Raw genomic sequence first — 286,189 nt, 5'->3', positions numbered from 1 at the left:
TTCCACTGGATATCATAAGGTGAATGCACCAATTTGTAAGTCGCTCTGGATAAGAGCTTCTGCTAAATGACTTAAATGTAAATGTAAATGTAATGTTCAACCCACATGCGTGATGTGTTGGTGTCACAGTAGGCAGCAGGCTGGAAGCTGATTTAGGGTGGAGCGGTAAGGAGGAGTCAAAAACGATTCAGCTGGGCCAGAACAGTGTGAGTGGGCCAAGGCACGACCCTGGTAACTTACCACAGTAACCATAGCTTCAGCTGTTAAGTTTTTTGGGCTGAGTAACAGTCCCAGTTCCCACGGCGGTCACCTGTCTTGGGGTGATGTAGTAGATTCTTTGCATTCCAGCGACCAAATGATCAGTTACTTATTCATACTGTCAGTGACCAGCATTCACACGGTTACAATGGTTACCTAGCCTTGACCTGTTATGGTCACATAGCGGTTGCTTGTTGCACGGTAATGTAGTGGTCATCTGTTCTTTCATACGTTCATATAGTCGATATTAAAGACTCGTTGTCATTCTTTTTTAAGCTAGCACCCCACCATCACATATACACCACGCCCGTATGGTTATGGAGCAGATAATGGTCACATAGTAGTATAATGAACTGTCATACGGTCATTAGTCAGACAGTACAATTACAGTCACATATGGCTGCCTTAGTCATGGATTCCTAGTGGTCACACAGCGTTCACCTGTTATACAGTCATGTAGTATATCCCCTAACGGCCATCTGTGTTTGTGTCTTGGTCACTGAGTCATGGTCATCTGTCGTAATAGTCACATAACAGCCAACTGAGACACGGTCACCTAGCGGTCAATTGCAATATAGATCTGGTCACATAGCGGTCACCTGTCATACAGTATCACAACATCCACTCATCATACCTTCCTGGTGGTCATGTAGCGTTCACCTGTCACGCGGTCACAGTGCGGTCACCCATGTGTCTGCCCCTCCGTCCCATAGGAGACACTCCAGTCAGGTCTTTGTCTGGGTGATGTTTGAGTGACAGTAAAGAAGAGCTTCCCTATATTTAGATCCTGAAAGCCAATCTCTCCATCTCTCAAAGAGCTTCAAAGAGGGAGAGCCCTTTGTGCACTGTGATGGGGGTCAGGTGGGACCAGGGTGTGTGTGTGTGTGTGTGGGGGGGGGGTGTAAGGGATGAGGACAGCCCTGGGGCAAAGGTAAGTGGAGGTTGAAGGGGATAGAGTTCTCAAATGTGCACCTCTGATGGAGGTTGAAACGTACCCCCCACCATCTCTCTAGCAAACACACACATACACCAGGCAGAGAGTATCAATTGTCTGTATCAATGTCTCACTGTCTGGCTGTCCATGTTTGACTGGTTGTATCTGTCTGTGTCTATGTGTGTGGGTATTAATGTGTAATGTGTCCAACTGTCCAGTTGACTGTCTGTCTCTTGCACTCTGACTGGCTGCCTGCTGATCTCTCTCTATGTCTGTGTAACGGTCTGTCTGTCTCTTCTAGAATAAGATCCTGAACAGGACAGGCTGCTGCCCGGTTTGCACTGAAAGTGAGTAAGTTACTCTCCTCTGCTAGGTCCTCACACACCTTTGTGGGTTGCATTTTCCAGTTTTGTGGCGGTTGTTTCTTTCTTGGTCTTCTCTCAAATAGACATTTAGTCATGTTGTATTAAGCACAGATTTCTCATGCAAAATACAAGAAAACAAGTTGGATCAAATTGATGCCCATAATTAAACACACTCGCCTCTCTCTCTCCCTCCAATCACTTCTTCCAGAGCCAGGCGTGTGCACTGTATTCGGCGACCCCCACTACAACACCTTCGACGGGCGCACATTTAACTTCCAAGGAACCTGCCAGTATGTTCTAACTCGAGACTGTGGTGGCGCCCCCTCTGGCGGGGGTGGAAACAGCGCCGGCTCTGACTCTGGCTTCACGGTTGTGGTGAGGAACGATGCGAGGCGAACCCGCTCCTACTCCTGGACCCAGTCAGTGGAGCTGAGGATAGGAGGGCTGAGTCTCAGCCTGCACCAGCACCTGACGGTGAGGAGGAACGGCACACGCATCGCCCTGCCCTACCATGGCCCTGGGGTCCACATTGACCTGGATGGATACCTGCTCAAACTCACCACCATTGCAGGTTAGACAGGCTTCATGTTAACTTCATTGGAACCTAAAGGACACTGCTAAAGTGCATTTTAGCTCCTTTTTGAAGCATAACTCTCTTGTCTCTTTCTTTCTCCCTCCTTCCCCTCCCTCAGGTCTGGAGATCACGTGGGACGGGGACAGCTTCGTGGAGGTGGTGGCTGCTCCTCACCTGCGCGGTCGTCTCTGCGGCCTCTGTGGGAACTACAATGGACACAAGCGGGATGACACCATGGGCAGGGACGGCCTCTTCAAGTTCGTGGTGGATGAGTTTGCAGAGTCGTGGCGCATGGAGGGGAACGAGGTTTGTGCCCAGCCCGTCAGGAGGCCCACCTCGTACCTCTGTCCCGGCAGTGTAAAGGTCAGGTTCCGCGCTCACAGGGAGTGTCAGAAGCTCAAGTCCTGGGAGTTCCAGAAGTGTCACCGGGTGGTGGACTTTGCCTCCTTCTTTAGGTCAGTGGTTCTTGGAGTGTCTCAGGAATGTTGGGGAGCTTAATTTGTAATGAGATTTGTCCTAGAATCTGCAACATTTCCAATGCTCTTGTGACATTTTGTTCATATAGCAAACGTGATATTTGATTGTCTCCAATGTGCATAAAATGTCCAATGTTGTGTTGAATATGGAACCCTCTTAGTATGGAGATACATTTAATCCAGTTCATTCAATTTATTTCCACATTTATTTGTCTTATCTCTCTCTCTTTCTCCCTCTGTCTCTCAAGGTCCTGTGTAACAGACATGTGTGAGTGTCCGGTGCATAAGAACTGTTACTGTGAGTCCTTCATCGCCTACAGTCGGGCCTGTGAGAGGGAGGGAGCCCCCGTCTACTGGAAGCCAGAGGCTGCCTGCATGGGTGAGTGACAGCACACACAGCCTATCACTAAACGTCATGGAACAGGGGACTCTCCCCCCACATTCAATTTGCTCAACAGAATTGATCGACGTATCTCTGAAATCCATTCATGTTAGGCGATCTGCAGTTATGTCTAACCAACTCCCATCTTCTCAGCGACCCAGTGTAAACACGGAGCGGTGTACGACACCTGTGGCCCGGGCTGCACCAAGACCTGTGACAACTGGAATGAGATCGGGCCCTGCCACAAGCCCTGCGTGGCCGGCTGCCACTGCCCAGCCAACCTGGTGCTGTTCCAGGGCCGCTGCATCAAGCCCATAGCCTGCCCTGGCCGGTGACCCTAGTGCCCCAGGGGAAGGGGGCTGAGAGAGGGCCAAACAACCAACACTGCCTAGCACTCAGGGTTCATACCTGGGGGAGTGGGGGGGACATGGGGGTGAGTGTGGGGTGATTAATGGATTTGCAGACAGGCAACGATGGACTGAAGGGATTCTCAGAAGACAGGTGGGTCAGGTAGAGGCCTCATCCACTCTGAGGGAGATAGATACCGGCCATCACAAACTGGGGTTTGGAACTCCACTGTTGGCTGCTCTTACTCGTCCAGCATTACCTTGTGTTTCCACAGGATGGCGCCCATGTTGTCATTCAAATGGGATAGGAACCTGGAGGGAAACATCACCCTTGTAGTTAAAAGAGGAAGAGAACCTTTGGGAAAGCCTTTGTGGCTACGCTTCTTTAGTTACTGGACACTCAAGGGACATTCATCCAGACTGTCATGGACCTTCAGGAAAAGGGTGGGGCTGGCTCTGTGTTGAGCCAATATGGCCTCAGTGTTTCACTCTGTTGCAGCACACAGACATTCAAAATCAGGAAACCAACCAATGCATCTTGAACAAGCATGTTCACCCTGCCAGCATAAGGGATAAACTCTACGATGAACATATTGAACAACCCCCAGGTCTCACTTGCATAAGATTATTTTATACTGTAAACTAACAAGATTTGTATAAAAAGAGATAGCTTTTTGTATTATTATTATTTGTTTGTTGTTGATATTGTTAATTTATATAGTGATCAATTGATATGTTGTAGCAAGAGCCAGAATCAAACATTTAATTTTGTTATAAATGATTTAAAGGGAAAAAAGCTATTTATGCGTTTGTGTAATTGTGTCTTGTGTGAAGAGAAATGCCCATATGTGACTCGGTTGTTGCACCATCGCAGGGAAGAAACGTACTGTATTTTTAAATGCTCAGTGTACAGGTTGCTGTGTGTTGATTCTCAAACTGAAGGTGTTCCTCAAGACGTACATTTCACTTGACCTTGTAAGTTATTATTTAAGACCAGCAATATATAATTTCCATGAAACTCATCGCTGACTGTTTTCTTTCTTTATTTTGGTTGACTGATAAAAAGTTAATTCCAATTTAAATACATGTGCACACGTTAATAAACCTCAAAGCACATAAAACTAGAGATAGAAGCAAGAAGTCAACCACTTTGATAAATGTGGCAAGAGAGGTTGTACTGGGACAGTATGGGTCAGAAATAACACTGGATGCCAGAGAGACACAAATTGGAAATAGCATTAGCCATTCAAGTTCATGGATCCAAACGGCTGTGAAAACAAAACATTATATTACATTTGTATACCCATCGCAGTATACCCATGTCCCAGACACACAACAGCACCAGTTAAATACCATTTAAGCACCTTATGAACACACATCCCACTGGGCACAAACTGGTTGAATCAACGTTGTTTCAACGTAAATTTGTCAATGTATTGTAACATGGAATCTATGTGGAAAATATATTGGATTTGAAAAAACTATTGTTTTGGGGGTGAAATTTCAACCACAGGATTATGTCATCGTTGTAACCACTTTTGTGTAAAATATGTTGAATTTGTACCTTTGAAACAACGTCAGATCTTCAACGACATATCCACTATCAGAAGAAAAAAACAATAGGCTCAGCAGCACCTTCTGTTGGAGAGTTGATCTATATACAGCTATTCATTTGGTCTCCCATCCAGGGTTTTAACCAAGCCCATTCCTGCTAAGCTTTGATATTTGTCACCAAACATCAACATTTGAAGGAGAGTATCTTCTGATTGGATAGTTTCATCTGTGCCACTGACTTAGTCTGGCTTTAATTCCAGTTTGTCTACAAATGAATAATTGATATGTTGAATTCATGTCTCCATCTCAACCAAAAATCTAAGTTAAAGAATAGGACTAAATCACATCTAACTTTAAATGCACTTAAACGTTGATTTAGTCATATTCTTTCATTTTGATTCTTGGTTGACATAAATTCATGTAGACAAACTGGAATTAAAGCCAGACTAAGTCAGTGGCAAAAATGACACATCTCCTTCAAATGTTGATATTTGGTTGTGTTGACAACCAAACACAATTCAATATCACTTTTGCAATACAGTAAATAGCCTATTAACTTGAGACAAATTATATGTTGGATTCACGTCTCCAACTGAACCAAAAATAAAAGTTAAAGAATAGGATTAAGCCAGTGGCTCAGATGAAACCATCCAAGCATTAGACACATCTCCTTTAAAATGTTGATATTTGGTTATTTTGGAATACAGTAAATAGCATAAAGTTAAGGCTATTTTACAAACTAATGTAAAGGTATTTATTCAACCTTAAAATGAGTAACACACATCCATGGCCAAATTTTGAGGTTAGCCTACAGTAACTATAAATGTCTTCTGTAATAATAGAAAGCGTGCATGTTCCAAAATAGCATGCAAACACTGCAAGTTTGTGGTGATCTTCACAATTGCTATAATAATCTGCGCAGATTCTAGCGCGCTATTGGTCACTGTCACAACAGTTGCTAAATTAAACGATGTGATCCAATGCGACTGCTATCAATCCAAATCTGTTGAATCTATGGAACTAATGAAAAAACAAGTGGTCAATGTATAGCAGCTGTTACATTTTATGAGTAACTCAGTCTCATGAAAATAGACTTATATCTAAGTAAAAATAGATGTTCAGTGTCTGTATTCTAAAAAGTACTTGTTTTGCTTCTTTGGTACTTCTAAAAATGTCTACACTGGTCTGAAACTAGCCCAGTGATATATGGTTGGGAACTTTGGACAGTGATATATGGTTGGGCCAGTAACCAGGTTTCCATCCAACCTTTTTATGCGAGTAAAGTACATGTCGGATTTTTAAAAAAATGCCACGACAGGCTTGATGGAAACAGCACATTTGTCGGTAAACTTTCCAAATGAAATACGCTAGACAAAGTGGGATCTTTTTGTGTCTGTAAAATGAATTATGCGAGAAATCGCGGTGGAAACGCATTTATGTGCAAATATTGATGTAATAACTGTCATATAGAAGTACATTTAGAGTCATGTGATATTGTGTGGTCCTCCCACTACGACTCAGGAAAGCTTGCAGTTTATTAGGCTATATGAAATAAATGATGATAAACTTCACAGGGTGGTGAAAGTGCACGGTGATGAACTTGATGCTCCTTTCCAATAAATATCGAGGGTCTTATTCTGGTGACATGATGATCGATCCTTGGCTGCCGTTTGACAAATACAAATAATCACGCTCTTATCCGTAATAATCTCATCATGTAGACTAGCCTACCTGCAAACTGTTGGCTAGAGCGCACGTGCAAAGACCAGAGATTCGCAATATAACGCAACATTTCTTCTTAAAAAAAACAGCAAATGCGACGGAAACCCATTTAACTTGTATTTAATGGTAATTAAATCGCAAAAGTTGTTTTTACGTGCACCACGTCATTACGCACAGACTGTTATACGCAACAAGTCAATGTGATGGAAACATCTTTGGTGGGAATGTGCACATATTGTTTTAATGCGGATTTTAGAATATTAGCATGAAAATCTGTCACCAATTGGATGGAAACCTAGCTATTGAGTGAGGCAGAATCAGAAAGTCAAATGATTGATGTGGAAATAGTAGAATATTAGCTATAAAGGGTATGGTGAACTCTAAGTACTGGGTGTTAGTTGCATTTAAAGGTTAGGTCAGAAAGGTGCTGTTAAAAGCAATGCAAAATATTTTCGGTGGAAACTGCTGAAAGTGTTGATATTACAATTAAACTAAAGTGCTTTGACATGTAAAGGATTGACCCAGGCTCATTTACATGTTACTGATATTTACCTGTTCACCAGAACAGAAACCGAAACTTTAGAAACTGATTTTACATAAAAAATATGAGTATGTCCTTTTGTATCATCTGTAGCTTAGTTCGATGTGAGCTGTATCCTGGCCTCTTGAAAGACTGATTTTGAAAGTGTCATGATACTGATAAAAACATGGAATGGGTGAAATGCTTTCAGTGCTTTCTTTTGATTTCCAGATAAATAGGGAAGATGGGGGTGATATGGTCCAAATAAGCCCCTCCCCTTGTGATGAAACAAGAAAACAACAAAGACTTGTGATACAAGTTGATACAACTAGGAGCTCTAACTACAGAAAATATGTACATGCATTCTAATATATATTCTTTAGCATGTTTTCATATGTAAAAGGATTTTTTTTAAACAAAACAAAATATACAGCTAATCAAAAATACACTATTAAATCTCCAGGTTGGCCGGCTTCACAGAGACATAAAAAAATACAATAAAACCAGACTTTACAGTTGGGTCGGTTACCACAGCAACGAAACAACGGAACCAGGCAAAGAGAAGAAAGAGGAGAGCAAGATGGTATAATAATGAGAGGTAGAAAGAGAGGGCAGGAGAGAGACTGGGGGCAGTTCAGTCATCATCACTGTCGCTGCCTGACTCGCTCAACTGGAGGTCATTCCCTGTGGACACACCAACACACACATTACTACATTGCAACCACCACCTACAGACTTCTATCAAGAGATAAATGATTAGTAGTAATCTCAACGTAGAGTGCTACACTGGCCCTACCATCCCTGGTACTCACTGAGCGTGTTCATCAGCTGGTTGCTGCCCTGTTGCCTGTCTGCTCCTCCATTGACCATGGGGTTGGGGGAGGGCTGGATGTGGGGGAGAGGGAGTTGGACAGGTTGAGGATGAGGGGCGTCATGCTCCCTATCACTGCTGGAGCTGTCGTCCCCACTACCAGAGCCACTGGCAGAGTCAGATGAGCTGCTGCCGCTACTGCTGCTCATTTGTTCAATAACATCCACCTCCGCTCGCAGCTCTGTGCCAGGCCAGGATGGGGCGACAGAGGCAACAGAGTCAGTACACAGACAAAGTCAATAGAGAAACAAGAATGATCACTTAGTAAAAGTGGTGGCAACACATGAAGAGGCTCACCTCTCTTGATGTCATCTAGCTGGGGCTCAGGGGAGGGGTTGTCCTTGGAAGGGGAGGGGGAGGTCTTGGCCCCTGCACCAGGCTTAGTGGGGGCACGGAACTGTGCTTGAGGCTGGGTGGCAGTGGCACGCACCGACTGTTGCTCAATCCTGGCCTGGATCTTACTGCTGCCCTCCGCTCTGAAAAACAAAGTCAACAGCTGCACATCTACTGTCACAAATGATCTGCAAAACACATTTCTCCTAAAGGTTAATTGTTACTATGCATTTTTGAGACAGTGTTTTGGTTAACCCCTCACCTGGTTTTCTTGACCTGGATACTGCTGCTCAACTTCTCCAGCATGTACTCCCCAGTGTCATGATTGATGATAAGAACACAGTCTTTCTGATATGGCCGCTTATTCCCTTTGAATACTGTCATGGGTGGTGTAGAGCCCTACGAACAACACAATAACAAGTATCATGATCAAGTACACAGTTTGCTTTCATCTTTCTGAAGTGGAGTTATCAGAAATTGTCATTGTACAGCACAGGCAAAAGACCACAGTTGAGTAACAATGACTAAAAAACACCCACTCTTACTGGAATGTGAGGTAATGTGATGGTGACTTCCTCTCCTTTACCGACTTGCAACTCTCCCTCGCAGCTTGTGTCAATTGAAGCTGGTTTGAAATCATCTACAAGTGTGAAAGAGTGAGAAAGGCAATTATGTCAGAAATACTACTTACCTGTCCAAAATTGTAATCAGTAACCTAACTTTTGGATTACGCAAACTCAGTAACGTAATCTGATTACTTTCCCCTTAAGAGGCATTAGAAGAAGTAAAAAATGACCCATCAAACGCATTTGGTGTGTCCCCTGCGGGACGGTTGAGCTAACGTAGGCTAATGTGATTAGCATGAGGTTGTAAGTAACAAAAACATTTTCCAGGACATAGACATATCTGATATTGGCAGAAAGCTAAAATGATTGTTAATCTAACTGCACTGTCCAATTTACAGTAGCCATTACAGTGAAATAATACCATACTATTGTTTGAGAGTGCACAATTTTGAACATGAAAAGTTACTAATAAACAAATTAGGCACATTTGGGCAGTCTTGAACATTTTTGAACAGAAATGCAATGGTTCATTGGATCAGTCTAAAACGTTGCACATACACTGCTGCCATCTCGTGGCCAATATATAAATTGCACCTGGGCTGGAATAATACATTATGGCCTTTCTCTTGCATTTCAAAGATGATGGTACAAAAAACCCAAAAAAAACCTGGGGGGTTTTTCTTTGTATTATCTTTTACCAGATCTAATGTGTTATATTCTCCTACATTCCTTTACATTCACATTTCCACAAACTTCAAAGTGTTTCCTTTCAAATGGTACAAAGAATATGCATATCCTTGCTTCAGGGCCTGAGCTACAGGCAGTTAGATTTGGGTATGTCAAAAGAAAAAGGGCCCATTCCATTAAGAGGTTTTTAATTTGCGCCTTTTTTCAGTACTGAATTGAATATCATTGAGAAAACAGAAAGGTATTCATGTATTTTTTTGCAAACATTCTTTCTGAATTTAAAAGTAATGACCTTGCTAATGTACGCTACCTACGTTTTCAAAAGTATTTGTAATCCGATTACAATATTTTTTCTGGTAATGTACTATCGTACCGGATTAACGTTACCGTTAGTTTTTTGTGCTAGCTAACTAACAATAACTAGCTACATTGTTAGATAACGTTAGCTAGCTGACGAAGATAGTTAGCTAACGTTATCTAACTTACCAACTTGTCAAAAGGAGTGACTAAAGTTGGGTATAGTAAAATAAACGTAACATATTTACACATTTATATTTAATCAATAAAAATAGACTACTAACATCTGATGGTGTGAAATGATGATTTTGGCCTCTTCTCAAAGCTCTCTCCGAGCTTCAAAACATGTTCTTCTTTGTCCAAGAGCGGATTTGTACTCCCATTCATGACTATGCTAGAAGTTTAATATTCACATTTATTTAAATTATGCTGCGTTATAAAATTGAATGATAATAACGTAGTATATAAGATACTTCAGCTAGCTATGCAGCTAGCTAAGCTATTTTGAAAAACAATCCCTACGTCACATGACCACTCCTTTTCCTGTTTGTTCCAGTGCTGAAATGTCACCGATAGGATCTGAGCACCCTAATTGGGTTGACCCCAAAATAAACACCGAAAAATCTGCATATTCAGCACGTTAGAATTAGTAACGATGTATTATTATATATTAGTATAATAATACGATTTTCACTCACACGAATAAGTACAACGTTTTTACTGACTGAGATGAACATGCCGGAATCATCGTAATCAAACACTGTTCCCACACGGACGAAGAAGACTACATGCCACACGCGAAGTCTTAGAACATTTCTGGAACATTTGCGTTCATAAAAAATGTATGTGAAAATATTTCGTGCATTTTCAATAACAGTCTATCTATCACTATAATGTGTTAGTGTCATCCATTAACATTAGCAGGATAATTTCATATGGATTGATGAAATAATAGATTTGAGGATGTCAAGGAAGTTCTGCTATTAGCTACTGCCGTTAATTACAGTAGTGCAAGTTATGGCACTATCAAAGCAAGACGACACAGCCAATGTTGTACTCCCTGGAGAGGAACCCAAAGACGGATTGCGATGTCTTACCCCACCTGTCCAAAGCAAAACATCTACTGGCAGGACTTTGAATGAGAAAGAGATGGAGAAACTGACAGGTGACCAGACTTTGGTGTCTGACTTCAAGCAGATGAAGTTGGAAAAGGAGGCACAGAAAAACTGGGACTTGTTTTACAAAAGGAACACAACAAACTTTTTCAAGGATAGGCATTGGACCACCAGAGAGTTTGAAGAACTGAAAGTGTGCCTTGAGGTAAGAAGATGGCGTAGGAAGTTGTTAGGTTTCCAACTAGGGGTGCATCTCAATACATTTCTCAATACGGTACGTTTCTCTCTCTCTCAGTTTGAAGCCCAGAAGCTGGTCCTGCTTGAAGCTGGCTGTGGGGTTGGGAACTGCATCTTCCCACTACTGGAGGAAGACCTTAACATCTTTGTCTATGCCTGTGACTTCTCACCACGAGCTGTGGAGTTTGTGAAGGTAAGAAGATGTACCACTGATGACCCAGAGCCAGTGGGACTTTTAACAAAACAACCCTGATATCCAGTGTCATTTTCTCTTTGTCCTCAGCAACACTCCCTGTACTGTGCTGAGCGCTGCAGTGCGTTCCAGTGTGACCTGACTAAGGATGACCTGAGGGGAAACATCCCAGTGGGATGTGTGGATGTGGCCACGCTCATATTCGTTCTCTCAGCCATCCACCCAGACAAGATGCAGCAGGCTCTGGACAACATTTACAGGGTGAGACGGGGCTGAGGAAAAGGATGAAACTGCAGTAAACACTTAACACCCTCAAAATAACTTGTGACTTTATTGACATTCTCTGTGTCAGGTTCTGAAGCCAGGGGGCATCATTCTGTTCAGGGACTATGGTCTGTATGACCACGCCATGATGAGGTTTAAGGCCGGAAACAAACTGGGAGAGAACTTCTACGTCAGACAGGATGGTACCAGGTCTTATTTCTTCTCCAAAGGTCAGTCCATTCCTCTTTCCTCTCCAACATTTTCCCTCGTAGTTATTTTAGCTTTTTTGTCTTTCTTTATTGTCTTTTTTTGTCTTTTCGAATTACCCACAAGCAGTAAGCAGTTGGTCTGGTCTCTTCTGTGGGACTCTTTCTCTGTTTATACATTTTGAATCATGATTATTGTCTAATCTTGATTATGGTCCAGTAGTGTGGTCAAGTGCTGCTAAGAAAGACCTAGTTAAGCTGCAGCTGGTCCAGAACAGAGCGGCACGTCTTGCTCTTAATTGTAATCAGAGGGATGATATAAATACTATGCATGCCAGTCTCTCTTGGCTAAGAGTTGAGGAGAGACTGACTGCATTACTTCTTCTTTTTATAAGAAATATTAATGTGTTGAAAATTCCAAATTGTTTGCATAGTCAACTTACACACAGCTCTCACACACACACTTATCCCACCAGATATGCCACCAGGGATCTTTTCACAGTCCTCAAAACCAGAACAAATTCAAGAAAGCGTACAGTATTATATAGAGCCATTATTGCATGGAACTCTGTTTCATCTCATATTGCTCAAATAAACAGCAAACCTGGTTTCAAAAAACAGATGAAGCAACACCTCACGGCACAACGCCTCTCCCCTATTTGACGTAGTTTGTGTGTATGCATCAATAATAAGGCTACGTGTGCCTTTTTTTAATGTAGTTCTGTCCTTGAGCTGTTCTTGACTATTAATGTTCTGTATGATGTCATGTTTTGTGTGGACCCCAGGAAGAGTAGCTGCTGCTTTTGCAACAGCTAATGGGGAGCCTAATAAAATACCAAATCTGAACGTCTGTGTTTCAGAGCTCCTAGCAGACCTGTTCAGAGGGGCGGGGTTCGAGAGTGTAACCAATGAGTACGTGCTACGAGAAACGGTCAATAAGAAGGAGGGGCTTTGTGTGCCCAGGGTGTTCCTTCAAAGCAAGTTCCGAAGGCCAGACCAATTACAGGGCTCCTGAAGTCCCTTTCCTCAACAAATGTTTGAATCCTTCAAAGGCACAAATGGACTGAAACCTTCATATATAAATGGATATCATTGGACAAAAGCCTACACTGCCGTATTGCTGATTTAAGTGCCATTTGTTTGATTATGCTTTTTTATTATTATAACTCAGTGGTGGAAAAAGTACCCAATTGTCATACATGAGTAAAAGTAAAGATACCTTAATAGAAAATTACTCAAGTAAAAGCCACCCACTTAAATACTAGAGTAAAAGTTTAAAAAAAAAATGTTTTTAAATAGAATAATCAAAAGTAAATGTAATTGCTAAAATATACTTAAGTATCAAAAGTAAAAGTAAATGCTATACATAATTTTACATTTCTTATATTAAGCAAACCAGAAAGCACAATTTGTTTTATTTACTGATAGTCAGGGGCACACTCCAACACAGACATAATTTACAAACAAAGCATTTGTGTTTAGTGAAGTCTGCCAGATCAGAGGCAGTAGTGATAACTGCGCGTTTTCTTGATAAGTACGTAAATGTGACAATTTTCCTATCATGCTAAGCATTCGAAATGTAACGAGTGCTTTTGGTTGTCAGGGAAAATAGGAGTAAGAAGTACATATTTTCTTTAGGAATGTAGTGAAGTAAAAGTTGTAAAAAATATAAATGGTAAAGTACAAATACCCCAAAAAACTACTTAAGTAGTACTTCAATGTATTTTTACTTAATTACTTTACACCAATGATAAAACTGTATATGATGGATCATTTCTTAGAGAGAATGGTTTGTTGTATAGTTTCAGAGTTGTTAAAGTTCCAATACTATTTTTTGCTGCCAACTTTTCTAATCAAGTAATACATTTTCTTTACCACAAGGGGGCAACAAAACCTGTAAAAAAAGATGTAACATCAAGTGCTCCTTGGTTAGTCGAAATAAATATTCATATTTTTTATCCTGCTCAATTTGTTTTATGTTTCCAGTTGATCATGTTTACCTAGCATTCATACACAATGTGCATAGTTGGCAAACCCATGTTGACTTGTAAAAGTGATTTAATGTAGATGTCATGCACTTAATAATCTCTCGTGGACAGTGGGCAGGATTTGCATGTAACATATCTGACACAATTGTGCAAGATTTTAGTTCTTGGTGTCTGAGATTATTCACCTTAATGATTTTGAGTGGGCAGGATTTGTTTTAGTGCAACAGTAATAGATCCTGATATTTTTAAGTTGCCACTACATATGAGAATACCTCTGCTTTTATGTCTTTAGGCACTGAACAAAAAGCATCTGGATTCGTTTTTGAGACCACCTCTTTTTTTTCTGCCCCCAAATCCACCCATCTGTGACACCACAAAGTGACCCCTGACCCTGTAGTAGGATGAGTCAACAGCAAGAAGCTGAAATTGTTAATCACATGTAACCTTTTCAAAGACCTTACAGATGTGTGTGTAGGTTTTTTGTGTGTATTTTTTAATGTGGAACTGACCCCACCACGCATTTGCCCTTTCCAGCAGTGGACTGGGTCAGTGTGGGTTTGTGCCATGTCACCTTTGGGAGATGAGACAAGGGAACACGTGTCACTCCTCTCACATCATCAGGAACGTGAGGGCAGCTGTATCCACAGTACACGAGGAGTCTGACATTCAGTGAAATGCCACAACCCCACCAGACACCTGGGGCTCAAAGGCCAGCTCCCTTCTGGCTTTTTATAGCCTATTCTGGGTTTACTGATACAGCAAAGCACTTCCGTTTAAAATGTTTATTTATATCACCAGGTAGGTTCACATGGGTCTGAGCATCATTTCAACATCCTAGAACCAAAGTCTTGCATCGACTTTGTTTATTTAACCAGGCAACTCAGTTAAGAACAAATTCTTATTTACAATGACGGCCTACCCCGGCCAAACCCAGACGACACTGGGCCATTTGTGCGCCGCCCTATGGGACTCTCAATCACAGCCGGATGTGATTCAGCTTGGATTCAAACCAGGGACTGTAGTGACACCTTTTACACTGAGATGCAGTGCCTTAGACCGCTGCGCCACTCGGGAGCCCATGTTAACATCTGTCCACAAGAGATTAGTCTGAGAAAGGCTTTGCACAGTTTCACTGACATTCATCTCTGACAGAGATCTATCATTTGTTTAGAAATGGGGTTGATTTATAGATCAGATAATCAGTGCAGCTCCCAGAACTCAATTCAACGTCTATTCCACCTTGGTTCCACGTCATTTCATTGAAACAACGTGGAAATAACATTTATTCGACCAGTGTGTGCCCAGTGCATAGTGAATATGCACAGTACCCGCCATGTCCATATCCTGTCAATAGGAAGTCTATAGCAGCACAATGAATCGTAGAGGGAGTACACAGGGGCTCCCAGTCCTATTCAAGGTCCCCATCATCACTCATCACCTGTCACCATTATAACGTTCGTGACACAGGTACACACCCTGATCCGTCCTGTACACACACATAAACAAGTGGCGCCCGTCTTTCTATCGCGTGACAAGGGGTCTTACTGATGGTCCAGGGGAATCATTATTGTGAGCCTCTACCCCCAACAATGTGCTCTTAATCTAACCTAGTCCACATTCACTCACTGCTATAACACTTGGCACTTTTCCTCTAAACATACACAGCACTGTGATCCTTATCAGCCCTTAGGATCCTTTGTATATGAAGATGCTATAGGCACCTGGAATGTTTTGTGAAGTGGAGCCCCCATGAGTGTGATGATATTGCATAAGAGGAATGTGATAGGAGGGATTGCAGGGTATGATTTCATATTTCTCGCCCCCTCTCTTTTTCACTATCTTATTCAATTGGGCAGAATGTTCAGTGTGTCTCAGAGATAAAATATAGTACATATCTTTATCCTCAATGTTCTGCCCTACTCAACAGGACCATGCCAACATCCGCCTCTCTTATATTGCTGTCTTTTCCTTTATTGAGAGGGCACTTCCTGTAGAAAAGACTCTCGTACAGGCTCAGGCTGAGGTCAGCTCTGCTCCACAAAGTGGAAGAGAGCACTGAAGAGCTCATAGCCTTCTAGTACTCTATATCTGGAGGGGCTTGACATATCCTGTTATTCAGACTAATTCCATTGGGTGGACAGAACATGCTGACTGCTGTAGATGACCTTGTGCTTTTGATAGTAGTTACGTTGATGTAAAGTGGGAAGCTGTACGCTTGTGAGATAAGGCTAGTACACTGTTCCCTGTATAATTACTGTGGAAGGGATCCCTTCCTTAATGATATTGATATTGATTTAAGTAAAAAAATATATATATATGTTCACAGTCCTACATGTGGCATTTTGGGGCTTATGGTTTAAAAAAGTATTGGAGAAACACTGTAGGCTATGCAGTTATGAATGCCTATTGAAATACTAATCCTGATTTCACATTGGTTCTTGATATACTGCATACTCCCACTCCCTGCCTGATCACTGCCATCCTACATAAGTAGGCTGTATACAATATATTTGATTCTCCTAAATGAGGCATGTTATTCTCTGTCGGTGAATGGGTAGCGGATGTATTCCAAGACGGTTTTCCAAACGGGACATGACCCAATCAGATTGGAGCGCTGTGGAAAAAGTCATTGAGCTTTTCCTGACTGGTTGATTTGCTTCCTCCCGTCGTAGTGTATCATTATTAACCCTGTCAGTGAACTGGAGTTCTAACTCTCTAACGCTCTAGCTGGTCTGTCCGATGGCTTTAAGGTGAGCAGCCAGACAGTCTGAGTTACATAACTTTCAAAACAATCACCCTCCTCAATCTGCCCGTCTGCCTGCCAGCCATCCTCTGCTTCTCTCTTTTCCCCTCTGATGGGCATGGGGAATGAAAACAAGGGTGTCTGGATGTGGGTATGACAGAGGGAGAGAAAAAGAGAGAGCGAAAGAAGGAGCAAGTAAGCACCTGTGTTTGTGTTGACTGTTCCTGTGTGAATACAGGTCCAAGAGGTGTGTGTTTGTGTTGACTGTACCTGTGTGAATACAGGTCCAAGAGGTGTGTGTTTGTGTTGACTGTTCCTGTGTGAATACAGGTCCAAGAGGTGTGTGTTTGTGTTGACTGTACCTGTGTGAATACAGGTCCAAGAGGTGTGTGTTTGTGTTGACTGTTCCTGTGTGAATACAGGTCCAAGAGGTGTGTGTTTGTGTTGACTGTTCCTGTGTGAATACAGGTCCAAGAGGTGTGTGTTTGTGTTGACTGTTCCTGTGTGAATACAGGTCCAAGAGGTGTGTGTTTGTGTTGACTGTTCCTGTGTGAATACAGGTCCAAGAGGTGTGTGTTTGTGTTGACTGTTCCTGTGTGAATACAGGTCCAAGAGGTGTGTGTTTGTGTTGACTGTTCCTGTGTGAATACAGGTCCAAGAGGTGTGTGTTTGTGTTGACTGTTCCTGTGTGAATACAGGTCCAAGAGGTGTGTGTTTGTGTTGACTGTTCCTGTGTGAATACAGGTCCAAGAGGTGTGTGTTTGTGTTGACTGTACCTGTGTGAATACAGGTCCAAGAGGTGTGTGTTTGTGTTGACTGTACCTGTGTGAATACAGGTCCAAGAGGTGTGTGTTTGTGTTGACTGTTCCTGTGTGAATACAGGTCCAAGAGGTGTGTGTTTGTGTTGACTGTTCCTGTGTGAATACAGGTCCAAGAGGTGTGTGTTTGTGTTGACTGTTCCTGTGTGAATACAGGTCCAAGAGGTGTGTGTTTATGTTGACTGTTCCTGTGTGAATACAGGTCCAAGAGGTGTGTGTTTGTGTTGACTGTTCCTGTGTGAATACAGGTCCAAGAGGTGTGTGTTTATGTTGACTGTTCCTGTGTGAATACAGGTCCAAGAGGTGTGTGTTTGTGTTGACTGTTCCTGTGTGAATACAGGTCCAAGAGGTGTGTGTTTGTGTTGACTGTACCTGTGTGAACACAGGTCCAAGAGGTGTGTGTTTGTATGTGTGGGAGAAAAAGAGGGTGTAATACCTGGATTTAGTCCCACATTGCAGAGATGCTATCCTCCTGTTCTAGCTATGGGAACAACCCAAAAAGGCAGCGCCTTGTCTGAGTACCCTGTACTTACGTACTGTAGCTCACCTTACTATCCACGGCTGTCTAATCACGCACTGCAGCACCGATAAGGACCTCTTATATTCTGAGGTTAATGAACAAAATGGGCTGTTGAACATAACTGTGTCTGAGGATAAGGGTCCTTCACTGATGATGTGAATGGGTGCTATTTGCCTATCTAATCATATTAAGTATATCTGGTTCACATGGTGTCTGAATCAGGATGGGACAAACACAGATAACAAGACGTGAACCTAATGGAAGATTAGATTATATGGGCTCAATAACATTGATAGGTCTATCCTGTCATCATAGTGCACTGCAGTAAAATAACTGGAAATCAAACATTCTAATGGTAGTTGAATGATAACCAAGCCTTATGTTCTAATGTCAAGCAATTGCACTGATAGGTGTCATTCAAAGCCTCTATCGCTTCACAAACTCTTTATAACATTACCACCTACACATTACATTGACATACTGGGCATTCCATTACCTTAGATTGAGAGAAAGTGAGAATTTAAAAGATTTAGGTCAAAAATGTCCATGAAGAAAGGGGACAGTTCCACTCAGATGTACAAAATCCCAAATGAGTCCTGTCTAACATGATTGGTGAGTGTTTTACACAACAGCATCTCAACCTCCGAAACACAGATCGTATTGCTGGAAATAATGCATTTTAATATGATTTTTTAACATAAATGTGCCTTGTTATGGGTATGATTTCAACTTGAAGGAATTGTTTTAAAAGCTGGAAGCTATAAATCAATATATCATAAGGTTTTGATTATATAGGCCATTCCCCATACTGATATTACTTGGGGTGAGTATTTATCTAATATAGGCATACTGTACACAACTGACATGCATGATACCATATGAATATAATTATATTTCTATGAATGATACATCATCAGATTGTTCTTGAACTCTATTTGAATCCAGACCTAATAGCATGTTTAATCTATAGGACATCCCCCAGTAATGTATTGTATCATGCATTTCTTATGGTGTTAATGCTCAATACTGGCCTACTTATGTTATGAGTACACAGTATATGGTATCTGAGAATTGGAAAAAGTGACTCTAGAATATAGGATGAAGAGAGTATCTGGTATTTTGGAGTTGGCTAATACAAAGAGGGTATCTGGTGGGCATGGCTAACTGGTCTATATGGAATGTAGGGGCAATGAATATCTGAGGGTGTTCATTAAATACCAATTTCATTAATTATTATCTGAAATCTGTAACATTCTATTTTGGGAAGAAATATATATCAAATACATTTATAAAAAGGTATTGAGTTTCCCAAATTGTATATTCAGCTTGTTATAACTGTTTTACCACACAGTAAGTAGTCTCTGATGGTACATACATCTATCTATATGTGCATCCGTTTGGAGAGCAGAAGGGGCGTAACGTTACGCTGTAGATACCCGTACACAAGTCGTTTCATCATCACTTGCTCAGTGGCTTGGTATTGGACGCAGACAGAGCGCTGCTGTGTCAATTGACATACAAGACGATTATCAGTCTTTTGTCTTTCAATTACCTGTATATCGCTTTGATATACATATAAATATTTCAAACATCGTTTTTTATCATTGCTAACGTTGCAGTGTGATTGATCGTGTTCGTGAAACTCCTGTCGCGCGGTTAGAGCGTCTCTTGGAAATTGGCTTTGTTCGCTCCGACAGCACACAGTCCGCTTTATCATCCAGAATGGACCATTTGGAGAAAGAAAATAGGTCTGACGAAGATTCGGAATACGAAGAAGAGGAGGTGGACCCTAGAATTCAGGTACGTTATAATAACAATTGCTCTTTGTTTCAATTGAGACCAACTAATCAATTCATTTAACTGCATTTGATACATCCACTATTCAGTGCACATCTTAAGAGTATGTATTATCCTTGGCAGAAAGTCTATCTGATTTGGGGTCTTTTTTTAAATAGTTTTTCATGTATTGATTTATTAAGAGTGTCTGTCTACCTTGAACAAAAGGTCAGTATTGTACCTGACTTAGTTGCGACGTAGGCCTACTGGTTATGTTTATGATTGTCTATGTTTTAGCCAAACTTGTTTCTGATTTAATGGAATGCATGGGAGTAAAGGCCTGACACTCAAATAGCATGTTCATCTGAGTATACCTTCTGCTGCGTATTAGGCTGTTATGGTTGAAAAATAACATTGTTTAACCTTAAAAGATATGTGCATTTAATATATCCATAAATCAAGATAGTAGCTGATTCTTGTGTTCGTTCAAACCATCACTCTGGCTAACTTCTATTGTCCAGTCTAGTATTTCAGCCTAGTGTAACACCTTCCAGATGTTGCAGACTTCCCAGATACATTCCTTTCTCTTGGCGTTGCTCAATATTCTCCTTTGCTCTCTTTCTTACAGGGAGAACTGGAGAAACTCAACCAGTCTACAGACGACATCAACAGATGTGAGACACAACTGGAGGTAAGACAGTACACACACACACACACACACACACACTTTCAAGTTTAACATACATTTCCCCTCCAAAGTGCACCACATGGCTGACACTGATTTGACAATTACAAGGTGACCCACTATCAAAGAATTCCTTTCAACCATTAGACATTGACCTCTGCATATGAAAGATGATTCGTTCTGGTCATTGAGGTGGTTTATGTTGCAGAATGTTGATCTTTGGATGCTGTTAAATGTCAGTAAAGTAGTAGCACACCTCTGTCAGTCATATACCTTTTTGGAACTGTATTACGGAAAAAGTCTCTTTAGGACTTCCGTTTGGGTCAAAGGAGGCATTCAGTCTATAAAATACCTGTCATTTCTAATGTTTACTGGATCCTCACTGACTTGAGCAGCATAAAGCTTAAAAAACTTGAACTTGTACAATGTTTCCATTGATCTTGAGGTTCAATGAGTGCTTGTCAGAGGGGTATTTACTTGTTTTTTGAGTTCAGATATACCCCCTCTGTGTTGTTGTTGAGTCAGCGGATCATTGTCAAATCTGTTTATTTGTAGACCCAGTTTGATGTGGTCTCAATGCACAGCTGTCTGCTGTTGGAGAAAACGGTGCACCAATCAGTGAAGCGTGTCTATTTGACATGGACTTGAGTCCTTACCAATGGCTAATATCTCCAAATAACAGATAAAGGCCTCTGTGGAAACCCTTTGCAACAGACACACAAAAACACAAACAAAATAATATCCAGTATGTTTTTTTTCTGAGACCAAGGAATGATGTACAACTTTTTTAATGCTTTGACCTCAAAGGGGATAAACAAACAGATGTACTGGTTCACCACTTCTCAAGTTCATACCCGAGGGAAGCAGGGTTGCCGAGGGTGCTGTAGCACCCCCTAAAAAATCACAATAAAATATAAAAGGAAGAAATCTTACCTACTGCTCAGTGCAGATCTGGCAGAGCTTCTGGTGTTGATGGAGTGAGGATAGCCAGCAGCAGAGCCCAGTGGATGTAGGCCTGTCATAATGCCCTGCTAATGGACTATTGGCTGTAGGGTTTGTATTGATAATATCAAGGAGCACGTGTGACTGCTTTTGTGATAAGGCGAACAATGGCTAGAGTTCCATAACATCTGTGAGAATTTTTGTTGAATTCAGAGGCCTTTTATTAATATCAACATCACCATCCAAGTGGAATAAGATGTATCTGGGTAAAGGGTAATACAGTTACACAAATGGATTGGATTGAATTCATATATTTGTAGGTATACGACTGTGTGTTTGAGATGGTGTTCAGTGTATGAGGAGGCTGTGACAGAGGAGATGAAATGTGTCACAAAAGCAACGCTCTGCTCGACCCTGAGGTGAGAGACTGCACTGTACTGTAACCTCTGAGGTGTGAGAGACAGAGAGACTGCACTGTACTGTAACCTCTGAGGTGTGAGAGACAGAGAGACTGCACTGTACTGTAACCTCTGAGATGTGAGAGACAGAGAGACTGCACTGTACTGTAACCTCTGAGGTGTGAGAGACAGAGAGACTGCACTGTACTGTAACCTCTGAGGTGTGAGAGACAGAGAGACTGCACTGTACTGTAACCTCTGAGATCAGAGAGACAGAGAGACTGCACTGTACTGTAACCTCTGAGATGTGAGAGACAGAGAGACTGCACTGTACTGTAACCTCTGAGATGTGAGAGACAGAGAGACTGCACTGTACTGTAACCTCTGAGGTGTGAGAGACAGAGAGACTGCACTGTACTGTAACCTCTGAGATGTGAGAGACATAGAGACTGCACTGTACTGTAACCTCTGAGATCAGAGAGACAGAGAGACTGCACTGTACTGTAACCTCTGAGATCAGAGAGACAGAGAGACTGCACTGTACTGTAACCTCTGAGATCAGAGAGACTGCACTGTACTGTAACCTCTGAGGTGTGAGAGACTGCACTGTACTGTAACCTCTGAGATGAGAGAGACTGCACTGTACTGTAACCTCTGAGATCAGAGAGACTGCACTGTACTGTAACCTCTGAGATGTGAGAGACTGCACTGTACTGTAACCTCTGAGATGAGAGAGACTGCACTGTACTGTAACCTCTGAGATGTGAGAGACAGAGAGACTGCACTGTACTGTAACCTCTGAGATGTGAGAGACAGAGAGACTGCACTGTACTGTAACCTCTGAGATGAGAGAGACTGCACTGTACTGTAACCTCTGAGATGAGAGAGACTGCACTGTACTGTAACCTCTGAGATGTGAGAGACAGAGAGACTGCACTGTACTGTAACCTCTGAGATGTGAGAGACAGAGAGACTGCACTGTACTGTAACCTCTGAGATGTGAGAGACAGAGAGACTGCACTGTACTGTAACCTCTGAGATGTGAGAGACAGAGAGACTGCACTGTACTGTAACCTCTGAGATGTGAGGGACAGAGAGACTGCACTGTACTGTAACCTCTGAGGTGTGAGAGACAGAGAGACTGCACTGTACTGTAACCTCTGAGATGTGAGAGACAGAGAGACTGCACTGTACTGTAACCTCTGAGATGTGAGAGACAGAGAGACTGCACTGTACTGTAACCTCTGAGGTGTGAGAGACAGAGAGACTGCACTGTACTGTAACCTCTGAGATGTGAGGGACAGAGAGACTGCACTGTACTGTAACCTCTGAGGTGTGAGAGACAGAGAGACTGCACTGTACTGTAACCTCTGAGATGTGAGGGACAGAGAGACTGCACTGTACTGTAACCTCTGATATGTGAGGGACAGAGAGACTGCACTGTACTGTAACCTCTGAGATGTGAGGGACAGAGAGACTGCACTGTACTGTAACCTCTGAGGTGTGAGAGACAGAGAGACTGCACTGTACTGTAACCTCTGAGATGTGAGAGACATAGAAACTGCACTGTACTGTAACCTCTGAGGTGTGAGAGACAGAGAGACTGCACTGTACTGTAACCTCTGATATGTGAGGGACAGAGAGACTGCACTGTACTGTAACCTCTGAGATGTGAGGGACAGAGAGACTGCACTGTACTGTAACCTCTGAGGTGTGAGAGACAGAGAGACTGCACTGTACTGTAACCTCTGAGATGTGAGAGACAGAGAGACTGCACTGTACTGTAACCTCTGAGGTGTGAGAGACAGAGAGACTGCACTGTACTGTAACCTCTGAGGTGTGAGAGACAGAGAGACTGCACTGTACTGTAACCTCTGAGATCAGAGAGACAGAGAGACTGCACTGTACTGTAACCTCTGAGGTGTGAGAGACAGAGAGACTGCACTGTACTGTAACCTCTGAGATGTGAGAGACAGAGAGACTGCACTGTACTGTAACCTCTGAGATGTGAGAGACAGAGAGACTGCACTGTACTGTAACCTCTGAGATGTGAGAGACAGAGAGACTGCACTGTACTGTAACCTCTGAGATGTGAGAGACAGAAAGACTGCACTGTACTGTAACCTCTGAGGTGTGAGAGACAGAGAGACTGCACTGTACTGTAACCTCTGAGGTGTGAGAGACAGAGAGACTGCACTGTACTGTAACCTCTGAGATGTGAGAGACAGAAAGACTGCACTGTACTGTAACCTCTGAGGTGTGAGAGACATAGAGACTGCACTGTACTGTAACCTCTGAGATGTGAGAGACATAGAGACTGCACTGTACTGTAACCTCTGAGATGTGAGAGACAGAGAGACTGCACTGTACTGTAACCTCTGAGATGTGAGAGACAGAGAGACTGCACTGTACTGTAACCTCTGAGATGTGAGAGACAGAAAGACTGCACTGTACTGTAACCTCTGAGGTGTGAGAGACAGAGAGACTGCACTGTACTGTAACCTCTGAGGTGTGAGAGACAGAGAGACTGCACTGTACTGTAACCTCTGAGATGTGAGAGACAGAAAGACTGCACTGTACTGTAACCTCTGAGGTGTGAGAGACAGAGAGACTGCACTGTACTGTAACCTCTGAGATGTGAGAGACATAGAGACTGCACTGTACTGTAACCTCTGAGATGTGAGAGACAGAGAGACTGCACTGTACTGTAACCTCTGAGATGTGAGAGACTGCACTGTACTGTAACCTCTGAGATGTGAGGGACAGAGAGACTGCACTGTACTGTAACCTCTGAGGTGTGAGAGACAGAGAGACTGCACTGTACTGTAACCTCTGAGATGTGAGGGACAGAGAGACTGCACTGTACTGTAACCTCTGAGATGTGAGAGACTGCACTGTACTGTAACCTCTGAGATGTGAGGGACAGAGAGACTGCACTGTACTGTAACCTCTGAGGTGTGAGAGACAGAGAGACTGCACTGTACTGTAACCTCTGAGGTGTGAGAGACAGAGAGACTGCACTGTACTGTAACCTCTGAGATGTGAGAGACAGAAAGACTGCACTGTACTGTAACCTCTGAGATCAGAGAGACAGAGAGACTGCACTGTACTGTAACCTCTGAGATGTGAGAGACATAGAGACTGCACTGTACTGTAACCTCTGAGATGTGAGGGACAGAGAGACTGCACTGTACTGTAACCTCTGAGATGTGAGAGACTGCACTGTACTGTAACCTCTGAGATGTGAGGGACAGAGAGACTGCGCTGTACTGTAACCTCTGAGGTGTGAGAGACAGAGAGACTGCACTGTACTGTAACCTCTGAGGTGTGAGAGACAGAGAGACTGTACTGTAACCTCTGAGATGTGAGAGACAGAGAGACTGCACTGTACTGTAACCTCTGAGGTGTGAGAGACAGAGAGACTGCACTGTACTGTAACCTCTGAGATCAGAGAGACAGAGAGACTGCACTGTACTGTAACCTCTGAGATGTGAGAGACAGAGAGACTGCACTGTACTGTAACCTCTGAGATGTGAGAGACAGAGAGACTGCACTGTACTGTAACCTCTGAGATGTGAGAGACAGAAAGACTGCACTGTACTGTAACCTCTGAGGTGTGAGAGACAGAGAGACTGCACTGTACTGTAACCTCTGAGGTGTGAGAGACAGAGAGACTGCACTGTACTGTAACCTCTGAGATGTGAGAGACATAGAGACTGCACTGTACTGTAACCTCTGAGATGTGAGGGACAGAGAGACTGCACTGTACTGTAACCTCTGAGATGTGAGAGACTGCACTGTACTGTAACCTCTGAGATGTGAGAGACAGAGAGACTGCACTGTACTGTAACCTCTGAGATGTGAGGGACAGAGAGACTGCGCTGTACTGTAACCTCTGAGATGTGAGAGACAGAGAGACTGTACTGTAACCTCTGAGGTGTGAGAGACAGAGAGACTGTACTGTAACCTCTGAGATGTGAGAGACAGAGAGACTGCACTGTACTGTAACCTCTGAGGTGTGAGAGACAGAGAGACTGCACTGTACTGTAACCTCTGAGATGTGAGAGAGACAGAGAGACTGCACTGTGCTGTAACCTCTGCTGTATCAGCTAGAGGAGAAAAAGAGGGAGATGGTGGAAATGAGAACAGAAAAAAGGGATGGATTAGAGTGGGGGAGGAAATGCATTACGAGGAGAGATGGAGAAAGGGGGGACCCATCCTCTGAATTGTCTCTATTGGGCAAATGGCAAACAGTGGTGGTGGAGCCATCACTGTATTTGGTTCCTTGATCTTCATACACACTGAATGGGAAGGAGCTAGGGTTCAGAGGCTAGGGTTCAGGAGCTAGGGTTCAGGGGCTAGGGTTCAGGAGCTAGGGTTCAGGGGCTAGGGTTCAGGGGCTAGGTTTCAGGAGCTAGGGTTCAGGAGCTAGGGTTCAGGAGCTAGGGTTCATGGGCTAGGGTTCAGGAGCTAGGGTTCAGGGGCTAGGGTTCAGGAGCTAGGGTTCAGGGGCTAGGGTTCAGGGGCTAGGGTTCAGGAGCTAGGGTTCAGGAGCTAGGGTTCAGGGGCTAGGGTTCAGGAGCTAGGGTTCAGGAGCTAGGGTTCAGGGGCTAGGGTTCAGGGTTCATGGGCTAGGGTTCAAGGGCTAGGGTTCAGGAGCTAGGGTTCAGGGGCTAGGGTTCAAGGGCTAGGGTTCAGGAGCTAGGGTTCAGGGGCTAGGGTTCAGGGTTCAGGGGCTATGGTTCAGGGGCTATGGTTCAAGGGCTAGGGTTCAGGGGCTAGGGTTCAAGGGCTAGGGTTCAGGAGCTAGGGTTCAGGAGCTAGGGTTCAGGGGCTAGGGGTTGCTTTCAGACATGGTGTTTGTCCTCAGATGCCAGCTTGTTGCAGGATGACTGATGATGTCACAGGAAGTGTGTGTCCCTGCCCTGTTCTCACAATTGGACTTCCATCCCTCAGATTTGAAACGGTAACAGGAAGGATATCTTAGTCCAGAACACTGGCTCAGATTTATATATAGTCTCTTTACATAAAATCCCATGGTCAGATTTAACCTTTCAAAGAATTGAAAACAATCCAATAAACTTATTGCATAAGTGCAATATATTTTTTCCACACTGACATCTCCAGGAATCTGTTTTCATGCTTGTTTTTGTTTTATGTCCACCATGATGTCTCCTTCTGGACGTCACACTTGACCCCACTTGCTTGTTCTCAGAAAAATCTCCTCTGCCTTATCTAAAACGGTTTCAAGGCAAATTAATGTCTCGGATTAGATTAGGTTTGATATGATTGAAAGTAGTCCTGTTATTGGCTTTATCAGCATGCTTAGCTGGGGCTTTTACTTCTGACCACTCCAACCGATGCATAAACATTAACAGTAGCTGATGGTGTGTCGCATAAAAGGCTATTTCCTATTATAATTTTCATATGGCCATTTCTTTGTTAATTGCCTGTTTGCTTCTGTCTGAAGGTTACATCGACATAGCTACCCCTGTTAACTTGATCAAAGACTAATGCAATTTTAGGACACTGGCCTTTTCAATTCTTCTAATCGAAGGAGGGAGAGCCCCAACTCGTACGTCAAAATTAATTGAATTACCTTAAGAGTCTGAATGAATACTCTGGTTTCGTGAAATCATGCTGCGTTTAATTTAATATTTGCTGTCAATTGTTAACTCCGGTTGGTTAAACGGTTAAGAACAATGACGTCATAATGTCATTGAGATGACTGGTGAGTCTTCTATGACCTTTGTGAACATTCATAGCAAGCAAAGGGTTGGAGGTTTGCTACAGTCCTAGCTAACCCTTTCTCCCTGTTTTCTCTCCAGGATGCCAGGCAGAAGTTCCGCTCGGTGCTGGTTGAGGCCACGGTGAAGCTGGATGAGCTGGTCAAGAAGATTGGGAAGGCGGTGGAACCCTACTGGGAGGCCCGGAGAGTGGCCAGACAGGTGAGACACCACTGGGTGGACAGGGGGACTACAGGCTGGGGGTCTCTGCTTATATTGACCTTAGAAACAGTCCAAAATCTTTTATTTATCGGAAATGCTTTATTTGCCTAGTTCGCATTCTATTTGCCTAGTTTCTTTGGGATTCATTAAAAACAGCACATACTATTTGATACCAGGTTGACTACACATCATTTCGAAATACTAGGCAAATATCACATTGAACACCAAATGGGCTGGACTATTAAATTAAGTGTTACCTATTTACCTAGCTTGACTTGCTTGGACAAGTGAATGGCCTGCAGGGTTTCGCCCTCATTTGCCTAATTGCCCCTCAATACCCGGTAACAATGAGTGATGGCTCTAACAACAACGACATCACTAAGTGTTAAAGCCCCGGCTGCCTAATGAGGGGGGGGGGGGGGGGTGGCTCTGTGTGAAGCTGTGATCTTGGTTCCCTATTCTGCAAAGCCGTAGTTATTGTTAGAGGGGAGCTGCTGCCACCTGCTCATCTAGATGTGAGCCCTGCAGCTGGAAACAGTCAGAGAGGAATCGCCAGGACCAAACCAGACGTGAAAAGGTTTTTAAAGGCCAATGGTTCCTCACTTCTTCTCTTATTTTGTTCCCTCTGGTTGTTCTTAGCTCTGCTTTGGGCATTGTGTTCCTCTCATTTAAGCAACCTCTATATGTCTTCTTAATGAGAATGCACCTTTGTGTGGTTGTGATTTATGTTAATGCCCCAGACAAAGTAAATGAAGTTTCCTTATGGAAAAGGGAAGTTATTCTAAGTTTGAGGATATTGGATTGTATGAGTTCCTCTGTCTACCTTTTGCACATCTACTCAGGTGCGCAACCCCCCCACATTGAAATATCATTTTTGTCCCCCTGCAGTTTTATCATTGCACTGTGATACAAAAAGCGGCATCAGTGTACTTCAGGACCATGCGGACGCCTAAGAGCAGTCGGGTAGCATGGTGCTGCTGTCTGCAGCTGCTGTCTCTGTGTGTTGCGCTTTTTCTCCAGGTTGTAAAAGCATGCAGATCAGAAACTGGCTACTCTTTATTTGACTGTAGCTGGCAAGTTAACAGCTGTTTGATTTAATACTTTTTTTTAAATTCTCAGTGCTGAGCTAGTAGTGTAACTGACATGTAACGTTAGCTAATGTTTCATCCCCTCTCGTCTGAAGAGAATGAACTAGCTAGCTAGTAGCTACCACAGCCAGTTCAGCTTTAGCCTCTAGCTATCTGTCAGGGAGCAGCATCTAACAGCTTAAGTGTGTATGGAAATGTTTTGTAGCCTTATTGTCCCGTCTCAACAGAAGTCAATTAACTTGGCTAGTTTTCGCCAGTTGATGGACCATTAGAGCTAGCCAAAAGTTGGCTAAGGTTAGCTAGCTACATCACTAACTTTAGCTATTATTTTTGCCTCAATCACACTAGACCTGAATCAATAAAACCAGCGGCCAAACGATTGAACACCGATATTCATCTGAGCAGGATCAGATGGTGACAGGGGTCTCAGCAGGGCCAGTCAAATAGGGAAGACCAGTCTGTGACGGCGCTGAGGTGAACTTTTGCAAAACCAACACTTTATCTCTCTGTGCAGCAAACACTGGACAAGCCAGAAGCTTCAAAGATTTATAACATTTTAAGGCAGTCTGACAACCCTCAAGTTGATTTCCAAACTGTATCGAGGGTTGATAGAGGCCTTTCCTGATGACACAAAACATGTCAAACAAAAATGTGACGAAGACCTGGGAGACACTACTGATGATGGATACCGATATGTTTGAATGCCCAGTCATGTTCATATAATCTCAGACATAAATGACTGCAGTTTAAGACCATCCATAGAACGTTATCTATGCCAGTAAAACTGAATATCATGCACTCAGAAATGTAGTTCCTCTGCTGGGGGTGTAAAACCTGAAAGGGGACATATTTGCATATGTTATGGTCTTGTGGCTGAATTCAGGAAAAGAGTATGTTCTTTTATCTCAGCATGTCTACAGATTCTCCCTTCTCGCTGTTTTTGTTTGCTGTGTAACCTAGCATTTGTAGCGGCTAAGAAATGCATTGCTATTAATTGGAAGGTTGGTTATCCTCCCAGAATGTTACAATGGATGGCAGAAATGTCAAGTTATGCATCACTAGATTTGATTTATTACAAGATTAAGGGTATACTGTGCATCTTTCAGAAGGTCTGGGTGCCTTATATGGAATACTTTATGACAAAAAGGGTCTGTATTGAAAAGACGAGATTTTTTTTAGTCGAGCAGTTATTTTTTTCATTGGCACACTGGTCTGATTTGCACTGGTCTCAGTGGAATAATCCATTGAGGAGGCCACGGGGATGGCACGGTCCAAGAATATGGGGATTGTGGCTCAGATGCACAAGGCACGTCTCTCCAGAATGCGCGCTCTCCCGCCATTTCGTGTGTATTCATTGTTTCACAACTTCATCGTGTGCCTTGTTTGCTGTGTCTATCAATTCCCCATTACATTTATCACCAGTAGTAGCCTACATGTTACCATTAATTCCAATTATTTCTAATCTGAAATGTTTGTTTGGTTACGGTAATTTCTGTTAATGCATTGAATATATTTTAATTGCAGTCATTTATTGTTCTTATTTTCGGAGTAGATATGTGAACTCACAACCTTTGCTACACTTCTGAGAAACAAGTTTTTATTTCATTCCATTTATGAGTTTTGTCAATGTATTAATCGTCTTTTGTTTGAAACGCTCCTGTCAACTAAGGATGCTGATTACACATATAGAAGTAGGACTAATATACCTGGTTACACATATAGAAGTAGGACTAATCTACCTGGCCTGCACACAAATATAGAAGTAGGACTAATCTACCTGGTTACACATATAGAAGTAGGACTAATCTACCTGGCCTGCACATATAGAATTAGGACTAATCTACCTGGTTACACATATAGAAGTAGGACTAATCTACCTGGCCTGCACACAAATATAGAAGTAGGACTAATATACCTGGTTACACATATAGAAGTAGGACTAATCTACCTGGTTACACATATAGAAGTAGGACTAATCTACCTGGTTACACATATAGAAGTAGGACTAATCTACCTGGCCTGCACACAAATATAGAAGTAGGACTAATCTACCTGGTTACACATATAGAAGTAGGCTAATCTACCTGGTTACACATATAGAAGTAGGACTAATCTACCTGGCCTGCACACAAATATAGAAGTAGGACTAATCTACCTGGTTACACATATAGAAGTAGGACTAATCTACCTGGTTACACATATAGAAGTAGGACTAATCTACCTGGTTACACATATAGAAGTAGGACTAATCTACCTGGTTACACATAGAAGTAGGACTAATCTGCCTGGCCTGCACACAAATATAGAAGTAGGACTAATCTACCTGGTTACACATATAGAAGTAGGACTAATCTACCTGGTTACACATATAGAAGTAGGACTAATCTACCTGGTTACACATATAGAAGTAGGACTAATCTACCTGGTTACACATATAGAAGTAGGACTAATCTACCTGGTTACACATAGAAGTAGGACTAATCTGCCTGGCCTGCACACAAATATAGAAGTAGGACTAATCTACCTGGCCTGCACGCAAATATAGGCTCATAAATGTTCCTATAATGACCTGTGGAGCTTCTCCAAGTAATTTTTCTTCACCTCAAACATCAAGTAAACAAAGTCTGTTTTTACAATCAATTGAGAATGACAATAGTTTATCAAAGTATTTGAACGATATTTCCAGCTCTCTCCCTTTCGATAAACATTTGACACGAAAGTGAAAAATGTAAAGCTCTGATCCAGTGGAAACGTCATAAAATACCTGATTACTTCATATCGCTTTCACAAATGCCCAACAGCTGTGTCTGTCCAGAGCTCACTGCTGCGGGAAACTCTGAGGGCCCAGAATATTTCACACAATGTTTCAAGTTTGCTAGCAGAAGTTTCTGGGTGACCCAGTTGATAGTTGATACAATGTTTCAAATTCATTGCAGACAGGCCATGCGTAGCCAATGTGATTCATATGATATTTATTTTTATCAGGATATTTTCTACCTGCAGGCTGCAATGTTTTTATGTGTTGCTTTATGTACTCTATTTTTACATAGTTGGCAATGCAATAAAAGTTACTTTTAGATTTTCATAATTTTCATTTAGATAGAATGTAAATTAACCACAGACAATGATTTTGAGATACAAAGACTTATAAATTAAACTGTACCATGAAAATGTGCATATAAAAATCATAACTAGCATGCAGATTGGTAGAAATGGTAAGATAAATTGGCCCTCCAAATAGAAAAGGTTGCAGAGTGCTGGTGTAGCCTATTGCCGGCAACTTCAGAAGCGTAATTCTGCGAAGCGGGAGCAGCGGGATTTTTTCTTTTTCTGGCTAAGCTATCTTGATCTCTGGCTCTCTCTTGAGTCATTTGTGTGTCTTAGTTATTTAATCAAACAGCCTGCCTAAAGCATCAGACAAGTTCAGTACATATAGTTGATTTTATTAAAACACTTAGGGTGTGTCTATATATAGTAAAATACACGTTTTAAAATTTCGACCAATAAAAGAAAAGACTACTCTTGGTTGTCCAAGATTTTATTTTTGTCGGTGACAGCCCTAGTAGATATGCATAAAATGAGCTTCAGATGCCCAGGTTATGTCCCCCTCATTTCTAAAACCAAAGTTGCACCCCTGTATCTACTGGCCCAGTTATTTCACTGAAAGCAATGGTATGAAGCCATGATGTGTTGTTCAGGGGTTCAATAAGAGTTTGGCACATACTCGAGGGATTGAGACTGAAACTTAAAAAAACAACTCTGTGGCTCTTATTTCCACACTAGGTTGGCAGGTATCTTAATTATGAACAAGTGCAGGACTCGCTTGTGTGTCATACAATGCTGAGCTCTGCAACAAGAAGTCAGTGGGACCTGACTGCATAGGGCGATTCTAGGGCAGGCGGGCGGGCAGGCAGGCCTCATCGATCGATGGTGTGGTTAGGAGCATTACAAAGCGGTTGAGATTGAAATGGATCAAAGGTGCAGTAAATGGCTGCCTCTCTGACATGGTTGAGTTAATCAACCTCACAGTGGTGACTGGAGCAGAGCCCATCCTAACACAGCAGTCCTGAATCAATTATGCAACAAACACTCTTCCTCTCTTTCCCTATCTTCCTATTCCTCTATACTCTATCCTCCTCTGTCTTCCTCCTCTTCTATTGCAATGTATCTCCACCTCCATCTTTCCATTCTCCTTCAGTGGGTGAGCATGTACACAACTTTGAACTTGAATCATTGTTTGCCCAGAGGGGTGGAAATTCTCTATCTCTCTGGTTTGTTGAAGTAGCCTACATGAGCAATACATTATTATTTGCTTTAGAAGGCTAATGATAAGGTACACAGGAAGTGGCAGCGCTGTGGAAAAATGCCCTTGACTTTGGTCTAGATATACACACACACCATAACTCAGGCTTTTGCATAACAAAACAATAGATGGTTACTTACCTTAGATGTTGAGAAGACTTACTAGTATATCCTGAGGTAGTACGTGTCACAAGTTAATGGCTGACTGCCCTTGTAAGTGGATCAGAGACGGCTTGACTCGGCCAGAAAGTTTTTTACTGTATGTTTCCCGGGGGTCACTTGGGCACCCTGCACTTTCTTTGACAGCTCCCATTTTTAAAGTGCTGAATCAGAGTGCCTCAATTGCTGCAGTCACCGGTAGTGTAAAATGATGAAAAGTGTTTTTCTTATACCTCATGAAATATGTTTAGTTTCCTTCTCGTTCACCTCAGGTTTGAAGAGTGTGACTTGACAAAAAGTAGACCAGTCATAATTTGGAATTGGGATTGGAATTTGGTTTACTTTCTGAATTAACTGGAAGTGAAACAGAATTGACCCCATCCCTGGTTAGCATTAAACATTGAAGTCCTATTGCCCTTCCCTCCCAGCTGCCCCATCTTGTCTGGAGAGTAGGTACAGCTAGTGGGGGGAAAGGTGCAACAATAGAGAGGAGGAGAATGGTGATGGTGATGTGTTGTGGCTGGTGCAAGATTTGGGCACAGTCTACCTCCCCCCTCTATCTCGCCCCCTCCCTCTCGCTCTCTCCTGCATGGCCTGTTACCGACAGTGATTACCACATAGCTGAACTGAAGTGCACAGTCGTGATCGTCTCACCCCCTGCCTGCCTCAGTCATCTAACCGCAGTGCGTCTGGAGGTGGGAAGAACGAAGGAGAGACGGAAAATGAGAGAGAGGAGGGGAGATGCCTGAGGTCCAGAACAGAGGAGACAGACTGTGGATATGTCTGTGAGATTAGTTATGAACTGACCTCCATGATGGCCATAGATTGAACAGATGTGGGGCTTAGTGGTTTCTGGCTGGGGGAGGAAAGCAATGAAAATCCTTCAGGCCTGGAGGAGATCATCCAGTAGATTGGTTGGATTTGGTACAGCTGGAATAGATTCAGACTGGGGGAGAGAGCTGTCTCTAGCTGATGTATGGGATTGTTCTCTGGCTCTGAGTCAAGGGCAGATGGATCACAGATAGGAAGGAGACTATAGGTCCCTGCACATCTTTGTCAGAGGCTGGGGGCTCTAATACGTCAACCTGTCACCGTAGTGTCCGGGATAAAGCAAAAGGACTGGGAAAGAGTTTGTAGGAATTTATATGGTCATACTGTAATCATTGCATTTTATTACAATCCCAACATGCATTCTTGCAGTGCAAGAAGAATGTTGTCATGTCTTGCCCTGGAAAGTTACTGGCTGTGGTAGAATAGGGAACCTTGTGCCAGACAGTCTCCTTTACCGCCACAGCAACTCAGTTCCATTTATTACAGAACAGCTAGTATATCCCTGAGGGTATGGAGATTGGGTTAAGACGGTTACTGTCATTTTGTAATCCTGCAAAGTCAAGAGACCATCTGTGACCTGTCTCTTTCTCTCCTGCGGAGAGAGGTTTTGGCATGCTTATAGCACTGAGCGGGTGAGGGTCATGGGGGCTAGGATGGGATGGAGGGAAGGATGGAGAGGGGGAGCAGAGACAAGGTCGTGGCTGCTGGAGCCATGCTCTGGCCTCCTGGGAGGTGGGAGGCCAGCCTGTCCTGTGGTGCATGTTGATGCTGGTCAGCCCTGGTTACATCACTGCTTCAGCAAGCAGGACTGGAGCTGCTTTAATAATGGCAGCTCAGCTTGACAATGACTCAATACAGCTGTGTGTGAGCTGTGCATGTGGCTATTGTTCTGGTTGGCTAACGTTTGTGTGTGTGGGTGTCAACAGGGGCAGACTGGGACCTGAAATTAGCCCTATAATTTCTAACTCGCCGGCCAATTTATTTTCTCGAGGCCCCTACACCAGCCCATTTCTTTCCCCATAGTTAGCCAAATAATTATCATTTTGCTCTAAAATCCCAAGTTAGACAGGCCCTCTGGGCTAAAAATGGACCAGTCCATCTGGCATTTCGTGCAGTCCGCCCCTGGGTGTCAACGCTTGCTGTCCAAGCCTGCAGTCATGGAACATTGTATGAGTGTGCTGAGGAATCCAAGAGGCAGCTGTTCATTACAAGTGGTGCTTCAGCACATTAGACGTGGACTGGAACACTGAAGTTAAGCAATGGTTAGGCAACCACTTGGAACAAGTGGCTTGCATTTCCATGTCCATGCCTGAACAAGGTTGTCCTTCACTTTGCCTCAGAGAACATTCAGACTGGCCTGATCGATGTACAGCTTCTAGGTTGTTATAGCATCAGACCATGAAGCATGATTAAGACGAGCTCTCCCTGAGTCATGTGCGGTCTAACGACTTCTCCAGGATTAACTCTGTGGGTCACTGACATATCTAGGCCAGTCACAATTTGTTTGTGTCTCACAGCAAAATGAACAGTCTCAATCGGGACACAATTAAGGCCAAGGCTAGTGAAGCGTGACTGTAGAGAGGCATGTTTACTATCTGACTGTAAATCATTGACCTCCAATTGAAAAGGCCCTTTTCATCCCATCTCACTCCCTTTTCACCAAGATTAAATCAGTTAATTCTCTTGGAAAATAGCTGTGTGTCTGTGTTCTCTTCTGAAAGCTGATACTATTCCAGTGTTGATAGCCTATGCTGAGGAATGTTTCGCTGAAACGCTCTGGTCTTTGAAGTGTTGGCACGTCTTGTCAAATTTATCCTGTGAAGATTATAGGAACGCTTTATATTTCAAAGCTTCTCTTACATGCGTGCAGCCATGGAGGCAAGTGTGAATATGTAGCAAAGAGATGTTTATCTGAACATGTGCCGGTTCACCAAATGAATACTCTGTTCGGGCTCCGAAGAGCGCAAGCTCTGAATTACTTAAAGGCTGTGTAGAGCGGGATCTGATTCTCTTATGCCCAAAGAGAAAGCGTGGTCTTATTATGAAGTTCTACTTTACTTACACTTGCATGTGCACGCGTTGGTGCTTGTTTGTTTTACAGAGCCCTACTGATTTAAAATATGAGTAGGGCTGTAATTATTTGATCAATTATTTTCCTGTATTTGAGTTACTATAGATATGGGTTGATATGTAATACACATGAGGGGAAAGGAGTTAACCATGAATGTTTAAGTACCATATTTAATGAAGCAGTTTGGCGCCTGTTAATCATTATCTGATGTAACTATGTACTAATGATCTTACCTTTGACCTGTATCAAGTGTCTGCCAAGTGTTGAATGGTGTGTAAAATTTGCCTCCCAACTGGATTCGAGGATACACTGATAGTGTTTCTGTGACACTGTGATTCATCTTTCTAGAGGCCAAATAGAGAGGACAGTCCTTAGAGAGGACAGTGAATAACAACACAATAATTAATTGTAATGTGCTGAATAAATAGACTAATGCCTCCACTTCCATCCATCTCCCCGCCTCTGTAAAAATCCATCTCTCTGTCCCTCTTCCCTCCGGTCGTGAGTTCCTGAGAGGCCCAGCTTTGAAAGGTGGCTGAGAAATTATGCTCAAGTCTTTAAAATAAATGTTTAACACCATCACCGTGCAGCTGAAAATGAAGGGTAAAGATGGGATGAGTAAACTGAAAAGAATAGAATGATGGATCACGGTGGCAGCAGGACTGAAGTGGTGATGGAGGAGAAGAGTAGGCAGAGGAGAGATGGATTAAGGAGAAGGGCTGGGTTGCCAATCATTTATAGTGGAGCAGGTGTACAGCAGTAGGCCTGCTGTGAGAAGTCTCTCTGTTGGAATTCTGTTAATCTGCAGTATACAGTAGGAACAGAACACTACTAAATACTAATAAATGTACTTATATATTTATAAAGTACATTCGGAAAGTATTCAGACCCCTTTTTCCACATTTTGTTACGTTACAGCCTTATTCTAAAATTGATTAAATTGTTTTCTCCCCCTCAATCTACACACAATACCCCATAATGACAAAGCAAAAACAGATGTAATTTTTTGTGTGCAAATGTATAAACAAAAATATATATTACATTTACATAAGTATTCAGACCCTTTACTCAGTTCTTTGTTGAATTACCTTTGACAGTGATTACGCTACAAGCTTGGCACACCTGTATTTGGGGAGTTTTTTCTCTGCAGATCCTCTCAAGCTCTGTCAGGTTGGATGGGGAGCTTCGCTGCACAGCTATTTTCAGGTCTCTCCAGAGATGTTTGATCGGGTTCAAGTCCAGGCTCTGGCTGGGCCTCTCAAGTACATTCAGAGACTTGTCCTGAAGCCAGTCCTGCGTTGTCTTGGCTGTGTGCTTTGGGTCGTTGTCCTGTTGGACGGTGAACCTTCACCCCAGTCTGAGGTTCTGAACGCTCTGGAGCAGGTTTTCATCAAGGAACTCTCTGTACTTTGCTCCATTCATCTTTTCCTCGTTCCTGACTAGTCTCTCAGTCCCTGCCACTGAACTGGTGGCATAATGCTGCCACCACCATGCTTCACCGTAGGGATGGTACCAGGTTTCCTCTATACGTGACGTTTGGCAACCAGTCCAAAGAGTTGGTTTCATCAGACCAGAGAATCTTGTTTCTCATGGTCTGAGAGTCCTTTTTCTTTTTTTGGTGGCTTTTGGCAAACTCCAAGCGGGCTGTCATGTGCCTTTACTGAGGAGTGGCCTCTGTATGGCCACTCTATCATAAAGGCCTAATTGGTGGAGTGCTGCAGAGATGGTTGTCCTTCTGGAAGGTTCTCCAATCTCCACAAAGTAACTCTAGATCTCTATCAGAGTGACCATTGGGTTCTTGGTCACCTCTCTGACCAAGGCCCTTCTCCCCCGATTGCTCATTTTGGCCAGGCAGCCAGCTCTAGGAAGAGTCTTGGTGGTTCCAAATGTCTTCCATTTAAGAATGATGGAGACCACTGTGATCTTGGGGACCTTCAATGCTGCAGAAAGGTTTTGGTACCCGTCCCCAGATCTGTGCCTAGACACAATCCTGTCTCGGCTCTCTACGGACAATTCCTCCGACCTCATGGCTTGGTTTTTGTGTGTGCCTTTCCAAATCATGCCCAATCAATTGAATTTACCACAGGTGGACTCCAATCAAGTTGTAGAAACATCTTAAGGATGATCAATGGAAACAGGATGCACCTGAGGTCAATTTCAAGTCTCATAGCAAAGGGACTGAATACTTATGTAAATAATGTATATAGACACACAGACAGACAGACAAATAAGGTATCTGTTTTTAATTTTTAATACATTTGCAAAAATTTCTAAAAACCTTTTCGCTTTAACATTAAGGGGTATTGTGTGTAGATTGACGAGGAAAAACATGTATTTAATCAATTTTAGAATAAGGCTGTAACGTAACAAAATGTGCAAAAGTGGAAGTCTGAATACTTTCAGAATGAACTGTAAGTGTGCCACTAAGTAGCCTGCTATCTAGGAGTGATTCCTGCTGAAGTAAATTAAAGACATAGATAGATGCACAAAGAACATCGTGCTGTACAGTATTATGCTTCAATGCAGTATTATTTCTATGAACTGAGTCAGCCATTAGACTTTGTCTGGTGAATAGTTCTTTCTCCAGAGATCATTCCTTGTACATTAGACTAAGTGTTCAACACTGGATGCACATAGGGTGTTCCTGGGAGTGGGGCATGTTTTCTCAGCATGTAGTCCGCTTGTTGGGGTTAGTGGGAAAATAATTATGCAGAACGATTTTAAAGTAGATCACTGAATGTGCGTACGGAGCGAGGGAGAAAGACGGAGAGAGTTGTCCAAATGAGAGCGTGTGTATGTTGCAATTCTCATGAACAACATGCCAAACTATTTTGTGAAAGAGGCCCCGGTTGAATTCCTAGGCATTCAAACTCATGACTCATCCATACAGTGAAGTGATAGACACTGGTTAGCATGTGATTGGACCCAACTCTCTATGTGCACGCCAAGCCCATCCATGTCATGAGAAGGTCTGTGAATGGGTTGTGTGATCACCACAAGGCAGAGGTTGTTTAGTTCGTGCTGAGTTGGCATTTGGAAGGCTAATCAAATTACCATAGTAGGGAATGGGATGTTGTCTAAAAAATTGAATATCTTGGCTTGCAGATCCTTGTCTAGTAGAGTCTTGACGTATACCACATACTGCTCCATAGGTCATGATGAGAGCAGGAAATAATGATCACTTCATTTCACTTCATTTCACTTGTTTTCTTTGCGGTGACTCAATGTGTTCCTCTCTTAAATTAGTTCAGCAGAATCTCTAGTCACATGAGATCCTGTTGGAATTTTTCTCTGCTGTGACTTATTCATAAGTTGCTTGCAGCCAAGGAGACATGTCAGTGTAGATCTCCCTTCACTTCCTCCCAAACTAGTCAGACTACTTTAACTGAACAATAGTTCAGTTGGGATTTGGTTTTTGGCAGATCAGAAATGTTTTATCCTCCTTACTGTAAAACGTTGGAATGATATTTAACCTCTACAGGAAATGTACCCATTTCCTGTATCTGCCCACACAGATACAGTAAATCACCTTCCCTAGACACGCTATTGGTGGGTTTGGGGCAAAGTCTTGAGTCAACGCTTTACTAGTACCCACAGAGCAGAGAGGGGCTTAGGGTATTAGCGCTAGCTACAGGGGGTTTCTGTCAGTTGCTATGACTGACAGATTAGAGAGGAAAATTGGATAAATGAGTAAAGGATTAGCTTTGCAGCAATGCAACACACACACAGGAAGTCTAAGTCTAAGCTTTCACTTTGTATTGTACCTTACCGTAACTGAGGCTGGAGGAGGGAACTGTTTTGGAGTTTATCTGTTACTATGTGACTCGGTTGGGCTAAAATAAGGACAGAGAGTAAAGGGGTAATACTTGTATGTTCTCTCTGGCGGCAGTCTACGATGTTTTGGTTGACCTCAGAACAGAACATTCAGAGTGGGTAGGGAGGGATGTTTTAAAACAAAGCTGGATGTTACTGATACCTTCTGATAGAACCAATAGAACCAAAGATACCAATAGGAAAACAAGATGTGGAGCCTTGTTTTACACACACATGCAGACAGACAGACACGCACAGACGCACGCACAGACATCTGTACGCACAGACGCACGCACAAGCGCACAGACGCACGCAACACGCTCACAGACGCGCACACAGCCAGCCCGCACAGACACACAGGTGAAGTGTTTGACAATAACTCTATTAGCTGTGAGGTCTTTGAGCCCTAAATCTCTTCCCCTGCTGTATACAGTAAGTGTCAAATGAGACGATGCAGGTATACTTTGCTTATACAACCATATGTCATGCCGTCATGACCTTTGTGTTTTCTCCTAAATTAGTCCTTTTGATGTTAGGAACATCTTATGTACAAGACAGTTTGGCGTGTTTCCATAGTCAGTCACAAGGACCTTCGGTGGCCTGTTTGTTATTTCGCCTAGTTGCTATTTTCCATGCTGACTCAACAGCTGATTTGGTTTATTCCTGTCAATGTTTGAGCTGAGAGTTTTGTGTGTCTCTTGTTTTTAAAAACAGCATTTTATGAGAAGTGCTTACATTGTAGTTATATAGAGACACTGGATATAGTCATTTCTTGACTGAAGAGCCCATTGTTAATTTTCTGCGAGAGGAAAGAGTTCTCTTGAGGTGTACAGATCAAGGATTTGGCCTAGTATGGGCATTGGCCTGCTGCCAGTAGGGGCAGGGGTTCAACACATATGGCCAGACATGGCCCACGTAATATTTTATGGTGACAGAGAACTTGGCTGGCGACAGAGTGTCATGATCTCTTGCGGTGCCCATCTGGCGGGCTGTCACTCTACCCGTTGCCCAGGCCCAGCTAGAGACCCAGTCATGAAGTATGTCTGGTAGGGTCTCATCCCATCTGTTGTGCAGATGATTCTGCAGGAGACCCAGTGAAGGTCTGGTTCTGTGGCTGATCTCAGTGCATATCTGAAATGTTGTCTCTCTACCCATTGCCCAGGCTCAGCTGGAGGCCCAGAGAGCCACCCAGGACTTCCAGAGGGCCACGGAGGTGCTGCGTGCAGCCAAGGAGACCATCGCCCTGGCAGAGCAGAGGCTCTTGGAGGAGGACACAAGGCAGTTTGACTCAGCCTGGCAGGAGATGCTCAACCACGCCACCCAGAGGGTGAATTCCGTACTGCATGGGGGGGTGGGGGGTGGAATTGGGTGCTGCGAAGGGCATTTGTGCAGCATGACTGTTACTATTCAAAGCTTAAAGGCAAAATGTGGATGGAAATTGATGCTTCACAAGTTAAGAAGTCACATTTTCACATTTCCATGTAGCTGCGAGACTGTGTTCTGATTGGCTGTTTGTACTTATTGGCTCCCGTGTACTTGGCTGTTGCAGGTGATGGAAGCGGAGCATACAAAGACACGGAGTGAGCTGGTGCACAAGGAGACAGCAGCCAAGTACACGGCAGCCATGGGCTGCATGAAACAGCTGGAGAAGAAACTCAAACGCACCATCAACAAGTCCAAGTGAGTCCCATATGACTGCATTGCGACAACAACCCAACTACACTGTAGTTAAGACTGAGAAGTCAAAGTGAATCTGATACAACCACTGCATCAATTACCAAATGGTCTGCGACTCATACATTCACACATCCATGTTTATTTGTCGACAGTGACCTTTTCCAAGACATTGATCTTTCATGATGGAGATTTATCAGTAGCTTGAAAAAGGTCAACTTGAACAAAATAAATGAATATAAATGTGCAAAAGGTAAATGTGCGTGCAACAGTGAAGGCTGCTGAGGGGAGGACGGCTCATAATAATGTCTGGAAAGAAATGAATGGAATGGCGCCAAACACATGAAACCCATGTATGTAATGTATTTGATACCATTCCACTTATTCCGCAAGCCTGTCCTCCCCAATTAAGGTGCCACCAAACTCCTGTGGCGTGCAAGTGTCATTTTTGACCTTTGATGATGAAGTAGTGGCAGTTTTTCCAAGCAGCACAAAGAGAGACAATGTGGTGGTGTTCTGGTTAGTATATGCTGTCACGTTTTTACAAAACTCCATAGACTGGAGGTCTGTGTTGGGGAGGGAGTGTAAAGTAGTTTCCCTGCTGTGACTGAGGCTTTTGCCAATCCATATAGTCTTAAAAAGCTTCCTTGTCTCCTTTCCGTCATGACCACAGATCATGTACTTGATATGTGTAATCAGTATGGTTGAAACCTATTAAGTGTCATGAAGATGAGATGAGAAAAGAGACAGTTTTAGAGTGTTGGGACTGAGCCTGTCTTGTTCTGTGTTGCCTCAGCTCTCTGTCTAATCCTTTCTCCACAGTTAGCTCATCTAATGTGATAACCCTATATCTCACCCTTTTGCCTTGGTGATATGTACACAGGTGTTCTGAGTTGTTGTCATCGCCTCTAATCTTTCTCCTTCCCTCTTTTTTCCCCTCCTCCCTCTATCTTTTTGATTGACATCTCTCCCGCAGACCTTACTTTGAGTTGAAGGCAAAGTACTACCTACAGCTTGAGGTATGTGTACACTACACTGGAATTTGCCTGCCTTTATAGACCTTTTTAAAGTTATTTTAGATTTAAGGAGTCTTACTGTCTTGTTATTGTGGACTCTACTCCATGTATGATCTTTACTGATGTGACCTAGGTCAATATACTTTGACCTTGAACATATTGCCATGTCATCTCAGGTCTAAACCATTTATGGCAATGATGGTTTCTTCTTCTGCCTTTGCGTGTGTGTGTGTGTGTGTGCGTGTGTGTGCGTGTGTGTGTGTGTGTGTGTGTGTGTACTTAACTGTGTATACCAAGCTAATGCTGACAATGACTCCCTTTCTGTCCGTCTGTAGCACCTAAAGCAGAACGTGGATGAGTTGCAGGCCAAGCTGAGCCAGGCCAAAGAAGGGTACAAGACGGCTCTGAGAAACCTGGAGATGATCTCAGACGAGATCCACGAACGCCGACGCAACTCTGCCATGGGCCCCCGGGGGCGGGGCGTGGGCGCCGATGGCGACAGTGTTGCCGTGGATGACATTGCCAGCTTCAAGATGGAGTCGGATGGCATCTCCAGTGAGTACACTTACAATGCATGATGTTCTGGTCATTTCATTTCTGTGCTTGAAAACTGCAGAAACTGTTCTTGTATCAACTGTCCTACATAGTGAGGCTAAACAGCCAGCCTTGCCTACTTTTCACTAGTAGTTGGGTACGGCACATAAACACCCTGTTGACTCTCCTTCTGACTTGTTCTTCAAAACCTTCGTAGGAATTCCTAGAAAACGTCATTATTGACATTGTGCAGGGAGGTCTTTTCTTCGAAAACATCATGATTGTGTCCGGCTCCTGAGAGGGTTGCCTGTTTTCTTGGAATGTTTTCCTAGAATTGGAACATTAAAGGCACACAGAATGTTTGGAGTTGACTTTATTGAAAGTGAAGCACTGCCCTGCGTTGGTGTCTAAATAATATTACAATACATGCTAAATGTGCTCTTTTGAAGTCTGTTAATTCAATTTTCTTTCAAAGGAAATGCCTGTTCAATTTAAAATGCCTGTATTGACTTTGCAGAAGATCCCATGATATGACAACTAGCCTAGAGACAGCGTTACTGTTTAAGCTCCTATGGTTAAGGTTAGGACTTGAGTAATGACAGCTGATCCCGAATCAGTTAAGTGCTGAAGATACACACTGATGAGATTGAGGCTGAACTGTAGTCAGACGAAGACAGTGGATGTTCACAGCAGTGTGTGTCACTCACTGATCCACTTCCTATTGTCCTGCATTATGGGCTGCAGGATGATGTTTCCATGGCAACCTCAGAGCCCTACTGCTGACTGACCCACTTAGCCACCATTGGCTAAGGTTATTGCTGTTGCGCGTTAACCCACATAAACAGTAATATGCTGTGTCTGTTTCAAACTCTCCGATGGCAGTAAACAAAAGAATCAGCGATTGCCCATAGTTCAAAGTCATAAAAACATTCCTTCATTCATACAGTCGCAATCCATGTTGGAATTTGTGACTTTTGACCCCTACATGGGAAATGGATCTCATATTAGTCTTGAAGTGCTGTATGTCTCTACACTCCCTCTTTCAGTGTAAAGTATGTGTCTGCAGTATTCCAAGGAGTCGCTCTCCCCCTTCTACCCACCGTCTGTCTCCCTCTTCTACCCACCGTCTGTCTCCCTCGTCTACCCACCGTCTGTCTCCCTCGTCTACCCACCATCTGTCTCCCTCTTCTACCCACCGTCTGTCTCCCTCGTCTACCCACCGTCTGTCTCCCTCGTCTACCCACCGTCTGTCTCCCTCGTCTACCCACCGTCTGTCTCCCTCGTCTACCCACCGTCTGTCTCCCTCGTCTACCCACCGTCTGTCTCCCTCGTCTACCCACCGTCTGTCTCCCTCTTCTACCCACCGTCTGTCTCCCTCGTCTACCCACCGTCTGTCTCCCTCGTCTACCCACCGCCTGTCTCCCTCTTCTACCCACCGCCTGTCTCCCTCTTCTACCCACCGCCTGTCTCCCTCTTCTACCCACCGCCTGTCTCCCTCGTCTACCCACCGCCTGTCTCCCTCGTCTACCCACCGTCTGTCTCCCTCGTCTACCCACCGTCTGTCTCCCTCTTCTACCCACCGTCTGTCTCCCTCTTCTACCCACCGTCTGTCTCCCTCGTCTACCCACCGTCTGTCTCCCTCGTCTACCCACCGTCTGTCTCCCTCGTCTACCCACCGTCTGTCTCCCTCGTCTACCCACCGTCTGTCTCCCTCTTCTACCCACCGTCTGTCTCCCTCTTCTACCCACCGTCTGTCTCCCTCGTCTACCCACCGTCTGTCTCCCTCGTCTACCCACCGTCTGTCTCCCTCGTCTACCCACCGTCTGTCTCCCTCGTCTACCCACCGTCTGTCTCCCTCGTCTACCCACCGTCTGTCTCCCTCATTTGCTTTTTCTTCCTACTCCCTCTCTCCCCTCCTTACCCTTACCCTCCCTCTCCCTCCCTTTTCACCTAAACCCCTTCACACTCAATCTCCAGCTTCCTGTTTTCTCTTTGGATTTTTGGGATTTTGTGGATGCCACATTGATGCTCTGCATGTACACTCAGTTGTACAGTAAAGGCTTGTTACATCTCAACCATTCTTTCCCTCTGTCTGTCTCTGCAGTGACGTCTGAGTCGTTTGAGGATGAGACCTGCAGCAGCAGTGCCATGTCAGAGGAGGACTCAGAGACCCGCTCCACCTGCAGCCTGGGCTCCTCCTCCCACTCCCCCAACAGCCTCCAGGACCTCCCTTCGCCCTGTCCCTTTGTCAGCTCTTCCTCGCCCTGCCCCTCCTCCTCCTCTTCCCCTGCTCCCTCCTCACGCCCCTGCAGTCTGGACCTTCCCAGCCCAGTCTCGCTGTCTGACTTTGGCCTCATCTCTCCTGTCCTGGGACCACGCAGCGAGTGTAGCGGGGCGTCATCACCGGAGTGTGACCTGGAGAGAGGTGTGTGTGTGCGGCCAAAAAAGTAAAAAAGGAGAGCTGGGTTTAGAGCGTGTGTTTGCATACTGTATGAGGTAGTGTGTAAATATGCAGACAAGTGAAAAAGGAGAGAGATTGATGGTGTGTGTGTTTATTTTCAGTAAGACATATCGTCTTCTGCTTCCTGTCTGACTTGCACCTGAGCCAGAGGAGAGACCTATTAGTCATAGTGACAGCTAGCCTAGTGCTTAGGCCAGAGCAGGTGAAGAGGCACAGGCAAGCAGTACTGCTGGGGGATACATCCTAATCTCCACTGGGTCCCTAAGAGCCTGCAGAAAGTTTTGGACCAGTGAGAAAGGGTAACAGTGGGAACTTTTAGAAAAAGACTTGGGTATGACAGTCTACGGGTGTGTGCAGGGCTTCCTACACACGAAGGATATTCATTACTGTTTACGTGAGTTTTTTGGGGCGGGGCTTCCAATGTACTTTATCTATCTCGATCACCAGGCTCACACAACATACCTCTCTGTGTGTTTCAGGTGACCGAGCAGAGGGAGCGGAAGGTAAGCTGGACAATACTGTAAACAACAACATCACCACCGTCCCAAACACCAACACCAAGAAGACCACGGGCCTGGAGGGCCGCCTCAGCTTCCTGTCTCTTCGACGCTCACGCAACGACAGCACCAAGAACGCCAAGCGCGAACGTCAAAGCCGTTCCCAGACCCCCACCCAAACTGTGGTTCTGATCAACGGGGTGTGATGAGGAAAGCTAATCCACAAGCTAACCCCATCACCGGCTTTGTGTGCCAACATGCTGTATTGCCAGTAACCACACACACATTCCATTCTACCCCGTGAACTAATACTGGCTAAGTAAACAGAAAGTGTCTCAGTATGAGATACTATGAACTAAATGTCAGTGTATATACAGTTCCTATGGATCATGATGATGAAGAGACTTAAGACCCAACCCAGGGTTGGTGATGTCATGAAACCACCACTTCCTATAGAAAGGACCTTTCCCCCTTTGACCTCCCACCCATAGCTTCCTCAGTCAGATTGGCTTCCCATAATTCCCTACTGTACTCCACACACATTAAGGACAGTGCTGGCTAACGTCCTACGGGTGGGGGCCCATGGTATATGAGGGGAAATGGGACAAAGTGTTTTTTTTACTGTGATATTCTCCCTGAGAGGGAGCTGCACTTCCAGACAAGATGTGATTCTGTTGGTAAATGAAAGAATGCACTCCTAGCTTCGACTATTAAAAATGGGGGTTATTTATAAAACTTGATGTCTCAGTGAATGTGCCACCTGTTTTACCAATACAGAAATTAGTAAAATACAAAACATTGATAGCAATATATGTTATGCTTTTGTAAACGAAGAGCACGCATGAGGCCAAGATTTAAAGTCAGGATTACAAGTACATTTTACGGAGTTGAAGTTTTGTGAATAACCCTCATAACTTGTAATATTACTCTGCTATATCCTCTCACAGATACTTGACATGTGAATACTCTCACCATTATGTAATCCTGTGTACGGCATATAGAGCCTATGGCAACTGCTTCATGTTACCATGGAGACCAAACACCCCCTGGCTGGCATCTCTTTGGACAGCCTGTGCATTTGTCCAATAGAGGTCTTCAGAATTGGACTTAAAAGAACTGTATTCTATTGCACAACTAATTTCCCAGTGAGCTAACAATCCATCTCGCCTACAGTACACATAAAGCTGGACTTGGAATCTGATTGAACGAGAGTAGAATAATTGTGTGGGGTGAGGCTACAGTAGATATACCCTCCCCTCTTCGCTTCCTCCTGGTTCCCTCCATCCTGTGGTTCTTCGGTGCCAGGGAAATGGGCCTCCAGACACTGTCACCCCCCCTAGCCCTCCTTCCATCCATCTCCCTGTCATGGCATCCCCAATGGCCCTGTACTGAGGGACAACATCCACCCACAGACGGTAACACTAAGAACTGAGCAATAGCGCAAGGACAGAACTTTTGATAACCATATCTGCCCATGGACACTTTCATATAGAGTTCTCTGTAACGAAATGCAAATGGCCAGCCTGGTAATTCTCAGAACCTGAGGATGGTTTTGTCTTGGACCAATCTTGAGGATAAAGTGAAACTGATGATGGTGAAGAACGATGAGGCCTTTTGTGGAAACTGACAGAATAATTAATAGTGAGTGTTGTGATTTCTGGTGACAGTATCAGCTACTGTAAGTTGTAGATCCATATTGGCTAAAGTGGCACACAGTAGACTGTCAGATGTTTGTGAGGTCTAGTCGTCTGTCTCAAATAGTGTTAAATTGTCTTCCTCTCCTGGTCTCCTTATGCTCCATGGCCACTGAGTTATGAGAAAAGCAAGCTATTGCACAAGCGTATGCAGTCTATTTGTTATTGTGATCGCTACAGTCTATGTATGTACTGTACATGTACAAATGTAATGTGATTTCGATGTTTATCTCTGTCACCCTTCGCTGTGGAATATAAGGATATAACCATGAACAGTCCCTGTCATAGCCGTTTTCTTCCAGTGGGTGTTGTTAGAGTAACTTTCCATTGTGTCTCCACAGTTTATGTGCCTGTTTTCTGAAAATAAACTGATGTTCACTGCAGTAAGCCTTTGTTCATTTCTGAAGTTCTATACAAATGTAGATCAACTAATCTTTTGTCTTTTTTCCTCACTAGCCTGCAATTCTTCGGTCAACCAAACTCAAGGTCTTATTTGGTTAAATGACCCATTGACCCAAATTCCAGGTAGATTTAAAAGTTATTCTATAAAAACATGTCTGTCAGAACCCTATACAGTAAATGACTAGCCTGTAGCCATTCTGACTCCAAATGAGCTATACTGATATTTTCTTGGTCTTGCTGACATTGTCAAAAGAGTTATTGAATCGCTGCAGATAGCCTATTGCAACAACAACAAAAAACTATCAGATCATTGCTTTCTTGCAGGTTGTTTACATCACCCTGGCTCCTCATTGGCAAACCTTAACATGATTAACCACAGTAGAAAAGTACCAGACTCGTGCTGGGATTCCCCATTGGGAAGCCGTGTGCTGCTGACTGTAGGGCTACAGGATTCAGAATGTTAGCAGGTTTGACATTAGCCACGGCTAAGCCAAGTGAAGATCTTTGGTGGCAAGGCAGCACAGAACTAGATTATAGGATCCTGTTCACACTAACAAAAGTTAAACTGGTTTTCAGATTTATCTTCATATTTGCTTTCCTTTTGTTTGTCAGACACTTGACTTAGCAGTATTTGTCAGTTGCCAAATCTGGCTCTGGGGTTAAATTCCTGCCTTTTACCTAAACAATTGTTTTGTTCTCTCCCTCTTTACTGCACTGTCTCTGTTTCTCCTCTACCTCTCCAGATCCCTCAGGTCTGGTAGTTGGTCTCTCTGTCCTGTGATTCTCATTAGAGGTTGTGACCAGCTGCTGCCCACGCAACACACTCTGTTTTCAAATGCTCTCAGACAGGAGAGAGGCCAGATCTTCACCAACACACACAACACATTTTCTGATTTCCTTCAATGCCATGTTTGAATACATCATTCCACATTTAGTGCAAGTTAAGCAAAATCATACAAGACTTTTGCATTTGACATAAGTGGCAACAGCAGCAATAGTTGCCGTTTAACAGTCACTGGAGGGGGAAGAAAACAGAAATGTAATTCTATGTAAAGAAGAATGAAACGACAAAGAGCAGCCATTTTGCTAATGCAAAATAAGTCTACATGGTACAGGTGACTCTTCTAGTAAGTCCATGCTTTCCTTTATAAAAAATAAAGTATGTTTGAGGAGTGGGTCTTGTCCACGAGACTGGATAGCATTGACACTTTACAGTAATTGTCCAGAAAAGGACAAAGCCACTAGCAGTCTTGCCCGTATGACAAAATGTTAACAGAGAAGAAGAAACCGCTGTGAAGTGTTCAAGTCCTTGCTGAAGCGTAAACAAGAGACTGAAGATTGGCAATACGTTTCAAATGTCGTATTCCATGTGAGTACACACACGCAAAATTCCAGGAACTTATAAATTCCTTGGTCTTCCCTAAATCCCAGTTGGAAGATTCAAGGAATCTGGAAAACCAGGGAATGTATTGAAAGTTCCTAGAATTTTGCAACCACACACACGTCCTGCATGCCTGTGTCACGCATCCTTATAGATGCCAGAGATTAGTCCTGTACAACAGAGAAATCCCTGTCGTGGTGCGGTCTCCTGAGAAAAAGACAGTAGCGGTTGCAGTTGAGAACATCACCCTTCGTTCTTGGTAAATACCAGCACTGCCTCTTGAGTAGCTAGACTGGTGGTCAACAAGCGCCAAGTAATTGAACATTGAAAATCAGAAGGGCCATAGTTGTTGTGACATCATTTACTGTATCTGTCATTATGGCAAAGGAGGAAGAAAGCACCTCCAACATTAGCTCTGATAGTTATTACTCAGTCAGTTTACATTTTTTGGTACATGTTCTTGCACACCCCTCAGCACATAGAGGGCTAGGTTCCATACCAAAAACTTGTCCCTTTCCAAATACCCTTGATATTAATAAAATAAATCAGTCTCTTTTGGGTCCTCCTGCAGTCATAACAAGTTCCACCTAGAGTTTAGGGAACAGTGAGTGTCCATGCTGTGTGCAAGTTATTCCTGGTGTCACACCTGAATCCTTCCCCCCCTCTCCTTACTGGAGCTGGGAGACCTTTAGGGACGTGGCACTGCTGAAGTCCAGGAAGAAGGGTCCTTCCTGTTTGGGCAGGAAGGTGGTGGGGATGACGTTGTAGATACCAGCAGGGACATGGTCCGCCTCCATGTAGCAGAAACCACACCTATAGAGAGAGATAGAGCAAGAGAGCGAGCGTCACTATGGCTTTGTCTCAATAGTCTCAAATAGCACCCTTTCTAATCTCCATTCCTTTATAACCTGTTGTTACAATGCAGTCCACCACCATTCCTGGACATTTTCTGTTTCATATTTCATTACCCACAAATAAATACATACAATGTGTTCAAGAGCTGATTATATGAATGATTTATAGAGATGATCTGCTATTGAATACGAATTTAACCTGCTTTAACCTCATCCACAGGATAATATTGCATAATCAACAATCATGGTCTAAATGTGAGGAAAATGTTATGAATATCTTTACTTCCAATTATTTCAAAATAATTTCTGACACACACAGTCTTTGCCAAAAGATCTAACTGTGCAGCGAGACTAATTTCAGTACACTTTCAACCTTTGAACCAGGCTAACTTAATTAGCATAGACATCCCAGACGTCTGTTCCCTCGGTGTTGTGACTGTAGCCACCACATTTAGGCAGCATGTCATCGGCTTTGGAAAATCATGTGTCCCCAATATATGTTCCAACACTGAACTTTAACCTGTGCATAGCATTTTATGATGGATGCATTAAAGCGGTCACCCCGCCTCTGTTTTAGTAAAAAGCTGAGGGATGGGCCTGGAGAAATGTAACCACTTTCAAATTCATAGACGGAAAAGGGATACCTAGTCAGTTGAGCCGCGACTGCAAGGACTGACCATAGATGATATCAAAATGATCGTTTCAACCATGTAGAGGCTATATAGTGTTTGTTTACATTTATGTTTACCAACATTGGAGTTAAACAAGCCCAGAGTTTCACAGTAGGAAAATTACACTCATACCCGGGTTGAAAATGGCCAATTTGGAACACAGTAGCTGTACAGTAACATGCTATACATGAGGTCAGAGGTCAGAGTCTGTATGGGTTTTGACTGAGCCGTCTGGAACTTGAGCACCGTGCGCGACAAGAAGTTGCCCCCATTCGTTCCGCTAATTGGGCAAAATATTTTGTCGTCCGAGTGAGGGAAATGCTGTAAATTAAGAGGACTTGATGTATTTTGAAAGATGAAACGTTGAGGATTATAATAAATACCACTGACGTCATACAAGTGAGCCAAACACGCGTGAGCCCAAATGTGCACTTCACATTACCATATGAAACTCATGTAATATACAGTGTCAACGTTTATGATCACTATGTTTGATGTACAGTTACAAGATGACATGGCGTTATGACCTGGGATGTCCTGAACACAATGAGCCTGTGTTTGTTTTTGGGGCTGCGGACTACACATTTGAATGAACTCTTGACTCCATTCTATGCTCACCAAAATTACCATCTGCTTCTCTGAATTGGCTTGTGAAAGCCTACTGTAAAATCATATTTTTGAATTTAATGACGCCAATCTGACCCAGACTGGGATTTATAATGGAGCGTTTTTGGACAGTATTTATTTTTAGAACAACAGTAATTGTGTGATGGCGGGGATGCAGGGCTGTGTTGCAAACAACAACTACCAGTGCATATGGTCGGCACAGCTAGGAGAGCTCAAAAAGCACCTTGTAGTTGAAGACTCGTATTTTAGTCATAAAAGTGTATTGAAGTTACTTAGGAACTGTGCATACTTAGGAGAGGTGTGTGGCCACTTAAACACCAGCTTGACCTCTCACTCAAACTCTTGTAATTTTTTGGTCTTATGTTGGACCTACCCCAAACCATGAATATTCTTATCATGTTACTGAATGAGTATTTTCAGATTTCGTAAAATGCTGTAAAATACACATCAAATCAACAGCAGAATGTTTGGATTCAGTCGTGTCAGGTGACCTGTTGTATCCTCAACTTTAGTCTAATACATTTACCATAATCTCCAAACTGTTCCCTTTTAATTGCTACCATTGCTATGCATATGCTTTCCATATCTCTTCTTTGATAAATATTTCCATTTAGCCCTATCTATATAGGCCAATTCCCACGAGTGTAAAGGGTTAATATTAGGATTGATACTGAACTCATCTGGAACTCAACACTATGTACTGTCCCTGAACACCTCTATGAGCTGATAGACAAACACACTATCTCCTGTGTATCCTGGGTGAGTACCTGTAGTCTCCACTGTTCTTCTTCGGGTGGCCTGCAGGTCCTGGCTCTACTACAGTGGACACAGTCACCATCTCAAAGCCCACACTGTACTGCCTAGAGGGAGAGACCGAGACATGATAACAACAATAACAACACCACAAGCAACCAGAACCTTCGCTCTACTGCCCGCAGACAGAGTCATCTCCTTTTAATTAGGAGCACCAGATTAACTATTAAAGAAGACCCCCTACAGGATGACGTAAGGGAGTCGAGTAACACTGGAAACTGACTGTTAGTCTGTCTGGTCACATTTACACCTGGCAATCGTATTCTGTGACAGCTCAAATTGTCTGGATGTGTCATGACAAAGTCTCATTGGAGTCAGACTGTCAGACACAATGCAGACCGTGCATATTATTTAGCATTGTAGTCATTTAGATTAGATTCAACTTTGTCATTGAACAAGTACAGTATAACTGTGCAAATAAAAGAGTGCAAAAAATGTACAAGTAAAACAATTAAGTACAATGTATGTTATTAAGTGGGATGTATAAATGTGCAATGAAGGCAAATTGAAAGTGCAAGGAGGCATGCAACTGAAATGCAGGGATAGCAGCAATGAGGTTACCGAGGTAGACATGTACAACTGAATAATGTCCTTAATCAGACTTTGCATAGCAATGTCAGAGTCCAGTAGTACCGTGAAGAGTGCAAAGAGAGTAATGCAACAAGGTCCCTGATAGGCACTACTAAGATGTGGGCGGGTGGATATGGCTGTTACAGAGTTCAGCAGGGTTACAGTAGCTGGAAAGAAAGAAAGAAACTGTTCTTGAGCCTGCTAGTGCAGGAACGTAGAGACCTGTACCACCTGCCTGATGGTAGAAGGGCACACAGTTTGTGGCATGGATGTGCAGGGACCTGATGATGCTGCACGCCCTATGCAGATGCCGCTTGCGCTGGAGGTCTACGATGGCAGGGAGCTGGACACCAGTGATGTGCTGGGCGGTTTTCAAGGAGCATCCGCAAAACCACACTGTGGCGCAGTTAGTCAGAATGCTCTCGACCGTGTGCTCTCAGAATGCTCTCCCCAGCATCTTGGGAGACAGGCGTACCTTCTTCAGCCTCCTCAAATAGTATAGGCACTGCTGCGCCTTTTTGACCAGGGTTGAGGTCTTGAGGGTCCAGTAGAGGTCCTCGAAGATGTAGACATCCAGGAATTTGAAGCTGGGCACACGCTCCACCTCAGTGCCATCAATGAGAACTGGGGCGTGGCTGCAGCTTTTAGACTTCCTGTAATCCACAATGAGCTACTTGGTTTTCTTTGCATTGAGGGCCAGGTTGTTGTCAGCACACCATGCAGACAGGTGCTTGACCTCCTCCCTGTAGGCTGAATCGTCATTTTCACTGATCAGGCCTACCACTGTAGTGTCGTCTGCGAACTTGATGGTGTTGGAACCGTGTACAGGAACACAGGTGAAGAGGGGGCTCAGCACACAGCCCTGTGGCACACCGGTGTTCAGGTTCAGGGTTGAGGAGGTGAAGTTGTCTAACCTGACAGACCGGGGTCCAGTTACAGAGAGAGGGGCTGATCCCTAGGTCATGGAGTTTGGTGACCAGCCTAGAGGGAATTACCGTATTGAATGCTGAGCTAAAGTCTATAAACAGCATTCTCACATAGGTGTTGGTTTTGTCCAGGTGGGTCAGGGCAGAGTGTAAAGCTGTGGAGAGTAGTCCTTCTGCAGTCACCTCGGATTAGAGGAGGTTTGACGGACAGGATGAACACTCGAGTATTAAAAATGCTGTGTTACAAGAGGACATTCATTTTATATCCATCAATTGTGATTGAGCCATAAAGTGTCCCCACTGGGTGTAGTGCCCCCAGTGGTGTGGAGGGCTCCTGCAGGCCGCAGTGAGTCTTACCTGGAGCCTCGTAGCTCTATGAGCATGGGCCCTGGGCGCTCCAGGTTAAACTGGTAGATTGGGTTGTGCTTGTACGAGTCCTTGTAGTTCCCACAGCCCCCCGCACTCGGCCCCTTCCACTGGCCATTGATCTGCACAGGGAGAGAGAGGGGGCTTCAGCAATGTGAGATGGTGATTTTGTTATCATGTCAATAGAGAATGTGAACAACAAAGAGACAAGTGGAAGTAAATATTACCCGTTTGGTATGAGTGAAGGGCGTTGGGATCTTGGAGAAGGAGAACTTGCATCCAGAGTACACCTGTTGGAGGGAAACGTCTATTACTCTGTTGGAACTGAATGAGCAGGGATGTGATCAGCACAACATAGAAACATCATGAAGAAACTCAAGGAAGAATACTGGCCAGCTCTTATACAGATAGAAGAAATCATGTTCGTTCCGTACCTCACGAGAACTCTTCTGACTATGAGACTGAACGTCAATTCACTAATTCTCCAGATTATTTTTAAGGAAGTGAGAGTGCAGGAATTTATTTCACAGCCAGTTTGCTGCTTGTCAGTCAAGGCTAGAGATATTCCTCTGGTGATTGGCTTTTCTCTATCATTCTCAGAAAGACACACATGCAACTACTTTCAGGGTTTCTTCTCTTCTACGGAGGCCAAACATGTTGTTTTTGTGAGACATCAGATAACAGCTCCTCAAAGACTTCAGATCAGTTGGCAGGGGGAGTTTATGAAATATAAATGAGCAAAAAAAGGTTTGGGTCACATACTCACATACTCACACAAAACATAAAACCTTTTACTCATACAAACCAACAGAAAGTCTCTCTCCATCTCTCTGTCACACACAGAAATGCATTGCAGACAAACTCACAAGCTCTCTTTTAACTGATTTCACAGTTCTGCAAGTGGGTTCTGACACAGAACTGTTTCTAATGAAATAATTAGCACACTGTTCATTTAAGACTCAATCTGCATGGATATGAACACACACACTCACAGACTATAGGACAAAGGATACATGTTTCAGAATGTAGAATTATACAACTCAGATCTAGTTTTATATTCCTTGTGTGTACGGTATATGTATGTACACTTGACATTCATTAAGTGAAACAAGACACTTTCCTCTTTTCTCGCTCTTCATCTCATCTTCCCCCACTCCCTCTTCACCCCCACCATCCCACTCTCTTTTCTCACGCTCTATTGTGAGATGCTTGAAGCATGCTATATGCGCACTTCTGCACCGCAGTACAACAGGATCGCAGTGTTTGCCTGCCAGCGACAGATCTGACACTGTGTGTGTGTGTGTCTCACCCTCAAGGTGTAGTTGATGGTGTTCTGCTTCTCGTACTGTGACACCACCAGTGTGAAGGTGTGTGTTCCAGCGCTGGTTAGTCTCATCTTGGTCAGGTAGTGGGGGCTGTTGATCCTGATCCCATCTATGTAGGGGGGAGGGTCCGCTGAGGAGGAACATACGAGACAGTTAGAGGAAAAACACACACACCACACACACACACACACACACACAAAACTCACCAGGGTAGTAAACTTTCTTTCCCTCTGTCTTGTAAACCACCAAGGTGATGAACTCCCTGTTTTGTGCAAAGTCATCCTGAACATCAAAAGGACAAAAACAGAGTGATTATTGTTTCTATGGGAGAAAATGGGACATTGTCTGATACTGTGTGGTGGTGGACAGCCAGACAGACAGTGTGTGCACCTTGTCAGTGATGTGTCTGGTCAGCAGCACCCAGACAGCGGTGCCCCCTGCAGGACAGGTCACCTCCAGCCGGTACTGAGGGTTGTTGGCCAGGCTGTAGGCATCCTTCACCGGGCCCTGCTTCCCATCCCAGGTACTGCAGGGACACACAGAACCAGAAATATACTTCACATATCATACACGTGTATTTTTTATACACATACAGTGCATTCGGAAAGTATTCAGACCGCTTGACTTATTCTAAAATTGATTGATGAGGATTTATTTTTATTCAATCTACACACAATACCCCATACTGACAAAGCGAAAACAGGTTTTTAGAATGTTTTGCAAAAAAACTGAAATACCTTATTTACATAAGTATTTAGAACATTTGCTATGAGACTCGAAATTGAGCTCAGGTGCATCCCGTTTCCATTGATCATCCTTAAGATGTTTTTACAACTTGATTGGAGTCCACCTGTGGTAAATGTAATTGATTGAAAATGAAAAGGCACACACCTGTCTATATAAGGTACAACAGTTGACAGGGCATGTCAGAGCAAAAACCAAGCAATGAGGTCAAAGGAATTGTATGTAGAGCTTTGAGACAGGATTGTGTCGAGGCACAGATCTGGGGAAGTCTACCAAAAAATGTCTGCAGCATTGAAAGTCCCCAAGAACACAGTGGCCTCCATCATTCTTAAAGAGCTGGCCGCCCAGCCAAACTGAGCAATCGGGGGAGAAGGGCCTTGGTTCGGGAGGTGACCAAGAGGCTCCAGAGTTCTTTCTGTGGAAATGGGAGAACCTTCCAGAAGAACAACCATCTCTGCAGCACTCCACCAATCAGGCCTTTATGGTAGAGTGGCCAGACGGAAGCCACTTCTCAGTAAAAAGCCCGCTTGGAGTTTGCCAAAAGGCACCTAAAGGACTCAGACCATGAGAAACAAAAATTATCTGGTCTGATGAAACCAAAATTGAACTATTTGGTCTGAATGCCAAGCTTCAGGCCTAGAGGAAACCTGGCACCATCCTTACGGGGAAGCGTGGTGGCTTCGGGACAAGTCTCTGAATGTCCTTGAGTGGCCCAGCCAGAGCCCAGACTTGAACCTGATCGAACATCTTTGGATAGACCTGAAAATAGCTGTGCAGCAACGCTCCCCATCCAACCTGACAGAGCTTGAGAGGATCTGCAGAGAAGAATGGGAGAAACTCCCCAAATACAGGTGTGCCAAGCTTATAGTGTCATACCCAAGAAGACTCGAGGCTGTAATCGCTGCCAAAGGTGCTTCAACAAAGTACTGAGTAAAGGGTCTGAATGTGATATTTCCGTTTTTTTTATTTGTAAAATTTCTAAACACCTGTTTTTGCTTTGTCATTATGGGGTATCGTGTGTAGATTTATGATAGGAAAAAACTATTTAATCAATTTTAGAATGAGGATGTAACGTAACAATGTGGAAAAAGTCAAGGGGTCTGAATAATTTCCTAATGCACCGTACAGTAGGTATTTATAGGTATAACAGACCCTTGTGGGAGATAGAATAGGGCTGTTGTTGACTGACCTGTGGATACAGGAAGACTCTCTGAACAGGGCGGGGCTCCAGCTCAGGTAGATGACATCATAGTACTGGCACAGGTCCTCAAACGTGATCCAGAACACGCCGTTATCAAACTTCTGTGCGGTCTTGGGGTCAAAGTTGAGGTATTTGAGAAGTTCTGGGGTCCAGTTTTTCTCGTCCCGTTCACTGAAGCGGCCTTTCCACCTCAGGTGGCTCCACGGGTTCTTCAGCTGCAGGAATCGCTTCCCCTGAGAGCCAGATCAAATGGCAAAGAAGCTTAGCATGCAGGCAGAACACTATTAATGATGCGCAAAGTTACAAAGTTCTGCAGGCTCTAGTTTTGTCTTATCTTGATTATTGTCCAGTCGTGTGGTCCAGTGCTGCAAGGAAAGACCTAGTTAAGCTGCAGCTGGTCCAGAACAGAGCGGCACGTTTCGCTCTTCATTGTAATCAGAGGGCTGATATAAATACTATGCATGCCAGTCTCTCTTGGCTAAGAGTTGAACTTACACAGCTCCGACACACACACACTTACCCCATCAGACATGCCACCAGGGGTCTTTTCACAATCCCCAAATCCAGAACAAATTCAAGAAAGCGTACAATATTACATAAAGCGATTATTGCATGGAACTCTGTTCCATCTCATATTGCTCAAATAAACAGCAAACCTGGTTTTAAAAAAACAGATGAAGCAACACCTCACGGCACAACGCCTCTCCCCTATTTGACGTAGATGTGTGTATGCATTGACATGTAGGCTACGTGTGCCTTTTAAAAAATGTTTTATGTAGTTCTGTCCTTGAGCTGTTCTTGTCTATTAATGTTCTGTATGATGTCATGTTTCATGTGGACCCCAGGAAGAATAGCTGCTGCTTTTGCAACAGCTAATGGGGAGCCTAATAAAATACCAAAGACATAAATGAAATTGACCAGATACAAATAAAACAGATCATGCTACATGTATACCATGAGTGGTTATGCTAACAAGCTACTGTAACAACCATGAGTGGTTATGCTAACAAGCTACTGTAACAACCATGAGTGGTTATGCTAACAAGCTACTGTAACAACCATGAGTGGTTATGCTAACAAGCTCCTGTAACAACCATGAGTGGTTATGCTAACCAAGCTACTATAACAACCATGAGTGGTTATGCTAACAAGCTACTGTAACAACCATGAGTGGTTATGCTAACAAGCTACTGTAACAACCATGAGTGGTTATGCTAACAAGCTACTGTAACAACCATGAGTGGTTATGCTAACCAAGTTACTGTAACAACCATGAGTGGTGATGCTAACAAGCTACTGTAACAACCATGAGTGGTTATGCTAACAAGCTACTGTAACATCTGTGAGAGGTTATGCTAACCAAGCTACTGAAACAACCATGAGTGGTTATGCTAACCAAGCTACTGTAACAACTATGAGTGGTTATGCTAACCAAGCTACTGAAACAACCATGAATGGTTATGCTAACCAAGCTACTGTAACAACTATGAGTGGTTATGCTAACCAAGCTACTGAAACAACCATGAATGGTTATGCTAACCAAGCTACTGAAACAACCATGAATGGTTATGCTAACCAAGCTACTGTAACAACCATGAGTGGTTATGCTAACAAGCTACTGTAACATCTGTGCGTGGTTATGCTAACAAGGTACTGTAACATCTATGAGTGGTTATGCTAACAAGCTACTGTAACAACTATGAGTGGTTATGCTAAGTTAACACTAACACTTACTTTGTGCTCCCGGATATCCAGGACAGCGTAGGCATGCGTTGGCACAAGGCCCCACCTCTCGCCCTCCTCCTCTGTCATCACCCCCGTTGCCGTGGTGATTAGGACATCGCCCCGGTGAAACCTGTCATGAGAGGAGAGGGGGATGTGAGAGTAGTAGGTCAGCTATCTTGGCTAGGAGACCAAACTCTGAGGTATTGATAACCATGTCTATTACCATCTGGCAGCAAAGGTAATCATGAAAAATCACTACCTGACTGGAGGATGGATTAGTGGCATTACTCGGTGTGTGTGTGTATCTTTTTACAAATGTAATACGATTTGTGGATTCAAATAAAGTGTTTCAAATGTGTACGAATCTGTGAGTCATATCTCTTGGTGTGTACTGTATGTGTGAATTCTACAGAGCAGATGGACTATGTAGGCCCTTAAGTGTGTGCATGGGTGAATTAATGAGTGTGTGTTTGTGTCTGCGTGTCTCACCTCTGGTAGAGCATGCGGAAGGTGTCGTCCTTGATGAATGACTGATTGTCTGAATGCATGGCGATACGCTCTGGGATCCAGCCAGTGAGTGCGTGCAGATCGATGTTCTACAATACAATAAGACAGAACGAATAGAGATCACACTATAGAGAACATCAATAACAAGAGCCAACTGTCCAATCACGCACAATGGATGAAATGTGGAATTTAGCCCACGCTGTGAATTTGAGGGAACTGTTGTTAGCTCTGAAACATTCTCCAAAGTGAAACATTCGCTTCTCTCATATCAATTCAGTAGGAGACAAGGAGATGTAGCCAAAGCAGATAATTGAGTTGCACGTTTGGCTATTGGACAGAGCCCAGTGCAAAAGGGGTAGTACTTTCACAGGGGGAACTCCCTCACCGAGTTGGAGCCGGGGAAGTCGTAGCCTCCCATCACCTTCATGTAGGCCTTCTCTATGAGGGAGACCCACAGCTCGTTCCTGTTGCTGGAGTAGGAACACAGCAGCTCTCCATTCTGACCACATGGCAGGAAGTCGTCTATAATGACCTGCAGGGAACAGGAGGGGGAACACTTACAACAATACAACCCATTGGTAGACACTGTCAAAGACATGGCAGCTTTACAGTGACAGTCTAGTCATTTAGAGAGTGAGGTTTGCTAGCTTATCTCACAATGACATTGAGCACCAGTGGAACCAAGTCCCAGGTTCTGCAGTGTGTTACCTTTCTGGGCACACCGTTGATGTGAAGCTTCACCATGTACTTCCCACAGGGGTTATACTCTGGCTCCCCGCGCCGGTTCTGGGGGTAGATGATGCTGGTGATGAGCTTCTTGTTGTAGCGTCGCTCATAGGCAGCGCTGATGGCTAACGACGCCACGAACGAGCAGTCAGACACCACCGTCTAACAGGAGAGAGTTGGTGATTAACATTAAGAGTATGAGACTGACATCCGACCACCAGGATGGGAGGTGAATCTGTCAGTTTTATCCGTCACATTGACAGGTATTCAGTATAGAGCAGATTATCTATAAAGTAGGTAGGTTTTATCAGACAAAACATAAGTACAAGTGGCGCCATCTGATGATGAGTCAATTCCAATACAACTCATATAGCTACTGCACTCTTAGTGGTCTACACCTTAAATAATGATGTATTTTACAGGGTTCATTTTGGTCTTGATTATTGATATTGAATATTGGCGGCTGTGTGTGTGGCTGGACCTGTTTGATGCTGAAGCTGGATACAGATAAGATCATGGTGGGGTTATTGCAGATCTCGTCAGGGCGAACCCAGCGGGAGAAGATGGTTCTCTGCTTGGGAGACAGGGCCAGCTTGCCTAGTTTGTCCCTGGGAAACATCCACAGAGAATAAAAAGTCTGACGTTAATCACAAATTAACAGCTGATGCAATCAAGCGGCACTCCATCTAGTATCTGCTTTCAGATGGAAATTGGTTGTCAGTAGAAATGTATCATGTCTGTATTCTACAATCTGTACACCCACTTACTAAGGAGCTTTTTTAACTCGGCCAAGAATATCCTGACTTACGAGAATGGAACAGGAAAGGCAAATCTCTCCTTCAGGTCCACGCTCATGAAGGGGACGAAGGGTATGCTGTTGATCTTGGACGTGCTCCTATTTGGAAAGGAGGAGAGGAGAATCAGGAGAAATGTAACATGTGTACCTTACCCAGCAGGTGAAAATGTAGACGAGAGTCAAACCTGAACCTTCAACCAAACAAAGGTGTGTTACTAGCTAACCTTTAGAAAAACCAGTCACACACTGGCATTATGCTCCGAGGGAAATGGGGATTATTATGGAACCACAGATCATTGCTTCTTGGGTGCCTAAACTCAATGTGTTGACCATGTTCTATGATTCTCCAGAGTCCAGATAGATCCCAGCCTGCTCACCTGAGCACCTCGATCTCTTCTGAGGTGTAGCGCTGACCCTGAGGCTCGCTGGACTGGACCGGCCTGACTGGCTGGGGACGGTTCTGGAGGGAGAAGTCAGGTCCAAGGGGGAAGAACTGTCTGACGGGGCAAGGCCCCCCACTAGGTTTGGCCCCTGAGGGCCCCGGCCTGTCCTGTGGTGACTGGGCTAAGGGACTGGCGGACTGGGACTCCTTCAGCCCCTCCGCCCTGGAGAGAAACAAAGTGGTTGGTTGGTCAGTCGGGTTGGTGTTCCTTGATCATTTACAGCACATTCGGAAAGTATTCAGACCCCTTGACTTTTTCCACATTTTGTTAAGTTACAGCCTTATTCTAAAATGGATTTTTTTAAATACTGTTACGTTCCCCAGTTTCTGTGTTGTGGTTTTGTTTGTATGTTTGTTTTTCATGAAATGGCTTCCCCCAAGCAGCTGATTGGTCGGCCCCATTGCTAATTGGAACTGACCCCACCCTCTCGTCAGAGGATACAGCTGTATCCCATTACAGACTCCTTCTGAAGCTAGAAAAGCCAGTGTTCTCTTGTTAAGAGAGAGCTGATGGTTATGTCCTGTGTTGGTTGTTGCTGAGAGAAAGCTGATGGTTATGTCCTGTGTTGGTTGTTGCTGAGAGAGAGCTGATGGTTATGTCCTGTGTTGGTTGTTGCTGAGAGAGAGCTGATGGTTATGTCCTGTGTTGGTTGTTGCTGAGAGAGAGCTGATGGTTATGTCCTGTGTTGGTTGTTGCTGAGAGAGAGCTGATGGTTATGTCCTGTGTTGGTTGTTGCTGAGAGACAGGTTTGTGTTAAGTTTGGTTTGTGCCGCTGATCTGAGGTATGGGTGTGTCAATAGGACGCAGTGTTTTTGATTCTTGAAATTGTTTACTTACGTTTTTATTCTGTTTAATTTATTCCCAGGGGGGAAGGGGAAGGCACCTAGGGTGTGCTTAAGCAAGAGGCCTGCGGGCATACATAACCCGTAGTATTTACTGTCTATGCACACTAGGTAAGACCTGGGCGGACCACCCCCTGTATTTTGGTTAGCGCACCAGGTGGGGCTAGTTAGGTAAGTAGTGGGTAGGCAGGTAAGGTAGGAGAGGGGGCTCGTTAACTTTTACTTTCTTTGCTTTCGTCCAGCCTCTTTTTCCCAAAATTACCGTGTGACGGAATAAATTCCCTGTAAACGGTAAATTCTCTGCCTTTGTCATCCTTACTCGCACCTACAATCCCATTCATCTTTCACGCCACGGGGAGTTGAGTTGTAGCAGGGTGTTGCGTTCCCTCTTCCTAGAGGCGTACGTAACAAATACGTATCAATCTACTCACAATACCCCATAAAGACAAAGCAAAAACAGGTTTTTAGAAAATGTATTAAAAATAAAAAACGTAAATATCACATTAACATAAGTAATCAGACCCTCTACCGAGTACTTTGTTAAAGCACCTGTGGCAGCAATCACAGCCTTGAGTCTTCTTGGGAACTCTGTCAGTGACCATCGGGTTCTCGGTCACCTCCCTGACCAAGGCCCTTCTCCCCCGATTGCTCAGTTTGTCCAGGCGGCCAGCTCTAGGAAGTCTTGGTGGTTCCAAACTTCTTCCATTTAAGAATGATGGAGGCCACTGTGTTCTTGGGGGCTTTCAATTCTGCAGACATTGAAAGCCTTGACACAATCCTGTCTCGGAGCTCTACGGAAAATTACTTCGACCTTATGGCTTGGTTTTTGCTCTGACATGCACTGTCAACTGTGGGACCTTTATATAGACAGATGTGTGCCTTTCCAAATCATTTCCAATCAATTGAATGTACCACAGGTGGATTCCAAGTTGTAGAAACACCTCAAGGATGATCCATGGCAACAGGATGCACTTGAGCTCAATTTCGAGTCTCAGAGCAAAGGGTAAATAAGTTCAGTTTTTTTTATTTGTAATACATTTGCAAAAATGTCTAAACCTGTTTCGCTTTGTCATTATGGGGTATTGTGTGTAGATTGATGAAAATATGTATGTATTTAATCCATTTAAAAATAAGGCTGTAACTTAACAAAATGTGGGAAAAGTCAAGGGTCTGAATACTTTCCAAATGCACTGTATACAACATTAGAAATGTAGAAATATTACACTATAGAGAGGAGGGGAGAATGACCTTACCTATCGAGGGCCTGACGAGCCAGCTGCTTCAGTTTGCCCTGCAGCCCCTGGTCTGTCGTATCATGAGACTGTGAGAAAGTGGGAGAAAAGGAGTGGGGGGGGGGTTACACTTGACACCTGCCACAAATTATGTACCCTAGAGACTAGATCAAGAGAGATGTCAATACATACAATGAAGGCTAGTGGTGCATCAATCTGTTCATGGCCTAATCCAAATAAACAGTTCTTATACCTGTTCCTGACTACACCTCCATTGGACCTGGTGATGACCCAGGAATTAACATCCTGTATAAATGTTTGATACAGTGGTCTGAATAGCAGAGAGTATAGCTAATTTTGTTGTTTTGCTCAATACAAGAGCATTGGTGGTGAATGTTGCCTCTGTAGTCTCGCAGTGGGCCTAAAAGAAGCCTGGGTCTTTCCTAAGCAGCCCCTACCGTCTGGATGCAGAGTTCCACGGCCTGTGTGTAGAGCTCGATGGCCTCGTCCCCATTGCCCTTCTCATCCTCCTCAAAGGCCTGGGTGACCAGGAAGTGGGCCCGCTCCAGATCCACCTGCTGCTTGCTCTTCAGAGGATCGCTACTTTGAGCTTGAACTGCATGGGGTCAAAGGTAAGTAGGACACAACGGAACATTAAAAATATATATATTTTCACATACACTGGATAGGTGCAGACAAATGTTGTTGTTTTACAGCCATAGTAGTATGGCGCCCCTGGAGCAAATTAGGGTTAAGTGCATTGCTCAAGGGCACCGACCAATTTTTCACCTTGCCAGCTCAGGTATTCAAATCAGCAACCTTTAGGTTACTGGCCCAACGCTACAACCGCTAGGATATCCTCAATGAGAGGCTGACTAAGAAAATAACTGGATGAGGGAAATATAGGTGTTATATATTTGAGGTGATGTGGATATGTTAGGATAGCTACTGCCAACTACAGCATTGAGAAACACTGGAAACAATGAGAGGTTTCCTCTACCCAAATAAGGCTAGTGCCTCATATCAACTTGAATACAGTAACATGTCCCTCATGAGCGACAGAGATATTAAGAGGCTTTTAGGCCCGGGCAACCGTATAGTATGAACCTGAGTCACACCCACTCTCCAACTTAACGGGACATACCCACACACCCTTTGTTGCTTTTATGTATTTTGCTTTTTGTGCTATTGCTCTGTCTGCTATGTGTTGCTTGTCCTATGTTGCTCTGCATGTGCTCACTGCTCATTGTTTGTCTGTATTGTTATTGTAATTGTTTTTAATAGCCTGCACAGGGACTGCGGTTGAAAATTTGCCGGCTGGCTAAAACCGTCGCTTTTACTGAAATGTTGATTAATGTGCACTGTCCCTATAAAAATAAACTCAAACTCAATCTGTGGGCCAGTTTCATAAACACAAGCGAAGGCCCTCACATCTCACACAAACATGCACAAACAAGTGAAGTGAAGTGTAAGCTGTTCGGTAGGTCATGGAAAGAATGACTCAGAAGGAAACTCACTAAGTTTACTGTGATCCAACATTAGATAGGCTAAGGACTAGATACAGTGCATTCGAAAGTATTCAGACCCCTTGACTTTTTCCACCCCTCAATCTACACACAATACTCCATAATGACAAAGCACAAATAGGTTGGCAAATGTATAAAATAAAACTGAAATATGACATTTACATAAGTATTCAGACCCTTTACTCAGTACTTTGTCGAAGCACTTTTGGCAGCAATTACAGCCTCAAGTCTTCTTGGGACACCTGTATTTGGGGAGTTTCTCCCATTCTCTGCAGATCCTCTCAGGCTCTGTCAGGTTGGATGGGGAGCGTCGCTGCACAGCTATTTTCAGGTCTCTCCAGAGATGGCTCTGGCTGGGCCACTCAAGGACATTCATAGACTTGTCCCGAAGCCACTCATGCGTTGTCTTGGCTGTGTGCTTAGAGTCATTGTCCTGTTTGAAGGTGAACCTTCGCCCCAGTCTGAGGTCCTGAGCTCTCTGGAGCAGGTTTTCATCAAGGAGTTATCATCTTTCCCTCAATCCTGATTAGTCTCCCAGTCCCTGCTGCTGAAAAACATCCCCACAGCATGATGCTGCCACCACACTTCACAGTAGGGATGGTATTGGCCAGGTGATGAGTGGTGCCTAGTTTCCTTTCGACGTGACGCTTGGCATTCAGGCCAAAGAGTTCAATCTTGGTTTCATCAGACCAGAGAATCTTGTTTCTCATGGTCTGAGAGTACTTTAGGTGCCTTTTGGCAAACACCAAGCGGGCTGTCATGTGCCTTTTACTGAGAAGTGGCTTCCGTCTGGCCACTCTACCATAAAGGCCTGATTGGTGGAGTGCTGCAGAGATGGTTGTTCTTCTGGAAGGTTCTCCCATCTCCACAGAAAGAACTCTGGAGCTTCTTGGTCACCTCCCTGACCAAGGCCTTTCTCCCCTGATTGCTCAGTTTGGCTGGGCGGCCAGCTCTAGGAAGTCTTGGTGGTTCCAAACTTCTTCCATTTAAGAATGATGGAGGCCACTGTGTTCTTGGGGACCTTCAATGCTGCAGAAATGTGTCCCCAGATCTATGCTTTGACACAATCCTGTCTTAGTTTTTGATCTGACTTGCACTGTCAACTGTGGGACCTTATATAGACAGGTGTGCCTTTCCAAATCATGTCCAATCAATTGAATTTACCACAGGTGGACTCCAATCAAGTTGTAGAAACATCTCAAGGATGATTAAGGGAAACAGGTTGCAATTTTAGCTCAATTTTGAGTCTCATTGCAAAGGGTCTGAATACTTATGTAAATAAGCTATTTCTGGTTTTTTAATACATTTGCAAACATTTCTAAAAACCTGTTTTTGCTTTGTCATTATGGGGTATTGTGTGTAGTTTGATGAGGGAAAAATGTAATTAATTCATTTTAGAATAAGGCTGCACCGTAACAAAATGTGGAAAAAGTCAAGGGGTCTGAATACTTTCCGAATGCACTGTAGGCTACTCACTGCAATGCTTTATGAATACGGGCCCAAACATTCTGGATGGAGTATGAGAGTGAATGAAGTTGGATCAGAAGTGGTTATGGAGGATCACCCGTTTCCCTACGCTGTTGAGTTGGACTCACCAGCATTGTGTAGGGCCTGAACCCGGTCCAGGTACTCATTGACTTTATCCTGGATGCCCTCCAGTTTAGACCCTGCCATGCCGGCGTAGATCAGGGCTTGTGCCGCCTCCTAATATCACATACAACACCAACATTATTGCTCTCAAAATGACAAATTCATTTTCATGTAGCAAAATACAAGTGTCTTAACCATGGGTCAAGTACCACTACGATAGTAAGGTACCCTATATTATTTGAGCTTCTGGATACACCTTAAAGGCTTAATACATACCGTTTGTTACACAGGTGTAAACACTGGGATGCCACTTCTAAAGGCTAAAAGTGCATCAGTGATCAATTAGTCTATTTCACAAGGGTGACCATAAGATGCAGGTGAAAGTAAAAGCCAATGAGTAGTGTGGCAAATTATTACACAACATCCATTTCATTCAGAGTCCTTAACGTTACCTTATAATAGAAGACAGCCTCGTTGTATTTTCCATTCTGGTCGCAGATGACAGCAGTTTTAGCAAATTTAACTCCATCGTGCTCCAGTGCCGTGCAATCCATTTTGTTCTAACGTTTTTTCAAACGCCTTCATACAGCCTGGAAAATATGGCTGTCCCTGTCATTCGGAACTAAAGTTAGCTAACTAACGTTAGCTAGCGGCGTTAGCTAGCAAGACGAACTTGACAGAACGTCAGACAACTAAATCAAAGCAATGAGTTACAGTTCCAAAATATAGATTTTTAAGAGAAGATTATCAAATGAATGGAATACAAACAACCGCCTTGACAATATCATTATGATATACAGCTAGCAAGTAGACGAGCTACTTTCTGCTCGATAACAACAAGTGATTTCCATGATTTAGCTTCCGGGTAGCTTCAGCGATGACGAGAGCTTTTACACTCCAATCCAGTTGGTGGCAGTATTTCGCCATTGATTGATGTAAATCTCCAGTCCACATTGAAGAGTATTCATGATCGAAACACAACACAATACAACTCGACGTGCATCACATGTTCATCGTGAGTTTTACGCACATTGGCGTTGTTAACTAATGTTTTGACTGTGTCCCTTGTGAGATGGCGGTGTGTGGAACTGAAAGATTGCGCTTAATTAAATAGTTTGTCGAAGTTCAATTTCCTCCATGTGTGTGAAACGCATAGACTTGCATTTCCTATTCAATTAAACTGTGTGCGTGCATGCTTACTTTGTTATTCCACCATTCAACACTTTTCTATCTACATGTATTTGTGAAAAGCTGTAGTTTTTTTTGACACATTGACATAACTTAACCTGTTATTTTTCGGTCTGGTGAAAGTCTTTAAGAATGAAACAAGAATATCAGGACCTTTATTCTACAGGAGTGTGGTGCAAAGGCACTGCGTGTTGGTGACAAAATCCAGACGCTGTGGAGCGGCTAAGGCCAGATTGTGAAGTTCCATTTAGATGGCTGTTACCGCCCCTCATTCGTTGTCAAACATGTCATGTTCCCAAAGGAGGCCAGCACCCTGGAGGCTGGAACACAGACCTGTCTCACATGCGCAAGGTGAGGTCCTACCAAGTGGAGACACTGGTACCAGAACTACTCCACCAATGATGGATGTCGAATGCCATCCTCTCTGGCTGCTTGTTCATACGGGGACGAACAGCTGATCGTTCTGGAGGACCTGGATGCGGTGGGCTTCGACCAGAGAAGAACCAGCGTTAGGGATGCAGAGATGAGGGCCTGCATCAGCTGGCTGGCCCACTTCCATGGCCTCTTCCTGGGGGTGGTGCCGGAGGGGCTGTGGCCCGTAGGTACCTATTGGCACCTGGAAACACGCCCTGACGAGCTGGATGCCATGGACGACTCCCAGCTCAAAGCAACTGCCTGGGAGATTGACAGGATCCTCAATGAATGCCGCTTCAAGACCATCGTTCTCGGAGATGCCAAACTAGCCAACTTCTGCTAGTGGGCAGGGTGTGGCAGCAGTGGACTTTCAGTACGTGGATGAAGGATGTTGTCTACCTCCTGGAGGAAATAGAGGAGAAACAGCTTGAAAAGAAGGTTCCCAGCCTGCCGGACTACTACTTCACAGAACTGAGGGCATCAGTAAACAAGCAGGTGGACTTTGCTGCCCTGGAGAAAGAGTGGAGGGAGATGTTTGCCTGGACAGACTTCCATCGCTTTCTCCTGGGATGGATGCCAGGACACCAGAAGATCAACAGATAAAACAAGCTGCTGACTAAAGAGGTTCTGAGGAAAGTGAAACGGTGACTTAAGCCTCTGCCATTTAGGCTCATCAATCACCTGCTTATTGGACTGGGTTGTATTGAGGGATGTAGATCAGAAAAACTGATTTGCTGTGTGTTGTTGGGGGGAGAGCAGAAAATTGCCTAAACTCAGACATTGAGCCCAATGTTTGGTATACAGTCAAACAATGCATATACAGTTTTCCTTACAAGCTAGAATATTTTAAATTACATTTGAATTTACTTTAGCGGTTGGTTCTTCAGCTGCTCGAAATTTGAGACAATATCAACTGGAAAGTTTTGTTTACCCAACTATTTAGAGCACAGGCACTGAAGATGAATGTCTATCACCTGGCACATGCACAAAACCACGTAAACACCCGTTAGTATGCATCGCGTGCATGCACTTAAGTCGGTTTAATAATACTTTCCTGTGGATACGTAAAACAAGATTGACCAGTTGACGGACCAACACCACGGACAATCGACCGAGGTAAAGACAGTTTCAAGTTGGATATTCGACGGATATTCACGCTTTCAAACCTCAATAGCTTTCAAACCACTTGAGCCACAGACTCCAAATAAGTGTCATTATGTTGGAAAAATTGCGCTTTCCAAAGCCAATAAACATGTGGAAATGTGAGCAGCATTTTGTATTCCTAGTTGAATAAGTACAAACTTTTTTTACATTCGAGTTTCAATAGCTCATTGGTCATGTGACCTACATGACTCAAACAAGGTCCAGAATGTCCACTGACTACCCTTCTATATTGCACACCCTTTAGTTTGTCCATTTTCATCTCACAAGATTTTACATGAATTTTTCTAAATTTAGAATTTCAATAACTCCTTGGTCATGTGACCTCGTGACTTCAGACAAGGTTCAGAATGTCCACTGACTATACCTTCATATCGCACACTGATGTTTGTCTACTTTCATATCATGCTATTAGACTTAAATCTGTAAGCTTTGTAGGCCTTCATTTCACATGGGTGTTTCATATGCTCTTTTTAATCACAGTAATAGGCAGGGATTTGTCAGTCAGAGCGAGCTTGATAAAGTGAAAGAATCCTTTTCATAGCATCACTTTCATTTACTGTACATTAAGACAAATCCTTCTATGTTGAGTATTAGAACGCAGTTTACATAACCTGATAATGACTTGATATTTGAGTGCATTCACAACAAGCCACCTGCAGACAACTTACAAAATGCAATTTTCTGATGAAAATAGTTATTAGATGCATGGCCTACTATTTCTAACTGGAAAAGTAAATTCCTACGTCTTTTGTGAGTAAAATCCTTTTTCCAAAGTTGATTTAGGTACATTTTTGTGAAGAGGTATGGGGGGTTGTGATATGGGTCATTTTAATAGTAAAATCATTTAAGGGATCAATTCATTTCTATATTGCTTTTCCAGTATCTGCATGAACCATTAGGCCAAGTGTTTTTGGTTGACCCTGCTGGACAGAAAGAGAAGGAGGAATTGGAACACACTGCATTTAAATTCAGGTCTTAGTTATTCCATTGTACCGGATCTAATACATATTAGCATTTTACCTGCATTCATAAGTGTAATAATTTTTTATGACATACTGTGAAAAACTCTTGGCTGCTGGCTCTGTCACTTTCAGACATGCGCAGAGCAGACTGAAAGGGGAAGGGTAACTCTTGACTTGAACCACAGGGGTTCTCTGTAAAGAGAGTAATTCAAAAGGCACAGACTCACCCATTGACTTTCAATTGGCACCGTTGACCTGTATTCTCTCCTGCTTGGCTCTGTGGTGCACAGTCTGGCAGTCTGACTAAAGTGCCAGAGGTATGAGGAGAGACATCCTCCTTTGTATTTATGGGAACAAATATTTCCTAACACTTTGGATCCTATTCTTGGACAGTTAGAAGACACAATGCATCAATGAAAAAAAAAAAACGAATTACTGTCCATGAGTAACCTCAACCTTGTGGGTCTGTGGGTGTTTTGGGCTAATAAAGTGCCAACTAAATTCTACCTGTGACGAGTCTCTCATGCCCCTATGAACGGGGACACAGGCCAAGAGTTTTTAATCTAAACCAGACCTTTTTTACAGGAGTACACTAACCCCTAATTGGGGCTCTTTTCTTGACACACAGTAGCAGTTTACCAGATAAGAGGTCAAGAAGATCAAAAAGTAGATTGTTATAAGGGTGTATTACGTCCTGTGCTGGCCCCATTGTCATATCCATTCTGGATTCTGAGTGGTAAAATCACAATATGTGTATACATTTTCCCCCAAGACAGAACTGCCAAAGGGGGTGGATTTGCAATCTACTGCAGAGTTCTGTCAAGCTATACAGGTCTGTGCCCAAACAGTTTGAGCTTCTAATTTTAAAAATCCACCTTTCCAGAAATAGGTCTCTCACTGTTGCCACTTGTTACATACCCCCCTCAGCCCCCAGCTGCACCCTGGACACCATATTTGAATTAATTGTCCCCGATTTATCTTCAGAGTTTGTAATGTTAGGTGACCTAAACTTGGATATGCTTAACACCCCGGCCGTCCTACAATCTAAGCTAGATACCCTCAATCTCACCCAAATTATCATGGAACCTACCAGGTACAACCCCAAATCCGTAAACTCAGGCACTTTCATAGATATCATCCTGACCAACTTGCCTTCGAAATACACCTCTGCTGTCTTCAACCAGGATCTCAGCGATCACTGCCTCATTGCCTGCGTCCGTAATGGGTCCGCGGTCAAACGACCACCCCTCATCACAGTCAAACGCTCCCTAAAACACTTCAGCGAGCAGGCCTTTCTAATCGACCTGGCCCGGGTATCCTGGAAAGATATTGACCTCATTCCGTCAGTAGAGGATGCCTGGTTATTCTTTAAAAGTGCTTTCCTCACCATCTTAAATAAGCATGCCCCATTCAAAAAATCTAGAACCGGGAACAGATATAGCCCTTGGTTCACTCCAGACCTGACTGCCCTTGACCAGCACAAAAACATCCTGTGGCGTACTGCATTAGCATCGAATAGCCCCCGCGGTATGCAACTTTTCAGGAAAGTTAGGAACTTATCGGCAGACTCAACAGCCTTGGTTTCTCAAATGACTGCCTCGCCTGGTTCACCAACTACTTCTCAGAGTTCAGTGTGTCAAATCGGAGAGCCTGTTGTCCGGACCTTTGGCAGTCTCTATGGGGGTGTGTTATGGGATTTTTGTGTTTAATGACTAAAATATGTATACATTTGACTTAGATGTTACTGTATGAATGAAACTTATTATAATCATAATGCTGAATGTAATGTGTTCCTTATTAGAAAGAATGGAGTTATCTTCAGACAGGCTGGAATGCTGTGTTCCTTACAGGACATTCTGTCTCTACCCAGGGAGGGGAGAGACCATGGGTTGGTTGCAGATAGTTTAACAGGTGGCAGACAGTAATGAGAACTCTAACTATACTGCCATTGTATTCTAGAGGAGGATGGACATTAAGACTTATGACATCATCTTTATTATATAACCTGATGTAAATTGTACTATGATTCAGTACTCTTGAGAATAAACGCTATTGATTGATTGATTTTAAGACTGGTTTCTGTCCATTTAATGCTGATAATTATCTTACAACTTCGTATTTATGGGCAGAGTGTTTTAATTGAATTGGTTGATAAACAGGAATTAAAATTCCTTTAACAGGGTGCCACAGGGTTCAATTCTCGGGTCGACTCTTTTCTCTGTATATATCAATGATGTCGCTCTTGCGGCTGGTGATTCTCTGATCCACTTCTACGCAGACGACACCATTCTGTATACTTCTGGCCCTTCTTTGGACACTGTGTTAACTAACCATACAACTCTCCTTCCGTGGCCTCCAACTGCTTTTAAATGCTAGTAAAACTAAATGCATGCTCTTCAACCGATCGCTGCCCGCACCAGCCCACCCGCCTATTATCACTACTCTGGACGGTTCTGACTTAGAATATGTGGACAACTACAAATACCTAGGTGTCTGGCTAGACTGTAAACTCTCCTTCCAACTCTACTTCTCTTGACTTCGGCGATGTCATTTACAAAATAGCCTCCAACACTCTACTCAGCAAATTGGATGCAGTCTATCACAGTGCCATTCGTTTCGTCACCAAAGCCCCATATACTACCCACCACTGCGACCTGTATGCTCTCGTTGGCTGGCCTTCGCTTCATATTCGTCGCCAAACCCACTGGCTTCAGGTCATCTATAAGTCCTTGCTAGGTAAAGCCCCGCCTTATCTCAGCTCACTGGTCACCATAGTAGCACCCACCCGTAGCACGCGCTCCATCAGGTATATTTCACTGGTCACCTCCAAAGCCAATTCCTTCTTTGGCCGCCTTTCCTTCCAGTTCTCTGCTGCCAATGACTGGAACGAATTGCAAAAATCACTGAAGCTGGAGACTCATATCTCCCTCACTATCATTAAGCACCAGCTATCAGAGCAGCTTACAGATCATTGCACCAGTACATAACCCATCTGTAAACAGCCCATCCAACTACCTTATCCCCCATATTGTTATTTTTATTTTTTTGCTCCTTTGCACCCCAGTATCTCTACTTGCACATTCATCTTCTGCACATCTATCACTCCAGTGTTTATTTGCGAAATTGTAATTATTTTGCCACTAAGGCCTATTTATTGCCTTACCTCCCTAATCTTACTTAATTTGCACACACTGTAGATAGACTTTTCTATTGTGTTATTGACTGTACATTTGTTTATTCCATGTGTAACTCTGTGTTGTTTGTGTCACACTGCTTTGCTTTATCTTGGCCAGGTCGCAGTTGTAAATGAGAACTTGTTCTCAACTGGCCTACCTGGTTGAATAAAGATGAAATTAAAAATAAAATCAATTTAAAAATTGTGGGAATGTCTCATGTCTGTTCTACATGTAGTGTTGGTACATGGAATATTCCTCAACTGCATATATCATAAATTGCTATTGCAAATAGAAGTATTATGTTCAACAACTGACATTTTCAGATATTATTTTGACGAACACACTTTGGTGCTTACAATTCATTCCCTATTGTCATAGATTTGGTGGGCACTGTCATCTGTGATCTTTGCGATATGACTTTAAGCACGTACTGATGAAACTGTCACTTAATATTTTTTTCTTAAAGTCTACAAACGCTCGACATTTATTCACTCTGTGATTGGGTTGGATCCTATATGCTACTTTTATTATTGTCCTGTAAATGGTTCAGTGCCTATAATTTAGGCTGTGTGTAGAATGGGGCATAAAGGAAATGACCTCTACTAGATTATAGTGATAAAGAAAACAGCATTCAAATTTGGCTTGTGTATTCATTTGCCTATAACTCATAATTCCATTATTTTTACATAAAAAAGAGAATACTTCAAAATGAGAAGATCCTGCCATGGAAAAGACTGGGCAGACAAAGTGTAAAGGAGGGGAAATAACTCACACCATGCAGCAGGACACCTTCAGCTGTGGGGTCTTTGTAATGCAGGTTTGATAGTTATATTTTCAACAATGAATGGTTAGCTGTTGTGACAATTAGGTCAAAAACAATTTTATTTTTTGGTGTAGCTGGTCAAGGAAGTTGCACAGAACTTCCCCAACATCCCAAATTGTTATGGAACCTTCAAAAACACATGGAGCAAAAAGAAATGGCTGAGGATATACTAAAAATGTCTGGTATGCATTTAATTCAAAGTAAATGTAAATTCTTTATTTTTATGTAGTTGTGTTGGACAGCCATATGTTCAATTCATGCCTATGATTTCAGAGTTCAACAAAGCCAACAACTGCTTCATGTGTGCCACTGATAAAGAACCTGGATGTGGCCCAAAGACTGACTGGGTTAGTAACTTTATTTAACATGTTTATAATCTTTTGACAACAGTGACAGCATGCAAGACCAATTTATGATATAACACAATGGATGGCTAATTAGTCATTCGTCATACTGCATTGATATTTGATATTATTTATAACGTGTTACACTTTGTTTTGTTTTAGATTGAATGTTTTGCATGCCAACGGTGGTTCCATGTGCTGTAACTAGGAATGAAGACAAAATTGTTCAACAGAGTAAAGAACACAAACTGGAAGTGCAGTCTTTGTTGTTGAAAATGTATGCTATACCCCATCCACACTGAAGAGGCTCTGAAATGCACATCAACCAGGGATAAAGAGAAAGTTAACTTCAAATAAGTATGAAACATTTCATTGTTACATGTCTGTTGACATGTTGGAAAAGATTAAAGGTCTACAACTTCTGTTTAATTTGTCAATATTACATTTTTATTCATTGATTTACTGGCCACCATTACTGTGGTTACATGTTCAGTATATATGACCAGCAAACCCACTGCAGCCTACCTCACTCTCCATCCCTGCTTTGAACAATTAATAGCATGACTCTCGTACTTTCCCCTTGATGGTTGATATTAACAACGAAAGGAGATATTATCTGTCTCTCTCCTATTGTGTACCACTGTTAAATACTGTGGAAAAATAAAAAACAGGGAAAATAAGTACTTAGAACTACCAATTATTATAACTATTAAAGAAAAGGGTAAACAACACTGGACTGAACCCCCTAATTGTCAATCTAATATTAATGTACAACAATATATTAGAGACATAACTAGAGGATATGCAATATGGGTGTATATCCACTGCACGCTTCTTAGGTGTGTAATTGACATGACCAAGGAGCTATTGAAATTTAAAACTATGAAAAATGTACGTTACACCACAGGATTTTACAGTACACAAACAAGAGTGCAATATAGAAGGGTACATTCTGCACCATGTTTGAAGTCAGAAGGTCACATGACCAAGGAGCTATTGAAAGTTTACATTTAGAAAAATGTATGTAAAAACGTGTGAGATGAAAATGGACAAACTAAAGGGTGTGCAATGTGTAGGCCCCCTGAGTGGACATTCTGAACCTCGTTTGAGTTCAGTAGGTCATATGACCAAGGAGCTATTCAAATTCAAAAATGTAAATAAATAATTTTCAAGTGCGAGATGTAAATCGACAAAAAATAAGTGTGCAATGTGTGTCTATGCCATCGGGTTAGCTAGAATCAGCTTTGAAAGTTTTAGGAGTAATGGTTAAATAGCTATTGAAATTTGATTTGTCACTATGTTACGGTCCCTAACTGCTGTTGGTGGACATAAGACTACAGGCGAATATCCGTCGAATATCCAACCTGAAACTGTCTTTACCTCGGTGGAGAATCGGCAGAGTTCAAATATAATTTTGTTAAACATTTGATACAGAACAAGGGACGTTTTTTTTTTTTTAGATGTGTGTATGGCGTTGCCTACACAATTTAAGGAATTGCCACGTTTCGTGACTAAGCAGCAATTTAATATCTGCAGATAGACTAATAAAGCACTATAATTCACCTTTTGCCCACCTTGCAGTGTTTTGGTTGATGTTCTGCATAGCTTGTAAGATCATTTGAGAACTTAACCATTTTTGCCATTGTATCCATATTCTTTACCACAAAGAATGACACATTCACTGTGCTTTCTCTATGGGGACAAGTTAACGAAAACAGACAACCAAAATTTAGTACCACAGTGCATCAAGCGTGAAGTGGAATTTTCTTCTTTCCTTTACCTGCACAGATTTAAAATAGGTGCTGGATTGTTGAAGGCAACTCCCTGGTAGCGACCCACAATAGTACTTTCAGATATTTGGAGTTATCATATCAGTGCAGAATGCAGATGAGATGAAGGAGTCAGATCCAGGCAAAATAACTGTAGTTAGAGACATAGTAATCAGCTGTTGCACACGAGATTCCCTAAAAACACACCGCTACGACCGAAAGTGACTTTTCGTAGCAGGTTAACCCTTTTCCTAACCTTAACCTACTTCTAACCTAGTAAGTTTAGGCAAACGGTTCGTGAAAATGCTTTCCTAACATGCTACACTTTATTTAACTTTTTTTTTTTACTGAAAAAGTCTATGGTAAACACAGGCTTCGATTTTACACGTTTTATTCTGAGATCATGTTCATCCGCTGATGTCACTTTGTGAACATTGAAGCATTCATAAAAGGTCATGTTAATCGACTATCTCAGAACACAGCGTATAAATTCTCCTTATAATGTGTTAATCTATATTCGAATGACCACTAACAATGAAAATACATGTTCTCAAAGATGGATGGCAGGTGTGGGAGGAGGCGAGATCAGGTGGGACCATTGTAGCCAATGAGAGGGCAGATACGGGTGACAACAGGCCATAGAGACAGAGGACTCATTTTTGTATCTGACAGTACCAAAAGTACCACAGGTTGAGTCATCATACCCATAAACAGGGAAGCAAACTAGTCACCTTTCGGCCCAATTCGCCATTTTGAATCCAAAATAGGTGACATACGTGACTCGTGTAAGCCACTATAGAAAGAGTTGAAAATTACACCACATACTTTCCCTCTTTCTCACTACAGTGGATACAAATGGGTATGCCAGGTGTACTCTCTGTCTGAAAGAGACCCTTTGTTGGCATAATTGATATCATGCTCTGCTGGCACATTGTAGAACAGATGTCTACAGGCAGAAAGTGTATAATGTGCAGTGTAGCCCAAAGATATTGCTTTTGTTGAACTTGACAGTAAAACGTGTGTTTCTGAGTGGGATTTGATTTTTTTTTACTCAGGATATTTTTGCACACATGTAGGCTTGTGTACTTGATCAATGTCTACTATAGTGACCACTATAATAGAGCAAAAATAGAATGGCTGTTTGTTTCGTTCTATTTCTACTTTAAGAAGTTTTTTCCCCAAGAGCAATATTTGTGTGTGTGTGGTCACAAGCGTTCTATTATAAAGGCTGCCATGGCTAACTGCAAAATTTGTGGGTTTTTTTCTTCTCAAGACCTGTGTCATTTGCTGTAAAGTCTAGGCAACAAATAACATTGGATTGCTTTGACATTTTTTAGCTGTGAGTTAGGTTCACATTAACCACTTTTTATTTTACACAGACTGATCATGTAGATCATATTCTTTGTTGTTTAAACCTGCATTTCCCCCTAGCAGGATTTTTTTTGCTTGCTCACTGCAAAGAAAAAAAGGGTCACCTTTTTGGGCCCTCACGAGTTTGCATCCCTGCATAAAACCTAGTGGTCAAACAAGGAAATGGTTCCAATCGCTTTTCCACCATTCATTTTTCTCCATGGGGGTTTTAGAAAATCATAAGGGCCGTGTTTCGTGTCGGCGTACCCTGGCGTGACATTTTGATAACCATGTAAAATCTCTCTAGTCTAGGACAAGGTGGCTTTTATCAATATATTTGCCTGTATTTAACCCCCCCAAAATGAAATGCTAATGTAGCCATCATAAAGAACTACAAATGCCACGATGATCTGAACGAGACTGCCGAATAGAGGCAAAGGTAAGAATCTTTGGATTAACTATCTAATGTTAGCTAAATTTAGTAATGAATAAATGTCTTTAAATTTGACAATTCTGTGAGCTGCCTTGTACAAGTTTTAAATTGACACAATACATGTTAGCAAAGGTGTCAGAGATGACGTGCAGGATCTTGTAGGGATTTGTAGTCTTGCATGGTCTAATTAGCATTTTAGAATCTGAGTGTAAATAGAGCCGAATATATTGATGTCACCTTATTTACCAACATTTACATGGTTATCAAAATGTCCTGCCAAGTTAAGCCTACACGGAACACAGACCTTATTTAAAATGGTGGAAGTCCAATGTCCATGCTAAAACAGGTTATATCCATGATGAGTTCTCTCTGACAACAGGCACAACTTCAAAGTTGCTGAAATGCCATGTGCTTCCACTTATCAGTGCATTCCTAACAACCTAGCCATTATGAAACTTCTACTCGATCAAAATATATTATAGAATTACACTTTACTTTTATGCTCTTTTAGAGTTAAGGCACACGCATACCATTTTTGTAATTTATTTTTTATTTAAACACCACACAAGATTGAAGCTGGAAAAGTGGTCAAGATATGACTAATATACAGTTCTTTCTAGTTCCACTATGGAACCACTCAAAATGAGGTGTCAATAACTGGCGTTGAAAAACCACATTACACAACCAGGCTACAGAAGCTGAAGGATGTTCATCTATTCCTTGCATTTGCACTGTCTGCTACCCCAGTACTGCAGACCCTCTGGGTGAAGATCCCCCTAGGTACAGATCTAGGATAAGCTTCCCCTCCCCCAATCTTTCCTTCATACTGGATGCAGAGACATAAAAATCGTATCCATGAATGAGTTTCTGACTCTAGGGAAGAATACAAAGGGCTTCATTGCCAAAATCCCAAAGTATCCCTTTAACGGGGAAACTGCTAAACTGACCCAAGATCAGCATCTAGGGGCGATTTCACCCTACTCCACTGCAGCCCAACAGATTATGCTTAAACAGAGGATTAATTCCATTCCATTGGTAGGCCGAAAAGTTATTACACTGGTCTTTAAGAGAGTCACATTGATTTACAAATCAGTCATCAAGCGGGGCCCCTTTCAGACTGGACCTCTGACTCTTCTTCTCCTTCTGGCCCATCATACGGTAAAGCTTCTTCTTTGCCTCCTTCTGCCTCTTGAGCTTGTCCTCCTCCGCCTTGTCCCGCTGCCGCAGGAAGCCCTTGTGCTTAGCGTGCTGCGCCGTGTGCGCTTTCTTGCTCTTGTAGTTGTGCACTGTGCTCAGTGCGCTGAGCAGCGCCGCCACCTGGTGGACAAGAGAGGGCACATGCTCAGATTTCAAATGCAGTGTCATTCGTGTGTGGTTGTGTCAGGGGCAGTCATTGAAGCCACAAATGTTCAAGGCTGATTGCGGTACTGCAGGCAGTACTGCAGGTATTGTTGGCAGAAAACAGGACCCCCATTACAGTGACTGAAAAAATGGCAGTCTTCGTGGTCCATCTTACCGTATAAAAAATTATAAGACAATCATGGTACCAATAATTACTTTAATACACCAGTTGTAGGTCCTTGAAACAATTATTTTAAAATCTCACACAGAAGTTATGGATAATCAGTTGAAGGGGCAGCACTGAGCCTGCAACGTCACTTAACCAACTTAATTTGGCTTCAATGTGCTATGGAGTCTTCACATAGGAATGAATGTCATCCCGTGATCAATGGCTTTGTCCATTCATATATACAGTTATTGATGTGCGTGCCCACCATGTATTATGGGGGGGGGGGGGGGGCGACGGTGTAGGTTTTTGTTACAGCCCAGCATTTACACAGATTTAGATAATCAACTTTGTCTTAAATCTAGACCTCCATTTGTTGAATCAAATGTGTTACTGCTGGGCTAGAACAAAAGCCTGTACCTTGGCCAGTCCGATTTCTTATAAAATAAGGTGGTGATTGTTTTTCGCTTTCACAGCATATTAGTACATCAGAGAAAAAGAAAATTAGCAAATCTGACAATCATCACAGAATCCAATGGGATTTTTCATTATTGTTTCCATAAGGAGACCCTTACCTTCCTCTCGTGGGGCTCCCGTATGACAGCGGGCCTCTGGAGGTCCTTGGGCGTCTTGCCCTTGGGCTGGTCCTGTTTGGGCTTGCTCTTGAAGGGCAATGCCTTCTGCAGCTCCCTGGGGATGTGCAGCTTGTTGAAGTGGCGCTGCGCTCGCACCACCGGCTGACAAGGGGGGAGAAAGGGTCAAGGGTTAGGTCAGAGGTTCAGAATCCAACCAGGCCAATAGTCTGGCTTAAGCAGATACCTTTTCATACTACAGATGCTGTGAGACATTGGAGCTGAGGACGGATGTCAAATGGTGCCAGAGAAGATGGAGCGTTAACGTGGTGAAATCAGTTTTAGACAAACTTTACTGTCCACGCAATGTGGAAAGTTGCCTTCAGTTTCACATACGGACAACAGACATTAAATGCGGGGCGCTAGTTAAAGAGATATGTTTATTCTGATGGGCGAGCAAGAAAAACTTGTAATATTGGTCACCATGGATGTCACAGTGACATGATTTGGGAAGCATGACGACAAGCCTGTTGTATCGAGGTGCCTGCCAACCAGAGGTGCTTCCCACTGGGCAGCTGTATCACGGTGTTGCTGGTGTTAGCTAACGTAGCCAAATATTTTGCGCCAAGTTTTTTTATTCCAAGTAGGATAGCAGCCTATATGAGAAATAACTTCTATTGGTAACCACCTGGATGTCACCGCGTGATACAGTCTGATACAGTCACCAGGACAGTGTCCTTCGCCCCCGCCTGCCGAGCACAGCTTTCCCACAAATCCTTTAACCTTACAGCGAGGGAAGTAGTCAGCTAGTTAGCTAGCGTAGCCAATATATCAAGGTGACAGCTAAAGCACAAGCAAAAGTGGTTGCTTAGTTGTAGTGATTTCCCCCCGAAAATATACAAGTAGGATATGTATCCAAAAAGTATTACAAAACTAAATTAATCCTGAACACTTTCCCAACGTCGGCCACTACGATATGTAGTGGCTCAAATGATGTGTGTAGCGCACTAACGCCCTGGACCAGAGCTAATGTGCAGACTTGTATGTGTGCAGTGCACTAACACCCTGGACCAGAGCTAGTGATAGAGTATAGCTCTGGTCCAGGGTGTTAATGCACTGCACACATGCCATCTGAGATGCAAAAACACTGTCTGAGACACACATGCATGACTTTTGAGATTCGCCTTCAGTACGCAGCTGGATGGTTCTCAGATTGTCAGGAAGTAGGAATTGCACTCATAAATGAATCTGTGTGGTGTTATGTTTTGCACCATTTTTATTTACCAAATGCTTGAAGTTAAGTTATTCACCTAAAATGACTAATAAACACACCTCTTTTGTGAACAATAAATAGTTGATACTCTAACTGCCTCCATATTTAATAAATTGAGCTTTATCAAAAGATCAGGTCACACTGTATTTGGATAGTCCCCTATAGATAATCTACAGATGGTCAAACTGTTGATATGCAACTGCTTGCTAGGGTTACGGTTAGGTTTAGCAGCAGAACAGTGAGCGGACATTCCTTACCTTGTACAGCGAGTCTGTGTTCGGCTTGTTGCGGATCCCCAGGTCGTGTTTCAACTGGCCCACCGTCCTCATGCCCGACCAACTGTCCTTCTGGCCCGCTGGCATCAGCAGGGAGGTCACGGGGTTGTAGAGCTGAGGGACTGACACCGGGTACCAGGAGCGCAGGAACACAATGTCTACACACACACACGTAATTAATAACATTTTTCCTGACCCCAATTATTTGACTGGTCGATTGTTTGGCCGACAGGCGGTTGGTCGACAAATATTGTATTCCGTTGGACAGTAGCAAATATATATTTCTCAGTGAACTAATCCATTACGGAGGGCGAGACTAATCATTGTCAGAGTGAACACTGTTTGCAGAGCGCACAACCTATGCTACACTTGTGAGAAACCAGTTGATTTATTTCATTACATTTATGAGTTTTGTCAATTTAGTCACTATTTAGTCTTTTGTTTGGAGCACTCCTGTCAATGTTGAGTAAGGTTTACGCATAGAAATAGGTGTATTGGCTACCTGGCCTGATCGCAAATGTTGACATATAAATGTGCCCATTTCGGGATCTGATAGAATTTCTGATTGGCTTAACGCACCATCACTAATGAGCTATGGAGCTTCTCAAAGTAATGTTTTCTTCACCTCAAACAAAGTCTGTTTTTACATCCATTGAGAATGACAATTCCTGTGCCGAGCTCACTGGCGCAGGAAACTCTGGTTGTGTCTACATTTGACACATAAATCAAATCAAATCCAAATCAAATTTTATTAGTCACATACACATGGTTAGCAGATGTTAATGCGAGTGTAGCGAAATGCTTGTGCTTCTAGTTCCGACAATGCAGTAATAACCAACAGTAATCTAACCTAACAATTCCACACTACTACCTTACACACACACACAAGTGTAAAGGGATAAAGAATATGTACATAAAGATATATGGATGAGTGGTGGTACAGAACGGCATGGCAGATGCAGTAGATGGTATAGAGTACGGTATATACATATGAGATGAGTACTGTAGGGTATGTAAACATAAAGTGGCATAGTTTAAAGTGGCTAGTGGTACATGTATTGCATAAAGATGGCAAGATGCAGTAGATGATATAGAGTACAGTATATATACATATGAGATGGGTAATGTAGGGTATGTAAACATTGTATTAAGTGGCATTGCTTAAAGTGGCTAGTGGTACATTTTTACATAATTTCCATCAATTCCCATTTTTAAAGTGGCTGGAGTTGAGTCAGTATGTTGGCAGCGGCCGCTAAATGTTAGTGGTGGCTGTTTAACAGTCTGATGGCCTTGAGATAGAAGCTGTTTTTCAGTCTCTCGGTCCCTGCTTTGATGCACCTGTACTGACCTCGCCTTCTGGATGATAGCGGGGTGAACAGGCAGTGGCTTGGGTGGTTGTTGTCCTTGATGATCTTTATGGCCTTCCTGTGACATCGGGTGGTGTAGGTGTCCTGGAGGGCAGGTAGTTTGCCCCTGGTGATGCGTTCTGCAGACCTCACTACCCTCTGGAGAGCCTTACGGTTGTGGGCGGAGCAGTTGCCGTACCAGGCGGTGATACAGCCCGACAGGATGCTCTCGATTGTGCATCTGTAGAAGTTTGTGAGTGCTTTTGGTGACAAGCCGAATTTCTTCAGCCTCCTGAGGTTGAAGAGGCGCTGCTGCGCCTTCTTCACAACGCTGTCTGTGTGGGTGGACCAGTTCAGTTTGTCCGTGATGTGTACACCGAGGAACTTAAAACTTTCCACCTTCTCCACTACTGACCCGTCGATGTGGATAGGGGGGTGCTCCCTCTGCTGTTTCCTGAAGTCCACAATCATCTCCTTTGTTTTGTTGACGTTGAGTATGAGGTTATTTTCCTGACACCACACTCCGAGGGCCCTCACCTCCTCCCTGTAGGCCGTCTCGTCGTTGTTGGTGATCAAGCCTACCACTGTAGTGTCATCCGCAAACTTGATGATTGAGTTGGAGGCGTGCATGGCCACGCAGTCGTGGGTGAACAGGGAGTACAGGAGAGGGCTCAGAACGCACCCTTGTGGGGCCCCGGTGTTGAGGATCAGCGGGGTGGAGATGTTGTTACCTACCCTCACCACCTGGGGGCGGCCCGTCAGGAAGTCCAGGACCCAGTTGCACAGGGCGGGGTCGAGACCCAGGGTCTCGAGCTTGATGACGAGTTTGGAGGGTACTATGGTGTTAAATGCTGAGCTGTAATCGATGAACAGCATTCTCACATGGGTATTCCTCTTGTCCAGATGGGTTAGGGCAGTGTGCAGTGTGGTTGCGATTGCGTCGTCTGTGGACCTATTGGGTCGGTAAGCAAATTGGAGTGGGTCTAGGGTGTCCGGTAGGGTGGAGGTGATATGGTCCTTGACTAGTCTCTCAAAGCACTTCATGATGACGGAAGTGAGTGCTACGGGGCGGTAGTCGTTTAGCTCAGTTACCTTAGCTTTCTTGGGAACAGGAACAATGGTGGCCCTCTTGAAGCATGTGGGAACAGCAGACTGGGATAAGGATTGATTGAATATGTCCGTAAACACACCAGCCAGCTGGTCTGCGCATGCTCTGAGGACGCGGCTGGGAATGCCGTCTGGGCCTGCAGCCTTGCGAGGGTTAACACGTTTAAATGTTTTACTCACCTCGGCTGCAGTGAAGGAGAGCCCGCAGGTTTTGGTAGGGGGCCGTGTCAGTGGCACTGTATTGTCCTCAAAGCGGGCAAAAAAGTTGTTTAGCCTGTCTGGGAGCAAGACATCCTGGTCCTCGACGGGGCTGGTTTTCTTTTTGTAATCCGTGATTGACTGTAGACCCTGCCACATACCTCTTGTGTCTGAGCTGTTGAATTTCGACTCGATTTTGTCTCTGTACTGAGACTTGGCCTGTTTGATTGCCTTGCGGAGAGAATAGCTACACTGTTTGTATTCGGTCATGCTTCCGGTCACCTTGCCCTGGTTAAAAGCAGTGGTTCGCGCTTTCAGTTTCACGCGAATGCTGCCGTCAATCCACGGTTTCTGGTTTGGGAATGTTTTTATCGTTGCTGTGGGTACGACATCGTCAATGCACTTCCTAATGAACTCGCTCACCGAATCAGCATATTCGTCAATATTGTTGTTGGACGCGATGCGGAACATATTCCAATCTGCGTGATCGAAGCAGTCTTGAAGCGTGGATTCAGATTGGTCGGACCAGCGTTGAACAGACCTGAGCGCGGGAGCTTGTTGTTTGAGTTTTTGTTTGTAGGCTGGAATCAACAAAATGGAGTCGTGGTCAGCTTTTCCGAAAGGGGGGCGGGGGAGGGCCTTATAAGCGTCGCGGAAATTAGTATAACAATGGTCTAGTGTTTTTCCAGCCCTGGTAGCACAATCGATATGCTGATAGAATTTAGGGAGTTTTGTTTTTAGATTAGCCTTGTTAAAATCCCCAGCTACGATGAATGCAGCCTCAGGGTGTGTGGTTTCCAGTTTACAAAGAGTCAGATAAAGTTCGTTCAGGGCCATCGATGTGTCTGCTTGGGGGGGAATGTATACGGCTGTGATTATGATTACATGTGACTTCTGCTATCAGAATACAAAGACTGCAATGAAAAGACTGGTCTAGGTGTACAAAAGTGTGGTCTGATTGTGTTCAGATCTGGCTGCCCACTTCAGAAGATAGTCAGGCTGCATTGTGTGCAGTAGGCGAAATCTACACTCCTCCCACAAGTCTCAAGAATACTTCTGTTCTGGGACCTTTTTATTATAACGGAGTAAATATGTCCCTAGTGTGTGAGTAACGTGTTTGCTGGCCTCATAAATGCTAGCCAGCTAGCTAATATTTGGAATATACTTTTTTGGGACTAGTGTTACGCTAACCCGTTTGCAATCCCTTTGGCGTTGCTAGTTAGCTGGCTAGTTAGCCACAGAAGTTAGCTGGCTACTTAGCCACAGAAGTTAGCTGGCTACTTAGCCACAGAAGTTAGCTGGCTACTTAGCCACAGAAGTTAGCTGGCTACTTAGCCACAGAAGTTAGCTGGCTACTTAGCCACAGAAGTTAGCTGGCTACTTAGCCACAGAAGTTATCTACTGCCATCAGTTGTTGTGTTATCATATTTTGCCTATTTCACCATTTCTAGAATGCATACTGGCATTTGAATATAGGTGGGAATAGGGAATCCAGACACGGTAGACACGTTTAAATGTAGGCGTAGATGCATGACGCGTACGGAATTCCGTGAACAGAACTCTATGATCAGAATACTGAAGCTGCGTGAACTGTCAAGTCTAGACACGGCCTCTGGGCCCAGAATATTTTATACAATATTGCAAGGCGCTTCAGGCCGGACCTAAGTTAATACAATGTTTCAAGTTCGTTGCAGAAAGGCCACGCGTAGCCAATGTGATTTATAGAATATTTATTTTTATCAGGATATTTTCTACCTGCAGGATGCAAGGTTTTTATGTTGACTTTATAGGCTATTTTTACATAGTTGGCAATGGTAGAAGTTACTTTTTAGGTTAATCGTTTTAATTTGGATAGACATTATTATAAATAAAATGAAACTGTTGCACGAAAATGTACATATGAAAACCATAACTGGCACGTGATCAGTAGAAATGGTAAGATAAATTTGCATTCCACACAACTCCTTGTATAGCCCATTACCGGCAACTACAGATGCGTAACGGCAGAATCTGCAAAAGCCAGTAGGAGCTGGGGGAGGATTTTTTCTGCTGGTTATCTTGATCTCTGGCTCCCTCGAGTCATGCGTCTTATTTAATCAAACAGTGAGCTTGAAGCATCAGACAAGCTCAATGCATATATAGTTGATTTGATTAAAAACACAAAAGGTCTATATATGGAAAAATATACGTTTTCAAAAATGTTGACCAATTGATTGTCCAAAGATCAAGACGCCTTTCGGTCAACCAGTATTTTTTTTAGTAGGGGACAGCCCTAAATAACATATACCAGGAGCACAGGTAACCAATATCTACAAAACACACAATTCAATATCTACACATAAGAGTAATGAACAACATGTAACAGGAGCACAGGGACGCAATATGTAAACACACCCAGAAGTACTAGATAAGAATATAAAGGCAGTATTCCGTCTAAATTACTGTAACGTCCATAGACGCTTACATGAGATGTGCAACCAAAACAGTAGGAGCAACCTGCTGCAGGCAATACATTAATTTGTCAAATTGTATAAATCCTATTACTCCTGGAATTTTCACCATATTACTTTCACCTATCCAAGCCTTCAGATCTCCATAAGCGCATAGAGGGTAGGGTGAGGGGGCTACGGGTTGTTTTTGGGACTATGAAATGCTCTAGACTGCGCCAGTTGCTCACCACTCATCAGCAGCCGGTCTTCGAACGTGGCTCTGTAGGCTCCCGCCGGCGTTGACAGGGCCTTCTTAATTTGACCTCTGACCCCACTGACTGTTCGGATGGAGGCCCCTTCAAATTTCGCCACCTCCAGCACGCTGTTGAACATCCCCTGGGAACAAAACAGAGGTGTAAAGCTCACATTTTTCTGAATTTTTTGGGGTGGACCTGAGTCTCATTCATACTCAGAGTAGTAGGGCTGATATGACTTTATATATTCACACAACTTCTAAGGACATATACATAAGGTTTACATACCAAATTTCACGGTCCCATGTTCATCGGTTCAGTTCTTATCACACCAGGACTATAAGGGCCATCTAGTGGTGTAGCGTGGCCGACTTTGAATGCAGCAACTAATCATTCTCAAATTCATTAGAGGCTAATTCATTGAGTCTATAGATGGGTTAGCTGACAACGTCACGAAAACTATGTGCACAGAAGTGCAGAAGTGAGTTGTGATTCTGGATGCCCAGATAGCTACCAACAATGACAAGAAACTGCCATGTGGGGAATCGTAAGTGACTCGTTTCAGCTAGTTTAATCTTGTTCTTGATACCATGTCTTGTTTTGAGGTGTTTAAACTGATTTAAAGTCAATACTAATATGGCTAAAATTGACTAGCTAGCTAACCAACAACTGTAACAATGTTTTTGAGAGACTAAACATTGGAGAAGAAATATAGGTTTACATGTTGTTGACAATCTAATCCAGCCCAGTCTGTTTTGCCCCATAGCAGCGCATGTGTCGGTTTTGTTGCTAAACAACCAACCCGTCTATATACCAAATCTGGAGTCAAATCTGATTTATTGTTCATAAGAAGATTTGTAAAGGATTTTTATCATTAGCATATGTGCTAATGTGCATCTATTGGTACAGTGCACCCATATGAATACAATAACAAAACAATTCTAACCCATTGAAGACTGATGTAATGAGTCGAAATACAAAATCTGGAGTGAATCTGATGCACGGTTCATGAAGAGAAGATGATTGAGTATTCACGTTACATATTCAAATAATGAGTTAATAGTTTCTTTGTTTTTTGAGAAATCAATACCAAATACAGTGAGTTTCATCTTAGGGAAGTCCATGGTAGCGATTACAAGTTTCAAGTTGATAGGCCACTGTGGAGTGGATTTACAGTGGTTAAAATGGACACGTAAAAATGTTAAGTATTTTTGTTAGCATATTAGTCCCAATATGCATCTACTGGTATAGTGTGGCCATCTTTGAATGCATCAACATTATTTTCTCATTCTTTAGGGACTATTGCGATCGGTCCAAAGACCACATTTGGAGTGAATCTGACTTAATCATAAAAAATCTTAATGGACTATTTGAAGCATAGTTAAAGTGATTTGTTAAATGAGATTTTTTTTTTTTAAGTAAGGAAACTAATTCCAAACTTAACATGGTTCATCATGGTAATGACCCTAAAAAAAATATTTCCTAATTTATCAATAACCCAGCCATTTCTTAACAAATCCCTTAGCTTTTTTTCAAACTAAGTTAAGAGATGTACCATGGGCACACATACATACAGTTGAAGTCGGAAGTTTACATAAACTTTAGGTTGGAGTCATTTAAACTCGTTTTTCAACCACTCCACAAATTTCTTGTTAACAAACTATAGTTTTGGCAAGTACTTTTTCCAACAGTTGTTTAGTCAGATTATTTCACTTATAATTCACTGTATCACAATTCCAGTGGGTCAGAAGTTTACATACACTAAGTTGACTGTGCCTTTAAACAGCTTGGAAAATTCCAGAAAATGTCATGGCTTTAGAAGCTTCTGATAGGCTAATTGCCATCATTTGTGGCAATTGGAGGTGTACCCGTGGATGTATTTCCAGGCCTACCTTCAAACTCGGTGCCTCTTTGCTTGATATCATGGGAAAATCAAAAGAAATCAGCCAAGACCTCAGAAAAAAATTTGTAGACCTCCACAAGTCTGGTTCATCCTTTGGAGCAATTTCCAAAGGCCTGAAGTACCACGTTCATCTGTACAAACAATAGTACGCAAGTATTAACACCATGGGACCACGCAGCCGTCATACCGCTCAGGAAGGAGACACGTTCTGTCTCCTAGAGGTGAACGTACTTTTGTGCAAAAAGTGCAAATCAATCCCAGAACAGCAAAGGACCTTGTGAAGATGCTGGAGGAAACAGGTACAAAAGTATCTATATCCACAGTAAAACGAGTCCTATATCGACATAACCTGAAAGGCCGCTCAGCAAGGAAGAAGCCACTGCTCCAAAACCGCCATAAAAAAAAGCCAGACTACAGTTCTCAACTGCACATGGGGACAAAGATCGTACTTTTTGGAGAAATGTCCTCTGGTCTGATGAAACAAAAATAGAACTGTTTGGCCATAATGACCATCGTTATGTTTGGAGGAAAAAGGGGGATGCTTGCAAGCCGAAGAACACCATCCCAACCGTGAAGAACGGGGGTGGCAGCATCATGATGTGGGGGTGTTTTGTTGCAGGAGGGACTGGTGCACGTCACAAAGTGAATGGCATCATGAGGTGTATGTATGTAAACTTCCGACTTCAACTGTACATACTTTGGTCTTATTTGGATTTATGGTTCATGAGAATACGTTTTTCCAAAATGTCCAAGATGGAGGGAAATCTATCCCAACAGACCTTACGGGTCCTTGAGGCAAATTTGTTCAGCATGAGGAAAGACACCTACATGAGGAAAGACAACAACCGTTTCAAATCTCTAGGTCAAACAGGGTGATGGATATGAGGGTTTAAGTGAGTGATTACAATAGCGCCCCCTGTAGGCCAAATAGTGCCATTATTTTTTGACCAAGTTACTCATGGCCTCTAGTGTGTGCCAAATTAGAAAAAGAAAAAAGAAAAAAAACACCCCAAAAATCTAGTTATTTGAACATGTCAAGAAAAGAAAAAAATGTTTCCCAGCTTTGCTGTGAACCATTAATTTTATATTCATATATTCATAAAGCATTATGTACACAGTTGGTCCATAATTTCCACAAGCATTTCACTACCCTCAAATTAACATCTGCTAACCATGTGTATGTGACAAATAAAATTTGATTTAGTGTTAGATTATTTATCGTATTCTGTTCTACAACAGATTAACAAATGCCTCAAATGTCTACCACAAAAAGTAAATATATTGTAGCTGAACTATGGTATGTCAGTAGTGCTATGAGGTGCATCCTACCTTGATGAATGATGTGTTCTTGTAGATCTTGTATGGGTAGCCAATCAGCTTGAGCTTTTTGACTATGGTCACCGATTTGTCCAGGTCAAGGACGACTCCTGTAGCTGCGATGCGGAAACTGGTCTGCAAGAGAGAGAACGGAAAACTTCAACAAAGATACTACTAGAAGTATCCCATACTGTGTACTGGTGCATGGTATGTTACTCCTGACAAATGAAAATGAGACATCTTCGGTGTAACAGGTGTACGTATTGCGCTAATAATGACAAATTAATACAAATATCCAGTTCACAAATATCCAGTTCACCATTTACCGGGTATTTACATAATATGGTAACATTTTAAAGAGGAGCTGAACTCAAAAAACAACTTCTCTGGTTGAAGATATTGCATCAATTTGAGTCGTAAACAATTGTACTAGTTGCAAAATTTACTAAAAAGCGTAAGTGGTAAAAAGTCAATATCTTCCAAAACTGAGATTTGCGGCTGGCAGCACTCAAGTAATTATTGATTTGGAGCACGGCAACATGCGACCCGATCGTAGCAGCAGAATCAACCTACAGCCCGAGTCAATACTTTGTAGAAGCACCTTTGGCAGCGATTACAGCTGTGAGTCTTTCTGGGTGAATTAATCTCCCAGTGTCTGGTGGAAAACAGACTGAACAAGGTTCTCTTGTAGGATTTTGCCTGTGCTTAGCTCCATTCAGTAATTTATTTTATCCGGAAATACTCCAGTCCTTAACAATGACAGGCATACAACATAGCATGATGCAGCCACTACCATGCTTGCAAATATGATGAGTAGTACTCTGTTGTATTGAATTTAGAACAAAAAGTTAATTGCTTTGCCTTATTTTTTGCAGTATTACGTAATTGCCTAGTTGCAAACAGGATGCATGTTTTGGAATATTTTAAATACTTCCTTTATTTTCACTCTGTCATTTAGGTTAGTAATGTTGAGTAACTACAATGTTGTTGATCGAGCCCCAGTTCTCATATCCCAACCATTAAACTCTGTTTCAAAATCACCATTGGGCTCATGATGAAATGCCTGAGCAGTTTCCTTCCTTTCCTGCAACCGAGTTAGGAAGGACACCTGTATCATTGTAGTGACTGGGTGTATTGATACACCATCCAAATTATAATTAACAACTTCACCATACTTAAAGGGATATTTAGCGTCTGCTTTAAAAAAATTAAAAAAATAATGCATCTACCAATCGCCATCCTTCTTTGCGAGGCATTGAAAAACCTCTGTTCTTTATGGTTCAATTTGTGCTTGAAAATCACTACTTGATTTAGGTACTTTACAGATAATTGTATGTGTAGGGTACAGAGATTGGGTAGTCATTCAAAAATCATGTTAACCATTATTATTGAACACAGAAATGAATCCATGCAATTTATGAGATTTGTTAAGCACATTTTTACTCCTGAACTTATTTAGGCTTGTCATAACAAATGGTTTGAATACTTGACTCAAAATATTTCAGCTACAAAGATTCCACTTTGACATTATGGAGTATTGTGTGTAGATGAATGACAAATCTAAATTTGATAAATTTTAAATTCAGGTTGTAACAACAAAATGTGGAAAAGGTCAAGGGGTGTGAATACTCTGAAGGCACTGTACATGTAAACAGGGCTGAAAAGTGACTGCAAGCAGGAATATATAAATACTTATGGTATTATACTAGTGGCAATATATACATGTAAACAAGAGTAATAGTAACTGGTAGCAGGATAAAATAGATAGATACTAAAGGTAATGGCAATCAATTTAACAGCATTGGGGGGGGGGGGGGGAGTAGTTGTTTAGCCATTTAACAGTCTTATGGCCAAGATATAGAAGCTGTTTAAGTCTGTTGGTCGGAGCCTTGATTCACCGGTACTGTCTGCCGGATGTGAGAACAGTCCATGTTTTGGGTGATTGGAGCCTTTGGCAATTTCAGGCCTTTCTCAGACACTGCCAGGCATGCATGTCCTCCCAGGGATGCGCTGGGCCTTCCGCACCACCCACTGTAGGGCCTTCCGGTCAAGGGCGGTGCAGTTGCCATACCAGACAGTGATACAACCAGTCAGGATGCTCTCCATGGAGCAGCTATAAAAGTTCCTAAGAATCTGAGGGGCCTTGCCAAATCATTTCAGCCTCCTGAGGGAGAGGCGGCACTGCCATGCATTCTCCACGATTGTGCTGGTGTGAGAGGATCAAGTTAAGTCCTCAGTTATGTGGACACCGAGGCACTTGAAGCTCTTGACCCGCTTTACTGCGGCCCGTCGATGTGGATCTGCACCTTCCCCTCTTTCCTGAAGTCCACGATCAGCTCCTTGGTCATGCTGGCGTTAAGGGAGAGGTTCTTGTCCTGGTCCCACACGGACAGGTCTCTGACCACCTCCCTGTAGGCTGTCTCATCACCGTTGGTGATCAGGCCGACCACCATCGTGTCGTCAACAACTTGATGGAGTTGAAGTCGTGCATGGCCACACAGCTGTGGGTGAAAAGTGAGTACAGAAGGGGGCTAAGCACACACCCCTGGGGGCCCCCCCCATGTTGAGGGACAATGTGGCAGAGGTATTGTTGCCTACTCTTACCACCTGGGATGGACCCGTCAAGAAGTCCAACATCAAGTTGCAGAGGGGGGTGTTCAGTTCCAAGGTCCCGAGCTTGGAGGGCACTATGGTGTTGAACGCTGAGCTGTAGTCAATGAACAGCGTCCTCACATGGTATGCATTCCCTTTTTCTAGGTGGGAGAGGGCAAAATGGAGTGCAATTGAGATTGCGTTGTCAGTGGATTTGTTGGGGCATCATGCAAATTCTAATTGGTCCAGGATGTCTGGGATGATTGAGTTAATGTGTGCCATGACCAGCCTTTCAAAGTACTTCATTATTACAGATGTGAGTGCTACAGGGCGGTAGTCATTGTGGCAGGATGCCTTAAGAGTTTTTGGGAACAGGAATGATGGTAGTCAGCTTGAAACATGTGGGGATTACAGACTGGGACAAAGAGGTTGAAAATGTCAGGGAAGACGCCTGCCAGCTGGTCTGCGCATGCCCTGAGGACATGCCCCGGAATAACGTCTGGCCCAGCGTTCTTAAGTGTTGACCCGTTTAAAAACCTTACGTCAGCCTCAGAGAGAGAAATTACCCAGTCCTCTGGATTAGTGTGGGCCCTCATGCAGGGGTCTGTGTTGTTTTTGTTGAAACCTGCATAAAAAGGCATCGAGTTTGTTTTGTAGAGAGGCATCGTTGGGCAGATCACGGCTTCCTTTGTAGTCCGTAATGTACTGTAGCCCTTGTCACATGTATTGGAGCTGGTATAATAGGATTCCACCCTGTTCCCGATATTCTCCTTTTGCCTAGTTGATGGCTCTGCGGAGGTCGTAGCAGGACTTCTTGTACGCGTTTGTGTCTTCAGCCGTAGCCTCGGGGTTGGCTGCTGTGTTGCATCCAAGTCAGGGATGTTAACCCTCTACACTCCAGCCCGTATACGGGTTGTAAAATGTAAGTGCTTAAATTGGAACACAGTGACTGTACAGTAACATGCTATATATGACGTCAGCATTCAGGGTCTCCGCTTTACAGCGCTATATGAGATTCAACTGACAGATGTTCTAAACTTGAACACAACCTGAAACAAGATTCCCCTATCCCTGCAGCTAGCTGGGATACTTATGTTACTGAATGTATCCAGAGTATTTTCAGATTTCATTATCAATAAATGCTGCGAAATGTACAGTATATGTAAAATGCACATAGTATTGATGGGTTCTGACTTCTAAACTTGAAAATATTAAATATCCTTAACCATATCAGAAGGAGAGGGGAATGTAGAACGTTTACATTTTCAGGATATGTTATTGTTAGCCATCAGGGATCCTATGGGAGGAAAAGAGCCAGTCTGGTACAAGTCAACATGACAACCGTGAGTTGGAGAGGAGTGAGGAATTTGGGCAGAGGTCAGGTTAGATGAAGTGAGGAAGACCCTATCACCAATCTTCTGGATAGCAACAGAGGTGTATTGGCTGTTCAGATGTGTAAGGAGGGGCTCAGCATAGGAGTAAGCGTTATATACCAGTGCTTGTGTGAATATGTTATTTGTCTCATGCAGCTGTATGACCCAGTGGGTGAATAAACTTGTTTGAGCTTCACTAAGCATCCGTGAGTTTTTTACTCAGTTTATTTAGAACTTAACAGTATCAACAATATAATATTTGGATTCAGTACTGTGTCAGGTAACAGTTTTATTTTTACTTTTATTTAACTAGGCAAGTCAGGTAAGAACAAATTCTTATTTTCAATGACGGCCTAGGAACAGTGGGTTAACTGCCTTGTTCAGAGGCAGAACGACAGACTTTTACCTTGTCAGCTCGGGGATTCGATCTTGCAACATTTCGGTTACAAGTCCATCACTCTAACCACTAGGCTACCTGCCGCCCCAGTTACGTCCTCACCTTTGGTCTAATAAATTCCAAATAATCTCCAACCTGTTCCCTTTCAATTTCTACCATGGTTATGCATCTTATATTTCTTCTGTAAGAAACATTTCAATATAGCCCTATACATATAGCCCAATTCCCACAAGTGTAAAAACATTACATGTAATTATTTCCTTTGTGGCCTGCCTCTGTGGTACTTACCTTAGTTCCTGCGACTGACTGCACAGCCAGGAAGCCAGTACCCTGAGGTGTGATGGGACCTGGGAACACAGCAGAGAAGGACAGGTTTCACATTTATTCATTATTTTACCTATATACTAACAGGTAAGTTGATTGAGGATCCATGTAATTCTGACCAGGGGGCCATGTCAGTTTACTGAAATAAAGTAATATTTCCGACTTCATAGATATATGTAGTTATATAGGCATAGTATAACCGGATCAACGTCCTCAACATATTTTACAATTTAGCTTCTTAAGGAACCAGATAATCAAGAGCTATATCTGAATGTGCATCAAACTTAGCTGGTTAACGTAGCGATCCTGCTATGTGATACAGCCCTCTGATGAATAGTTGCAATGGAGGAAAAAGGTGCCACCTGAATCAAATAACTAACAAATACTAAAACTACAGCCACATTACTGCTCTCACCCCAGATGGTGGCACCACAGTGCATGTGCTGCGGTGTGTACTTGAGCAGGCGGTGGCGCCCGTTGTGGTCCTCGATGTGGTACAAAGGGATGGTCTGGAAGCGACGCCAGCCCAGGGACAGGATGAGGGGGTCGCGCGTTTTCAGGATCCGGCTGTGCCATCGATGTTTCTTTAACCGCATCTGGGACAAGAGAAAGATCACCTTGAAGCACTTGGAAAAGTTATATAGAAATTACATTTATCATGCCATTTGTTTAGATCTTAATTTATAGGGAAAGATGCAAATAAAACATGAATAATGAATACAATGTTAACATTTAAATAAATCAACACTGGGATGAGTTGAACCATTTGCTTCCTGAAAAAGTATGAACTTAGGGAAGTTCAGTAAGCATGACTAAGCATGGTTCTTGGCCCATTACTTAGCCAGTCTGTTAAGAAGCTTAGCCGAGGGGATTTACATCTACTATTCAACAAACAACACCTTCCATTACATTTAGTGCTCTCAAAAGGACTGCCTCACCCATTGCAGGGTTGGGGTCAATTCTATTCAAATTCAGTAGATTACTTAATTCAAATGAAAGAGTTGGAAAACAAGGGATGTGTCCGAAATGCACCCTATTCTAGGGATGGGCATTTTAAATTATTTCTCGATTCGAATATGATGACATTTCTTCAGATATCCGGATAGTCAAAATATATGTACACTCTTTTTTCAAATAACATTGTTTCAACTTATGAACTGGCTTGCTGCATAACTTAGGTGCCGCTTGCTTGCAGCAGTATGATGGTCAGGGGCCGGTGAGTTTTACATGTTAGGGAGAGAGTAGCTATACAGACTGGCGCTAGTTAGATAAACTTGTAGATTCCATAGGTCATCTATCATCCCATCTGGTAGTGACTGTATGAAATCGATGTAAAGAAGCTAGCTAAGAACACCACATTGGTTTCAGAAAGTATTCTTACACCTTGACTTATCCCACATTTTGTGTTTTAGTATGAATTGAGCTCAGGTGCATCCAAATTCTTTTGATCCTACTTGAGATATCACTACAACTTGGAGTCCACCTGTGGCCAATTCAATGGTTTGGACATGATTTAGAAAGAATCACACCTGTCTATATAAGGTCCCACAGTTGACAGTGTATGTCAGAGCAGAAGCTGTACCATGAAGTCCAGGGAACTATCCGTAGATCTCTGAGATAGAATTGTGATGAGGCATATACAGTGCCTCTGGAAAGTATTCAGACCATTTGACTTTTTCCAAATGTTGTTACGTTACAGCCTTATTGTAAAATTGATTTTTTAAATATATTTTTTTTATATAAATACCCCATAATGACAAAGCGAAAACAGGCTAAGATTTTTTTCTGAATGTATTAAAAATAGAAAACAGATACCTTATTTACATAAGTATTCAGACTGTTTGAGACATCGAAATTGAGCTCAGGTGCATCCTGTTTCTATTGATCATCCTTGAGATGTTTCTTCAACTTGATTCGAGTCCCTGTGGTAAATTCAATTGATTGGACATGGATTTGGAAAGGCACACACCTGTCTAGATAAGGTCCCACAGTTGACAGTGCGTGTCACAGCAAAAACCAAACCATGAGGTCGAAGGAATTGTCTGTAGAGCTCCGAGACAGGATTGTGTCGAGGCACAGATCTGGGGATGGATACCAACACATTTCTGCAGCATTGAAGATCCAAGAACACAGTGCCCTCCATCATTCTTAAACGGAATAAGTTTGGAACCACCAAGACTCGATGGTCACTCTGACAAAGCTGTGACCAGAGTTCCTCTGTGGAGATGGGAGAACCTTCCAGAAGGACAACCGTCTCTGCAGCACTCCACCAATCAGGCCTTTATGGTAGAGTGGCCAGATGGAAGCCACTCCTCAGTAAAAGGCACATGACAGCCTGCTTGGAGTTTGCCAAAAGGCACCTAAAGGAATCTTAGACGATGAGAAACAAGATTCTCTGGTCTGATGAAACCAAGATTGAATTATTTGGCCTGAATGCCAAGCGTCACGTCTGGAGGAACCCTGGCACCATGCCTACGGTGAAGCAAGGTTGTGGCAGCATCATGCTGTGGGGATGTTTTTCAGCGGGAGGGACTGGGAGACTAGTCAGGATCAAGGCAAAGATTAACAGAGAAAAAAGTACAGAGAGATCTTTGATTAAAACCTGCTCCAGAGCACTCAGGACCTCAGACTGAGGCGAAGGTTCACCATCCAACAGGACAATGACACTAAGCATACAGCCAAGACAACACAGGAGTTGCTTCGGGGCAAGTCTCAATGTCCTTGAGTGTGCCAGCCAGAGACTGGACTTGAACCCGATCGAACATCTCTGGAGAGACCTGAAAATAGCTGTACAGCAACGCTCCCCATCCAACCTGACAGAGCTTGAGAGGACCTGCAGAGAAGAATGGGAGAAACTCCCCAAATAAGGTCTACCAAGCTTGTAGTGTCACACCCAAGAAATCTTGAGGCTGTAGTCACTGCCAAAGGTGCTTCAACAAAGTACTGAGTAAAGGGTCTGAATACTTATATAAATGTGATATCAGTTTTTTATTATTATAAATTAGCAACAATTTCTAAAAACCTGTTTTTGCTTAGTCATTATGGGGTATCGTGTGCAAATTGATGAGGAGAAAAAACGATTTAATACATTTTAAAATAAGTCTGTAACGTAACAAAATGTGTAAAAAGTGAAGGGGTCTGAATACTTTCCAAAGGCACTATATCTGGAGAAGGGTATAAAACTGTTACATTTGTTAAAAATGTTTCCAGGAGCCCAGTGATCTCCATCATTTGGAAATTAAAAAGAATATGGAAATATTATGCTTAGAGCTGGCCGTTCGACCAAACTGAGCAACCCGGCAGAAGCACCTTGTCAGGGTGGTGACCAAGAACCTAATATAAAACTATAATTATTATTAATTTTAGTCGACAAAAATGTGACGAGACGAGAATTCCATTTGAGACTAATGGACATGTAATTTGATGTGAAGCTCCTTTTCATATTTTTTGTCCAATCAGAAGGATGCATGCAGAATATTTTATGCAATCTTCTCATTGGCAGAATTTACATCTTTCAGTTGCGCAATCTGACTGAGCTGATCTGTGTGGCTCTCCCACCCCACACAGCTCTTAGGCGGTCTCTTCAGTCACTCATCAATCTTTTGAACTGATACGAAGCCAGGACACTTTACTTGTCACTGACCTCAACTAGAAACAATGATGTTTACGCTCCCTCTTACTTCCATGTAGCTAGCTAGCTTCTTTAGATCGATGTGATGCAGTAGAGGCACTATCAGAAGGGTTGAGAAATTTAGGAGGGGAGATCTAAAGATGCAAAAACGATCAGGGGTTGCTAACGTGACTAGGACAATGCTTTTGGCTGCTAAACAATGAAAGAAAGTTGATTTGAAAACCAATACCACAGGAGAGCGAAGTCTTTGTAAATTAATTACCTCCACGTTTCTATAGTGGGTTTGGGGCCCCCGAGTGACGCAGCGGTCTAAGGCACTGCATCTCAGTGCTAGAGGTGTCCCTACAGACACCCTGGTTCGAATCCAGGCTGTATCACAACCGGCTGTGATTGGTAGTCCCATAGGGCGGCGCATAATTGGCCCAGCTCATTCGGGTTTGGTCGGTGTAGGCTGTCATTGTAGATAAGAATTTGTTCTTAACTGACTTGCCTAGTAAAAAAAAAAAAGTTTTGGCTATAGGCTACTGAAGCAATGTATGAAGTAAAACTTCCAGGTTTCCAACAATTAAGCAACAGGAAAAATGTGCGATGCTAATGATGGGCCTAACCATCTTCTGGTAGATGGAAAGGTTTTCCCAAAAACCTTCAATTAAATGTTAACTAGCTACAAAGTAGCCTACGCTTACCTGGCAGAATGATATCAATCCAGTGGCCATTTGTTTTGCAAACTCCATCTCATGTGCAATACAGAAACACCGCTAACCAAACAGTGCCTGCAGTTGAATTAAAGGGTAACTACACTCAAATTTAAATGTTTCTTAGATTTTTCCCCAGACCTCAAGTGGTCTCCTGATGTGGTTAATCATTGTTGTGGACTTAAAACATTCTATTTAAAAGAAAGTGTGAGCAAAAACATGAACAAAATTTCAGATAAGGCCTATGTGACTCATAATACACTGCTCAAAAAAATAAAGGGAACACTAAAATAACACATCCTAGATCTGAATGAATGAAATATTCTTATTAAATACTTTTTTCTTTACATAGTTGAATGTGCTGACAACAAAATCACACAAAAATTATCAATGGAAATCAAATTTATCAACCCATGGAGGTCTGGATTTGGAGTCACTCAAAATTAAAGTGGAAAACCACACTACAGGCTGATCCAACTTTGATGTAATGTAAAGTCAAAATGAGGCTCAGTGGTGTGTGTGGCCTCCACGTGCCTGTATGACCTCCCTACAACGCCTGGGCATGCTCCTGATGAGGTGGCGGATGGTCTCCTGAGGGATCTCCTCCCAGACCTGGACTAAAGCATCCGCCAACTCCTGGACAGTCTGTGGTGCAACGTGGCGTTGGTGGATGGAGCGAGACATGATGTCCCAGATGTGCTCAATTGGATTCAGGTCTGGGGAACGGGCGGGCCAGTCCATAGCATCAATGCCTTCCTCTTGCAGGAACTGCTGACACACTCCAGCCACATGAGGTCTAGCATTGTCTTGCATTAGGAGGAACCCAGGGCCAACCGCACCAGCATATGGTCTCACAAGGGGTCTGAGGATCTCATCTCGGTACCTAATGGCAGTCAGGCTACCTCTGGCGAGCACATGGAGGGCTGTGCGGCCCCCCAAAGAAATGCCACCCCACACCATGACTGACCCACCGCCAAACCGGTCATGCTGGAGGATGTTGCAGGCAGCAGAACGTTCTCCACGGCGTCTCCAGACTCTGTCACGTGTGCTCAGTGTGAACCTGCTTTCATCTGTGAAGAGCACAGGGCGCCAGTGGCAAATTTGCCTATCTTGGTGTTCTCTGGCAAATGCCAAACGTCCTGCACGGTGTTGGGCTGTAAGCACAACCCCCACCTGTGGACGTCGGGCCCTCATACCACCCTCATGGAGTCTGTTTCTGACCGTTTGAGCAGACACATGCACATTTGTGGCCTGCTGGAGGTCATTTTGCAGGGCTCTGGCAGTGCTCCTCCTTGCACAAAGGCGGAGGTAGCGGTCCTGCTGCTGGGTTGTTGCCCTCCTACGGCCTCCTCCACGTCTCCTGATGTACTGGCCTGTCTCCTGGTAGCGCCTCCATGCTCTTGCCACAGCTCGCATTGATGTGCCATCCTGGATGAGCTGCACTACCTGAGCCACTTGTGTGGGTTGTAGACTCCGTCTCATGCTACCACTAGAGTGAAAGCACCGCCAGCATTCAAAAGTGACCAAAACATCAGCCAGGAAGCATAGGAACTGAGAAGTGGTCTGTGGTCACCACCTGCAGAACCACTCCTTTATTGGGGGTGTCTTGCTAATTGCCTATAATTTCCACCTGTTGTCTATTCCATTTGCACAACAGCATGTGACATTTATTGTCAATCAGTGTTGCTTCCTAAGTGGACAGTTTGATTTCACAGAAGTGTGATTGACTTGGAGTTACATTGTGTTGTTTAAGTGTTCCCTTTATTTTTTTGAGCAGTGTATGTTTAGAAATATTTTTAGCAAACCGTTAGTATACCCACTTCTCCAGGCACCACTACACAACTGATTTACAGCCAATACTATTCGCACTGTAAATAAACAATATTGGTTAGTGAAAAACTGCAAGTGACACTTATGCTGATGACAGTGTGCTTTACTCTGCCTCCTCTTCGAATCAGGCTATAGCTGATCTGCAGACTGCTTAAAAATGTCATACAAAAAGCACATGTTGACCACAAACTGGTACTGAATGCAGATAAAACAAAGTATATTCTGTTCTCTAGAGCTCAGACATATCTGCACACTGAATGGAGCAAGTCCACTCATAAATACCATGGCATTTGGATCGATGACAAGTAGTCAGTTAAAACATGTAGATGCGCTAACGAAGAAACAGAATTAAAATGGACTTCCACAGAAATAGATTGTGCCTTTCGCTTGATAGAATAAATCGTTCAGTTGACTTTCCGTCACTGTGATCTGAATCAGGAAGTGGGCTGGCCATCATTGGCAACGCAGAGAGCATTGCCTTCTGTTCATTTATAAAGCGCTCATGCAGAAACTACCATACTACATCACTCCTGACCTACGGAAGTACAAATACCTTACTCGCTCACAGGAATGGCTAATTCTTGAAATTACTGTTCTCATTACTGATTTAGGTAAAACAGCCTTTAGTTTTACGTGCAACATACATGGTACACATTTCAGAATACCCTACAATTGGACGCACCGTTGCCTTTCAGACATTTCAGGGTATTGGTAAATTACCTTTTTACAGAGGAATGCATGCGTTTTCAAAATGTTATTTTTGTATGTTTCATGCTCCCGCCTTTGATTTTTCTAATTGTCAGTAATTCCTTATTTTGCTGCATTTTTGTGAATCAGGGCTCCCTTGCAAAAGAGACATTGGTCTCAATAGGACGTCCCTGTATTTAATAGGGTGATATTTCAGACACAGCCAAGGAGTTTTCAGTTCTTGAACTGGAAGTCCAATTCACTCTACTTCAATTTAAATGGATCGGAGCCTGACTCGTTAACCCTTGCTTACCTGCAGGTAGCCTACGTTCCCCTCGCTGGCACCTAGAGCCCCGAGGATGATGGGATAGTGGGGGTCAAAGTTGGTGACAAACTCGCAGGGCAGGGAGGGGATCTCCAGACGGACATACATGCCAGGCCGGAAGCCCTCGTACTGGACCCGTGTCTCGTCATCCACGTCCTCAAACTCAGCCCGGTTCAGCTAGGAAGAGAAAGGTTTAGAGATTGTGGTGAATTGAAAGGCTCAGTGGGTTAGAACATGGTGTTGTCAACACCAGGGTTGTTGGTTTGAATCCCAAACGGGCCACATTCTGAATATACTTTGTGTCAGTGCCAAGGTTGACAGTCCTGTAAGTGGATTTAAAATGCATAATTGTGTGTTGCGTTTCTAGACTGATTTTCCCTCATGAACACAACCCAATGTCTGATCGGAATGCCACTGACAACTTTGGTTTCCTTTTGGGCATAATAAGATGTTACCTTGACCCCGTTTTAATAATTTCCAAATGCATCCTTCCTTGTTTCTTAGATGTAAGCACAGATCTGGTGGTTGGCTAGGTGCAAGTAAGTTTACCACCCTATCGCTCACCAATCCAACCAATTCAGATCTGTGTTCACGCGCAGAGCCATGGTTGAGTGGTAACACTCCCGCCATGTCACATATACGTCGCTCCCCACTGCAGACAATACCTTGCAACCAATGTTCCCTCTAAGCTGTGTGAGCACGCAGGTGCGCAGCCGTGCAGAAGAAATATGAGCGAGCGCACAGTAGCCTGAGATTGAACGTCACTCAACTTTCTACAGTTTTCCCCTTTAGTTAACACTATCAACGTTTCACTCTACTGTGGCAATTGTGATCGTATCAACGCAATATTAGCCACTTTCAATGTAATATACCGAAACAAAACAAACTACGCAAGATTTCGTATGCAAAATTAACTGTGCAAGAGATTTTCTTGCAGGCAGAGCGCATTGGAGTAGGATTCTAATGCATTGACAGGCATGTCTCCGCAGTATTCTACACAGAACGGTGCTCCATAACTAATCACAGCTGCAGTAGCCCGATATGCAAATAGCCATTGCCATATGGATATGTGCTATTCACTTTGAACTGGACTGTGTTTACATTATGAGCGTTCGAGTAGATGCGCTTGTTTTGATCAAAGTGAGAGCTGCATGTAGCCATGAGTGCACATTTGTTCCTATTCTTTGATAGTTAGTGAGTTATTAGCCCAGTTATAGCTAATTTCTAGTCAACAATGAGGGAGTGATTGCGTCCAACAAGAGCACAAAATGTGTGTATTTCTAGCCATCTTTGGAAAGCAAGTCAGGTACGGAGCTTTTTTTGTGTCTAAAAGGGGAAGTGAGACGGTCTTGAATAAGTAGCCAATAGGCAGATTGTAGCATCATTTGTCTGATTTTCTGTAATAAGGGTATGGTGTAAAGTGGTTTCTTCTGTCAAACAACATTTTCAGTCACCTCCTTGACTAAACAGGTTATGTCAAGCCCTGCATGTTTATATTTTTTAAAGTCTAATGGAATGTAGGCATTGAACACCACACATTGGCTGCTACTGTAGGCTGAATGATAGCTGTTCTAGTTCCATGTTAATATGTTCTGGGATGTGTTTTTCTTCATTGTTTTTTTATGGTAGGCCAACATTATTATTATTATATTTTTTTATTTTACCCCCTTTTCTCCCCAATTTTCGTGGTATCCAATTGCTAGTAATTACTATCTTGTCTCATCGCTACAACTCCCGTACGGGCTCGGGAGAGACGAAGGTCGAAAGCCATGCGTCCTCCGAAACACAACCCAACCAAGCCGCACTACTTCTTAACACAGCGCGCCTCCAACCCGGAAGCCAGCCGCACCAATGTGTCGGAGGAAACACCGTGCACCCAGCTGCCTTGGTTAGCGCGCACTGCGCCCGGCCTGCCACAGGAGTCGCTGGTGCGCGATGAGACAAGGATATCCCTACCGGCCAAACCCTCCCTAACCCGGACTACGCTAAGCCAATTGTGCGTCGCCCCACGGACCTCCCGGTCGCGGCCGGCTGCGACAGAGCCTGGGCGCGAACCCAGAGTCTCTGGTGGCACAGCTAGCGCTGCGATTGTAGGCCAACATTATGATCAAATAGCCACAGTAGCCTACTTGGCCACTGTTAAAACTAACTTAAAATCAGGTACAGCCTCAGTGTGCACAGTAAACACATGCCGGAAGTTACACAACATTTTTACAAAGTTCAAGTTTGTGCTCAGCAGACCTGAAATTTGCACAGTGACTACATTTTTAGGGAACTTTGCCTGCACCCTCTCTTCCCACTGTTTCTCCCACCTGTCTGTAATCCCCACTCATTTCAGAACTGTCTAAATGAAGTGTCAAAATACCCACACAAAACATATATATCATTTGTAAAACAATCTATGACTACATCAAGAAAGGAAAAAGGAGACATTTCTGAAGTATTCGAACAGGGCCAGAGACTTCTGCTTTCTGTCATATCAAACGTTTACCTATGACCCCATAACCTCTCACCTCTGCCTGTTTTTGCATCTCCTCCTTGAGGTCGTCAAAGTAGGTGGCGTCTCCGTCGTCGTACTCGGTGTCGAAACGCTCCTTCAGCCGCCGTTTCTTCTCCAGGCGCTTGTTCTTCTGGGTCTCGTCGTCCACCTTCATCAGCTTCTCCTCCTCCTCCTCCTCCTCCTCCTCACTTTCTTCCTTGGCTTGGTCCTTCTGCTTGGCAGCTTTCCCCTTGTGCACTTCCCCCGTCTCCAAGTCCTCAAAGTCCCCATACAGCTCCTCTAAAAGAGAAAAGAGCGAGTTAGCAAGGGGGTGATAATGAACAGTGGACTTCTGATATACCGTGCATAGCCCTGTTGGATTGGGGCTACTCTGTTGGGAATATGAGCCCATATCCGGAGCACATGAAAATTATTTAAATTGGGGAAGATGAATTTCAATTGCTCTCTGCTTACTATATTCGATGTGCACACCGGAGTCGACCTTAACAGATTTCATTTAAAATGGGACAGATTGCAGTTATAAAGCACAAGACCAAGAAAGTCATAGTAAAATGTAATACAGTAAATACAGTAAAATTCCGGAGTTCCAAATTAAGCAGCAGCAGCTGAAAAGATGAGCTCCTACAAATATTGAAATTTAAATGTTTTTTTTAGAGTAAAGTACATCGAAAAAAAATCAAAAGAAAACTGCAAACTGAATAGGAGACCAAACAAGCAGCAAACAAAGAAGAAAGGCTTTTGAAAAAGTAACAATTTTTCATAAAATTATACCGTTTTCTTAGCTAGCTAAGTTGTTTACCTGTTGCTAGGCAGTTGCTAGGGACATTCCTGAAAGAAGCTAGCTAGCTAACAAGGAGTGTCTAGTTGGCAGAAGAGAAGAAGGGACAAAGAAGGGACAAAGTGGGACAAAATAAGGACAGAAGAAAAGGGAAAGGGGACATTAAGGTGAAGCAGTCCTCTAAAGACACAAAAGACAATAATACAAGAAACAACACTTCTATTGCCTCTCCCTCTACGATACGCACTTCCGGTTTGGTTTGGAGCGAGTAGTTGCATTCCGCTTTGCTCCACAGGTAGTATTACAGGTAGTATTACATTTCATTTCATTACAGTACAACAGTTTGATTTGTTTGATCTTAGCTGGCTACATAGCCGTCTTTGTATCCAAGATAATTGTGTAGTCTAGAGTAATTGTCGAGGTTACCTAGCCAGTTAGAGGTTACCTAGCCAGCTACACTTTCAAACAAAGTCAACAACGCAGCCACTGCTAGCTAGCCTATTTCACCAGCCAGCAGTACTATATCATTTTAGTCAATAAGATTTTTTGCAACGTAAGCTTAACTTTCTGAACATTCGAGACGTGTAGTCCACTTGTCATTCCAATCTCCTTTGCATTAGCGTAGCCTCTTCTGTAGCCTGTCAACTATGTGTCTGTCTATCCCTGTTCTCTCCTCTCTGCACAGACCATACAAACGCTTCACACCGCGTGGCCGCTGCTACTCTAACCTGGTGGTCCCAGCGCGCACGACCCACGTGGAGTTCCAGGTCTCAGGCAGCCTCTGGAACTGCCGATCTGCGGCCAACAAGGCAGAGTTCATCTCAGCCTATGCTTCCCTCCAGTCCCTCGACTTCTTGGCACTGACGGAAACATGGATTACCACTGATAACACTGCTACTCCTACTGCTCTCTCCTCGTCTGCCCACGTGTTCTCGCACACCCCGAGAGCTTCTGGTCAGCGGGGTGGTGGCACTGGGATCCTCATCTCTCCCAAGTGGACATTCTCTCTTTCTCCCCTGACCCATCTGTCTATCGCCTCCTTTGAATTCCATGCTGTCACAGTTACCAGCCCTTTCAAGCTTAACATCCTTATCATTTATCGCCCTCCAGGTTCCCTTGGAGAGTTCATCAATGAGCTTGACGCCCTGATAAGTTCCTTTCCTGAGGATGGCTCACCTCTCACAGTTCTGGGTGACTTTAACCTCCCCACGTCTACCTTTGACTCATTCCTCTCTGCCTCCTTCTTTCCACTCCTCTCCTCTTTTGACCTCACCCTCTCACCTTCCCCCCCTACTCACAAGGCAGGCAATACGCTTGACCTCATCTTTACTAGATGCTGTTCTTCCACTAATCTCATTGCAACTCCCCTCCAAGTCTCCGACCACTACCTTGTATCCTTTTCCCTCTCGCTCTCATCCAACACTTCCCACACTGCCCCTACTCGGATGGTATCGCGCCGTCCCAACCTTCGCTCTCTCTCCCCCGCTACTCTCTCCTCTTCCATCCTATCATCTCTTCCCTCTGCTCAAACCTTCTCCAACCTATCTCCTGATTCTGCCTCCTCAACCCTCCTCTCCTCCCTTTCTGCATCCTTTGACTCTCTATGTCCCCTATCCTCCAGGCCGGCTCGGTCCTCCCCTCCTGCTCCGTGGCTCGACGACTCATTGCGAGCTCACAGAACAGGGCTCCGGGCAGCCGAGCGGAAATGGAGGAAAACTCGCCTCCCTGCGGACCTGGCATCCTTTCACTCCCTCCTCTCTACATTCTCCTCTTCTGTCTCTGCTGCTAAAGCCAATTTCTACCACTCTAAATTCCAAGCATCTGCCTCTAACCCTAGGAAGCTCTTTGCCACCTTCTCCTCCCTCCTGAATCCTCCCCCCCCTCCTCCCCCCTCCTCCCTCTCTGCTGATGACTTTGTCAACCATTTTGAAAAGAAGGTTGACGACATCCGATCCTCGTTTGCTAAGTCAAACGACACCGCTGGTTCTGCTCACACTGCCCTACCCTGTGCTTTGACCTCTTTCTCCCCTCTCTCTCCAGATGAAATCTCGCGTCTTGTGACGGCCGGCCGCCCAACAACCTGCCCGCTTGACCCTATCCCCTCCTCTCTTCTCCAGACCATTTCCGGAGACCTTCTCCCTTACCTCACCTCGCTCATCAACTCATCCTTGACCGCTGGCTACGTCCCTTCCGTCTTCAAGAGAGCGAGAGTTGCACCCCTTCTGAAAAAACCTACACTCGATCCCTCCGATGTCAACAACTACAGACCAGTATCCCTTCTTTCTTTTCTCTCCAAAACTCTTGAACGTGCCGTCCTTGGCCAGCTCTCCTGCTATCTCTCTCAGAATGACCTTCTTGATCCAAATCAGTCAGGTTTCAAGACTAGTCATTCAACTGAGACTGCTCTTCTCTGTGTCACGGAGGCGCTCCGCACTGCTAAAGCTAACTCTCTCTCCTCTGCTCTCATCCTTCTAGACCTATCGGCTGCCTTTGATACTGTGAACCATCAGATCCTCCTCTCCACCCTCTCCGAGCTGGGCATCTCCGGCGCGGCCCATGCTTGGATTGCGTCCTACCTGACAGGTCGCTCCTACCAGGTGGCGTGGCGAGAATCTGTCTCCGCACCACGTGCTCTCACCACTGGTGTCCCCCAGGGCTCTGTTCTAGGCCCTCTCCTATTCTCGCTATACACCAAGTCACTTGGCTCTGTCATATCCTCACATGGTCTCTCCTATCATTGCTATGCAGACGACACACAATTAATCTTCTCCTTTCCCCCCCTCTGATAACCAGGTGGTGAATCGCATCTCTGCATGTCTGGCAGACATATCAGTGTGGATGACGGATCACCACCTCAAGCTGAACCTCGGCAAGACGGAGCTGCTCTTCCTCCCGGGGAAGGACTGCCCGTTCCATGATCTCGCCATCACGGTTGACAACTCCATTGTGTCCTCCTCCCAGAGTGCTAAGAACCTTGGCGTGATCCTGGACAACACCCTGTCGTTCTCAACTAACATCAAGGCGGTGACCCGTTCCTGTAGGTTCATGCTCTACAACATTCGCAGAGTACGACCCTGCCTCACGCAGGAAGCGGCGCAGGTCCTAATCCAGGCACTTGTCATCTCCCGTCTGGATTACTGCAACTCGCTGTTGGCTGGGCTCCCTGCCTGTGCCATTAAACCCCTACAACTCATCCAGAACGCCGCAGCCCGTCTGGTGTTCAACTTTCCCAAGTTCTCTCACGTCACCCCGCTCCTCCGCTCTCTCCACTGGCTTCCAGTTGAAGCTCGCATCCGCTACAAGACCATGGTGCTTGCCTACGGAGCTGTGAGGGGAACGGCACCCCCGTACCTTCAGGCTCTGATCAGGCCCTACACCCAAACAAGGGCACTGCGTTCATCCACCTCTGGCCTGCTCGCCTCCCTACCTCTGAGGAAGTACAGTTCCCGCTCAGCCCAGTCAAAACTGTTCGCTGCTCTGGCACCCCAATGGTGGAACAAACTCCCTCACGACGCCAGGTCAGCGGAGTCAATCACCACCTTCCGGAGACACCTGAAACCCCACCTCTTTAAGGAATACCTAGGATAGGATAAAGTAATCCTTCTAAACCCCTCCCCCTTAAAAGAGTTAGATGCACTATTGTAAAGTGGTTGTTCCACTGGATATCATAAGGTGAATGCACCAATTTGTAAGTCGCTCTGGATAAGAGCGTCTGCTAAATGACTTAAATGTAAAATGTAAATGTCATGAAAACAATCCCAACAGTATTGAGCAATGAGCAGCAACTCCTTACCATCCTCTTTCAGCAATGTAGCAGCATCTTGATCGTCTTCCCATTTCCCCGTCACAAAACAGTCCCGTATCGAGTCCAGCATCTGAGACACAATATTTATGTCAATTACAAAAAAAAAAAATCTTTTGAATTGATGGAAACTAAATTGTATTGACCCCAACCCAGGTCAGAATATGAATGTATGGATGCCTCCATCCATAGCTCCTAACAGCTTACTTAATGCCTTTCTTCAAACTTTTGGTCTTTCCACACTTTAAATGTCCAGTACCAAATACGGTGTGCTAGTGCTGGGTTAAAACAAAAATGTGCAACCCTTGGGGTCCCAGAAGAAGATAAACCCTGTAGTAAAAGAGATGGGACAAAGGAAAGGGGCGCTACAATATGGTTTTGTAGATTTCTTTTACCTCTTCCAGGTCCCAATTGTGAGCGGCATCGGGGTCAAAACGGGAGCAGTCCACGCCGTCCGCACGATGCTTCTTGCCCTTCTCGGGGCGGCTGACTCGAAACAGCCCTCCCAGCTCCTCCTCATCCTCCTCCCCATCACCATCATCCTCTCCCACTGAAGGAAACAAGCGTAGTCAGTCAGAAATCAAGGCTAGGCACAAACGGAAGCAAATGGGGCGAAATAGTCCAATAAGAAACTGCCATTTTTAATCGCTATAGTGTGCATTAATGAATACACTAGTGCTCAACAAACAAGATCCGCCATGACATTAGGATAAAAGGGGAAACGTCAGTAAAATTCATAGCAAAATGTTTTTATATTGTTACTGAAACCCAGGAGGAGACGTTACCTGTGCCATACACCAGTTTACGCAGGTTGGGGGCGGCGCGCTGTTGCCGTAGAAACGCCTCCGACGCTTTCTGTTGCAGGCCCTCCTTCCACCGCAGTGACCCTGAGAAACATGAGGTGGGTTAGTGTCAAAGGTCAAATTAATTATTGATTCCAACTTCAGTTCTTGTTCCATTTAGCCACTTCCCCTCCCCATCAGTGTTCACAAGGTGAATGCAATATGGCAGACAGAAGAAGCATGCATTCTGAATGCTAAATCGACCCTTAGCTCCTTGGCACTCCTGTAAATGTAATACGATTAGATAGGGATTTAGATTATCCTATCACAAGGCAAGAAACCTATCCAGTCCCATCAGATCTACAGGAGTGCCTAGAGAGTAAGGGCTAGGTTGGTTTTGAATTCAACAGACAACTGTCGGGGTAAGGTGCATCCATCACAATATTTCTTACACCAGTGTGTGCAGGTTTTTGTTCCAGCCCGCCACTAACACACCTGATTCAAGTATTCAACTTGGTACTCAATTCAGAGCAGCATTATTGAACAAAAATCTGTGGACCCTGAAGTGGTAGTAAGACAAGGGGGAGGGGCCACAATGAAACTACACTGAATAGACAGAATATTACCTGCACTTTCATAGCACAGCTCTCCTCCCTCCATCTCCTCATCTTCCTCTTCCATTTTGGAGATGGCATTCGACTTCTTGCTTTCTTTGCCCGAGACATTGGTTTCGCAGTCATCTTCTATTGAATCACTCGCATCCTCCTCCTCCGAGCAATGACCCGAGTCTATCGGTTTGAGATCACCCTTTTCCACTGCACCGTCTTCTTCCCCCTCTGAATCGCTTTCCTCTCCTTCACTCTCCTGCTCTCCCTTCCCCCCTTCCTCCTCCTCACTCATTTCCAGCTCATCCTCACTGTCTGCAAAGGCAGGTACCTCCACCACTGGCTCTTTCTCCACTTTCCTTTCCTCCATCTTCTGTCTCTTCACTGGAGGGATGGTCTTTATTCCTTGCTTCTCTTTTGGTTCAGTTTTGTCCTTTGCCTCGTTCTTCAAAACCGTTTCTTCTTTTTCCCTTTTGTTTCCCCCCTCATCTTCCTCATCCTCTTCTTCAGACTCTCCTTCCTCATCCCCCTCTTCTTCACTGCTACCCTCGCTGTCATCATCGTCATCATCTTCCTCTTCAGTGAAGACAGCCTTCCTCCTCTCTCTCTGTGTCTCAGGGTCCCAGACTCGGCTCTCCTGGGGTCCTGACGTCAGCCTGTAAGACAAGATGGAGACCAACATAAGTCAGAGGCAAATATGTATATCATTTTCTATATGCCTTTATTTAAGGGTCCACTTTTAATTTCATAAAAGAACAAAACGGCAGCCACTTCGTTTGCTATAAAGCTGAGCGATAGGACTGGAGAAATGTAGCGACTCTCAAATTGCAAGGACTGACAGTCCATGAGATTGACATGACGATGAGGTTCTCTTTTAACAATAAGTTTATAAAACAGATTTTAACAATGATTTTTCGGGCTGCAACTCTTGACAATTAGTCTTTAACCAATTTTAACAATGAGTTTAGGGCTGTCTCTCAAATGATTCCATAGTGGCTTTCAAAAGTAGCGCATAATATATGGGATAGGGTGTCATTTGAGATTTCCAAGACGTTGCTGTCTGAGCGTCACTCACCCATTCTCCTCCTCCCCCTCCACTTCCCCGGGGGTCAGGGCAGCCGCCCCTGTGAACAGTGACACTTTGCTGGCGGCCATCTTGGCATCCAGGGTGGTGTGTGTACTGATGAGGGATTGGACCAACTCTGTGGTGGGACGGACCTCCTCCTAGTGGACACGGGACAGAAGTAACTGATTATAGGAACGTATGTACACACACACATACATATTACTGAAATCCTCTGGACATTATCTAGGTTCAGGGGCGAGGGAATTTTCAATGGCCCATGACACTTTCGGTTTAGTACACTCATTACAACAGTCTCAAGCCATTGTATATAACAGTAGTCAATTATATTCACGAGCACTTTCATATCACATCCATCAACTACCTGACTTTGACCAATAAAAATACATCGTTTTAAATTTTTTGTTAAATGTTTCAAAGCATTTTCCTTTTCTGTGTCTTACTGAACATGGGCAAGGGGTTGGAACTGACCTGTTCTTGATTGACGTGGCCGCCGGGCAGGTCAATGTACACTGCGTCCTTATCGTACACGACCCCCCCGACCCCTGCCATGGGAGCGTAGAGCAGCCGCTCCTTCTCGTTCAGAGCCCTCTTCTTCTGCGCTTCAGGCAGAGCGCAGGGGTCTGGCAGGAAGCTGATGTCTGCCACCGCAAAGTCCCCCACACCTGCAGAGGGTGCCATCATGTGTTAAGTTTCAAACCAAATTGCCCAATGTTAAGACAATACAGTTGTCTGCAATGTTTTCAATACCCCAAAACCCCATTCCGTAGGAGTGAAACATTTCCCAAAAACACCATCGCAGTAACCACATGCTATGTTTATTTGCAAAATACATTGGTGAATGTGAATAGTGCATGTCAATATGTACTAGCGTTGAGAGTATTGATGCAGTATTAAATTCATCTCTTCTCCACAAGTCAGTGTTCCTAAAAAGGGCTCAGATTCTTATTTGCTCTTAATCCAATGAGCATACTTACCAGGGATATGGACCTGGCCTTTACTCTTTAAGTATGTCCCCCTCAGGTAGCCATAGAGAGATACAGTACGATCACACTTGGGGTCCACCCTCACCATCTCGGGGTCCGTCAAATCCTCCATGCTGTGTAGATGGTGAATGTGATCGAGGAACAGTGAAGGGGTACAGTTCAACAAGAACATTTGAAAACGGAATGAAAATGGAAGCAGGGTAGTAGGATCCATCGCGCACAGGCACACAAGTGTGCACAACACACACACACACGCACAAACCATAAACATTATTTCTATTAGAAAACAGCTCTGTTACACACAATAACCATATATGGCACCATTCAACAGCATGGATCATGTCACTTTCCCTACTCGGAATCAGTTCTAGCTACTTTCCATTACAAACACATTGCTCTAAAAAAGGTCTGAACACTCACCGGTCGGCCACAACGTAGGGATGAGATTGCTGCCACACCAGCGGGCGGAACTTCATGACGGAGATGAAGCGGCCCAGGTTCTTGACCTCCTGGGTCTGGTACTCTCCGTACACCATACCGGACAGGTAGAAGAGTTTGGCACCCTGTGGGAACAAAGAGGGAACGTGGAACACTGTTCAGGAAAGGGACTTGTGTTGGATTAGGTTCAGAGAAAGACCGCATGCCATATTTATGAGATTGTCAGCCTTCATAACTATAACACATTAACAACATGCAAGCTGACAGTGTACTTTTTAATTTTTTTACATCTTATCAAGACAAACCTAAGAAAATCACAAGTCAACTTGTCACTTCGATAGCACAAGAGAAAAAATATGAGTTGCAGGATGTATGAAAGCGATGTGCAGGGTTGGCACAGACTGGCCAACTGCAAATTTACCTCCAAGGTTTATCTAGCACATAAGAAATATCTCAGCGCTTGCCAAGAAATTAAATATGAAATGTGCTAGCTATAGATTGTATATAGTTAGTTACAGTATGGTGTTCAGTTGTTGTTGCTTTTGATATTATCCATGCTTTGTACTTTTTGAATATATTTGGCACCCCAATGGTGGAACAAACTCCCTCACGACGCCAGGTCAGCGGAGTCAATCACCACCTTCCGGAGACACCTGAAACCCCACCTCTTTAAGGAATACCTAGGATAGGATAAAGTAATCCTTCTAACCCCCCCCCCCTTAAAAGAGTTAGATGCACTATTGTAAAGTGGTTGTTCCACTGGATATCATAAGGTGAATGCACCAATTTGTAAGTCGCTCTGGATAAGAGCGTCTGCTAAATGACTTAAATGTAAATGTAAATATTTGTGAAAACCAATAAAAATACGTCACAAAAAAACCTGTCAAACCAACTCCATCATCAAGTTTGCTGACAACACAACGGGGATAGGGCTGATCACCGACAATGACGAGAAAGCCTACAGAGAGGTGGTTAGAACCCTGGCAGAGTGGTGCCAGGACAATAACCTCTCCATCAACCTCAGCAAAACCAAGTAGGTGATTGTAGACTACAGGACGGCTGAAGAGGTTTGGCTTGGCCCCTCAGGGACCTTTACAGGTGCACCATTGAGAGCATTCTGTCTAGCTGCATCACCGTCTGGTACGGCAACTACCCGGCCTGAACCACAAGGCTCTACAGAGGGTGGTGAAGACTGCACAGTCATGCAGGCAGCAGGACATCTACACCAGGCGGTCTCTGAGGAAGTCCAGAAGATCGCCAAGGATTCCAGCCACGGACTGCTTTCTCCGCTATCTTCCGGCAGGCGGTACCTGAGCATCAGGTCTCGGACGAACAGGTTCCGAGACAGCTTCTACCTCCAGTCGATAAGACTGTTGAGCAGCTAACGAACCCTAAGCTGTCTACCTGCACAGACCCGTCTACCTGTACTCACCCGCATTTTAAGAGACTATTTGCACTGACTCACTCAACCTTACACACACACAATTGCTAATACGATTTATGGTGTGAAGTGTGAAGCCAAAGATAAAAAGCTTCTCATTCTAATTTCGGTGCTGACCTGGTAGACTTCAGTCCAGAAGCGATGCTTGAGCCGCTTCTTGGTCTTGCGAAGGGCCTTGTTGTTGCGGAACGAGTCCAGGTGGGTGAGCACGCCCATGATGCGCGGGAAGCCGTGCACCTGGCAGATGTTGAGGAACTCAAAGGTCTCCATTTCAAAGCCGAAGCTGGCGTCAATGAGCATCAGCACCTGGTGGACCACAGGGATGTCAGTCTTTAGCTCACTGATAGCATCCCGTCAAGTCTATTTTTATTGTTTGGTAGGGAAATCTGGGTTCAATTCAATTGTCACAGACATGTGCATCTCAAATGGCACCCTACTTGCTATATAGTGCACTACTTTTGACCAGAGCCCTATGGGTCCTGGTCAAAAATAGTGCACTACAGGCCCTGGTCAAAAGTAGTGCACTATATAGTGAATAGGATGTCATTTGGGACTCACATAGTGTTTATGACAACACTGCATTTTTGTAGCATGATAAAATATACTAAAATGCCAACAATAAGGCATCAAAACAGACACTGTACGTATTCCAATATCATAAGTACAATTCTACATTGTCATCAATACCTTTAAAATTCAGACATTTTGCCTTTAACCACCATACACAACTTAACTTACCAGGTCAGCAACCTTTGCCAAGTCAATCATTGTATTGATGTCATTGCTACACTCGATGAAGGTAAGACGCCTCTTCTTTCCTGAAAGGAAAATGAAGATGGTGGTGGGGCGGCGTTAGCACACAAGCTAAACACAACAAATGACAGTACCTTGCGTGACCACAGAAAACACATTAAATGACAGCTCTGTGGTCACGCAAGGTTGTATTCACTAGGAACTAAACAGAAGGAAATGTGACAAAACGGGGAGGGATTATCATAACTTTTTCAAGAAGAAGTGCTTGTTTTCATTTTTCGGTTGCAAATTGCTTTGCTATGCACTAATAAATACGACCCAACTGATCACAATACAGTAAGAAACATCCAAGCTCAGCTCACCAGAGACGATAGTCACAGGCCCGCAGATGTCCGCTAGTTTCTGCCGGGTGAAGTTTTTGATCAGGCAGCGGATGAGGGTGCTCTTGCCCACCTTGGGGGGTCCTATCACCACCACCACTATCGGGGGAGGCTCTAAAGGGGTGCGGTCCACCAGGGGTATGTGATGTTTCTTGACCTTTAGGTCCTGGGCTCTAGGAGAGGGGGAAAAAACTGTGTTTATAGTTTCCTACAATGTTGAACTGTGTCTGTCTGCACTTGTTGTGCTGCTGCCTCTACACCGCTTTCTAAATCTCAACGTCTGACCATCTGTCTGAACCACTCAAGATACACGTTAACAGCATTCACTCCTATGGCTATTTCTATGAACTTGTAAAACCACAGATTAGTGTCACAGTAACTTAAAAGACAATAATATACTATGTAAACCTTGTGAAATAAAACAAAATAAATGATAAAAAAGCAAACATGAAAGTTGATGGTGGGCTGATTTTTCGTGTAGTATAGTGGGGCATGTATATACGAATGCTGCTGACCTGTGGAAGGTTTTGGCCATGCGCACTGCTGACTGGACCGCAAACGCTTTGGGGTTCCTCTTGCGCTCGTCATCTCCGGCTGGAGTTCCCAGCTGCTTCCTGCTCTTCTTCCTCTCCGCCTTGGGCCCGCTGTGCTTCTGCTGGTGCCGCTTCTGTTCCTTCTTTGGCTCCTTCCCCTCCATCTTCTCCTATCTGACAATCACACAGGTCAGAAACTGTAGTTGGAGGATCAAATGTAGCTTTGCCTTATGTACATCCCACTTAATTATGTGCTTCTTGTAACAATCATTTAGATAGTTCCAACTACCTCCCTGTATGTGAGTGAATACAGTATGTCAAGAAACTTGCCCATAATGGTTATAGTGCATTTGCTAGTAACAACAGGGTCACTCAACTCATGGAAATCTGAAATAAGTATCAGTAAGAGGTGATGGTTTTGTCTGACAATATAAAAATAACTGCAGCAACTTGGTATACGCTACATAATGTTGCTACACATTGTACAAGCATTTTCCACAGCTCACAACATAGATAGTAGGACCGGGAGGATTTTACATACAGCAAGTTTTTAAAGGACCAAAGAGTTACCAGCTTCGTGTTTTCATTTTTGCCATGAAAATAAGATTGAGATACTGGTATCGTCCCGGCCCAAATAGCTAGTGGGTGTTTTGGGAGCACCACTACCGACAAATCACACCAGACGTAATCATGACACGCAGGTTGAAATATCAAAATAAACTCTGAACCAATTATATGAATTTGGGGACAGGTCAAAAAGCATTAAACATTTACAGCAATTTAGATAGCTAGCTTGCTGTTGCTAGCTAATTTGTCCTGGGATATAAACATTGGGTTGTTACTTTACCTGAAATGCACAAGGTCCTCTACTCCGACAATTAACCCACAGATAAAACCATAAACCGAATTAATTACATCTCTCCTCCTTCCTTCAGGCTTCTTTGGCAGTTGGCAACCAACTTTACAGTGCAATACCACAAAGACGAACTGAGTGTGGACCTCAGTTCATCTTTCAAACACCCACGTGGGTATATGCTCCTAAAACCAATGAGGAGACGGCACGTGGGTATATGCTCCTAAAAACCAATGAGGAGATGGGAGAGGAGGGATTGCAGCGCGTTGAGCATCACAAATAGAGCCAAGTTATATTTTAGCGCCTGGCCACGCAGACGCACGTGTACATTTATTTTGCACCGCTCGCGTCGTCAGGATGTTACAGGTTAGCTCAGACAAACTGTTGCCATAGATTTTTCAACTTAACTGTTCTTGGCGATACTTTTCTCGTCCTGATTCGGTGAAAAGAGTATCTTAGAAATGTCTGTGTCCGGTTACAGGTGGTTCTCTGAAAACCAGAGAATATTCAGAAAGATATTACATCCATGTTTTGTATTGAGTGAGAAATGCCTCTTGCATGTGTGTACATCTTTGTTTTGGTCGCAATGTGTGATGCGCTGCCATCTACTTCTACAAGTGGCCGCGGCGCATAGAAAAGACTAGTTTCTGCAAAGATGTTGGGAAATGCAAGATGTCTGGCAGCTAAAATGGCGAGGGAACACCTCACTCAGTGCAAAACGTGGATTTAATATCTTTCTGAAAAGTCTCTGGTTTTTGGAGAACGACCTGCAACTGGACAAAGAATTAAGATAATTTTTTAGTTCTGGATTCAGGGAAAAAAAGTATCGTCAAGAAAAATGTGACTATGGCAACGTTTTGTTTAAGCTAACCTGTAACGCCCAGTAATGGAAACGTATTATTAAGATATGACATCATCTGGCATACAAATTGTAGCCAATTGTTGCCAAGTACCTCAACTCCTCCACGTAGTTGAGAGCAGACTACAGTTTTTTAAATGAACCCACATGCATCCTCTGTTGTTGCGGGCCTTTGCTGAAACCCACACATTTTAATAAAACCTTAATCAAATACAACCACTGACTGTGAAATACTAAGAAAGGCACACAACAGAGGACAAACATAGGTACACGGGAAGGATTTAATGTACATTTTTTAAGTATTGACGCATAGCAACAAAGGAGTCTGAGGTTCATTTCAAAAACTCTATAGTCTGCTGTCAACTCTAGCCCAACCTGCACTATTGTTCCTTTAACATCGTTTTTTACAACTACATTCAACTGGAATCTATGCAGCTATCCAGCAGATTCCGACTATCACGCTTATTTACACTGAGTTGCACTGGAGTCGGGAACGCCATCATGGTTAGATTTAGACACTGCAGAGCCGGTGAGAGATGGGCTGGAAAACATACCTCAATGCAGGGATGGGATATGCAACTAACCAGGCTTCCATCCAACCTTTTATGCACGTAAAGTACATGTAGGATAAAAAAAGTCACGAAAGGCCTGATGGAAACAAATTTGTTGGTAAACTTTCCAAAGGTCGACAAAACACACACAAGCTAAAAAAGTTTAAGAACCCCTGGTAATGGGTACAGTACTTTGAACATCATAGAGAGTTTATTGTGTGTATTTGTTGAGCAACAGTCATTGGAGTACCATTATTTATCCAATATTCTGACGATGTGAAAAGGGTCATGTTTCAGTTTGATGGTGTAGGGCCTGGAGTTTTTCCTGTTCACATACCTGTCACATGATCAGGAAAATCTCCTGGCCCTAGTTATGAGGTGTTTTAAAGTTAACAGTAACAGTGGTTATGCTTTTCATGGTGTGGAAACTGTAGTTTTACGCTTTTCCCTCAACAGGGGGAGATGTGGCTCTGTCAGGTTAGAGTACCTTACACTGTCAGTAGATCTGTAACATACTGAGAGAACAGACCACCCTAAAGTCTCTCAGCTCCTGAAGTGACAGACAATGACAATTTATAGATCACTGTACTGTATGTTCCATGCAGGAACACATCTGTGGTACAATAACAGCAGCTTATTGTTGTATTAAGTTTGATAGGGAACAACAAAACAACGTCAAAACAGAACCAGAGAAAAATATATATATTTTAACACTAAAATAGGAATAGCAAAGCTTTCATGTCTGCAGCCCAGGAAACGGGTCGACACCCACTGCTGGGCAGAGTGTACCACATCGTAGCACCGAGAGCAACGTCACCAATGAGCACAGCGACTAGGGCTCGCTACTGAGATCCCATGCCTGGGTTCAGAGACATCTTACATCTGCAGCAATTAGAGATTATCCTGCTTTCTGCATATGCTTCTTCTAACGGGCCTACATTTACCCCTGCAAGAATAGAGGGGTGAGTAGAGAAGAGGAAAAGAGAGCAGGATAGAGGGAGTATAAGTAAAGGGAGTAGGGAGGGAGATGTGGGAAGAGAGGAGAAGAGATGAGGATAGAGGGAATAGGTGAATGAAGGAGGGAGGGAGATCTGTGAGAAGAGGAGCTTTTAGGTCATGTTGTAATTATCGTATTATTACACCACAGGAAAAAAATCTAGCAGGAGGCTGTCTGACCAAAAGATCACCGACTAGGAGGTGAATCATCATCTCAAAACCTCATGTCTCGGTCATAAAGGCTTTGGAAGAATGGGAGTTACATTTAGACCTATAGACAGAATAGGACCAGCACACACCTGTTGTTTATTCTGGCGTGGTATGTGTCATACAATATTGGCACATAGCTGAGTAAAAGACTGCCTCCATCGTACAGGATATTGAACTAAGGCTCCATGGAAATTAAATAGACACATCTGTCATTATATCCAGTTGTACTGTATGTCATAAGATATTGGCACATAGATATAGGACAAGACGAATGTCTACCTCTGTATTATAATACACTAAGGATTTTAAGCTGAGGGAGGATCTCCTCCTACAATGTTGGGATGCTTTTCTTCCTTTTAGGCTCAAAAGAAGTGTGCCGTCCTCCCACATGGCATTGTCTACTTTACACTGAGTATACCAAACATTACGAACATTTTCCAAATATTGAGTTGTATTTTCGGGTCCCACTTTAAGCAAAGTACAACTTATAAAGACTTTATATAGCATACAAAAGGCTTCTTAAGCACTATATAAATGCTTCACAAATCATCTATAAGCATGTCATACTCTATAAATGGTGTGTAAAGTGTGAAATAACCATTCCTACTAAAGGGTGAAATGCTAAAAGTAACATAATGCAATATGTTTATACACCATTTATAGAGTATGGCATGCTTATAGATGATTTGTTAAGTATTTATGTAGTGCTTGTGAAGCCTTTATGTATACTGTATATTAAGCCTTTATAAGCTGTACTTTGTTTAATTAAAATAGGACCTTTTGTCTATTTCCGCAGTTGTTGTGTTTGGAATGGCATGGTTACTATTGCATCATGTCAATGCCATTATGACATCATTTCGTTACCAAGGCAAAGCCTATAAAAGCGCAGGTACAGCTCCTAAGTGGGTATAAAAATAATCATGCCCAGGCGTAGACAATCAACTACTCACCCAGTCCGCATGAAGCGTAGAGCCACTCGGACTGTGAGGCGTAGGAAGAGAATTGGCAGGAGGAGACTTTAGGTCCCTTACTAACTAACCATCAAGGAGTTGAGGCAAAGTTGGTGAATAAATTGTGTTTTACTCAGGTAGTTTACCACTGAAAAATCATGGACAACTAGCGTTTCAATCAGTTACGTATACGTCAGTCCCCTCGCCCCGACCCGGGCGTGAACCAGGGACCCTCTGCACACATCAACAACAGTCACCCACGAAGCGTCGTTACCCATCGCTCCACAAAAGCCGCGGCTCTTGCAGAGCAAGGGGCAACACAACTTCTCGGTTTCAGAGCAAGTGACGTAACTGATTGAAACGCTATTAGCGCGTACCCGCTAACAAGCTAGCCATTTCACATCCGTTACACTAACTCCTAACCTTAACCCCTAGCCTAGAAGGTTGTAAGTTTAGCAAATTTGTAAGCTATAATATGAATTGTAATATATCATACGAAATGGACATTCACAAATTAATATATATGAAATGTAACACATCATATGCTGAACAAAACACTGGCCACCACTCTTAAATGTGCAGTTTTGTCATATAACACAATGCCACAGAAGTCTCAAGTTTTAGGGGAGCATGCAATTGGCATGCTGACTGCAGCAAATCAACCAGAGCTGTTGCCAGACAATTTAATGTTAATTTCTCTACCATAAGCTGCCTCCAACGTAGTTTTAGAGAATTTCACAGTATGTTCAAACAGCCTCAGACCAAGCCAGCCCTGGACCTCCACATGCAGCTTCTTCACCTGCGGGATCGTCTGAGACCAGCCACCCAGACGAAACTGAGAAGTATTTCTGTCTGTAATAAGCCTTTGTGTGGGTTAAAACACCTTCTGATTGGCTGGGCATAGCTCCCCAGTGGGTGGGCCTGGCTCCAAAGTGGGTGGGCCTGGCTCCCAAGTGGGTGGGCCTACGCTATCCCAAGCCCCACCAACCATGGCTGCGCCACAGCCCAGTAACGTGAAACCATCATTAGGATCTAATGAAATTATTTCAATTTACTTATTTCCTTACATGAACTGTAACTCAGTAAAATAGTTGCATCAGTTGAGTTTATATTTTTGTTCAGTATACATGGAGTGTGTCGGATTTACATACAGAATAATACGAAATGCTCTGAGACCAGGTCTCTCTGGTTGAGATACAAAGCTAATTGCAACTCTGAAGGCAGGGAGAAATAAAACCACATTAAGTTAGTTACCTGTGAGATATCTAACGTTACTTCCAACGACTTGATTTCCAGTCAGTTAATGTTTACTTCATCTGGATAAAAATAACAGTTGCAAAACAAACGTGTTTCCAACTGTCTCACGTGCGTACTGCAAATCCGGAAGTGATGGGCATCTGTATTTCCAGGCGTCTAGGAAACATCACACCAATTGAAACGTTCCGCCTCCTACAACGTTCCGCCGTTTTTGGTTGTAGTCTAGTCTGCAAAAATATATCTATCAAATCCATCAATGACAAAGGAAGAGTGAGTTAAAAGCTTTCTCCTAAATTAGACTCAAATTACTGCAGTTGGTATGGTTGTCCTATTTCATTGTCAATTATGATATAATAAATTACCAAAACAGCAGTTCACATAAAGTAGGTGTTTATTTGGAATAAATACAATAAATAGTGATAATTATGTAAAATAAATTGTCAATCTATTATTCTACTTAAATTATTCACAATTTATAGCCAGTAAATACGTGGGTCCCAGGGTCCTAATTGACATGCCTGGTTAAATACATATTTTAAAAATAAATAGATTAACCCTATATTATAGTAGTAACGTACCTCCCTACATAACAGCGCAGCAGCAATGTTCATTCATGCAACAGTCCCATTGTACAGTCCTATTGTACATGGCTAATACATTCAGGTCTGCCTATATGTTGCCGAACTCATAAATCCATCGACATAATTAAAATGTTCATTATTTGCTTAATTGAAACAGTCCCGGAATAGAACTACTTCTCACAAGAGCTAGACCTATTCAAACCTGGAGTGTTGGCAACCCTCGTCATTGAAGACTTATGGCAGGGGTGTTTACTGGTCCTTCCACTGAACTCTGCTCCATCTACATCTGCCCAAAGATGTCTTCCACACACTGGGAAGACAGTTCAGGTAGTGGGGCTTCTTGCATAGCATCAAAGAGCCCGGAGGGACTTTGAGTACTCATCTGAGACTTCCTTGTACAGAAAACCCTGGTCTGTGGGATTGGGGTTCTCAACTCCTATGTCCCACCAGGCTGAGTCCAGTGAGGTAGGGCAACTGGAGAACGGGTCGAAGGTTCTGCTGGCACGAACGGACTGGAGTCCACCGTGGGTGTACTGGGGATGAAGAAATCCAGATGGAGGTGAGTAGTGGAAGGCCTGGCCCTCGCCCTGGGAGCAGAACGAGAACTCCTGGGCAACGTTCCACAATCGTGCTTCTGGCAAAGCACCTGGAGAGCTAGTGCCCAGGAGGAGCCTGCCATGTCTCACTCCCACACTGAATGAGTGACTGTTGTATCCGGCATCCCACGGAGAGAGCGGGAAGGGGAGGGGGGGGTAAGATGAGGGACCGTAGAAGCAGTCCTCCTCTCCCTCCTTGTGCATCTGGCTGTGGCTCAGCGGCTGGTAATGAGAGACTTTCTCTATGTCGGACCTGGCGGGTCACATCTTTGATCCCATGGAGGAGCTTGGAGAAAGACTGTGTAGGTAGAAAGGGACTGGGGATAGGGTGAGCTGACTCTGGCTGAGGGGAGAGTCTGTGGTCCCTGTGCTTCAGGGTTCTGGCTCTCCTGTTCTAAAACCACACCTGCAACAGATAGGGAGGGATAGCTAGATGAGAATGTGCTTTTTTTTGCGCACTAGTGACTCCTGTGGTGGGCCGGGTGCAGTGCATGCTGACACGGTTGCAAGGTGCACAGTGTTTCCCCTGACACAGCGGCTGGCTTCTGGGTTAAGTGGGCATTGTGTCAAGAAGCAGTGTGGCTTGGTTGGATTGTGTTTCGGAAGACGCACGGCTCTTGACCTTCGCCTCTCCCGAGTCCGTAAAAAAACGGTGTAAAATGGGGTAAAAATAAACAACATTCGGCTAATGAAATGACAGTATGGGATTATAGAGAGTGAATTAAATCATTTATTCATCATCTTGCTAGGTAGTTATCTAGCTGTGGCCATCTGGCTAGTATAATCAAGGCTTTCTACAAAATAGCAACATTCGCGCAATCTAAACCATAAGCATTGCCAAACAACGCTACTGCCACCTGGTTTGGAGTATGTTAACAAGGTGGCTGACGAATTCAAGGTCTTTGCTGTGTGAACACAGAAGATATTGACTGCTGACACTGTTCAGAGGTGCTAAGTACTGTTGGCAGGCAAACGTTTGACAATCCTACCGGTGTGTCTGAGCTGTAAGTGTCACATTATCACAGAGTCATGTGGACAACTTAGAATGCTTAGAAGATTAGTGCATTTCATTTAAGGGATGATCTATTCAGTGAGGTGAAATGTTTTTAACGTTTCAGGTAGAACAGTAATGGATAGAGCTAACATGATTCCCTATTCTATCTGAAAGATAATCATATCTCTCCACACAATATGTTTGAAACGGAATATTATTTTTTTTATAACTTTGTTCTCTATCTGAAAATTCTGTAACATTGCTCTCTCCTGAACACACCCCTTAGTTCGCAACAATATTCACATGAGCCCAACTCTTCTGCCATCACCAGACATCAGACAAATGTACATGTGTGCGCTTGTGTCTGTGTGTGCATGCATGTCTGTGTATGTTTTTGCATATGTGTAGGCCTACTAGGTCTTAATTAGCCTATATAGGACCACTCTGAAAGGCACTGATACCCACCCTTGACAGTACACTCCCAAGAAGATACACATGGAAATTACTGTAATCTGGCCCTATAACTACAGATATAAGGTCATAGCTGTCTCTTTCTCTCTGTAGGCATCACCTCTCGGGAGGAGTCTGAGTCTGCTGATGAATGCTTCTGAGAGATGCTTCCTGGTTTGAACCAGGGAGCGGATCTGGGGTTACACCATAGAGATAGATAGAAACCTCATCTTTCCATACCTGCTATTTTAGCGTATGCAACAGCATGCATGGGCAGCGCCATTGACACTATCTCAATTTTAAAGTAATCCATTTTCTTCTTATTTTGTGTTTAAATAAAGTGTAAAGCTAATATTGCTGATTTAGTTCTGAAACCAAATCTTGTGTGCCATTCATTTATTGTGGCCACTAGATGGTGGTTATATAGTTTAAAGCCATTTACAAACCATAGCACCCAATTTAAATTGGAAGTCATTGGCTGATTACTCCCAACCAAAAGGAACCCACAGCCAGTTGACTACTTTAAAATGGTGGACGCCCTCAAAGGCAATGTCCATGCTAAAACGAGTTATAAATGAGGGCTCCTGAGTGGCGCAGCAGTCTAAGGCACTCCATCTCAGTGCAAGAGGTGTCCCTGGTTCAAATCCAGGGTGTCTCACATCCGGCTGTGATTTGAAGTTCCATAGAGCAGCACATAATTGGCCCACCAATTTGTTCTTACTCGACTTGCCTGGTTAAATAAAAAAATATCCATGTTGAGTACTCTATGTCTATGGGTTACACCCTGAGCTACCGCTTCACCTGTGGCTTCAAACACTTCATGGTGGACGTCTCTGGAGAAAGCTTCCTGGGCATTGACCAGAACAGGCTTGTCACTCTGGCCAACCTCATTGAATTCCATAAGGTCTTTATTTTTAGTCTGCCTTTCTTTTCTTGTCTGTCTGTCTGAGCTTGATTTAGCTCTCACTTGTCTATGCGAATTTGCTGTGTCTGCACTAAATGAATCTGTGTGAATTGGATTTCTGTCTCAACATCCAATATCTATTCTTCACTACTGTGTTATTTTCCCTAGGGCGATGTCATCACTACATCGGGAGTAGAGCTCCTGCAGGAGTCACGTTGACCAACAAACCTTTCCACTAACTACAGGGGTCTATTTCAGTAATACCCCCTCCACCCCTCCTGACAAACATACCTGTCCTCCATGACACCCGGTGAAAGAAAATTGAAATTCTAGTTCCAAAATGGAAAACTTTCTCATTGAAAAGGAATGACACTATTCATTCTTACATTTCAATTTATCTCCTGATTTGATGGAATTTAAATTTAATTCCAGCCCCTGGAAAGAGAGCACTGTCACACAAAAACAATGGAGTGAACTTACGGTCCTATTCAGTTATTCAGTCAAAACAGTGACAGGGTAAAAAAATTCTGTAAATCACTAACAACATTCCTGTGTGGCCAGACTGTAGAATTCTATAAGATATTCCATTTATAATGAGGATAACAGATTAACAGATAAGTGTAACAACAAAATATAACCAATGTTTATTCTGACTCCATATTATGTTATCAAATGCAAGACTCAGTCAAGCTACTAGGCAGCCATCATACAATTAGATCTCCCCAAATGTAACTTATATTCAGTGCCTTCGGAATGTATTCAGACCCCTTGATTTCTTCCACATTTTGTTATGTTACAGTCTTATTGATTGATTAATTGATTAAATAAAAAAAAATACTCAGCAATCTACACACAATAACCCCTGATGACAAAGCGAAAACAGGTTTTTAGACATTTTTACACATTTATGAAAAATAAAACCAGAAATAGCTTATTTACATAAGTATTCAGACCCTTTGCTATGAGACATTAAATTGAGGTCAGGTGCATCCTGTTTCCAATGATCATCCTTGAGATGTTTCTACAACTTGATTGGAGTCCACCTGTGGTAAATTCAATTGAATGGACATGATTTGGAAAGACACACACCGTCTATAAAAGGTACCACAGTTGACAGTGCATCTCAGAGCAAAAACCAAGCCATGAGGTTGAAGGAATTGTCCGTAGAGCGCTGAGATAGGATTGTGTAGAGTCATAGATCTGGGGAAGGCTACCAAAAAATTTCAGCATCATGCTGTGGGAATGTTTTTCAGTGGCAGGGACTGAGAGACTAGTCAGGATCGAGGCAAAGATGAACAGAGCAAAGTCCCAGACCTGCTGTTTTCAAGTCTCTAGAGACAGCAGGAGCGGTAGAGATACTCTTAATGATCGGCTATGAAAAGCCAACTGACATTTACTCCTGAGGTGCTGACTTGCTGCACCCTCGACAACTACTGTGATTATTATTATTTGACCATGCTGGTCATTTATGAACATTTGAACATCTTGGCCATGTTCTGTTATAGTCTCCACCCGGCACAGCCAGAGGAGGACTGGCCACCCCTCATAGCCTGGTTCCTCTCTAGGTTTCTTCCTGGGTTTTGGCCTTTCTAGGGAGTTTTTCCTAGCCACCGTGCTTCTACACCTGCATTGCTTGCTGTTTGGGGTTTTAGGCTGGGTTTCTGTACAGCACTTTGAGATATCAGCTGATGTAAGAAGGGTTATATAAATACATTTGATTTGATACAGAGGCCTCCTTGATGAAAACCTGCTCCAGAGCGCTCAGGACCTCAGACTGGGGCAAAGGTTTACATTCCAACAGGACAACTACCCTAAAGACAACGCGGGAGTGGCTTTGGGACAAGTCTCTGAATGTCCTTGAGAGTTTCGCAATGTTTGATTGAACTCAATCAAACATCTCTGGAGAGACCTGAAAATAGCTGTGCAGCAACACTCCCCCTCCAACCTGACAGAGCTTGAGAGGATCTGCAGGGAAGAATGTACTGGTGTGCCAAAATTGTAGCGCCATACCCAAGAAGAATCAAGGCTGTAATCACTGGCAAAGGTGCTTCAACAAAGTACCGAGTAAAGGTTCTGAATAATGTAAATGTGATATTTCATAGATTTTTTTGTATTTTTATACATTTGCAAAAATGTAAAAAAAAACGTTTCTGCTTTGCCATTATGGGGTATTGTGTGTAGATTGATGAGGTTGGGGGTGGCACGAGTTAATCAATTTGAGAAGAATTTGTAAGAATTATAATAAAATTCATCACATATTTTTCGTTAGTTGAGAATCTTGCACTATCAAAAAGAACAGCACAAACTTGCAGATAGTGTCCCCTACCAAATCAGAAGATCCACCCAGAACATGTCTCATACACACATTGGGGAAAAAATGCTCAAGTGATTATTTCCCAGACTGTTTCTCATTCTCAATTTCTCATCAACATTTCTAATATACTTACAAATACTTTCGTCGGACGACTAACACATATGAGATAATATAGTGCCCTCTATCTATTTCTATGACTTTCACCCAATAGCTGTCAGTGGATGATTATTACGTAGTTTCCGGTATTACGCCCCGATTCACAAAAAAAAAAAATGTCGAACTGGCAGGGAGCAGTCTAAAGGGGTCGAAAATACTCAAAGAATCTACAGTAAGTTAATGTTGTGTATGAATAAGCCTCCCGTCCCGATACTGTCACGTCGTTCGTATTATCAAGACAAGTAGCAAACAAACATTTCATGATATGCTAACGCAACGTTAGCTTGGCTAATAGGTAGCTAGCTAACGTTAGTTAGCAATACTAATCTCTAGAGCGTTGATAGCACAGCACTCGTGTAAAACGAATGTATATTTGTCAGATATGCTAAAATAGTTAACATCATACAATTACTTTCTACATAGACTAGTTTTGGTGGCTAGTGTAAACAATAAACAAGTAGCTCGCTAACTAGCCTCTGGCTGGATGGCTCGTTTTGACAGCTGTATGACGCAACACGACAGGTGTTCTGAAGACTCGAATGTCTCCCTGAATTGTTGCTAGCTAGGCCAAGGGTGTCAGAGGTCCAGTGTCTGTGTTTATGTTTATCCGTGACTTGTCTGTTGAATATAGTCATGCTGACTAAGCACTTGAGCAACAATATTTTCTTAAACTGGTCATACATAGGATTAAATAGTGATCATCAGGACTGGCTGTGTGTCTCACTCATTAATTACATTATAAAAGTATTAGCTAGCTAGTCAATATCCCTGTTTATTTTTTTAATTATAAATTAACATAAACAATTCCAGAGACTGTCAATCTGTGCATGTCAATACATTTGAGAAGCCTAGCTAGTACCACAAGTAAGGACATTCAAAATGTTCAGATGTTTGAATAGGAAGGTCTTAATCACTTTCTCTCTATTTGACAGAACCCCAAGAAACATAGCTGCTTCACTCTCCACCAGGATTACATCGTGATTGGACACATGACCGTCTCCCTGCCAATGACAGCTCTTTAGAGGGGAAATGTCCATGTCCACCATAGTCATTGGCTGAGCTGGACTTGAGATCACAATGATGAAGATGATCTGAGGGAATCTTCCTCCTCAGGTGTAGGAGGCGGGCCCTTTCCTATTCCCTTGACACACCCATTAATATGAACCATGGACCCAGGAGCAGTTGACAGTCCCGTCACCTTAGTCATCAAGGCCCCCAACCAGAAGTATGACGACCAGACAATAAACTGTTTTCTCAACTGGACGGTGGAGAAACTGAAGAGTCACATCTCGAATGTGTACCCAAGCAAGCCGGTGAGTGGGTACTGCCATTTTTTGGTTTCCTCATCCCCACCATTCCATTAACTAAGGGGAGTGGATAGGGCAAGGGGAACCGTTCGCCTGGAGAGCTGCTGGGTGTGCAGGCTTTTGCTCCAGCTCGGCTGTAGGTCTAAATCTCAAAGGAATAACCACAGTAAAAGTATCTGCAAAGTATACTGAACAAAACTATAAATGCGACATGCAGCAATTTCAACGATTTTACTGAGTTTACAGTTCATATAACCAGTCAATTGAAATGCATTCATTAGGCCCTAATCTATGGCTTTTACATGACTGGGAATACAGATATATTCTGTTTGTCACAGATACAGTTGAAGTCAGAAGTAGAGGTCGACTGATTAATCGGAATGGCCGATTAATTAGGGCCGATTTCAAGTTTTCATAACAATCGGAAATCGGTATTTTTGGACACCGATTTGGCCTATTTATTTATTCGATTTTTTACACCTTTATTTAATCTTTATTTAACTAGGCAAGTCAGTTAAGAAAACATTCTTATTTTCAATGACGGCCTAGGAACGGTGGGTTAACTGCCTCGTTCAGGGGCAGAACGACAGATTTTTACCTTGTCAGCTCGGGGGATTCAATCTTGCAACCTTACAGTTAACTAGTCCAACGCTCTAACCACCTGATTACATTGCACTCCACGAGGAGCCTGCCTGTTACGCGAATGCAGTAGAAGGTAAGTTGCTAGCTAGCATTAAACTTATCTTATAAAAAACAATCAATCAATCATAATCACTAGTTAACTACACATGGTTGATGATATTACTAGTTTATCTAGCGTGTCCTGCGTTGCATATAATCGATGCGGTGCGTATCGTTGCTCCAATGTGTACCTAACCATAAACATCAATGCCTTTCTTAAAATCAATACACAGAAGTATATATTTTTACACCTGCATATTTAGCTAAAAGAAATCCAGGTTAGCAGGCAATATTAACCTGGTGAAATTGTGTCACTTCTCTTGCGTTCATTGCACGCAGAGTCAGTGTATATGCAACAGTTTGGGCCGCCTAATTTGCCACAATTTCACGTAATTATGACATAACATTGAAGGTTGTGCAATGTAACAGGAATATTTAGACTTATGGATGCCACCCATTAGATAAAATACGGAACGGTTCTGTATTTCACTGAAAGAATAAATGTCTTGTTTTCGAGATTATAGGTTCCGGATTCAACCATATTAATGACCTACGGCTCGTATTTCTGTGTGTTATTATGTTATAACTAAGTCTATGATTTGATAGAGCAGTCTGACTGATCGGTGGTAGGCAGCAGCAGGCTCGTAAGCATTCATTCAAACAGCACTTTCCTGCGTTTTGACAGAAGCTCTTCGCTGTGCTTCAAGCCTATCAACTCCCGAGATTAGGCTGGTGTAACCAATGTGAAATGGCTAGCTAGTTAGCGGGGTGTGCGCTAATAGCGTTTCAAACGTCACTCGCTCTGAGACTTGGAGTAGTTATTCCCCTTGCTCTGCATGGGTAACGCTGCTTCGAGGGTGGCTGTTGTCGTTGTGTTCCTGGTTCGAGCCCAGGTAGGAGCGAGGAGAGGGATGGAAGCTATACTGTTACACTGGCAATACTAAAGTGCCTATAAGAACATCCAATAGTCAAAGGTTAATGAAATACAAATGGTATAGAGAGAAATAGTCCTATAATTCCTATAATAACTACAACCTAAAACTTCTTACCTGGGAATATTGAAGACTCATGTTAAAAGGAACCACCAGCTTTCATATGTTCTCATGTTCTGAGCAAGGAACTTAAACGTTAGCTTTCTTACATGGCACATATTGCACTTTTACTTTCTTCTCCAACACTTTGTTTTTGCATTATTTAAACCAAATTGAACATGTTTCATTATTTATTTGAGGCTAAATTGATTTTATTGATGTATTATATTAAGTTAAAGTGTTCATTCAGTATTGTTGTAATTGTCATTATTACAAATAAATTTAAAAAATCGTCCGATTAATCGGTATCGGCTTTTTTTGGTCCTCCAATAATCGGTATCGGCGTTGAAAAATCATAATCGGTCGATCTCTAGTCGGAAGTTTACATACACTTAGGTTGGCGTCATTAAAACTAGTTTTTCAACCACCCTACACATTTCTTGTTAACAAACTATAGATTTGGCAAGTTGGTTAGGGCATCTACTTTGTGCATGACACAAGTCATTTTTCCAACAATTGTTTACAGTCAGATTATTTCACTTATAATTCACTGTATCACAATTCCAGTGGGTCAGAGGGTTTACATACACTAAGTTGACTGTGCCTTTAAACAGCTTGGAGAATTCCAGAAAATTATGTCATGGCTTTAGAAGCTTCTGATAGGCTAATTGACCAAATCTGAGTCAATTGGAGGAGTACCTGTGGATGTATTTCAAGGCCTACCTTCAAACTCAGTACTTCTTTGCTTGACATCATGGGAAAATCAAAAGTAATCAGCCAAGACCTCAGAAAAAAAATTGTGGACCTCCACAAGTCTGGTTCATCCTTGGGATCAATTTCCAAACACCTGAAGGTACCACGTTCATCTGTACAAACAATAGTACGCAAGTATTAACACCATGGGACCACGCAGCCGTCATACCGCTCAGGAAGGAGACCCGTTCTGTCTCCTAGAGATGAGCGTACTTTGGTGCAAAAAGTGCAAATCAATCCCAGAACAACAGCAAAGAACCTTGTGAAGATGCTGGAGGAAACAGGTACAAAAGTATCTATATCCACAGTAAAACGAGTCCTATACCGACATAACCTGAAAGGCCACTCAGCAAGGAAGAGGCCACTGCTCCAAAGCCGCCATAAAAAACTGCACATGGGGACAAAGATCGTACTTTTTGGAGAAATGTCCTCTGGTTGGATGTTTGGCCATAATGACCATCATTATGTTTGGAGGATAAAGGGGGAGGCTTGCAAGCCAAAGAACACCATCCCAACCATGAAGCACGGGGGTGGCAGCATCATGTTTTGGGGGTGCTTTGCTGCAGGAGGGACTGGTGCACTTCACAAAATAGATGGCATCACGAGGAGAAAAATTATGTGGATATATTGAAGCAGCATCTCAAGACATCAGTCAGGAAGTTAAAGCTTGGTCGAAAATGGGTCTTCCAAATGACAATGACCCCAAGCATACTTCCAAAGTTGTGGCAAAATGGCTTAAGGACAACAAGGTCAAGGTATTGGAGTGGCCATCACAAAGCCCTGACCTCAATCTTATAGAAAGTTTGTGGGCAGAACTGAAAAAGCTTGTGCGAACAAGGATGCTTACAAACCTGACTCAGTTACACCAGCTCTGTCAGGAGGAATGGGACAAAATTCACCCAATTTATTGTGGGAAGCTTGTGGATGGTTTGACCCAAGTTAAAAAATTAAGGCAATGCTACCAAATACTAATTGGGTGTGTGTGTAAACTTCTGACCCACTGGGAATGTGATGAAAGAAATAAAAGCTGAAAGAAATCATTCTCTCTACTATTATTCTGACATTTCACATTCTTAAAATAAGGTGGTGATCCTAACTGACCTAAAACAGGGAATTTGTACTAGGATTAAATGTCAAGGAATTGCGAAACTGAGTTTAAATGTATTTGGCTAAGGTGTATGTAAACTTCCAACTTCAACTGTACCTTAAAAAAAAAAGTAGGGGCACGGATCAGAAAACCAGTCCGTATCTGGTGTTACCACCATTTTCCTCATGCAGGGCGATCTCCTTTGCATAGAGTTGATCAGGATATTGATTATGGCCTGTGGAATGTTGTCCAACTTCTCTTCAATGGCTGTGTGAAGTTCCTGGATATTGGTGGGAACTGGAACATGCAATAATACATGTCGATCCAGAGCATCTCAAACATGCTCAATGGGTGACATGTCTGGTGACAATGCAGGCCACGGAAGAACTGGGACATTTCCAGGAATTGTGTACAGATCCTTGCGACATGGGGCTGTGCATTTTGCTGAAACATGAAGTGATGGCGGTGGATGAATGGCACGACAATGGGCCTTAGGATCTTGACACGGTATCTCTGTGCATTCAAATTGCCGTTGATAAAATGCAATTGTGTTCATTGTCCGTAGCTTATGGCTGCCCATACCATAACCCCACCGCCACCATGGGGCACTCTGTTCACAACGTTGACTTCAGCATACCGCTCACCCACATAATGCCATACATGTGGTCTGCGGTTGTGAGGCCGGTTGGACGTACTGACAAATTCTCTGAAACGACGTTGGAGGCAGCTTATGGTAGAGAAGTTCTCTGGCAACAGCTCTGGTGGACATTCCTGCAGTCAGCACGGCATTGTGTTCTGACAAAACTGCACATTTTAGAGTGGCCTTATGAAACATTTCTGCAATCTTTTATTTCAGCTCATGAAACATTGGACCAACACTTTACATGTTGCGTTTTTGTTCAGTATAACATTGAAGTAGACTTACTTCTCCAGAATCTGAGGAAGAAATAAGCCCAGATTTTTCATGTTATACACTTGTGAGTTAATTGCGTTTGGGCTATTCATCTTAGCATTTTCTATAACCAAAGGAGGCTGTAGACAGTGTCATTGTTTCCTAGCTGAGCTCCATAAACTGAAAGTAAATCTCAAAAGGGGACATCCACCTGGGAAAGCACAACAAAATTGTATTTTTATTTTATTTTTTATTTCACCTTTATTTAACCAGGTAGGCTAGTTGAGAACAAGTTCTCATTTGCAACTGCGACCTGGCCAAGATAAAGCATAGCAGTGTGAACAGACAACACAGAGTTACACATGGAGTAAACAATAAACAAGTCAATAACATGGTAGAAAAAAAGAGAATCTATATACAATGTGTGCAAAAGGCATGAGGTAGGCAATAAATCGAATAATTACAATTTAGCAGATTAACACTGGAGTGATAAATCATCAGATGATCATGTGCAAGAAGAGATACTGGTGTGCAAAAGAGCAGAAAAGTAAATAAATAAAAGCAGTATGGGGGGTGAGGTAGGTAAATTGGGTGGGTAGTTTACAGATGGACTATGTACAGCTGCAGCGATCGGTTAGCTGCTCGGATAGCAGATTTTTAAAGTTGTTGAGGGAGATAAGTCTCCAACTTCAGAGATTTTTGCAATTCGTTCCAGTCACAGGCAGCAGAGAACTGGAAGGAAAGGCGTCCAAATGAGGTTTTGGCTTTAGGGATGATCAGTGAGATACACCTATTGGAGCGCGTGCTGCGGGTGGGTGTAGCCATCGTGACCAGTGAACTGAGATAAGGCGGCACTTTACCTAGCATAGCCTTGTAGATGACCTGGAGCCAGTGGGTCTGACGACGAACATGTAGCGAGGGCCAGCCGACTAGGGCATACAGGTCGCAGTGGTGGGTCGTATAAGGTGCTTTAGTAACAAAACGAATGGCACTGTGATAAACTGCATCCAGTTTGCTGAGTAGAGTATTGGAAGCTATTTTGTAGATGACATCGCCGAAGTCGAGGATCGGTAGGATAGTCAGTTTTACTAGGGTAAGTTTGGCGGCGTGAGTGAAGGAGGCTTTGTTGCGGAATAGAAAGCCGATTCTTGATTTGATTTTGGATTGGAGATGTTTGATATGAGTCTGGAAGGAGAGTTTGCAGTCTAGCCAGACACCTAGGTACTTATAGATGTCCACATATTCTAGGTCGGAACCGTCCAGGGTGGTGATGCTAGTCGGGCGTGCGGGTGCAGGCAGCGAACGGTTGAAAAGCATGCATTTGGTTTTACTAGCGTTTAAGAGCAGTTGGAGGCCACGGAAGGAGTGTTGTATGGCATTGAAGCTCGTTTGGAGGTTAGATAGCACAGTGTCCAAGGAAGGGCCGGAAGTATATATAATGGTGTCGTCTGCGTAGAGGTGGATCAGGGAATCGCCCGCAGCAAGAGCAACATCATTGATGTATACAGAGAAAAGAGTCGGCCCGAGAATTGAACCCTGTGGTACCCCCATAGAGACTGCCAGAGGACCGGACAACATGCCCTCCGATTTGACACACTGAACTCTGTCTGCAAAGTAGTTGGTGAACCAGGCAAGGCAGTCATTAGAAAAACCGAGGCTACTGAGTCTGCCGATAAGAATATGGTGATTGACAGAGTCGAAAGCCTTGGCCAGGTCGATGAAGACGGCTGCACAGTAATGTCTTTTATCGATGGCGGTTATGATATCGTTTAGTACCTTGAGCGTGGCTGAGGTGCACCCGTGACCGGCTCGGAAACCGGATTGCACAGCGGAGAAGGTACGGTGGGATTCGAGATGGTCAGTGATCTGTTTGTTGACTTGGCTTTCGAAGACCTTAGATAGGCAGGGCAGGATGGATATAGGTCTGTAACAGTTTGGGTCCAGGGTGTCTCCCCCTTTGAAGAGGGGGATGACCGCGGCAGCTTTCCAATCCTTGGGGATCTCAGATGATACGAAGGAGAGGTTGAACAGGCTGGTAATAGGGGGTGCGACAATGGCGGCGGACAGTTTCAGACAGTTTCAGTTTCAGTATAACTACAGCAACCAACCAAGCATCCTAAATGAAGGGATTAGTCAAGGGAAATTATCTTAATAGTTCATTTGCAAGGGTAAGGTTTTCCAAAATGAATGACACATTGGGTTCTCTGCCACATTGTTTATTTGTGAGCACTATCTTGATGCACCTTGACCACAAAACCGAAACCCAACTATCACTTCTGAGCATAGACTACATTTTTGGGATTTGAAATGCTTGATTTTACCTATGTACATAGGTACATAGGTCCACATTTACGTATAGTACAAGTCAAAAGTTTGGACACCTACTCATTCAAGGGTTTTTCTTTATTTTTACTATTTTCTACATTGTGGAATAATAGTGAAGACATCAAAACTATGCAAAAACACATATGGAATCATGTAGTAACCAAAAAAGTGTTAAACAAATCAAAATATATTTGAGAATCTTCAAATAGCCACCCTTTGCCTTGATGACAGTTTGTACACTCTTTGCATTCTCTCAATCAGCTTCATGAGGTAGTCACCTGGAATATATTTCAATTAACAGAGGTGCCTTGTTAAAAGTGAATTTGTGGAATTTCTTTCCTTAATGCATTTGAGCCAATCAGTTGTGACAAGGTAGGGGTGGTATACCAATGATAGCCCTATTTGGTAATGTATTATGGCAATAACAGCTCAAATAAGCAAAGAGAAATGACATTCCATCATTACTTTAAGACATGAAGGTCAGTCAATACGGGAAATTTAAAGAACTGGAAGTTTCTTCAAGTGCAGTCGCATCATAGCGCTTGACGGTTTCTGAAACTGGCTCTCATGAGGACCGCCACAGGAAAGGGAGACCCAGTTCCCTCTGCTGCAGAGGATACGTTCATTTGAATTAACTGCACCTCAGATTGCAGCCCAATTAAATGCTTCAGAGTTCACGTAACATACACATCTCAACATCAACTCTTCAGCGGAGATTGTGTGAATCAGGCCTTCATGGACGAATTGTTGCGAAGAAAGGACACCAATAAGAAGAGACTTGCTTGGGCCAAGAAACACGAGCAATGGACATTAGACCGGTGGACATCTGTTCTTTGGTCCAAATTTGAGATTTTTGCTTCCAACCACTGTGTCTTTGTGAGACGCAGAGTAGGTGAACGGATGATCTCCGCATGTGTGGTTCCCACCGTGAAGCATGGAGGAGGAGGTGTGTGTGTGCTTTGCTGGTAACACGGTCAGTGATGTATTTAGAATTCAAGGCACACTTAACCATCATGGCTACCACAGCATTCTGCAGCGATACGCCATCCACTCTGGTTTGCGCTTAGTCCCACTATTATTTGTTTTTCAACAGGACAATGACCCAAAACACACCTCCAGGCTGTATAAGGGCTATTTGACCAAGAAGGAGAGTGATGGTGCTGCATCAGATGACCTGGCCTCCACAATCACCCGACCTCAACCCAATTGTGATGGTTTGGGATGAGTTGAACCGCAGAGTGAATGAAAGCAGCCAACAAGTGCTCAGCATATATGGGAAATCCTTCAAGACTGTTTGAAAAGCATTCCTCATTAAGCTGGTTGAGAGAATGCAAAGAGTATGCAAAGCTGTCATCATAGCAAAGGTTGTCTACTTTGAAGAATCTCAAATATAAAATATATTTAGATTTGTTTAACACTTTTTTGGTTACTGCATGATTCCATATGGGTTATTTCATAGTTTTGATGTCTTCACTATTATTCTACAATGTAGAAAATTTTGAAAATATAGAAAAACCCTTGAATGAGTAGGTGTTCTGTACATAATGCAAAAATTCTGTAAAGCACTGTCTTGTGACGCTGCAGGCATGCGTTCAGGTGTGCAATCTACCCCAAACTAATGTAATCTAATCTGAAGATGTTTAGTCTTTTCTGGAACACAAACTGGGTTTCTATCCAAATGCTGCCAGATTTTCATGCAAATATTCTCAAATCTACATAAAAACAATGTGCACATTTTCCAACCAGAGATGTTACGAATGTCATGTACAGTCATTGTATCAGATCAGTGAAACATTTAGGTCAATGGTTGCAATAGTACTTCTGTATTAATAAACATACATGTGTATGTGCAAGAAATATTGCCCTACCAGCTTGTTGATATACTTTCAGCACCATTGTTCTTGCATAATTAAGAGCTAGAGGCACGTGTTACATTTCCAAAATTTTTGCATTTAGGGCTTATCAACCCAAACTATGTGATTTTAAATGCTCTAGTTGTGTATTCTGCAACAGGCTTTCTCAGACTGACAGTTGTGTTGTCTTAGTCATCCAAGGATCAGCGGCTGGTATACTCAGGCCATCTCCTCCAGGACCACCTGCAGCTGAGGGATGTCCTCAGGAAGGTAAAGACCACCCTCGACCTTGTCTCTGTTTTTCTGCTGTGGCATATGGTCGAAGTTTGGAGTATGGTGGACTAACACTGTATCTGAAATGTTAGAATTGGTATGCAATGTCACAGAAACCTCACTCAACATAACAGACAACCGACTGCTGAGCCTTTATTACATAGGGCCCACCCCCTTGTGTTTGTGAGAGAGGGTGAGCGTGAGGCAGAAGAGACTGTGACGGTATAACAATAGCTGATCTAATGTAGTAAGCAACATTGAGGTTGGCTTTGTCCCTGAATTCTAGCCTGTTCCCTGAAATTACCCCTCCTTGCGCTCGCTCGCTCTCTCACTCACACCAATCACCAAAACAGAATCAAATGATTAATTACGCCCCTCTCCTTTTCCCCCCACATCCAACCCTCTATTTCCACCTACAGCAAGAGGGTTATCACATGATGCACCTGGTGTGTGCCTCTCGTACCCCTCCAGCGTCGCCCACGCCTCACTGCTCCGCCCCCAGCTCTTTGATCTCTGAACCCGGCTCCAGCTCTGGGGTACGTCTAATGGTGTGGAGTCATTCTGTGGAGCTCAACAATTTAATCAGATAGAAATTAAATGCCAAGTTCTAAATATGCTTTATTATTAGTGCATGACCCTGGGGTGGAAACTAGAGGTCGACCGATTAATCGGAATGGCCGATTAATTAGGGCCGATTTCAAGTTTTCATAACAATCGGTAGTCGGCATTTTTGGACACCGATCATGGCCGATTACTTTGCACTCCACGAGGAGACTGCGTGGCAGGCTGACTACCTGTTATGCGAGTGCAGCAAGGAGCCACGGTAAGGTGCTAGCTAGCATTAAACTTATCTTATAAAAAACAATCAATCAATCAATCATAATCACTAGTTAACTACACATGGTTGATGATATTACTAGTTTATCTAGCGTGTCCTGCGTTGCATATAATCGATGCGGTGCGTATCGTTGCTCCAATGTGTACCTAACCATAAACATCAATGCCTTTCTTAAAATCAATACACAGAAGTATATATTTTTACACCTGCATATTTAGCTAAAAGAAATCCAGGTTAGCAGGCAATATTAACCTGGTGAAATTGTGTCACTAGTTCACTAGTTAACTACACACCAGTTAACTACACATGTTCACTAGTTAACTACACATGGTTGATGATATTACTAGTTTATCTAGCTTGTCCTGCGTTGCATATAATCGATGCGGTGCCTGTTAATTTATCATTGAATCACAGCCTACTTCGCCAAACGGATGATTTAACAGGTGCATTCGCGAAAAAAGCACCTTCTTTGCACCAATGTCTACCTAACCATAAACATCAACGCCTTTCTTAAAATCAATACACAAGTATATTTTTTTAAACCTGCATATTTAGTTAATATTGCCTGCTAACATGTATTTATTTTAACTAGGGAAATTGTGTCACTTCTCTTGCGTTCTGTGCAACAGAGTCAGGGTATATGCAGCAGTTTGGGCTGCCTGGCTCTTTGCGAACTGTGTGAAGACTATTTATTCCTAACAAAGACAGCCAACTTCGCCAAACTGGGGATGATTTAACAAAAGCGCATTTCCTAACCATAAACATCAATGCCTTTCTTAAAATCAATACACAGACGTATATTTTATTAAACCTGCATATTTAGTTAAAAGAAATCCAGGTTAGCAGGCAATATTAAACTAGGGAAATTGTGTCACTTCTCTTGCGTTCATTGCACGCAGAGTCAGGGTATATGCAACAGTTTGGGCCGCCTGGATTGTTGCGAACTAATTTGCCAGAATTTTATGTAATTATGACATAACATTTAAGGTTGTGCAATGTAACAGGAATATTTAGACTTATGGATGCCACCCGTTAAATAAAATACGGAACGGTTCCGTATTTCACTGAAAGAATAAACGTTTTGTTTTCGAAATGATAGTTTCCGGATTTGACCATAATAATGACCTACGGCTCGTATTTCTGTGTGTTAGTATGTTATAATTAAGTATATGATTTGATATTTGATAGAGCAGTCTGACTGAGCGATGGTAGGCAGCAGCAGGCTCGTAAGCATTCATTCAAACAGCACTTTCGTGTGTTTGCCAGCAGCTCTTCGCTGTTCTTCAAGCATTGAGCTGTTTATGACTTTAAGCCTATCAACTCCCGAGCTTATTAGCTGGGTGCGCGCTAATAGCGTTTCAATCAGTGACGTCACTCGCTCTGAGACCTTTGAAGTAGTTGTTCCACTTGCTCTGCAAGGGCCGCGGCTTTTGTGGAGCGATGGGTAACGATGCTTCGAGGGTAGCTGTTGTCGATGTGTTCCTGGTTCGAGCCCAGGTAGGAGCGAGGAGAGGGACGGAAGCTATACTGTTACACTGGCAATACTAAAGTGCCTATAAGAACATCCAATAGTCAAAGGTATATGAAATACAAATGGTATAGAGAGAAATAGTCCTATAAATTCCTATAATAACTACAACCTAAAACTTCTTACCTGGGAATATTGAAGACTCATGTTAAAAGGAACCACCAGCTTTTAATGTTCTCATGTTCTGAGCAAGGAACTTAAACGTTAGCTTTTTTACATGGCACTTATTGCATTTTTACTTTCTTCTCCAACACTTTGTTTTTGCATTATTTAAACCAAATTGAACATGTTTGATTATTTATTTGAGGCTAAATTGATTTTATTTATGTATTATATTAAGTTAAACTAAATGTGTTCATTCAGTATTGTTGTAATTGTCATTATTACAAATACATAAATACATGTAAAAAAAAATTGTCCGATTAATCGGTATCGGCTTTTTTTGGTCCTCCAATAATTGGTATCGGCGTTGAAAAATCATAATCGGTCGACCTCTAGTGGCAACACATACATTCTAAGTGTTTTTAATAGGGCTTTGGACAAATTTTGGACAAATAGGGCTTTGGACAAATTTCAACCAAAAGTTGGAGTATAGTGGGCACACACACACTGTCTGACACACTGAAAAAGTGAGGGAGAGGTTATTGTGACAGGGTAGGAACCAACTGCCATTACACACGGTGGAGTGGCATAACACATTTAACAAACCAAACATTGAAATACCGTTATACAAGGTAAAGTAAAAACCCAAACTTGTCTGTGCATCAATACCGGTATAGAGTAAAATACACTATACCGCCCAGCCCTACTTTGCAGCTGTCCTTATTCCCAAAGTGGCATTGTTTTTTACCAATATATTAACGCTTTTATTCCTCCTCTTTCCTCTGCTGGTTTATGATTGGTGTATGTCTTGTCACTCAGAGTTCAGACAGTGCTGGCTCCACCTCCCAAGCCACAGCACCAAATCAGGACAGTCAGTCCGCCGCATCCTCAGTAACAGGAAGTTATGATGGGCTAAGGCATCGTGGAGGCTTCCCCCAATTTAACCCTCAAAACCCTTCCTCTACTGGTATAATGCAATGGTAAGCACTGTTCTTGTGTATTGGGATCAATTTTCTAATTGGGATCAATTTTCTAATCTAATTTTCAGTTTCCACCTAGTCAGGAAATGAAGTAAAATTACATTTAAAACTTTCAAAAATGGTGGGGGAAATGCAGAAAATATTGTGTGCGCATAGTTTTTGAATGCACATGTGACTGTTTTTCCTCCACAGGCCAGATGGGACGCAGGTCCCGGTACAGGGGGGTATGGCTGCAGGTGTGCCCCCCCACCCCATGTACATGCCCATGCAGGTCCTCTGGTGGCAGCAGATGTATGCACGCCACTACTACATGCAATAGTAAGTCAGGGTCGTCTGCACTTAGGGCCCAATCTTAACAACCCATAAGGACCACAGACTTCTCTACGTTGGAATGAGTTAAATTCACTAGCTTCTATCCGCTAATACATATTTATGTCTTTCTTTCTCTTCCCCAATCTCTCCCTCTTCCAGTCAAGCAGCAGTTGCGGCCTCACAGCCCCCCTCCACCCCTCCCTACTCCCCCAGTCCCACCCACTCCCCCCAACCCGCACAGCCAAATGAAGCTCCGCCTCCCCTGGGGCCTAACCCCGCCCCTAACCCTATCCAAGAGGACAGGCCGGCCAATCCCAATATCCAGATGAATGCCCAGGGCGGGGCCGTGCTAAATGAGGACGAATTGAACCGTGATTGGCTGGACTGGATGTACACGGTCTCCCGCGCCGCCATCTTGCTCAGCATCGTGTATTTCTACTCCTCCTTTGGCCGCTTCGTCATGGTGATAGGTGCCATGCTGCTCGTCTTTTTGTGAGTTCTCATCTGTACACTATCCGTTTGACATTAGAATGGATACTTTTGAAGGACCCTGTTTACTTTGTATCTGTGTGTGAGATACTCATTTTGTGATTGTGTTTTAACTAGGCACAGGGCTGGTTGGTTTCCTTTTAGGCCAGAGCTGCAGAACCCCGGAGGAGGAGGAGCGGGATTGGCTCATCAGGACGAGGCAGAGAGACACCAGGACATCCAGGAGATGGTGGGTGCTCCTTGTCTAAGATGGATTCCATCTCTGTCTGTGTGGTTATGCTTTTCTGTCTGATCTGTCTCTGTGTCCAAGCTGCTCCTTTCTCTCTGCCACATTCTCTCTCTCCATCTCTGCTTTTCAAACCGATGGTCCTTCTCTTATTCTCTCTTTCTCTTGTTCTGTTTCTCTTCATCTCAGGAGCGGATGATGGATGAAGGGCTGGAGGATGAGGAGGGCGACAGTGGAGAGGAAGGCCCAGAGGACCCGGCAGCTCCCGCTGCTCCCCGCCACCACGGCTTCCTGGCCTCCACCTGGTCCTTCATCAGCACCTTCTTCACCTCCCTCATCCCAGAGGGACCCCCCCACCCTGCCAACTAAACCAGGGAGGGAGACCCTCCCTCCTCCCCAGCTACAACCTCCCATGCTGCCAACTACCAGACTGTAAATAGAGCTGCAGTGTGGGAGAAGTCTTGAATAAATCAATGAACATCGAACAAACTAACATGTTATGCCATGTTAAACAAGCTAACAATGCTTTATATTCCAGAGGTTTTTCTGATTTCATCATACAAATTGGTACACACACACTTTTTTTTCTTTGATCATGTCTGCTCATTCAGATTTTGGTGTCATTGAAAGGCCTCGAAGGGTCGTCCATTTTAAGCAGTGATACAGCCGTTGCATTTATTGTTTTGTTTTTTGAGAATAGATGAAAGGACATACACACCTAAATGTGTATGAATATTTCAATGACTCTAGCACATATGTTTCTCTCTATATATGAGAATTATCTATTTACATATGAGTATCTACATCTTAGTTCCTGACAAAATGCATTTTTGAATAAAAGCCTTGTGGTTTCATGTGTGTGAATTGTCTTCTATGATTGGTTCAATTTGAAGGACAAGTGAGATCTCTATTTGACCTACTGTATTTGGGAGTCACTAAGTGGAAGTTAGTGCTCTTTTTCATCTGGTGCAGTTGACATAGTGGAATTTAATCATCCAGTCAAAGCCCTGTAACCATAGATATCCTATAATGAGTATTCTCTGCGTGAAACAGCTTAGGTAACTCAGGAATTCTACTTCATTCTCCAAGATGGCTGCTTGATGACTTTACTGAAATCAAAATCAATCTAAGTGTATTGGTCGCGTACACAGAATTTCAGATGTTATCGCAGGTGCACAGAAATGCTTGTGTTTCTTGCTCCAACAGTGCAGTATTACCTAGAAGTAAACTTCATACCCAATGGGCACAAGGATGTTAAAGTAGAGGAGCAGCAGCAGGAGGAAAGTGAGAACCTATGGCATGATGGTGGTAACTTCAATCTAGAATCCCTAAACGATTGAGGCCTTTTTGAGACCACCGCCTGGGTCTCTGGAAACTAAAGAAACCTCTAGCCACCTTAACCTATGACACGGGTAGGCAACCATGTTCCTGGAATACTGCAGGATTTTGTTCCAACTAGGCACCACACCTGGCCAACTGAGCTAATTGATCAGTTCAGAGATAATGTGCTGGAATTTTTTTTTGCCCACACTACAGATGGCTATATCGATCTGCTAATACAGGACTAGTAAAGTCCCAGTGCACTACTTTTGTGAATAAAAGTAATTATTATTCAATTCTGCTTTTTCAGGGGTTGCAGCAGCACCCCTACTTCCCGTGGCTTTGCTTGTAACATGTATTCTAAATTCTGAGGGTGATAGTTGATTTTGAGAAATAAATATTCTCATTAAGATGACAAATTATACTGTTTTGGAGTTATTACATTTTGTGACAGGTAGGCTATTTTAAGTTTTGATTGTGTTAAAGCATTTTGCAAGAGAAATTTGTTTCTCAACTCATTTGTGACTGCTACATTTCTATAGGCAATGTTGGTAATCTCTAAATAAAATAATTTATAGGATTGGTTCAAATGAACGACACTTGAGAGAGGTTCTCTAATTGTCCTGCAGGTGGTGCCATTGTAAACAAAATAAAAAATACGCTTGTGATTTTAGAACGGTACTGTTTAGCGGTCTATGGGTGATCAGTGAGCGCTAGGGCTTTGTCGGTGTCCACTGAGCCTGAGTGGTTCTCAGTAGACCTACAGGCTGGATCGGTGATTTTTTTAAAGTTAAACAAGGCACGCATGGCCTGGCAGAATCTTCCTATTTTTCATGCGGTCAATGTCAGGTGCAGGAGAAACGTGACTCGTGGCACACTTCAGTGCTCTTTTTCATCTGGTGCTGGTACAGATGGAGGGGAAAAAATACTTATTGAGACAAACAACGCTATGCATTTTTAGACTACAGTATGCTGTTTTGACTGTGTTGAGACTAGCAGATAGCTCAATATGTGAAGCTAAAAGTCTTATTACTTGGCCTGCAACAGCAGCAAAATATCCATAGAGAGGGTCTTGCTGCTGACCAGGGTATCCTCCAAAGCCAGGGCCACCAGCAGGGGCACCTCCATGCTGCGAGACAGACAGACAATGAGACAGACAGAAAATGAGAGAGAGAGAGACAATGAGAGAGAGAACACCATAAAGAGTGTCAAACTGTACTTTGGCCAGCAACACCAGGACCGTGAGTCCCAGCTATTATGTGAACCTGACCACTCCCAGGGTTGGGTGAAATGAGTCAAAAACAGTACTTCTATCGACCTATATGCTACTGAACCTTTTTATACAAAGTGTTGGCCCTATACTCCATCATAGCATTTGCACTTCATGTAACCTTCTGATCAGCTCAGATTGTTACATTGTAAGAGTGTGTGCCTCTGTTGTATCGAACAAGTGAACAACACTTGTTCGATACAACAGAGGCACACACAGGTATCCCTGGAGCAATAACAGGGAATAACAGGTATCCCTGGAGCAAAGAGGCGCATCAAGCATAAAATATATGCTACGGCTTGCCAATGGTAGCGATTCATTGGCAGGCAGGCCTACAAATTGTATTAGATACAACAAATAGTATACTGTATACGCAAAACACTGTGCAATATACGCATGTTATATTATGCAGGACCGGTTTGCAGTTCTACTTCCGGACAACTAAATGGTCCTGCCCATTTACCTTCATATTTATATAGAAGAAACTTGTCTGTAAGATCTTACCCCTCCTGGGTATCCGCCTGCGGGAGCACCATATCCAGGATAACTAATTTCTATGAAAATAATAACATTGTGATACCAACTGGAAATAAAGTATCCCCTTCCCTGACTTGCCCTTCTTTACATACAAGGGGAGTGTCGGGTGTCTGGATTTACAATAAGCAATGGGAGGGATGAATTTGAGTTTTAGGCTGTTGTCTTTGGAAACCTTTATTTGGAGTAAAATAGTGGATGTAGTTGAACAGAAGTCAAAGTATAAACGTTTACCAGAGTATGTTTTGTTAACATGAAATGAACACTCGAGGAAGTAAATGGTATATTCCAGGCACATTCCAGTGTTTTAAGTTTCATTGAGGCTCATCACCTCAATGCACTATTTCCAGATTGGCCTTGCATTAACATGTGACCAGCTGCCTGCCAATCATGTGACAGTAATACTTGTCAACAAAGATAAATGCAGCGCTGACTGCATTTCTCTAAGTAATAAAGTAATACTATAGATAGTAGTAGTACTTATAGTAATAGATTTGCATATAGTGAATATGATGCCAAATTGTGAGTTGTCTCAATTGTTTCTGTGTCTTACTATTGTGATAAACAACATTATTTTCACCAGGCCAACCATTGCATTGTGTATTGTATTTTGTGTTTATTTTATGTGTGAGTGTGCATGTTCCTAATGCTACTGCACAGCATTAACTGTCCCACAGGCTAATAATGTTGTACTGTATTTGTGTTGTATTTTAATACAGTAAGACCACCAAGAGTCATCATTACATCATTACACAAGATCAGAAACACTCGTCTCAGAACCATTGGGGTGCACTTCCTTTCTGGACAGGAAATACTGAATCGTGCCTCCACTGAAAAGCTGTTCTGCGGCTGACAGGATCAGAGGGCACTGCTGCGGAGCCCATGCACAAATCTGGCTCATCTCTAGCCTATAGACCTGCTATTATCAACTAGGGAATCAAACACGCAAAGTTATTCTTCTTTGCCTTGGTATACAGTAGAAGCCCTGATTGAGATGTACGGACAGAACCCTAACTGGTTGTTGTCGAACGGGGAGCCTCTACGCCACCACAGGCACCTGGGCAGACTTGGCTCAGCAACCCTGAGGCAATGGGAGGATGAGGAAGAAGGAAAAGAGGAAGAACATGCAATTTGGACCAGGGAGCATCCAGCAATCTGTTGCTATGCTACAAGTAAGAGTGAGGTGTATGAGTTAACTGTGAGAGAATATTGCAGGCTCATTGCAAAATAGTTCAGGGGACTTTCATTGCTTGTCTGTTTCAACCATGATTTAGGTTTGTTTTTAAGTGGCATGCCTTGTTGTCTTGGGGTAAACAGGGTTTATGCTGGTTTGTATCAATTAACATGTTTTCCCAATTCTGCTATTCTGACTTTGCTTACCTACCACTGCCTCCGTGCTTGCCAGTGTGGGCAGATGACTTGTGACTAAGAGCCTTGCCCAAACTCGGCAGGCCCATTGGCAGGCCAAAGAGACAGCAGGACCAAACATGTGATACAACGACAGACTGCAACAGAACAGCACCCTACCTTATGTCGTCCCTTCTCACCACACCTTACTATTATCGCTCCTCCATCTCTTCCCTTCCCCTCTCCCAGCCTTCTATCTCCTCTCCTTGCATCTCGTTATCCACGTTTAGTTTTCATCTCCCCTATTCCCATTTCTTTGTATGCTCATTAATGTGCTATCCAACATACAGACATAATGACATTTGCTTGGTTTCTCCATTCACTTGAATACCTTTAGACATCATCAATGGTATGAACAGAAACTTTTTGTCAAATGTTCTTAGGTTCTCTCCTTTGTCCCGTGTCTTCAGATGGCCATGGCCTCACCCAAGAGTGTGTTCAGAACCACTGGGGCTGGGCTTGTACCGAGAGTCCCTTTGGCCCTGTCCACACAGAACTAGTTAGCATCCAAAGCCAGAGTGACACAGGGCTAGATGCCCCTGAAATGTGGATGGATGTCCCCCCACACCAGCCCTCCTTGGCTGGTGCTGATGGAGAAGAATCATCCCAGCATTGTTTAGGCAGTCAATGGAGGAGCCACAGGACAGAGGGCCATGGCTGTGTTTGTGTGCATGGACCAAGTGGACCAGGAAGATGTTGCCACAGTTGGGCTGGTTCCCCTCTCTTCAATTTTGGAAGTAAGTGTATATGTCTGTTTATGTGAAAGAGGGTCATTCTTCTCTATGGTGATCCAGCATGGCTGCTATGTAGTTTTTTTCTCTAATCAAATACTTCTGTTTCCCAGTGAGGAAGACAATAATGGTAGGAGTCGAGGTGGAAATAGTGGAGGAAGTAGCCTATGAGGACACAGAGACACTTGAAGTAATGTAAGTAGTTAAATGATTCAAGGTCATGGTTTATTTACACATTGCTGAAGCACATAAACATAAAGTAGGGCTATGCAGTAGCTAATGTTTGTATGTCTTTCTTTTTAGATCAGAAGGAGTCTATCCAAATTATTTGATGGAAACCATATTGCTGCACGATGACCAGCTTTTCCCCACCTAAACATGCATTCCTTCAAAAGTTGTTTGCAAGGGAACTTTCTGTGTTTTTAAATGTCAGCCTTGTCTTTTGAATGTATTTTACATTTATTTAAATGTAGTTTAAATATTTAAATGTATTTGAATTACCATTTAAAGGCCTTTTTTATGCCAGTGTTATGTGAGGTTCATTAATTATAATTTTTTTACCCAATAAAGTAAGAAAACCTTTGCTTGTTGTCTTGATTTGAACTTCTAATGAAGATATAGTAAATGTAACTTCCAAGACCTTCTGACAGTCTACACTTGCTTTGTCCGTCCAGTGCTCCAGTACTCTGCTCAAGTATGGCAAGTCTCACAGCCCACCAACACAACCAACTTGAGAAAATCCAACGACATGCTACCAAAATCATCATGGGCACAACCTACACCTCTGTATGCAATGACCTGGGCTTGCAGTCCGTGGAGTCCCGCCGCACCCACCAGCAGATCCTTTGTCCAGAAGCTTGCAAAACCCCAGCAACAAATAACGTTAGCTGCCTCAGACGATAGATAGGACACGTCAGTGTCAGATCTACCCATCGAATCCTTCCCCCTATTCGGACTGACACATACTACAACAGCACTATACCTTACTTTGTGAAGCTGCTTAAATGTAATATTTTATACTACATCTCATGTTTTATGTGATTTACTTACTTACGTAGGCCTATGTATGCTGCAATTAAAGTTTTTAATTGTACAAATGTGTACAATTAAAAACTAAACCTTAAATTCATTTTGATTCTTCAATTACCAGAATGCACCTCAGTCAGGCTTACGTCATCTACATGCGCCACACAGCTAACGCTATTAAATGCGGCAGTGGTGCTGAACAACGTTCGAAAATCTGCATACCCAATATAGGTTGGACATTAACTAGTAAAATGTAAGGAAAACCCTTTTAATGTAAACACAATTTAGATTTTACCTGACTACGACATGTGCGATTCACCAGAAAATCAAACGCTCCAGGCTCGTCTGCGAAGTTTGGAAGAGTTGACGGAGTTCACCGAGAACTGCCAGAGACAACTGAATGAGCTGTTCGAGACGCTGGGATGGAGACGGGACCTGGACAACGGCTCAGTTCAGGTAGGTCAGGAAGATAGTTAGCTATATTTATTCAACTGTCAGATACGATGGGTGGTTCTCCTAGCCCTGAAAGCGCGGCGTTCTTTATAGGACTAGTTCACCCCATAATCAATGTTTTCATAACGTTACCTGAGCTAATATCCGAAAATCCACATTTAAAATGTGCACCATCTGTTGTGAATGTGTTGCTAGCTAGATATGAGGCCTACAAATAAATGGGGAAAACCATCGATGATGGGAGATTCATTAAGTCTCTGTATACATGACATGCATGCTACAACAAGCAGAAATGAGATTATAACTTGTAAATGACCTTCCACAGGAGCCGATGGAGGTGTGCCCCTATGACCCGAACCACAGAGTGCCAAGCAGGAGCATGGAGAGACACAAAGCCACCTGCCAACTCAGCCAGATGGGATACTCCCATGAGGAACAGGTTAAAGAGCTATACTGTATCACATATGCACACACATACTCTAATGAAATATCAACTGAGCCATCAACACCTTTTGGTGTTGCTTGTCATTAGGGTAAGGATTTTTCCTGACCATAGGGCCAGACCTAGAAAAACTGGACCCTATAACTAGAGCGGACCAAAGTGGTGAGGTCAAATGATCAGGAAAAACTCTCCACCCTAATTATGCAACAACCTTATCTGTTACTATGTTCTTAAAAGCTTTTATAAAAAGTTAACTCCTTTCCTTTCCCAAGGCTGAGATGTATGACACCTCTCTGTGTTATGAGAATGCCAGCATTACCAGCTTCACAATGGGTGAGTGTCACACTATTCCACTGCAAAGTGAATCTCAACTTAATGTAATAGTCAAAATTCCTTGGACTGACCCTGGGTTGGGGAAGTCCAATGCTTGTCTCATATCTTTCTTTGTGTTCTGCCTCACCTGTAGACAAACACACCCAGCAACAAGTGATTCTACAAGCAAGAGCAAGTGCACCGTCAATTAGGACAGAGGGACTGTACAGCCAAAGTAAGGTCATTACACCCTTACATTAGTGTTAGGTCACTGATAAAAACCCTAGGCTTGTATTTATGGCCATCAGCATTAGTTCGACTCTGTGGTATACATGCCCCACAAAATATTTATGCTTTTATTATTTTATTCTTTAATGGTCATTTCACCAAAGAACAACCAATGTTTATATTATTTTTTTACCAAGCTCGTAGGTCTTCAGTGCCTTGCCCATGTCTAAAAAGGTCTCCATTAACATGCATTAATTCATTATTAACACGGCTGGTGGCTGTTGGTGGCTGTTGTTTTTTATTTTATGATATAGTTTCTTTGAGTTTGTCAACAGTACGTGTTCTGTGTTTTGTTTTCAGTGACAGGGGTGAGTAATTACAGGAGGTTCTTCCCTCGTTCAGGCTTACTGATTCCGTGCAGTATCCTTTAATGCCATATCCTTTCAAACATGCTGCCTCTGTTGGCGGCATTACACACGTACGAACGCACACATTTTCCCTGTACGTGTTGGGGAAAGGCCTTTACTCTTTTTTAACCCTTTAATACTGAAGGTGATCATCTTGATGAGTGATCATCTCAATGTGATTAATGTGTTCTTAAAAGATTTTGAATTAGTGACTTCTCATGACTCTATCTGTACTCTGTTGTAGCATGTGAGTGTATGTAAAGCCCTTTTCATTGTGCTGCAGGTGAATACTCCACAGATCCTTCAGAAGTTCCTCAGAACCACAAGCGAGCTATCTGTGACCTCACTGTGGCAGACCGACTGGCTCTTTTTGATCACGTGACAAGGGAGGCCAGCCAACAGAAGGATCAAGCTGTTGCAACCGACAACGAGGACCTCTATGTTGATTTGGTGGCCAAGCTCAAAAAGGGTAGGCCTATTAAACATTAACTATTGAGACCAGTAGTATGGTTTAAACCAATTTTCCTATGAATTGCTCCTCTAAATTAATTCCAGTGAGTCTGTTGTGTTTGTTTCTGTTCATCAGGTAACGATCAGAACGAGCACAAGTCTCACCTGGAGCTGATGGCTGAGATGAGGGACTACAAGAGACGGCGGCAGTCTTACAGAGCCAAGAACGTCCACAACACAAAGAAGTCCTACACTGAGGTGTGTGGGGGTGTGACTGTTTCAATAGAATGTTAATGGATGTACTTTACTTTGAGGTGTGTGTGTGTGTTATATCTGGCTATGTTTTTCATGAATCCTGCAGGTGATTCGGGAGGTAATTAATGTCCACTCTGTTGAACTGTCCAGTCAGTGGAAAGAGGAGGAGAGGAAGGAAGAGGTTAGAGAGTCCAAACATGCCCCTCATAGGTAATCCAACAATTGTTTTCTTACCTACATGACGGCTCATACAAAATCCAATTAGTACTGTAATACTTATCTGAGGAGCATGTAAAAAATAAAATAAAAACTGACTCCACTGAACCGTTTGTCTCAGGAGAAGGTCTGAGGACAGGCGGTCTGCCTCCACAGAGTCCCGGCAATCTCATGTCAGCTCCAGAGATGGACACGGCTCCCACCACAAATGCCACCGCAGCAAAGATCCCAGCCCAGAGCAGAGCCAGGAGCGCAGCCGAGAGAAGGAGAGCAAGAAGAAGAGAAAGAGGTGAGTCAGAGTAGTGGATTGACTGAATATCATTGTCTCATGCATTCAAATCTGACCGTGTTTAATTGTATGAAGTTACCATCAAGGCTGGTTGCAGGCATTTAGTGGTTGATGAATGCTTTGGCTGTATATATGTTTGGTGAATTGAATGTGTGGACATTCACAGGGATTCCTGTTCGCCGGATGAGAGACCTCATGAACGAAAGAAGAAAAAGAAGAAAAAGAAGAAAAAGGAAGAGAAGTGATTTTCAAGTTTAGTACTTTGGCTTGGAAAGCCAGAGATTAGGTCAAGGAGCCAACCAAAGCTACGTTCCAATGTTCATAATAGCGTACCACTTACCACGCCTTCATACTAAGTGCCCAATTCATGGCTTCATACTAAATGGTATGCATGTGTTGATATTTTAGTTTGACTCACAGACAAATCTTTCTTTGATGTAATCTAATGATGATATTTTAAAGCAACAGTGCAGCTCTAAACATTTGTCTTAAACTGAGAGGTTATTAAATGCCTGTTGTATTAGATTACAGAATGTAAATAAACTGTTAGAACACGATTCTCGGAATTCTGTTGTACATTTACAATTACCCCTGTGTTTGATTCACTTCCAAAAAAAGTTAAATGTTTAAAGTTAAAACTACATTATGTTTGAACTTTGAATAGAGACTAAAAACTTCATATGTGTACTTTAATGATCATGGTCATAATCTATGTGTAAAAGCTTTTGTGTGTATGATGGCCCTTATTTAGAAGTATTCAGAGAACTAGAAAAATGACTTCTGTAAAGTCACAATTACTTGAGAATTCATGGTTTACTTCCTTTTTTTAGCAAGAACTCTGCATAAACAATTGTCAATGTCTTTCCATATTGCGACTAGAAATAGTCAGAAACATCTACACATTTCCATTAGATAAATATATTCATGTACTGGTAGTAATTTAGGTGTAAATGGCCCTTCCCAGGCCAACCCTATTGGTTGAGGCCCCTCAGAGCAGTTTGTGCATTTCTCAGTGTGTACTGTATGGAATGTTGGACAGGAGTGTCATAGCTGGCACACTTTTACCAGCAGGTCAAAAGGACACAGAAGGTCAATCCTGGAGTCAATGTGCATCTGCAGTCTTTTAATGATGGGATAAAAATACTTTTCAATATCGGTCACAACACTATTCAATTGGTACTGAGTTTGATCACCTGTTAAACCGTTACTTTAAATTGGTATTCAATTCATTATCAGAATGTCAATTTATTTTTTTGACTGAATGACTAGAATTGACCTTAACCTTTACTGTACTACTTGAACATAGCTCCAAATGTCAACGTGTGAATGTTTTTAGTCATTGGGGTATTTGCGACCTGCAGAACTGTGTCAGTCTACTAAAATGCTCACAACAAAATGTACCCTGCACTAGTCTCCTCATCTCTATTTTAAACCCTCCCTCTCTCTGTATTTATTATATTCTCCTTACTCTCTCATCCCTCTCTTCTCTCTCTCCTGTCTTGGTCTCTGTCCCTGTGTGTATTTGGGGTTAGGGTTAGACTCAGGTATTTCTCACCCTGTCAAGGAGAAGAGGCTGCCTGAGAACCTTATGGAACCCTGAGAGAGGGAGAGCAAGGGAGAGAGCGAGAGGAAGGGGAACCAGTGCCGTGAGTGGGGAGTGAGAATGCTGTAAAGAGCACAGTTCAGGGAGGAAATAAACTGGGCTTTTCTGTCTTTATTTATTTTTTAACTGGACTATCCAATACGTTGAGTGAGGGTCTGGTCTCAGTGGATTATACAGAACCAAACAGACATAACCAGCACCATGGGAGCCCCCAGGGTGAAGGTAAGCAAGCAGAGCAGGCATCATGGTCTAAGAAGGTTTCTGAGATGTTGCTACGCCAGGTTCTGGATGTGAACGCTGTGTTTGGTCCAATTGTGTAGTGTGGTTCTTGGGCCTAGGTTCTCTGGTCCGCAGGTGGTGTACTTAGTGATGCTGGATTGAGGAACCTAATCTAACTATTGGTTGTGTAATGATACGGTAATGAGGGTTTATTTTTGGTACTGTGTGAGAGTGTATTTGACATGGACTGATTTAGCTGGTGTGTTGTGAGCATAGAGAAACCTAAATATACATAGGCATTTAAATTAAATACTATGTGACCTATTTTCAGGATGATTAGCCTAGTGGGTCACATGCAGCCCCTAACAGTGTTTGTGTTCCCTCTGAATTAAGGGTAGTTAGGAGGTAATTACTTTAGTTTGTACGTTTCTCAGAAATGTGCCGATTTGACTTTATTTACCCTACAGAGCACTCCACTGCACACAACAGCAAGTCAACCGACAAAGCTTAAAACTTTACAACTTTGAGAGGTGATTTTGTTGTTTGACAGTTTGGGTAAATGTATGTTTATTTGTTAACGGTAGATAAATATAAATTAACAATATCAAATTTGCATCATTCAAGAAGTTCAGGATCTCAGTTTACACTCTGGATACAGATGGAAGCAGTTGCTTTTCTTATTTTTTGCAGCAATTCTTTGTGGATAGTGTATTACTATTCAATGAATAGTGATTATATTGGAGAATTAGCCTAAGTAAGGAAGCTTTTTCATGACTACTAACTGTTCAAATGGAAGGATTAAGGTTAGTGGAAGTGAGCAGTCTGTATCCCACACTGCACCTCAGTGTCCCAGGGGACCTGGAGGTCGGTGGTGATCACCGATTTACACCACCAGGCAGACGTATGGCGTCAACTCTACATTGCAAAGCATTCTGGGTACTTGCCCAGGTAATGAATGGAATACTCCAAATCAATTGGTTTATTTCAACAGACTAAATTATCTGTGTTATCATTGAGTACCATTTGTCATGTATACACTGACATGTATTTATTGCTTAGGTGCTCTTATTCATTGTCTTTTAATAATTTATTTGAGTCCATTATAGACTACTGCACAAGTGTTTTATTGATGTCCTCTTTGGAGTTTTGAATAAAAAGATGGAAATGGCATGGATGGAAAGTGGTGGACTCATGGTGGACAGACAGCTGCTTGACATCACAGCAAACAGAGAAAATGCCTTTTACCATCTCAGATGAGTAGGATGAAGAGAGCCTTTAGAGTACAGAGAAAGTGCCCTGGAATGTGAGAAGGGCCTGAGAACTGCTGTGGCTCACCCTGTGGTTTTACCCTAACAAAGAGCTTTTTGAGCCTGTATTTCTCATCTCTATCTTGTTCAAGGCACAGATGAGCTCTTGCCTAAATCTACAGAGCATAATACAAACCTATCACCTGGATGGCTGATCCCTGCAGAATCTCCTCCCACATGTCTCATGTCATGTGACATCCAATAGGCTGCTGTTAATCCAAGGATGTGACTTCAGTTTATTGGCCCATTTTCTCTCTGGAAAATAAAAGAAGCTACTCTATTTTTGGACATGATTTAGCCATATGGCTCAATACCAGAAATGTAGGCTTCGTGACATGTTCCAGTGTGTCTTTTAACAAATATTTACCAAATATTCTGGCCAACTACTGTTGATAAAACGTTTACTGGAGACAGGAGATCAAGTTGAGACATAGGACGAGGTGGATATTTGTATAATAAGGCAGTTTATTCACAGGTAAAAATATCTTAGCAATCGTGCAGCACGGGCCCTTCTGTCTGACTCGTATGGAATCGTCGGAAAAGAGAGCTCTAAACAGTTTGTGCTGGTTATATATGCAACAAGTAAAGTAGGTTGATCTTGTAGTCTGGCCTTCCGATTGGTCGATCTGGGTCGTGGGTAGTCCTGTCCGGGCCTGATGTCGACGTTCCATTGGCTCTTAACACAGTTCTTTGTCTTAGAGCAGGGGTGTCAAACTCATTTCGCATCGTGGGCCACATACGGCCTAGGGAGATGTCAAGTGGGCCGGACCATTAAAATTATACCATACTCTGCTATAAATAACCAAAATATCATGTCTTTCCTTTGTTTTGGTGTAAAGAAGCACAAGAACATTAGGAAAATATTGAAATTTAATGAACTATCCTTTTACAAAACATTTCATGAAACACCTCATATTTCCTTAGACAAATGTGCAATTTACTTTTATCATTCACAAATATGCATTGCAACTGATCCCACTGATTGTACAAAGGCACAAAACTTTAATTGCAAGCCGTCATATTTTTCGCTGTGATGAGTCTCGTAGTGGCGTCGAATATTATATTCCTTCAATACCGAAACTTGTTGCAAACACACCAAGCACGAAGGTTTTCCGTGCATCTCTGTAAATAAATAGGACGTGGTCCATTTTTCTTTGAAAATTCTACACTCCTTATCTACTTTTCTCCGTTTGGATAACGACATTTTGGCTAATGAGGGTGTAGCGGAGAGGTAGAGACCAAGGTATTAACAACGTCGTAACAAGCAGCAGATGGCGCATTGATACCGTCTGCTGTTTTCAGTCTGTCTCAGTGATGCGGCTTGTCTTCTACTCTGATGGAAAGAGTGCGCCCCTTAGCGGATAATCCATGAATTGCAGCGAATTAAAAATATTAATTCCATGTCTTTTATGCATTTTTTCCACTTTCAAATTATCCTGCGGGCCTGATCGAACCTCCTTGGGGGCCGGTTCCGGCCCGCGGGCCGTATGTTTGACACCCCTGTCTTAGAGTCTCATCCTCGAGCAGAATGCATGTGCGTTTGTTTTAACAGGGGCCTATTCATGGGGGAGGGGAGTGTGTGTGGGTCTGTGGTTATTATAAGGGTACAAAGTGTGGGGGTATAGTGGGGGATGGGTGCATGTTGTGTCAAGTATAGCTAGTGTTGAGAAGTTGTTAAAACAAGTTACCAGTATCTAATACAATTTCTTACACTACCCAACCACAGACCATCTTTGGTCATCTCCCCTAATAACATATAGCCTTTTCTAGTGATGGTCTGATAGGCCACCTTGCAGCCCAATTTTTATTTCAACAACCCCACAAATTGTTGCTTTCTGTGAATTCATTTCGAAGTAGGATACACACACTTGCTGCTTGTCATACAGTATATACAGTTTTATGAAAATAAAGTTAGCATTTTTCTTATTTAGCAGATTCATCATAGGCCTAGTAGGTAGGCCTAAATGTAGACTTTTAGCCTACTCCAACTGTAGCCTAGGCTTACTGCAAGCCTATATGATATATGACTATAGACCTATGATCTTACAGATGTCATATTATGATTGATATGAAATCTGATGTTTTTTCAAGAAATTAGTCAAAACGATATATATGTTGAATATTATCCATACATGTTACATAGCCTACAAGTGGGCAATTAATACATGTCTCGAATGCCTAGACAAGAAAACAGGGTCTTTAGTTCAAGAAAACAGGGTCTTTAGTTGAAGGAGTTATGTGCGTAAACAACACCAGAGGAAGATATAGCTGGCATTTTAAAAGGGCTATGATAATTGGGTATAAAACGTTCTTAGTGATCCATTAGACCATTAGCTTAGACGTCTACAGTCACCTAATTTTTCGTCCTCAAAACATGTATTCATTTAAGGAGTTAAAAGTGTAACGAAATAAGAGCGCATGCAGGCTATTAATTTTTAGCTGAGAGGTCTTCCATCTTCCGACAAAGGTAGGTCTTCCAACCATTAGCTTTTGTTTATCTTTATAGCGGCGGCGAAATAGGCTACTGCCTACATGGTCGTTTTAACCTTGCTTTGTTTTTCCCGCCTTTTCTACAGGTGTCCGTTATCTCGCCGCTGCTCATGCTCCTATTGTGCATCCCCCCCTCCCACGCGCAGGACGAGTACTCTGGTTACCACTCAGGTGAGCTGCCTGACGTGCACTGTTAGCACCATTAGCCTTCGCGACAATAGCTACTGCAAATTATCCACATTTCTAGAGGTAAGCAAAAACAGTAGGTTATATCTTGATTTTATTTCAGTTGACCTAGATTGTGGTTAAAATGTATAGACTTATATTCTCATGTCACCACAATGAAACATTTTTGATAATTGTGTACAAACATTACATTGGTTTATCTATCTAATAACAGTCTAATTTGTTTTGTAAACAGACTATCATTTTACTGGGGAGGTTTCAGGCTTGTTCAATTATTGTTTCAGGCTTGTTCAATTATTGTTTTGTTTCATATTAGGTGATGAACACACCTATGAGGGCTCCTTGGTCGACAACTATGAGCATTCAGGATACCCACAACCAGGTAATAACTACAACATAGCAAAGTCCCTTCCCTTAGTCAAAAGCCAGAGTTTGGTCCAAGCCTTCAGAACCCCTTTATGCCTCCTCCAAATGGCTTATATGGATCAACAAACCAAATCATTTTTCATGAATAATGTGAATTGCTGGTGGGAACAAAGTCTGTCCCCACTGCAACACAAAAATACTTAAATACATGTAATTTTGCCCTTGAAACATTTAATTGAAATACTGTAGAATTCCATTAATTCCTATGGAGGACTGCTCCTACTGGGCAGTGCCAATATGGCTGACCTGTGGCTTCAAAGCCTCTCAATGGCCAATACATAGCATCAGCAATCCAGGGTTTGTATACATCATTGGATGGAAATCGACAGAGGTGTGGTCAGATTATAAAGTATTTTAATACCCACCTGGATCCAAAATATACACTGGGTGTACAAAACATTAGGAACACCTTCCTAATATTGAGTGCCCTCAGAACAGCCTCAATTCTTCAGGTCATCGACAAGTGGTCGAAAGCATTCCAGAGGGATGCTGGCCCATGTTGACTCTAATGCTTCCCACAGTTGTGTCAAGTTGGCTGGATGTCCTTTGGATGGTGGACCATTCTTAATACACACGGGAAACTGTGGAGCGTGAAAAACCCAGCAGCGTTGTAGTTCTTGGCACAAACCAGTGCGCCTGGCACCTACTACCATACCCCGTTCAAAGACACAAAAATATTTTGTCTTGCTCATTCACCCTCTGAATGGCACACATACACAATCCATGTCTGAATTGTCTCAAGGCTTAAAAATCCTTCTTTAACCTGTCTCCTCCCCTTTGTCCACACTGATTTAAGTGGATTTAACAAGTGACATCAATAAGGGATCATAGCTTTCACCTGGTCAGTCTGTCATGGAAAGAGCAGGTATTCTTAATGTTTTGTACACTCCGTGTAAGTACACTAGGTGTACAGTCAGACACTAACTACTACTACAGTACAAACTCTATGGTATGATGCTTCCTTTGACATGAACTAACCTGTAGAATGCAAACATTTCCCTCTCACTTGCCTCACTTAAACCCCTCCACCGCCCGACATTCCTCGCTGGCAGAGGAATACCCACCGGAGCACACTCACAGCTATGAGGAGCAGCAACCCTCATCTGGATATGACCCCTATGCACCAGCCCCCACCAGCGTGAGCATGATCACAGAGGACTCCTACCCCTACACCACCACCACACAGGTGAGGCGAAGTCAAGGGGGAAAGTATGTTATGTGTAATGTTTAGTAATGGCATGTCATGTAACATTGTGTTCTGTCATGTAAGTTGATATCATGTTATAACTGCAGGTGCCATACGAGCAGGAGCCCTACGAAGAGTCGCTCCAGGCCCCTGATGGTGGGGAGGCTTCTCTGGGGGAGGAGGGGCCAACAGACTGTAACTGTGAGCCAGGAGAACCAGGGTTCGCTGGGTTTGCAGGGCCCAAGGTAGGACGAAGGCTCTAACCTAACGCTCAACGCCATGCAAATGGAATTTAGAACCTTATAAACAGCAAACATGCATGTACTTTGCTGATTAATACTGATTAAATGGCATTTATATAGCATTCACTGGGTCCATAAGTGATTTGCATTGTGTGGGGGTAGCTCACCCCATCCACCACCATCCTGTGGTATCCTTCTGCTTTCTGGACTAAACAAAATATCAGTCTGTCTGTGTGTCTCTGTCTGTCTGTCTATCTGTCTGTCCAACTAGGGAGCCAGAGGACTGCAAGGTAAAGATGGCTTCCCTGGGGCTCAAGGACGGGAGGTGAGTGTTAATTGCTGTATAATCACTATATCAAATTCATAGTGCATGCCAAATTACACCCTCCATTGTGCTTAATCAATGAATCACTGGTCATATCCCTATTGGAGGAATGCTGTTGATATTGTTCCTGTGTGTTGTGTTCAGGGGTACAAAGGATTCAAAGGAGTTCTAGGAAGAGGAGGAGACACAGGGCCTGAGGTGAGGAAGTCAAAAAAGTGAAATAAAAGACCTCACACAAATACCCAAAGCAGCCTTAGACACTATCCATCTCCCTAAGCGAGGCTTGAACCCAGGTTTCCCAACCCCACGGCAAACACGCTTGCCACAACCTCAAAAGAGAAACAGTATCTCCCTGGGAGGAATGTTTGTAACTACAAAGTCTGGCATCAACATTACACTTGAACTTGACTCAACAGCTATATTGACTTTTGCCATCTCTACAGGGTGAATCCGGGCCTGATGGGGAGGACGGTGCCTCTGGTTTCTCTGGAGCCCAGGTAAGTAAGAGGCCTCTAGAGGATATCACAGATGTAATGTATCTCTCTTTCATTGTTTTGCTCTGATCTGTTTCTATGCTCTGGTCTAAATTCTGCAACATGGCACAAGCAATGTAACTTTTTCTATATTGATTATGGCCAGTAGATGGTGATCTCTTTATTATTCAGAACTGGAGAGTGGCACTGTTGTGTAGTTGAGGTGACTGGCTGAGCTTCAACAACTATGATCACCCTTTCTCATTCTCTCTCTTGGTCTATACTTTATTCCATTCTTTTGCACCTTGTCTCTCATTCTTTCTCTCTCCTACAGGGCTTGCCTGGTCTTCCTGGCGATCCAGGTGAGAATGGGGTGCTAGGACTGAAGGTAAAGACCCTTCCTCAAAACCAGACCGGCATCCTACAAAATATGTATCACATCAAACAAAATCACCCTCTACCTAAAAAGCCATTATAACCCCATATCAAAAACAATGTGGCCCTTCACAAAATCTTATTTGAATGTTCACTAATAACAGCCAAAGCCACCATAATGTTTGACTAAAGTTTAAACCTACAAGAAACAGCATGACATCACATAAAACCCCTGTTATACCCCCGAGAACCAATATGATATCACATGGAACCAGTATGACATCAAGGAATTCCAAAATGACATCACTGACTACCAGTGTGACATTACAGAGAACCAGTATTGCTGGTCAAGACAACTTGGAACTCAGAAACTCTTAAAAACTTGTTGTAGAAAGATGAGGTCTGAGTTTTCCACTTGGAAAATATCAGAATTGACCAACAGGAAGCGCTACGCAAAAAACATAGTTACATTTTAACTCAGAGTTTCTGAGATTCTGAGTTGTCTTGAAAGCATCATAAGACACCACAGATCGCTAGTATGACATAACAGAGAACCACTCTGACACCACACAATTCAGTTTGAATCCTCATAGATGCAGTATTGAGGTCAATCGAACCTGACCAAAACAATGGATTTGCCATGGAAACGAGTGGGAGAAAGGGCCGCGGGGGAAAGATCCTGAAACTTCTCATTGCCCGTAGCAAAAATATCCTACATTTAACCTATTGTTTATATGTGTATTTCACACTATGGTGAGGTAAAAATTGGCGTATAATGGTTTTATGGTTGTCAACCCCAACACATGTTTATGTCAATCAACTGTATTACAGTTAAAAACGACTTTGACTACCACCACCGATTTCAGTATGCTAGCTATGCTAGCCAGCTTATACGAACGGAAGTTAGCATTTAGCAGTCACTTCTAAACCTGAAAAAGGACAACGTGTAAATGTTATACAGAGAAAACAGACAAATATATCGAAATCGCATCTAAGTAACCACATTGACCCTGTTACGAATATCCACTTTGTTGGATCAGAGTTGATGAATGTGTGCCAATATGGTCATTTGGAATGGTTTGCATTTCATTGACTTCTTTACCACATCCATCAGGTAAAACCTGCAAAAAGGTATGACATTATAGACCACCACTGTACCACAGAGATATCACAGAGTACCAGCATGACATCATAGAATACCACTATTCCATCACAAATATCAGCTAATTACACCAAAATAAATCTTCAATGACAATTTGAAACTGTCTCTATGCCTGAGTGTGTTCCTTATCCTCAACAGGGTGACATCGGTATGGAGGGGCCACGCGGCGGAGTCGGGGTAACGGGTGAGACTGTGAGTATTGACACAATGCAGCTGTTATGTTTTGTAGGTACCATATTTGGTTTGATATCAGAGATTTTTTTCAATTCATCTCAAATAAACAAATAAACAATCCATAGGTTATTATTGTGTAATTACCATTGTACCATGGGTTTTCTAAGGAAATCCACTACCTGGTCATTTCTGTAGTGTAAAATAAAGTGCTTCCTCAAATGAGTGTAAGGAAATTTGGTACAAAATCCCCAGCATGTTTCTGTCTGGCCCTACTCATGTGTTTAGTTCTTTGTCTTTTTCTAGGGTCCAGTTGGTGAGGCAGGGCCTGGTGGGCCTGATGGAACTGGAGGTATCAAGGTAAACATGGTGGCCACCACAACTCAACACTATCCAATCACAATTGTTGCCACCACTCAGAGTTGCTACCACAACTCAGCACACACTGTCTTCTCAACATGCTCAAATCAATTCTGCATTCAGCTCCTTACACAGCTCTCATTAGAAGCAATACAAGACCGTATGATGTGAAAGCCTCAAACAGGCTATGTGATGTGATCATTTCCATTTAACATATAAACAACATACAAATTATTGTTATTTGTTCTGGCCATGTTGAGACATTTTTTCCCCCAACCTTTCTTCTCAGGGATCAACTGGAGCAGAAGGGAATCAGGGTCCTGAGGGAACAGAAGGGGAAAAGGTAGTGCCTTTCAACCTCACTTTGTGACCATGGTTAATTAAACCGTGGTTGAATAACAATTTTTTATTTTATTTTTATCTTATGACTTCAACTTCCATTTCCCCTGTCTAAAATGTCTTCCATCTCATCCTTTCTCTTCCACAGGGTCAGATTGGAGCACCTGGATTCTCAGGAGACCATGGGGAGATGGGCTATAATGTAAGATGGATGTCTGTCTATCCGTCACACCATTCATCTCTCTGGAATTGGGTGGCCAGTAATAAACTGGTGCTGAACATCTCTAAAACTAAGAGCATTGTATTTGATACAAATCATTCCTTAAGTGCTAGACCTTAGCTGAATCTGGTAATGAATGGTGTGGCTGTTGAACAAGTTGAGGAGACTAAATTACTTGTCGTTACCTTATATTGTAAACTGTCATGGTCAAAACATATAGATTCAATGGTTGCAAAGATGGGTAGAGGTCTAGCCGGAATAAAGAGATGCTCTGCTTTTTTGACACCACACTCCAGAAAGCAAGTTCTGCAGGCTCTAGTTTTGTCTAATCTTGATTATTGTCCAGTAGTGTAGTCCAGTGCTGCAAGGAAATACCTAGTTAAGCTGCAGCTGGCCCAGAACAGAGCGGCACGTCTTGCTCTTAATTGTAATCAGAGGGATGATATAAATACTATGCATGCCAGTCTCTCTTGGCTAAGAGTTGAGGAGAGACTGACTGCATCGCTTCTTCTTTTTATAAGAAACATTAATGTGTTGAAAATACCAAATTGTTTGCATAGTCAACTTACACACAGCTCTCACACACACACACACACTTATCCCACCAGACATGCCACCAGGTCTTTTCATAATCCCCAAATCCAGAACAAATTCAAGAAAACGTACAGTATTATATAGAGCCCTTATTGCATGGAACTTCCTTCCATCTCATATTGCTCTAATAAACAGCAAACCTGGTTTCAAAAAACAGATAAAGCAACACCTCGTGGCACAATGCCTCTCCACTATTTGACCTAGATAGTTTATGTGTATGCATTGATATGTAGGCTACGTGTGCCTTTTTAAAAATGTATGTAGTTCTGTCCTTGTCTAATGATGTTCTGTATTATGTCATTCTGTATTATGTTTCATGTTTCATGTGGACCCCAGGAAGAGTAGCTGCTGCTTTGCAACAGCTAATGTGGATCCTAATAAAAATACCAAATACAAAAAATACCATTTGGACCTCTTGTTTGTCCTTCTCTACGAAGACTATGCTATTCCCTACATGGAGGGAGACCAATAATTTTACTAACATGCTTTTTCTTTCTGTGTTTTATAGGGGTATCCTGGAGAGCCAGGAGGCAGAGGAGAGACCGGTCACAAGGTATGTTTAGGGGGAGAGGAGTAGTGTTGTTTTCACAGAAAGTACTGTGGTTGCTTTCAAAAGTAATTGGCCCTTACTCTTCACAGAAACTACTCTGGTTCCCCCAAAATGTCTGTGTGTTTATGGGTGTTTTCCCTAAACTGCATACTGTTATTTTCACTGAAGGTTTTGCTATTGTTGATTTCGTGAGTCATGTGGCTGTTAAACACTTTTGGCCATAACTATAGCACGTCCTCTGCGTGGGAGATTAGATTGATACTGTAGTAGCAATGTCTCCCTTGCTCTCTTCTCTTCCAATTTCTGTTTTCTTTATATCTCTTTCATTCCTCTCTCTCAGGGTGACCAAGGCCCAGGGGGCATGCCAGGCAGTGATGGGGAGCCTGGAGAGGATGTGAGTATCAGTATGATAACCACTAAATTAGTAATAAATAGATAAGGAATCTGTTGATGGGATTTCTCCTAACAAACTACATTTACTGTTTATTTTCCAGGGTCCTCTTGGAGTTCCTGGGGTGATCGGCTTTCCTGGAGAGTTTGGACAAAAGGTAAAGTGAAGGAGAATTGCATGCTGGGTATCAGGATGACATCATCACAATGGCTGAGATATATAATCCAAACATGTCTAGTTGACCTGTTCTGCTGTTATGACATGGATGTAATTTGTTATATTGTACAGTACATTTATTCAAATCAAATGTTATTTGGCACATGCGCCGAATACAACAGGTAGACCTTACCGTGAAATGCTTACTTACAAGCCCTTAACGAACAATGCAGTTTTAAGAAAATAAGAGTTAAGTAAATATTTACTAAATAAACTAAAAGTGGACATGTACTTTTAATACTTTTAATATGAATACTTTGTGAATAATGGCCGGTCTTCCCTCTTAGGGTGCGAGAGGGGATCGTGGTGTGAGGGGACCTCTTGGGAGAGTAGGAGCTGGGGTAAGACAGGCTTTATAAACTGGGTGGTTCGAGCTCTGAATGCTGATTGTTTGACAGCCGTGGTATATGAGACCGTATACCATGGGTATGACAAAACATTTATTTTTACTTCTCTAATTACGTTGGAAACAAGTTTATAATAGCAATAAGGCACCTCGGGGTTTGTGGTATATTGCCAATATATCACGGCTAAGGGCTGTGTCCAGGCACTCCGTGTTGCGTTGTGCTTATGAACAGTCCTTGGCGTGGTATATTGGCCATATACCACACCTCCTCGGGCCTTACTATTTAATTATAACCACTACATGAGGTGCTCTAATCTCAATCACATGTGCACAGTAGACTACAGATCACTTCCACATTCCTCAGTAAATTCCCCTCAGTGTTGTTGTTAATTAGATTTAAATTCCATGTTGCTTGAGGGTTTTGTGTGGGTGGACAAATAGCTATGTGATATTGTTGACAGTCAAAACAGGAAGGTAACAGATATGTTAGTAAAGTCCCTGAAAACAGGAGATCTGTTGGTAAAGTCCCTGAAAAGGTTTCAGTGTCAGGTAAAAACACAGATGGTCATTCTGTTTTTAGTTAAAAAACCCAGCTTAACTGTCAGAGATGTTATGACAATAGTACCGTGTATCTTGTTATAAGTTTAGACAATTAAGAATGATCTGTCATTGGAAATTCAACAAAATTCCTATTTTTGAACAAAGGTTCTCATTCTAAAGTGTGTGTGTACAGTATTTGCAGCAGTTTACCTATATATATTTCATATTATAGGGGCCTCAAGGAGAGAGAGGAGATGCAGGAGTTCCAGGGAAACCAGGACCTAAAGGCCTGCAGGCTCAGCCTGTGTGTATATGTCATTACTCAAACATTTTCATTACCACTACAATTATCATCACTTTGATGATTATGTATTTGTTGATTTCATGCTTTGTTTCTAGGGAGCCAAAGGGGAGACAGGTCCTGATGGTGAGAAGGTAACCTTTTATTTACGTTCCCCATCAGACTGCTAAATTACCAGTCTCTCACAGTTTCTCACAGTTAATCAAACACACACACACACACACACACACACACACACACACACACACACACACACACACACACACACACGCACACACACACACACACACCAGTAAGTGAAAGTGGATGTGTATTGGTCATCTACTGTTTATGTTTGGGTCTTTCCTTTGTGACTGATAAGCTGTAATAAGCAGTCCTATCATTGCCATGGCATCTTACTGACTCATCTCATGTGCTGATTGTTCCTTCCTCAGGGTGGGGTTGGAAGAACTGGAGTGAAGGGAGGGAAAGGAGACAAGGTAATCATGTGACAATGCCGAGGCGACGTCACTCATGTGTCTACTTCCTGTTTCCATTGATGTAGTGGGACTGATTTTGATCTTACTAAAAATGTTTCTGTTCCTCTTTCCAAACAGGGAAGTTTTGGAGCACATGGTGACAAAGGACAGGTTTGTATACTTCATTCTGTGAATGTATGAGTTTTTTTCACCCTAACTCATTCTATGTCACATAAAAACCACAATACTGACACAATAGGTTGTTCCTAGATGACAGCAGACACAACAGCACATACTGTACAGTGTTGAGTTCCTGTTACATTATAAAATCCTAGTATAACTGTTTTAATTAGGTAGAAGTATTGAGAAGTAAATTATTTGATTAGGTAGAAGTATTGAGAATTAATTGATTTGATTAGGTAGAAGTATTGAGAATTGAATGATTTAATTAGGTAGAGGTATTGAGAGTTAAATGATTTGATTCGGTAGAAGTATTGAGAATTAAATGATTTTATTAGGTAGAAGTATTGAGATAATTGAGTTTAAATCGTGGCTTTCTGCACTCAGTGACTGAACAGTGTCCCCCCTCTCTCTGTCTCCCTCCTTCCCCTCATCCCTGAATGGCAGCAAGGGGAGAGAGGTACCATCGGCCCTGATGGCATTGTTGGACGAAATGGACCCCCCGGCATCCCAGGCTCCAGAGGAGAGCCAGGTCCAGGCGGTGACCTGGGCGTCAAAGGTGGCTCTGGACCTAAAGGAGTGCCAGGTGCCCCTGTGCGTATCAGGAGCTAACTCCAGTCTGCCTGGAGGAAGGGTCTCCCCCTTATTTTACATTGACCCATATCTAGCAATAACTTTTACTGAATGATTGATTGATCGATTGTTTAGTTGCTTGGTTGATTGATTGCCTGCTTTTTGACCTCAGGGCCCTGGGCTGACAGATGAGCAGGTATTGCAGCTGTGTAAAGGAGTGGTGACAGCCCAGATCTCCCAGTATGCAGCTTCCATCCGGGCCAAGTGTTCCCAAGGCTGCCCCATCAACAACCGCACACTCATTGGGCCGCCCGGAACCAGGGGACCAACTGGAGACTCAGGCAAACCCGTGAGTCACACAGCCCCCAAACCAACCCCTATCTACTAAGGAAAGCCTTTATTCCAAATGATAATAAGTTCTGTTGACCTCTCTCTCTCTCAGGGTAAAGCGGGCAAAGCTGGAGTCAAAGGAGGCAGGGGCATCCAAGGGGACACAGGAGTGGATGGTCAGAAGGGGGCAGAGGGGGAAAGAGGTATGTACTCCAATTGTCTTAGTTCAACCAAACTTGATAACTGGTAAACAAAACTCCTGATCACAAAGGCTCATTTCAAGTGAAAATTAGTGGAGCACATTTGTAGTGTTAGCTTCAGAGTTCACTCACAGGCTCTCTGTTTTACTCCACAGGTACAAAAGGTCTGAAAGGAAAGGGGGGTGAGCCTGGTAAAGGTCTGCCAGGACACGATGGGCATCAAGGCCTCAGAGGTAGGACACTGTTTCCACTGGTGTGAAACTCTCAGGTCTACCTCAAAATTGCTTGTCTTAGAATTGTTGGAAAGTATCTGTAACTCACTTCCAGATTCACTTCAAAAGGGATTGTGTGGTTCTTATTCAACATTTATGTTAGCAGGAAGTCTTCTTTTTCAAGAGAACTGTTAAGACGCGACCTCCAATTGTTTTATTTTTTTCACAGGGCTGCCAGGTCACCCAGCCGAGCCAAAAACCGGTATGGCAGGTCCTAGAGGGCCCCGTGGTTTCACAGGCGCTTTAGGCCAGCCTGGCATGGCGGGAAACGCAGGAGTGCCCGGCTTCTGTGAGGCACGGGACTGCAGCATTCACGCGCCTGTGATGCGCAAGGAGCAGGGCCTAGTGAAGGGACCCCGCGATCTAAGCCCCAAGATCTAACCCCAACAAGGAGCTTCAGGAAGGGGTGAAGGAATGGTCCACGATGAGGGGTCATGTTGGACGGTCGCTCCATGGCAACGTTGGGGTTAATTCCATTCACATCTCAGCCATACCAGGAATTGAAGTTGACATTGAGTTTTGAACTGGGAAATGACCAATGTGTACAGCGTTGATCTTTTTGAATTTCATAGCTAATTCAATTCCTGTAATGACTGGTATTGAAATGGAATTCATCCGAGCATTTTTCAATGAGGCTCACCAGTGTTGAAAGGGTTTGGTGGGACACGCTGGACTCTGCACAGGGAGATGAAGGCTCCCAATGAACTCTAATGTTTAGGCATAATTGATCACTTTTTTTTCTAGGCCAAAACAATCCTTATGAATTTTTTATGCTAAAACTAAAAATTAAATTGTCTTCCTCCAAGCAAACCATAAGTAAAGGGGCTTGAGAAACTGGCTAAAAGAAATTGGCAGAAAATTAAACTTGCAGGTGTCTCTGGCTACCAGTCAGGTTTTGTTTTTGATATGATCAACAATGCTGCGCATACATTGAAAATAAAAAGTTATGTAAATAATTTTGTAAAGTATCGCAAGTACATGTACTGTGTGTTCTGAAATATCACTGTTTTAGATAAATTCTGTCTTACTTTTCTTAAGATGAGTCCTCACTTTTTTTGTCGCCACAGTTTGAGTGTCTTTCTGAGAATGTGGTCTCTTTCAGTCATCTCATGTTATTCGGGTTAATCGAAAGAACTCCGTTTCTTTTACCATTTACAGATGTTCACAGACAAGATAACATTGATCAATATAAAATAAAATAAAAACGTACTATTTGATATTATTTCATATTAAAAATAATACATTGACATTTGTTATACAGTATGTATTGTATCTGGAATTTATAGAGTTAGATAATCTGCCAATGATTTGTAGGACAGCACAAAATGTCTGTCGATTAAATGAATTGGCTATATTCATTGGATGGAGGTTTTGATTTATTAAATAGATTTATGTCATTATTTATTTTGCATGAATAATAACTTTCACATGAACAGGATGTTCAACTCCTATCACCTCTTAACTGATATTTTTGTCATTGTCAATCTTCATTGAGAATCATCCCAACACATTACAAGGCGGAAACATAGCCCTGTAAACTCAACTATATTACACGTGTTCTTAACATTTGTACTTTTGTGTACATATGTTGGAAATCAGAACGCTGATAGAAAAGCGTCACAATGTTTGTAAACATTTTTTTTTTTATGCATCACCACCACATCACAGGACAGATTAGAAAATGAGCAGAACATGAACATGGGTGATAGTCTCATCAAAAGCATGCAAAACATTATGGTGTACAACTATGCTACGAAAGTACACATACATGACATCAACGGACAAGAAAATAAACTATTGAGTCACTTGTTTAACGCTGCTCGTGTTCAAAAGGGCTCCTCTTAATGTGTGTAAAATGATGGTTGTCAGTTAATATAAAAGTAATTGGTTGTATGGACTGGGGGCAGGTAATAAGTATTATTAATACCAAGTGTTAAACACTATTTTACAGTACATCTCTCTGAAATATACCTGGTGAAATCTATCCATTTCATTGAGTCACTTGTCTCTAAGCTTATTGTCTGATCTAGGGGTCAGTAGGTGTAGCTATATTTGTACCAATACAAAATGGTCCAAGGCAAAGTGGATATTATTTTAAAAACGGACACTACTTAAAATATATATTCTTAAAATCTTGCAAAATAAATTCCTTAATTTGATGGGACATAAAAACACATACAATTTGACATTGGTCCCAAGGCATATTGAAGTACTGCCGTTTTGAGCATTTCACAGCTTGTTTTTCTAGCTAATTGTACATTCATACTTTGGTAATTTGTGCTTTTTAGAATTAATAGGTAATAAATAGCGTCATAAATATATGTAATAAATAACACTGTCTACATGGCACAACATGAGGCAGTGGTCAGCAGCAACACATTTCCTGTTTAATTTTGTGTTCAGTCAAAAAACACTGGCTTTCTTTCTTCCTCTCTTAGGTGAAACTACATGATGTTGACTTCACCCATCCTACATGTAAACTTAGTTAGCAGAGTATTGAAACAAAAGGTAAAAAAGTGCATAGAAGACAGCAATGAGACTAAAACATGCAATTAGAGTCTGGAGATTGGTGGCGGAAGCCATATTCTTCCTTCAAAAAGCAATAAAGGTCCTGAGTAGATAGATGTCTATAATATTATTGGCTCAACTTTGATGTTAGTTTGTGTAGTGTGTCCCAAACACTACAAATGCACAACTGTTCTTCATTGGCAGGATAAAGGATGTAATCTGGGTTCTTTGGGGACCAACAATCTAGGACCAACAATGGGAGAAGCCCCTCAGACCACATCTACAGTACAAATTGTATGATCATAGAGACCGAAAGAATCAGGAATGCCCCAAGTACTAAAATATAAACAGAAGAAGACAGTTGTTAAATAATAAGTTATTTTGTGTATTTCAAAATCAAAACTTATTTTGATACGAATAGAGCTCTGATAATATGCAGTTATCTATACTGTAATACGCTACGGATTCTAAACTGCAGGAGGGTCTCCTCCTACAATTGTGTGCCAATTTTCTTCATTTTAAGCTCAAAAGATGTGCGTTGTTGTCCCACATGATATTGTCCACTTTATATTCTGCTGTGTTTTGTATTTTTGTTTATAATCCCGTTTTTTGTGTTTGGAACTACTTGAGTCTGGTCTCGAGGCCAGTTTGCTTCAGCAGTAAAATAATCCTGCAGCAACAGGAAATGTGAATTATTATGTGGATTATAATTAATGTATATTTTTGTAAGGGATGATAAATTCTTCGTTAGGGCAAATCAAGTCTGGAAATTACAACATTTAGAAAACTTTTAAAACCTTGAATACACAAGTTTTCATTTCCTGCTGTGCAGGTGAATTCTCAGCAACAAATGAGTGATCAAATTAAGATCCTACATCTGTATTGAGTGTCTCGGTCTTGACTCGGTGTTAGATACATTTTTCATTGGTCTTGATTCTGTCTACGGACAGTGAGGACTAATCATTTCTTGAATTGCACCAGCGGAGTGAAAAACGTATAATTATCAGCTCCGTTTCGCCAGGCCAAATATCCACACTCATTTCATGACACATTAATATCTTATTGCCTATTGAAACCAGGGCTTCCTACTTTACTCATAACATTACTGTCCTTTACTTTCTCAGAAAATTATCCTCAAATATTTTCGCGCTCGTCAGAATTGATTCGCTGGTGGGGAAGAGTACTATTACTATTACTATTATTAGTAAGGGGAAACTGGGGGAAATTCGTGATAATTTGCAGAGTGGCTCTCTATTTGCCGTCAGCATGATTTTTAAAATTCCTACCATTCTGAATGTCTAAAGAATACATATCTGACATATCAACACAGCAATACTGGACAATTTGAACTCTTATTATGGTGGAGATTTGACACAATTAATTAATGGTCTTGAACTGGTCTCGCGTTTTTCAGGTCTTGACTTGGTTTCGGACCCCTAACCCCCCTCCTGGTCTCGGTCTTGACTTGATCTAGCCCCACCTCTGGTCTTGGTCTTGACTCGGACTCAAGTTGCTCCGGTCTTGGTTTTGAATTGGTCTCGCTTTAGGTGGTATCAAACACAACACTGGTTTCGAATGGCACGGTTACTATTGCATCATGTCGATGCCATTATGACGTCATTTTGCTGCCAAGGCAAAGCCTAGGCCTATACACGCGCGGGTCCAGCTACTCAGTGGGTATAACAATAAGAGGCCACTAAGAGTACGCCCAAGAGAAGATGACAGTGATGAGGAAGTGAGTCATAAGGTGCGTACAGTGCGTCAGGCTGCCACCTCGGCCGTGTCCAAACAGAGTGTCTCACGGCTACGGACTGGACATTCCAAATTTACATGGCAATTATGCGTCACAATATTAATAACTTGTTATGGCTGCAGGGGGCGTATTGAAAAACTGGAAAATATGTGCCCATTTTCAAACGGCCTCTTACTCAATTTTTGCTCGTACAATATGCATATTATTATTACTATTGGATAGAAAACAGTCTCTAGTTTCTAAAACCGTTTGAATTATTTCTCTAAGTGGAACAGAACTCTTTTTACAGCCCATTTCCTATCCGGAAGTGAGATTTCCAAAATCGATGTCTCTCTTCAAGAGCTTGTCTATAAAAGGGCATGTCACTTAGGACTGTAGAAACACGTCATACGCCTTCCCCTGGGTGTCATGCGGAAGTGAGAGCAGAAATGACTTGATTATCTCGTCCTGGGATTGAACACAACCTCTTAGAGTGAGAGTTGCGCACTTTATTTTTTTTTCTGGGCGCGAAGTAGGACCTGGACTCGGCTCCTGGAAAACCCTCGTTAAAGGTGAATATGATCTCCGGCTTCGATTTTATTTGATACATGTCACAATATCATCCTAAAGTATGTTTTTTCAATATAGTTTAATTATATTATTGAAATTTATTCTGGACTTTAGACGTGATGCGACGCAAGAATTTTGTCAAGACGGAGAGGTTAGCACCGCACGGCCAGTGTGCTTGCTAATTCAAGAGGGAAATCGTTCGTTCTGGATCCAAATAAAGACGGTTCTGAACAAAGGACCCCTTGGAGAACATTCTGATGGAAGATCAACAAAGATAAGGACCCAATTTGGGATGCTTTTTCATATATCTGTCGAACTGTGCTATCGCTACCGTTTGACTAGAATCAATGCTGCTGTGTGCTAGCTATTGTAGTAAGCTAATATAACGATATATTGTGTTTTCGCTGTAAAACACTTCAAAAATCGGAAATATTGGCTCTATTCACAAGATCTTTGTCTTTCATTAGCTATCCACCATATATTTTTCTGAAATGTTTTATGATGTGTAATTAGTAGTTGACGTTGGTGTCTGTATTTTCTCTGGCTACTCCCGTGCGATTTCTGACTGTAGCTATGATGGTAGCAGTAATGTAAAACTGATTTATAGCTAAAATATGCACATTTTTTGAACAAAACATAGATTTATTGTGTAACATGTTATAGGACTGTCATCTGAGGTAGTTTTTTCTAGGTTATTTAGGTTGGTTCTAGGTTAGTTAGGTTGGCTTGTGCATGCTACTTGCATCCTACTTGTGCTGTGAAAAATGTCTGTCCTCTTTTTTATTTGGTGGTGAGCTAACATAAATATATGTGGTGTTTTCTCTGTAAAACATTTAAAAAAATCGGACATGTTGGCTGGATTGACAAGATGTTTATCTTTCAAATGCTGTATTGGACTTGTTAATGTGTGAAAGTTAAATATTTAAAAAAAAATAGATTTTGAATTTCGCGCCCTGCACTTGAGCTGGATGTTGTCATAGGTGTACCGGCGTCGGGCTGCAGCCATAACAGGTTTTAACGCAACATGAAGACAGCAATCTGCGGTATCCAAGGTACAGTAAGTATCCTATCAACTGCAAGTGCGCTGCTGCGCTTATAGTCTATGGAAGGCCCGTGCGTAAAATCTTCAACAGCATAGTCTCATGACCAGTTGTCCTGTTTTCCTCAATTCTTAAACCAAGCCTCAAATCCTTTGAAATAATGAGGTCAAACAAAGCAAGGCACAAAATGATGCATCACAAAATTCATTTTCTATTGTAGGCTACTGTTTTAACAGATATGGATAACATGGTTTAGGCCTAACGAAACATGTGCCAGCGACACAAGTAGCCGAGCTGACTTTTGTATCGGTCCAGAGAGCAAGTGCCTACAAAAAAACACAGTAGCCCCCAACAAGTTTTTTAAATGCGCCTGAGTTGATAACCTATACAGTGTGTTCGGAAAATATTCACGCCCCTTGAGTTTTCCATATTTAGTTATGTTACAAGCCTTATTCTAAAATCATTTAAATATATATATATTTTTCAACAATCTTCACACAATACCCCATAATGACAAAGCGAAAACAGTTTTTTTGAAATTTTAGCAAATTTATTACAAATAAAAAACAGAAATACCTTATTTACATAAGTATTCAGACCCTATTCAGACCCTATGAGACTCGAAATTGAGCTCAGGTGCATCCTGTTTCCATTGATCATCCTTAAGATGTTTCTACAACTTGGAGTCCACCTGTAGTAAATTCAATTGATTGGACATGATTTGGAAAGGCACACAGCTGTCTATTTAAGGTCCCACAGTCGACAGTGCATGTCAGAGAAAAAAACAAGCGATGAGGTTGAAGGAATCTTTGAAGGAATTCCGTAGAGCTCTGAGACAGGATTGTGTCAAGGCACAGATCTGAGGAAGGGTACCAAAAAATGTTTGCAGCATTGAAGGTCCCCAAGAACACAGTGGCCTCCATCATTCTTAAACGGAAGACGTTTGGAACCGGCAAGACTCTTCCTAGAGCTGGCTGCCCGGCCAAACTGAGCAATTGAGGGAGAAGGCTCTTGGTCAGGGAGGTGACCAAGAACCCGATGGTCACTCTGACAGAGTTCCTCTGTGGAGATGGGAGAACCTTCCAGAAGGACAACCGTCTCTGTAGCACTCCACCAATAAGATCTTTGTGGTAGTGGCCAGACAGAAGCCACTCCTCAGTAAAAGGCACATGACAGCCTGCTTGGAGTTTGCCAAAAGGCACCTAAAGACTCTCAGACCTTGAGAAACAAGATTCTCTGGTCCGATGAAACCAAGGTTGAACTCTTTGGCCTGAATGCCAAGCATCAAGTCTTGTGGAAACCTGGCACCATCCCTACGGTGAAGCATGGTGGTGGCAGCATCATGCTGTGAGTATGCTTTCAGCACAGGGACTGGGAGTGTCAGGCCCTGATCTGTTTCACCTGTCCTTGTGCTTGTCTCCACCCCTCTCCAGTTGTCGCCCATCTTTCCTATAATCCCCTGAGTCCGCCTGCCGTCCTGTACCTTTGCCTTACCCTGGATTTTCGACCCCTGCCTGCCTTGACCTGTCTTTGCCTGCCCCTGTTGCCACAATAAACATTGTTACTTCGACAGTCTGTATCTGGGTCTTACCTTGATTCCTGATAGGGAGACTAGTCAGGATCAAGGGAAAGATGAACGGAGCAAAGTACTGCGAGATCCTTGATGAAAACCTGCTCCAGAGATCTCAGGACCTCAGACGGGGGCGAAGGTTCACCTTCAAACAGGACAATGACCCAAAGCACACAGCCAAGACAATGCAGGAGTGGCTTCAGGACAAGTCTCTGAATGTCCTTGAGTGGCCCAGCCAGACCACGAACTTGAACCCGATCGAACATCTCTGGAGAGACCTGTAAATAGCTGTGCAGCAAAGCTCCCCATACAACCTGACAGAGCTTGAGCGGATCTGCAGAGAAGAATGGGAGAAACTCCCCAAATACAGGTGTGCCAAGTTTGTAGCGTTATACCCAAAAAGAGTCGATGCTGTAATCGCTGCCAAAGGTGCTTCAACAAAGTACTGAGTAAAGGGTTTGAATACTTATGTAAATGTTATATTTCAATTTTTTATATATATATAAATTAGCAAACATTTCTAACCTGTTTTTGCTTCGTCATTATGGGGTATTTATTGTGTGTAGATTGATGAGGGGGATTTTTTAATTTTTAATTTTAATAAGGCAGTAACGTAACAGAATGTGGAAAAAGTCAAGGGGTCTGAATACTTTCCAAAGGCATTGTACATAGGCTATTTGCTTTGTAGGAGGGGGGGAATTAAATCAAAATATTACTTTGCAATGATTTACCGCTAGTAATGTATATTTTGATAACAGTGCCACTTATTTGTGCAATCAAAATGTAATCCATTATTTTTTTAAACATACTTTACCATAGAATTGCTTGTTTGCAGTGTTAGTGGTTGTCATAGAGACAGTTGGTCTGGTTATCACTAATGGAGCAAAAAGAGCAATATGATGACAACAACGCTTTATATGAATATCAATAGTTTGTTGTGTTATACATCAGGAGCAACCATACCTGAGAAGTGTAGCCTGGTCTCTTCATATACCCCATCCTGTGAAAGAGAAAGAAACAGGTTGACACTTGGCAGGCAGTAACAGAGGAGAGGAAGGTGAATTGTATAAGTTGACCTACTTTGGTGGTGCAACCAGTAGTTAATATGACATCGGAACATTCACGGAGGATGACTTTGCCAGAGAACACGTGCTTGCATGGAAACCTGCATTCACCTTTGCCATTTTTGTAGTAGGCAATGGGCTGCAGTAAGAAAATAATCTTTCACGTCATGTCTCAATTGTTGTTTTTTTGTTGTATTTTAATAGGATCCCCATTAGCTGTTGCAAAAGCAGCAGCTACTCTTCCTGGGGTCCACACAAAACATGAAACATAATACAGAATGACATAATACAGAACATCATTAGAGAAGAACAGCTCAAGGCCAGAACTACATACATTTTTAAAAAGGCACATGTAGCCTACATATCAATACATACACATAAACTATCTAGGTCAATTGACATGGCTCCTAACCCTCTGCATACTGTTGATGATGATACCATCAATGGTTATATGTAAATAATAGTGCTAATAAAAATGTCTGACTTCACAATGTATCTTGTCATGACCACATAGATAATAGATTACCTTTTTGCCAGTGGTCCAGCTCTGATCACAATGGGGATCCATTGCTCCAAATGGTGCTTCAAGTGTGTTTGTACCCTCTTGACATGTGTAGGAAATGTTCTTCTCCACTACAAGGGCTGCGGACAATAAGACTGAAAAAGCGAATAAATAAAAGGATTTGAATGGGATTGGGAATCCACCAGTGGAGGCTGGTGGGAGGAGCTATAGGACAGGCTCATTGGAATGGCTGGAATGGAATTAATGGAACAGAGTCAAACATGTGGTTTCCATGTTTGATACCATTCCATTCCAGCCATTACAATGAGCCTGTCCTCCTATAGCACATCCAACCAGCCTCCACGGGAATCCACCTAGCACTAAGAAAGGATGATGTCGACCTAAATCCACACTGTATTATGCTACATCCTAGGCAGCTGTTTTTGCTCTTAGTATATTTGAGAGATGATTGGTTGGTGGATTAAGCCGACCAAATCAATGCCTATGCGTCTGGAGTTTCTCGAAATCTTTCTGTTTTGGCTAATGAAGGCCAAGTTTGACGCCTTGGTCCACTAGACTATTCGCGCATTTGGGCGGAAGTGTCTGGAAATGAGATTAGATACATCGCCATGCAAACTGCATATCCTAAATTAGGTATGACTAGGCTGCTGTTGATATCCCCATTCAGCATGCGTGAACTATTTTCATGATGCATCTCACATGTGAGATGTAACCTAATCTGTCACAGCCCAATTACCCGAACGACCACACTGTCACACACTAAGAAAATAGGGTTCCTCAAGGGTTTTTTGGATTGGGTGATGTTTGTACCATGTTTTGTGCTGCTGCCATGTTGTGTTGCTACCATGCTGTGTTGTCATGTGTTGCTGCCATGCTGTGTAGTTGTATTAGGTCTCTCTTTATGCAGTGTTGTGGTGTCTCTTGTCATGATGTGAGTTTTGTCCTATCTTTAAAATGTTTAATCCCATCCACCGTCCCCGAAGGAGGCCTTTTGCCTAGAAATAACCTTTTGAAGAACAATACAGCTTTTTTTCTGGTGAGCCATTTTATATTGTTAAATTTCCATAGGTTTTATTGGTGTGTTAATTGGTTTATATCAGGTGTGCTAACTCTGGAATGGCTGTAGGCCGTCATTGTAAATAAGAATTTGTTTTTAACTGACTTGCCTAGTTAAATTAAATTTTAAAATGGTTCTGTCTAGAACCATAATGACTCAAATAACCCTTTGAGCCATTCAGTGGTTCTTTGCAGTTCACAAAAAGTGTTTTTGCTCTTTTAGTGATAACAGAGATCTGTATTTAATGATGAGATGCTCATGTCTTCGCCCTAACAATGGGAGTCGTTCTCCCAAATGAGGGAAAGCAGACGACAAGATTAAATCCAAAATAAAACCATAGAAACACATTGGGCTTATTTTGGACAGATTTTGGCGAGTGAAACCTCTCGCTTCGCCTCTTCCTCTCTGGTCATAATTAAAAAATATAAGAGGCAGCTCAGTCAAATATTTGGGGGTGAAAGTGTCATTCCAGTTAATCTAATCTGTTGTGCTATACTGTTACGTGTTAAATATGCCCAGTGAAGGTGTCTTGTGACAGACTCATGTATGGCCTTGCATCAATTGAGAACTGTGGTCTAAATCAGGGGATTTCAAACCTCTCCTCAGGATCCCCCAGTTGTTCCAGAGTTAGCACCCCTGATATAAACCAATTAACACAACAATAAAACCTATGGAAATTTAACAATTTAAAATGGCTAACCAGAAAAAAACCTGTATTGTTCTTCAGAAGGTTATTTTTAGATTGAGAAAGGTTTTATAAAAAGGTTCACACAGGTTCTATAAAGAACCGTTAATAAATTCTATACAGCACCAAAAAGGGTTGTAGCGATAGTGGAAAACCTTTTGAGGCCATTGTCACAGCTGTGACTTTAAGCATATTTAATATAACAAGTGATTTCATTGGCTAACTGACTAGTCATGTGATTATAGCTTCACGTGTTTAAACCCCACCTATTTTTTGTGTTTCTTGGCAGCTGTCCACAGGAAGTGAATGTTGTCTGGAGGCATGGTGGAGATAAGTGGGCAGAAAGGTTATGGTTTTGTTTGGCTAATGAAGTTTGAGCTTCAACCGAGAACTGGAGAAAATGGACGCCTGCCTCCTGGGCTGCACCCCTCATGAGACCCTTTTGTTTTCTTTGGTTTGTTGGTGTTTCTTCAGATTTTTTTTATAAACTATCCTGGTTTAAAAGTGAAACGTAAGAGGAAACGTTTGGAAACTGAAACTTGATAACTGACAAGTTGAAACCTTTTTTTAATAGTTATTTATAGAACAAGGGCAGCAGGCAACCTAGTGGTTAAGAGCATTGGGACACTAACTGAAAAGGTCACTGGTTTGAATCCCAGAGCAGACTAGGTGAAAAATCTGCTGATGTGCCCTTGAGAAAGGCACTTAACCCCAATTGCTCCCGGGTCAGCGTCAATAATGGCTGATCCCTGGCCGTGACCCCACTCTCTGAGGGTGTCTCAGGGGGAGTTGGGATATGCAAAAAATACATTTCCATTTCACACCTTGCACAGGTTACCCATTTGTACATGAAGTTAAACAGAATGTACAAGAGGATATGTTGGCAGCGGGGCAGTTTTTTAATTGCTCGGGAGGATACTTCTGAAGTAAGGAGTGGGCTGTTCTCTGTGGGGAGCTCAAACTTTATCATAGAGTCCTAACAATACAGAAAATCTAGAGACGGCCTACCTGGGCTAGAACCAGGGACCCTCTGCACACATAGACAAGAGCCACCCTCGAAGCATCGTTACCCATCGCTCCACAAGGGCTCAGAGCGAGTGACGTCACCGATTGAAACGCTATTAGCGCGCACCCCGGTTACATATATAGCACCAAAAAGGATTCCGCTATCATAACAAGCCAAATAATCCTTACTTTGCACTATATATAACCATTTGTTTTTAGTGTGCACTCAACCCCACGTTTCGAAGACTAATGGAATTCACGGGGATTCCTAGCTCATGGTTATGGGATTCCCTAATTTTGCTTTACCAGACATGTGTACGATTGCGCAGCCAGCGTGGTTATTCACAGGCGATGGAAAATGAATGTAAACTTTCAGTAAGCAAAAGGACTATGTATATTTAGGCTTATATATATATATATATTTGTTATTTTCGAATTAAGGCCTTCTCATCTACCGAAATAAATCTAAGTAATGCCAAGCAGACAGACACATCGCATGTGTGAGTGAGCGTAAAATGCATCTGATGCCTAGCCAGAGACGGATGAGAAACGAGACACCCTACTCGCTGTTTTTTCTGGTTCAATTGAAGTCAATTAACTAAGTCGACCAGGCCGAGCTGGTATCGCCTATGGGATAGCCACCCCGTTAAGCAGACAGTAACGGACCTTTAATTTTTCAATTGTAAATGACCTGAATTAATTATCTTAATGTATCCACCATCTTTGGCCCATCTACTAATAAACTGCAAAATAAAGTATTGAGTTAACATTCAGAAATAACATCCAGTGACAACGGTAAATTCCCGTGTGCTTCATTTTAACGATGTGTATGAAAACATATGTATAAAAAAGAGCCTACCGAAACACACCAGGATAATGCCTCGTATCGCCATGATATGCTCAAAAAATACAATTCCTGTGGAATCTCACGCGCACCTGAGACCTCACACCCAGAACCTCACACCCAGAATATGTAATTCAATGAGATCACATTCACACCTCATACAGGACCCTGGCTGTCCCGTCTTAATTTCGTACTGAAGCGGAAGTGCACATCTACACCCACTGTGACGAAACCCTGTACGGGAATCCCCTTAGTTTCACTTCCATTTTAGTTTATTATATAAAATGATTCACTTCTTTTCTGGATCATCATCTTCATTGCTGTAGTTCTACAAATATGTTTTTTCAACTCGTCTGCATTCTAGGTATGTTGTCATTTCTTTTAAACAATGAATTTGATATCAGTCTAACTGGACAGGCTCACCTGAAATGATGATTTACCTTGTGTTTTTCTATAGCTGCCTACTTGCAAGGTGGGCTTACACAGGATAGGCCTACACAAGAGGTGAAGTCAGTTTGTGGAGAGGATTCAATTCTGAAATGTAAAGCAATACGTAAGCCTGGGGTCCAGTACCGGGCAGTGAGGTGGTACAAGGTAAGCTTTCTATTATTATAATAGCACAAACGTTGTGTTTTGAACCATGCAATATATGTAAAAAATATACAGCACTGGTCCTAGACCAGCAACTTGTCTCAGAGCATTTTGTATTATTCTGTACGTAAATCCATGAAACTCCATTTAGTGTGATATGTTACGTTTGTTACAGTTACATAAGACAGATGGTTACTTAAGGCAAAAACTAAAGGAGGAGGATTGGTCGGAGTGGATAGGTGGGCATACGATGCAAATATTTAGCAAATCAAAGGTTGCGAGTTTGAATCTCATCAGGGACAACTTCAGCATTTTAACAACTTTTTAACTACTTAGCATGTTAGCTAACCCTTCCCCTAACCTTAACCATTTTAGCTAACCCTTCACCTAACCTTAATATTTGTAGCTAACCTTTCCCCTAACCCTTTAACCTAACTCCTAAACTTAACCCTAACCTTAACCCCTGAGCCCTAGCCTAGTTAACATTAGCTAGAGTAGCTAGAATTCGTAACATATCATACGTTTTGCAAATTCGTAATATATTATAGGAATTGTAATTTGTAACATATCATACTAAATGGGTGATGGACATCCACAAATTAATACAAACCATACAAAATGTAACATATGATACATGTCATACAGATTTACGTAAAGAATAATATGAAATTCTCTAAGATCAGGTTAAGACCAGCTGTTAGGGGCATAAAGTAACCTCACACCCTCTTCTCCCAGCTGGGTGAGGAGCCCTATAATAAGGAGTCTGGTCTATTGATGAAGAGGCTATCACCTAACAGCACCACCCAATGGTACGTCGGTCTGGAGCGTGAAGTGGAACTTTTGGCTGACGATTCTTTCGATATCTCCCTGCCCAATGTAACGGCTGTTGATAGTGGGAGGTACAAGTGTCTCCTGGCAGCACCTGTAGGAGAGCAGAACCAGGAGGGGCAGGTTCACCTCAGAGTGACAGGTGAGTGTGTTCTACTCTCATTGTGTGCTTGTTTTGGTATGTAAGCAAACTGTATACTGCATGTGAGTGTTTTTAAATTGGAGCCAGAGAGAGTTAATCTTTTAAAACATTTCCAGTGATGCTCAAGGATTTGTGGATACTTGTTTTCCAGGTTGCCTTGAGTCCACATACCAATCAGAAGAAATGGATACCATTCTAGTTCTTTCCATTGTGGGGATTGTTGCGGCATTGCTGATATTCACCATCAGCTATGTGAGTTACTACACTGTCAGCTGTTCCTCTGACTTATTTGTTTTTTTAAACAGATGAAAGAAACTAACATTTTATGGTGATGGTTTCCATGTATTTCATTTTCCTTATTTACTTAATAATGCTAATCTTTACCATAGGTCATCCTAAGGAACATGTTATTGCAAAGGAGTAAGAAGTATCCACAAGAACCACTTCTAGATGCACCCCTTGAGAAGAAAGATTTAATGTTGATCTACACTCTGGGGCCAAACTGGTCGGGACAGGCTTCCATAAAACATGTCTGTGTGTGAGACCCTGTTCAGCTAGTTTAGGCTCATTGTATACTTGAATGTGAAGAGGAAACACAGAGAAAGACTATAGTCCATTTGAAGCTGAGCAAGGAGCCTAAGAGTCATGTCTACTTTCCAGAGAGTTCACCTCTAAAGCAGCGGGAGGCAGACAAACCTCTGGACGAACCTGTAGAACTAAGTTGTGTAGGCATGACTGCAGCATTCAAGAGCCTGTGATGCGCAAGGAGCAGGGCCTGGTGAAGGGACCCCACGATCTAAGCCCCAAGATCAAACCCCAACAAAGAGCTTCAGGAAAGGGAGAATAAATAATTAATAAGGGGTGTGGGGTTCTGAGAATATGAAATATACTTATTCATGTCACTGAGGGAGAGAGGGTAATGTATAACGTTTACATTATATCAGGGATCCTATGGTTATCTGTAGGAGGAAGGTATATAGTGTGTGCAATTAAGCTTGGAATGTGCTGAGTGCAGGGAAGCGATCACATATGGCAGGCATTGATAAGGTGAGAGAGCCATGGATTAGTGATGAAGGGGGTCGAGGTCAGGTCAGGTCACATTAAGGGAGAAAGAAAAGTTTATGGCCATATTACTTAGTTTCCTGCCTAGCAGTAAAGATACAATCAGATGGGTAGGAGGAGACTCAGCCAAAGAGAGAGGGTTAAATATCAGTGCTTGTGTGAAAATCTTTTTGTCTAATGCAGCTGTATTGATCCTCTGGGAAGAATAAACTTGGTAAAGCTTTCATTGTGCCGTTGAGTTTTTACTCTGAAAATTAGAACCTAATAGGGGTCATTCTGCAGGGTCTTTCCATGGCAATGTTGGTGTTAATTCCATTTACATTTCAGTCAACCCAGTCAATTGAAGTTTCAGTAATTGGAAGTTGACATTGATTTTGAACTGGAAAATTATCAATGTGTACTGCATTGAATTTCATGCCTAATTAAAATCCTGTATTGACTGGTATTGAAATGGAATTGATCTGAGCACTGTTCAATGGGGCTCACCCGTGTTGGAAGGATTTGGTGGGACATGCTGGACTCTGCAGAGAGATGAAACCAACCAAGACTGCATTCCATCTGAGCCAAGCAAAGCTCTCAATTAACTCTAATGTTCAGGCATTATCGATAACTTTTAGTTATTTTGTGAGGTCAAAACAGTATATACTTTTTCATCCAAGCAATACGAAAGTAGGCTTTGGTGAATATTGGCAAAAAGTAACTGACAGAAAATAAACTTTGTATAAATCTTTATCCGGTTTTTGAATATGATCAGCAATTCTGTGTATACGTTGAAAATAAAGAAGACATGTAAATAATTGTAATGTACTGTATCTGACGTACATGTGCTATGGTTCTTAGATAAATGTTATTTAACTTTTTCTTAAGACGAGTCTTCACTTTTTTAGTCACCACAGTAGTGATGTTTCTCTTAGAAAAATTGATTGTTACTCAGAATATTTCATGTTATTAAGATAAATGATTTACCCTACCATTTTACAGAGGCTTACAAACTAGATACATAACTATTTCTCTGCATAGTATACTGTTTGAGGTGCTAAATGGCTGGCAACAAATCTCTACCTATTTCACACAACACATTGTTATATTTTATACTAGCTATATACTGAACCTTGACATGAGTCATTTCCATCACCTGTCAATGTTGTAATGTGCACATTTTAAAAGGGATGATCCCAATTATCCTCAAGGGCTGACACAAAGTGTTAGCTGAAATATTATATTTTTGGATAGCTGTTTTAATTGTTAAATCCATAAATACCTCTTCACTAATCTTTTGAGTGACAACAATTCTGTGAAGTCTCTGTCATTGTCATCGACAATCACATTACCCCAAACACATTACAAGGTAACAACATCACACAGCATAAAATGGAAGCTAGGTTACATGTGATCTAAACAACATTGAAAATGAAAATCCTTTACAAACATTAAATTCCATGTAGCTTAAAAAATGTAACACTATAGAATAACTAAATATTTGTTTTTTATTGCATCACCATATCACAGGACAGATTTGATATAAGGAGTGCATGGATTCGGGTCATATACAATAACAGTGACATTTTTTTCATGACAACTGTGTGATCATAGCACTCAACACATTATTGCACAATAATAATAAGCTTAACAGAATTAAAGAGTGCAAATGCAAAGCATCTGACCTAAAAAAACATTTGCTTATTTGCGGCTCATGTAATACTAGTGTGTATCAAATGACGTCTGTCGGTTAATAAAAATAAGAGGAATTAGAAAAACTGATATTTGGTAAGTCTCCATGAAATGTACAAAGTGATATCAACCTATTCAGTTAGTCACGTGTGTCACGTTCCTGACCTGTTTTCCTTTGTTTTGTATTCATTTTAGTTGGTCAGGGCGTGAGTTGGGTGGGTTTGTCTATGTTTGTATTTCTATGTTGGGAGTTTGTGTTCGGCCTGGTATGATTCTCAATCAGAGACAGCTGTCAATCGTTGTCCCTGATTGAGAGTCATACTTAGGCAGCCTGGGTTTCACCTGTGTTTTGTGGGTGTTTGTTTCCTGTGTCAGTGTTTGGACCACACAGGACTGTTTAAGGTTAGTCACGTTTGTTATTTTGTAGGTTTAAGTGTTTTCTTGTTGTTTCATTAAATCATGAACACTTACCTCTCCGCATCTTGGTCTGATCCATGCTCCTCCTCGTCTGAGGAGGAGAACGACATTGACAGCCTTAACAACGTGTCTCTAAGCTTATTGTCTGATAGGGATAAGTGTAGCTTGTAACTTCAAAAAGAAAAGTATTTCCGTACCAATAATAAATTGCAGAAGAGATAGTGGACAGTATAAAAATATGTTAAATGTTTTTTTAATCCTTGCTAATTTTGACACAGGTTAAGTGAGTACCTTCCTTATACCACAACTGCATTAGGATTTCAGACCAGTAACTCCCCAATTGCCAGCTCATTTCATCACTTCCAAGTCCAAGATGAACCGATTAACCTTGAGAGCTTTCTGTTACTGCTCTGCATCTCTAACATCTATAGTGCCTTCTGAAAGTATTCATACCCCTTCATTTATTCAAAAATGTTGTTGTGTTACAGCCTGAATTCAGAATGGATTAAATAAACATTTCTCTCACCCATTTACACACAATACCCCACAATGACAAAATGAAAACATGTTGTTAGTATAAATAGAAAATTATAATACAGAAATCTCTAATTTACATAAGTATTCACACCCCTGAGTCAATAGATGTTAGAATCACGTTTGGCAGCGGTGAGTCTGTCTGGGTAAGTCTCTTAAGAGCTTTGCACACGTGGATTGTACAATATTTGCACATTATTATTTTTTAATTTTTCAAGCTCTGTCAAGTTGGTTGTTGATCATTGCTAGACAGCCATTTTCAAGTCTTGCCATAGATTTTCAAGTCGATTTAAGTCACAACTGTAACTAGGCCACTCAGGAACATTCAATGTCGTCTTGGTAAGCAACTCCAGTGTATATTTGGCCTTGTGTTTTAGGTTATTGTTCTGCTGAAAGGTGAATTTGTCTTCCAGTGTCTGTTGGAAAGCAGACTGAGCCAGGTTTTCCTCTAGGATATTGCCTGTGCTTACCTCTATTCCGTTTCTTTTTATCCTAAAAAACTCCCTAGCCCTTGCTGATGACAAGCATACCCAAAACATGATGCAGCCACCACCATGCTTGAGAATATGAAGAGTGGTAATCAGTGATGTGTTGTGTTGGATTTGCGGCTAACATAATGCTTTGTATTCAGGACATCTAATGCTTTCACATTAGACAATCTGACATTAGACCTATTATGGAACATTGTTGTAGAATTCAGACTGCTGTCTCACAGGCCATATTTAGCCAGCAGCATACCACCCTGCATACCACTGCTGAATTACCTCTGAAGATAAGCAGAGTTGGTCCCTGGATGCTGCTGAACAGGTTTTGGAAGGCCAATGCCCCAGGGCAGTGATTGGGGACATTGCCATGTGTAGGGTGCAGTCTTTGGGATTGTTAAATGGGTGTCCTGACTCTCTGTGGTCACTAAAGATCCCATGGTACTTATCGTGTCCTGGCTAAATTCCCAATCTGCCCCCCCCCCCCCCCCCCCACATGTAAATATTCCCAGGTTGTTACTGTAAATGAGAATGTATTCTCAGTCAATTTACCCCGTAAAAAAAAGAGGGACAAGTGGTTTTCAACCAGGGGACGTAGGACCCCAGGGGAGAGGGACCCAGAGCTTTTAGGAGCCCTTGAAAATATAGGGAGAAAACTAAGAAATAGAAAATTACAAACTAGAGTTTGACACGCATTAAAATATTAAAAACAATGTTCAATTTTATATAGTGAGTGTCAACAATTAATATCAAGCAGACAGTTTACTCTTAAAAATGGTATCTCTAATGTAGATGGACCCCAGATTTGTATTTTTAGTAAGTAAGCCTTGGCCAACTAAGCAGAGCCATAACCCCCATGGGGGACCCCAGATTTTCTTTCTGTTTTAAGGGGCCTCTGAAAATAAAAGATTGAGATGCCCTGGCCCTCAGGGAAAAGATCAGACAATGATTTTACTTATTTATTCAAATACCTGTGCTGTGAGGGAAAACTGACTATACCGAGATAAGATGTAAATGAACATTTTGGTGGACCTTTAAAAGAATACCAGTGACTCGACTCCTGCCAGGGGAAGACCCTGCTAGGGGAATTCTAGATCTTGGTCTAGTGCGTGGAGAGCACAGCCGACCCTGGTCCAGAGCAAGGGGAATTCCTCGGCTGACACCTTTTAAATATGGTTAAGATGTAAATGATTACATTTTCCTATAAACACAGACCTATACGATCTTTTTATATGCAGTCACACATAGACAGCATACCCTCGTCGCCATTGCGCACAGGGCAATATGAGGAGTATCTGATTGGTGCGCGAGACTATAGCAGCCTAGTGGTTTCGATACATTTTTCTTATCAAAATTAGGTCCATGTTAAAGTTATAGTCTTAAATACATTACATATAGACAATAACTATGTCTCCTTTCAATTGCGTTTTACGTTGCCTTTCCTACTTACCAAAAACGTTTAATCAAAGGCAAGAGCTCCATGTTTGATGCTTGATGTGCCACCTGTGAAGTGCACGAGTTAATCATTAAATGCGGGGCGTGGAAATAAGACAGTCAACAGATTTACTGCAGTCAAAGATTATGGATTTTCTGACAAAACACATGTCTCTCCGCTCTAACAATGGTAGTTGGCTCCCGCCTCTCTTTTATTTGGATTGGTGGACACATCTCATTATTGTATCAATATTTTTAAATATTCGATGAGGGTTGGTGACGTCACGGCCTGTATTCAATGGTGAGAGATGCTACGCTACTAGCCTCATATATGAATATGCATATTCACCTCGAGACTCCGATATAAAATATTTTTTCTCAAAGTTGCCGGGATGTCACGTGTCCTACTTATATTAGTACACTCATAACAACCTAACTATTAAGAAAGTATTTATATTCGATCAACTAAACCTTTCGTAGCAAACTAATAAGCCATTTATTTTTTGTTGACCAAATTCTACACCCACTGACCTCCATACCAAAACTCCTTTCTTGTGGGCAAAACAACGAAAGAACGCTAACGTTACCTGTTGGAGGGAGACAGATTTTCCGACGAGTTGGGCCTCTCTTCCTCAACAGAAAGCCCAGTCTGCTTTCACTTTGACGGCTACTTTTACTTTCATATTCTAGTAGGATATACCTATCCCTTGAATTATACAGCGAAATCTAGAAAACGTTTTGGTGCTGAACAAAAAAATGCGTAACGTTACCCTAGTCTTTCTCCATGCCTTTGCACTAGGTAAATTGACACTTCCACTTGCTCTCTAACTGCAGTTACATTGCAAAATTACTGCAGTAAAAAAACGGTGTTATTTTGGACGCAGTATTTGGAGCATACTGCAGTTATACTGCACTCTAACTGCAGTTACATTGCAACATTAATGCAGTAAAAAAAAACGTTTATTTTGGAAGCAGCATACTGCAGTAATACTGCACTCTGACTGCAATCTTTTTCGTAAGGGCTGTCCAACAAGGTTCGTCTTGTCATTTGCCTTCTATTTTTTTCCAGTTTGCGTACACAGCAGGCATATGAAGGATGCTGAAGATACAAGGTCGATATGCGGTGAGGATTCGGTTCTTTACCTGGGGTCAGGCACTGGTCAGTGAGGTGGTACATGGTAAACTACTTTGTGTGGCTTGCTAATGCTGACTAAAGCCCTGGATCAGAGACCTCAGGGCCGGCCGCTCATTAGGCAGGATTAGACGGATTGACGAAGGCAACATTTTCTGAGCTAAACTGACCAAGACGCACCTCCAACAACACATAAAACCTCACATAATTATGAGACACCAAACCATCTTTCACATTTTCAGGCTATCCTAACTTCAGATTTATTTTATCAACTATAATTCATACAATGGTATAAAATAACTCACCAGCAGTAACTCTTGAACCATTCAGCTAGAGACACCAAACCAACTTTCACAGGTTCTGGCTATCCTAACTTCAAATTCTTGGAAACGTTTAATAACTATAACTATATAAATTAGCATAAAATAACTCACCAACAGTAACTCTTGAACTGTTCAAGCTAGAGACACCAAACCAATCAATAATTTTTTACAGTTACCTACTTTTTCAAATATAACCAGTCATTACCATTACTACTGCAGTCAGTACCACTACAATAACTTTTTTCAAAACCATAAATACTTTAAGCAAGTTAGCAAGCACACCACATTTTCTTCAGGAAATGTACTTTTCTAGTATTGTAGACCGCCTTTGTCTAGCCACTTAATCATATCAATCTTCGTCCACTCTTTCCTCCATCTAAAGACAGCAGAACTCAAAACTTTTATGTTCCCAGCCAATTTAACCTCAGGTTTGTCTCCTGCTGTCCTGATTAGCAAAATATGTCCTGAGTTAATTCATTTTAGCAATTGAACCATGGAATCTGATTTGACTACTATTTGACTATCTGCCTTTTACTGTTTTTCTGGAGATCTTTGGCTGCTCACACATACCTAAGTAGCTCATACTAGTGATTTACAATCTGGTATGTCCTCAGTCCTCATTGTAATCTTCATTATTGAAACTACAGCACTGGCCCCAGACCAGCTGTTAGGGGCATAAAGTAACCTCACACCCTCTTCTCCCAGCTGGGTGAGGAGCCCTATAATAAGGAGTCTGGTCTATTGATGAAGAGGCTATCACCTAACAGCACCACCCAATGGTACGTCGGTCTGGAGCGTGAAGTGGAACTTTTGGCTGACGATTCTTTCGATATCTTCCTGCCCAATGTAACGGCTGTTGATAGTGGGAGGTACAAGTGTCTCCTGGCAGCACCTGTAGGAGAGCAGAACCAGGAGGGGCAGGTTCACCTCAGAGTGACAGGTGAGTGTGTTCTACTCTCATTGTGTGCTTGTTTTGGTATGTAAGCAAACTGTATACTGCATGTGAGTGTTTTAAATTGGAACCCCCAGAGAGTTCCTCTGTGCTGATATATACTCTTTTAGAGTTTCCAGTGTATTATTATTTTTTCATTTGCAGGTTGCCTTGACAATAAGTCCACAGACCAATCAGAAGAAAGCAATACCATCCTAGTTCTTTCCATTGTGGGGCTTGTGGCAGCATTGCTCACCATCAGCTATGTGAGTTGTCCACTGTCCTCTCATTTAATGGTAATAGTTTCAATGTATTTCATTTTGCGTTTTTATTTTTTTTAGCAAAAAAATGATTATATTTTTCATAGGTAACCGTTACGAATATGTTACTACAAAGGAGCAAGAAGAATCCACAAGAACAACTTCTAGATGCACCCTTTGAGAAGAAGGATTTAATGTTGATCTACACTCTGGGGCCAAACTGGTCGGGACAGGCTTCCATAAAACATGTCTGTGTGTGAGACCCTGTTCAGCTAGTTTGGGCTCATTGTAAGGCAGAGAAAGGCAGAGAGGCAGAGAAAGACCAGTGAACTTTTGAAGCTGAGCAAGGAGCCTAAGAGTCATGTCTACTTTCCGGAGAGTTTACCTCTAGAGCAGAGGTAGGCAGACAACCCTCTGGCCGGTCCTGTAGAACCAGTATGTGTAGGCTTTTCAAAGAAATTAAACAGAAACAGTAGCCTACACCCTTTCTGATAAATTGAAAGTATCAGGGCCATTATGACAAACTTACACAGAATGAAAGTTAAAGTGAGAGCTTAGTCTGTAAAATAGAAGAGAAACCACGGCTCCCCACCCATTATAGAATCATTAAGTTAGTAAGTGGTGGCTAAAATAAGAGAGGTAAGTATGACAAAAAAATAATAGGTTGTGTTTTATAAGAATGCAGTGATAGCATTCTATTGTAATTAAGGTATAGCCAGGCTGTAACGATGTGCGCTGAGAGTCGGGAAGCAAGTTCAAGTGAGTGTTTTAATAAATAAACGCAACATAATACAAAATAAGAAACACGAACAACGCACAGACAACACAGAAACAGAAACAATGATGCCTGGGGAAGGAACCAAAGGGAGTGACATATATAAGGAAGGTAATCAGGGAAGTGATGGAGTCAGATGACGCGCAGGTGCGTGTAACGATGGTGACAGGTGTGCGCCATAACGAGCAGCCTGGTGACCTAGAGGCCGGAGAGGGAGCACACTGGTGACCTAGAGGCCGGAGAGGGAGCACACGTGACACAGGCAATATATAACATTCTATTGCTGTGGCTGGATCCCTGGGTGTGGACTAAGATTGCAAAAGTAAATACTGAACTTTCTAATACTTTAATTGATTATCCTTTTTGTTGTACTAGCTACATGTTATGTCATTGTATTGTGGTTGTTACATGCTCACAACAGCAGGATTTTGGGGGGGGACTATGTCCACTGTTGAATTTCTCCTCACTGTGCAATATACACGGAACAAAAATATAAACACAACATGCAACAGTTTCAAAGATTTTACTGAGTTACAGTTCATATACGGAAACCAGTCAATTGAGATAAATTCATTAGGCCCTAATCTATGGATTTCACATGACTGGGAATACAGACATGCGTCTGTTGGTCACAGGTACCTTTAAAAAAGGTAGGGGCATGGATCAGAAAACCAGTCAGTGTCTGGTGTGACTACCATTTGCCTCACACAGCGTGACACAGCACCTTTGCATAGAGTTAATCAGGCTGTTGATTGTGGCCTGTGGAATGTTCCACTCCTTTTCAATGGCTGTGTGAAGTTGCTAAATATTGGCGGGAACTGGAACACGCTGTCGTAAACATCGATCCAGAGCATCCCAAACATGCTCAATGGGTGACATGTCTGTGAGTATGCAGGCCATGGAAGAACTGGGACATTTTCAGCTTCCAGGAATTGTGTACAGCTCCTTGAGACATGGGGTTGTGCATTATTATGCTGAAGCATGAGGTGAATGGCTGGAGAATGGGCCTCAGGATCTCGTCACGGTATCTCTGTGCATTGAAATTGCCATCGATAAAATGCAATTGTGTTCTCTGTCCTTAGTTTATGCCGGTCCATACCATAACCCCACCGCCACCATTGGGCACTCTGTTCACAACGTTGACATCAGCAAACCACTTGCCCACACGATGCCATACTGCCCGGATTAATCCGTGAAGAGCACAATTCTCCAGCATGCCAGTGGCCATCGAAGCTGAGCATTTACCCACTAAAGTTGGTTACGACACCGACCCTGGTAAGGACGACAAGCACACAGATGAGTTTCCCTGAGACAGTTTCTGACATTTTGTGCAGAAATTCTTCAGTTGTGCAAACCCACAGTTTCATCAGCTCTCCGGGTGGCTAGTCTCAGACGATCCCGAAGGTGAATAAGCCGGATGTGGAGGTCCTGGGCTGACGTGGTTACACGTGGTCTGCGGTTGTGAGGCCAGTTGGATGTTATACCAAATTCTCTAAAACAATGTTGGAGGTGGCTTATGGTAGAGAAATTAACATGAATTTCTCTGGCAACAACTATGGTGGACATTCCTGCAGTCAGCATGCCAATTGCACGCTCCCTCAAAACTTGAGACATCTGTGGCATTGTGTTGTGTGACAAAACTGCACATTTTAGAGTGGCTTTTTATTGTCCCCCGCACAAGGTGCACCTGTGTAATGATCATGCTATTTAATCAGCTTCTTGATATGCCACACCTGTCAGGCGGATGGATTATTTGGCAAAGGAGAAATGCTCACTAGCAGGGATGTAAACAAATTTGTGCACAACATTTTAGAGAAATACACTTTTTGTGCATATGGAAAATCCCTGGGATATTTTATTTCAGGTCTTGAAATATGGGACCAACACTTTACATGTTGCATTTATATTTTTGTTCACTATAAATAGCTTGACACTAGTGCTTGACTTCGACTAAAATAGATGACAGTACTCATCTTGGGTGCCGGTACTGTTTATATTTAGGTGCAGGAACTGTACAATACCTTTGAGCTAATATTTTATGAGGTGCAGGACCTCATGCAGTAGAAAATCTGAGGTGCCAGCGTTGTGCCGAAAAGCTCCCCTTGCCAGAATTCCCCCCTCCTTCGCGTGAACGCGCACTCACTCAATTCTTCATTGCTTCGACTTGCTTGCTTGTTGAGATTTCTGATCACGTTAGGCAGCGTTTCATAAAAATGTTTATGTCGGTTTGATCGCGGGGGAGGCACTAGTAATGTCTGCAGTTTTCGGTTTGGCTATTTGTTTCAAGTGTATTAGCCCATAAATAAATATATTTGCCTAAACTCGTCATCTCTCCCATGTCGTATTCGACTAGTGGTGTTGTCTAGTAGTAATGTTGATTGCTTGCCTACATTTTACTCCCTCCTCTATGTTTAATATAACACACATACATTAATTATTCATTTCGGTTGCCTATCCAGATGTGAAGTTTATTCTATAGAAAGTATTTGACTGATTTGTGCCACAGAAAGTATTTGACTCGGCACAAAATTAAGGAAATTAGAGGGGGAGGGGGGATTTCGGCAAGGCTATTTTCTTGCCTGACGAAATCCCCCCCTTCTATTTTGGGACTGCAAGGCCTGGCACACTTCATAATCATTTTGGTAGCTTCTGTTGACCAGTAGTGTGTGCCACAGAAAGCTAAATTACAGTATAAAGAAATAACATTTATTTTAGAAACATTTTGTAATGTTTAAGAAAATAAAGATAATACACAAATATTATCACACGATAACACAAAAACATTACAGAAAGTTAAGTTTGTTAGCAACCTTTAAATAGGACATACACATTTAAATATTTGCATAATAAGATATAAAATGACAATAAATCAAATATAAAAAGACAATAAATAACATAAACAAATATTGGAAAGCTGCAACAGCTCGACTGAACATTTATTCCACTTTTTATGGAAAGTTTTCCAGGTTATACCGTCGCCTGGAACTCAAGCCTAACCTAGTCCTGACAGGCAGCGCAGACATAATCCTCCAATGATGGGATGGTTTTCATACAGGACTGGTGGAACCATCGTGGGCAGCGGTCACAACCAATCTGAAATGAATTATGAAAAATTTTAATATATTTAAAACATGAAATACATTTTCTTGAGTTACAATCATTTCATTATCAGACCAATCAGATAATACTACCTCTAGAAACATTACTGCTTATACAAATTCGTACTGGTAAAAATGTGCCTTTAGAAGTGAACAAGCAATTACCCAGTTAGTGTCTTCCTCATTATTGTCCACCTCCCTACAGAAGTGGCACAGTTGGCTCATGTCTTCTAGCAAAACATAATGTCAAGTAGTCTATACATCTTTACATGTATTTTTCTGATCAAACAGGGAACAAGGGAATAGTATAGGTTTCTTGTAACAAAATTATTTAAATACATGTGTTTTAGTGGCCATCAAATCAGAAGTTGAATCAAAGATAACCTTGAAAGATCCATATAAATGTTTTTTATCTACAATTATATTAAATTAGAAATTGAACACACCAGTGTTTTGGAGTGTTAACATACCATGATGTTAACATCTTTGTCCGTATTTGAAAAGACAAACGACTCCTCCTTCAGAATACATTCAGCAAACTGGGGAAAAAATGTGATGGGCATTTCAGTTTTCCCCAACAAAATTATGTTACACTTAAGATTCTAATTCGCAAGTATACAACGACACAGCTATAATATAATTTGACAGTTCTGTTTTGCCTTTTAGTCAGTATACTTCCAGTAGGTTAATTGTACATTACTTATACTCGAATACTTACTGTCAAGGCAAATACCCCACAAGTAACATCTTGTTGGCATGGGTGAGTAAGGGTACATCTGAGAATGGGCAGGCATTCCCTCGGATGAAGAGCATCTCCGTCTTGCTGATTATGTGCTGTCATCCAGGTGGAAATGTCACCTGCATATCTGATGTAGGAAAAATGATAAGAGATAAGTTGAGTGTTGATGAACGAATTTGGTTCCTAAATGTTCGTTAACCAATTTAATTATAACAATGCAAACACTCTGTCCGTTTATAAGAATTTGTAAGATTGTTATTTGCTTAAAATAGACAGAGACCCGTGTCCAAATTAATCAATAGCGTTTATTCTCGAGAGATCTCTCCTCCAAAAACCATGTACATCACATTATATATTACACACAGCGTCATAGAGTCCCTCCCCCTCCGACTAGGACAAAGCTAATTCAAAAGTCCATCCCAACACCCTAACGCACACACATACACACTATATCTGGATTATCTCCTGAATTCTCACCACAGTTTATTACCCCTTAGCTGACAGTTCCAGTCCCCCCCCCCCCCCCCCCCCAGATACGGAAAACCTGGATGGGCTTTTTCTGTCTTCCCTTATCTCCACAGAGTTATAGCTTAGTCGGTTCAAACATAGGTTAATGATCCATTTAGTTTTCTTTAGGTACACACACAGACATTCCGTTCTACCCCCCTACATGCTACCTAACCTCTAATCCTAATGGTTAAGTTTCTGGGTAGAATTATTTAATCATTTATCTTAAACCTTGATAAAATATCCTAACAAGTGTCCTGTGAATATGTTTATGTATATGTACTATACATGTGTGTGTATGTGTATATATATCTTGGTATATATTTTGTTGTATTTTAATTTCTATTATTATTGTCATTATTGTGTTTTGTGGTTGAGAGGTGGGGGGAGGTTGATGGGGATGGTGGAGGTGCTGGGGGTGACCTATTGAGGGCGAAGGGAGCTATTGGGGAGAGGATTCTTCATGGAGGCACATTCAGTCATAGTTTTGTTTATTATACTATTATACATTCTTTCCCTTTTTTTTCTATTATTATAACAGTTTACTGTGATTATGGGAATGCACTCATGTTGACTTATATATTTGAACTTTATTTTTGGCCCAGATTACATATTTTAGATTTATTATTGGTATTATTATTATTACTACTGTACCTACATTCTTAAAAACAAAAAAAATGTGGGAAAAGCCGTAAGAGGGAAAAGAACGATGGGATGGGGGATTCAGGGATGGGTAGAGAACAGTAGAGGCCTCTGAAAATTATTATTGCTGAAATAACCACTTCCTTTTGTGACTAGTCTAATACTTCCTATGGCACACATCAGAGGGCATGATAGGTCACCAAAAATTATTCTGAAGTGTGCCCGCCCTTGCATTCCCAAAATAGAAAGGGGGGGCTTGCCGAAAAAACCCTTGCCGAAATTCCCCCTTCTAATTTCCGAAATCCCCCCCTTCTAATTCCCTTGATTTTGTGGCTCACACTACCGGTCAATAACGTGATCAGAAATCTCAACTAGCAAACAAGTCGCAGCAATGAAGATTTGAGTGCGTGCGCGTTCACGCAAGTCGCAGCAATGAAGAAGGAGGGGGTGCGTGCGCATTCACGCGAAAAGGGGGGGGGGCCTTTTCGGCACAACATTGGTATGAGAATATTGTAGAGTTTGTTCCATTAATTTCAAAGTGTCAATTTGGATTCCGTAACAGATCCCTGGTGGTCTAGTGGTTAGGATTCGGCGCTCTCACCGCCGCGGCCCGGGTTCGATTCCCGGTCAGGGAACATACTGTTTTCCTTTGCTCTGAACAGCTCTTTCGGTTTGCACTAACGTTTTCTTTATAAAGTAAATTTTATATCAGTGTTCTCTTTATAAAGTTAATTTTATATCAGTGTAGGCTGCTGAAGGGAGGACGGCTCATAATCATGGCTGGCATGGAACAAATGGAATGGCATCAAACTATGTGTTTGATGTATTTGATACCAATCCAATGATTCCGCTTCCAGCCGTTACCACGAGCACATCCTCCCAAAATAAAGGTGCCACCAACCTCCTGTTTTTTATATTTAAGCAATAATGCACGAGGTGTGGTATATGGCCAATATACCATGGCTAAGGGCTGTTCTTAATCACGACGCAAAGTGGAGTGCATGGATACAGCCCATAGCCGTGGTATATTGACAATATACCACAAACCCCCAAGGTGCCTTATTGCTATTATTTAACTAGGCAAGTCAGTTAAGAACAAATGTGTATTTACAATGACGGCCTACTGTGAACGCTGCGTGTAACACATCCGGTGTCAGAATAAATAAAAAGCAAGGTCTGCTAACTTACTGCCCTTAGCTTAGGGCAGTAAAAATAAATGTTTGGTCATACGCATGGTACACGTCACGAGTATGTCAGCCAATCAGCATTCAGGGCTCGAACCACCCAGTTTGTAGTGCTTATTTTATCTGTTGAATTCATTTATTCACAAATGTTTGTACTAGGTCATTGATTAAGTAACATTTTTGAGAAGCGTCATTGCCACAGTCAATATGAAGAAACCAATTAATTAACTAACTACCCAACATGATAATAATTGAATCATAGTTACTCGTACAAGTGAAATTAGGGGGTAGTTATCTTGGCCTAGTGGTTAAGGCGACAGACTAGAAATCTTCCCGCGCAGGTCAAAATCCTGTCGACAACGGGTTGTTGTGTGCTGCTGCCTGCTGAATCATAATATCAGTCAAAATGTCAGATATCTCTTTTTATATACAAAAGATGTTGGATATTACCAATATCCGATTTCTGTCGACAGTATTATCAGATGTTGTCGTGGCCGAGTGGTTAAGGCGATGGACTAGAAATCCATTGGGATTTTCCCGCGCAGGTTCGAATCCTGCCGACAACGTTTATTTTTCTCTTGTGATTAACGCATTGCCCAGGCGTTTACATTGTATCACAGATGGCAGGTATCCGTTATTGTATCACTACACATAAATCGCGAGCTACAAAGTATCGTACTTTACCTACATGAACTCCTGTTCATGACAACAACAGTCAAATAAGCAGCAGTGCGTAGTAAAATGAAAATGGTGCGTAGTAAAATGCAAGTGTTAACAGGCTAACTTTAACTAGTACGGTGGAATGGACTAACGTTAGCAAACCAAGTTGTTGACCATGACTGACAGTGGAAGCTTATGCAACGTAACTAACGACAATAGCTATGTAACGTTAGCTAATTAGTTGCAGACGCCAGCCTTCCTAAATTGCAAAAGGGCTGCCCTCTAGGTAGTCTCATATTTGCTTAACTTTACACATTTGCAGACAGGACAGCTTCCTAAAACGACAAAGACGAAGTCATTGCCACAGGCAACAGGCAAGTAAGTTTGCCAATAACTCAACTTTAAAGAACCTCACTTATTCATGCGAGCATAGTTGGTTGGTAGTAGTCGTACATGTAGGCAGTTGTCGTGGCCGAGTGGTTAAGGCGATAGACTAGAAATCTATTGGGATCTTCCCGCGCAGGTTCGAATCCTGCCGACAACGTTTATTTTTCTCCTGTGATTAACGCATTGCCCAGGCGTTTACATTGTATCACAGATGGCAGGTATCCGTTATTGTATCACTACACATAAATCGCGAGCTACAAAGTATCGTACTTTACCTACATGAAATGAGGTTACGCCTGTCAATCAAGCACTCCTGTTCATGACAACAATAAGCAGCAGTACCCTGAAACTATGGCAGACGATTGGGACGAATTACTAGATGAGGTTGAACCAAAGTTCTGTCGCAATGTTTCGTTGACGCCACAACTTCAAGGGAATGTTTAACGCAAACTGGGGAGGGAAAAAAACTGGTGCGTAGTAAAATGCAAGTGTTAACAGGCTAACTTTAACTAGTACGGTGGAATGGACTAACGTTAGCAAACCAAGTTGTTGACTATGACTGACAGTGGAAGCTTATGCAACGTAACTAACGACAATAGCTATTAGTTGCAGACGCCAGCCTTCCTAAATTGCAAAAGGGCTGCCCTCTAGGTAGTATCATATTTGCTTAACTTTACACATTTGCAGACAGGATAGCTTCCTAAAACGACAAAGACGAAGTCATTGCCACAGGCAACAGGCAAGTAAGTTTGCCAATAACTCAACTTTAAAGAACCTCACTTATTCATGCGAGCATAGTTGGTTGGTAGTAGTCGTACATGTAGGCAGTTGTCGTGGCCGAGTGGTTAAGGCGATAGACTAGAAATCTATTGGGATCTTCCCGCGCAGGTTCGAATCCTGCCGACAACGGGTTGTTTTGCAGCCTGTTGAATCATAATATCTCTCTGTATCATTCTGTCAGTGGTATACTGCAAAAAGTCAATGTGTTCATATGACGTTATTATTGAAACTCAGTAAATGTTATCTAAGACATCTGTATATCTCTGTTGCATGCTGTGAATGTCATTGTATGTTTTACAGTTGTCATTATCTTAGGAAGACCAAAATGGTCATTCACGGGAAGCCATAAAGTCTAGTAGTGAGCCTTTGGTAAAGCATGTATTTGATAAAAGCTCTCTTTCAATCCCTATTTGTTCTTATGTGAGCAGGTGCTGCCCAGTTTTCCTTGGTGGTAGCTCCATTGCAAATGGTGTAGGAACAGCCGTTTCACAAAGGTTAAAAGTGCTGTTAAATTGTAGAGCTGGTGTCATCAACTGGATTCAGCCGCGGGCCGATTTTTTTATTTTCTTGAGTGGATGGTCAGGAGGCCGGAACATAATTACGAATAATTTCAAATAACTCCACTGCAAATTGACCGCAAGAAGCCCAAACATATATAATATTTAACTAAAACAGACAAATTTCTAATCTTGCTTACATTTGTGTATGATCACATACTGTATATCTCTATATTATGCGTGGGAATTCTTTGGAACAGATTTCCGTTTTTACAGTCTTATGTCCAACAATAAAATGATAAAATATATTTTATTTATTTTGTTCAGAAAACGTGGGGGGCCAAATAAAATCACTTGCAGGCCACCAGTTGGGGAACCCTGTTGTAATGTTAATTGTGTGTAAGTATGGATCACATTTTAATATGACTCATTGTTTAACCTGTGCTGACAGGTCGTGGGACCAGCTGAAATGTATCTCCTGTGACTTTCGGGTGGCCATGTTTGACGATCATGAATGGGACCCCTCTTGTGATGACCTATTCTTCAGGTGAGCCTCCTCTCATTGGGCCTGATGTATCTTTATGGGTTAACAAACTCTTTGCAGAATTTAAATATTGTTATTATCCTGAAACAAGTTTGAAGTTGTTACAGAAAACCACAAATCCCAAATATCTCAGATTTGAACAGAAGAAGGCAGTGTAAACCTTTTATTTTGGGACTTCGTGAAAATAAACTGGAATAATCTTCATTTGATTCTTAATGTAAAATACCTTTTAAATGGGGATTATGACTTTCACCTTGATTGATATCCACCCTTTCAGAGAAACGGGTAATTTTTTTTCAAAGTGAGTATGAATACACAGTGGTTTAATTTAAAACTTTTTTTAACCATGCTCTGAGATCAGTGCATGGCAGATAGGAATTTCATAGGACAACTGGTACTAGTGGATGGAGACAGACTTTTATAAAGGCAGTCAAACAACACAACAATGCCACCTTGGGTGCCTCTCTGGTTCAATATTGTGTTTCACTGACAGAGAGCTTGCCCATGATGACAAAGACTGACACTTAAGCTTAGTTAATGCAGTGAAGTGGAAGACGTTACAACAGTAACGCTGTAAGTATGCAGGCGTGGGTATTTGGTGCTCTTAACACAAAGACAGGAATTCAATTCTTCTAGGCTACACTAATTTGATACTATTGGTGAGAGTCGACTTGAAATGCAAACTAAGACAATAGACAGAAGGGCTGTGCTCAAATGGGAGAAAAACATTTTAAAATATAAAAACAACAAAGCCTATCGCAATCACAATGTTGGTATTTTGGTGCAGGTAAATTATGGCACTTGGAGCAGCGTATGCTTTGTGAACAGCCTCTTTCTTTCATCTAAAATATACTGTAGCTAGTGCCTTTCATTTTTTGAAAAATGTTTCATAGTGTAGGATTGCAGCAGCACAGCTTTGTTGAATCCAGACTTTTGTGTTGACAAAATGGAGGTAGTAGGCCTAGTGAAAATCCAGTGCAAGAACAGCGAGCAGGGAGTACTCACATGGACCCTACCACGTTGTTTTCCTAGAGAATGCGCAGTGGCTGATGTTCCAAGCTTGTGGGTTTTCCTGTCGGTGTTCTGATCTGTTCTGGTGGACACTTGGTGGTTTCAGGCTTTGTGCTGGAGTATAGAGGTTTTACTAAGTTTCTGAGAGACTAGGGCTCAGGATTCATTTATCATTCAAATGTGCTTGTTAAATGCAACGTAACGTATTGTGCAAATGATGCAGAAATTAAGCTTTAGTATGGACATGCTTACCATCAAACTTCCATGTCCATTGTGTCTTGTCTAATTTGTCTTTCCACTCAAATGTATTCCTTCAGCTGTAAATTGCAGGTTAACTCTGGAATATTTGTGATATTTCCAATCATTCAACAATATTTCAAGGGTTCTTGGAGGCTGGTTTTGTTCCATGCACATGACCAATTTGTGTCAAGTACTTTGTGAATTTAGTACTACTTATCCTATCTATAACTCTATATACCAGTATTATACTGTGAGAGAAATTAATCTATTCATCTAGCTCATTGCTTAGCTAACCAGCCTTGTCTCTTTGTATCTCTGCAGGAGCAACATGCAAGACTGTCAGAAGCTGCGGGCCAAGCTGAGGAGAAGAAAAGGGGCGCAGGCGCACGCCTACCAGTGTAGCTGGCACTCTGCTCGAGACCTCACCGACCTGAGAGAACAGCACCAGCTCAAGTGGGTCTGTGGGAAGCATGACATGTGACAGCCTTCTTTCTATCACACACACACACACCACTTTGCAGTTACTTGAAAACCAATGTCCTCTTGTTATAGACAGCCCAACACATATTTTTCTGCCTTGAGAATGATATAGGTCTTTCTCTGCATTACATTTAGTGTGTTCTGGGTTTAAAGGTAAATGAACAAAGTAGGTCTTCTGCTATCTTTAGAGATGTGATTTTAGCTAGCTCAGTTTTAAGAGCAGGTATATGCCAGACCATATTTGTGTGAAAACGGTACTTATGAAAGATGAGGCTAAATTGAATGAGTCTTATGTATAAAAAATAAAAAATAAAAAAAGTATGTTACATGCTTTTCTGTAGCCTTTCCTTCTCTATCTTAGTTTCTATCTCCCTTGTCCTTTTGTTTATTTCCTCTTCTGTCCCTTTGAGTTTGAGTCAAATGCATTCTCTGTTCAGTGATTTCTGATCTTACCATTCATGTATTGTGTATAATATGAAGGTGAGGTTAGTGTGAAGTTAAATGATGCAAACCTTTCCTGATGCATCTGTGCTAGACATTGAGACATAAAATATTAAACATAAAAGCATTACTTCACTCTGGCAATCTAGTAGTTGATACTTTATAAATGAATCATAATCAAATGAAGTATTCTGTGGATAGTTGATTAAATATGTACTAATTTATTCATCATTAGGGAACCATAAAAAAGCTTAACTTCCAAATCCATTCATGGGATTTGTTGTGATAGCCCAGTCAGAAGTAGGTATTTTGGATGGTAAAAAATGTGCTCATATTATGTACAAAACATCTGCATATGCGTGTATAGACTAGGCTATTCACATTTAGTCATAGTTGAATATATGTTATATGCACTTTTTCTCCTTGATAATATTAACACAATTGAATTTCAAGTTTAAAAAGTTTGATGTGCATTGACTGTGCTTTGTGTGGCTCAGGTCACCGTATTAAATCAATATCAGTGACAGTGCAGTTTGTTGACAATGCTGGTCATTCTGTGCAGTGGAGAAGCGAAGGGGGTTAAGACCTTTGGGCCAGTAACAGAAAGGTCGCTGGTTCGAATGCCCAAGCTAACGAGGTGAAAAAACATCTGTCTACCTTTGAGCAAGGCAATTACACTTAATTGCCCCTGTATGTCTTTCTGGATAATAGCATCTGCTAAAATGTAAATGACTCTGTTTTTATAGTTCTCACTTCACTGCTATGTTTGATGAAATGCTAGTAATTTGTTATGTCATCGTAGTCACTGTCAGAAAGAGACTGGTCCGGGTCTTCTTTCACAGTAGCATCACCAATCCCCTCTTCATCTTGGACTTCTATGTTCTCATAAAGCTCAGAGGAGGATGAGCTGCTTGAATCATCTGTATAAAAGACTTACATTACCATCTACATACATCCACAATAGGCTACATGTTTTCAGCAATTGCATCTACAATGCCTTCAGAAAGTATTTATACCCCATGACTTTTTCCATATTTTGTTGTTACACAGCCTGAATTTAAAATAGATTAAATTGAGATTTTGTGTCACTGGCCTACACACAATACCCCATAATGTCAAAGTGGAATTATGTTTGTAGACATTTTAACAAATTCATAACAATTTAAAAGTGTTATGTTTGGGACAAATCCAACACATCACTAAGTACCCTCTTCATATTTTCAAGTATGGTGGTGGTTGCATCATGTTAAGGGTATGCTTGTCATCAGTGAGGAATAGAGTTATTTTTAGGATAAAAAAAACGGAATGGAGATAAGCACAGGCAAAATACTAGAGGAAACCTGGTTCAGTCCGTTTTTCAATAGACACAGGGAGACAAATTCACCTTTCAGCAGGACAATAAACTAAAACACAAGGCCAAATATACACTGGCCTAGTTACAGTTTTGACTTAAATCGGCTTGAAAATCTATGGACGGACTTGGAAATAGCTGTTTAGCAATGATAAACAACCAACTTGATAGAGCTTGAAGAACTTAAAGAAAGTATAATGTGCAAATATTGTAGAATCCAGGTGTGCAAAGATTTTTGAGATTTACCCAGAAAGATCTGTAATCACTGCCAAAGGTGATTCTAACATGTATTAACACAGGGGTGTGAATACTTATTGAAATTAAAATAGATTTTTAATTTTCAAAAAAATTGCAAACATTTCTGAAAACATGTTTTCACTTTGTCATTATGGGGTATTGTGTGTTTTTATTTATGTCATTCATTTTGAATTCAGGCTGTAACAAAGTGGAATATGTCAAGGGGTATGAATACTTTATGAAGGCAATGTACATTAGACAGTACATGACTCTAGAATCTACTGCACAGTTGTGATCCATGTAGGGGAATACGGGTACCTGGTGCCGCCATTGAACATGACTTAATGTCAAGGACTAAGCTTAATCTTTGTCAAGGGAACCTACCCTTAATGATAATGCATCAATGTTTGAACATTTTAAATCACCCCTTTGTATTAATGGCATAGCCACAGGAAATAGGGGTGCTGAGGGTGATGCAGCACCCCCTAATAATTCGAAATTAAATAATAAATAAACAATTCTAATGAGCAAAAAAGTACAATTAGAGAACTAAGCCTTAATTACTCCTGTATGAGCGGAGAAAAATACTAATCTTCAGTGGCTTGGTAGCCTGTTCTACTCCCTACCAAAAGCCTGTGACTTGTCAATGTGATTTTGTTTCACCTGAATCTCCATCTATATTTGGTTAATTCTCTGGCTGGCCAAATAAGTAGAGGTGGTAACTCATCTATTTGTTTGCTCATCTATCACTGATTAGAAACATTTAGTATGCAATAATGTACCCTAAATCAAGCGTAGGCCTATTGTTATGCTAGGTCGCATATAGGCAACTCCAAAAGCCAGCAGTGGTGAAATATGAACAGGAGACTCATGCTTTTGAAAGTATAGATTGCTATTATTTTCTATGGGTATCATGACGAAGACTCTCAATGTAAGACCCTACGCCTGCTCCCTATCAAAGCGAAGTGAGGATTGTGGATCAAAAAAGCATGGGCTTGCCTTGGACTATGTTTCAAAATCACTTTTTTTTTTATATGACGTTGCCGTGACGCAAGTTGTGTGGGAAAAATATTCTGGATTTTATTCTGTTATATTTCATTATATTCTCAGCCTGCTATAAAATGTGTGTTGACTGTGACCAGTGTAGCCTAAGTGTGTCTTCTCTGTTTAATGAGCAAAATAACTTGGTTTTATATGCATGGCACAGCCATGTAGCCTATAGGCTGCACAGACCAGTAACATAATTAAACTCAAAATATGCCATTATTTTGTATTATTTTGAAAATAAATTGTATTGGTCCTATAATGTTTCTTAGGACCTGCCAAAAAACAAATTAATAATGGATTTCTTTGTGATGGTGTATATTTATTAAAATAACATCCACCCACATCTACTCCCACTCCTAATCATGCCGGCATGTGCACAGTAGATATAAAATACTTATCCCGGCAAGAATGTGTTAAAAATGGGACTGTATGAATTGGGTTCTAAAAAACATTGGCAGATAAAGAAAATTTACAGGCAACATGCTGTAAAGTCTGTCTATAAAGGGTATTAGTGTCTTTAGTTTAATGGCAGATTAGAGTGAAAGTTGGCCAATTTCCTCCATCTGAATGAGGACAGTCTCTCTCTTCTGCTCTCTCTCCCTCCCTCTGTTGGATTCAAGCATGTGCCTGCCAGGAATACTACCCTTTCCATTATTCACTGTGATAGTAAATCTGGCGAAAACTAAAGGAATTAAGTACAATTTAAATCCTCACAGATGTTTATGCCCCATACCCAATGGCCTCATCTGTCAAGCTACCTTAGTTCTTTGAATTTAGTTTTGACACAACTTGAAATCACATTGGCTTATAAACTTAGAGAAACCTTTGAATATGATTTGTTCTTTTTCTTTCAGGGATTACACCGGTGGTCGTCAAATTAATTTGTCAGGTTTTGAAACACAATATGACACCAGCAAGGAGACTGAGAATTAGTCTCTGCAGGGAACATTACATGGTTCAATGGAAATTCTGTCCACCTTTGAAACACACATGCACAGACTCATCAGAAATATCAGGTACCTTGATTTTGATTGCTCAGTAGGTGAAAGCTACTGTTCACAGGCTGTTGCTGATCCTTGTGTGTACTTGTTGATTGCACAGGGGAATGTGTATAGGTGTTTTCTGAGGAGAAAATGAGAAAATGTGCTCCCAGTGAAGTAATTACGAATCTACATATTTTCTCCCAAAAACTTTCAAGACAATACTTTCATGTACTGTTCTGTAGTGCAAAAGGCCTTTGCTGTTGTGTCTACTCCATTCAGTGTTTAGACACAGCCAGATAAATTAGGTGTTGTTGTTCTCGTGATTTTGACTTGAACGGACCTGACTGTAGATGCTGTTCCACTGCCATCCCCACGTTGTAGTAGGATTCCCCTGATGATGTACTACTACTCGATCCCAAGGATGGCTCTCTTCCACAGATCAAGTCTGTGAGGGCAGTTTCTCTCAAATCTGGACCTGGGTGGTTAGCATTCCACACAGTTACTCTGTTAACGTTGATTCATGAGAATGGATTTCATAGATGCACTGACTGACTCCACAAAAGCATTTTTGGACTACAATTATTTTATTTTGTTTATTTTTTGTAGCATTTGTCGTTGAGCATTTTAAACTGACCTGAGTCTAGCAGCTCCTTCTCCTGTGTCTCAATGTTTTCATAGCATTCCCCAGAAGATGTGCTGGATGACACCAGCGAATGCACTGGACATACAAATGGTTGTTAGTGCTAGTATGTTACAATAGGGCTCTTATTCAACTTTTCTGTCACCATGGGAATTTCCAAAAAATTATAACTTTTCTGATTCCTTATTCTGCAAACGGTTATAGTAAAGTCCCAGATTTTAAGAGGACATTATGTCCTTTTAAGACAAAGAAGAAATCTGTCGGACATGGACACAATATGATCATGGTAAAAATCTGGTTCACCCAACCTGACAGTAACTTACGGCTTTGGGTGGCAGTGTTATTTCTCTCAATGCCATTGATTGTCTCAGCAACAATATTATATTTCTCAGGAGCGTCAGAGGTCTCTGCTGTCTGCGTGGTTTCCCATGGCTCTCTGCTTGTGCTTACTCCATTGTCAAGGACCCTGACTAATGAAAACATAAAAGACCATTTGGTTGGCACTGTGAGCAAGTCCTTGGACCACTTTCTCCCTTAATAGCCATGTGTCACTTCCCATATTTTTTCTTTTAGAATTTCACTATTTATCCAAAACTATGAAGATGAACAGACCAAGTGCAGTAGCCATGGCAATAGAGGGTTGGTCATTGAAGTCATAGTTTTCATAGTCAGAGTCACACAAGGCGTCGGTGTCATTCTGAGAGGGTTGTTGGGAAAGGTACTGTGGAGCTGCATGAAAGGCCACAGAGAAAATGTATTCTGACAAATGGGACACTTGAACTAATAAGACATTTCCTAAAATTGCAAGTAACTAATGGGCACAGAGAGGACAAGTGCATCAGTAGGAACTCACTGTAATCAGCTGTGTCCGTGGTGACTGTGAGAAGGTTGACTCTCTCCCCTCGGTCGGTGTGTTGAGACTGGATGGACAGCAGGCGGCCATCTTGTCTTTGGTGAACCAGAAGTGCTAGTAATGAAGGGAAAGTTTTACCTTTGAAACTTCTCTATACCAAAGCTAGGATAATAGGTTTGTTGGTCTTTGTTGTATTTGATGTTGGAAAAGAAAATAAGGACAATACATCTCAAAACCAATTAAATATTTGAATTAGACCACCGTCACATATGGCACATATTCAAACATTATCATCCTTGTGAAATAATAAATGCTGCTTTTTTTAAGTTGGTGTGAAAACAACACTGGTGGTGGGACTCTCTTAATGAGCAATCAACCAACCCAGTGATATGTATACTGTTCCAGTTTGGTGATTTCCTTTGTGTACTGTATTGAATCACATTGCATTGTGTTGTTGTATTATCATAATTGGCAAACCATTGAGAAGAATATGTAATACCCTTCAGACAAAGCAGTTTCTCAGTGTTAATTACTACTCATTGATGATAGCATGTTTGTTGTTGTTGGTGTGAACAAATGGGGAGAGTGGCAGTTGAGTCTGAGGCAATGAAAGAGAAAGAAAAATAGAGAAACACGATGACTCACCAGCTCTTCTCCTGTAAGACAGGAAGAGTGAAGCATTGGAGAGGAGTGTGAGGAGGAGGGCTATAGACAATGCGATGCAGCCCCAGACAGCAGCTGTGGGAGGAGAGGACCAGCTCTCTGCACTGGTGACTAGTAGAACTGAGCCTGCTGGAAACAAGAACAAATCATAGTGCAGAGTACAGACTAGATAACAAATTCTTCTTGACATGTTCATATGAGCAGAGCAGGCACTCTTGGTGTATTATTACACAGATGGAGGGTCATGTGTGTCAGCATCTATTGAAGGCACCTGTGGTTGAAGTCTGGGTGTTCTGTTCTGCTGTCTCGTTGCCTGGTTGAGATGGAATTCCTGTCAGGGAAATGGAAAAGTCCTAGAGGTGTTAGAGAACTAGAATGTATAAGAGATGCATGGCTCACTTCTCCTGAGTGTTCAAGGCACTCTTGTTTGAAAGACGGGGAACATTTTTGCTTAAAAAAAACATTTGCTCAAAAATTGTAAATCCAAGAGGAGTTGTGTTTGTCCATCTGTGTATCTAATGATCTATTGAACCAATATCTGACTCTTATTCAAAAGTTAGACATTTCAGTCAGTCATTTGGCAATTACTGCCAGGAATGTGTGCGTTTTCTCTTTAAAAAATGTACTTGAAATGTGGAGGACTCACATATTGATGGATGTAGCCTTTTGAGTAGGCCTACATAATTAACTATCACTTGAGGTGTTCGAAATGGATGGGAAACATGGTCAACAAGCCATGGCCTTGACAGAACGGGAGTTTCAGACACACTAAAACTCACACTATACATTTAGCAAAAATTGTTCATTTAGATGCAAGATTCAAAACCCATGGAAGTGGCGAACAACTGTTGTCATGTTGAGGTCAAGGCAGTTTGGATGTTTTCTCACCAAGGAACTCTTGAACTTGGCTCCCAGGTTGAACATCTTTCATTGAGGGTCTTCCTCAGACAGAGCTGTTGCGACGTGGTATTGACGTGGTATGTCTACTTTCTGAGTGACATGCATTACTTAGGCCTGTGTGTTTCTTTTTTTTTTCATTAATGAAAATAACAATAATTCATATGCAAAGCAGCTGTCTCTTTTCTGCTTATGACCTCTCTCACATCACCTGATCTCTGCATTACTGTAGGAGGATTTGAAGCTTGTTTGTCAGTGTCAGTGCTGAGTGTGACTGAGACTCAGTGCTATCCATTCAGACACGCTGATAAGGTCACGAGCCAAATCATTCTTGATTCGCAATCATCAGAATCCTGATTGTCGACATTTAGCGTGCTGAAAATCAGCACTATGATAGGGACTTGGTTCGCCACCAAGACACCAGATGTTCAATCATGGTAATGTATTTTACATGTTATTACTGCACTATCCATATTCAGACCAATCTAAAGATAATATAAAAACACTATGACATGATTGTGAATACAGTAACTGACAATGATAATATTATAGCTGCAGGCTTACCTGAACAAACCACTGCAGCGTCCTCTTTGTGTCCACAGTCGTTGACTGTCCCCATGGAGGGACACTCCCATAGGTTCCTCTCGCTCCCTCCACAGTTCACCTCGTCTAAGAGAACCTGGCCAACACCCGCTTCAAAGGACCCGTCCTCCCCACTCACATTTAGGGCAGAGCCACAGCCCAATTGAGCACAGACCACGCCCCCATCTCTCAGGTCCCAACTATCGTCACACACCGTTCCCCATTTTTCCTCTCTCCACAACTCCACCCGTCCCTCACAGTGGTGTGAGCCTCCAGCCAATCGCACGGCCTGGTGCCCTGAGGAATGGACAGATCAACCAATCAGTTCATAGATCATCAGATAACCTCGATAGAAGCTGGGCCTCACTCAGGATCATTAAAAAGCAGCTTGAAAATGGAAGCGTGCTGAAAGGAGGAACTTGTTGCAAAGCGTCCACAAAACACTTGAGACGGCCCATACGATGGCTCTCCATGGCATGCAATTTGCAGGCGTTACTGCAACAACGTGTTTGTGGTTGCTTATCAACAGCGGTAGCTATTACTCTTGCTCAAGATAAATTGTGCCGATCCACTCATAAGCTTTGCAATGAGGGTCTTACCACAGGTTATCTCAGTCAGGTTAGAGCAGTCCGTGTATGAGAGCTCTGTACAGTTCTCCACAAGTAGGTCTCTGTAGACACACTGGCTCAGACACGTTGAGCTGGAATAGTTTAAAGTAGCTGTGCCATTCTGTCGGAGCTCGTACACTGCCCCGCAGCTCAGGTTGGTACATATGTCCTCCACCACTTTGGCCCACTCTGCAGACCCAAGGTCAAAGGTCACCGGCCTCCACAGCCCTTGATGGAGCACCTCGACAACCCCAGAGCAGTGCTGAGATAGCCTGGGGGGGTGAGATATGGCTGGAGGGATGGGGAGATGCAGAATCAATATGAGAGTGAAATACAGATGGCTGTTTATATTTCCCCATGTAGTGTAGCCACATGTACAGTACATGTTATACATGTTATACAGCATAATACACACACATACCCACACACATTGAATGCCCTAACTGTTTGTTGGCCTATCGGTTGCCGTGCTCTGCAGACGTTCAGCAGAGCAGCCACATCCTATGAGTCATGTCCTGTGGAAATGTCACTGGGTGGTGAATTCGGAGGGGGACACTGAAGTCGACCAACCTGATTCTAGAAACACCACGGGACCAAATACTCACAGTGGTTTCAAATCATGTGACACTGGAGCCTTTGGTACTGCATTTCACACTTCAGTCTTCACTTAATTTAGGTTCAACAAATAGAGAATGAAATTGAGGTTAGTGTCGTATGGTTATAACTGAATAACTGATTGATAGCATTTTCCTTCAAAATCTGACTCCACCGGACCATTTGATATCCTCTATGACACAAATGACAATTGACCCATTCTTTTCTTCTTTTTATTTTCTGTTTGTGTGTTAGAGAGAGCATGTTTGTATGGGATGTTCCTCCCACTTTGCACTAACGGAGCCTTACGCATCATCATCATAACCCTCAGAACAATTAAAATATTGTCATACTATGGCTTATTTGATGGTGACCTGTATCATTATAGTAAAACAAATGCCTTTGCCTCATATCATTTCGATCTCAGTATAATGACTTGTGAGCAATCAAGTTCTCTGCAGGATTGTTGCTTGAGGTTGTGTCTCCTCCCTCTAAGAAGCACACAGACACCTTACCCATTCATCCCTCTACTTTAGCACCTAGCAATTTGACTGCATGGGCACGAGGGATTGGAATTTGGGGTTTAGGAAGGAAGGAATGGTGGATGGTATTCAGAGAGTAAGATCGATGTAGATTGCAATGTCCTCCGGAACCAAATGAAGCTTGATTGGAGGCTCGGGTTCTGAGGATCTTTTTAGCATAATTCCAACCATTTAAATAAAACTGGAACTCACTTAGATTGGATGTCTGCTGCTCATCAGTCTCTCTCGACCCAGAGAAGTTCCCCGGAACAGAGTAGGCTTTATTTAGAAAGCCTGAAATGACAAACAACAACAAAGTAAACTAAGATAAATGAAAAATTATTGTAGTTATGCGTATTGTAGTTATGAGAGTATTCATGCAGCTGTCCAATCAGTTATTTCAGCTTACCACGTGTTGTCAATGCTATATGAAGCCCAGGACACGCAGCGGTAAATTACAAACAGGTTATTGAATTTGGCTCTAATCAGAATAATCTTTTCCATTTTGTAAACTGTCTGTTGATGGTATTTCAAGGTGGCTACACAATAGTCCCATTAGAAGGATATAATATGGAGTCTGTAAATCACTATATTTACGTTGGATTTCATAATAGCTATTATTAACTGCCTCAATTGGTTAATTTAGTTGATAGATGGATATGCCATGAATAACATCTGTGGCTCAATGTTGAATTAAAACCAATTTCACACTAGCAATGTTTGAGGAATCAATGCAGATAATGAATCATCTTCGTGAAGCAAAATAGTTTGTTCATGCTTTAACCCATGACACAGCTCTCCTCCTCGGAAAGCAAATCATTTTGAACTATCACTTTGTTTATGTATCACTCTGTGACAAATTAGTGATTCATACAAAAACATGTACGTTTCAGCCAATCCTTGTTTACTATGGTTGGTTGATTTGAATTCCCTGTACTTTTATGTTGCGTCAAGCGGTCTTTGAATTTTAGCTAGCTAGTGTTCGATGAATCGTATTGGCTGTTGCAGTAAACTCCTTGCTTTGGCAAGTAAAGTAATCCTCTGTAAGATTATGCAGCATTTAGCCTACACCTAATTGGCATCACTCCGGTCAGTCCCTTTTTGTAAGAATATGTTATTACTTTCTTGAACACACCAACACATGGCTGTCAAAAAGTAGAGTAAAACGTAACAGACAGAAATTAATTCTAAAATATGGTGATGTTGAAGCATAATAAAAAAGCAAATGTGACTCCACTGCCAACTATTTTGATGTGCATATCTTTAGTATTCATACAAACAATTCTAAAATACATTTGATGCTGTGTTTGATGTACATAGAGTACAACTGTCATACTTTCCTTCAAAAGAGCCAATAAAGATAATATAGTTGAATACAATCAAAGTAGAAATATTAGATTAAACTATGTTACCTTGAGAGAGAACCAGAACTGACAGAAGTATTGCTGTCCTGAACAGTTCCATCTCCCAGAAAACAGTTAGGCCGGGGTCCTTTAAGCATACTCCTCAACCGGAAACAACTTTGTTCTTTTAATATTAATAACAATCAAACGAAAAATAATGCACGTTACTGATCTTATCATGAATAAAGCAGTATATGTCAGAACTTGTGTACTCACTATATTTCTGTTTGCACTGCTGCAACTTGTGGTTTTCCACAAGCATCGTTTCTGACACAAAATCAAAGTTATTTAGATATTAGGCCTACCACGTGTTGTCAATGCTATATGAAGCCCAGGACACGCAGCGGTAAATTACAAACAGGTTATTGAATTTGGCTCTAATCAGAATAATCTTTTCCATTTTGTAAACTGTCTGTTGATGGTATTTCAAGGTGGCTACACAATAGTCCCATTAGAAGGATATAATATGGAGTCTGTAAATCACCATATTTACGTTGGATTTCATAATAGCTATTATCAACTGCCTCAATTGGTTAATTTAGTTGTTAGATGGATATGCCATGAATAACATCTGTGGCTCAATGTTGAATTAAAACCAATTTCACACTAGCAATGTTTGAGGAATCAATGCAGATAATGAATCATCTTCGTGAAGCAAAATAGTTTGTTCATGCTTTAACCCATGACACAGCTCTCCTCCTCGGAAAGCAAATCATTTTGAACTATCACTTTGTTTATGTATCACTCTGTGACAAATTAGTGATTCATACAAAAACATTTACGTTTCAGCCAATCCTTGTTTACTATGGTTGGTTGATTTGAATTCCCTGTACTTTTATGTTGCGTCAAGCGGTCTTTGAATTTTAGCTAGCTAGTGTTCGATGAATCGTATTGGCTGTTGCAGTAAACTCCTTGCTTTGGCAAGTAAAGTAATCCTCTGTAAGATTATGCAGCATTTAGCCTACACCTAATTGGCATCACTCCGGTCAGTCCCTTTTTGTAAGAATATGTTATTACTTTCTTGAACAAACCAACACATGGCTGTCAAAAAGTAGAGTAAAACGTAACAGACAGAAATTAATTCTAAAATATGGTGATGTTGAAGCATAATAAAAAAGCAAATGTGACTCCACTGCCAACTATTTTGATGTGCATATCTTTAGTATTCATACAAACAATTCTAAAATACATTTGATGCTGTGTTTGATGTACATAGAGTACAACTGTCATACTTTCCTTCAAAAGAGCCAATAAAGATAATATAGTTGAATACAATCAAAGTAGAAATATTAGATTAAACTATGTTACCTTGAGAGAGAACCAGAACTGACAGAAGTATTGCTGTCCTGAACAGTTCCATCTCCCAGAAAACAGTTAGGCCGGGGTCCTTTAAGCATACTCCTCAACCGGAAACAACTTTGTTCTTTTAATATTAATAACAATCAAACGAAAAATAATGCACGTTACTGATCTTATCATGAATAAAGCAGTATATGTCAGAACTTGTGTACTCACTATATTTCTGTTTGCACTGCTGCAACTTGTGGTTTTCCACAAGCATCGTTTCTGACACAAAATCAAAGTTATTTAGATATTAGGCCTACCACGTGTTGTCAATGCTATATGAAGCCCAGGACACGCAGCGGTAAATTACAAACAGGTTATTGAATTTGGCTCTAATCAGAATAATCTTTTCCATTTTGTAAACTGTCTGTTGATGGTATTTCAAGGTGGCTACACAATAGTCCCATTAGAAGGATATAATATGGAGTCTGTAAATCACCATATTTACGTTGGATTTCATAATAGCTATTATCAACTGCCTCAATTGGTTAATTTAGTTGTTAGATGGATATGCCATGAATAACATCTGTGGCTCAATGTTGAATTAAAACCAATTTCACACTAGCAATGTTTGAGGAATCAATGCAGATAATGAATCATCTTCGTGAAGCAAAATAGTTTGTTCATGCTTTAACCCATGACACAGCTCTCCTCCTCGGAAAGCAAATCATTTTGAACTATCACTTTGTTTATGTATCACTCTGTGACAAATTAGTGATTCATACAAAAACATTTACGTTTCAGCCAATCCTTGTTTACTATGGTTGGTTGATTTGAATTCCCTGTACTTTTATGTTGCGTCAAGCGGTCTTTGAATTTTAGCTAGCTAGTGTTCGATGAATCGTATTGGCTGTTGCAGTAAACTCCTTGCTTTGGCAAGTAAAGTAATCCTCTGTAAGATTATGCAGCATTTAGCCTACACCTAATTGGCATCACTCCGGTCAGTCCCTTTTTGTAAGAATATGTTATTACTTTCTTGAACAAACCAACACATGGCTGTCAAAAAGTAGAGTAAAACGTAACAGACAGAAATTAATTCTAAAATATGGTGATGTTGAAGCATAATAAAAAAGCAAATGTGACTCCACTGCCAACTATTTTGATGTGCATATCTTTAGTATTCATACAAACAATTCTAAAATACATTTGATGCTGTGTTTGATGTACATAGAGTACAACTGTCATACTTTCCTTCAAAAGAGCCAATAAAGATAATATAGTTGAATACAATCAAAGTAGAAATATTAGATTAAACTATGTTACCTTGAGAGAGAACCAGAACTGACAGAAGTATTGCTGTCCTGAACAGTTCCATCTCCCAGAAAACAGTTAGGCCGGGGTCCTTTAAGCATACTCCTCAACCGGAAACAACTTTGTTCTTTTAATATTAATAACAATCAAACGAAAAATAATGCACGTTACTGATCTTATCATGAATAAAGCAGTATATGTCAGAACTTGTGTACTCACTATATTTCTGTTTGCACTGCTGCAACTTGTGGTTTTCCACAAGCACCGTCTCTGACACAAAATCAAATAGTAGTGTGCTCTACAGACAAAAGCCTTTCTCAGACACAGACTGGCTGTGAGATACACCCACTGCCTTATACACAACTACAAGATGTTTAATTGTTGGCTAACACCCTCGACAACTCATTTTAACCTCCTAACGACACTCAAAAAAGGTTGAATAAACAAACAAACTCAAATTCATATGCAATTTAAGAGGTTTACCCAAATTACTATTATCTCCTTATATTGATAAAGAGGAGCATGTAAAATGAATCAGACCCAAATAACCCTGTTTTAGGATTCAGGCGAACACAACAATACATCTACTTGAAAAGCCTTATATGCCAGAACACTTTTGAGAAAAGCTGTAGCCGCTGGCAATACTAAAACTATATTATTAGTCTAAATTAAACATTGATCGAAGCGAAGAAATTTTCATCAGTGTTTTACATGGGCTAGATAAGAATTTAAGCACTGTTTGTGTGATTGTGAACAAAGACCAACTCCAATACCATTCAGATGGTAAATTATAGGCCCAGAGTAGGGGAAGGCATGGAAGGTCTGCCTGTCTACCTCGACAGTCTGAGCAAATAAAGGAGTTGAGTAGAAGCTGTCCCCATACACAGTAATGGAATCTATTTTAGGCTATCTTATGATAGCACTTCACAAACATCCTGAACTTCAGTACGCAAAGGCCACCATTATGACCAATGAAGACTACCTCAAACAAGTAAACGTTTCCTTTTATGTGAGGCAGCTGATCTTCACTTGACTGGACTAGGCCTTGGCTGTACCATAGCCTTGAATATAATTGAGTACCCATATACCAAAGGTCATCAAGGTCAAGGTCCTGCTTAGCAGGAAATGTAAAACTAGTAGTGTATTTGAGGATTAAAAAGGACACGGAAGTTTGTAATTTCCACTTTGAAATTTGAGACTTGATTTTCCCCTAGGAAAAATGTATCAACCCCTATAAAAAATGTTATTAATTATAATCCACATAATAATTCTCATTTCTTGTTGCTGCAGGATTATTTTCAATGATGACATTAACTTCTGTCATCTTTTTTTCATCTCCTCGCTCACCCCCACATCTCATTCCTTTGTATCTTTTGGGGCAGCTTTTATTTAGCTTAATACATGACTGACAACATCTAAACCGCCGATGGCAAGGTAAATAAAGGATTGTCAGGATGTGACAGATGGATGACTTGCCCAGTTGTTCTGGGGGCGGAGTAGACTTTTTAAGTCATGTCAATCACGTCTCTCCTAAATGACAGCTCTGCAGGCATGCCTGTGACATGATGGGAACATATATAATCAACTGAGTATCCTAATGACTGATACAACCATGTAGCCTTTTTTCAGTTAGCTAAGCTGAGGACAATGAAAATCCTTACTGTTTCATAGCGTTAATTATTACTTGAGTTAAACTTATATCTTCAATTTGTATTACAGTACCTTTTATTGTTATCCCTGCAGAGTATCTCCAAATGATGCCATGAAGGTCAGTTCCCATGACTAAATGTCTCTTCCTTTTTATATGATAATACAATTCCTACCTACCTTTCCAGTCTGGTGACTTTATCGCCTCCCACTGCCCTCAGGGTCTTGCATAAATCAACGCAGACTCCGTCATTAGCATAATGTGGTCACAATCAGACAATGGGCAATGGAGATTACCTGTCACAGAGTGGGGCTTGAGCTGTTCTCATCTTATTAAAATTATCACTGTTCCTCCCAATGAAATTGGTATTATGGTCCCTTGGTCTCCTTCATTACAATTATTATTACTGTTCCTGCCATTCCTATTGATTAATGAAGGAAACAGTGTTTCAGCTTCAGAGTGATCATTTAGACTTGAACTCATATTAATCAAAATTAACAAAACCACAAAACAGGTTGAATATTGCATTCTGCATTCAAAATAGTACAGCATTATGAAATCAAATGTTTTAACAAGTGAATTATTTATGTTCCAATTACAATTACCCTCTTTCACACCCATTTAATCTTACTTTTGGTGTCTCTTTGTAAACTTAGGAACCCTATTCAATCACATATTGTATTAATAAAAAACTCTTGCACTGACAGAATTGTTTTGTTCCCAAAACTAAACAATGTTTTCAAGAAACTCAAATGCATAAAGGTTAGAACTCTTTGGTTGTCTACGCTGTTGTGCTACAGGACAGCCATCTGCTAGGAAGTAAAGGAATCGTGTGTAGCTGTGATGTCTACCTTCTCCCGTTTTTCATGGGAAAACAATTTCTGGGAAATGTATGCTTCACAAGTCCAGTAGCCCAGCAGGCAGATACACATAGATTATATTTATATAAATCATCAACTCTCATCTGACAGAGCCACAATTTTGGACACTGACTGAATACCAAGCATGTTGGTTTGGTAGTGCAGCTAATATGTTGCCAAGGAATACGAGAATGTGAACAAAATAATTATCAACGAGATTCAGCAAAGTTTAATACATGGAATAGAATCAAAAAAGAAATGAAAGGACTTGATTACTCTCCTTTCAGAGAAACTCAGTAACTCTCTTCCATTCATTCATGTTTTGATTTGTTTTGTAAGAATATTTCAAAGAGAACTTGTGATTTTTTTCCAACTTGTCTTTGTCTCAATCTTTATTTTTTAAAGTTTTACATAGATCATGTGCTTTATTTAAATGTCTTTCACAACTCAAACATGAATTGTACAGATATATCTCACTTTTTGAACTAGCCCCAGCATTTGCAGTGGGGCTGTACTTATCAGAAAACAGTAGAGATTGGAGCCAATGTTATGCTTGAATAACCCCAAAACATTTGAAAAATGTCCAAGCTCTGTCTTTGCTCTGAATATGTCTAGATCATTTACCAGTCTTTCAGACTGAGGTCAAAATCTATTTTCAGTTTTATCTTAATTCTTCCCTTTTTCAGACATATGCATAGTCTGTTTTGTGAGGACAGTTTTTTGCAAACTAGAAATCTGGGTTAAAGGATAGGAAGAAAGAGAGCAAAGTAATAAGATGGTCAAGATATTCTGGAGATGGTGTACTGCAGTTTGGAGAGCATCCTAACCATCAACATGACAGTCTGATACAGCAACTTCAATGTGAGTAAAAACAAGCTGGCCACAATTGTCAGCCAGCAAAATCATCGGTCAGCCACAGGAACAGCTGGGCAACCTCTCATAGGGCAACTAAAAGGAAAGCACTGACTGTTGTTAGCGACCCATCCCACCCTCCACACACCCTCAGTTCAAGAGGCTTCCCTCTCACATTCTGATGTTATATTGTGCTATAGAGAGCAGATACAGTTGAAGCTGGAAGTATACATACACTTATGTTGGAGTCATTCAAACTTGTTTTTCAACCACTCCACACATTTCTTGTTAACAAACTATAGTTTTGGCAAGTCGGTTAAGACATCTACTTTGTGCATGACACAAGTAATTTTTCCAACAATTGTTTACAGACAGATTATTTCACTTAAAATTCACTGTATCACAATTCCAGTGGGTCAGAAGTTTACATACACTAAGTTGACTGTGCCTTTAAACAGCTTGGAAAATCCCAGAAAATAATGTCATGGCTTTAGAAGCTTCTGATAGGCTAATTGACAACATTTGAGTCAATTGGAGGTGTAACTGTGGATGTATTTCAAGGCCTACCTTCAAACTCAGTGCCTCTTCTCTTGACATCATGGGAAAATCAAAAGAAATCAGCCAAGACATCAGAAAAATAATTGTAGACCTCCACAAGTCTGGTTCATCTTTGGGAGCAATTTCCAAACGCCTGAAGGTACCAAGTTCATCTGTACAAACAATAGTACGCAAGTATAAACACCATGGGACCACGCAGCCGTCATACCGCTCAGGAAGGAGACGCGTTCTGTCTCCTAGAGATGAACGTACTTTTGTGCGAAAAGTGCAAATCAATCCCAGAACAATAGCAAAGGACCTTGTGAAGATGCTAGAGGAAACAGGTACAAAAGTATCTATACCCACAGTAAAACGAGACCTACATCGACATAAACTGAAAGGCCGCTCAGCAAGGAAGAACTGTAACTTGCATTTATATATTTGTTCAGTATAATTACAGGCTCGTTTAATGACTGGGTCATTCTTCCTGATTTGCAAGGGAGCAGCGCAAGATCTCACTAAATTAAAAGAAAGTTTAGATTTTCTACTGGAAAGAAAAGTTAGGTGAGGTTGTGTAACTACTTTCCTACACTGCCACTGGAAAGGAGAGGGGCTAAATTTGCAGGATAGATGGAGCGAACGACCGGGGGGGGGGGGGGCAATTATATTGACTGACAGCCCACAGAGAAATAAAATGTACTGTAACAGGATGACCTAAGTGAGAATTGGCCTGTCAATACAATGGCCCAAGGCATGTATTACCGCAGAGCAGTCTCAAATGCTGAGTCACAGCTCAGTCCCATTTGGGTTATAGCTCAACACTGGGCCCTGTGTTTGTTCCTGTGTCAGGTCACATTGACTTTGGGTGGCCATGTCACAGTACAAAAGAGTGTGATCCACTACTCCAGAGGAATATTTGATCTCCATTCTCCCATCAAGAAAATATCTCAGACTACCATTGCAACTGCTTCAGTTGAATCTTGCCCCCTGGTGGGCCAGGAAAGGCGAGTGTGTGCTTGATCCATGACACTGGACAAGAGTTATGGGAGTTTAGGTGTAAGAAGGAATCGAGAGCAACCTCTTTGTTTGAAAGACCCGTGGCTTCTTAAATAAGCTACAGTTGCTTCATTCAAAAGCACTGCTTGACTTGGATTGAAATAGGTGCCGGTACTCATTTTGAGTCCGGTACTGATTCCATTTAGGTGCAGGAGCTCCACAGTACATTTGAGCTAATATTCTATAAAAGGAACAGGAGTTTAAGCAGTAGAAAATGTGAGGAGCCGGTACTCAGCTCCGGTGAGCTCCTGCCCAAGTCGAGCACTGTGCAAAACTAACACAAATCAATAGTCAACTGCCATAGAGAGCCGACAGTCAAAAGTTATAGCATCGATGAGACAGAATGTCTCACACTATAAAAATATACGAATCTGCAAGGCTGTCTATGATGATTAGATCCCTTGAGTGTGTGAGTAGGGTGAGTCTGCAAGTGTGTAAGATTGAGAATGTGAGAGTAGAAACATATATAAGACTACCAGTCTGTTTCTGCTTTCAACAATATATCAGTTCTTTGTTGCTCTGCTAAACAAGCAGGACAACAACAAGTTGGCTGATGCAGAAACAGACTGTGTAACCAGACTGGCTTAAGATTTTGTATGACACTAAAACAATATTAAGTGTCACACAGACAACATGTGTTTTCACAGGAAAGGGAAGAGTTGTGTGTTGTCTCACCGGCATGCCGTCAGATTTGCGGGTCCCTGCATAGACAGAGCCACCTTAGCACCCTTTCCCCAGTAATGCCCCCTTTACATACAGCTTTTCCAGCCAGGCTGAAACGAAACAAAGCTGTGAAAATGAATTCCCTCCTGATGGAACCAGAAATTATTTCTGAATCTGTTTGGTGGTCACTTTTACCGGTGGCGTTTAGTGGCTTTAGGGCGGGACGTGGAGGGGCAGTCACCCTTTGCCCCCACCAGGCACAGTGGGCAGGGGCCTTGGTCCAGCCCTGAACCAGACTCATGGCCTACATGCTCCATCCAACCCCCTCTGCCTGGGCCCCAGGCCCTGGAGGTCACAGCGCTGCATCTCTGGCTAACGTTCCCTGGACGCCGCCACAGGACCTTGGGTGCAGGGGGAGCCGGCACAGCAAATAGCTCCTGGAAAGCCTTTGGCTCCTTGGACCCACTACATTCTAAGTTGGGGGAAGCAGTTTTGGCGTTGTGGAACCCAGACCTTTTCCTCTTCCGCCTCCATTCAGACACCAACCCTGGTCAGAGCTGTTGGAGGCTATAGGGAGAACAGAGAGGGGCAATCAGTTAATCATAACCTCCTTTTAAACAGATATTTAAATATTAGGTTCAGTTTTTTGATAATAACAAGGTCAATATAGTTTGATTCTAAAATGTATTCTGTCATTTCCATCCCTTCTCCTTCCATATACCCATTTATAATGTAGCCTAAATGTATTTATCTAGCCTACTTTACAAGACTAGGTAGGCACCTAGGCTACTTTTATTTTTGTTACCTGGAGAGAGAACTTCCTGGGAGCTACGGGTAATCATGGTTGAATTCTATCCTCTTCTATCAGCCATGATTTTAGGTAGGCTGAGACCGATATCAAACCAGATATTTGCGTCTGACAGATTGTCACATGGCCTTAAAAAACACTCTTGCTCTGACGTAATGTACAGTGACAATTATCAGGTGCCATGATGTAAAACAAAGATTTGCCGCCTGCTTTATGAGTTCAATTGTGCCTGTACATGAAACCCAAAAGAGGGCGCTATTAGTTCTTTCAAAATCGCCTTAAATTGTTGCTTTTACCTGAGATTTCTGAGATGACCCAATCCTCCATTTCATGGGTTAGAAATGAAGAGAAAGGTTCAAAGCCAAGATAAAAGCAGCCCTACTTTGCATTTTGTGATGTCATATGCTAACAACAAAATCTTCACACCCCTACAACTGTTTTTGAAATCTTGGTCCATGGAGAGTGGAGACCCACAGAGACTGCAGGCTTTTGTTTGAACCTATACCAACTGATCAAACTATAGCTGATCAACAACAAACCCTTGACTAATTTTATCAGCTACAAAAAGCCTAATATGACCTAACACTATACAGTCAAACTTTTCATCATCACTAGGCCTACTTGATCTCACATTTTGGTAAAAAATATATTTGTCAATTCAGTGTTTTTGAGAAAAATGCCCCTAAGCTCTCCGAATCAACAACAAATAGGTTAGGTATGCATTTTCTGGTCAAGAGCCATACCTTTAAAGCTCTGCATAAACACCCAATGAGAAAACATTTTAGAAAATTGCCCAAATATCAATTTGCGCTTTGTTGGCAACGACCCTCAGATAAGATTGAAAGAAAGCAGTGGAGTGAGATTAATGTCAGCTGTGTGTAATTGTGGACAGAGGCAACTGTGATTTGCTCCCTCCAAACACAGTTCAAACAGTTTTCCACCCTCCAAACGATCTAAATATAAAGTGAAGGAGGTAAAACGGCTATGTTGTTCTTAGTAATAAGTGGTTATCATACACTATATATACAAAAGTATGTGGAAACCCCTTCAAATTAGTAGATTTGGCTATTTCAACCACACCGTTGCTGACAGGTGTATAAAATCGAGCACACGGCCATGCAATCACCATAAACAAACATTGGCAGTAGAATGGCCTTTCTGAAGATCTCAGTTACATTCAACAGATGCCACCTTTCCAACAAGTCAATATATCAAATTTCTGCCCTGCTAGAGCTGCCCCGGTCAACTGTAAGTGCTGTTGTGAAGTGGAAACGTCTAGGAGCAACAACGGTTCAGCCGCGAAGTGGTAGGCCACACAAGCTCACAGAACGGGACCGCCAAGTGCTGAAGTGGGTAAAAATCATCTGTCCTCGATTGTAACACTCACTACCAAGTTACAAACTGCCTCTGGAAGCAACGTCAGCACAAGAGCTGTTCTTTGGGAGCTTCATGAAATGGGTTTCCTTGGCCGAGCAGCCACACCCAATGCATAGTGGAGGAATAATGTCTGGTGCTGTATTTCATGGTTTGGGCTAGGCCTCTTAGTTTCAGTGAAGGGAAATGTTAACGCTACAGCAAACAATGACATTCTACACAATTCTGTGCTTCCAACTTTGTGGCAACAGTTTGGGGAAGGCCCTTTCCTGTTTCAGCATGAAAATGCCCCCGTGCACAAAGCGAGGTCCATACAGCAATGGTTTGGCGAGATCGGTGTGGAAGAACTCCGTATTAATGCCCATGATTGTGTAATGAGATGTTCAACGAGCCATTGTCCACATACTTTTGGTCATGTAGTGTACCTTCACTAGACTGGAAGCAATTTCTCTCTAACTTTGTATTCTCTCTAACACACACACACGTCTGAAAAGTGTGATCGTTTAGCAACTTATAACACCACATAAGGAATGGATGGAAAATTGATTACCACAAAATCTGTAATGCTGCGGGTGAGTACTGTAAAGAGATGCACAATGTCCTACTCCTACACATTAAAACAGTAATTCTCTATTGTACATGACAGATAATGGTGTCTGTTCTGCCCAACAAATGTATATAAATGCTCTTTAACAGGGTTCGTGTTAAACTGTTTTCCTAGTACAATTGTTTTATACATTTTAAGGAGCGTCATGGTGTGTGAGAGTTATTTAAGGCAGGGCTCTCCAACCCTGTTCCTGGAGAGCTACCATCCTGTAGGTTTTCACTCCAACCCTAATCTAGCACACCTGATTCTAATAATTAGCTGGTTGATAAACTAAACCAGGTTAGTTACAACTGGGGTTGGAGCGAAAACCTACAGGAGGGTAGCTCTCCAGGAACATGGTTGGAGAGCCCTGATTTAAGGTACTCTTCAGAGAGGTAGGGTTTCAGATGTTTTCTAAAGATAGGCAGGGACTCCACTGTCCTGACTTTAGGGGGAAGCTGGTTCCACCATTGGGGTGCCAGGACAGAGAAGAGCTGAGCTTTGACTGGGCTGAGTGGGAGCTGGCCTCCCGCAGGGGTGGGAGGGCCAAGAGACCAGAGGTGGCAGAACGGAGTGCTAGGGTTGGGATTTAGGGTTTGAGCATGGCTTGAAGGTAAGGAGGTGCAGTTCCCCTTGCTGCTCCGTAGGCAAGCACCAGGGTCTTGAAGATGATGCAAGCTTCAAATGGAAGCCAGTTGTGTGTTCGGAAGAGCGGGGTGACATGGGAGAACTTAGGACTGTTGAACACCATGCGGGCGTCGACATTCTGGATAAGTTGCAGGGGTTTGATGGCACAAGCGGGGAGCCCAGCCAACAGAGAGTTGCAGTAGTCTAGATGACAAGTGCCTGGATTAGGACCTGCAGCGCTTCCTGTGTGAGGAAAGGTTATAGTCTACAAATGTTGTAGAGCATGAACCTGCAGGAGCGAGTCATTGCTTTGATGTTTGCAGAGAACGACAAGCTGTTGTCCAGTGTCACGCCAAGGTTCTTTGCATTCTTGGAGGGGGACACCGTGGAGGTGTCAACCGTGATGGAGAGGTCTTGTAGCGAGCAGGCCTTTCCCGAGAGGAAGAGCAGCTTCGTTTTGTTGAGGTTGAGCTTGAGGTGGTGGGTGCTCAAACCCTACTCATCTCTGCCAGGCACACAGAGATGAGTGTCGCAAGGATTATAACAGATGAAAGAGAGTCAGCTTTGGCAGAGCGGAGAGCCTTGGTGGCACAGAAGGGAGCAGTCTCAGTTGAGTGAGCCGCCTTGAAGCCTGAGTGGTTATGGTCAAGAAAATCGATCTAACGAGATAGTCAGAGACGGCACGCTCAAGTGTTTTGGAAAGAAAAGAAAGAAGGGATACCAATCTGTCGTTTTTGACGTCAGAGGGTCAATTGTTGGTTGTTGAGAAGCGGAGTGACTCTGGCCATCTTTAAGTCAGAGGGGACGCAGTCAGTGGTCAGGGTTGAGTTGATGAGGGAAGTGAGAAGGTCTCCAGAGATGGTCTGAAGAAAGGAGGAGGGGATGTGGTCAAGTGGGCAGGTCGGGCAGGCTGGGAGGAAAGGGGACAGTGAGAGTCATAGGATGCAGAAAGGGAGGATAATAGGGTCGAAGAGGCAGTCAGGAAACAGGAGGGAGAAGGATTTAGAAGGAAGAAAGGATAGGATAGAAGAGGAGAGAGTAGCGGGAGAGAGAGTGAAGATTGCGGCTGTGCATGACATCTGACCACCAAGGGAAACAAAGTAGTGATAAGAGGCATTGATTGGGGTTTGTAGGCTAACAGCCTCTAGTGAAGATGAGGTCAAGCATATTGCCTGCCTTGTGAGTGGGAGGTGAATGGGAAAGGGTGAAGTCAAGAGGAAAGGAGTGAAAAGAAAGAGGTGGAAAGAAATTAATTGAAGTCAGGCGTGAGGAGGTTAAAGTCACCCAGTACGATGAGTGGTGAGCCAGTGTCGGTATATTAGCTTATCAAGGTGTCAAGCTTATTGAGGAATTCTCCAAGGGCGACTGGTGGGCGATAGATAACAACAATGTTAAGTTGAGTGGACAAGTGACACTGACAGCATGGAATTCAAATAAGGAGATAGACGAGAGAGGGGGAAAAGAGAGTCTCCACTTAGGAGAAATTAGTAGCCCTGTGCCACCACCACAACGACCTGATGCTCTCGGACTATGTGAGAACACAGATGACGAGAGAGCAGCTGAAGTAGCAGTGTTTTCTGGGGAAATCCATGTCTCCGTCAGGGCCAAAAAAAGTGGAGGGACCGCAGATTGGCAGTTCCAAACTTTGCCAGAGACTAGGAATTCAACATGGGTTGTGCACGCAGGTTACACTAAATTAGAAGGATTGCAGCCACGGGGTTGGGAGCATCTGTAAAACCTGTGAACTGGGAAACACAAAGCTACAAAAAAGCCAAAGGAGATGAGAAAATAACTAGGTAAGATACTCAAATGAGAGTGGCAGGAGCCTTCCTCGCTTTCCTTCCTCAAATAACTCTGCAGAACGACTCGGCAAAATGTCTTTGCTTCGGCGACATCTCAGCTTACAGTTGCCGCTGAAGTAGTCCCCTAACACTGTACTGTGACTCACCTCTACCCATAGAGGCAGACCAGTCACTCGCTCTGAATCTCACTTCATCCACAATTGTTCCGAATGGACGTCAAATATCTTCCTTCGTTCAAGTCCACCTCATTCCGTCAACCAAAATAAGGTTTTGATGCTTTTCTCTATTTTTGGATGTAGACTAGTTCTGTCATCCAATTTCATGACACTCAGTCATTTTCAGAAGACCTTTCTAAACCATGCTTTGTCAGTAATTACAGTATGCCATTGAAAATAAACAACAGTATTTGAAAAATGTGTGAACTATGGTGAAGTCATGTCAACATGTGTAGTATGTATATAAGGCAAAAAATACCCCACTTCTAAAGGAAGAATATTGAACAATTCTTTATTTCAACATTCAACAGGGTACTAAATACTGTAATTTGCATCCTCTCATGTTCAATCAAATAAGAAGACTACTTCCGCCCCTCCAACCATCACAGTCAGTCCTATCTGCATGTTTATCACTGGGATGGTTTTTCAGATTGATCCAGACTAGGTGTCTGATTCACTCTCCCACAGAGAAATGACAAATGTAACATGTACTGAAACTACCATAGAATGGTTAATAGCAACACAGCCAGGAAGGTAGGGTGACAAATAGGCTGTGGAGCGGTATTATTGTGTTTCTCATGCTGAGTTATTGGACATAGCTGATGGTCAGTGTGTCATCTCTTCACACCAAAGACTTTCAAACCATGTCGATAGCTATGGGGGTGGTAAGTATGTGTGTACATGATGTACTGCTCATACATTGGCGTTTTCTTGTCGAGTGCAGTGCATCATAAATGTTTCCAGCAACATGGAATGAGTCATGCCCTGGACAAAGATTACTGAAGATGCATGATAAATCAAATATAATTTTTTTGAAACCTTTGTCAAAAACGACCTATTTGCATTTGGTAACTACTGCCAAGTTTGACACTAGAAGAGAAACTAACCAAATAGCTTTCCAAGCCAACCTAGTATTATTTTCACCTGTTTGCTACAGGAACCTTTGCTGTGGTATTGTGTGGCTCTAGTCTTGGACTGCATACCATTCCAAAAACCTTACATCTTTCCTCTGCCCTTGACGACTAAACCTTGCAGAATGGAAAGTACTGGATAGGCGAAAGCAGAAGCTCTACCTTCCAATATGCAAGAGGTTGGTTAAGGCCAGATGGATAAGGTCACAGTTTTTGGAATGGTACTCAGCCCTGGCTTAATATCAGACTCAGGGTTTTCCCCTAACTAAATGTATTTTCTACCGCCACGGGGCTTCTGGTTTGAACAGGAAAGCCACTTGAACCACTCGAGGACTGGGTGGATGTCAACAGACTGATTTGCATGAGGCACAAGGTCTTAATTTGCTATAATTGGAGAAAGTTATAGAAGACGTGCCTATATAATCTAATGAGACATTTCATTAATGAGTCAATTATTGGTTTGAATAGTTTTGCATACTTACACAGATACCCTTTTCAATGGTAACACATTCATATACTACCTACTACATTAACAAGCAATTTACAAAAGCACTTTTACCACAACAAATCATTATCTCCCTCTAAAACAGCTGGACTGCGGACAGGAATGGACAGGACTGCTAAGTCTGGCTGTTTACTTAAATAAAATTATTCCATGACGCATTTCCCACCACAACCAAAACCACTTTGAGACCTCAGGTATAGTGTTCAATATTGCCTCAGACAGAATGCCCAAGGGAGGAGTAGGTGTTTGATTTCGTAACCAACTAATATCCTGTCCTATGGGTGTCATTGAGTACACATGATTAAACCTCCAGTACGCCCACAACTGGGGCATATTCATTACACCAATTCTGTTGCAAAACGTTTCTTAAACGGAATGGAACGGGACCTACCTGGATTTGTCCAATAGAAACTCTTGTTTTCATTGCAAAACAACTGTTTGGACTAATTATTACACCCCTGATGTTCTCCTCCATTGATCATGAATCCTTTGACAATGAGATTGATGTGGTTGTACCATACACAAACCTTCAGTCTGAAGGGCCTGCAGAAGGCCTGGGCCCAGAACTTGGCCCAAACTCATTTGAAATGTTGTAGCAGATCCAGGAAGACAACAATGTATGTGCATTTCTCTTGTGCTTGTGTCAAAAATGTGTCCTTTATACACACTGTACAAGGACAATATACTGTATAGTCATTATACATGAGGCCAAAGCTTTGTTACGTTGGTGGCAGAAGTGGAATTGTGACCATGACATCCATCACTCCTGAAGTCCTATGAAGGACTAGTTAGTGAGTCAGTGTTGACATGCTTTTCAATAGGGGAGAGTTGTGTAACAACTGCAACCCACCACCCAATGGATCCTGTTCCAGAATAGGTTACAAACCCTTTTGAGTCCCTACAGTACTATACTGTAGGTCAGGTCTCCATGATACTGATTGGTGTATCACGAAGCACACACCACTACCTCACCACTACTCTCTATATACCGTTACCCTGTACTACAGACCACATACCTCAGTAAGCACCCACAATGACTCACATGGCACAATAGCTGAGTCAATTCTGCGCAATAGTCAAGACTCTCTCTCTCTCTTTAGTTGTCTTGTTACTGTTGCTCACTGGAGCTAATTGACAAGGACGGGCGAAAGGGTGATTGTTGGTGGTGTGCTTCACACATCTTTGCACTCGTCAACAAGACATCCATTTAATCAAATGTAATCTGTTTGACGGAGACAGAGCAACTCCTTGAAAGAGGAAGTTTAACTTTTTAATTTGATTTACTGTATTTCTATAGAAATTGTGTTACCCCAATTATCTGCAACAGCTTCACTCTTGCTGATCCTGGCGTTATTTGCCAGTCACCTGTCAAGTCAGATCAGTGTGATGGACAGAACACAGGAAATGAAAGCTATGCAAGATGTTTGAGAACAGCAGAGGCATCATTTAAAATGTGTGGGGATGGTTGTACTGTAAAGTACAACATTCTCTTGCTGTTGTACCTCCTGTGTTCAGTTAGCTATGATTCATCATTGGGAAGCACTGCTGATTACACAATCATAATCACTGTTACTATTATTATTCTGTTTATTATTGGTCAATGCATTCTTTTACAAGTTCGTTCCATTGTACTTCTGTCAGTAAAGAACATCGTTAAGGTCATAATTGCATAGCTGAAGCTTTTCTGACAGCTATGTGCCCTCTTTTTGCATTGTTTTGTTTAGCAGTTTCTATGGGGGTGCCACAGGGTTCAATTCTCGGGCCGACTCTTTTCTGTATACATCAATGATGTCGCTCTTGCTGCTGGTGATTCTCCTTTCCACCTCTACGCAGACGACATTCTGTATACATCTGGCCCTTCTTTGGACACTGCGTTAACTAACCTCCAGACGAGCTTCAATGCCATACAACTCTCTCTCCTTCCGTGGCCTCCAACTGCTTTTAAATGCTAGTAAAACTAAGTGCATGCTCTTCAACCGATCCCTGCCCGCCCGTCTAGCATCACTACTCTGGACGGTTCTGACTTTGAATATGTGGACAACTATAAATACCTAGGTGTCTGGCTAGACTGTAAACTCTCCTTCCAGAATCACATTAAGCATCTCCAATCCAAAATGAAATCTAGAAATCGGCTTCCTATTTCACAACAAAGCATCCTTCACTCATGCTGCCAAACATAACCTCAACTGACCATCCTACCGATCCTCGACTTCGGTGATGTCATTTACAAAATAGCCTCCAACACTCTACTCAACAAATTGGATGCAATCTATCACAGTGCCATCCGTTTTGTCACCAAAGCCCCATATACTACCCACCACACGCTCTCGTCGGCTGGCCCTCGCTTCATACTCGTCGCCAAACCCACTGGCTCCAGGTCATCTACAAGTCTTTGCTAGGTAAAGCCCCGCCTTATCTCAGCTCACTGGTCACCATAGCAGCACCCACCCGTAGCACGTGCTCCAGCAGGTATATCTCACTGGTCATCCCCAAAGCCAATTCCTCCTTTGGCCGTCTTTCCTTCCAGTTGTCTGCTGCTAATGACTGGAACAAACTGCAAAAATCACTGGAGCTGGAGACTCATATCTCCCTCACTAGCTTTAAGCACCAGCTGTCAGAGCAGCTTACAGATCACTGCACCTGTACATAGCCCATTCAACTACCCCATCCCCATACTGCATTTATTTATTTATCTTGTCCTTTGCACCCCAGTATCTCTACTTGCACATTCATCTTCTGCACATCTATCACTCCAGTGTTTAATTGCTATATTGTAATTACTTCACCACCATGGCCTATTTATTGCCTCACTTCCCTTATCCTACCTCATTTGAACACACTGTATATATACTTTTTCTACTGTATGTTTGTTTATTCCATGTGTAACTCTGTTGTTGTATGTGTCGAACTGCTTTGCTTTATCTTGGCCAGGTCGCAGTTGTAAATGAGAACTTGTTCTCAACTAGCCTACCTGGTTAAATAAAGGTTAAATAAATAATTAATTAATTTAAAAAATTGTTCTCTAGGCCTCTGTCTTTTGAAATGTATTTGACATACATTATTCAAGTGACTTTTGTGGGAACCCAACGGGCAACTTCCTCAAGTATGTTCATGCATTTCCTATAACAGCCATCACTATTGAAACAATACACCTCTGTTTCCGATGCAGGGTAGTTCATCAGACTCCACCATGGAGAGACAAGGCAGGCTAATTGACACACAACAGTAAGGTTATTAATACCTGTGGAGCGAAACAATGGGACTTTGTAGAATGAAACATGGAACACGTACAGCTGCTTTTCAAAACAGCTTTTCTACCTCCATTCATTTGAATCAGTTTTTCATACACAAGCAGTATGAATAAGGTACTCTCAGATTGAAAATGAGTTAGTATAGCATTTTGTTGCACCTCTGTCAAAAAGAAAGTAGAAAAGGAGAATGCCAGGAGAAGGAATCCCAACTGTACTGAGTTCAAAACCGCTGCAAGAGGATGTATAGCATGTGTGGCGTAAACTGCCTAATACCCACCAGCCTCCTGTGGTAATGTCAGTTTCTGTTCTCAGTATGAACACTGTCCCCAGTAGGAAACTGCTACAGTCACCTACATGCACCCAGTTTAAGCATCTGCCAGTAGGAAGCATCCTGCAGCTTTTGAAGTTACAGCATCAAGACCAGCCATCGCTCCCATCTGTAAGAGAGCAGTCACACACAAGCAGTTCTCACTTCTACACCAAACACCCCACTTAATGGTTGTCTGTGCATTTATTGCATGTTGTTGTTGTTCACAGACAAAGTGGTCTAGCACACCCCCAACCTGAGCAAGTACATCTTGCTTTCTTAGTGGCGTTAACCTGCCACATCCCACTGGCAGCTAGCTTAATCGATACCTCTTTCCTCTTCCTCCACCCCATGAGTCTTTGGTTGCTGACCTGCCAGTGTTATAGGCCGGCTGGACATCAGTCCTGATGGCTCCCAGTCTGATTGTCTGTCATTTCCTCAGCTTGATGTCATAGGTTTTAAGCAATCAATACTTATTTTTCTGAAGATGTTGTACACATCTTTTTTGCCATGTAGGGGCTGAATCCCCCCCCAGCTTGGACCATTAGGTTTAGTTTGGTCCCAGTCAATATCCTTGACATCATTTGAGTAAGAAAATTCTTAAGATGTATAACTACCACAAGTTTATACTGGCCTGATAAAGGAGTCAATCTATAACACCATCTGCAACATTATCACAAAAATCTCAAGTATCAACGTACAAATACTAAACCTTCCAAGTTTCTCAATGGGATTAAAAATATATATTTTTTGTGAAGTCTCAGTAAAAATTCAATAGCACTGAAACGTCTCCCAGACAGAGGTCAAAGTTCAACAGCAGGTCAGAATCACAGCAAGGGCCAGGCTGCAGCCCTCTGCGGTAACCATGGGAACTGTACAGTGGTGATTAGCCAGGACCTGTAGTGAGCGGGATTTGGGCTGGACGGCGTATCGGAGGGATTTGGTCCTGGGCGGCGTATCGGAGGGATTTGGTCCTGGGCGGCGTATCGGAGGGATTTGGTCCTTGTTAGACAAGTTAAGCTTCGTACATCATGTATTACTACAGGGAATGGGATTGGTAAATGTGACAAAACCATCCCTATAATCTTTACTTTATTTGACTTTATGTCAAGACACCACAGGCTTAGATGAGTACATCTTGATAATTCATCAGAAACGTATGAATGTAAGATGTCGAATAGATAAATGAAAGGACAGCTATGAACATGGCATCTTCAGAATGATTAAAATAGCTTTCAGAAATACTTGGTGCATTTCTTTCTGAATGCCATTTTAAGCCTGGCAGAATTCCTCAACATTGTGAAAGAATTGTTTACTGCTGCACAATGCGGAGCCACAAGGAATTCTGTGATGCTCGGAATAGAAACAGTGGCTAATTCAATTCTACTACATAACTAAACAGGACTTGATCACTAATGTTAAGATATGCACAAGGAAAACAAAACTCTTCTCAGAATTTTCTGGGCTTCTCATTGAATCACTGGACAAAGAGCTTGAAAACTGCACAGAGCAGTTTGGCTGCTGGATTATGGCATGATTGTTACGAGCACTACAGGCCATGTGACTATCAGGCAGCCTATGAGGTCATGGAGCAGTCAGTTCTCAGCTCCCGAGAAGACTGTCTCCACCACCTAGCAAGCTCCCTCTAAACACCATGGTAAATAGTCATTTCCCTCTGAAGCCATGAGGACTTTTTCCAACAAGCCAAAGAAGACAAGACAGATTTTAGGCAATATGTTATTTATATTTTATACATATATATTTCAATTCAGAGAAAATTAGTATCTAACGATGATATGCTGTATTACATTCAGGTTTAAGCCCTTTAAAGACATTTTAAACAAGAATTTAAATGACAAGAAAAATCTAAATCTGAGAGAAGACAAAACGTCACCCGATAACAATCGAGAGAACTTCAATTCCATGAGACTTGAGTGGTTAAAAGACCACACCAGATAAACAGGCAAAGAAAACAAACTCAAAACAGTATGGTATGCTCTCTTTCAGAAATCTCACATTGTTCCCTCAGTTCTGTGTTCAGACATCATTTTTGCTTAATGGGTGTACAATGTTAATTCTCAGGTTGTGTTGGTCCCCCTAGCTCACTCTCCTGAGGTGATGTCAGACAGGAAATCCAGTCCTGTCAGTCTACGGTCTCAGAGGCACTGTAGCTCTTGTTTACGACCTCTCTCCAGAGAAAGAGAGTAAAGTGCTGGTGTTTAATCCGGTCCATACATGAAGACGAGACGAGCACAAGAGACCTGAAACAGCGGCATTTGTATAACTACATAGTATACTGTACAAAACAAACCCCAAACACTATACAAATATACAAAATCAACAGGATTAAAACAAAGTCATTTCAAAATATTCATTAAGTGAGGTGAAAGAAGAAAAACAAACGTGTTGATTAAGAAAACTACAGATTATGGTAGGATTTGAGTTAATATAGATGTGCCCAATATCTATAAGTAGGATCAACAGCAAAACTTGCTTAAGTGAGTATAATGCTAAACCTTCAATAGAGTGAGTGATGTAGTATTTTGAGCATCTGCTTCTTCAACAATACAACCTGATAATCAGAGACAACGGGGTAGGAGATTTGTCTCATGTCTTATTGCTTGCCAAAGAGATGGACTTTTATAGGGCTCTACAGTTACTTCTTAGAGAAGCGAAAAAATTTAAAAAAGGAAAGAAATGATCCCTTTTGCCAGTTCTGTCACTCTGAAACACACACACACACACACACACACACACACACACACACACACACACACACACACACACACACACACACACTTCTCAGGATAAACGTTCCATATTACACTGAAAGACTGCAAATTAGTTCAAGTCTATGCCACCTGTGAACCTGACTGCTTTAAAAGGAGAGAAAGGATTCCCATGGAAACACAGGAAGATAAACTATGCCTAGACAAATTGAATTAGATCTGTCTGGCCCAGAGTGTAAAACCTGAAATGGTTAGTGCATTTCACATTCGCTTCACAGCGTGAAAAAGTGATGGTGGTTGCGGGTAGGTCATTGTTGGTCCTCCAACAAGCCTTTCACATGTCAGCGTCAGCTGACACAGACTGTCCATACCTTATAGGGAAGCTCAGTTGGAAGAGGGACAAGGGGGGCAGGGATGGTCTCGGTTCCTCGGAAAGAAGTCGATGGTAGACACTTCCTGTACGTTATGCAATGATATCCTGTTCTCTGTGGTCAGGCAAGTTCAGTTCAGCTTTATTTTCTGACAGGTCAGGATACCCTGGAACTTTGAGGGCAGGTTAGGAAGCAGTCACATACTGAGGAGACCACAATAAGACAATGGGCTGATTTCCTGATCATCACAGGTCAAGTTTCTGCTCTCACAGGACTCTAGAGGCACTCAGTGGAAACTCAATCCAGAAACTTGCCAAATACTCTAGATGAACCAAAACCCATCTCCAACACTGGACAGTACTCTATAAAGCATGACAATATTTTTAGGTGCATGTTTTCTTCTATGATTTAGTAAAAAATATCTGAAGTAAAGCTTTCTACAGACACCGACACAATGATCACACAAACTTCTCCCTACAGCCATTATTCAGCTTAGGGTTATACCGACAGAACACAGCCTCAAAACAGAAGTTACAGTACTAGGGTCTACTCTGATGCAATATCTCATTAAAACAGGCCTGCCCAGACAACTCACTTTCTCAGAAGGCACTGTGTGAAAATTAAGGTCTGTGTGAGGTACATTTTTGGGATGATTGATTATGTGCATTTCAAATACATGCTATTACAAGCTAAGCTGTGGAGAAAAACTCTTCAACTTCAAAACAGAAAGTTTGCCACCACTGTATGCTAAGACATATACACCTAGAGGAGCTTCACCATACAATCATAAAGCTTTAGCCGATTTGTCATTAGCAAATAACTACAAAAGACAAATCAACAGACCAGACTGTTTACGTTTCTGGCTTTGATACTGTAATCATTTGAGAGGTTAGTTAAGGAGGGGTTATTTATGTTAGAAAATACTGAAGCAGTTACAAACCTAGAAAAAAAGCACCTACAGGTATTTTACCTGAAATATTTAAAGGGGTAGGCAAGACTATGTAAAGTGTGACTGAATGCTAATCACCTCTCCCCGCAGAAATATCAGCATTGAGGCATGTACACACACCTCTTAAGGTTCATTGGTAAAAAATAAAAATAAAATAAAAATTATAAGGGGAAATGAAATCAAGAATGTAATTGAAGAGAGGATGACATTAGCAGAGAGGAGCTACATTACTCCTTGCATCATTCGCTCCTGTAGTGAGGTCCACTGTTTAATGGAGAACAAAGAAGATGGACTGTGGAGCATGCCATACAGGAAGCAGCCAACCTACAAATAGTCAGAGGGATATTTTTACCGAACTTACTACAATTCCCATCAGGCATTTCACTATATTATCGTTAAAAAACATTTATTTCAGCTAGAAGAAAAAAAGAGAATGTTTCTTCAAAACACTGCTGTCCAATGAATTAATCTTCCTACGGTATTTTTAAGCTGTGGAGGGATAAAAAAAAAAAAAACTATAATTATTAGTGGAATATTGCTAATTGATTACTAAAAGGGGAAAAGATGGAAGGCTGTCAGGAGGGCCTTCCTCAGTCACTGCTGTCCTCCTCATCTTCGTCGTCCGACACGTTGTTGAACTTTGACCCTGACCGGCTGTAGGAGTCCGAGCGTGGGCCTAAGCCCATCCCCCCTCCTGCGGAGGCCAGCTGCAGGTAACAGAACTCACACACACGCACCGGCTTGGATGACTGGCTGGGCAGCAGGAACTTCTTGTCAGAGCACGGGCCACAAACCACATAACCGCACTTGCGGCAGTGGTGGCGGCGGCTGAGGGGCGTGAACTTGATCTTCTGGCAGCGCATGCAGAGGGTGGCCTCTGAGTCTGGGATCCAGACGGCGGCGTGCTCGCCAGTCGGCGCCTTGCCGCTCTTCTCCAACAGGTCGCCCACGCACTTGCCGATGTGGCTCATCCACTCTGACTTCTCGGTAGCGGTGGCGGCGTAGACGGCGAAGGACTTGGTGGGTGTCTTGATGAGCCAGCCGTTCCGCAGGTCGCCCTCGTCAGCCACCGTGTCGATGGTGACGCTCTCCAGCGGGATGATGTGCTGCTTGTTGTACTTCTTCTTCTGGATGACAATGTTGCCGTAAACCAGGATGTCGTTGAACAGGAAGAACTGCCGCGCCTTGGGCTTCTTGCGACACAGCTTGGTGAGCACACCCTCACCGATGAGTACGCGGCCCGGTATGACCAGTGGCTGGCCCGCCGCGCCGAAGCAGCCCTCGACTACCTGGATCCGCTTGGAGTTGGCCTCGCTGTTCGCCAGCCGGTCCACCATCTTAGCCTCGCCTGGAGCAGACAGAGACAGGAGGGAGAGAGAGAAAACGATTGTGTTTTAATTTTTAGCAAATACCCCTTCAAACCTGCGATACAAAGATTGAAAGTGGAAAAAAAGTGTCATCCAGTTCATTGCATTATAAGAATATGAAAAGCGATATAGGAAATATATGGCAGGCAACACAGACGCGTTTCAATAGAGAACTTCTAGCAAAATGTCCATGGACTAGGCCTCTCATTCAGTCAGCTGCTTTATTAACTTAAGACTCACTCAAAATGAGGATTTTTTTGTTGGACGTCCTACTCCAAAATACATGAACATGTAATTATATCTTCCTTTAAAATTCATCTGAAAATCAAGGACAGTTTCATTTTCTCTCTTAAATCTCAATGACATCACCAGACCATTCTATATTAACCCAAAAAGTAATTTAACTAGCGTAACTCTTAGCTAACAATTATTACATACATCTATTAATAAGGTTGGCTAAAAGATAGTCAGAGGACGCAACATTGTATTTGTCCCATCCATTATGGCAACTGTGAGAGCATGGGCAGTGTCATTGGGGCCATCTCCATTTTGAAGTAGTCAAATGTTCTTCCTCTACTACTTCTATGAGTTGGTAAACAAAGTGAAAGGGTGCATATTGCCACCTGAAGTGTGCTGTTTGAACAGGTATACATTTACTGCCACCTGCAGTTATGGAATGTTTTCACACAAGTATAATTCATTGGCTGATCCCTCCTGATGACCTGGATGGAATTATGTGATCCTTCCTTTACTCATAGGAAGTCCCACCCTGCTAACTACTTCAAAATGGTGAAAGTCCTCAATAGTGCTGCCCATGCTAAAACGGACCCTTGGGCACTAGAATCCTCTCCCTCTCTATGGGTTGGCTACACTTCCAGGATTACAAATGACCTTGGAGGTTCTCGGACGAGCTGATGAAAATCTGAGGAAGATATGCAACTTGTTGTAACTTGCCACTCTGATCTTAAAAGCGTATCGCGGCAGAAATATGTATTTTTTCAGTGACGGCACCGCTGCTAAATGATTATAGGGGAAACACTGCTTCAAGGAACGATAAACACACACACAAATCGAGACGCAAACACTTAGTATTAATAACTCCCATCGTCCCCAAAAATAGATCTGGACAATCATTTTAATGAAGGTTGATAGCTGCAGAATAACGGTGTCCACAGAAGATGGGTGTCAAAATCAGAAAGAGTTTAATATGGGTCTTAAAGGGATAGTTCACCGAAATTACTAAATTATGCCCTGTAAGCAGTCGATGGAGAAGGTATGACAATCCATGCTTTGGTTTAGTTTGCCTGGCACGGTTTCCACATGCGAACATTGTAGCATTTAAGGCACAAATCCCACTCCAGTCATGGGACCGATAGCTTTTTTCACACGTCATATCCAAATCCTCTGAAAGTATCTAACATTGATTGTAAAGCTCAATAAAGTAACTTGTTGATGCTTCAAACATGAAGCACGAAAAACTCTAATATCAGTCCCATGACTTGGAAAATGTTGAAACAGAAACTAAATCAAAGCATGGATTGCTGTCATACCTTGTCTATAGACCGCTTACAGAGTAAGGAAACCAATATGTAATTTGTGTGAACTATCCCTTTAATGTACCAGTAGAGAATTGCACTGTGACATTATATTCTAACAGGTTCTGATGTACCAGTAGAGAATTGCACTGTGACATTATATTCTAACAGGTTCTGACATACCAGTAGAAAAACTAAGCTGCTCCTAACTTTCCTAATGACAATCTCCGTTACTCACTCGCCTCCTTAACCTCGCTCTCTGCCCAGAAGACACCATCTCTGTCTCCCTCAACCTAATTCCCTCACTCTCTCTATCCTGAGGACACTCACATCTGCAACTTCACAGAACCAGAAAGCCCCATTTGCCCAAGAACACTAAGGTAACCTGCCTAAATGACTACCGACCCGTAGCACTCATGTCTGTAGCCATGAAGTGCTTTGAAAGGCTGGTCATGGCTCACATCAACACCATTATCCCAGAAACCCTAGACCCACTCCAATTTGCATACCGCCTCAACAGATCCACAGATGATGCAATCGCTATTGCACTCCACACTGCCCTATCCCACCTGGACAAAAGGAATACCAACGTGAGAATGCTAATCATTGTAGTGGAGCAGGTTGAGAGCTTCAAGTTCCTTAATGTCCACATTACCAACAAACTATCATCGTCCAAACACTCTTTAATTATTTGGTATTTTTATTTTTTGTTTCTCTTTTTTTACTTAACGTAGATGGAAAAAAGCTGTCCTTGAAACAGTCTTGATGTGTTCGTCAAGAGAGATCAGGGTCCAGAGTAATGCCGAGGTCCTTCACAGTTTTATTTGAGACGACTTTACAACCATCAAGATTGTCAGATTCAACAGAAGATCTCTTTGTTTCTTGGGACCTAGAACAAGCATCTCTGTTTTGTCTGAGTTTAAAAGTAGAAAGTTTGCAGCCATCCACTTCCTTATGTCTGAAACACAGGCTTCTAGCGAGGGCAATTTTGGGGCTTCACCATGTTTCATTGAAATGTACAGCTGTGTGTCATCCGCATAGCAGTGAAAGTTAACATTTATGTTTTCGAATTAAATCCCCAAGAGGTAAAATATATAGTGAAAACAATAGTTTGAGGAACACCGAAATGTACAGTTGATTTGTCAGAGGACAAACCATTCCCCTCTCTCCACTGGGATTCTCGGCCTCTAACCCTATTACAGGGGCTGAGTCACTGGCTTAGTGGTGCTCTTTCATGCCGTCCCTAGGAGGGGTGCGTCACTTGAGTGGGTTGAGTCACTGACGTGATCTTCCTGTCTGGGTTGGCGCCCCCCCTTGGGTTGTGCCGTGGCGGAGATCTTTGTGGGCTATACTCTGCCTTGTCTCAGGATGGTAAGTTGGTGGTTGAAGATATCCCTCTAGTGGTGTGGGGGCTGTGCTTTGGCAAAGTGGGTGGGGTTATATCCTTCCTGTTTGGCCCTGTTCGGGGGGTATCATCGGATGGGGCCACAGTGTCTCCTGACCCCTCCTGAGCCTTAGGACCATGCCTCAGGACTACCTGGCATGATGACTCCTTGCTGTCCCCAGTCCACCTGGCCGTGCTGCTGCTCCAGTTTCAACTGTTCTGCCTGCGGCTATGGAACCCTGACCTGTTCACCGGACGTGCTACCTGTCCCAAACCTGCTGTTTTCAACTCTCTAGAGACAGCAGGAGCAGTAGAGATACTCTGAATGATCGGCTACGAAAAGCCAACTGACTTTACTCCTGAGGTGCTGACTTGCTGCACCCTCGACAACTACTGTGATTATTATTATTTGACCATGCTGGTCATTTATGAACATTTGAACATCTTGGCCATGTTCTGTTATAATCTCCACCCGGCACAGCCAGAAGAGGACTGGCCACCCCTCATAGCCTGGTTCCTCTCTAGGTTTCTTCCTAGGTTTTGGCCTTTCTAGGGAGTTTTTCCTAGCCACCGTGCTTCTACACCTACATTGCTTGCTGTTTGGGTTTTAGGCTGGGTTTCTGTACAGCACTTTGAGATATTAGCTGATGTACGAAGGGCTATATAAATACATTTGATTTGATCTTGATCACGTTACACTGTCAAAAAATGTTTCAATACTTTGCAGTGGTGAGGCTGCATGGCAGCATCGATTCAAACACCTACATGTAAATGGAAAAAGCATACGAGGGCGCTTTGACATTCAGCATTAAAGCGTGACGCTCTGCGCCCACCAGGTTAGGCGTGGTTGTTTTCATCTGAAGGGCCCAACATGTTGGGACAAAACCAACTGCAAATCCTGGTTGTGCCTGAACTACTGTGACTCACCTCTGCTTTGCAAAGTTAAACACAGAGTGGAGAGGGAGGCCTATGCAATTTCAGAGAAAAGTGCTTCAGAGTGAGGCTAAAGATTTTGCATTAACTTTATACAGTAAGAGGCCTAACATGTCTTAGGCCTATAGTACATGTACTGCTTCAGTGGATTCAATATATTTAGTTCTGAAGATGCAGATTCCAGCTCTCATCCAAAATAACAGCATTATGACCTACAAAACATCAGTCTCACTTTCACGCCGCCTCCTCTTCAGTGTGACACGCAGTAAACAGATGGGGAAGACAGAAAAACATTCATGTCCTTTCAGCATAGCTCGGGTCATACACCACCTTCAGCACAACGGGTCAACCAGTAAGAAAGAGTGAAAGAGTAAGCACATACAGACTGAATTAACGTAGACATTTTAATACTATAGATGTACTGCTGCTGTCAAATAGGTAGGGTACACAGGGTCCACTACCTAGTAATCTCGGAAATCCATAACTAAAATCCCACGAAATTGCATCAGATGCTCGATTAAGTTCTGGGGGCAGACTAGCTAGAAAAGACACTAGAACGAGGAGGGGAAGCAGAGCTGTAGCTCCAACCCCCTCTCCTTGCAGGTTACAGGCAAGTTTATGGGCCAAATGTCCCCAATCTCTGAAATGTTAAAGATGAGCACACCTGTGAAATCGTGATTTGTCCAAATGATCAGTGACGAAAGAAAATACGTACTGGAACTAGGTAATTACTCGTTAGTCGTCGCATCAAAAACGTGTGTATGTCCCCGAAAGATTTAGTACTGTTATTAATAATGACAGATGAAAGACTTGATTTCAAGAGTTCTATCAAAACTCAAACAAAAATAACATAGCAAAGAACTACCTAGCCAAAACACATACAGGATAACCACCCCCTCACACAAACCTGGACTCCGGACACCACGCAACAGGTAGCAACAACACTTGGGAGTGTTTAAGTTTGTCATTTGCTGATTGGTTGCTCTTGTGCCTCTTGACTGAGTGGACGTACAAGTTGGCAAATGGCAGAGGGTCACCAGGTTGAAGAATGTGCCAGGTAGCAGAGGGTAGCAAGGTGGTGAATACACCTCTATCCCAGCACCAGGTTGACTATGGGCTTCCCCATCACCAGCTGGTCCTTTCAAAACCTCATAAGCTTTCCCTCCGCCATCAGCGACACCAGATCTTGGACAGGTTGGGAAAAAGGACAACCTTTTACAGCGCACTCCTCATAGTTTTGGATGCTGGAGTAACAGGACGAAAGACTTCATTTTGAATGGCAGGGTTAGCTGACGCCAACACTTGTTGCTATAGCCTACCTCAGGTTACGGGAGAAGCAGGAGCTAAAGATAAACCCATGATTAATAGTTTACGAGTAGTGATGCACCGATATTACATTTTTGGCTGATACCGATATCAGATATTTTCCTTGCCAAAGAAAATGATACCAATATTTAAAATTACTGTGGCCTTTTAAGCATTCTAGTACAGTTAAAAAGTTAACATACACAAGCAGCGGTCTAAGGCACTGCATCTCAGTGCAAGAGGCGTTACTACAGTCCCTGGTTCGAATCCAGGCCGTATCACATCCGGCAGTGATTGGAAGTTCCATAGGGCGGCGTACAATTGGCCCAGCGTTGTCCGGGTTTGGCCGGGGTAGGCCGTCATTGTAAATTAGAATTTGTTCTTGACTGACTTGCCAAGTTAAATAAAGGTTATACACACACCAAAAAGTTATTTTGTTGGCATTTACGTATGTCCCCATTTCCAGTAAAACATAATCAAAACCTATTTCTTTCACTTGCTTGCTGTGCTGTTTCGTTGTTCATTTGTTCAGTCTTTTCATTCTCAACCAGGATTTCTATGGAAAGCCATTTGGGTCTTTGCGTGTCAAAAAATATACTATTTAACACTATTTTATGTGTCAAAGAAGTTTGTTGACCAATCAGGACCTGAATATGACTGCACGTCACATAATAATTGAACGTGTTCATTATTTTTTTTACATAGTTATTACACATTGATTACACTATCACTCGTATTTCATATGTCACAACGATTCATCGATACGTATGCTATGATGCTGGTAAAGTTGTCTAGCGCACCTACAGTGCTGGTCATAAAAAAAAGCTAGCTAGCTCATGGATGCAAACAATGTTCTTCCCCAAAAATGACAATCTGTTTCAGTAGCTATAGTTAGCTAGCTAACTATATTGCTCGGTGTCATCTAAAATAACCCTAATTTATAAAACAGTTCTTATTTGATTAAATGGTGGTCGGACCCATCTATGTGAAGCTAGCCACAATAAGGATTAGCCACAATAGCGGACTTCGTGGTTAGCCTTCAAAATAATAGTATAATTCTACTATTTGTATTAATTTGCATCACTGTCAATGACATACTTTTATTTTTAAGGCAAACTGCAAATTCCACTATTGTGCTTAATCCTTATTGTGGCTAGCTTCACAACACATAACCCGGTCCGGTTGAGCCTCACTAGCCAGATGAAGCTAGCTGGCTGCTTATAACGTTAACCCTGTTGCCCAAAGCTAAGTAGCTGGCTAGCTATTTATTTTCATGAACTGAAGAAGTTTAAAATCAATAAGCGAACAACAATACTTACTCACACGGATTCCTAAATCATTGCTAAGAATAATGAAAATAACTGCAGTTTCTACTGGTCGTTGTTTTCAGGCTGCGTTGTATTGGTACTAGCTAGGTACCAAGCTAAAGTTACCTACCCCATAAGTTGCGGTCAAACAAATAATGCTTTATTACAAACACGGTATTGTAAACACATCGTTCGTGGCCGGTGTTTGCTGACTTTTTTGTACAGCTTTGACAGTGCTACTGTATCGTTTTTGACACACAAAGACCCAAACGGTGTTCCATAGTATGCTATTAGCTTCTTGACATACATTGACGCTATTACATTGTAACTCCGGTAGGGCAACATCTGAAAAATAGAGCTTTTGGTAGTGTTAACCAGTGCTCGACCAGTCGGCGAACAGTTGATTTTCAAGGGCAACGAATTCCATTATCTTAGCTTTAATAGATTTTGCCTTTGAGTTGTCTCGTGGAAATTTTGTTACGCTTTCAAATGACTGTTTGACTTGTTGACAGCTCGATCCACACAGCAGACATTGTGGGCTAGTTTAGGAATGCTGTGTTGCACATATAGCGCAACATTTTACGTGGCGTCATTATGTCTAGATGTCGACCGATCAATCGGAATGGACGATTAATTAGGGCCGATTTCAAGTTATAACAATCGGAAATCGGTATTTTTGGTCACCGATTTGGCCAATTTTTATTTTATTTTAACACCTTTATTTAATCTTTATTTAACTAGGCAAGTCAGTTAGGAACACATTCTTATTTTCAATGACGGCCTAGGAACGATGGGTTAACTGCCTTGTTCAGGGGCAGAACGACAGATTTTTACCTTGTCAGCTCGGGGATTCAATCTTGCAACCTTACAGTTAACTAGTCCAACGCTCTAACCACCTGCCTCTCTTGCACTCCACGAGAAGCCTGCCTGTTACGCGAATGCAGTAGAAGCCAAGGTAAGTTGCTAGCTAGCATTAAACTTATCTTATAGAAAAACAATCAATCAATCATAATCACTAGTTAACTACACATGGTTGATGATATTACTAGTTTATCTAGCGTGTCCTGCGTTGCATATAATCGATGCGGTGCGTATTCGCGAAAAATGACTGTCCTTGCTCCAATGTGTACCTAACCATAAACATCAATGTCTTTCTTAAAATCAATACACAGAAGTATATATTTTTAAACCTGCATATTTAGCTAAAAGAAATCCAGGTTAGCAGGCAATATTAACCAGGTGAAATTGTGTCACTTCTCTTGCGTTCATTGCACGCCGAGTCAGGGTATACGCAACAGTTTGGGCCGCCTAATTTGCCACAATTTTACGTAATTATGACATAACATTGAAGGTTGTGCAATGTAACAGCAATATCTAGACTTATGGATGCCACCCGTTAGATAAAATACGGAACGTTTCGTTTTTTCGAAATGATAGTTTCCGGATTTGACCATATTAATGACCTAAGCTCGTATTTCTGTGTGTTATTATATTATAATTAAGTCTATGATTTGATAGAGCAGTCTGACTGAGTGGTGGTAGGCAGCAGCAGGCTCGTAAGCATTAATTCAAACAGCACTTTACTGCGTTTGCCAGCAGCTCTTCGCAATGCTTCAAGCACGGCTCTGTTTATGACTTAAAGCCTATCAACTCCCGAGTTTAGGCTGGCAATACTAGTGCCTATTAGAACATCCAATAGTCAAAGGTATATGAAATACAAATGGTATAGAGAGAAATAGTCCTATAATAACTACAACCTAAAACTTCTTACCTGGGAATATTGAAGACTCATGTTAAAAGGATCCACCAGCTTTCATATGTTCACGTTCTGAGCAAGGAACTTAAACGTTAGCTTTTTTACATGGCACATATTGCATTTTTACTTTCTTCTCCAACACTTTGTTTTTGCATTATTTATACCAAATTGAACATGTTTCATTATTTATTTGAGACTAAATTGATTTTATTTATGTATTATATTACGTTAAAATAAAAGTGTTCATTGTTCATTCAGTATTGTTGTAATTGTCATCATTACAAATAAATATATATATATAGAAATAAAATAGGCCGATTAATCGGTATCGGCTTTTTTTGGTCCTCCAATAATTGGTATTGGCGTAGAAAAATCATAATCGGTCGACCTCTAGTATGCACGTCAGCTTTCACATTGGTTTTGCACATCTGGCGTTAAACTAGACATTGGCCGATACCGATGTTGGCATTTTCAGCTAATATTGGCCAATTCCAATATGTTCACCGATATATCGTGCATCCCTAATTACGAGCTCTGTCCTCTCGCTCTTTCAAGTTTATTTTTCTAGACATTTTGCCAAGAAGCAGATTGAGGTTGTGAAAATACAACCAACATTAGGCAGACATGAAAATAGGACAACTTAGGGAAAGTCAACACTCATGATGTTAGTTCTTCTTTTCCCCACAACATTTTCTATGTTAGGTTTATATGAGTTTGTGGGGAAGGCCTAATGAACACAGTTGCCACCCAACATCTTCCTGAGGCAACATCAAGGCCAATAATGCTAACATTTTCCCTAGGCAGGAGGGCATCCAATTACATGGTGTAATGGTCATAATAAACTAATGGTATAGGAGACACTGGCAATAAACAACAGCTTTAAAAAAGGCCTGGCTCTCATAATGAATGGTTCCTTGCCCTTACCTTCCTGTAACGTTGAACAGAAGAGGCACCCAATGCAAAACATTCTTCTTTCAGTCTCAAATTGGGAGACAGTACATCTAAAAATAACCCAAGGTTTCCCCAGATGGGTCACCATTGCAAAACTCTTGTCTTCATGAAGCAGACAGAGGGAGGTAGCAGGGGACATTCAACCTTTCTCCTCAATGCTGGGCTACAACATTACTTAGCCTAACTGTCAGACACTAGAATACTTGTTGAGGATCACTGTTTGAGTCAAAGTGCAATGCAGTTCTATACCGGCCCATGTCTCATGAACCCTGGCAAGACAGAAGTGACTCAGATACCAAGAGAATGAAAGTGGCGGAAGAAAGAGAGGTGTTTGTATGCTCTAACCCAAACAGAAATCTCCAAAACAAGCAAAACCAATTAAGAGGGTTCTGTTGTTGACAAGGATGCTGCTGCTTTTGCATATGAGAGGTCAAAGACAGGCGGAAACTGCTTCGCCAATAGAAATCCTCGATCACGCTTGTAGGCGATGTCATTGCGACGTTGGCTAGCTAAGCTCATGCGTAGAAACACGGCAGCAGGTCTAACGGTCGTCTGGCGCCAAACTTCGCATATGCAGGCCGTCAAATTAAAGGCACTCAATATAAAGTTGTTTTTGACAAAAATCAAAACGTGCTAGTATGTCAATTTCACGAGGTTGGAGTAAAAACATGTTCAACTACTTATTAAGACATTGACTTGAATCTAGGTTGTGCCTTTAGATTGAGAAAATTAACTACTAAGGAAGAATTTCACTTCTCTCATTGACTTCTCAAACCCCAGCCTGTCTACTTAGTCTATTTCGCAGCCGTTTCTGGAAGTCTCGCGATGTTGCGCCTCTGGGTCTATAAACTCTTGTGGCGTGGTAGCTTAACAACCTCACTGTTGGGGGGGGCGCTCACGTTTTTGGTGTATGCACAGTTTGCCACAGCCTCCTCCTACAGAGGAAGTAATTACCCGGCACACATTCATCTGAAGAGATGAGCATCAAGATATTTTTACACCACTCACCAAAACACGAATTCACGACCTTAAAGCGGCAATCAGCAGTTAAAACAATAACAAAGTGACCTCCCCACCAGTTTCAGTAAAAAGTTAAGGGATGGGCCTTGAGAAATCTAACCACTCAAATTCATAGACAGAGCTATGGATGCAAGGATTCACCATCCATGATATCAAAATGATAGTTTTAACCATGTTTGAAGGCTATTATATAGCATTTGTATTTACTTTGTTGACAAACAGTGAGAGTAAAACATGTTTATAGTTTGGGTTCTGATGGGGTACGACAGTTGAACTTAGGTCATGACACATTTATAAGTTAAATTCTTCAAGAATCAATGGGCATATATAATTTACACTGAGTGTACAAAACATTAAGAAAATCTGCTCTTTTCATGACAAACTGACCAGGTGCATCCAGTTGAAACCTATGATCCCTTATTGATGTCACTTCAAATCAGTGTAGATGAAGGGGAAGAGATGGGTTAAAGAAGGATTTTTATGCCTTGAGACAATTCAGACATGAATTGTGTGTGCCATTCAGAGGGTGAATAGGCAAGACAAAAGATTTAAGTGCCTTTGAACAGGGTATGGCAGTAGGTGCCAGGCGCATCGGTTTGTGTCAAGAACTGAAACCCCACCAAAAAAGGTGGGGGGGTGCAACTCAATATTAGGAAGGTGTTTGTAATGTTTTGTACACTCAGTGTATAAGTCTAAAACGTATGTAGAAACTGCTGATTGCCCCTTTAACTGAAGGAAGCATTGCATGAAAGACAGAGGATAGCATAATTCAACCAGACAGGAAGAAAAGATCCGCCTCAAGCATTTCAGCTATTAAAGTGAAAGTGTGACTGCCAAGCTCATGATTCACTACACCTTGGACCATGTAGCACAGGTTGTATGAGAGGATAAGCCCACCCTCACTGTATATGTGAGACATTTGACTTCACCACCACCCCCACTAGCAGGTGTTTATGTAAGCCGACGTACAGTACAGCTACAGGCCTATGCCTCCTCACTGAGAATGAATGTCACCAGTGACCAGACACCTCCAAAAGAATTTCTCCGAGCTGATGCCCACTCTGCAGCCAGCCCCAATCACCAAGGGCCAGACAGCCAGAAAAAAATATGTTGAGTCCTTGGTACTGACAGGTACCATTGCACTGTAGTGTAGCACGGTATACCAAACTGTCAGTCATTTTTCAATACTAGAAAATGAAAGTTTGTTACTAGAATTTGTTACTTTCGGTACTTCTGTCAGTGTCAAATGTGCCTAACGTCGTCTACTGATTGAGAGTGGATCAAGTATGTCTGTATCAGGTCAGCCAATGTCCCCTTACAGCGAGAGAGCACCGTCCCTGCTCCACTTACTCTTTGCTAGCTCTAGCCTGGCCTGAGGAACCACTGCACTCATTAGCATTACATGCTAAAACACTTGCAAGAAGATACCGGTAGCTTCAGAGAAGCGCAGCGGTCTAAGGCACTGCATCTCAGTGCTAGAGGCGTCACTACAGACCCTGGTTCGATTCCAGGCTGTATCACAACCGGACGTGATTGGGAGTCCCATAAGGCAGCGCACAAATGGCCCAGCGTCGTCCGGGTTAGGGTTTGGCTGGGGTAGGTCTTCATTGTAAATAAGAATTTGTTCTTAACTAACTTGCCTAGTTAAATAAATACAAATTAAAATTATAGGCCAACTTTCCTTGCTAGCTGAAGCAAACATCAATTCACTACCCTAGTACCATGCTTCTGATAATATGCAAATGTTAACGCAAAATATTGCTGATTTCAAAGCTGATTGACATCAAAAACATAACATTTTCATTGTCTCCCCCAATTCACATATCATCTTTGCTCTAGCCTTGAACTGACTGTGTGTGAATGAAGTCAAGGGTCTTAAAGAGAGAGCGCAAACTTTTAGAATGAAAAAAAAGCAGCAAATGATGTTGATCAGTATAATAAAATAAGTCCCAAATGGAAGGGAAACAGATTGTTTTTCATCTGTAGCCACATGGAATCAGCAAAACAAGCTCAATAACTCAATGCATGCACATACTCCTATTGAATATGCATTCCCCTGTACTGTGGACAGTCCTAGGGTACATCTAGATTTCTATCAAGTCTATCAATAGACTAAAGCCCTCAAATTCAACTCTGGACCTTGAAGCCAGTTCCAACTTCCAAAAAGGTCTAAACCATTCAATTGAGACAGGGCTGAAATTCAAAATTGTGCTCTATTTTCATTGGCTATGTCATAGCTAATTTGCAACGATGAATATTGATACATTACTAGCTCAAACACTTTGAATCTGCAAAAATGACAAAATTAGTTGGTGATGGGGATTTCAGATCGAAAGTTGAGGGACAAAAAGCAAACATTATCCCCATTATCTGATAGGTGGGGTGGTAGATGCAGTCTCCCTTATGGCTCAGCTCAGGTGCCGACATATACACATAATTTACACACACAGTGAGAGAGGTCAGCTCAGACAGATTCAGCTTAGAGGCGCCCAGCTCATAAACTCCATTAGCTGCAGATTAGAATGGAAAACGAATGTGTTTATACAACAAATGTCAGTGCATCGAATCGTATCGTTTCGTTCCTCTAATCAAACCAAATCGCACCGAGTCATTTAAAATCAAAACATATTGTTCCTGTATCGTATTGGAGCCCATGTATCTGGATATGTACTGAATCGTCAAGAAAGGGAAAGTTGCACATCCCTAAGATTTACCACTCAAATAAATGATTACCATTATGTAGTTTAATTATATATATATATTTTTTTAACCAAAACTCAAATTGTAATGAAATGATATTGAACTCAAAAGATCTGTCTGGATCAAGTGACATTACTTGACTTTGGCTGATACGCCTTCTTTATTTGTTGTGGTATCGAGTATCGAAGTCAAAATTCTGGTATCGTGACAACACTACTGCACTGTGTTCTCGTCAGTTTACAACAAACAACTTCAGCCTCGCTTAACTCTGCAGAGGAAATACAGCCTTACAGCAGAGGACACAGTCCTGGCTTACCATGAGCACAGCATGTCTACAGAGGATTACATGATCACAATACGAGATAAGGGGGTTGGAAATATGTTGTGTGAAGTGGCTGTTTATGTGATATCTAAACAGGTGTGCAGTGCAGGCACATTGACCTGTTGAATAGGACAGGGCTAAGTTAAGTTCAAACCCCTCACTGCAAATATAGGGGGGGTAACCTTTCCTTTTGGTAACCTTTCGAAACAAGCCATTTGACCTAATGGCCTCCGATGATATAGTGGCATGATGGCATTTTCACTTCACATTTACGCTACTACAGTCGATATGGTACCCTTCCCCAGATCTGTGCCTCGACACAATCCTGTCTCAGAACTCTACTGACAATTTCTTCGACCTTGGATTTGCTCTGACATGCACTGTCAACTGTGGGACCTTATATAGACTGGTGTGTGTGTGTGTGCGCCTTTCCAAATCATGTCCAATCAATTGAATTTACCACAGGTAGACTCAAATCAAGTTGTATAAACATCTCAAGGATGATCAATGGAAACAGGATTCATCCATGTTTTTCATCCAGGTCAGAATAAGGCTGTAACGTAACAAACATTGGAAAAGGGGAAGGGGTCTAAATAGTTTCCGAATGCACTGTATATGTAAAATCCCAATAGAGAATACCTACAAAATGCTAAAGAGCGCATTGTAAACATGTTGTACAGTTTCTGAACTAAACTATACAAGTAACTCAAAAATACTACTCACTCATTTTGCTGCACACAAAACAAATATTTTCCAGCAAGGCTCTTGATCCAGGATGGGATTCTCTGCTGCTACCAAGCTAATGCTTGATTTTGGAATAAGCTAACCACTTAGCTAGATAGCTAACTAACTAGCTACTAAATTTGCACACCAAATGCACAACTGCAGACATTTTGCACATTTTAGACTGTTAACATACGTTATAAGATATCTAGCTGGCAAACATTTAGTTGTGAATTCCATAGTGTAATTAGATCCCCTGGCGCATGCTGCACAACAGTGAGTGACTCACAAAGCTCCGATCTCTCGTCGTAGTTGCTTGTAAACAAACACCATGTGACACGTGACTAGGGACTACCGTAAGCTTCATAAAAATGTGACAGGATAACTATATTACGCAATGTTCTTTATCTCCTATAGTATTGCACAAGTTGACTGCAGGTATTTACTTCAAAAGTATCTACAAATATTAAAATATATAAAACAGTATTGAAAAACCATCCCTTGGCTTTTTCCAAATACCCTGGCATATGGTATACTGCCCAAGCCTAATTCATGACATGCACAATGGCTTGGGACTGTTGTGAATGTGCTCTCTAAACCAGAGCAAAAGGGCAGTCTAACCAAAGCATGTCCAGTGCACTGCATTTACAGAATAGAGGGAGGGCCCTTATCAATCCAACAGCAACCAGGTTGCTTCAGTCTAACCTTCCGTCTAACCTTTGTTAGGGGACCTTAACCTTCAAGTGAAGGTGTGGGACATTCCACTGTGTAAATGATTACAGTGAAGCCACCTGTAGATAGGCTAGATTATAACCTTGTGCAGGTGAGAGCTTAAATGAGAAAAAAAAATAAAAAAAACTCTACTCTTAAAATGGCAAATAATTATTCAGCGACTATTCTCTACCGAGAACCTTGGAGGGAAAGCTTTAGTCCTTGCCATAACTTTGCTGACTAAGAAAAGCTAGTAAAAAAAGCATTAGGCAGAAAGGATGTTAACTTTGACTAGAGGGGAAGCCACCCCCCAGTGTTGTGGGGCTAGGCTACATAAAACCTCTGAATCGATTTAATGGAGCAGGCGATGGATCATGGGATTTGATTTAACAGAAATCATTGAAAGATTGTCAAAGACAAAGTGCCTGACCCAAATGAACGCTATATATGATCAAAGTACCTTTTTGTCTCAACATTATTTTTTAGGCTAGGCCTATAGGTTGACAACATCATTTCCACCTCTACAATTTCCAGTACAGGCAGCGTGGTAGCTTTAGTAAGTCTATGCATTAGCTCAGACCGCTCACAGGGTTGTAAAATCACCATGGAGATCAAGAGTTCGACCGAGTTGTAGTAGAGGTCAAAGGGCACTGTGTCATGTGGTTGATCCTTAAGCTCTCTGCTATGTGGATAAGTTGTTGTTACTTATACCACTCACTCAGAAAGCTATGATCGCTCCCTCAGCAGCAGGCAACAGCATTCACTACAGATTGATGTTTGAAGTGAAAAAAAAGAGGGTAGCTGAGCTCCATATGGGGTTTCAGTATGAACACATTATATTTTCTGATGACATGTGAAATGGCTGCTCTTCCAGGTTTTTGGTAGTGCTCGTTAAACTCAACCATGGTGTGTGTCTGTAGGAGCATTAACAGCGAAGAGTTATCTACACAGGAATGCACCATAACAACATCTGTTACACTCATTCAGATGTGCATATGCGTTCATCATATTCACTTCTGGGACATTTTAATAGAAAAGGTAGCAGAGAACAGTAAAAAGGTTGAGTGGTAAGGCTTGCAGTTAGCCACTTTAAAATAAAACTGTCTGCTAATAGCAAGAAAAAACTAGGCTACTCACAGCCCATCTTGCTAACTGTTTGTTTACCTCCATGTGGATAAAAGTGAAGTTGACACAAGTGAAATCCTCTCACAGAGACATAAAGAGAATAAATCAGAAGTAAAAAGGCACTGCGAAAGTGAGTCTGAATTGTGCCTTTTCAAAAACGCCAGGTTGGAGGCAGGCACAACAAACGCAGAAGTGAAATGCTTACATAATATGAAAAACCCTCCTGTTGCGACAGAAAACGATTTACTATCACATTATAGGCCTTTGTGACAGAACTACTTCCTGGTGAGAAAGATAAGCACAATTGACATACACTACACCGATAACTTTAGCAAGCTAAACAATACCTGTGAGCTACTAAAGCGACGGCAACCTATTTGTTTCAGAGTGGGAACTATTCTAGTGTATTTAATCTGCATCCATTTATAAACAGAGCCATATTGGATTACAGGAACCAGAGCAACATCCTGTACCGGTGCGGCAGAGCAGCAAGTTGCCTGAGGCTGGGAGGAGTCCTCCTGGGCAAGTCGACTGCATTTAGCCTCACCTAGGCCTAGCTCGGAATAAAACCGCTGTCAAACAACTTATTGTAGGTGCTTCTTTTCAGATGCACATTTTATGCTTTGCCTCTGACCACGTGAAACTACTCGAGGGGGGGAGAAAATGACAGCACCTGCATTCAATAGGCAATGGCCTATTGACACACTTGCACAACGTTGTCCTTTTGCCCTAAGCCATCTAGGCTACTCTACAGTTACGAGAGAGTGAGCAGCATCAGGCACTGGGTAGTCGTTTGTGTGTGTGTGTGTGTTTCGTAACAGAGCAAAAGCAACCGCTAGATTGCACAATACCTCTAATTTTGACAAAATTGTACAAGGCTGATGCTCTGACCAGGTGAAAAACTAGCTAGCTGATGTCGTAATCGCAATTTCTTAATCCTGGTCCTGGCAACTGAAAGAGTTGCATATTTTAGAAAATCCTCAAAGCTTGATGAGTTAATCATTTGAATCAGTTGTGTAGTGCTAAGGCAAAAATATGCCATAAGCAGACGCATTTAGCCAAAGCAACTTGCAGTACGCATGCATACATTTACGTAAGGTTGGTCCTGGGAATCGAACCCACTATTCTGCCGTTGGTGGTGCCATGCTTTACAAATTGAGCAAGGAAAAACAAACAAAAAAGGTACACACCTTTGCCTCCCCAGGACGAGGATAAAGTACATTTAATGATAGCTGAGCCGTCATTGTGGTGGTGTTCTGCATTCAAGTTTCTACAAGTTTAAATGGTGATTGATATTTGTCATGATTACTAGTTAGCTAGCTAAGTGAGTTGAATCTATTTATGGCCGTTGTAAGCTCTCTAGTTACTTAAGTACTGGATGTGGTGATAAACAACAAAACGGCTAGCTATCTAAATTCTGTCTAATTAACTAGCCCAATAATGGACTAAAGGAGCATAGCGTTAATCTCTATTGCATTCCACAGTGCCCTCTGCCACCTGGACAAGAGGAACACCTATGTGAGAATGCTGTTTATTGACTACATCTCAGCATTCCAACACCATAGTGCATTCCAAGCTCATCAATAAGCTCAGGACCATGGGACTGAACACATCCCTCTGCAACTGGATCCTGGACTTCCTGGCGGGCCGCTCCCATGTGGTGAGGGTAGGCAATAACACATCCACCACGCTGACCTTCAACATGGAGGCCCCTCGGGGGTGCGTGCTTAGTCCCCTCCTGTAGCCATGCACAACTCCAACACCATCATTAAGTTTGCTGACGACACAAATGTGGTAGGCCTGATCACCAACGATGATGAGACAGCCTATAGGGAGGTGACTAAGCAGTGTGGTGCCAGGACAACAACCTCTCCCTCAACGTCAGCAAGACAAAGTAGCTGATTGTGGACTACAGGAAACAGAGGGTCGAGAGGTTCAAGTTCCTCGGTGTCCACATTGCTAAGGAACTATCATGGTCTAAACAGTCATGAAGAAGGCGCAACAATGCCTCTTCCCCCTCAGGAGGGTGAAAAGATTTGGCAATAGATCCATGATGATACCAGTATCGCAAAAGGCGTTGGCAAGGAAACAAAACACAAAGCAGATTCAACTTATTCAGGAAAACATACCTAATGTTGGAAACAAACATCAGTCATCCAGAGACACATTCATTTATACTGAACTAAAATAAAAAACTACATGTAAAGTGTTGTTCCCATGTTTCATGAACTGAAATAAAAAGATCCCTGGACCTCCACATCCGGCTTCTTCCACTGCGGGATTGACCTGGACAGCTGATGAAACTGAGGAGTATTTCTGACTGTAATAAAGCCCTTTGTGGAGAAAACACATTCCTAGGCCCACCCATGGCTGCGCCCCTGCCCAGTCATGTGAAATCCATAGATTAGGGCCTAACACGGAACCCAAACCGGCTGCGCGCGTGCGCTATCGTGCATAAATGTATTTTGCCCCCCCCACACCAAACGCGATCACAACACGCAGGTTAAAATATCAAAACAAACTCTGAACCAATGACATTAATTTGGGGGCAGGTCGAAAAGCATTAAACATGTATGGCAATTTAGCTAGCTAGCTTGCACTATCTAGCTAACATTAATTTGTCCTATTTAGCTAGCTTGCTGTTGCTAGCTAATTTGTCCTGGGATATAAACATTGAGTTATTTTACCTGAAATGCACAAGGACCTCTTCTCCGACAATTAATCCACACATAAAACGGCCAACCGAATCGTTTCTAGTCATCTCTCCTCCTTCCAGGCTTTTTCATCTTTGAACTTATATGGCGATCGCATCTAAACTTTCATTGTATTTCCACGACAACCGGCAACAAAGTTCATCTTTCAATCACCCACGTGGGTATAACCAATGAGGAGATGGCATGTGGGTACCTGCTTCTATAAACCAATGAGGAGATGGGAGAGGCAGGACTTGCAGTGCGATCTGCGTCAGAAATAGGAATGAGTTCTATTTTAGCCCTTGACGCGCGCGAGCAGTGTGGGTGCAATAATTGAATAACATGGATTTCTAAATTTATTTTGCGACGCTCGCGCACGCGACGTGTCTGGTCTGGTCAGCATGTAATGAATAACAGATTTCCTTATATGAACTGTAAATCAGTCAAATTATTGAAATTGTTGCATATTGCATTTATATTTTTGTTCAGTATATTTTCCAACATATAGCACACAATAGAAAGAGGAGGAAGGGAAGCGCTACTAAGGTACACTATAGTATATTTTGGTAGATAGAAGGTGCTCTTTGGTAAAAGGGGTAAATTGGTCATCAAAAAGAAAGGAGGACCAAGGCACTCTTCATATAATTAATTAAAATGCCTTTATTAGTATGGCATGTTCAATAGAAACAAAGTTGTTTAAAAACCGACGCGTTTCGGCTGCATGGCCTTCGTGGCATTTTAATTAATTATATGAAGAGTGCCTTGGTCCTCCTTTCTTTTTATATAGCACACAATATTTTACATACATCAGGTTTTTAAAGGACCAAAGAGTTTGGTTTGCTTCGCGTTTTTATTTTTGACATTTTTTTGTGATCGCAACAGCCCTTTTTGGCATGGGCCCTCAGATCCTCAAAAAGTTATACAGCTGCACCATTGAAATGATCTTGAATGGTTGCACCACTTGGTATGGCAACTGCTTGGCATCCAACCACAAGGTGTTAATGGTAGTCCGTACGGCCCAGTACATCACTGGGCACAAACTATTTTGACTCGTCACAAACGCTGCTGCTACTGTTAATTATCTATCCTGTTGCATAGTAACTTTACCCATACCTATATGTACACATCTACCTCAATTACCCCGTACCCCTGCACATTGACTCGGTACTGGTACCCCGTGTATACAGCCAAGTTATCATTACTCACTGTGTATTTATTCCTTGTTTTCTATTATTTATACATTTCTCTGCATTGTTAGGAAGGACCCTTAAGAAAGCATTGATTCTCAATTGCAGTACGGTTCTAGAAAGACAAATCCCTCTACTTTCATCTCACAACAAAATAATTTCACAAATTAAAAACACACACTTAGTACTATACAATGTTTTAACCGGTTTTAACACAGTTGCACCCGACAGTATTTTTCAGAGACAAGATGTTTGTTGCGTCTGTCTTTTGTTTACACACAGGTGTCAGTGATGCAGATAGCTAATTAGCTAGTCCACTCTGTCTTCCATAAACTAGTGATGTTACGTTTAATACCGGTGCTCCGAGGCAATTGCTAAGCAGTTTATTTTTAAGCAGTGTGCCGATGCTTGTATCGCTTTATCAAAGGCACGTGATCAATGACATCCGAAGCTTCGTTTCATCTAACAAAATCTTATTTTTATTTATTTAACTAGGCAAGTCAGTTAAGAACAAATTCTTATTTACAAAGACGGCCTACCGGGGAACAGTGGGCAGAACGACAGATTTTTACCTTGTCAGCTCGGGGATTCGACGCAGCAACCTTTCGGTTACTGGCCCAAAGCTCTAACCACTAGGCTACCTGGCGCAAACACCTGATTGGCTAGGTATCATCTTCAGAAGAAGACAAAAAGGCTACACTGTGCATGTGGGATGTCATCTATAATAATTTGGCTGTGCTAAATTGTTTTGACTACCAGGTGCCACTAGTATACACAGTGTTGATCAAAGCCTTGAGTAATGAACCTATTTGACACAATTGGCTAGAAATATGCAATGCTTCAGGAAGCTTCATTTCCCCATCACTACTGAAAACAAGGGCTGTAACATGGTAATATGTCTCTGTGGGAACCCTAACCCTATAAAAAGGTAATTTAACCTTTTGATTTTTGAAAATTATTTCTCGCTGATATGCAGTGGTGTGAAGTACTTACAGTTGAATTCGGAAGTTTACATAAACTAATGACTCCAACCTAAGTGTTTCAACCACTCCACAAATTTCTTGTTAACAAACTATAGTTTTGGCAAGTCAGTTAGGACATCTACTTTGTGCATGACACAAGTAATTTTTCCAACAATTTTTTACAGAGATTATTTCACTTAAAATTCACTGTATCACAATTCCAGTGGGTCAGAAGTTTACATACACTAAGTTGACTGTGCCTTTAAACAGCTTGGAAAATTCCAGAAAATGGTGTCATGGCTTTAGAAGCTTCTGATAGGCTAATTGACAACATTTGAGTCGATTGGAGGTGTACTTGTGGATGTATTTCAAGTCCTACCTTCAAACTCAGTGCCTCTTCTCTTGACATCATGGGAAAATCAAAAGAAATCAGCCAAGACCTCAGAAAAAAAATTGTAGACCTCCACAAGTCTGGTTCATCCTTGGGAGCAATTTCCAAACGCCTGAAGGTACCACGTTCATCTGTACAAACAATAGTACGCAAGTATAAACACCATGGGACCACGCAGCCGTCATACCGCTCAGGAAGGAGACGCGTTCTGTCTCCTAGAGATGAACGTACTTTTGTGCGAAAAGTGCAAATCAATCCCAGAACAATAGCAAAGGACCTTGTGAAGATGCTGGAGGAAACAGGTACAAAAGTATCTATACCCACAGTAAAACGAGTCCTATATCGACATAACCTGGAAGGCCGCTCAGCAAGGAAGAAGCCACTGCTCTAAATCCGCCATAAAAAAGCCAGACTACGGTTTGCAACTGCACATGGGGACAAAGATCATACTTTTGGGAGAAATGTCCTCTGGTCTGATGAATCAAAAATAGAACCGTTTGGCCATAATATCCATCATTATGTTTGGAGGGAAAGGGGGAGGCTTGCAAGCCGAAGAACACTATCCCAGCCGTTAAGCACGGGTGTGGCAGCATCATGTTGTGGGGGTGCTTTGCTGCAGGAGGGACTGGTGCACTTCACAAAATAAATGGCATCATGAGGTAGGAAAAGTATGTGGCTATATTGAAGCAACATCTCAAGACATCGGTCAGGAAGTTAAAGCTTGGTCGCAAATAGGTGTTGCAAATGGACAATGACCCCAAGCATACTTCCAAAGTTGTGGGAAAATGGCTTAAGGATTCACAAAGCCCTGACCTCAATCCTATAGAAAATCTGTGGGCAGAACTGAAAATGCATGTGCGAGCAAGGTGGCCGACAAACCTGACCCAGTTACACCAGCTGTCAGGAGGAATGGACCAAAATTCACCCAACTTATTGTGGGAAGCTTGTGGAAGGCTACCAGAAACATTTGACCCAAGTTAAACAATTTAAAGGCAATGCTACCAAATACTAATTGAGTGTATGTAATCTTCTGACCCACTGGGAATGTGATAAAATAAATAAAAGCTTAAATAAATCCACTCTACTATTATTCTGACATTTCACATTCTTAAAATAAAGTGGTGATCCTAACTGACCTAAAACAGGGAATTTTTACTCGGATTAAATGTCAGGAATTGTGAAAAAACTGAGTTCAAATGTATTTGGCTAAGGTGTATGTAAACTTCCGTCTTCAACTGTAAGTAAAAATACTTCAACCCTCCTGTTGTTTGTTTCATGTTAATTAATTCTGTGTTCTCGGTCCAAAATGACCACCCCATTATACCCCATTATAGCTGATTATAAATCCATAATAATCCATATATTATCACCTAATGTTGTGTTAGATCTTTTTAATCAACTTAAATTCATGTGAACATTACAAGTTTGAACTTCTATTTGCTATTTATGGCCTTTAGGCTTATACAACTTGTTGAGTATAAAAAAAGCATAATGTATGGTTATTTTGACTATAACAAATACTCAGATGAAACACAGTGTCATGATCAAGAGGCTCACATACAGTATATTGTTTGGTCATTGTGCTGCCACAGAATTAATTGTGAGCAAGGCCTCAAAAAAGCTTTACATACCAGAGCTGCGAAAAAAGTTCTATATATTATTGAAACAATGTTGTGATTGTTTGTGAGAATGCCAACAGGTGATTCTATTGGGGAAAGGTTCCATGGGGGTTGCCATGGAAGCCAAGAAGGGGAGTGAGGTGTGTGTGTGCTCAAACACACATGCATGTGGGGGTCTGGGAGAGGAAGTGTGTCCATCTGATGAATGGGCATGTGCCTGAACTCAATTTTATACACTATTTGTAGTCTCACCCATTCATTTCTAATGACCGGTCATTGTTGACCGGGAACACCACAGGTGTACAAAAGTTAAATAAAACACCCAAAATGTAATGAAAATCATCAAGATGTATTTTGTGTGTTCAGATGCCCTGTGTGGACAATGTCATAAGGTTCCATGACTATCAGATTACATTAATTACATTTTTCAGAGCGAAAACGTAGATTGGTCCAATTTGACCAGAACACAGCAGCAGGGTTAAAGTACTACGTAAGTATTTTTTTTTTGGGGGGGGGGTATCTGTACTTTTCTGTTTATATATATATATATATATATATATATATATATATGTTTTAAAAATATTTTTGTTACTTCACTACATTCCTAAAGAAAATACTGTACCTTTTACTCCATACATTTTCCCTGACAACCAAAGGTACTCGTTACATTTTGCCAAGAAAATGGTTCAATTGACACACTTATCAAGAGAACATCCCTGTTCATCCCTACTGTCTCTGATCTGGTTTATTTTGGCAATTCCAATTACTTTTGATAGCTACTTAAGTATATTTAAAACCAAATACTTTTACTCAAGTAGTATTTGACTGTGTGACTTATATTTTTACTTGAGTCATTTTCTATTAAGGTATCTTTATGTTTATTCAAGTATGAACATTGAGTACTTTTTCCCCACCTGCTGATATGAAAGATACGTTCCTTATGTTTCCAAAAACCCTACCGCAAACGATGCGTTAACGTTTAGAACAAGCGTCGGGGCGCTTAAGAAAACACCCCCAGTCAGACGATACCATCGTTAATGGGCGCTAAAGAAGGTAGTTTGCTAACAACGTCTATGAATGGTGTACTGGTTAACTAGCTAACATTAGCTACTAAAGATGACTCGCGTGGTTAACTTGGCCAACGTTATCTCAATATAATTCATAATTGGTGTAGCGCTAGCTAAGTTAGCTAGATCAACTTATTTAGTTAGTTGCTAGCTACGCTCATTAGCCACAATGTTAATGCTAAAGCAAAGGCTAGCTAAATCCTCCATTCGGTCCCGTTTCCAACTTGCTAGCTAACTTAGCCGCTGTGGTGTTAGCACAGTGCAGTGGAACAGTGGCGAGTTAGCTAGCTACAGTAGCTGTGACTATGGCTAAGAATACAAGAACACAAATAGTGAGATACCATTCCAACAAAGCACATACCCGACTTTAACTTCGACCAGCAATTTACAAGTAACTTGTAGCTTCGTTTAATGAAATTCCACACTTGTCAGTCGCCCTCTACCTTGCTGTCCGCGGACAGCTGCTCACTCGTTGCCTTGAAAGTAATAACAATATGGCTACAGGGAGTAGTGGCGTCACTTGACTTGTTCAAAAAATATGGGAGTGAGTGCAAGGCTGGGTTGGGCTGGACTGGGACGTGCAGTCATAAACAGGACGGTCGGGGATACTGGTTCACTGGTTTACCATGTTTTTTGGTCTTTTTTTTTTCTTCTCTCCATAATTTGTTTCAGGATTGGTCAACAGGCCCTGTTATGAAGTAGGCAGGCTACTCCCCTAGTAAACTGGCATCCAACAATAGTAGAGAAGATAACTGCCTGGACTCCCAACTGAGTGAATACTCAGGTCATGTTCCACTGCTTGGATATTTCTGACTCCTGACAGATCTTACAATGCCTGATAGGTATTTATCAGCGAACCACATATAGGTTGCGTTCCCCTTCTCAGACGTTGCAAGCATCAACCAATGGTTGCGTGTCACGTAATTGACTGATAGATTGCTATAACATATCATGTGGTTAGTCAGTACTAAAAATACACTATATATACAAAAGTATGTGGACACCCCTTCAAATTAGTGGATTCGGCTATTTCAGAAACATGTATAACATCGAGCACACAGCCATGCAATCTACATAGACAAACATTGGCAGTAGAATGGCCTTACTAAATAACTCAGTGACTTTCAATGTTTCACCATCATAGAATGCCACCTTTCCAACAAGTCAGTTCATCAAATGTCTGCCCTGCTAGAACTGCCCTAATCAACTGTAAGTGCTGTTATTGCTAGATGGAAATGTCTAGGAGCAACATGGCTCAGCCGCGAAGTGGTAGACCACACAAGCTCACAGAACAGGACCACCTAGTGCTGAAGTGCGTAGCGTGTAAAAAATAGTCTGTCCTCGGTTGCAACACTCACTACCGAGTTCCAAACTGCCTCTGGAAGCAACATCAGCACAAGAACTGTTCATCAGGAGCTTGATGAAATAGGTTTCCATGGCCGAGCGGCTGCGCATACAAGCCTAAGATCACCATGCACAATGCCAAGCGTCAGCTGGAGTTGTGTAAAGCTCGCCGTCATTGGACTCTGGAGCAGTGCAAACTCGTTCTCTGAAGTGATATATCACACTTCACCATCTAGCAGTCCGAATCTGGGTTTGGCGGATACCAGGAGAACGCTACCTTCCCAAATGGATTGTGCCAACTGTAAAGTTTGGTGGAGGAGGAATAATGGTCTGGGGCTGTTTTTCATGGTTTGGGATAGGCCCCTTAGTTCCAGTGAAGGGAAATCTTAACGCTACAGCATACAATTACATTCTTGATGATTCTGTGCTTCTAACTTTGTGACAACAGTTTGGGGAAGGCTCTTTTCTTTTTCAGCATCACAATTCCTCCGTGCACAAAGCGAGGTCCCATACAGATTAAGCTAGTTTTTTTTCCAAAGTTGGAAGTCTGAGATTTCCGAGTTCCCAGTTGTTTTGAACGCAGCATTAACTCAGGAACGGACTAACATAATCACTTTCCCATCAAGTCCATCTGCTTTCTCTTCTATACTGAACAAAAATATAAATGCAACATGCAATAATTTCAAATATTTTACTGAGTTACAGTTCATATAAGGAAATATGTCAATTTAAATACATTCATTAGGCCCTAATCTATGGAATTCACATGACTGGGCAGGGGTGCAGATATGGGTTGGCCTGGGAGGGCATCGGCTCACCCACTTGGCAGCCAGGCCCACACACTGGGGAGCCAGGCCCAGCCAATCAGAATGAGTTTTTCCCTACAAAAGAGCTTTATTACAGACAGAAATACTCCTCAGCACCCCAACAACCCCTCTCAGACAATCCAACAGGTGAAGAAGTTACACGTGGTGTGAGGTCGGTTGGACATACTGCCAAATTCTCTAAAATGACATTGAAGGTGGCTTATGGTAGAGAAATTAACATTCAATTATATGGCTACAGCTCTGGTGGACATTCCTGCAGTTAGCATGCCAATTGAGCGCTCCCTCAAAACTTGAGACATCTGTGGCATTGTGACGTGAGACAAAACTGCACATTTTAGAGTGGCCGTTTATTGTCCCTAGCACAAGGTGCACCTGTGTAATGATCATGCTGTTTAATCAGCTTCTTGATATGCCACACCTGTCAGGTGGATGGATTACCTTGGCAAAGGAGAAATTCTCATTAACAGGGATATAAACTACTTTGTGCACAACATTTGAGAGAATAAGCTTTTTGTGTGTATGGAACATTTCTGGGATTTTTAATTTCAGCTCATGAAGCCTGGGACCAATACTTTACATGTATGCATTTATATTTTTGTTTAGTGTAGTTAAGAGGATCAGGAGAATGTCACATCATTGCTCCTCTCTAATCCTTATCCTCCAATGCCTAGATCTTTAAATAAGGAACACACTCTTAATAGAGGTGAGTATAGCCTGGAGGATCATGTAAGCATGGACAACCATCTAGTACACACAAACATAGCACTAGTAGGTCAGGGATGTCCAAGAACACTCAGAAAACATGTTCCAGTACAGTTAATTGTACATCTAATTCAGTGCACCTGAATGTTTCACACTTTTATAAGGAGCATATTCCTTTGTCTCTAGCAGCTGATTTTGACCCAGGCTAGGAATTAGAGCATAGAGCCAGGCTAGGAGTTAGAGCATAGACCCAGGCTAGGAGTTAGAGCATAGACCCAGGCTAGGAGTTAGAGCATAGACCCAGGCTAGGAGTTAGAGCATAGACCCAGGCTAGGAGTTAGAGCATAGAGCCAGGCTAGGAGTTAGAGCATAGACCCAGGCTAGGAGTTAGAGCATAGACCCAGGCTAGGAGTTAGAGCATAGAGACAGGCTAGGAGTTAGAGCATAGACCCAGGCTATGAGTTAGAGCATAGAGCCAGGCTAGGAATTAGAGCACAATGATAAGGCACTGATTATCATCTGAACTACTTTGACTGATCATGAACACACACAACAGGTTAAATTGTAGTCCAAAAAACATGGTGTGTAGAGACTAGAGTCTGTTCAATTGGAGTGTGTACTCTGGTGACTACAAGGAAAAGACTCTGGGCAAGTTCCAAAAAACGAATTGAGAGCAAAGGGAGAAATAAACATTCTTCTCAGCTAGAGTGGCCTCAAGGAGATTTAGTTCAATCCCAGCTTTATACTCTAGACCTGTCATACTTAACTCTGGACCTTGAAGCCAGTTCCACTGCGTTTATTCATTGTTCCCCTCTAATCAGGGACTGATTTAGACCTGAGACACCGGGTGTCTGCAATTAATTATCAGGTAGAACAGAAAACCATCAGGAAGTGAATACCTTTGCTCTAGACTCTTTGTCTCTCCAGGTAGCAACTAATGGACATTTAGGGAATTTTCACAAAGTACCTTTTTTACCAAAGCCATGTTTTTCTATTTTCTAAAACCCTTGTATTTTTAAAATCTCATCTCCATGATAAGTGATAAGACTTCTCAAGTTTTCTCTTTTTGACGTTCCACATGTGTTTTAGGCCCTGTTGTTGTTCATGGTTCTCTCCTATCACTGTTAATTGCTTTCTTACTTGGTTCAGATTCCCGTTAGAAAATATCAGGTGTCCATGGCAATTTATTAACATTGCTCTAGCTTAATTTCCCCCCTGTGCTCGCCTGTACGTGGGTCACTCAGCACTGTCCAGTCTCTCTGCTAATGGGAATCTCAGCAGGGATAACTCCTGTGCATCGCCACCTCTACCAGGGTTCATATCACAGAGCTGTAGTACCCTCCGCCAGGTGGCTCATGCCCCTATCCTGTCGTGCACCCCATTAGACTTCCGTCCCTGTCTGAAACAGGTGAGCCTGTCTGCGTTGGTGTGTCTCCCTGTGTCATCTCCAGACAGTCTCCCTGGCTTGTTGTCGAGGAAGTGCTCCTCTCAGTGACTGAGGCTGTGATGAAATGGCTGACGCAGCCTAATTTACCTGAAACGTGTCAGTGCTACTGCCCTGATTGAAAGGTAGCTGTGTTTGCCAACTGGAGCAAATAGGACAAGAGAGGGCAATGCTCAAGGAACACATATTGTGAATTAAATGTTTTTTCTATGAATTGTATGGAATTTGAGACCCTTTTACAGGATTTTCATAGTTTATATTGTTCAATGGGAAACTCTCCCATGAAATACTAACTCAGTTCAACTTTCTGATGACGAGGTACACACTGCTGAAAAAAACAGCCTACATTTCAAGCTGGTTCATGCTGGTATATCTGGTCTGGCTAGCATGGTCTAGCACAGGGATGGGCAACTGGCCCCCCTTTTGTAGGCCCGCGGATCTATTTCCACACAATGTTATTTTTTTTTAAAGGGTCTCAACTTAGTTAGAATAGTAGAATACACAGGGTGCAATTTCTAAATTTGAATGTGCATCAGCAGTTTTTCTCTTATGTCAGTCACTGACAGTCACTCAATTAGCCCATGTCAGCTAACAGGTTTTAGATGAGTAAGTTAGTCTAGCCAACTATCTAAACCTGTAGTAATCATGGTCGAATTATTGATCGGGGGGCCGCCATTGATTTTGTTAGCAAAACAAAATTTCACATACTGTAGGTCCCCCAAAAGGCTGCATGTGTGAGTATGGATGTGGGTACACAGACCCGCGAGCCACTGCGGCCCCTCATGAGTTCAGATTTTTGGTGGCCCCCACCCCTATCAAAGTTGCCCACCCCTTGTCTGGTTAGGCTGGCCCACTAGCTGCTCAAGCTGATGATGCTGGTGAGAAGCTCATGCTGGTGATGCTGGTATGCTGGTGACCAGTTTATGCTGGTGATACTGGTATGCTGGTGACCAAGCTGGTGTATGCTGGTCCAGCATGGTCTAGCTAGCTGGTCAAGCTAGTCAGGTAAAAACCACGCCCATCATTAACATATTTCCCAGCAAGCTCTATTGCAGGTTGATTTTTGTTTTTGCATGTACGTTGATTGATTCATTAATCTTAGATAAAATAAAACAATTCTAAACTAATCCAATCTGTTAGTTGGACTTATTGCACCTGTTACTGAAATGGTTGTTCCAGTTTAGATTGTTTAGGTAGTATCACATATTCATCTTTTTACCCTGGCAGTCATTCTGATTGCAGATTGTGGGTGAATAAAAGTTCCAATTGTTGGATATCCCCACTCTGGCTGGATTCCAATATGAATTAAACATCGCTTTGCAAACCAGCATAACATGACTGGCAGACCTGAGATAGCCAATGTATTATATACACTGAGTGTCCAAAACACTAAGAACTCCTGCTCTTTCCGTGACATAAACTGACCAGGTGAATCCAGGTGAAAGCTATGATCCCTTATTAATGTCACCTGTGTCCAAAACACAGCAAAGGCTAGCCAACAGCAAAAACACAGTGAAGGCTGATGACCAGCCTATGCTATTTTCTTTCAGCAGGTCATTAACACAGCCAGCACTGAGAAATATGACTACACAAGGATGACAACATAGTGAAAACAAACTTGCCTCAGAGCTACACAATACAGCCAATTACCACTGTACTAAACCATGCTTAGCGATTGTTCTCAATCTGTCACTCAAAACCAAACCCACGTCTTCAATCCACCTTCCCAAAGCACCACTCCTACACACCCTCAAGAGCTTGACCGAGCAGAGCTAGACTTAGCTGGGGGATAGGGGAAGCTATAGCGGCAGCGCTGATCTTTCCGGAGAGAAACGGGTGCATGTCATGGTCAAAGCCAATTAATCCAACTCTGACTCGACTCACTTGGTGCTGTTGTAGGCCCAGCGATGGAAATAAGTGCCCTTGCTTTGTTTGTCTCTGTGTCATGCCCTTAACAATCTATTCCTACTTGTCTCTCTCCCTCTCTTTCTTATTACACTCAATATTGCTTGTTTGATCTCCCATCTCCATCGGTTTCTCTGTCCTGCCATCCCATTGCTCCTTTTCAGACTGAATTGGTGATAAAGGCAATATTGACTGTTGCATCTGGTGAGATGGGCATGATGCCAGCTGCATGTCTTCCTCTGTTTATGGAGCTTTGCAGAGCTGGTACCTGAGTCACACATGGTGACCCTGGATTAGGGATTATTACCACTAAACTACACACACAATGGCATGAGATTATTATTTTGTTTTTCTGTGTCTACTTCTGCCCGAACATAGCTAAAGCCCAAACAGAGCGAAAGCCGAACGTCCATGTTACAGACTGCTTAGACAATCACGTTTAATCAGTGTGCAGTATTGTATGATTTTAGTAAGCCAAACCACACCAACCTCTGTCCTTCTACTGGTTTTCATCTAGCAGGGTCAGACCCAGTTTACTTTAGGGAGATGGATGGGAAAACAAAATCAGATTGCTGCTGTTGGAGAACTTGGGCCATCAATCTGACGACCCCAACAACACAGGGCAGTGATAGTGGAGTTTTATGACAAATAGGGGTTTTAATAGTCCTGTCTAAATTCCTGAACCTGGTCCCTCACACCATCACAACCAACTGATACTTTTCTCCTCATCTCTCCACTTGATACAAAATAAACTGGTAGGTTTGTCATCCCAAAAGTGTGCAAAGCAAACCTCATATGTCATAAAGACAATTTAAGCATCAATCATTGTCATCAAGAACATCAGCCAATGGGGTTGAATCTGCCTGCGTAAAAATGTAATTTCTAGTTCCGCCTATAATATTCGACCATGCAGTGCACATACAGTCACACTGACTTCAAGCCCTGTCTGGTCATATCGTCCCGGACTGACTGGGTCTGGTCCTCGTCTCCAAGAGTCATCTGAAAAAGTGGGTTTGAGAATAGTAATCTGTCATATTTCATTGTTTTATGAGAGGGATTATATATGGCATATTTAAACTGGAGCAAAAGATGCAGCCACTGTGTAGGCCTATGTACCCACAATAAAGCATACTGGTGAATTTTATATCTAATAATTTGAAAATCAATTTAAGGTAAGTGAGTTGTTTCTACCATCTGCAATAATGACTCTTTTAATTTGTGGGGCGGCAGGTAGCCTAGTGAGTAGAGCGTTGGACTAGTAACTGGAAGATTGCAAGCTCAAATCCCCGAGCTGACAAGGTAAAAATCTGTCATTCTGGCCCTGAACAAGGCAGTTAACCCACTGTTCCTAGGCCGTCATTGAAAATAAGAATTTGTTTTTAATTGGGGCTAGGCACCTTTTTTCTCCACTTCCTGTCTGAATGACGTGCCCAAAGTAAACTGCCTGTAGCTCAGGCCCTGAAGCCAGGATATGCATATAATTGGTACCATTGGAAAGAAAACACTTTTAAGTCTGTAGAAATGTTAAAATAATGTAGGAGAATATAACACAGCAGATACGGTGAGAGAAAATCCAAAGAAAAACCAACCAGATTTTTTTTGGGGGGAGAGACCATCCTCTTAGAAATGCAAGAGTAAGAGACAGTACTGTGCAGCCGTCTTCATCAACCTGGCCACGGCTTTCAACTCTGTCAATCACCATATTCTTATCGGCAGACTCAACAGCCTTGGTTTCTCAAATGACTGCCTCGCCTGGTTCACCAACTACTTCTCAGATAGAGTTCAGTGTGTCAAATCGGAGGGCCTGTTGTCCGGACCTCTGGCAGTCTCTATGGGGCTACCACAGGGTTCAATTTTCGGGCTGACCCTTTTCTCTGTATATATCAATGATGTCACTCTTGCTGCGAGTGATTCCTTGATCCACCTCTACGCAGACGACACCATTCTGTATACATCCGGCTCTTTTTTGGACACTGTGTTAACAATCCTCCAAACGAGCTTCAATGCCATACAACACTCCTTCCGTGGCCTCCAACTGCTCTTAAACGCGAGTAAAACTAAATGCATGCTCTTCAACCGATCACTGCCCGCACCCGCCCGCCCGACTAGGATCACTACTCTGGACGGTTCTGACTTAGAATATGTGGACAACTACAAATACCTAGGTGTCTGGCTAGACTGTAAACTCTCTTTCCAGACTCATATTAAGCATCTCCAATCCAAAATGAAATTTAGAATTGGCTTCCTATTTCGCAACAAAGCCTCCTTCACTCACGCTGCCAAACATACCCTCGTAAAACTGACTATCCTACCGATCCTCGACTTCGGCGATGTCATTTACAAAATAGCCTCCAACACTCTACTCAGCAAACTGAATGCAGTCCATCACAGTGCCATCCGTTTAGTCACCAAAGCCCCATATACCACCCACCACTGCGACCTGTATGCTCTCGTCGGCTGGCCCTCGCTACATATTCGTCGCCAGACCCACTGGCTCCAGGTCATCTATATGTCTTTACTAGGTAAAGCTCTGCCTTATCTCAGCTCACTGGTCACCATAACAACACCCACCAGTAGCACGCGCTCCAGCAGGTATATCTCACTGGTCATCACCAAAGCCAATTACCTCCTTTCTCTGCTGCTAATGACTGAAACGAATTGCAAAAATCGCTGAAGTTGGAGACTTATATCTCCCTCACTAACTTTAAGCATCAGCTATCTGAGCAGCTCACCAATCGCTGAAGCTGTACACAGTCCATCTGTAAATAGCCCATCCAACTACCTACCTCATCCCCATATTGTTTTTATTTACTTTTTTTGCTCTTTTGCACACCAGCATTTCTACTTGCACATCATCATCTGCACATCTATCACTCCAGTGTTAATTTGCTAAATTGTAATTACTTCGCTACTATGATCTGTTTATTGCCTTACCTCCTTACTCCATTTGCACACACTGTATACATATTTTTCTATTGTTATTGACTGTACTTTTGTTTATCCCATGTGTAACTCTGTGTTGTTGTTTTTTGTTGCACTGCTTTGCTTTATCTTGGCCAGATCGCAGTTGTAAACGAGAACTTGTTCTCAACTAGCCTACCTGGTTAAATAAAGGTAAAAAATAATAATTTGAGATTGGCCAACTCTATAACAATAGCCTAGAATATTATTTGTTTTTACTACATTATTATTATTTTTTCATATTATCAAATATTAGGGTTGCAAGACTTCATTTATGAAATCCACTTTACAAATAATAGCATCTGTATTTACTATTCCAGCTGCTGTCAATACTAAATATGACGTCATCGCTTTACTCTTAGTGACAGCTCGACGCGAGACATTACAGCGCGTGTCCTATCCTGGAGTCGTCTATTTACTACAGATGTTCTTGCTGTAACATGCAGTTGATGAGGAGGATATTCATCATTATAAAAGTAACTTCAGCTCATGGTCTGTTTCTCATATAGACCAATCATGCTGCCGGAGGGAACGGAGCCGAAAAACTGTACTCTGTGTTGCTGTGCTCTGACCAACAAGATTTTGATGGTCGTTTTTATGGTCATCTTGATTTTTGCTATCTTGTTCGGCAACTCGGTGACTTTAGCCGTACTGTACGGGACTAAGCACTTTCATACGCCCCAGGGATATCTGAAAACGTCGCTAGCGGTGGCTGACTTGGCGGTAGGGATATTTGTGGTGCCAGTCTCCGTTTACGCAGAGGTGTCGCTTATGTTGAACAACTCCGCGCCAGAATGGATCGTGAACAATTCACAAGCAACGACTTTTCACCCGTGCAATTTAATTGGCCCCATTTTCGCTGGCTGCACCTTTGTATCCATTACGACTATATTTTTCCTTACTATCGAACGGAGCATCGCAGTTTTGAGACCGTTGCACAAAGAATCAGTCATTACGCGCAAACGGACCACTATCCTCATACTCTTCTCATGGGTGGGAAGTTTCTTTCTGGCAGTGTTTCCGATGATTTTCAGCAATGAAATTGCCCTCGAATATAACCTTTGTAGTAGAATGTGCAATTACGCACTAGGCACCATCGACACGTTTCCTTCCCAGGCATGGAACATTCTCCTGCTCTTTCCCGCGTTTGATTTCACACTCCTTGGTGGAACCGTGGTGATAAATATAATTTCATTGTCTAGCATACGCCAGAACTCAAAGCAGAGAAAACATCTGGCTGAAAGCGAATGCCAAAGCGGCTCCAGACCCACTTTCTCAGATATCAAAGCTGCCAAAACAATAGGGACCTTAACGCTGGCTTTTACGGCATCCTTCACCCCCATTGCTGTCTTTGTCGTGGGAAATGTTCTTGGAAACGAATGGTGCAACTTTTCGCTTTTTGCTTTTTGGATACTGACTACGAATAGCTGTTGGAACGTTATAATATACAGCGTCAGAGACCAGAAGTTTAGGCTGCGCGCGCACAAGCTTTTGATTCCTTGCCAAATCAATAATGTCACCAAGACCTCAAAAACTGTGGACATTTTGTCTTAATCTTATTTTGACATATTTGTACATGTCGAAATGACGGATTTATGATGAAGGTACCAAAGACAATGTAATAACGAAAGAAAAGCAGCCTACAGAGAAATGCTAGGCTATGGTATCTCTGTGATCGATGCTTTACGCACACACATGTTCGGGCAGTGATCATCAACTAGGTTCAACCGCAGGCAGATTTTTTCTTGAACGTATGGTTAATTGAACATAATAATAAATAATAATAATATATAATAATAAACCGGTGCGCCTGGCAACTACTACCATAACCCGTTCAAAGGCACTTACATTTTTTGTCTTGTCCTTTCACCCTCTGAATGGCACACACACAATCCATGTCTCAATTGTCTCAAGGCTTAAAAATCCTTATTTAACTAGTCCCCTCCCCTTCATTTACACTGATTGAAGTGTATTTAATACAGTGACATCAATAAGCTATCATAGCTTTCACCTAGATTTACCTGGTCTGTCTATGTCATGGAAATAGGTGTTCTTAATGTTTTGTCTACTCAGTGTAGATTTCTCAGATTTTTTTTGAAACAGATTCCAAAAATTAAAATCACTTGGAGCTGATTTGCTGGTGTTTTTACAGTCTTTTATGTCCAACAATAAAAAAATAAAAAATTACATCATAAAAGCATAACACGTTTTCAAATATGATGGTATAGCAGCTTTGTCTTATTTAGGCTGTCATGTTCAGTGCACACTTAGCCATTTTGTGAAATGATTGTTTTCAGTCAGCAATACTTGTCTGCGTGGTAACTGTGTGTACTACAATTGGTCAAATATGTGGTATTGTTGACACAATGTGTTCTCTGACTATGAAAAATAAATGTATTTTTGTTACAAATACAATTTAGGGAGCCTGTTCAGATGGGTGGAAGTTGCACTTTCTATTAACACCATAATCACAGACGGGAGCTACACCTCACCTCACTCTGATAGGCTACTTTGGGGTAGAGCGGCGTGTGAGGGCGCAGATGGTCAATCTCACCATTAGCAAGAACATGGCAGCATATGAATTTGTTTTGTGTAGAAATTATAGTAGTTGGATATTAAAATGGTAGCCTGAAAGGAATGAAGAAGATGATGATGAAGAAGATGTGTAATGCGTCTGTCCTGTTGTAGGTGTCCTATAGGCAAGCCGAAGTGTCCATCATTGTCACTCTGATTACGCACACACCCACTCGTACAGCACGTGCGCACGCGCACGCACGCACATACACACAGGGAGCAAATATTCAAACGTTGCCAGTGGTAATCTTGAGCAGATTTGGGATTTTTGTAAACCTGTCTTTAATTTCGTTTAGGGGATTATGGCTTGGCGGAGCTGCAGTCATGAGTTTCTTCTCTGATATCCAGGCTTGCGCTTGCCACTCTTTGTCGCGGCAGCTGCCCATTCACATGAGCGCTATCGCGCAATTTAAAATGCTCGTCGCCCCCCACTAGTGCGCCAGCTATGCGTTTAAAGGTCTCTCCACATTTCACTTCATAGATCTAGGAACGTGCGTGCGCTTGGGTGGAAACTTTTTGGGGGAGAAACGCGCGCCGTTTGTAACATGACGCTCTAGCACAGGGGTGCATGGGAAAACTTTTTTGCTCGAAGGCCACGTCGGGATTTTGAAATTCAACGGAGGGATGCATTTTTTTGGGCGAATCAATTGTTTGTTAAAAACAATTTGCGGGCCTCCGGAGTAGTGCAGCGGTCTAAGGCTTCACTACAGACCCGGGTTCGATCCCAGGCTGTGCCACAGCTGGCCGTTACTGGGATACCCATGAGGCGGCACACAGTTTGCCCAGCGTCATCCAGGTTAGGAGAGGGTTTGGAAGGCTGAGATTTCCTTGTCCCATGCCGCTCTTGCGACTCCTGTGGCGGGCGGGGCGCATGCACAATGACATTGTCAGGTGTACGGTGTTTCCTCCAACACATTTCTGCGGCTGGCTTCCGGGTTAAGCAGGCATTGTGTCAAGAAGCAGTGCGGCTTGGCTGGGTCGTGTTTCGGAGCATGCATGGCTCTCAACCTTCGAGTTGCAGCGATGGGACAAGACTGTAAAAAAAGGCTCCCGGGTGGCGCAGTGGTCTAGGGCACTGCATCGCAGCGCTAGCTGTGCCACCAGAGACTCTGGGTTCGCGCCCAGGCTCTGTCGCAGCCGGCCGCGACCGGGAGGTCCGTGGGGCGACGCACAATTGGCCTAGCGTCGTCCGGGTTAGGGAGGGTTTGGCCGGTAGGGATATCCTTGTCTCATTGTGCACCAGCGACTCCTGTGGCGGGCCGGGCGCAGTGCACGCTAACCAAGGTCGCCAGGTGCACAGTGTTTCCTCCGACACATTGGTGCAGCTGGCTTCCGGGTTGGATGTGCGCTGTGTTAAGAAGCAGTGCGGCTTGGTGGGTTGTGTTTCAGAGGACGCATGGCTTTCGACCTTCGTCTCACCCGAGCCCGTACGGGAGTTGTAGCGATGAGACAAGATAGTAGCTACTAACAATTGGATACCACGAAATTGGGGAGAAAAAGGGGGTAAAAAGAAAATTATACATATACATATTTTTTTTATGTCTCGTGGGCTGGATTGAAGTGCCCGGCGGGCCAGAAACGGCCCACGGGCCGTTATTTGCCCCCCTATATATGTTTCTAGGCCCCCGAAATAGCAACATAGACAAGGTGGTGATAGCAGAGATTTTGTTGTCCGTCTTCCCATTTGTGGCAAAAACTAAGAATCATCATCTTGAAAACATAATCACCACTGTTCGCTAATTTAAAAGAAAACCAACTGCAAATGTGAATAATAGCTATTGTAAGGAAAGTTTAGGTTTGCTTATTTGAAATTTGTGGCAGCTTTCCCTCTCTTTAGACCCATTGTAAACAAAGACAGGTTATTTATTAATTGTTTGTACTACACCTGGAGTAAGGAGGAAAGCCCTGGAAAGTGTGCCAGTCACGTTTCTGTGCAGATGGTTTTTATCCCCTACCAAGGTTGTCTGCTTAGCACCTTCTAAGGCCATGAGACCAATATATACCGAACACAAATATAAAGGCAACATGTAAAGTGTTGTTCCCATGTTTCATGAGCTGAAATAAAAGATCCATCTCAGATGTTGTGCACAAATTTGTTTACATCCTTGTTAGTGAGCATTTTTATTTTGGCAAGATAATCCATCCACCTGACAGGTGTGGCATATCAAGAAGGTGGTTAAACAGCATGATCATTAAACAGGTGCACCTTGTGCTGGGGACAATAAAAGGCCACTTTAAAATGTGCAGTTTTGTCACACAACACAATGCCACAGGTGTCTCAAGTTTTGAGGGAGCTTGCAATTGGCATGCTGACTGCAGTAATGTCCACCAGAGCTGTTGCCAGATAATTTAATGTTAATATCTCTATGTCTAGGATCTTTTATTTCACCTCATGAAATATGGGAACAACACTTTACATGTTGCCATTATATTTTTGGTTACAATATCGTTTTAGAGAATTTGTGCACAACATTTGAGATACATTTTTGTGTGTATGGAAAATGTCTGAGATCTTTTATTTCAGCTCATGAAACATGGGAACAACACTTTACATGTTGCCTTTATATTTTTGGTTACAACGTTGTTTTAGAGAATTTGGCAGTACGTCCAGTCGGCCTCACATCCGCTGATCACGTATAACCACGCCAGCTCAGAACCTCCACATCTGGCTTCTTCACCTGCGGGATCGTCTGAGACCAGCCATCCGGAAAGCTGATGAAACTGAGGAGTATTTCTGTCTGTAATAAAGCCCTTTTGTGGGGGAAAACTCATTCTGATTGGCTGGGCTTGGCTCCCCAGTGGGTGGCAGCCATGGCTGCGCCCCTGCCCAGTCATGTGAAATCTACAGTGGGGACAACAAGTATTTGATACACTGACGATTTTGCAGGTTTTCCTACTTACAAAGCATGTAGAGGTCTGTCATTTTTATCATAGGTACACTTCAACTGTGAGAGACGGAATCTAAAACAAAAATCCAGAAAATCACATTGTATGATTTTTAAGTAATTAATTTGCATTTTATTGCATGACATAAGTATTTGATCACCTACCAACCAGTAAGAATTCCGGCTCTCACAGACCTGTTAGTTTTTCTTTAAGAAGCCCTCCTGTTCTCCACTCATTACCTGTATTAACTGCACCTGTTTGAACTCGTTACCTGTATAAAAGACACCTGTCCACACACTCAATCAAACAGACTCCAACCTCTCCACAATGGCCAAGACCAGAGAGCTGTGTAAGGACATCAGGGATAAATTGTAGACCTGTACAAGGCTGGGATGGGCTACAGGACAATAGCCAAGCAGCTTGGTGAGAAGGCAACAACTGTTGGCACAATTATTAGAAAATGGCAGGACCTGGTCAACGGCAGGACCTGGTCAATGACCTGAAGAGAGCTGGGACCACAGTCTCAAAGAAAACCATTAGTAACACACTACGCCGTCATGGATTAAAATCCTGCAGCGCACGCAAGGTCCCCCTGCTCAAGCCAGCGCATGTCCAGGCCCGTCTGAAGTTTGCCAATGACCATCTGGATGATCCAGAGGAGGAATGGGAGAAGGTCATGTGGTCTGATGAAACAAAAATAGAGCTTTTTGCTCTAAACTCCACTCGCCGTGTTTGGAGGAATAGAAGGATGAGTACAACCCCAAGAACACCACCCCAACCGTGAAGCATGGAGGTGGAAACATCATTCTTTGGGGATGCTTTTCTGCAAAGGGGACAGGACGACTGCACCGTATTGAAGGGAGGATGGATGGGGCCATGTATCGCGAGATCTTGACCAACAACCTCCTTCCCTCAGTAAGAGCATTGAAGATGGGTCGTGGCTGGGTCTTCCAGCATGACAACGACCCGAAACACACAGCCAGGGCAACTAAGGAGTGGCTCCGTAAGAAGCATCTCAAGGTCCTGGAGTGGCCTAGCCAGTCTCCAGACCTGAACCCAATAGAAAATCTTTGGAGGGAGCCGAAAGTCCGTATTGCCCAGCGACAGCCCCGAAACCTGAAGGATCTGGAGAAGGTCTGTATGGAGGAGTGGGCCAAAATCCCTGCTGCAGTGTGTGCAAACCTGGTCAAGAACTACAGGAAACGTATGATCTCTGTAATTGCAAACTAAGGTTTCTGTACCAAATATTCAGTTCTGCTTTTCTGATGTATCAAATACTTATGTCATGCAATAAAATGCAAATGAATTACTTAAAAATCATACAATGTGATTTTCTGGATTTTTGTTTTAGATTCCTTCTCTCACAGTTGAAGTGTACCTATGATAAAAAATTACAGACCTCTACATGCTTTGTAAGTAGGAAAACCTGCAAAATTGTCAGTGTATCAAATACTTGTTCTCCCCACTGTATAGATTAGGGCCAAATTAATTTATTTCAATTTGACAGATTTCCATATTTGAACTACAACTAGGTAAAATCATTGAAATCGTTGCATGTTTATATTTTTGTTCAGTATACTGTATATCCTCTTTCTTCTCAGAATTACAATGTTACTAAGGCATCTGGACCAATGGTGAAGTTGACAAAGAGAGAGAGAGACTGCAATACATGTACATACACATGGTGAGGTTGACATTTGTACGTCACCACAGAGAGAGGGAGAGAGAGTGACTGCACTGCAATACATGCACACATGCTCTCTTTCTCACACGCACGCACGCACACACACACACACACACACATTGAAGTTACCTACAATCCTCTTTAGAAAGACACAATAGTTCTACTGAAATAACCTTTGATTATGGGTCCCTCAGTAGCTAACAGGCTACACGGCGTTGACATACCTCAGACTTAATTTGTGGCATTATTACCTTTGTTGTTTACATGAAAAGGCTCATGTTTATTTCACTTCAATAAATAGCTTTTAAAATGTAAAGTGCAAAACAAATGATGGGAAGAATGATCCTTTCTTCAGCTGAGTGAATAAGATTGACCTTAATCTAAGAGAGTCCAAAGGCATTTGTCTTCCCTCTCTCATGTCATTATTTTGTTTTCCACTCTTCCTTCATTATCCAAGGCTATAACTAGCCTAACTAACTAGCCTAACCACCATGAGCTTCATGTTGATACTGGAAATATAAGAACAAATTGGTTATCAAGAAGTAGCCTCTGAAGTGATTATAGCAGGCCACAGCAGGCTTCTACATTATTCACACAAGAGCTAAAAAGGGTAACAGTTCAAAAAGTAAATTTGAGCTTTCTGTCAAGCACTTTCACAGCCTATCACATACAGTGTTACAATGGGGTGAAGTCCACTTTGACAACAATTATGTGAAAAGTAGGCTTACTGGGTGACAAAAATAAATAATCAGAACGCAGATGCATTTTCATTACACTCATAACCTCAGAGCAAATGAAAGGAGCACATCCAGTCATAGGGTATTTCCATTTCTTCATTTGACACTCCTAAATGACAAAACACTATCAGCATTTCAAGGGACTTAGTGTATGTGTCCAGTGCTTATTAAGTGCTTATATTTTCCCGTGTTTCTCTCTATCTACTAACGTAATTGCCTCTAGATATGAAAATCTGAGAAGCAAGATGCCATGACTAAGGGGTGTAAGTTGATGTTTCTGTCTTTCTCAGCAAGTTGTTATGAAATTTTAATGATACTGATTCGGTTGCCGCTTTTTTGATGTGTTTGATTTAGCATGCACTCTCCTTCAGCGTTATTTACAGTATATTCAGCAGACGGTTGTTGTGATTGTCATTTCTATCTTGTAGGCTACATCAAGTCCATAATGTTAACCAAGTGTTTCCAACCAGTTAACCACACAACAGTAGAACTTCATGAAATACCCAAGTTTTCTGAATAAACCCATACAACCTTGAGGTTCTTATGTAACACCACAGTAATAACATAGAATAACATCTACAGTAGGTTGCCATGAAAAGGAATAGAAGAGGAGAAGTTGCTTTAAGAGGTACATCAAATCTATGGCTAAAAGGATTGTAGTGTTTTTTCCTGTGCATGTGGGAGGGCATTTTCAGGTGGATTAAGAGTTAGTCCTTTACAGCTCCTCAGTAAGCATCTATTGTGGGGGAACCAGAGAGCATTAAGTACTTCCCAGAGATACATTTTGTAATCTCCATAAAAACCGAAGGGCTTAATGAATCGAAACCCGGAACAGTGTGTCCAGCAGGATAAGTCAGAAATATAATTCTTAAGCTACATAACATAGGATTCATGTATTCATCAAAATACTGTTTACATAAGGAGACCAGATGTTTTAAACTGCATTCATGTAAACATGTCTAGGGCCTGAGTATGCAGTTTATTTGGACCTGCTTGAAGCAACAGAACTCCTGTGACTGGTATGGGTGATATGTTCATTATCACTACCTGCCAGCAATTTCAAAGGCTAAAATGTGAATAGTGGACGAGAGAAAATATAAACTCAGTTCATTACATTATCTATTCCCAGCATACACTTCTCTGATGATTTCCCCTCTCTTGTCTCATTATGCAACCCTGCTGAGGGAATGTGGCAGTAAAAAGGTCTTCAATCTGAAGTTGGCATGAACGTATCTAGCATGACTCTTGATCCGTCACGAAAACCAGTCTGCCCCCACGCGCACACACAGGGCAGAAGCCATTGTGCATCTTTTCAAGTTGGTAAGCATCAGGAGCCTCCCTACTCACCCACCACTTCCTTTGAAGAAGTTGAACAGAACAGCAGGAGTTGTTTACTAGTTCCTCCTCCTAACCCCTTGTTTTTCACACTTTATATGATAATGTTTCCTATCAGACACTTTCTCAATGTTGGTTGCAGCAGTCACAATAGATCCCACAGAATTAGATAACTGTCTATGTTTCTGGGTGTGACTGAGCATAATGTTCATACACAGAGGTACCTCAGATTTGTCCTGTTTTAATATTTTAAATTTTTTAAAGAGTTGTTTTTCTGTAGTACTACTAGCTACCTAGCATTTTATGAAGTTGGCTTTAGCTAGCCCAAAATGGAAACCTATCTGCCAACCTCATAACTAGCTACCAAGAAGCCATTTCAGGCTATCAATCAAGTTACAGTAGCTAGCTTGTCCAATTACAGATAACTGCAAAAATAAAGGAAACACTAACAAAGTGTCTTAATAGGGTGTTGGGCCACCAGAACAGCTTCAGTGCACTTTGGCATATTCTAAAAGTGTCTGGAACTTTATTGGAGGGATGCAACACCATTCTTCCATGAGAAATTCCATCATTTAATGTTTTGTTGATGGTGGTGGAAAACGCTGTCTCAGGCACCGCTCCAGAATCTCCCTTAAGTGTTCAATTGGTTTGAAAGCTTGTGACTGAGACCACCATGGCATATGGTTTACATTGTTTTCATGCTCATCAAACCATTCAGTGACCATTTGTGCCCTGTGGATCGGGGCATTGTCATCCTATGGGTACAGAGCCATGGTAGCCAAAATAATAGCAAAAATAATGGCCTGCCCAGCATTTTTATGCATGTCCCTAAGCATGATGGGATGTTAATTGCTTAATTAACTCAGGAACCACACATGTGGAAGCACCTGCTTTCAATATATTTTGTATCCCCCATTTACTCAAGTGTTTCCATTATTTTGTCAGTTACCTGTATCTTGGCTGGCATGCCTGCTGGCAAGGTTGGTAGACTTTAGAAAAGCAAGCAATTACTAAATGTACTGGATAAGACTCACATTCCTTTCAATCTTTTACCCAGATTTTATCAGAGCAGCAGAGAAGCATATTAAGTGTCTTAAAAAAAAGAAACACCAGTCAGTAGGATACAGACAGCTCAAGAGATAAATGGCAAATGGTAGTCACACCAGATACTGACTGGTTTTCTGATCCACGCCCCTACTTTTTTTTTTACGGTATCTGTGACCAACCGATGCATATCCGTATTCTCAGTCATCTAAAATCCATAGATTAGGGCCTAATGAATTTATATGAACTGTAAACTCAGTAAAACAATTTTAATTGTTGCATGTTGCATTTATATTTTTGTTTATTACGGAATGGATCGAGAGCTTGGATGGACCTATATTTCCTGCAATATGGAATTAGTAGGCTTTTGACTAGACAGGGAACCTTGTCAAGTCCCGTAGGGTTCAGCACACAATTTTAATTTAATCGCAATATGTTATGCATCACAGCAATTAATTTAGCTTGACAATCCCGTCAAATGCAATTCTGCAACTAGACAATAAATGGTTATATAAAGGTAAAATTGGCATCATGTTGCAATTAAGTTGTACCTCTAGACCACAGGTCAAAACCTCTTGGATTAGTGTGCCTATATGATTTAGAATAACAATTAACATCGTTAACACAAGTCTTTATCGTTGACACAATTTATCAGTCTTGGAAGGATGAGCAGGTTTCCATAGCAACAGACCATAATACGACCAATTAATGACGCTTGGTCATTAGCATTCTAGTTGGGCACTTGATGACTCATACCTGGTTCGCTCTCTCCTCCTTTGAAGTATAACAGGACCAGATGCTTTGTACCAGCAGCAGTGCCACTACACCAATCGTTCTAGGTTCACACAGTTCAGTTAGTCTTGAACCACCCCACTGACATTCTAGCAATACTTAGTAAGACAAGAAAAGTGGCATCTACTGGAAGAAACATCTTTCCTAAGCATATTATAGGTCACCCTTCAGACTGCAAGTCACTTCCTTTACAACAAAGTCATCATTCCTACATTATTAAACAAACTGTTTTCAAAAGGACACATCGGCACAATGCAGGAAGTCAAACAGCGAGGCGACAATCAAGTTGGTTTAATTCTGACCCACTGGGCACACACTGGTTGGATAAACGTTTCCACATAATTTCAACGAAATGACGCTGAACCAATGTGGAACAGACGTCTGTGCCCAGTGGGGAGAACCTTCAATTGGATGAGACCAAAGTGTTCTCTCTCTGAAAGAGACAGTGGCAGTACTATGGATAACTGACTGGCCATCACATACTGGTATCTTGGTTCAAAAGAAAAGGTACATTTGATTTGAGTTCTGCCTGTGTTTTTATTTTGGCCGTCACAGGCTTGGCGGCGAAAAAAATACATAAATTGTGACGATGCTCGCTCATCTTTGGTGAAGGTTTAAACCAACCTACCAAATATCCTTTGATCCTGGATTTCTCTCTTCTAGTCGCGTTCTCTCTCTCACTGTCTCTCCCTTTAGAAGTACAAGGCACTTCTCATCAAAACATGGCACTTGTCCAGGACTTCACTGGGTTGCTTCAAGTGAATGATACCAACTTCATTTTATCAGTAGTCCATTGACTGCATCAAGATTGCCATGGTAGGATGAAACATCAATCTAACGAATGGCCACAGGGATTTGCATGTATGAGAAACAGCCTTAAGCGGACAGAAGTAGCACAGAGGGTTGCTTGGGAACAAAAAAAACAATGAATCGCTGGAAGGCTACAGCTCTTTGCATCATTGAGAACAGGCAGAAAAAGTGGGATAGGAGGACTTTCCCTTCTGTTAAGGGCAGAAGGGCTACGGTAGCCTAGTCTGAAGAGGGCATTATCAGGGTCTGGAACACACTGACTGTAATGATTCACAACAGGGAGGAAAATACATAATATAATAAATAAAATACATTATTTTTTAAATGAATCATAAAACTAACCTGGGTGAATGACCTGGCCATCTGTGACAATCTTTAAGGTAAAGCCTTAGCGTTTCCTGGTTTTGAAGAATAAAACCAAATAAGTACATAAACAGTTCAAAATGTCCCTTTTCTTTTCAACTCCACAAGCTGGCATCTGGTCCAGATCAAAACAATCAACTGGAGGCGGACATTTTCTGGTAAACTAAGCACTATGCTAATTATACACTTGCATCCTACTTTGGCTGTAAATGGTTGTCAGGAGCAACAGTACCATATCATTTTGTGCTGGTAAAAAGCTATGTTGTGAATGTATACAGCCTGTTCCGCAAATATGACAGTGATATTCGCACTTAAGTCAAGTAAAAAGCTCAATATTTTCTTAAATGTCATAATTCACAATGATATACAGAACTGTTAATATGGTTGTGACATCTTTATTTAAGAGCTTTAAAAAGAAGAGAAAACACTTAGACCATCAACATGGCTACACGATTTATTACTGAAAATATTCAATATATCAGGGCATCAGTTCAGTCTCCAGTACTGTAGTTATTGCTTTACAATAATGTCTGTCTGTGGTCCTCAGCTGTCTAGTCTACAACAGGGAATAACACAGGTGAACTGGTTTAGATGGCAGAGGCAAGTTTTAGATCAGAATCCTTTTCTGGGGAGTGCTGACATCATAGATGGAGGAGTCTCTTGAAATCTTGGTCTACTTAGAAACCAACATACGAGAGCGGGGCTTTGGGAAATCGGATGTTGAAACCTGGTATAAATTACAATAGGGCAAACGATAAGGTCCCACCATACAGGTCAATAGGTCTTCTTCCAGGAGCGGAAATAGAGCTGGATTGGGATCAGTGGGTTTCTTTTCTGGAGGCTGGGATGGAACACATCAAAGTCTACCCGCCGCACCCTTTGAAGGTAGTCCTCTAGCACCACCTAGAACAGCAGCCAGAGAGAGGGAAACAGCATACACAGCATCAACACACCTGTGTGTGTGTGTTGTGTTGTGTGTGTCTGTCAGTCCTTATTCTCTACATGTGGAAGCTAGCGTGAGCGTCATCTCAGAGCTCAGGAATGTGCTTCCTCTTTGCCCTAGATGCACAAAGCCAGCCCGGCCTAAAACATATGATATGATTCAGCAGCTGAGAGGAAAGAGCCTTTAAGGCGTCAGAACAGATTAACATAGTTATAGCACCAGCAGCAATAGAACATCATATTTGTGGAAATTGTCCTGGATGGAGAGGATAAAAGAGGAACACAGAATTGAGTGGATTAATGCTCTCTCTTTCTCTAATTACCATCATACCCCTGCTGGTTGGAGCACTCAAGCGTTGTGACCATCCACCCTTCAAAACATAACACACAACGTGAGGCATTTGTCTATCTCGAATTCTTCACCTGGGCCTCATTCTCAAGCCTCTGGTTAATATGTTCTGTCCTTCGTTTCTTGCTCTCTTTCATGCCCCTTCTCTGTGGGAATCAGACTGCTTTTGAGAGTGTCAGTGGTAAGAGCCCATAATGCAGTCCCTTGGTGGTCTGTCTGGTGCGATTAAAATTGGAGCATTAAAAGGTCTATCTAGCCTGATGGGGAGCGTGCTGTGATGGGAGGGAGATTAGGCTAGACAGACAGCCATGTGAGGATATTGGGAGGTGGTTGAGGAGGAGAAAGGATCATTCAACAGATGGCTGCTCCTCCTTACCTAGGTTCAGATGAACATGACTGGAGGATTAATTAAAAAATGAATGACAAGAGAACTTGAAGAGAAACTAACACACAGACCTGGTCTCCTCCCTGGTGCCAGGACTAAAGAAGCCCCATAGTTCAGTCTTGTCTTTGGTCAACGTTTTAGTAAATATGACCCTTTTCATGATGTTACAGTCATGATGTTACAGTCACAAGCAGTCTGATTCCCACAGAGAAGGGGCATGAAAGAGAGCAATGATGTTACAGACCACAACCTAACCCAATAAATGCTAATGATTCTTATAATAATAACAACAACAACCCACTGTCTGGAGGAAGGCAGGGAAAGCGGAAGCTGGTATGTTCTTGCTGAATGATCTGGCCTGTGGAGACAAAAAGGTTCAAACTGAGTAAAATGACTAACACAGGCTAATAAAGCTATAATCTGTTTAACAGAGATGGACGAGCATATAAAAACACCAGTAGCTACTACATTTTGGACTACTTCAGCTTCTCTTTTCCTTTTGTGTACAAACAAGCCTTAATTCACTTGAAGCTCACAATGAAACAAAGTTACAAGTATTCATCAACGTTAAATGATTATGTATGTGTTGTACAGGTAAAAAAGGCATCGTAGTAGCCATTCGAGAAAACGACTGATCCCACATGAGAACACACTATCAGAGCCCTTCAAATGTAGAAATGTAATTGAATCAAATCAAGCAGTAAATCTGTTCGGCAAGAACATCCCACCAAATAACATTGGAGGAACACTGTCCTGATGTCATGAGGGTACGTACGTGTTGTAGGTGTACGTGGGCTTGGCTGGCAATGTCATATACCACGTCTCTCACATTCTGTTCCCGGCTTCCTCGGATGAAGTCCTCCTGGGAGGCTCTGTGCTGGTGGTGACACACACACACACACACACACACACCTTTGTTCACACCACTTATTCACACAGGAGAGATTTGTTCCTTCAAACCACTAATCTAGCCAAGCCAACCAATTGTTCATGCTGAGACCATATGGCCTCTAATGGGGCGAACAAAGTGAAGCTCTCGATAATTATCTTCATTATTCACGGCATGTATAGCGATTGTCAGATCTCAGTTCTCTCTCCTTTAAAAATTGTTATGGCCTCAGGCTGCCCTGAGGTCTGTTTACGGCACTGTGGCCATCAACCCCATGATAGACAGCAGTTGTTTAGAAACTGAGTACAAGTAGGATAGTTTGACAGCAAAAAAATATATATAAAAACGGGTAATCGGAATCTTATTCCACAAATAAGGAGTTTAGTTTGATATAAACTCGGCAAAAAAAAGAAACGTCCCCTTTTCAGGACCCTGTCTTTCAAAGATAATTCATCAAAATCAAAATAATTTCACAAATCTTCATTGTAAAGGGTTTAAACACTGTTTCCCATGCTTGTTCAATGAACCATAAACAATTAATGAACATACACCTGTGGAACGGTCATTAAGACACTAACAGCTTACAGACGTAGGCAATTAAGGTCACAGTTTTGAAAACTTAGGACACTAAAGAGGCCTTTCTACTGACTCTGAAAAACAACAAAGAAAGATGCCCAGGGTCCCTGCTCATCTGCGTGCACGTGCCTTAGGCATGCTGCAAGAAGGCATGAGGACTGCAGATGTGGCCAGGGCAATACATTTCAATGTCCGCACTGTGAGACGCCTAAGACAGTGCTACAGGGAGACAGGACGGACAGCTGATCGTCCTCGCAGTGGCAGACCACGAGTAACACCTGCACAGGATCAGTACATCCAAACATCACACCTGCGGGACAAGTACAGGATGGCAACAACAACTGCCTGAGTTACACCAGGAACGCACAATCCCTCCATCAGTGCTCAGACTGTCAGCAATAGGCTGAGAGAGGCTTGTAGGCCTGTTGTAAAGGCAGGTCCTCAGCAGACATCACCGGCAACATCGTCGTCTATGGGCACAAACCCACTGTAGCTGGACCAGACAGGACTGGCAAAAAGTGCCCTTCACTGACGAGTCGCGGTTTTGTCTCACCAGGGGTGATGTTCGGAGTCGCGTT

At 42.3% G+C, this 286,189-nt stretch overlaps 17 protein-coding genes, 1 long non-coding RNA gene and 4 other non-coding genes across 37 annotated transcripts in view; 15 read left to right on the top strand and 7 right to left on the bottom strand.

Moving 5' to 3' along the window:
- LOC139564607 (BMP-binding endothelial regulator protein-like) overlaps positions 1-4,358 on the top strand; it is a 17,923-nt gene extending 13,565 nt beyond the window's left edge. For both annotated transcript variants that reach the window (XM_071384272.1, XM_071384271.1), the window contains exons 11-15: positions 1,494-1,539; positions 1,766-2,128; positions 2,250-2,586; positions 2,856-2,986; positions 3,143-4,358. In XM_071384272.1, coding sequence (XP_071240373.1) covers positions 1,494-1,539; positions 1,766-2,128; positions 2,250-2,586; positions 2,856-2,986; positions 3,143-3,324 — 1,059 coding nt within the window. In that variant the 3' untranslated portion in view covers positions 3,325-4,358. The remainder of the gene's footprint in view (positions 1-1,493; positions 1,540-1,765; positions 2,129-2,249; positions 2,587-2,855; positions 2,987-3,142) is intronic.
- Positions 4,359-4,362: 4 nt separating this feature from the next.
- On the bottom strand, positions 4,363-10,418 carry LOC139564608 (ELL-associated factor 1-like). Of its 2 annotated transcripts, none has more exons than XM_071384273.1 (6): positions 10,171-10,418; positions 8,876-8,976; positions 8,599-8,735; positions 8,301-8,479; positions 7,945-8,184; positions 4,363-7,816 (listed from the first exon to the last, which is right to left on the bottom strand). In XM_071384273.1, the coding sequence occupies exons 1-6, from the start codon at positions 10,271-10,273 to the stop codon at positions 7,767-7,769; spliced, it is 810 nt and encodes a 269-aa protein (XP_071240374.1). In that variant the 5' UTR covers positions 10,274-10,418; the 3' UTR covers positions 4,363-7,766. The 2 variants fall into 2 exon arrangements, with proteins under 2 accessions (XP_071240374.1, XP_071240375.1); XM_071384274.1 differs by having other exon boundaries at positions 8,882-8,976.
- Positions 10,419-10,429: 11 nt separating this feature from the next.
- LOC139564610 (tRNA N(3)-cytidine methyltransferase METTL6-like) lies at positions 10,430-13,869 on the top strand. Its single transcript, XM_071384275.1, has 5 exons — positions 10,430-11,206; positions 11,297-11,431; positions 11,522-11,692; positions 11,784-11,925; positions 12,762-13,869. Exons 1-5 carry the CDS (start codon positions 10,904-10,906, stop codon positions 12,914-12,916), a joined length of 906 nt encoding a protein of 301 aa, XP_071240376.1. The 5' UTR covers positions 10,430-10,903; the 3' UTR covers positions 12,917-13,869.
- A 5,572-nt stretch (positions 13,870-19,441) lies between these two features.
- LOC139564449 (SH3 domain-binding protein 5-like) lies at positions 19,442-48,242 on the top strand. The gene is made up of 9 exons (XM_071383980.1): positions 19,442-19,770; positions 20,375-20,437; positions 27,600-27,719; positions 41,146-41,310; positions 41,533-41,663; positions 42,634-42,676; positions 43,009-43,228; positions 45,312-45,632; positions 46,148-48,242. The coding sequence occupies exons 1-9, from the start codon at positions 19,693-19,695 to the stop codon at positions 46,369-46,371; spliced, it is 1,365 nt and encodes a 454-aa protein (XP_071240081.1). The 5' UTR covers positions 19,442-19,692; the 3' UTR covers positions 46,372-48,242.
- A 1,746-nt stretch (positions 48,243-49,988) lies between these two features.
- Positions 49,989-67,951, bottom strand: LOC139564448 (calpain-7-like). The gene is made up of 19 exons (XM_071383979.1): positions 67,579-67,951; positions 67,132-67,240; positions 64,469-64,626; positions 64,032-64,099; positions 61,871-62,098; positions 61,506-61,592; positions 61,179-61,305; positions 60,680-60,859; positions 60,357-60,503; positions 59,954-60,060; positions 59,474-59,594; positions 57,728-57,972; positions 56,185-56,320; positions 56,001-56,076; positions 55,779-55,924; positions 54,697-54,759; positions 54,461-54,591; positions 52,562-52,654; positions 49,989-50,455 (listed from the first exon to the last, which is right to left on the bottom strand). Exons 1-19 carry the CDS (start codon positions 67,678-67,680, stop codon positions 50,311-50,313), a joined length of 2,469 nt encoding a protein of 822 aa, XP_071240080.1. The 5' UTR covers positions 67,681-67,951; the 3' UTR covers positions 49,989-50,310.
- An 11,330-nt stretch (positions 67,952-79,281) lies between these two features.
- Positions 79,282-122,691, bottom strand: LOC139564447 (ribosome biogenesis protein BMS1 homolog). The gene is made up of 22 exons (XM_071383978.1): positions 122,540-122,691; positions 116,849-117,040; positions 116,316-116,506; positions 115,939-116,018; positions 115,318-115,506; positions 113,742-113,884; positions 113,313-113,434; positions 112,807-113,000; positions 112,327-112,475; positions 111,273-111,907; positions 110,650-110,751; positions 110,260-110,414; positions 109,856-109,937; positions 105,298-105,563; positions 102,773-102,961; positions 96,032-96,212; positions 95,581-95,639; positions 90,943-91,065; positions 87,705-87,852; positions 82,359-82,534; positions 80,832-80,993; positions 79,282-80,066 (listed from the first exon to the last, which is right to left on the bottom strand). The coding sequence occupies exons 2-22, from the start codon at positions 117,028-117,030 to the stop codon at positions 79,839-79,841; spliced, it is 3,756 nt and encodes a 1,251-aa protein (XP_071240079.1). The 5' UTR covers positions 117,031-117,040; positions 122,540-122,691; the 3' UTR covers positions 79,282-79,838.
- A 5,902-nt stretch (positions 122,692-128,593) lies between these two features.
- Positions 128,594-144,068, top strand: LOC139564171 (homocysteine-responsive endoplasmic reticulum-resident ubiquitin-like domain member 2 protein). 4 transcript variants are annotated; one of them, XM_071383422.1, is made up of 9 exons: positions 128,594-128,709; positions 129,470-129,850; positions 138,659-138,736; positions 139,159-139,275; positions 142,027-142,187; positions 142,380-142,505; positions 142,659-142,991; positions 143,106-143,217; positions 143,404-144,068. In XM_071383422.1, the coding sequence occupies exons 2-9, from the start codon at positions 129,704-129,706 to the stop codon at positions 143,581-143,583; spliced, it is 1,254 nt and encodes a 417-aa protein (XP_071239523.1). In that variant the 5' UTR covers positions 128,594-128,709; positions 129,470-129,703; the 3' UTR covers positions 143,584-144,068. The 4 variants fall into 4 exon arrangements, with proteins under 4 accessions (XP_071239523.1, XP_071239524.1, XP_071239525.1 ...); XM_071383423.1 differs by lacking the exon at positions 139,159-139,275; XM_071383426.1 differs by lacking the exon at positions 128,594-128,709 and having other exon boundaries at positions 129,713-129,850; positions 138,627-138,736.
- Positions 144,069-147,161: 3,093 nt separating this feature from the next.
- LOC139564433 (uncharacterized) lies at positions 147,162-149,059 on the top strand. 2 transcript variants are annotated; one of them, XM_071383948.1, is made up of 4 exons: positions 147,162-147,510; positions 148,156-148,482; positions 148,590-148,671; positions 148,780-149,059. In XM_071383948.1, exons 1-4 carry the CDS (start codon positions 147,333-147,335, stop codon positions 148,850-148,852), a joined length of 660 nt encoding a protein of 219 aa, XP_071240049.1. In that variant the 5' UTR covers positions 147,162-147,332; the 3' UTR covers positions 148,853-149,059. The 2 variants fall into 2 exon arrangements, with proteins under 2 accessions (XP_071240049.1, XP_071240048.1); XM_071383947.1 differs by having other exon boundaries at positions 147,168-147,510; positions 148,129-148,482.
- A 553-nt stretch (positions 149,060-149,612) lies between these two features.
- Positions 149,613-153,111, top strand: snrnp48 (small nuclear ribonucleoprotein 48 (U11/U12)). Its single transcript, XM_071384364.1, has 9 exons — positions 149,613-149,958; positions 150,281-150,394; positions 150,670-150,730; positions 150,864-150,944; positions 151,628-151,813; positions 151,931-152,052; positions 152,156-152,259; positions 152,387-152,554; positions 152,721-153,111. Exons 1-9 carry the CDS (start codon positions 149,809-149,811, stop codon positions 152,797-152,799), a joined length of 1,065 nt encoding a protein of 354 aa, XP_071240465.1. The 5' UTR covers positions 149,613-149,808; the 3' UTR covers positions 152,800-153,111.
- Positions 153,112-154,053: 942 nt separating this feature from the next.
- LOC139564648 (collagen alpha-2(IX) chain-like) lies at positions 154,054-169,626 on the top strand. Its single transcript, XM_071384360.1, has 26 exons — positions 154,054-154,379; positions 158,260-158,344; positions 158,676-158,741; positions 159,838-159,971; positions 160,079-160,216; positions 160,485-160,538; positions 160,683-160,736; positions 160,982-161,035; positions 161,346-161,399; positions 162,687-162,740; positions 163,026-163,079; positions 163,369-163,422; positions 163,567-163,620; positions 164,741-164,785; positions 165,123-165,176; positions 165,277-165,330; positions 165,677-165,730; positions 166,508-166,579; positions 166,675-166,710; positions 167,011-167,055; positions 167,173-167,205; positions 167,662-167,808; positions 167,960-168,136; positions 168,230-168,320; positions 168,473-168,550; positions 168,759-169,626. The coding sequence occupies exons 1-26, from the start codon at positions 154,359-154,361 to the stop codon at positions 168,968-168,970; spliced, it is 1,974 nt and encodes a 657-aa protein (XP_071240461.1). The 5' UTR covers positions 154,054-154,358; the 3' UTR covers positions 168,971-169,626.
- Positions 169,627-181,419: 11,793 nt separating this feature from the next.
- On the top strand, positions 181,420-184,034 carry LOC139564652 (CD83 antigen-like). The gene is made up of 5 exons (XM_071384365.1): positions 181,420-181,551; positions 181,645-181,781; positions 182,514-182,748; positions 182,900-183,000; positions 183,138-184,034. The coding sequence occupies exons 1-5, from the start codon at positions 181,524-181,526 to the stop codon at positions 183,288-183,290; spliced, it is 654 nt and encodes a 217-aa protein (XP_071240466.1). The 5' UTR covers positions 181,420-181,523; the 3' UTR covers positions 183,291-184,034.
- A 6,453-nt stretch (positions 184,035-190,487) lies between these two features.
- On the top strand, positions 190,488-191,500 carry LOC139564097 (CD83 antigen-like; the record flags this gene model as incomplete). The annotated part of the gene is made up of 3 exons (XM_071383299.1): positions 190,488-190,743; positions 190,900-191,000; positions 191,102-191,500. Coding segments are annotated over 3 exons (510 nt in total), but the record flags the coding sequence as incomplete, so codon positions are not given.
- A 2,953-nt stretch (positions 191,501-194,453) lies between these two features.
- Positions 194,454-196,073, bottom strand: LOC139564654 (uncharacterized). Its single transcript, XR_011672798.1, has 3 exons — positions 195,586-196,073; positions 195,033-195,406; positions 194,454-194,862 (listed from the first exon to the last, which is right to left on the bottom strand). It is a non-coding gene; the product is annotated as an uncharacterized lncRNA (long non-coding RNA).
- A 1,245-nt stretch (positions 196,074-197,318) lies between these two features.
- trnae-cuc (transfer RNA glutamic acid (anticodon CUC)) lies at positions 197,319-197,390 on the top strand. The gene has a single exon. It is a non-coding gene; the product is annotated as a tRNA-Glu (tRNA).
- A 1,033-nt stretch (positions 197,391-198,423) lies between these two features.
- Positions 198,424-198,505, top strand: trnas-aga (transfer RNA serine (anticodon AGA)). Its single transcript has one exon. It is a non-coding gene; the product is annotated as a tRNA-Ser (tRNA).
- A 556-nt stretch (positions 198,506-199,061) lies between these two features.
- Positions 199,062-199,143, top strand: trnas-aga (transfer RNA serine (anticodon AGA)). The gene has a single exon. It is a non-coding gene; the product is annotated as a tRNA-Ser (tRNA).
- A 288-nt stretch (positions 199,144-199,431) lies between these two features.
- LOC139564653 (cilia- and flagella-associated protein 418-like) lies at positions 199,432-203,072 on the top strand. The gene is made up of 3 exons (XM_071384367.1): positions 199,432-199,456; positions 200,715-200,810; positions 202,380-203,072. Exons 2-3 carry the CDS (start codon positions 200,761-200,763, stop codon positions 202,537-202,539), a joined length of 210 nt encoding a protein of 69 aa, XP_071240468.1. The 5' UTR covers positions 199,432-199,456; positions 200,715-200,760; the 3' UTR covers positions 202,540-203,072.
- Positions 199,814-199,895, top strand: trnas-aga (transfer RNA serine (anticodon AGA)). The gene has a single exon. It is a non-coding gene; the product is annotated as a tRNA-Ser (tRNA).
- A 105-nt stretch (positions 203,073-203,177) lies between the features above and the next one.
- LOC139564649 (T-cell differentiation antigen CD6-like) lies at positions 203,178-213,597 on the bottom strand. 3 transcript variants are annotated; one of them, XM_071384362.1, is made up of 13 exons: positions 213,368-213,597; positions 212,169-212,249; positions 210,832-211,131; positions 210,215-210,529; positions 209,025-209,084; positions 208,736-208,879; positions 208,091-208,204; positions 207,850-207,966; positions 207,561-207,707; positions 207,232-207,315; positions 206,938-207,072; positions 206,635-206,736; positions 203,178-203,899 (listed from the first exon to the last, which is right to left on the bottom strand). In XM_071384362.1, the coding sequence occupies exons 1-13, from the start codon at positions 213,417-213,419 to the stop codon at positions 203,757-203,759; spliced, it is 1,794 nt and encodes a 597-aa protein (XP_071240463.1). In that variant the 5' UTR covers positions 213,420-213,597; the 3' UTR covers positions 203,178-203,756. The 3 variants fall into 3 exon arrangements, with proteins under 3 accessions (XP_071240463.1, XP_071240462.1, XP_071240464.1); XM_071384361.1 differs by having other exon boundaries at positions 208,736-208,882; positions 213,368-213,596; XM_071384363.1 differs by lacking the exon at positions 207,850-207,966 and having other exon boundaries at positions 208,736-208,882; positions 213,368-213,595.
- A 20,081-nt stretch (positions 213,598-233,678) lies between these two features.
- On the bottom strand, positions 233,679-261,580 carry LOC139564002 (pleckstrin homology domain-containing family F member 2). 4 transcript variants are annotated; one of them, XR_011672683.1, is made up of 3 exons: positions 261,424-261,580; positions 235,056-237,352; positions 233,679-234,216 (listed from the first exon to the last, which is right to left on the bottom strand). XR_011672683.1 is itself a non-coding variant. In XM_071383120.1 (2 exons), exon 2 carries the CDS (start codon positions 237,339-237,341, stop codon positions 236,595-236,597), a length of 747 nt encoding a protein of 248 aa, XP_071239221.1. In that variant the 5' UTR covers positions 237,342-237,352; positions 258,365-258,497; the 3' UTR covers positions 233,679-236,594. The 4 variants fall into 4 exon arrangements, 2 of the variants coding, with proteins under 2 accessions (XP_071239221.1, XP_071239220.1); XR_011672682.1 differs by lacking the exon at positions 261,424-261,580 and adding an exon at positions 251,308-251,633; XM_071383120.1 differs by lacking the exon at positions 261,424-261,580 and adding an exon at positions 258,365-258,497 and having other exon boundaries at positions 233,679-237,352.
- A 9,082-nt stretch (positions 261,581-270,662) lies between these two features.
- Positions 270,663-272,571, top strand: LOC139564414 (beta-2 adrenergic receptor-like). Its single transcript, XM_071383927.1, has one exon. The coding sequence runs from the start codon at positions 270,735-270,737 to the stop codon at positions 271,797-271,799; it is 1,065 nt and encodes a 354-aa protein (XP_071240028.1). The 5' UTR covers positions 270,663-270,734; the 3' UTR covers positions 271,800-272,571.
- Positions 272,572-282,849: 10,278 nt separating this feature from the next.
- LOC139564048 (NADH dehydrogenase (ubiquinone) complex I, assembly factor 6-like) overlaps positions 282,850-286,189 on the bottom strand; it is a 12,562-nt gene continuing 9,222 nt past the window's right edge. For 4 of the 5 annotated variants that reach the window (XM_071383258.1, XM_071383259.1, XM_071383257.1 and 1 more), the window contains exons 7-9: positions 284,922-285,023; positions 284,448-284,504; positions 282,850-283,373 (exon numbers count right to left, since the gene is read on the bottom strand). In XM_071383258.1, coding sequence (XP_071239359.1) covers positions 283,245-283,373; positions 284,448-284,504; positions 284,922-285,023 — 288 coding nt within the window. In that variant the 3' untranslated portion in view covers positions 282,850-283,244. The remainder of the gene's footprint in view (positions 283,374-284,447; positions 284,505-284,921; positions 285,024-286,189) is intronic. The other variant, XR_011672693.1, reaches the window with a different exon arrangement.

The sequence above is a fragment of the Salvelinus alpinus genome, chromosome 35, assembly GCF_045679555.1.
Source record: "Salvelinus alpinus chromosome 35, SLU_Salpinus.1, whole genome shotgun sequence".
NCBI lineage: Eukaryota > Metazoa > Chordata > Actinopteri > Salmoniformes > Salmonidae > Salvelinus > Salvelinus alpinus.
The sequence above is the reverse complement of the archived record's forward strand: the minus strand, read 5'-3'. Positions and strand labels throughout refer to the sequence as shown.

Excerpts from the sequence above, each read along its gene's own strand:
- LOC139564608 (XM_071384273.1), bottom strand. The coding sequence starts at position 10,273 with ATGAATGGGAGTACAAATCCGCTCTTGGACAAAGAAGAACATGTTTTG. Across the intron at positions 8,480-8,598 it reads ATCCAGGTCAAGAAAACCAG|AGCGGAGGGCAGCAGTAAGA; the intron begins GTGAGGGGTTAA and ends TTTGTTTTTCAG. Across the intron at positions 7,817-7,944 it reads CCAGCTGATGAACACGCTCA|GGAATGACCTCCAGTTGAGC; the intron begins GTGAGTACCAGG and ends GTGTGTCCACAG.
- LOC139564610 (XM_071384275.1), top strand. The coding sequence starts at position 10,904 with ATGGCACTATCAAAGCAAGACGACACAGCCAATGTTGTACTCCCTGGA. Across the intron at positions 11,432-11,521 it reads GAGCTGTGGAGTTTGTGAAG|CAACACTCCCTGTACTGTGC; the intron begins GTAAGAAGATGT and ends CTTTGTCCTCAG. Across the intron at positions 11,926-12,761 it reads GTCTTATTTCTTCTCCAAAG|AGCTCCTAGCAGACCTGTTC; the intron begins GTCAGTCCATTC and ends TCTGTGTTTCAG.
- LOC139564449 (XM_071383980.1), top strand. The coding sequence starts at position 19,693 with ATGGACCATTTGGAGAAAGAAAATAGGTCTGACGAAGATTCGGAATAC. Across the intron at positions 41,311-41,532 it reads TCAACCACGCCACCCAGAGG|GTGATGGAAGCGGAGCATAC; the intron begins GTGAATTCCGTA and ends TGGCTGTTGCAG. Across the intron at positions 43,229-45,311 it reads GGAGTCGGATGGCATCTCCA|TGACGTCTGAGTCGTTTGAG; the intron begins GTGAGTACACTT and ends CTGTCTCTGCAG.
- LOC139564448 (XM_071383979.1), bottom strand. The coding sequence starts at position 67,680 with ATGGATTGCACGGCACTGGAGCACGATGGAGTTAAATTTGCTAAAACT. Across the intron at positions 56,077-56,184 it reads CCAGACACATCACTGACAAG|GATGACTTTGCACAAAACAG; the intron begins GTGCACACACTG and ends TTTGATGTTCAG. Across the intron at positions 50,456-52,561 it reads AAGAACAGTGGAGACTACAG|GTGTGGTTTCTGCTACATGG; the intron begins GTACTCACCCAG and ends CTCTCTCTATAG.
- LOC139564447 (XM_071383978.1), bottom strand. The coding sequence starts at position 117,030 with ATGGAGGGGAAGGAGCCAAAGAAGGAACAGAAGCGGCACCAGCAGAAG. Across the intron at positions 110,752-111,272 it reads GCTGTGCTATGAAAGTGCAG|GGTCACTGCGGTGGAAGGAG; the intron begins GTAATATTCTGT and ends CATGTTTCTCAG. Across the intron at positions 109,938-110,259 it reads ACAATTGGGACCTGGAAGAG|ATGCTGGACTCGATACGGGA; the intron begins GTAAAAGAAATC and ends ATTGTGTCTCAG.
- LOC139564171 (XM_071383422.1), top strand. The coding sequence starts at position 129,704 with ATGGACCCAGGAGCAGTTGACAGTCCCGTCACCTTAGTCATCAAGGCC. Across the intron at positions 142,188-142,379 it reads TCTACTGGTATAATGCAATG|GCCAGATGGGACGCAGGTCC; the intron begins GTAAGCACTGTT and ends TTTCCTCCACAG. Across the intron at positions 142,992-143,105 it reads GCCATGCTGCTCGTCTTTTT|GCACAGGGCTGGTTGGTTTC; the intron begins GTGAGTTCTCAT and ends TGTTTTAACTAG.
- LOC139564433 (XM_071383947.1), top strand. The coding sequence starts at position 147,333 with ATGTACGGACAGAACCCTAACTGGTTGTTGTCGAACGGGGAGCCTCTA. Across the intron at positions 148,483-148,589 it reads CCCTCTCTTCAATTTTGGAA|TGAGGAAGACAATAATGGTA; the intron begins GTAAGTGTATAT and ends TCTGTTTCCCAG. Across the intron at positions 148,672-148,779 it reads ACAGAGACACTTGAAGTAAT|ATCAGAAGGAGTCTATCCAA; the intron begins GTAAGTAGTTAA and ends CTTTCTTTTTAG.
- snrnp48 (XM_071384364.1), top strand. The coding sequence starts at position 149,809 with ATGTGCGATTCACCAGAAAATCAAACGCTCCAGGCTCGTCTGCGAAGT. Across the intron at positions 149,959-150,280 it reads TGGACAACGGCTCAGTTCAG|GAGCCGATGGAGGTGTGCCC; the intron begins GTAGGTCAGGAA and ends GACCTTCCACAG. Across the intron at positions 152,053-152,155 it reads CAAAGAAGTCCTACACTGAG|GTGATTCGGGAGGTAATTAA; the intron begins GTGTGTGGGGGT and ends TGAATCCTGCAG.
- LOC139564648 (XM_071384360.1), top strand. The coding sequence starts at position 154,359 with ATGGGAGCCCCCAGGGTGAAG. Across the intron at positions 160,217-160,484 it reads CTGGGTTTGCAGGGCCCAAG|GGAGCCAGAGGACTGCAAGG; the intron begins GTAGGACGAAGG and ends CTGTCCAACTAG. Across the intron at positions 162,741-163,025 it reads TCGGGGTAACGGGTGAGACT|GGTCCAGTTGGTGAGGCAGG; the intron begins GTGAGTATTGAC and ends GTCTTTTTCTAG.
- LOC139564652 (XM_071384365.1), top strand. The coding sequence starts at position 181,524 with ATGTTTTTTCAACTCGTCTGCATTCTAG. Across the intron at positions 181,552-181,644 it reads TCAACTCGTCTGCATTCTAG|CTGCCTACTTGCAAGGTGGG; the intron begins GTATGTTGTCAT and ends GTTTTTCTATAG. Across the intron at positions 182,749-182,899 it reads GGTTCACCTCAGAGTGACAG|GTTGCCTTGAGTCCACATAC; the intron begins GTGAGTGTGTTC and ends CTTGTTTTCCAG.
- LOC139564653 (XM_071384367.1), top strand. The coding sequence starts at position 200,761 with ATGTTTGACGATCATGAATGGGACCCCTCTTGTGATGACCTATTCTTC. Across the intron at positions 200,811-202,379 it reads TGTGATGACCTATTCTTCAG|GAGCAACATGCAAGACTGTC; the intron begins GTGAGCCTCCTC and ends GTATCTCTGCAG.
- LOC139564649 (XM_071384361.1), bottom strand. The coding sequence starts at position 213,419 with ATGGAACTGTTCAGGACAGCAATACTTCTGTCAGTTCTGGTTCTCTCT. Across the intron at positions 212,250-213,367 it reads AGTTCTGGTTCTCTCTCAAG|GCTTTCTAAATAAAGCCTAC; the intron begins GTAACATAGTTT and ends TTGTCATTTCAG. Across the intron at positions 210,530-210,831 it reads CCTGACTGAGATAACCTGTG|GGCACCAGGCCGTGCGATTG; the intron begins GTAAGACCCTCA and ends TCCATTCCTCAG.
- LOC139564414 (XM_071383927.1), top strand. The coding sequence starts at position 270,735 with ATGGTCTGTTTCTCATATAGACCAATCATGCTGCCGGAGGGAACGGAG.